The sequence below is a fragment of the Rousettus aegyptiacus genome, unplaced genomic scaffold (assembly GCF_014176215.1).
Source record: "Rousettus aegyptiacus isolate mRouAeg1 unplaced genomic scaffold, mRouAeg1.p scaffold_m13_p_6, whole genome shotgun sequence".
Taxonomy (NCBI): domain Eukaryota; kingdom Metazoa; phylum Chordata; class Mammalia; order Chiroptera; family Pteropodidae; genus Rousettus; species Rousettus aegyptiacus.
The window spans coordinates 16,017,997-16,260,691 of NW_023416309.1; the positions used below are offsets into that span (position 1 = coordinate 16,017,997).

At 44.0% G+C, this 242,695-nt stretch overlaps 5 protein-coding genes, 1 non-coding gene and 3 pseudogenes across 9 annotated transcripts; 6 read left to right on the plus strand and 3 right to left on the minus strand.

The window, feature by feature from the left end:
* Positions 1-31,841: 31,841 nt before the first annotated feature.
* On the plus strand, positions 31,842-34,390 carry NODAL (nodal growth differentiation factor). The gene is made up of 2 exons (XM_016121004.2): positions 31,842-32,584; positions 33,827-34,390. Exons 1-2 carry the CDS (start codon positions 32,054-32,056, stop codon positions 33,977-33,979), a joined length of 684 nt encoding a protein of 227 aa, XP_015976490.2. The 5' UTR covers positions 31,842-32,053; the 3' UTR covers positions 33,980-34,390.
* Positions 34,391-37,502: 3,112 nt separating this feature from the next.
* On the minus strand, positions 37,503-58,091 carry EIF4EBP2 (eukaryotic translation initiation factor 4E binding protein 2). Of its 2 annotated transcripts, XR_001593974.2 has the most exons (4): positions 57,647-58,091; positions 44,624-44,809; positions 39,110-43,670; positions 37,503-39,075 (listed from the first exon to the last, which is right to left on the minus strand). XR_001593974.2 is itself a non-coding variant. In XM_016121068.2 (3 exons), the coding sequence occupies exons 1-3, from the start codon at positions 57,789-57,791 to the stop codon at positions 43,639-43,641; spliced, it is 363 nt and encodes a 120-aa protein (XP_015976554.1). In that variant the 5' UTR covers positions 57,792-58,091; the 3' UTR covers positions 37,503-43,638. The 2 variants fall into 2 exon arrangements, 1 of the variants encoding a protein (XP_015976554.1); XM_016121068.2 differs by having other exon boundaries at positions 37,503-43,670.
* Positions 58,092-61,034: 2,943 nt separating this feature from the next.
* On the minus strand, positions 61,035-62,528 carry LOC107498204 (annotated as a pseudogene).
* A 9,015-nt stretch (positions 62,529-71,543) lies between these two features.
* LOC118604576 lies at positions 71,544-71,664 on the minus strand (annotated as a pseudogene).
* Positions 71,665-75,646: 3,982 nt separating this feature from the next.
* Positions 75,647-147,929, plus strand: LRRC20 (leucine rich repeat containing 20). Of its 3 annotated transcripts, XM_016121073.2 has the most exons (6): positions 75,706-75,775; positions 81,094-81,336; positions 81,456-81,600; positions 105,734-105,883; positions 125,305-125,472; positions 145,413-147,929. In XM_016121073.2, the coding sequence occupies exons 3-6, from the start codon at positions 81,519-81,521 to the stop codon at positions 145,565-145,567; spliced, it is 555 nt and encodes a 184-aa protein (XP_015976559.1). In that variant the 5' UTR covers positions 75,706-75,775; positions 81,094-81,336; positions 81,456-81,518; the 3' UTR covers positions 145,568-147,929. The 3 variants fall into 3 exon arrangements, with proteins under 3 accessions (XP_015976558.1, XP_015976559.1, XP_015976560.1); XM_016121072.2 differs by lacking the exon at positions 81,094-81,336 and having other exon boundaries at positions 75,647-75,775; XM_016121074.2 differs by lacking the exons at positions 75,706-75,775; positions 81,094-81,336; positions 81,456-81,600 and adding an exon at positions 88,149-88,271.
* Positions 147,930-163,916: 15,987 nt separating this feature from the next.
* NPFFR1 (neuropeptide FF receptor 1) lies at positions 163,917-175,573 on the plus strand. Its single transcript, XM_036222395.1, has 4 exons — positions 163,917-163,937; positions 164,103-164,448; positions 166,529-166,628; positions 174,603-175,573. The coding sequence occupies exons 1-4, from the start codon at positions 163,917-163,919 to the stop codon at positions 175,477-175,479; spliced, it is 1,344 nt and encodes a 447-aa protein (XP_036078288.1). The 3' UTR covers positions 175,480-175,573.
* Positions 175,574-188,440: 12,867 nt separating this feature from the next.
* On the plus strand, positions 188,441-226,455 carry PPA1 (inorganic pyrophosphatase 1). The gene is made up of 11 exons (XM_016121069.2): positions 188,441-188,617; positions 191,077-191,135; positions 199,742-199,795; positions 200,641-200,760; positions 202,835-202,921; positions 203,796-203,922; positions 220,817-220,944; positions 221,342-221,427; positions 224,362-224,431; positions 225,461-225,503; positions 226,113-226,455. Exons 1-11 carry the CDS (start codon positions 188,554-188,556, stop codon positions 226,142-226,144), a joined length of 870 nt encoding a protein of 289 aa, XP_015976555.2. The 5' UTR covers positions 188,441-188,553; the 3' UTR covers positions 226,145-226,455.
* LOC118603877 lies at positions 206,024-208,949 on the plus strand (annotated as a pseudogene).
* On the plus strand, positions 221,057-221,175 carry LOC118604577. Its single transcript, XR_004951781.1, has one exon. It is a non-coding gene; the product is annotated as a 5S ribosomal RNA (ribosomal RNA).
* Positions 226,456-242,695: the final 16,240 nt, after the last annotated feature.

Below are 242,695 nucleotides of genomic sequence, written 5' to 3' on the forward strand. Positions count from 1 at the left end.
ACGCCCGCCCATGGTTTGCACACCCCTGTGGGCACCCACGTGGGTCCACACTCTGCCACTGCTTCCTCTCCAGGAGACGGGGTTTTGTTGCGGTTGGTGACTCACTTCCTTGCTGAGCTCCTCACTAAGGAAATCCTTATTCCTCACCTGTCACTACCTGCTTCGCCCCACTTTCAGGGCTGGAGCGGGAGTGGGAGCCCGGATCTCCCATGATTAAGGCAGCTCAGGCCTCACCTCAGTCAGGCCAAAGGTAGCTGGGCTAGGAGAGGGGCGCACAGGCCTGGCAACCCATGTCCCCAAGCCCTCGGAACAAATAGACATGGCTGTCATTTGGGGGTGCTCTTACCATGTCTCAGGTGCTTCTCCTGGATGATTTTATGAGATAAGTACTTCTATTATTCCTCTTTTAGTGGATAAGGAAGCTGAGGCCCAGGAAGACGTGCCCTCAGCTCCAGGCCTCCTCCTGCCCCACCCAAGGTGTGTGAGGAGAGGAGCAAAGAGGAGTGGCCTTGGGAAGCAAATCTGACCTTCAGAGTCTAGCCATTAAGCTGGACTCACATTGGCTCACAGTTTACTAGCTGTGTGGTCTGGGAAAAGTGACATAAACTCTTTAATCCCAAATTCCTCATCCATAAGATGGCCTGCCCTCCTTCAAAGAAGTATTGAGGAGTCAGGAAGTGGGGGGTGTGTGATGCCCAGGCATAAGTGTGTGCTACATCACAGGCTCCATCCTTGGGTACCATTCCCTTCCTCCTCTAACCACAGCTCCATAACCTATCCCACCCCTGTCAGATCCCCCAACTGATGACCCACCATCCTGAGGATGCCACATTCCAGAGTAATGGTCCCTTGTGGCCAGGACTAAGGTAGGGGTGCACATGCGCACTAGCATGTGCACACACACATACACAAACATGCAAACATACATGCATGAACATATATGCACACATATACACAAGCACACACTACTCACTGTCCAGCAGATTCTGGATTACATGGCTGTCTGTCTCTCTACACTGAGCTCCTGGATGGCAAAATTCCATCTGTGATCTACTTCTGGTCCCCAACACAACACCTAGTACACCATCATTCATTCATTTGTATCTGCTATGCATTATACAACAGTAGATGTTCTTGCTGAATCAAGCAGAAAAGCCCAGGGCAGAGATGTTCCCAGGAGAGCTAGCAATTATAGCCCTTCTGCCTCTAACAGAGTTCGGCTGGTATACTTCAGAATTAGAGGGCTGGGGGCTTGGAGGTGTCTCAGGGACAAGCCACAGACTGCACCCAGACCACAGTGTCCAGCCTCATCAGCCCAGCCCTACCCCTCGAGGTTCTGCCAAGTACTGCTCAGAGCTGTAAGCCCTGAGTCCCAGGCTGCCTAAGGGCCATGGGGGTGGGGCATGTCACAACAAAAAGAAAGACTTCTGGACCAGATTTGCCCCACCCTGGGCCTGGGAGGGGGAGGGGCTGAATATTCAGGGAGAGAAGGAAAGGACACAGTGCAACCCTAGATATACCCAAGAGAAGGCATTCTCTCCAGCCCCAGGCAGAAGGGAAGAATCAGTTGGAACAACTGTCTCCACCCAAACTGCTTCGGAAGCTCTCTGAGAGGACTAGAAGCTCAGAGCAGAAGCCCAAAGGTTCCTGACAAAGGATCGACGGTCCCAGAACAGAACCTACCCCCACTCAGACAGCACTCTACCAGCACAACCACCACCCACATCCCACAAGCACAGGCACTCAAGATACCATCTTATTGTTGAAAGAATGCCAGGGCTCCATGTACAAACATGTGCTTGCATGTGCACATATGTGCAACATATATGCTTATGTTGCTCATATGTGAACTCATGCTTGCAGAGATGTGAATAAGTGTGTGCATGTTTTTGCAAGTGTCCAATATGTGTGAGTGTGAATATACAAGTGAGCATGTGTGTGTGTGTGTGTGTGTGTGAGTATGTGCAGCGCACATACTAACCAACCTACCACAGTCCAAAACCAGGGAACCTGCTGCTACAAAGAATAACCCCATTACTCACACTTCCATAAGAATGGCCTGTGGCAGTCCACGGCCCCTTTCGCTCAAGCAAGCAATGTGCTGGTGCTCTTGAGACAGAGCTCCCAAGTTCAGTCCCTGCAAAGAAACATAAGCTGTGGGAATCTCCAAGTTCTTTATGGGAATGCTCAAGCCGAGAATTAATTCCTGACAGGCACAAATGATGCACCAGAAGGCAGAGGAGCTGGGTTCAAATCAGCAACGATGAAACTTGACAAGAGATGAGAAACAGGCCCTACTGCGCTTTTCTGCTCCTTGCTCACCACCGTCAAGCCTGCCAGGCTGGGGGACACTGGGCCCAAGAAATGGACAGTGTCAGGTCAAGGAACTAACCTGAACTTGTTCCCCATGGCCTCATTATTTCCAAGAACTGTGCCCATGTAGGCCCTCCAGGGTGGGTGTCTTTAACCTGTAATCTTCCCCCTAAACCTTCCAGTCTCTAAGTCTCACGTATCCATGTCTGCTACCTGAGTCCCAACACAAATCTGTCTCTGTCTGCCCTGGCTGCCTCAGGGTCCTGCTGTGGCTGTCTGCCCTTCCAGGCCCACTGCCCCGTGTCTATTTGGGCCCCTTCTGTGTGCAGTTCAGGGCTTAAAGACATGGGCTGTGAGCAGGGTAGAATTGGGTTGACCCTGGGTCTAACCTCAGCAACTTTTCTGCTGTGTGGCCCTTACCCTAAAGTCACCACAATTCTCCAGGTCTTGTTTTTTTTCATTTATAAAATGATGTGAAGAGCAGTTCCTGCCTCCCCAGAATATCTGGAGGATTAAAGGGGTACCTGGGACTCAGCCAGAGCTCACTTATGTAGCTATTGTTATTGTTAGTATTATTGCTACCTGAGATTGCACTTTGACCCAGCCCTGAACCAGGGCAGAGGGGTTCTTTGAGGCTGAGTTCAGGTTCCACCCCCTCCAGGCAGCCTACCCTGCTCACAGGATTTCTGCCTGCTCTGGTCTCCTTTCCCCTCATCTGTGCAGGGCCCTGGGACCCGAGCACCCTGCCTGGCACAGAAAATATGTTCAATAATTGCCATCATAATTAAAAGCAGGATTATTCGTTTTATTGGTGTACCTTCCTTTGGGTCTAGGTCCAAGGATCCCACCTCTCAAATTCACACACTAGGTTCCAACTTTTTTAACCGAGACTCAGAGTAAGAGAAACATTTTACATTGGACCACCAGCCACAGAGAGAACAAAAAATGCTTAGCCTTACTGTGTGCGATGCATTCTGATACTTTCTAACCTAATCTATCTTATTTCTTTTTGTTTTTGCTGATCATAGTACTCAAAACTGATTTTACTTGTGACCTCCAGTTTCAAAATGCTGCACAGAACAATGAGGTCTCCGAGGGCAGGGGGACCACTCCTCCTGTTCCAAGCACCACTCAGTGCCCAGGACATGTGAGCACCCAGGATATGTGAGAGGAGAATGATTCTGTCTTCAGAACATTCCTTAAGTACTAAAGGGAGAGCACTCCAACAGAAGAAAAGATAAAAGGGAGAAGGAATCCTGGCTCATTCATTCAACAAATAGTTCATTCATTCATTCAGTCAGTCAGTCAACGAACATTAGCCAAGCCCTGTTTTAAGCCCTGGACAGTGAGTGAGGCAGACAAAGTCTTGACGTCCTGGGCTGATATTTTAGTACAATGGAGGAGAGGGATACGAAAAACAAGTAAAAACAGAAGCAAGATCATTCTGAGTAATTCATGATTTGAAAAAGGTAAAACAATAGAATGATATAGAATAGTGTACTGGTGGGGCTACCTTACAAATGAAGATCTCTGAGCCTCAGGTAACTCACCTCTAAAAGGGCAACAATGTCACTTACCAGAGCAGTGGCTATGGGCCTTACATGTGGTGATGAATTCAAAGTATGCAGCACCACCCTGGCACAGAGTGGTTTTTACTGTCATCATTATTAAATAGATAACTGTGATTTGAAGGCAGGCTGCGATAAGTTCCACAAAGCGTAAGATTGCACTGGAGTTCAGAGGAGGGTGAGGAGACAATGCTGACTACAACACAAGCTCAGGATCCATTCATGTATTAACTTGTCCCTGTGCACAGTCTCCTGGCTTGTTCCTCCCAGTTCTGCCCCAACTCTCTACTCCCACTTTTCCTCACAATTTAGCCCAGTTAGTGAGTAAGCTGTCCTCTCTCTCTAAAAGCCAGGGCACTGAGGAATTAGCCTCCTTTTGGTGGGGTGTCCCAGACCACACAGATACAGATACTGTATGAGTCCACACCCAGTTGCCTTTGACACCCCAGCCCACCTCTAGACTCCTCACTGATGAGACCACGCCTGTCCAGAAACATAGGTGCTGAATCCCAGCCAGACAGCATGAGGGTAGAGCTCTGTAGCCTAGGCCCAGGGAAATGCTGAGAGGTCTGGATCTGTGCAGCTGGAGCAGAGGAGACTCAGGAGCAGGACACTGTCTTCCTGTGCCTGCAGGGCTGTCAGGGAGAAAGGACTCCTGTCTCAGGGAGAGCTGCTTAAACATCGGAGTTCTGTGCAACAACATTCTTAAAGAAGCTACTGTGTGCCTGACCTTTGGCTTAGGGCAAAGAGATGAGTAAGACCCCGCTCTGCCCTAGGTGCTTACAGACTTGCGGGAAGGAAGACAAGTGAACTGACCATTTCAGAACGATGTGTTTCCTTGGGGATGGGGAGGGTTGAACCAGGGTGCTGGGGGAGTGGGCTGGGGACACTCAGCAGGACCTTCCAGATCAACTCAAGGTGAAAGTGGGTGTCCTGTGAGGGCCCTGCTAACTCTAGCAATGCAAGAGGTTTGTTCCAGCTCTGATATCAAACAGACCTGAGTTTTAATTCACTTCTGCCACTTATTAGCTGTGTGACTGCAGACAAATCTCTGAGCCTCTCTGAGCCTCTGTTTTCATATCTTAAAATGGGGATAGTCATACCCACCTTGACAGGATTTGGAGCTAAAATGAACCAATAAATGTAAAATCCCTAATAAATAGCTGTCTGAGAGGATGCTCAATATATAATAGTAGTTATGGCTACGGTCATCATCAGTAGATCTATTCTGAAGCATTGTCCCTCTGCCCTCCCCTCTTCTCAGCCCTCCCTCCCCTAGCCAGCACTTGTACAGTGCCTCCCTAGAACAGGCAAAGAATTTCCTGCCCCCACAGCTATCAGAAAGGAGCTCCAAGTGGCCTTCTGCTGAGTCTCACTACAGAATCCCAGGCCCTGGACACTGAGAATGAGGTGGGGGATGGGAGGCACCGAGAGGGGGTCTGCCAAACCCTGCAGCAGGGAGACCATCCATCCCTGAATAAACAAGCTGTCACCCCTTCCCTCCCACCCTCTCTCTCCTTTAAATAACCCAGATCCGTTGCCCAGTTGTCTCCAAGCAACACCACTCAGGTTCCCAAGGATGTCTCACTCTGACAGAGCCATTTATGAAGATGCTGCAGAAGAGGTGGGGGCAGGGCAAGGGTCAAGGGAGCTACAGAAGCCTGACACACCAGCTCCCCAGAGCCTTCAGTGGCAAGCTCCCGGTCTCGAGAACAGAGCTCCTGAGCTGCCCCCTCACTGGACCAGAAGGCAGGAGGGAATGCTTGATTACCAGAACTCTTCCAAGGGAGGCTGAGGCCCCCCAGACTTACAGGGAAGGTCCCAGACTCCACGAAGCTTAGAACACATGGAAGCCAGCCAAGAGCCTTGGAAAGGTCACTGGCCCAGGCTCAGCCTCCTGAGTTCTAGCCTCGGCGTCAACCCTCACTGGCCACGTTATCCCAGTCAGGTCACTCACCCTTCCTGAACCTCAAGGAACCTTGGTGCTAGAAGATGCTTCAATGAGGGTAGAAAAGGGACACTCCGGCACTATTTGAAGGTATCTATCCAAGGGACACATGCACAGACTCTTGGCCCTGGCAATTCCGATTCTAAGAATTTACGTAGAGATGTGCTTGCACAGGCACAAAATTGACATTTGTACAAGGGTATTTATAGTTTGCCATGGTGAGAGACTGGCACAATATTGTGATTTACCAGTTATATTTGGTCTTTATCCACAGCTCTTGGCTCAGAGCCCCCAGACCCCTAGGAATTTCCTAAGTGAGCAAGAATGGTGTCCCTTGTTATGTTAATGAGGTGACTTTGGACCCCACCCAAGGGTTGGGGCTGGTTGCCAATAGGAGCCAACCACGTGATTAGAGCGGACCGTCAGCCCCATCCGCTGAGTTCCAGAGAGGGGAGAGGGGCTGGAGATTGAATCCATAGCCGACCATGTCAACATAATGAAGCCTCCAGGAAAACTCTCAAAAAAGACAGCTCTTTTGGTCCCTTCTTCAGAGATCTGCCACACTGGGGGACTAGGCAGCTCCTACTGCGCTGGGCCCCAAGCTCCCCAGGTACAGAAATTCCTTCAGTCCGGACCTTTCCCTGTGTATCTCTTTGTCTGGCTGTTGATTCATATATATATATCAATAATCTAGTGAGTAGATGGGTTTTCCTGAGTTCTGTGAGCAGTTCTAGCAAATTAACTGAACCTGAAAAGGGGGTGATGGGAACCCCTGATTTGTAGAAGCACAGGTAACAACAACCTGGGCTCGTGTCTGGTATCTGAAGTGGAGGGACAGTCTTGAAGGACTGAGCCCTTTACCTGTGGAATCCGATTCTATCTCTGGGTAGGTAGTGTTGAAATGGAATTGAATTATCAGGCACTCTGCTGACATCTGAGAGTTGCTTCTTGGTGAGGATCTACACACATGCTGGAGAACCCTTTTTCAACTGGAAATAACCGAAAGGTCTGTCAACAGAGAGATAATTGCCAGATAAACTACGGAACACTCAGAAACTGGAAATACCAGGCAGCCAGAGGCAGATACATGTGGGCTGATGGAAAATGATCTCTAGCCTTGCGAGCAAAGTCCAGACATGGACATGGACAAGGCCAGTAAGGGCAGCGTTGTCCAGTTGTTTCTAGGGGAATAGATAAGTCACCTGGATTCCAGCCATAGAATCCTATCCAACAGGATTTCCCAACAACCCATGGGCATGCACAGAAATGTGGACAGGGAATGAACATGCAGTATCCTGGGGTAAAAGTAATAGAGCTAGATTAGCCATACGATACCGTCAATGTAAAGTAACAACACTATACACAGAAAAATACCGTAGTTTTTAAAATGAGGATATGTACATTATGTAAAAACATTTATCAGACACACTATCATAGTGCCTATGAGAAAAAAAGAATGAAATCAAGGGAAAATAACACAAAGAGGACAACACAAGAGAAAGGCCTCACATATATTGATGATGATGATGTGCTATGGATTCAGGAAAATTATTTACTTAACTCCGTAGCTGAGGAAAGAAGGAGGGAAGGAAGGAGGATAAAGAGAGAGAGGTAGGAGAGGAAATTACAAGACAGAGTCTCTAATATTCTAGCACCTTAGGAGTTATAAAAAGGGTATATCTACATATTTCTCTCTCTCTCTCACACACACACACACACACACACACACACACACTACCTTGAATGTCTCTGAAGGACAGGTAAGAAAGAAACCAGTAACTTTAGTCGCCTCCAGGAAACTGGGTGGCTAAGGCTCTGATGAAAGGAAACTTCTCTATACCTTCTTTCACATTTGAATTTTGTTCATGGACATGTTATTTATTTTTAAATAATAAAAAATAAAATTTAACTCATAGGTCTATACACGCATGGTCCATCTCTGGAAGGCCACGGAAGATGCTGAGAGGAGGGCTTAGCCCTTGGAGGGGAACTGAGGCCGGGAAGGGAAGACGACTTGCCTTACACTCACTAACCTTTTGTATGGCCGGATTATTTTTTACGCTGTGCATCTATGATGTATTCTAATAATTAAGTCATTTTTCATTTTTATTTTGAACATATGCACAAAAGTAGAGAATAGTATAATCGATTCTATGAATGCATCATCCAAATATGACAGTTATCAAGATTTTGCCACACTTGCTTCATTTACCTTTTTTTTTTCTTTTGATTTTCTTGCTGGAGTGTTTTAAAGCAATCCCCAGACATCACACCATTTCATCCCTACCAATATTCGAATATAAGGAACATAATAAATACAGTTTAAAAAACAAAGTTGAGAGGCCAGTCAGTGTACTTTGCCAGGCCTGGAAGGATTTCCTGCACAGAATCCCCTAGAAATGGTGGTGTCTGCCTCTGCTTGATTGTTGCCAGAGACGAGGAACTCACTACCTGACCCATCTTCTTCTTTGTCTTAGTGGCCTAGAGCTAGGCTTCCCGGAAGGGATCAACACCACCCCACTCTCTCTTTGCTGTCTCAGAGGCACCCAGGATTGGGCAAGGGCAGCTCAAAGACACAGGGAAAGAGCCCAGCTCATTAGAGTCTGTTCCTTTGGAAAACAAGCTCAGAAGCATAATAACACATTCACATAATGCACATTCACATAAACTGGAGGCCACTGAAGCTCTGCGGACTTGGAAGGCCCCTCCAGGCACCACACACACACACTGTGCAGGCCATCTGAGTCAGGCATGCACTGTCCTGGCAGTCAGGCATAAACCTCAGGCCAAAACTGGACAGTTGTTTCCTGGCCTGCATGTGTGTGCGTTTGAATCTCCAGTTGGAGGGGTTCGACTGCAGATTCCCAGGCTCTGCTCCAGCCCTCCTAGGCTGGAGCCTGGGAAAGCCCCCTGGGTGGTTCTAAGGCAGCAGTCTAGTGTCTGGGACCCATGGGACCAAGCGACTGCTAGGTCCAGTTCTGGATGCAATGGGCCAACCCAACTCTTAGCCATCCATCTGCCCTTGTACCAAGATTCTGGCCTGCCCCCGCCCACCAGCACGGGGTACACTATTCCCAACTGCAGCTGGCAGGAAACCAGGTGATGCTAACTTCTCTTAAGAGCGTGCTGGCCAAGGCTCAGAGAAGAATATACAGCCCCCTAATCTGGGGCTAGAGACTATGGATTCAGAGATGGCATCTTGCCCCCTCCTGGCACAGTCTTCCTCCTCCAGGGAAGGAGACCCTGAGCCTTTAGTCTGTGCCTCGGTTCACGTGCATTAACTCACTGGAGTCTCACAGACGCCCCGTGAGGGCAGGGGTCAGCTCGTCCTCCTTTAGAAGATGAGGAAACTGATACTCAAGTTGATGAACTAGCCTGCCCCAGGGCACACAGCTGGTAAAGGACAGAGCTGGAGTCACACTGGGCAACCTGACTTCAAAACCCGCCTTTCTCTACCCACAGCACTTGTTTGCTCCTGTGCTCCAGCAACCGAGTGAGACATCCACTGTTCCCTCTGACGTGCCCCCGAAGTCTGGTTAGCAAAGCTCTGCTGGGAATAACCGAGTGCCCCTTGGTCAGTGAAGGTGCCACTTTACGCCTCGTGTCAGTTTGATCCTGGACGGCAGATACCACGGCAAACTTGGCAGTGCAAGAGGTTTATTAAGGAAAATGCCTGTGAAGGACAAGGGTGAGAGGGCAGGCGTGAAGGGGTGAGCCTTCACACCATGTTGGAGGGTTGACACCTATGAAAGGATGAGGGAAGGAAGGAGGGTTGGGACGAAGAGCTCCAGTGTGGTGCTGAGAACATCTCAGCCAAGCCGACGAGGCGACCCCAGCAAAACTGCCCATTGGAGGAATCTTGCACCTGGTAGATGGGGTCTAGTATCCTCTCTGGGCTCAGCCACTGGCCAGGAGCAGCCCAGGGAGATGGTGGCCGCTATGACTGCAGCAGTGGATCCTGAAGGTACAGCAGCTAGGGACAGCACTCGGCTAACTGCATCCTATAGCAAGTTCTCTGGAAAGGAGCTCAGAGCAGCGACCCTCAAGGCTGCCACTCCTGGCTTGCCTGTCTGCTCTGGTCACTAGGCAATGAGCTCTCAGATACCAGAGCAATGTTCACTGTTGATCTCTGTGTTCCAGCCCCATGCATGGTGTATCCTAGAAGCTTAATAAATGCTCGTATAATTGGCCAGGCCAACCCTCCACCATTGCAGGGCAGCTGCTTCCACTATAAGAGGTGGTCTTGGGCAGAGGAAACAAGGAAGAAATTCAAGTCCTGAGAAGCTATACTATATGCTGAGCTTGAAGCCAAGGTCTATAAAGTGCTTTTGGGGTGACAAAGAGCTCTCTCCAAATTATCATGTTTGCTATTATTGGCCAACCCAAGAAGTAGGTGCCTCTTCTACCTCCCAAAGCACTGAGGCTCAGAATGGCGATGTCACTCACGCAGGGATGGCCCTTCTGATACCAAACCCTGCTGTGCTGTCTGCACCCAGCAGGGGCTCCTCTTGGGGCAAAGGCAGAGAAGGGGCTCCACACTTGGCCCTGGAGAAAGGAAGCTTCCTTAAAAACATTGCCTGGTACCCCTTCCACCACCCTTTTCCTGGCAAGATAGCTAGGCAACCCTTCTAACTGCGTGGGAAGCCAAGGTGCCAGGCTTGATAAGAGTCCTCAGCAGACACGTTGTGTGGACAGAGCCCCTGACCAGGCTTCCAGAGACCCAAGCCCTAATCTAGTTCCTGCCTTACCTCTTTGGGTCGCAGTCTCATCGTCTGTAAAATGGGTAAGTAATTCCTGCCTTGCACATACATGTGAAATGCTCTCCCCAGACCCCACCTGTGGTGGGTAAGTGAACAAAGTGCTCATTTGGTGGCAGATAACAAACTTTAGACAACTCTGGGGCACTGTCAGAATGAGCCCCGTGATTCTCCTTCCGTGGAGCATCAGGACCGAAGGGCTCTTGGTGGAATTTAACCCAACTCCCCATCTCACTCAAGAACATACCCCACAGACTCCTGTCCTTTATGGGGTGCATTCTAAACACTAGGTACTGTGCTAGACTTCATGCCCATGATCTCATTCCTCACTTTCGAAAAGCATATTCTATTACTGTCCTCATTTTACAGAAGAACCTGAGGCACAGAGAGGTTGAGGAACTTGCCCAGTGTCCCCCAGCAACTCCCTGATTCCAGACTCCTTGTGTTCAACCACAAAACTGCTGCCTGACTTTGATCCTCCCAGGCACAGGGAGCTCACTCCCTAGGGAGACTTCCCTGCAGAACTGTGCTGATTGTTAGGACAAACCTAACGTCCACTACCCAGTCACTCTCCTCAGCCCCCAGCTGGGCCTGTTCCCCGAGCCATGGGACCACCGGGCACATGCACATATATACCCCTTCCTCTCAAATATTTGAGAAATTCCATCTCATACCTCACCCCCAGACTTCTCCAGAGCAACTCCGCCAGGACTTCCATATGCCTGTGGGAACCTCTGGGACCAAAAGAGGCCTCAACTGTTATTCTGCTCCCAGACACCCTGGGGGCTTCTTTCCCAAGAGGGTCAAGAAGAGAATGAAGCCCTGCTTTCTCTCACACTCAGCACCCCACCGACCCCCCAGGAAGCTGGTGTCTCCAGGCTCTGACTTCACATCTAGCTGATATCTGACATTTAGAAACCTGTAGACACATCTCCTGGCACCCCTACCCAGCTCCCGGCCAGCACCACTCCACTTCAGATCTCTGAGGAGGGTGCAGCAGCTGCTGCAGGCAGGAGGCAGTGAAGCGGTAAAAACTAAAAACGCCCACTGAGAGGCCAGCGTGGGGCGGGGGCAGCAGGAAGGAAATAAACTGCCCGGTTCAGAGGATCAGAGGATCAGGAAAGCCCCGTACAGAGGGTTTTGGAGGTGAGCACGCTGTGTCCTGCTCACGGGCCCTGGTTTCTTTCGCAAATTCCTGCCTTTTCTCACCGGTTTGTTTTTGTTCCGTATTCTCTCACTTCCTCTCACAGCTTCCCGCAGGTCACTCAGGACTGCCTCCCACCACCCTTCCCCAAACTACTATTCAGAAAGCCTCTGCTAGTTAGTGTTTCATGGGTATGGACTTTCATTTAGAGAAGATGAAGAAGTGCTAGAGATGGATGGTGGTGACGGCTCCACGACAATATGAATGTTACTTAATGTCACTGTATAATTAAAAGTGGTTACAATGGCCAATTTTATGTCACATATATTTAACCACAATCAAAAAAAAAAAAGATAACTCACATTAAGGACAAAATAAATGCCCCCTCCCACACAAAAACGCCTCCCCAGAAAGTTCCAAGTGGACCAAGGTCCAGCTCTAAGTAGCAAGACCAGTGTGTGGGAGGTAGAGACCCCTCCATAGGTATTATGCCATTGAGGAATTCCTGGAAGTCCCAAAGCCACCTCTTCCCTCCAGACTTCTCCGCAGCAGCCCTAAAACAAATGGTACCTGTCGAGCCACTAAAGGCCAGGAAATCCCCCCAGTTCCAACCCCAACTCAGAAGGTCTGAGCTAGAAGGTACGACAGGCACAGAGAGGCAATGTCTGGCCAAAGGTCACATATCTAGCTAACCACGAAGCTGGGGCTTCAGGCCCAGTGAACTGACCCAACCTTGAGCTGCCCTCAGAAGAGAAACACAGGCCATTTAGGGGCTGACAGGGGTTCAAAACAGAATGACCTGGGCTGTTTCTCCCTGCTGCTTCCCATCCTGCCTGGGGACCTGCCCGATGTGAGAAGCTCAAGCGTCTCATTTCCTCACAGGTTTTGCACTTTGCAGCTCTGGCACATGGAGCCTTCACGCCACCCTCTTCCTGGGTGACAACATGTCATGGAGGGGTCAGGCTTCGGAGTCCTGACTCCACCTCCGTAAATACGTTTCTTAGACTGGGCTCCTTATCTATCATATGGGCGTAACAATATCTAGTTGGCGAGATTCTTTTGAGGACTACAGCAAATGACATAATACCTATGGAGGGTCTGAAATGCGGTAGATGTTCAAAAAATATTCTTTCTCTCCTCTGCCTAGCCCAGTGTGATCCCCTCTCAGCCACTGATGGCCTAGGTAACCAGAGGGTAAGTCCATTCCCTTCTCTGTACCTGTTTCCCCACCTATAAAATGAGAGGGTAGAACTAGCATATATAACATATCTAAAAGTGCATATATACTTTGTGGGGCAGGCCACCAACAAGACTTTCTAAAGGAACTATTCAGAACAGCCAAAAACTTGGAAACAACCCAAATATCCATCAGAGAAGAATGGATAAGCAAGTTGTGGTGTGGTCTCATAGTGGGACACTTCCCAGCAACCAAAGTAAATGAACTACTGATATACGCAACATCGTGGAAGACTATCACTTGATGGGCAAAAGAAGCCAGGCAGAAATCAGAACACAGCGTAAGGTTCCATTGTTTAGATGGAGTCCTAGGACAGGGCGAACTAGCCTATGATGACTGAGATCTGGGTGTGGGGCAACACCAACTGGGAGAGGCCTGAGAGAACCTTCTGGAGTGTTAGAAATGTTCTGTATCTTGATCTGGGTAGGGGTTACATCAATGAAAATTCATCAAGTTGTGACTTTAAAATTAGTGCACTTTACTGTATGTATTATTTTCAGCATCCCATTCACCACTAAGTTCCAGCCTGCTTCTTTCAGTTTCTCGAACTAGACAGGTGTGGTCCCTCCTCAAGGTCTTTGCACTTGCTGGTCCCTCTCCCTAGAATGCTCTTCCTCCAGATCTTCCTTCCTTCCACGTAGATCTTTGCTCAAATGTCACCTGCTTGGAGAAGCCTTCCCTGCCGGCCCTTGCCTGAAGCGGCCACTCATTCTCTCGCTATTACGTCATCCTGTTATAAGCCTCTGCACAGCTGCCATCGTTATCTGATATTTTCCTTGCTCTGTGTGCTTGTTTGTTTATTGTCTTTCTCCTCCTACTAGGCTGTCAGCTCCATGACAGCAGGAACGGGTCTATACAGGTTCAGATCTTGGCTCCACCTAGAGCAATGGCTGGCATATAGTGGGTCAAATAAATATTTGTGAGACGAACAGGACATCTCGCCATCAGGTCAGTTATTTCTTGCAACTTTACTCTCCTGAAGGTGGTGAGACGGAATTCACTTTTTGTTTATTCATTCACCCCACAAACAGGCAAGAGAGGCATACTATGTGCTGGGCACAACCTTGAGGGATTCACCATGGGGCAGAGGAGAAAGGCTCATGCCAGACCTTTCTAGTAAAGTGTGAGGAATGAGCAAAAGGGGCAAAGTTCCCAGGGCTGGGGGAACACCCAGAAGCGAGTGGCTGGCTGGCTCAGCCTCCCAGTTCCCAGGGCAGGGAGACTTGGTGAGCTCTGGGTGTGGTGAGGGCTGTTCAAGCCAGCAGAATGTCTGGGCAGCAAAAGGCTCTGTGCCTTGGCAGGAAACCATCCCCTTCTAAAAAGCCAGAGAACTCGGCCAAGACCAGCCACTGTCCCCGCCTGCAGCCCTGCTCACCCGTGGCCATGAAAACCTGTCCTGCCAAGCAAATGGCACTGAATGCAGGAAAAACAGTGCCAGGAAGGCGACGGGGCATCTGCCGAGCTCCCCGCTCCTAGAGAAGGAGGCATCTTGGCCTACCTGAGCTGCAGCTGGGAGACTTACGTGTTGTTCTGCACTTTTTCCTGTGTGTGTGCTTGTATATGTGCGTGCCATGCTCAAGCATGTGCAATTATGCCCGATGCAACAGCGGGCAGCCTTTACCACATCTTGGATTGAAGATTCCAGTAGGGGATTAAAAAATTGTTCAATAATGAAAGCTGTCATTCCCTAAGTATTTACTACACTCCAGGTACCATCCTAAATACCTTTTGTGTATTTCATTATTCTAGTCTCACAACAACCCTATGAGGCAGGAACTGCTCTCACTTTTTTTGAGGAGGAAAATGAGGCAGATTGATTAACTTGCCCAAAGTCTCACGACTAGTAAGGAACAGAGCTAGGATTAGAACCTGGGCAGTCAGGACTCAACAGCCTTAAAATTAACCACCAGGAGGTCAGGCTATCTCCAAGACAGAGTCATTTTGTTCTCTTACAATTATTTCATTTTCTGAGCTCTGCATGGAGCACCAAGGAAAAAGGACCTGATTAGATCCCGTCTCTGGCTTCATGTTTGCATTAGCCCTTGCAGGAGACGCTGGTAAAACCCACCATGATGCCCAGCCACAGGTTTCAAAGAAGCAAGAGAAGTGTTGGAGGGCTCTGTGGGACAGGGAGGCTGAGAGCGCAAGCAGCCAGGCTCACGCTCCTGCCCTTTGGATCTCCAACTGGGGTCCTGAAATGGGGGCGGAGCGGTCCTAGAATCTGAAGGATGAAATTCTGCCCTGGGGTGCCACCTGCTGGACAGATGTAGAAGGACAGCCTCGGCAGCCGGCCTCTCCCTCACAGCTAATATTTATTTCTCTGGTACCCACTCTGTGCTAAGTGCAGGGATGCAGAGCACACACACCGTCAACCCCACAGTCCTTATGGCGCTTACCGTCTGGTGGAAGAGGCAGACATCAACGAATAACCCCACAAGTAAAGACTTAACTACAGCTGATAATAAGCGCTCTGAAGGAAAAATATAGGGTGCTCTAAGGATGTGTGAGAGTGGGTTGTCTTTAGACAGGATGGTGGGGGAAGGCCTCTCCAAGGAGGTCATATTTAAGTGAAGAATTAAAGGCTGAACAGGAGTTTGTCAGGCAGAGTGGGAGAAAGGGCATTCCAGGTAGAGGGGACAGCAAGGACAAAGGCCATGAGGTGGGAATCATCTCACCAAATTCCAGGAACAAAAAGAAGAGGCTGCCGCAGCTGGAGAGCAATGAGGCGCACAGGCTGGGGCTTCAGGAGCTTGTGCTTGATCCTAAAGACAACGGGAGGCTCTAATGAGGGGCTCCGAAGGGTTTTAATGGGGGGAAGTGCTGCAGGGCCATCTACCGCAGCAGCTTTTCTGAGGAGTGGATTGGGGTAGGGAGCAGGGTGAAGGCAGGGAGACCAGTAGGGAGGCCAAGCAAGAGAGGAACAAATGGTTCTAGAGAACGATTTTGGAAGCAGCATCAACAGCGGGTATTGGATTAGATGTTGAAGTGTTGAGGGGAAGAAGGAATCAGGGTGTCTGATTGAGTCACTGGGTAGAAGTAGGAGCTTGAGTGAAGTAGGAGCACTGGTCAAGGAACGCATAAAGAGCTCAGTCTTGGACAGTGGGGAGCTCGAAATAATCATAAGGGAGCCCAAGGGAAATGCATGGGGGTTGGGCAGCATGGATCTGGGCTCAGAGGAATGGTCTGGGGTAGAGAAAGGCAGGGCACCATTTTAAAGCCCCAGGATGGCAAGACCTTCCAGGAGAAGCATGTAGTGAGAGGGGAAGAGAGCCAACAGAGAAGAGTGGGGCAGGGGAGGAGGCTAGGGAAGGAAGAAGAGGCTAAGAGGACAAAGGACTGAACAGAAGCTGCCAGGGAGGTGGGGGAAGGGGGGAGGGGAGAATTCTAACCATGTCAAAGGCTGCTGGGAGGTCAAGTAGGGCTAGAACTATAACCCAGTCTGGGGCAGGTTCCATGGCGAAGGGAGGGCTCTTGGCAGTGAAGAGTGGCAAAATCAGGGAGTACCGGGAGGCAGCACAATGGAGAACTTGGCTGTGAGGAGAAGAGGTGGCAGCTGAAAGAAGATTGCGGTGGGTGGCTGTAAAGATGGGTTATGAAGGTACAGCGGTGTGCAATGATGGGGGTAGGGGGCCTTGGGGAGGAATGGAGGACGTAGGCAGGCCACAGAACCCAGCAGGTTTCCAGAGCCTCTTTCTTCTGCTCCTTTCATTTCACCCTGGTTTCTACAGTCACTCCTGTAATAACTACCCCTTCCTCTGATGAGGAAAACTGAGCCCCAGAGAGAAGCCGAGGTCATACCAGGACTCTGCCCAAACTCGCTCCCTTCACAGCAGGCAAAGGGCCGGTGTGCCAGGCTGTCTGGAGTCTCTGGAAGCCAAGAATCGTGCTGAGGTCATGTGGGACCCTTGACCTGGTCTGGATGTCCTTCTCTCCCTGCCAGGCCTTCACTGCCCTTCATAGTGTGGCAGACAGACCAGGTCCCCAGAAGAGATCTCTGGTTTTGGGGCCTGAGCCTCATACTGCTAGGGGTACAGGGCTTTTAAAGGAAAAAATACAAAAATATCAATACAAATTAAGTTGGGAGCCTTGGAAGAGTCTGAAATTTATGCTTCATTAGCCTCAAAGTAACTCCATCTGTGGTTGCTATGACTTCTAGTAAGTGACATCACCTCTCAGTACCCACTCTATAGAACTGTGAGCATTACGTGAGATAACTGTGCAAAGTGTGTACGATGGGTCTGTCTCTGGGTGAGCTCTGACAGATAGAGGCAATGGCTATTATGAACTGGGCTCCCCTGGGGTGGGAGGTGGGGGCGTGGGGGGTAGGGAGAAGAACCTCTGTTCTCCCTGAGCTCAGGGGCCCTGGGCATATGAAGCACAGTCTAGGACAAAAAGATGATGGCGGTGTGTGTGACCCACCCGCTTCTCCTGCCTCCACCCCAGAGCCAGCTTGGCACCAAGAGGGGGCTCTGCAGACGGCTCTGATCTATAACTTAATCCCCAGGCCGCCACAGTTCACAGTCCGCACATACCACCCCTCCCCACCAGCATCAAGATAATTAGGTTATTGGACAGAGGCCCAGAGTGAGGACGAGGTAGGTGCGAAGGTGGACACATCCATTGACCCCAAATCCATGTCCAAGCGGGGACTCACCCCAGAGGGGCCTTGTTTCGGGGATTCGCAGGGCCTGGGAGATGCCCGCGGGGCGGCACCGAGTCCTGGGCGGGGCAGACGCGCTGGGACCCGCAGCGCTCTCGAGCTGGGGTTTGGGGAAGTGGAGCCCCCAACAACGCCCCACCTGCTGGGCCGGGAGACACTCACCGCTGCCTCTGGCCTCCGGTTCTCTCGCACCACAGTCCTCTCTGCTCGTTGGCAGAGTCGCCTGGGTCGCCGTCGGCCAGCTTTCCCACGGGGGCGGGAGCCTGTGCTCCCGCCCCGGCCTCTGCTAGAGCCTCAGGGAGCGGCCAGGCGCGCTCACCTCCCAGCCCACGTCGTCTCGCCATTCCGCATGCCTCCCCGGCGCCCGGGCTTTGGCCGCGCAGTGCCAGGCGTGGCAGGAGGGACTGGGCACAGCCCACTCACATTCGGTTAAGACCCTCCTCCACTAAGGAGAAAGCAAAGCCAGAGGTAGGCTGGCACGCTGAAGGGCACGACTTTGACTCCAAGTCCAGCGCTGCTTTCCTTTGCCATCCCCTCCAGATGACAACGACCAACCTTCCTGGGGAAAGCGAGCTCTATGATAAGAAAAGTACCCTTTTCAGCCTTATGTGTTAGCACCCATTGCACACGGGGCACTGAATGCAGGGCTTCAGCGGAGACTTCTGCCTCCCGGAAGCTCACAGCATAAGAGGAGGTGGGTGATAGGGAGCATGGATGTAAAGGCCTTGAGAGAGGGGTGGATTGAGCTGGAGAAATTCAGTCTGGCTTTCCGCCCCACTTCTCCCCACATCTTCTCACAAACCACAAGCCTAACTGGTACTAATTTAAACCAACATTAGCTAACCCTTTCCCTCTCTGCCCCGGGGGAGTTTCCTTGGCTGGATTCCCCAGCAGGGCTCCCACTCTAAATCTCTGTTACCAGTCTCTCCAGCCTTGCTCTGGCAGCTCAGGACCTGAGGGAGGTACAGGCAGACTAAAGGATCTTAGACCTTACCAGTGGAAAAAAGAGGTTTCTGAGGGGTGCAGTCCGCAGGGAGGACAGAAAAGGGTAGCTAAGGGAGGAAGTGGGAGTGGGGAGGGCAAGGGTGCTGGGAGCTGAGAGTAGGCTGGGAAGGGAGTCGGGTCAGGGTCTCCACTGGGAGGCAAGCCAGTGATGCCACGACTGGAGCTGGGGTGTGTAGCCTCCCTCAGATCCCATAATCTTGGTCCTCTGGCTCTGAAACAGCAGATGGGGTGTCAGCTGTCAGAAGGGTGATTGGAGCAAAGGTTAGTGGGAAAATGATTGGGGTCTGGGGGATGGACATGAGAGCCACGGGATGAGGTGGGTGGGGATGGGGCTTGTGGATATATAACATCTCAAATCGTAGGGACATTATCTCAGCATTGCATTGCCCAGTCCCTGTTTCCCAAAGATACGGGAGTGATAAGTGGTGAAATAGGCACAGTGCTACCTCCTGCGCCTGATGCCCTCCCACGGAATGAAGACCAGCAGAACTCCCTGGGGTCTTCTTAGCTGTTTGTCCCCTTCTGAATGACAGGGTGGAGAATGATGATTTTAGTCAAAACAGACCTAGGCTCCAACTCCAGCTCAGCTGCTTGGTACTAACTTGACGCTGGGCAAGTATTTAAGGAACCTAAGCCTCACTTTTTTTTATCAGTAAAACAGAACAGTTATGCCTATAGAATGCAATGTGAAAAGAGCTCTTTGTGCCTGAGGCCTATGTCCAAAGTACTCAGCACTGTGCCTGGTGTAAAACTGGTAGCAGCTGGCTTCCAACATGTTTACCATCTATGTAATGGACACACATTTGGAATAGCCCCCACTTCACCGTCAATTCACAAGTGTCTAGAAGTTCTGTTCAGCCACAGAATAAAAGATTCTAAGGGTGAGTAGCAGTGTATTCAAGCCACTTCCATTGAATTATCTGTTCCATGAGGACTTTTCCTGCCTCACTCGCTGGGTCTCTAACTAATCATCTTAGCTTTCTTGGGCTTCCCCCATACTCAGCCAGGTACCTGCATTTCCCCTCCAGAAGCCTTTGAAGTCTGGGGCTTTTTGATGTGAGTGGAGGGAGCTGTGCATCAGCCTAGGATCCTGCTGGCCCTATGGTCAGTGGCTAACAGGGCACAGGGCTTGGGGAGTTTGGAGTTGCAAGCCCCCCACCCTGCCTGTTACCCCAGATACAGACTCTGGAGACAGACTACTGTTAACTAACTGCATCACCCTGGGCAAGTTACCCAGCCTCTCTGAGCCTCAGACACCTCAGCAGTAAAAAGAAGCCAATAGAAACACCTACCCTGTAAATTAGTGGAAAGATAGAAAGAGTGAAAGAGATGATGCTGTGTTTCCCATCTTACCTAATAAGAATTCAGGGAAGGGCAGGGATTTTGGGGTCCCACTGCAGGCCCACTGAGTCTTAGTCCTGAAGGTCTTACTGCACTTTTAAGCTTAAGTAGAAGTACATTCTATTAAGTTTACTTCTGTTTCAGAAAGATAAATGCTACAAACTTACAAAGAACCTCAAAGTTTATCTAAATTTCTTTTACGCTCATTTAGTTTTATGAATTTTGAATGATTTTTATATTTTTATAATTTTATTATATTTACATTAATTTTTACAGTTTCAATAAGGTATAACTGACACATGACAATTGCAAATATTTAAAGTGTGCATTTCCGTAAGTTTTGACATATGTATACACCTATCACTACGATCAAGACAATTAGTATATTTATCAGCCCCAAAACTTTCTTCGTGCCCCTTTCTAATTCCTCCCTCTCCTCTCTCCTCCCAGACAACCACTAATCTGCTTTCTGCTACTGATCTGCTTGTCCGCAAATATTAGTTTGCATTTTCTAGAATTTTTATAAATGGGATCATACAGTATATACTATCTTTTGTCTGGCTTCTTTAAATCAGTATCACTATTTTGAGATTCATCATTATTGCATATATCAATAGTTAAGCATTGTCAAGTATTATTCTAATGTATGGCTATATCACAATTTGTTTATCTCATCACCTGCCGATGGGCTTTGGGATCATTTTGAATTTTGAAAAATTTAATGTTTTTTAAAGATAAAAAATGTTGACTAAAACAAAAAAAGTTTTTAATTTAAATTGTATAATTAAAAAGTTCACAAAATAAAATAAGTATAAAAGGAATTTAAATAATTAAACTATCAAAGGATGGTTTTGTACATATCTATCATTTATCCTTTTGAAGTTATTAAGTTTTAAGAGCACTTAAAAAGTACACTATGACTTTTGGGACTCCCTTTATTTGTAATAAGTGTCTCAGGAGATTATTATGGTCAAACAATCTTGGGAGACGCTGAGCTAACAGTACACATCTCAGGGTAGTCAGTGCTCGGCAGGCAGTAAGCACTCCCTAAGCTCTTCCTACTCCCACAGTAAGCGCTCCCCTATGTTCCCCGTTCAGATTCCTTTCCTAGCCCTCTACACATATACACATGCATATATAGAGGCTTATCCAAGCCCTAGTTTCAGTTGGGTCATCAAATGCCAGCTCTACTTCAGCACCAGTGACTTTCAGTGGAGAGAAATGGGGAGGTGGGAAGTGGGGCACAGGGTGGCTGCCTAGGCTGTGGGAATCTCTGAGAGGCTTGTGGGGTGGGAGGACAGGGCATCCTCCTGGTGGTCTCTTTGTTTGTTTCCCAGGCCAGGCTGAGCCTTCACCTCCTGACCCTGTGGGAAGCACAGGTCGGGCTCCACCCAGGAGGAGCTAGGGAAGACAGTCTGGCCATGGTAACTGAAGGGAGCATGAGATTCAGAATCAGACAGGCCTGGCCCCTACCAACTGTACTATCTTGGGCCAGTCACTCTCTCCAGGGGAGAGACCGGTCCTGCTCGGGTACCACAGCTCCTGAAAGGATCTGACATACATGAAGTATATAGAAGGCCCAATAACATGAATTGTATTCATATGGAGTCAGGAGCACTAAGAAGGCATTCTCTTGCTAATGTCAAGACATCAGCATGCCACAACAGGTGTACTGAGCATTTATTGAGCACCTACTATGTACCCCACCCTGTGCTCAGGAGAGTAAGGTGAAAGAACTTGAAACCACAGAAAGTTGGTGACCTGCGGAGTTAACATCCTTTTGGTGTCCGATAGATCAAGAAGTACTTCCACTTCCCCTGTGTCCTTCAGTCCAGGGACTGGGTTAAATGTGTGCATTCAACAAATATGTACTGAAATGTAAAGATGTCAAATTATAATGTACACCTGAAAATTATATAATTGTATTAACTAGTGTTACCCCCAACAAACTTAAAAAAAATATATACTGAGTACTTGTATCAAGACCTGTGCTAAGCACAGGGGAGTTAGTGGTGAACTAAACAGACACGGAATCTGGCCCACAGCCCAGTGCTGGGGGAGAAGAACAGACCAAAAAATAAACCAACAGCACCAGACAAAACAAGTTAATTTCCAGCTGTGGAAGTGCTATGGAGTAAATGAGCGCGGTGATGAGACGGGATACAGGAGGTCAGTGTAGCTGGGTTGGTGGGAAAAAGCCTCGCTGTGCAGGGGGGTAGTTGAGGACCATGTCGGGGCATGGCAGTACCCGGTCTGGGTTCCAAAGCCAGAATGACTTACAGTCCACCACAGCCTTATCATTTGCTAGGTATTCCATCATAGCAGAGCTGCTTAACCCTTCTGAGCCTCAGTTTCCTCATCTGTAAAATGGAAATAAGTATCTAATCTACTTCATAGGATCGAAGGGAGGGGTAATTAGATAATACAAGCACATTATGGTAAGCACTTACTAAATGATAGATTATTTCTGCCTCATCCAGCCTGGGCCAGGTACCCACAGTCCATGGCTTAGTCCCTGTGGAGGACAGTGTGGTGGGCCCAATCCAAACGCCCGCCAGTCTAAGCTTCCAAACTGATTCATCCAATACACAGCAGGGGGATCGACCTCATTTGTGTTTATGGGAACAATAAGTTAAGGGGTGGCGGGGACTGTGGCACACATTAGAGAACAGACCTGCCTAAAGGAAGCAGCTTCTATTCAGCTTTAGGGAAGGTTTGCCATGTTGAAATGAGGACCCAGATCTTTCCATTTCTCAAATGATGGGGGGAAAAAACTATTTCATACAAAATCTGAAGAATTTTCAGTGTTGGCAATTTAAATAATAACTTTTCAAAGTATTATCGGGGACAGACAAAATACTGTATAACCAAAGCTGGCTGCAGGCATGGTTTGCAATCTCCATTTACTGTGCCAGGCCCTTTGCTGAGCACTCTGAAGAATACAGAGTGAGCAGAGCAGCAGGCTTGCTGGCAGAAAACTCCTAGGGGCTCCAGGACCTCAGTCTGTCCACAAATGCCTGGGATCAGAGTCTGAATGTGGAGGCGAGAAGGGACAGGGAGACCAGGTCAGGAAGGCTTCATGCAAGAAGAGACCCTTGAGCTGGATTGTGTGAATAAAGAGGAGTCAAAACCATTCTGGGCAGAGGAAGAACAGTTTTGAATTTTTGGGAAAGGGTAGGTGTTTCCATGAGACTACGTTTGGGGTATACGGGAATTGTAGGGCAGAGCCGTGGTCTCTGTCTCCAGATCACAGAGAGCCACCTGTGCCCAGCAGAGGCACCTAGCAGGTACCTCTCAGCTCTGGGTTGGGTAAACAGCAGGGTTGGGTAACATAACGGGCAGACAAGTGCTGAATGTGGAAGCCAGAAGCCTGTGCTTAGACTGACTGTATCATTTCTGGGATTGCATTCATTCATTTAAGCTGAAGATGACAGCAAGCAATGGTCAGTTATGAACCAGGAGATAAGGCTTCAGAGAGAAACAAGTTAGGAATTGTCCCTCTCCCTAAGGAGCTCACCAGTCTGATGGCAGCCACTAAAGAGAGTTTGAACAACTGCTCTACAATGCTTTACTTAGAAGAGGGCTCTGCCAAATTGCTGAGGAGCTAGTGATACGTTTGTAAAGAGGAGCTGTGTCTTGATAGGTGAGAAGTTTCCCAGGAGGATAAAGTGGAAACACCAGGAGGCTGCATGCAAAAGATGGGGCATGTGAAGTGCACAGACATACTGGGAACCTGCTTCAGAAATAAGAAGCTCATTCAATCACTTGACAAAACTTAAGTTCCTGTGTGCAAGGAGCTGTGTGCTAGGTAGGCACTGGAGGGCATGGTAAAGCAGATGCCCTCCACCCTCACAAAGCCTATGCTGTTTAATTCCTCTGTGCTTTAATTTCTCCATTTCTAAAATGCCTTATATACCTCCCAGAGCTTCGGTTAGGGGTGAATAGAATTGCATAGGCTAAGATATTTGTAAAGCTAGCCAGAGTCGCACTGGCATATAGGAAATGCTCATTAAATATGTGCAGAACTGAAATGACTTTCTGCATTGACTCCCTGAGAATCTAGCTCTTGGATTTAACCTACCATAGATTCACTAGGTAAGCAGATTTATTCAATGAATGAATACACAAATGGCCAAATGCTATATATACTACATGCTTTACACACTTACTATTTACAGCATGCCTATCAAATAGATTCTATTTTTTTAATCACTATTTCACAGTGGAGGAAGCAGAACCTTCAAGATGGTGACAGACTGGTTTAATATGCCCAGGTAGTGATAGAGAAGGCTCCAGATTCTGCCCCTGGCAGCCTGATCTTAGGGCCCCAGCACTTAACCATGCCATACAACATTGTTCATGTCCAGAGAGGGTCCGAACAGCCTGATGGAAAGTATTTGAGAACTTTGAGGGACTTTGTCACCCACCCTCCAGCCAGCTGGGATGACCCTCAAAGGTTATCTCTCAGGTCAGCGAATCTTTCGGTCAGTCTGTCTAGGGTAGGGGAAATGAGAAGATGTCATTCCCTTCCTGCAAAGAGGGCACTTCTAGTCCTTGAAGAAAACAGATCCTGGTTGAACAAATGCCCTTAAAAAACCGAAAAGGATGACTGTTAGTCTCTGTCCTGAGGAGGTGACAGAGACAGGTTCTTCCAGGGTGCCGGAGCTGGAGAAAGTTGTGATGAATGGCCTTTGACAGAGTCATTCTTGCTGATCAGAGTAATTCCAGGTCACCACACAGCTCTGGGCCAATACACATCAGAAATGAGTTCTGTCTGCAGCTCCTGGACCCTGGGAAAGGCAAGACAGTTATGTGAGAGCTTTTTAAAGTCTTAGTACAAGGCACATGTTCACCCTCTCATCTATGGGGAAGCTATAGGGCTAAAAGCTTGGGTTTGGTAAACAAGTAGTTCTGTCCTTCACGTACTGGCTGTCTCCACTTGCAAATATGTGGTCTTGAGCAAGTCTCCTAGTCCTCTCTGAGCCTCCGTTTTCTCGTCTCTAAACTGGGGACTATGATAAAAATCAATGCAGTGATCAGCAGAGCATCTATTGAATTAGGTGCTCAATAAATATCAACTATTGTTAGGAACATTCATTTTAAGTGAAACATATACTGAGCATCTATGAAATGCCACACAGCACAAGGGAGACAGGATGAATACAGCTTTATCCTTAATTTCAAGAAGCTTCTGGTCCAGTTTGAGAAGTAGATATACCATCTTTTTTGTTCCTTCCCCAGTCTTGGTGGATAAGACTGCTCCTAGGACACATGGAGATTGGAGAGATCTGGATTTTGGGGAGGCTAACTCCCTTACTTCAATCTAGCTATATGTACTTCCCCTGTATTGTCATTCTTGGTTCTCATATCCTTGCCAAGAGCTTCCAGAGCTCTAACCACAATCTAGCATTGTCTTTTTTATTTATATATTTATAATCTGAATGAGGGTGCCTTCTGCCTCTAGGGAGGGGTCTGATGCAGAAGGCTGGGCCCCCGGGCTGAGAAAGTTAAATGACAACTACAATAATATCCAAATGCATAGGCTTTACAAATATACCAGTTTTCAAACTTGCGCATAATTTTAGCATTTGTTTCATTTAATGTGCATAGAAAGAGGTGTCTCCAGTCATGTTTTACCTGAGAGGAAACTGACCACAAAGAGGTGATTTCCAAACCACAAACCACGTCTAGAACCCCAGCCCGCCCAGGTTCTCAAAGTTGTCAGATAAGAATCACTGGGGTGTTTGTTAAATGTAGATTACCAAGCTCTCTCTCCAAGTTCTAATTCTGAAGGTCTAGATTGAGACTCAGGAATCAATAGTTTAACAAACACCCCTGGTCATACTTATCTTCAGGCAAGTCTGGACATAGTCCCATTCATTGATTTTTTTCACTTAGCTAAGATTCTTTGGGTTCCAACTATGAGCCATAATATAGGGAGAGCATGATGAACAAGACAGACCCGCCCTTAAGGAACTAACATTAGGCTGGCTGAACAAATCGTTCAGATCCCACAACCAACATAGGTCTGCAACACAGGTATCTCCTAGGTGCGGTCCCTTCCTGCTGGTGAGACTGGCTTCCACCCTAGAAACAGAGTTGGAGCTTGCTGGGCCTCCTTCCACTTGATCAGGGCTGAGCTTTTGGTTCTTGGAGGCTTGAGGTATCCTGTAAAAGAAGCTAAGGTGTGTGGGGCACAAAATTTTCAGTAAGTGCTAGCCAGCTGCTAATGTGCTTGTCGGCTAGGAAAGAACATGGATGGTTGGGAAGGAGCCCTCCTATGTGGAGGAAAACCGTTTGGGTCTGGGCTTTATATTTCTTTAAAGGTAATTCCTGACCTGACTTTGCACCTAATAGGATGGTCAGGCAAGGATCTCTCTTGAGCAAGTGAGGAAAGCAGGGCCCAGAGACCTGGAAGTAAGAGGTCCTGAGCTGAAACTCAGGTCTCTTGGGGGAAATGCCAGGACAGGCAGGGACTACAGGACGTGGACATCACCAGCAACACCTTTTTCCCACGAAACCACTGGGGTGATGATGTGTGCCTGTGAAGAGAAGAGGCTGATGCCATCACAGGCGCTCTACGCATGGGGGGCCAGGATCATCTGTCAGCTATGCTCCTAGTTCCAGCTTCAGCTGAAAACTTTTTCCAAAGAAATCCATCCTTCATCCTGGTGGCTCCCGCGTTCTGTCTTCCCCAGGAGAGCACTTCAATATTTGAAGCAGAACCGGTGGGTCTCTGTCTGGAACTCAGGTTCTTTGTTTCAGAAAGGTGGGAGTACCCAGTAGTTTTCCAGAGGCTGGCCCGCCGGTAGCCTGGGCAGAAACATCACAGGCCGGTGTGAGGCAATGCGGCATTCTGCCTGGGAGCCCCAGGGGTCCACTGCCATTCCCCCTGCCTGCTTCTTGTTGAGCCAGATGTCCATTTGGAGCCTAAAGAGCCAGGAAAGGGCAGGCATCCCAGGTGAAGCAGCATAAGGGAGACAAAATTCTGACCTGGGAATTTATGGGCGACAAGCCTGCTCCATCTCGGAAACACGGCCTTTAGTGCCTAAGCGCCAGGGTGCCCAGACCAGGCAAACTAGATGGTTCTTGGACCTTAAGTCTCCTCTAGAAGCTTTGCAGGTCTCTTGCTTACTAGGTTCAGGTCTCACCTGCCCCTAGCAGGGAGTCCCTCTGGGGGCAACCCCCTCCCAGGGTGGGGGGCGTGTATATGATCTTAAAACTTCCCCCTGGAAGGCAGGGCGGGGCGGGGCGGCTACAAAGGCCCAGGATATAAGGGTGGAGACGCCGTTTCCAGGCCTGGCCAGCCCACCATGCACGCCCACCGGCTGCCGATCCTCCTCCTGCACGCCTGGTGGGCCCTGCTACAGGCGGGCGCCGCGACGGTGGCCCCCGTGCCCATACGTACGCGGGGGCAAGCCTCTTCGCCGTCGCCTCTCGCGTTTATGCTGAGCCTCTACCGCGACCCGCCCCGGGCGGACATCATCCGCAGCCTACAGGCACAAGGTAGGCTGCCCTGCCTCGCCCCGCCCCACGGAGCACCCAGGGGCGCCTCGGGTCGGGTCCCACCTCTGGAATCCCGCAGGGCGCTAAAGCTAGCGGAGGACTGCGGCTCTGGTGGGGACGCCGCGGTTAAGGAAGTACCCGCGCGCTCCGAGTGAGCGTCGAGGTCTGGGTCTAGGGGTGTCTCGACGTCTGCATTGGCTCAGGAGCAAGGTTGGTGGGTGGCGGGCATTGTGCTGTTTGAGGTGTGTCACGAACAGAGACTTCTGGGGTCCGGGTCTTGGTTTAAGGTGGGTAGAGCGCGGTAGTGTAAGTGGGATTGCGCCACTTATCTGTGCAATTTTCTTAAATTAGGTAATCTTTGCGCCTCAATTTGTGCATCTGTAGAATAGGGATAATAGCATCTTCGTTATAAATCTGTGGGAAAAGCTAGGTAGCTAGGCACAAAAAAAAAAAAGCTTGGCATAAAACCAAGCATAGCTTTGCTTCACCTTGAATGCCTGCCCTTTCCTGGCCCTTTAGTCTCCAAACGGATGTCTGGCTGAAAATGGTCGTTAGTATTGCTACAATTATTTTGTCTTGTCGAATTTTTTTCTTTTCGTGAGTGAGGGTGAATGGGTCCCCGGGTCTGGCTTTGGGAGTGTCCCAGACTCACAGAGGGCTTCGAAACGGGGTACGTAACATCAGAGATTAGAGTTCAGGCATCTGAGTTAGAGATGGGGCACCCCTAGTTCAAGAATTGAGGTAGGCTTGGGTACTCGACGCCAGGCTGGGGAGGTGTCAGTGTCCCAAGTGACACGGGTTCAGGGCCTGGATTTGGAGCGGGTGAGGTGGGGTCAGTGACCGTGGTGACCTGGGAGTTTCGCCCTTGAGGACTGGGCAACGCGTTCTGGCACCTGGCGCTGCGGGCATTAGGTGTTGAGCAGAGGGAGCCCTTTCCGCGGGGTCCCCTTACCGCGCGCAATACACATCCTGGCGCCTAGAGTGTGCGGGGATTCTCGCAGCCCTGCGCCTCCCGCCGCCCGCCGGGGCTAGACAGCCCTCCCCGGGGCTGGGGCGCAATCCACATCCGATAATCAGATCTGACTGGCCACCCGCCGGCCCCTGTGGTCGGGGGTAGGGGCTCTTAGGTCCCTGGCCTGCCCAGTCCGAGGTAAGAGGGCTGGTGACCCTCTCTCTGGAAGGATCATATAAGGACCATCCAGACTAGAGACACCCGGGGAGCAGGGCAATTTGAAACTACTGGAGTGGTCATCTCCTCCGCCAGAAAGCTGCGGGGGGGGGGGGGGGAGCGGGGGGCGGCTGGGCAAAGCGGGACGCATTTTTCCACTTTCCTTCCTCCTCCCGCAGAGTTTCCGAGGGTTCGTGGTGATTAGGCAGCCTACAAGTCAGGAAAACTGGGTTTAGGTCCCTCAAGCACTGCTTCTCAATTCTCCATGTGTCTCTGGCACTGCAGTTCATTTTTTTCTGGTTTCCTCTTTTGTAAAATAGGGAACTGGCTTTCTTTTTGCCTCATTTGTGTATTTGTGTGTGTATGGCAAAATATACATAACAAAATTGACCACTTAACCCATTTTTAGGAGTCCAGTGGCATTAAGTACATTCATCTTGTTGTGACTTGGCTTCGTTTTTTTTGTTTTTTGTTTATTTGTTTGTTTGTTTGTTTGTTTAAAGCAGCTAGAAGAGCCTGCCTAGAGGGAGACTGAGAAGGGTTGTCCTAAACCTGCTCTTTTTCCTCCTGGGTTTATTTGTAAGCCACCCAGGATGGCGTGAAATGGGTGTGGGAGTCTAACCAAATTGGCTTTGAATCTGTGTCTGTCGCTGTTTAACTACCTTCACCTTGGACCTTCAGTTTCCTCATCTGCAAAATGGTGATAAAGGTGGGGAGGCTTTAAGGAGACGGTGCTTATAGAACACTTGGCACGAGGGCAGCACTTAATAGTAATCACCCTTGTAATTTATGCTCAGGTAGAGTGGGCACTTGGTGTCATGCCCACTCTTTCCTCCAGAGCCCCAAACCTCAACTAGGTTTCAGTACCCTGTTCGAAGTGAAGGAAACCCAAGGGCAGGAGCCCAACCGTTTCCTTTAGAATTCAAGTTGGGTGGAGATATCACTGGGGCCTATGTGGCCAAGTCTGTGTGGCCAAGTGCGTGGAAGGGTTTTAGGGTGTCTGTGAATCCCTTGATCATACCCACCCCAAAATCATATTTCTTGCATAAGTGGGAGATTGTTTGTTTGTTTTTTTTTTTCTGGTGAGAGCATTTTTAGCTTTTATCAGGCATCGATGATCCCCAAAAGATTAGACATCCCTGATCTATGATGAACGACGAACCGGAGCCAGATCTAAGAGAACCAACCAATTGGCGCTGTGTCCCAGGGAGCCCTTGGCTGGGAGTCAGGTTGTGGAGTCCCAGACTCTTTCAGCAGGAAGGAGTAATCTCCCTGTCCTCCCTCCATATACTCCGTCCATCCTGGTAACAGATGACTTTGTTCCCCTGCCCAAGACCCTCTCCTCCTGGGCACTTTCATTTCTAACTTTGGACCTGGGCAATAAGGAGGTGGTTGATGACCACCAGCAATTACTGCACTTTGGTGGTTGTGCTGGATAAAGCACTTCACATGCATTATCTCAGTAAATTACAACACCCTGTGAAGTAGATACTGTCACCACCTCCCTTCGAGGAAGAGGTAAAAGGAGGACCAAAGAAGGTCTCAGATAGTAACCTGCTCAATGTTAAACAGCAAGTGGCAGAATTTGAACTATCACAGGAGACAAGAGGACCCCTGTGCTTAACTACTGAACCGGAATGCCTTCCTGTAAAAGGCCATTTGTGGATACTGGAGATAATATGTTAACTCCTGGTGCATGTGGCCAAGAGTTGCTACATGTCCCACCTAATCCTCAGGTGGCCAGGTGGTGCTGAAATGGGCAATGTCAGCCTCCTCCCCACACCTCTGGGGAGAGTTGCTAGTCAAGGGCCGGTTATTGCCCCCTGTAGGTGCTAATGAGCAGGGAAGTGGAAATTAAGTGAAAAGGAGAAGCTAGAGATGGGCTGGGAGAAGCTGCCAGAGACTGAGACTGGAAACTGCCTCTTCTAACGCGGGCTAGATTTCCCAGAGAAATTCACTTATTGTCTGACCAAACATGCTCTGTGAGACAGACAAACTCTTATGTGGTCTGTTCAGAATGGACCTAAATCAGAGTTCATCTCTACCTCTGGGATCTGGGTACGAAAGTGTTGCTGTTTTTATTTCTAACCCCTGACTTTCATTTAGGAATAAACCTTCATAGCTCTTGATTTCCCTGGGGCCCTCTGATAATGCAAAATTACGTAGGGCTTTATTACTCTTCTCATTGCAAAGAATAAGAAACTGGGCTGGAAAAAAGTTCAAGATCACTTTTAGGTGACCCGAAGGTCCACAAATCCATGCCTTTTTCACACATCAGACCGAATTAGTCCAGGACTAAGATAAATGGAAGGTGCTTTCCATCCCTTTTCATCCACTTTGGGCTTAGGTGTTTTGGGTGGGTGGAACAGAACTGGGTGTGGGGTATATGTGTGTGCGCGCTTGCTTGCTTGCTGTGTCTGCAATGTGTGTGTGTGAATAACCTGGGGCAGGAGGGGGCAAGTGTCCTACAGATAGAGAGGAGAAACCACTGGGTGGAGAAGTGCCAGGCCAGTGCAAAGTCAAACTTAGAATGCCTTTAGAAGCCTATTTGTAAGGTTGCCAAACCTCCGGAAGTTTTTGCCTGGATCTTGAGGAACTGACCAAGGAGAGGGTGACCAGTCTTCAGCTTCTATTGCCTGTGCCTCCCTGAGAACGCTGAGCTTTTCCATGATATTTGGACCAGCTTCATTGTGCCTATGACACAGGCCACCTGTTCTGAGAGAAAACGAAGCCTGAGAAGGTGGCTTGCTCCAAAGTCAGAGGGTGAGTGGAAGCCCAGGGTTTGGGTTAGAAAGCTTAGGGTATGCCCTTACGCTGTGTGTGTGCACGCGTGTATGTGCGTGCGTGTATGTGTGTGTATGTGTGTGCAGAGGGGAAGGCAGTTGAACTTTTCCAGTTTTACCACTTGTTCTCTGGCTGCAGAGTTTCTTGAGGAGGAGTGGCAAAACAGTGATTTGGAGTTTAGGCTTTTCCGCTGGGCAAATCCAGGTTTGTTCTTGGCTCTGCCACCTTCTAAGAATGACACCTTGGGCAAGTAATTTAACCTCTCCGAGCCTCAGTTTTCCTCATCTCTAACACAGACTCAATAACATTCCCAACTCATAGGGTTGGGGTCAGGATTAAGAGAGATGATTCATACAAAGTGAGAGCTCAGACATGAGCTATGGTTGTTGTTACACCAACTGAGGCCGTAGGAGGCCCATACTAACCCTGCTTCCTTCCTTTTCTTTCCCACCCAGATGTGGAGGTGGATGGACAGAACTGGACCTTTGCTTTCGACTTCTCCTTCCTGAGCCAAGAAGAGGATCTGGAGTGGGCTGAGCTCCGGCTGCAGCTGTCCAGCCCCGTGGACCTCTCCCCTGATGTCCCACTCTCCATTGAAATTTTCCACCAGCCAAAGTTGGAGATGGAGCAGGACCCAGCCAACTGTCAGGAACGTCTTCAGATGGAACTGTTCACTATCACTCTGTCCCAGGTTACCTTTTCCTCAGGGAGCATGGTCCTGGAGGTGACCAGGCCACTCTCCAAGTGGCTGAAGCACCCTGGAGCGCTGGAGGAGCAGATGTCCAGTTTGGCTGGAGAGTGTTGGCAGCGGCCTCCCACAGCACCTGTCACCAATGTGCTCCTCCTGCTCTATTCTAACCTCTCCCCCGAGCAGAAGCTGCTGGGCGGCCCCACCTTGCTGTGGGAAGCTGAAAGCTCCTGGCGGGCTCAGGAGGGACAGCTCTCCCGGGAGAGGGGCAGGAGGAACCCGCGACATCACTTGCCAGATAGAAGCCAACTGTGTCGGAAGGTCAAGTTCCAGGTGGACTTCAATGTGATTGGATGGGGTGCCTGGATCATCTACCCCAAGCAGTACAATGCCTATCGCTGTGAGGGAGAGTGCCCTAACCCTGTGGGAGAGGAGTTCCATCCAACCAACCACGCATATATCCAGGTTTGATGCAAAGGCTTGGGGGAGGGCAGGCAGTACTCTATGAAGGAAGGAGAAGTGGCCATACTGCCAGATCAAGGGCACAGGACTCCAGCTTTGCTATTAAATTACTGTGTCCATTCATACATAGTTATTCAAACACCTACAGTGTGCTAGGTCATGTGCTAGGTCCTAAGGATATAGAGATGACCAATGAAAGCATCCTCAGAAAGCAGAAAACAGGCATTTTTTATGTGATATTATCGTTACTAGAAGTCTGTGATTTACTGATAAAAAGGGGCCATATGTATAGGTCCAGGGTTGCAATAATACTGTTGCAGCCACTGTACTTTTGCTGCCTAAAACAGGAACTGGACACCATTCTGCAGGAGTTAGATAAGGCCTGAGGCTACTACATGGTGCCATGAATCAGCCTAAGGTGATGGAGGGAGAGGAATGGAAGGAGAATGAGATGGACAAAGTAGAGAATAGAGGCTAATACAATGGTCATGATGTCATAGGTAGCCCTGCCCTGCTCTCAAAGGTCATATGGGACCAACATGTTTTTATTTACTCCTAGAAGCCTACAATGAGAATCTTTTGGACCTGTAGAACATCCTCCATGCCAAGCCTCAAGTGAGGTTCAGAGGCTCTGGGGAGCATGAACTCTGAGCTCATGCAAGGGAGGCACTAGTGGGGGCCAGCACCCTAGAGGACCTGCCTGGGCAAAGGCCCTCCTGAGTGTCTCCCACTTCACTCTACCAACCCACCTGCAGCATGATCAGAGGGAACCAGTTGCTCTGATCTAAAAAGATGTCGCTGGACCACAGAGACAGGGCCCAGTTCCAGAATGCCAAAGGGTTGTTACCTTTTCTCCCATTGACTCTGTTTGCCCTTCACTGGGCAACAAAGCAAGTCTCACAAGAATTTCCACATGACTCTCATCTGCCTCGTATTTCTGGACCTGAACTGGTAGTTTCTTGGAATATTTTTTAAACTGGTATTCACTCTAGACTGGAACAATAGAACATATAAGTTAGCTACTGCTCTCCCTAGATACAGCTTTGAAAATCTTCTGTTCAAAAGAAGTTAAAAAGAAGTGTAGATGTGTTGGCATGCTGATTCCTTTATGAAAACAACTTTTATTTTTACACCTAGCTAGAAACTGATTTTAACTCACTGTAATTCTTTCACCTTTTACCCAGAAATAACACTATTTTGACCCGACCATTGGAATGTGAATTGACCGCCTCTCCTCTCTTTCAGAGTCTGCTGAAACGGTACCAGCCCCACCGAGTCCCTTCCACTTGCTGTGCCCCAGTGAAAACCAAACCATTGAGCATGCTGTATGTGGACAATGGCAAAGTCCTTCTAGACCATCATAAAGACATGATTGTGGAAGAGTGTGGGTGCCTTTGAAGAGATCCTGGAGGGGTGCTGGATTTGCCTGTACCCTAAAAGGTCGAGAAGCTCCTGGAAGACAGTGATAACCATCTAATCCAACGGGGAGAAACAAAGAGGAGGAAAGCAGCTCTGTCCACAGACCCGAGAAGGAAGGGCTGCCTGCCTTGTAAATGAAGGCTCTGTGGAGTTGGGCTAAACACAGAGGCTGCTGTCTGGAGAGGGAGGAGGAAGCCTGTGAAGCGACCTCACTGGGTTTTCTCTCCTGAACAGAGAGTGGCGAGTAAAAAGCATGAGTGCAAGAGTTCTTTACCTGACTTTTTTTAACCTGGAAATTGTATGTAAAAGTTGGGACATATGTACATTTATTTTTGGGGTGGAATAAGGTTGTCTACAACTTTTACGTATTCTTGAAAGTGGTCTTTGACATCTCCCCCAAAGATTAAGCATCATCGTTAAATTAAAAATAGTCATTTGGCTTACCTTGTCTCAGGCTGGGTTAGGGGGACCCCACATCTTTCTTGCTGGCCAGTGGCAAGCTGTTGGCCTTGTCCAGGGCTCCCTGGAGTAGCTCTCTGCTAATGAGTTGTACAAACAATAAAGCCACTGTACACAGGCCAGCTGGTGCCCTTGAAGGGAGAGGCAGGAACTCATCCAAGAGAATTGGCCATGTCAGACTACAGAAGCTGGAGCCCACAGACCTCCCCCGCCACACACACCCCGCCCCCCGCCCCGCCCCAAGTCGGTCTGCTTTGGCAGACACAGTCTGAGTCTATTAAAGTTGGTGACAGTTCACCTCTCTCTCTCAGTGAGTGCTGTTTTTAAGGCCTCTGAGCTTCTTACCCAGTAGAGGTGAAGCCCCTGCCTTAGGTAGTAGGAGACTTGGGTTCTGGTCACAGTTCAGCCACTGAGAAGTGGTGTGACCTCAGGTGAGTAATTCATTGCTCAGCCTCATCCTATCACATGAAAGTAGGTGGATCTGAATGCATTTCTCGTAAGTGTCCATTGGCAGGCTCGAAAGAGCCTTGACCTTCAAGCCATGAACTGTTCTCTGGCTTTATCCTCATTTTCCTATAAAGACTGCTAGGCCCAGGCCCTGCCATCTCCCTTTTATCTAACCTTTATCAAGTCTTTTGTTGCTCAGGGGACTAAGACTGACAATTTTAGGTTCTTCATAGCAGAACAGCAAAAGGAACCATGCTTTCCTGTAGGAAGCTCTCCCACCTAACACTCAAGTCTTTGCCTTCTGGATGAAAAGACCCCCAAAGGCAACCATTCTGAGTTTCTGATCAGCTTGTGGGTTACCAAAATAGGGGCTATATTTTTTTTGGTTGGCAGGGCAAGCAGGCCATTTTGTTAAAAATGTGAGTCCACAGTAAATCTACCCCTGCTTTCCCAAGAGGCCCTCTGACTTGTGCTCCAACCTTAGGAAAATAAGCCCAAGCATGTGAGGACCCTTGCTTAGTTTAGCCGTGACTCAACTGCAGCCTAGGTCGAGTCAAGGTAATGTGAAGGGGCTGGCTAGGATCTAGCCAGGTCTGGACCTGAGAAACCTCAATGCCAATTCCATAACAAAGGTGATCCAGCTGCTCATTTCCTGGAGTGTAAACAGACCTGCCCTAACAATTCAGAATCACAATAGGATTCTGCATCTGACTCTACTTAGAAAACAGTGGAGCTGGGGAGGCCTTATGAAGTCAGCTTTTGTCCCACCCAAAGAGGCCTAGTGGCCTGACCACACAGCTAGAAGTGGCTGGGGCATCATCCTTAGTAGCATCTAGAGGTCTTTGCTCCCTTCATTTTGGATCAACGCCATAGCCTTTTGAACTAGACATTTGAATCCCAGTTGCACTATCGAACTGAAATTTCCTGAAAGAGAAAATCCCAGCCCAGGGCTCTAGAGCATCTTCTTTATTAAGTAGATACCTAACAGTTCTGATATGGCAGGGGCCAGAAGAGCGAAAGGTCAAGCTATTTGTGGCTAGAGCTTGTGGGAGTGTGTTCAGTTAGCAGCTCTACTAACTCAGAATGAACCTGACAAGACAGATGTTGCCTACCAAGCAGAAGTCAGGGGCACAAGTGAAACTATTTTGCTGACCCCCGTTGAAAGCTCAGTGTATGGTGTGCCAACAGCAGGGGCATTCTGCTGCCTGGCCAGAGGTATTTGGGGCTGTAGCTACATAGCTCCATGCTCTGGACTGTGTGCTGTTGAAAGCTTTCTAAGTCAGAGGAAATACTGTCTCTGAAAACTGAGTCCTGCCCTAGTCTGGGGGCCAGGAGGAGGGCTTTCGTAGACTAGTCAGAGGTATTTTAACTTTCTCTGAAGGCAAAAGGTCTACTTCCTATAGCACTTTCAAGTTGGTGGGAAAAACTTGGCTAGGGAAGTGGGCGGACACGGCAGTAGGTAGGTAGTGTAGAAAATGTCAAGATCAGCAGAAACATAGCACACAAGATTTGTGAAGTGGTTGTGACACATAGCACTATAGTCAGGGAACCAGCTCCATCTTGTAAAGCCTCCCCTTTTACTAGCAGCAAAACCCTTAGTCTTCTATTCTAAGTTGCCTTTGGGGCAGAGTGAAGAATGTATAGAAGTGCTTTCAAAATTATGTGGCCCCTTTTTCCTTAGATTCTTTAGTCCTGGAGTTTCCGCCATGAGGTGATAGCTGCAAGTCAGCAAGCCAGCTCCACTCCCATACTTGCACTCTAGGGAAAAGGAGACTCAGCTGACCAACCTCTGGTTGTCACGCCGACTGAGCTGTGCTGGAGTCTTTTATTGAAGTCAGTTTACTAGGCACCGGGTTTTTCCCATGATTTTACCTGAGCCTCTCAACCCACTAAAACTGATTTCTTAACCCTATTTTAGAGAAGGAAACTGATGTTGAGGAACGCGGCTCCCACACAGCATCGGTAGAATCCAGCCTGTTATTCCAAAGCCTGTGTGCCTGTGCCCGGAGCCTCTTGGCTATCCTGAAGGCACCACATCCTAAACCATTTTAGTCTGGATGTTCACCACATCAAAAACACAAAAGGATAGAATTCTTGTTTTCAATACTAATATATAAACCTTACTAGATTAATAACAAAGAATCTGAGGCTCATGCAGCACAGCCTAGTTTAAGACAGCAGATAGAATGGATTTCTAACAAGTGCTCCTGAGGGGCAGCGGCAACCCTCTTCAGGAAAGGCTGTTTGGTTTTCCTCAAGGCTGGTACCTAGAGAGGGTGCATCCAGCCCTAGCATGTATACACCCACCTCCAAGCTCTTGGAGGAAGGGACGCATAGTCTCCCTGCATATACAGGGCCAGATGGACAAAGTGCTGAGTGAAGAGACTCATGAGATGGTCAACTGCCTTTACCCATCTCCCTCGCACCCAAGACTTTCCAAATGTGAAATGAACAGGATTTCACCTGAAATTTAAAAAAATGGACCACCAAGTTGATATTCAAGATCTTTATTGACTTAATTGTAACAGCAACCATTGGTGAGAATTTATTTTTCCCCCTAATTTCCAAACACCTGCTTGTTTGGAAGGACAGTTACAAAAAAAAAAAAAAAAAAAAAAAATGACCATGGAATCACACAGGACCAACCTCAGGACTGCATGGTGCCCTCTGTTATCCATCCATGACAGTGAAATGGATGGGAAAAGGGTCAGGGGACAACCACATCAAAGGCGACAAAGGGAAGATCAAGGAAAGAACTGGCAGTCTCTGCTTTTCCATTCAGAATGGATGGAACTGGGCCACTGGTGGCAGTAAGACAGGGAAGGGCATTTTTTTAATATATAAAATACTTTAAAGATGCTTAAAATGGTCACCCAAATATGTGAATGTCTGCTGGGCTCTCCAAGCCATCTTCTTTAAGGTTTACCCCTGGGTAGCTTAGGGTCTCCTCACTTCATGGAAAGACATGGGCTCCATCTTCAGGTGAAGGAAAGGCACTGGCTCACAGTAGTTATTGGGATACAGACGGCAGGAGCAGAATGTCTCGACTGCACAACTCGCCCCTTATCTCTACAGCGTTCCTCACCCACTCTCCTGGTTTCAAGTAAAAATTACCCTTGGCTTGGGCTGGGTTTTTTTGCTTTTTTTTTTTTAAGCTTAAAGTGGAGAGGAAGGGATTACCATAGGGCAAGAATGGATATTCTGTGCTAGATTCATGGAATTCTCTAAGCTTGAAGTGTCCAAGAATTCTGGTTTTGAGCACCAGCAAGAGCTCCCTTTGCAAATTTCAACGTAGCTAAATGACTATCAAGCATTGTAGCATCTCTCTGCCAGCCTCCCACTTATAGAAAGGTAGCAGAGCGAGAGTTTAAATACCCCCAGAAGCGTGTTTCATCTCGGTAATATTTTCCACTGGGCATCCACACAGTATGGTTTGCCACAGCTGCAGGCAGGTTAAGCAAAGAGAAACCACAGACCATCTGAACAGGGACTTGAAGGACTTCTCCTAAATCAACTTCCAGGACCAGCCCAGAGAAAGAAATTTAAATTCCAGAGGGTGGGAAAGGTGGCGGGAATGTTTAAAAAAACAAGTATGTATCAATTATCATTAGTCTTTAGTAAAAAATTTCTGTGAGCTAGCCTCGAGGAAACTCCAATACCAAACTGGAAAATCATTACTAGAATAGGAAATGCCCCTGGGATATAAGTAGTCTAAAGAATTGTGACCCAATTGCTTCAAAATATGACTTCATCTTTTACTAAAAGCTGAGAGATGAAGAACGTGGGGGGTGGGAGGGTCATATGTATGGTGACGAAGCCCCTTTCAAAGTCCAGATAGAAACTGTCCTTTCAAAAAGAACACATGCTTCTTTCAAACAAATACTATACCCTGGATTTCAAAGATTCATAAATAGCCACCCATATACATGTGGTTGAGAAACATACCAAAAAGGTAAAGTTCTGACCCAAATAAAGGCATTGGGCTTCCTCTCTGAAGGGGAATGCAAAGGACTGAGGTCCCTGGCTCAAGCAGTCAAGATGTTTGATATACCATTGAAGATCTAAGATGGGATGAACGGAAAAAGATTATTTCTAGGATACTGCTGTCAACATGATGAGCCCCGTAAACCAGTAGCCTTAACTCAAAGTAGGCACTCAGTATGTATTGGCTGAATGGCAGACTCTGGGGTGAAACCCACACACCTGCACTCTGATGACAATATTTGAAGGTCTGAGAATTCCAGAGCTGGTAACCCAAACAAAAATAAAACACCATCTATACTGAATCTTCCTAAAAATCAGAAGGAAAGGCAAAATTCATTCAAACGTGCTTTAAAGATGAGTTCCTTACTTCTGGAAGAAGTACCTTTTTCTTATAGCTGCCTCGGCAGCAATGCTTTTTATTCAGGTCTACTCTAAAGCAAGCAAAATACTGGGAAGAGGCAGAGTGTAAATCCATACAGGAATCTGCATCTTTGAGATGTCTGAAATCTCTAAAAACCTGGTTGGGCATGGGTGCCACAAACATACAGCAGACCTTCACTGAGACTGTTGAACTGACAAGCCTCATCTAAGTTCCTCTCAAGGGTGAAGACAGAACTGGTTCTCTTTAAGTATTCACATCCATCAGGAAGCCCAAGACTAGGTGGGCACACAGAGTTAACCAGCACAGTGGATATAAAGGAACAATCAAACACAAACATTTCTAATTTGTACACATCCCTACTGTGCTAGCTTCCTAGGTGAGAGACCTGACCCAAATCTGTTTCAGCTGGTGTGGCGGAGACCAGGTGCCAATCATCAACTCTGGCTTCCAGATGCTATCATCTATTTCACCCTGACTCTGAACTATTGGCTTTTCTTCAGCTCAGTAACCCAACATCTACTTCATGTTTGCTCTCTTAGCTGGACAACCCTGACATCAATTAAGTCAGCTTTAGTGGCTCAGCTAGAAGGATCCAATTCCCTTTGTAAATTCCTGGCTGGGCAGGGTGGGGTGGTTCTGAGTCTTAAGAAACACCAACCCTAGGACTTGCAAAGCAGCATCCTTGGGCTGATGGTAGTCGGGGAAATGTATAGGTATTATGTTCTCCCAGGAACTGCCATTTCTCGTCACCCCTCTCAAAAACAGCAGGTAGCTTTTGGAAAGAGAAAGTGTCTTCTATCCCAGTTTGGTGACACACATTTTAGAGAACTGTTTGCAGAAGCCAACATCTCTCTTAGCATACATCTAGTTTAAAGCTACTCTTCCCTTACCCCCCACACCACCATTGGCTCGGTTTCATCCTCTGTTAGGGGTGAGGTGGTTTTAAGATATATCTACAAGTTTTGATACTGCTCCTTTCAGTAGGTGGGGATGTAATTCTCCCCTTGAGTGTAGGCAGGGCTTACCAATTTGCTTCTAAGGAATAGAAGAAGTGATGGTGTGTGCTTTCAGACTGTGATAAAAGGCACTGCAAATTCCTTCTTCCATTCCTATCACTCACTCAGGAGGAAACCAGCTGCTCTACGGAGACCCACATGGGGAGAAACTGAGGCATCTTGCCAAAAGCCACGGACAACTTAGAAGTAGATTCTCCTGTCCCAGATGACTGCAGACTCTGCTGACATCTTGACTGCAACTTCCTGAGACCCTGTACCAGAACCCTGATGCTCAGCTGCTTCCAAACTCCTAACCCACAGAAACTAACAGATGATGTTTGCTCTTTTAAGATATTAAATTTGGGGGTAGTTTGTTACACAGCTTGGCTTAGAAGTCCAATACCTAGAAGCCAGCTTCTCTACATTGTGCCCTTGAGATCACGATAGCTATTTGAATAGAATATAAGGAAGTGGCAAACTCAATGAACCACGCTGTAAAGAAGGTAGAACCATTACAAATCCATTTCTCCTGCTTGTATTTGGAGGAAGGTCATTTCCCATTAAGGACTGTTCCCAATACAGAAAACATGGTTCCCTCATAAAAAGAAAAGTACGAGTGGTCACTAAGATTTTAAGAACCGTCTCGCTCAAATGGTATGCTAAAGGTGTTCTCTCCCCTCCAAAAAGCCAGGATAAATAATTCATTTAGGTCTTTACCTGTGAGTTTCCTTCCAAATATCCACAAGTCAATCACCTACTAGATTCTGGCTTGCCCTGAAAATGATTCTGATGCATGGCACAAAGGTGTCATCTATTAGAAGTTTATCTGTTGCCTTGTGAAATTATCTTTAAAATGCCAATTTATGAAGGTCAAGGTATCTCTCATAGCAGTGGCCTCCAGGAAAGAACTGCACCAAGTAGTAAGGAGGCCCTTGCAGAGAAGGCTAAGGGATTGGGCAACTGTGATATTATACAGCACTCCCCAAAATATTAGAAACATGGCTTCTGATTAAGGGGCCACATGCAGAGATTCCCTAAGATGGCAAAAAAAAAAAAAAAAAGGAAAAAACAGCATCTTGATACCACTTGAGCTGGTATGTTTTAAATCTATTCCCCACTGTTTAGTGAGGAAGCTGAGTTTTCATGTGTAACGATAAAGATAAAAAAAACAGGGGATACTCCTCTGCTCATTAACAGACCAACTAGCTGTAGTTAAGAGTCAGATTCCACAGAATGCCAAGGCCAGGGTCTGAAGAATGAAAAGCTTCATTCCCAAAGAATCAAGCTCCCAAGGGACAAAAAGGTCCTGAGCAAGCTTCTCATGCAAATTACAGTGCAACTTGAGATTTTCCAAGAGAATATAAAGCAAAATTTGGCATTTAATTAAAATTAGAACATGGATACATTGAACAAATAAAACATACTTTTCTGATCATCAATTTTTGAGACTGAAAGCATCTCCAAAACTTTGGAGGTCCAGCTTATTCCTGAGACATGAACCATCACAAAAGGTTTCACTCTGAACTATTCACATTTTGTAGCAGAAGACAGAACAAAGTTCCTCAAACATCTTTTCTCTCTTCTGTCTAAAATGTATTCGCAAACAGGGTCTTTACATAGTTCTAAATAAAAACAAACGGTTTTCTTTTTTTAGCCAATTGGCCTATTACTCTCACCCTGGGATGTGATCTCTTCATAAGAAGGTCCAGTATACCAAATCCAACCAGAAATTCCTAGGACACCAGTGGCTGGGATTACAGTGCCAGTTAATAGTCAGGAGAGTGGCTGGGGAGGAGGGGGAACGACAGAACAAAGGGTAAGAGAAAAGAAGGCAGCTTTCATGAACAGCCCACGGCAAGGCAGAAGGGTCCTGTTTTACAAACCACCCACTACAAACTCCAAACATGCACACCCCAAACTAGAGGGAGAAGGAAAGAGCTCACAAGGGGCCGCAGGAGACAAAGGATGGTGACGTGGAACAGCAGACTCGCCTATGGACATTTCTCACCTTCCTAACACTGGAAGATGTGTGATTAAAAAGTTGCTGTTCAAATTGTATTGAAAACATATCTAAAAATAGGTCTGTGGTCATCTTAAAAATAAAAGGTCACTCCTCAGATAAGAGTGACAGATATTATCAGATACCAACACTTGAGGTATCTTTGATGTATATTTGAAAAAATGGCCTGGCAGAGAAAAAGGAAGGACAGAGAGAAGGGAAGGAGGGAAAGAAAGGGAAAATTCAGAGTACAATGGGGAGGAACACATTTTAAAGCCCATGCTTATCTTACCTCAGCAGCCAAATAAAGCAGGCCCACAAAGGAAAAAAGTTTAGTTCTTTACTAAGAGTATTCTGAAAGTCAACTTTAAACTCAAAATAAAAAAAATAAAAAAAAAAAAAAACTGTAATCTGAAATAACAAATATCACAATGCTCATTGGATCAAAAAATAATGACCAGGCCTCGACCAAAGTGCCTCTTTGTCACCTGGTATGGGCCTGCTCTGGGAGCAGTGAAATCACCTGAATACTCAGAGTACAAGAGGACCGAAACCAACACGATGCAAGCAGGGAGGGATGGAAAAAGAGGAGGAAACCACAGCTGGTTACTGATGACGATCTTTCATGTAGAGAGTTTAAAAATTTTTGCACGTAAGTGCTAAGTAAAGGAATGGGAACATGAACTATAAAACCAAAGACAGAAGACATTCCTCCCAAAGGATGGAGGGGAAGTGGACCTCAAACAGTGTCACGGGATAATGCTACCAGAGTTGTACAAACTGTGCTGTCTCCAAGGACAAACAACTCATAAAAGGGAAACAGCTCTCGTTTATTTTCCTCTGCTGGTTTTGAAGACCCCAAATTCAGATTCTTGGAGCACTGAACCATGGGTGAGAGACGGGAAGGAGACACAGAGTAAGAACATGAACAATGCTGAACTGGTTCATCAAACCTCTGTACACTTCCCCAGACTTTCCAGCCAGGCAGTTGTTGGTAGGCTATTTGATTTATGATTTTAAAAAAAATAATAATATTTTTTTGGAGGGTAAGTGTTTCCCAGTAGCAAAATGTCTAGGGAAGCCAGAAGTCAATTATTTTCCTTTGTGGGCTGCTTAGTTCTACAGAAATATGCCATGGGCTTTCAATCTAATCTGTCTAACTGGGAAGGGGAACAGGAAACAAGGAGAGGAAATGGTCAGATGAAGTTCATCTTCACATCATTTGGCACCCAGAGGAAGAGGAGGAGGTGGGAGACTGCAATGGGAACTGCTGACACTGCTTCTTCTGTGTTTTCGTTGTTGATCCTATTGGCCAAATCAGGTTCACACAGGTATCAGTGTTGCTGCTTTTCTTCTGATCTTTGCAGGACAGTCAGATGTCCATCTCAAACTGAGCATCATCCCCTAATTAGAATGGAGAAGATAAAAAGTTTAACACAAAATGGAAAAGGAAAACAGCTTTGTTATTCCCTCTGCACAAGGGTAAAAAAATAATTTAAACTGTTCTATCTTCTGCTGCCTTAAAACAATTATACTGCTCTGCTTTGGCTGGTCTTTTTAATCTGGGGGTGGAGCGGGGGAGGAATGGCAGTCAAATCACCCATGGGGAGGAACATCTGGGAAAAGGATGTAAGTGAAAACTTTTCTATGTTCCTTTGTCCACAGATTGACCAAACGAGAGCTCCTGGGGAGCTTCTTGCCATCCATTATGTCAGCACACTCTTCTGGAAGCTTTGAACTTGACCCTGCTCTGAATCGACACTTTGTACATTAAAAACTCATTTGGTATTTGGAGAGGCAGAATGCTGGCTCATGTACAGGGGTTACACAGTGCAACCCAAGGCGTACTTCAGGAGTTGGCCATTTCCACCCCACTCTTCTGCTTCCAGAGAAAGAAGATTCATTACTAAAAGTGTGTATGTGTGTGTGTGTGTATGGGGTGTTTACTGAAATATTATAGTCAATCCTAGAAAATGCGAGGAAAACCATATTGCTTTTTGTCACACAATTAAAAGGATAGAAATGAGGGCTATTAAATTGTTTTATTTTGTGTGTGAATGGGTATTTCCCCTAGTCCAGTAAAGCCCAGGCTCAGTAATCATCTTTGGGATTTATCATTCCCTGATTTTGGATCCCCTCCCCCACCTCCTCCTGCACCTACTATATTAGATTATGATTCAGGATTTCCGGAACACTTCAATAAACCTTGGTGAGGTGGGTGGGAGAGGTGGGAACCTTAGAAACATATAACTAACTGAAAATCATAACTGAAGCATCAACATTTTTCAACCTACAGCAGATTGACATTCAAATTCCCGGGGACACCCTCTTGGTCCCCAAAGCCAGTATTCTCTTACCAACTGCATGCTTCCTGTCATGATTGTTCAAGTTGTTCAAATTGTTTACTTCTACTTTGGAGTCTTCAATTAAGGTGCCAGGGCTGGTGACTCCTGGGATATTGGGCAGATGGCAGGGCGGGGTCTGAGCCATGGGAGAATTGCGACGATCCAACAGAAACTTACGATCATAAATGATTCGGGTTCCTGGAAAACATGGTTGGAAAGAGTTTGAAAAAAATTAAGGAGCTATCAACATATACTACTACCCAAGAATTTATTTTAATCCCATCTAATCCTAACCCTTGAGGATTTTATAATTCAAGCAGAAAGGGCAAACTCTAATCTCCCTGCCTGGGAGAAGGCTCCTCTGCCATCTGGAATTCCTTTTCCTCCTCTTCAGCTGGAGAAATTCCTGCTCCTTCCTCAAGCCTCAGCTCCAATATCACTTCCACTATGAAGCCTTTTTAAAAAAACAAAAAACAAAAAAACAACATTCTTCCCTCTTCATCTTACTCAATACACATCTATTACAGGACTCTTGTTTATCTATTTGTTTCTCTCTAAAGACTATCAGTATCCTATGCCAGGGCCATGGCTTATTTATATCTGACCCAGGTCCTAAATCATTAAGTAGATCTTCAAAAAAGTTTTAAAAGAAATTAAACAAGTATGTGAAAAACTAGGCAGTAGATATATAACCACATTTTGGTTAAACGCTTTCCAAAGAGACGCAGAGACCAACATTCTTTCTAGACAGAGCAACATTCTTTCTGGACAGAGCTGTGGCAGAAGCTGAAACTGGCAGCCCTCCTCTATTTTACAGAACCACCTGCTTATCAGTAAGTGCTACCACAGTATTTTACAATGATAGTTCTGAGGAGTGTACTTTATCTGATAAAGAGTCAAGAAAACCTGCTGCTATCCATTTCTTCTGCTATGGTTTTCCCAAGGCACTTAGGGCTATAAATAGGACATAAAAGTAAGTGACATTCAGAAATGCCTGATGCTGGCCTAATGTAGTGGATGCCTGGAGCTCTGCTACTGAGTCTAAGACGATAGCAGGCTCAGGAAGAAAGTAAGCAGTGACCATGTAGTGACGTCTGCTGAGTGGGGGAGGTGGAAAGGGGAGTGACAGCCCAGCACACTTGCTGTTCCCACCCAAGTAACAAAGGGAAGTAGTCACAGAAAGGCATCTTGCTCATACTAGGATTAAATCCAGGGAAGAAGAACCTGCTTTAAGGGTTTAGGCATCCAAGTTAAAGGCACTATCACATGAAAATAAATTTGTGTACAAAGGTACTCAGTTTGAAGAGGCAGAATGTAAATACTACCTGTTGGTCAATGCTTTTAGATTCCCAAGTAAAAAGAAAGAATACTGTAATATTATAACAAAGAGAGCCTGGTTCAGTGGATTTCCTCAAACAACATGTGATAACCATATCTCGGGAAATAGAAGAATATAACAACTAATGAATCTATTTAAAATGTGAGGAAGCAAGTGGAAAAACGCAAGGCATTTACTATAAGAGGAATAGAAACTCTGGAGTCTTCCCCAAAAAGGATCAATTGGTCATAACTGTGAGGGTTTATTTTTGGATTTCCATTGATCTGTATGTCTATCCTTATGGCAGTACTACTTGATTTGCAAAGACTTCTGAAGTAAGGAAGTGTGAGTCTTCCAACTTTTTAAAAGTTGTCTGGGCTATTTTAGGTCTCTAAGGTTCCATATAAATTTTAAGGTTAGTTTATCAACTTCTGCAAAGAAGACAGCCGAGATTTTGATGTGGACTGTGCTCAAGGTGTAGAAAAACTTGGGGAGTTTTGCCGTCCTAACAATATTAAGTCTCCTAGTCTATTAACATGGAATGTCTATTTATTTAGGTCTTCTTTAGTTTCTCTCAACAATGTTTTAAAGTTTCTACAAAATAAGTTTTATGCTTTTTTTGGTTAAATTTATGCCTTTGTATTTTTTAATTTTTATGCTATTATAAATAAAATTATTTTCTTGATTTCATTTTTGAATTGTTCATTGCAAGGTTTTAGAAATATAATTGGTTTTTGTATACCAATTCTGTATCCTGCAACCTTGCTAAATTCACTTATTACTTCTGAGAGTTTTTTAGTGGATTCATAAGCTACATTTGGTTTTGAATGCAAAAAACTGAATAATACAGAAGAGAAAACACCCTGAAGAACAAGGATCTTAATTGATGCTCTTAATATTCTCAAATATAGTCAGGGAAAATACAAATATAAAAAGTATGGTATCTTAAGTGTTTGAATTTTAGGTTACTGCAAGCTAAAAACAATTAACTGTATCAGACATAGCAAAAAAGGGGGAATCGGCCTATTAGTGACTAAGAATTCCATGGTGTAATTCAGAAGCATATGACATTCAAAAAACCAAAACTATTCAAAGAAAAACATTAAGACTCAACTATGAGTAAAATGCCAGGAAAAAAAAAAAACACTTTATTTTCCCTGTTGGAATTATGTTTACTGTGAATTCTGAGACAACCAATTAAAAAACCTAAATTACTCAAGGTCTCATACACATGCATGCACAGACCTATACACCTTCTGAAGAACTTAGTAATTCACATTTCATCCAAACTGCCTTATATTTGGCAGCTCAACTTAATGTCAACCAGCACATCTGTAACTAAAAACAAGTTAACCTTAAATTCCTGAAGAAAGAAAGAAAAAACCATACGAGAACACCACGGCTTGTACATAACACATATTAAAATGGGGCATGATTTTGATCAATTGATGGGATGTTAGGAAAAAAAAAATCTATTTGACCTGGACAATGGAAACTTTTTCCTTGCAGTGAGTTTTCCATTCCTCTTTCTATGAAAATAATCATACCCATTGGTTTTATATTGAAAAGTTATTTTAAAAATCACATCACCGTAGATACTTTCTGGGTTTTCAATGTTTACAATCAAATCATAATAAAAGTGAAAAATTATAGTTAAGGAAGAGTATATAAATGTTATAGACCCTGACATTGTAAAAATAATGGAAAGGCTGACCCCTTTCAGGGAAGCAGAGGCAGGACAGGTAGATAATATAATCTTACAAAATGGAGAGCTAAAGTCAACAAATTAACAGATTAAGACACAGAAGTTTAACTATGTTATTTAAAGTTGTAAAGGTTAACTACCCAGAAGAACCAAAACCGACAACACAATTTATATAAATTGGTAAACTGAGTGGGGAGGAAAAATGAGAGAAAATAATGAAAGTTTCCTGAATTTCTCATCTTTCATAATAGGAAGTCAATAGTATTATCTAATGTTAAGAAATAGTACTACACATATATTACAGGAACAGTGGTAACCAATAAAAGCACTATAAGCAAAAACTATTAAAAGCAGTTGTCTCTTGGTATTTTATTCTGGATTTTTAAAATTTAAATTTATTGGGATAACATTGGAGTTAATAAAATTTTATAGGTTTCGAGTGTACAATTCAATAATACATCATCTGTATATTGCATTGTGTGTTTACCACTCAAATTACTTTGTATTTTATGGGCTTCTGTTCTGTCCAATTTTTCTACTTTGTTTTTAAAATGGGCTCGTATTACTTTAGTATTCATGTTTGGATTTCAAACAAATAGGAACTTTTAGATCTAGAATTACCATTTGGTATTTATAAATTTTCTTCATCCCTTGGTGACCAGATATTAAGATAAATCTAATACCTTGACTCAGCATTTTCTTGATACAGACATAATGACTAAACATAAGAGTAAAATCAAGTCCCTTTGATAGAGAATGGGAGGGGGGTGTCTTCTAAATTTTGATCTAAAAATTAATGATTTTCTAATGTCAGGGAACAAGAAGGCCAAAGAATGAGACCCAAAATTATGCTTGCCAAGATAGTACAGACACAAGGTCTTTTTAGCCTTAAAGGCCTCTTTCAAGGCCAAGTAGCTTAGTTTAAATGATAATTCATGCATTAAGTTTTATAAACTTAAAAAATTGTATAACTTGAAATAAAACCACCTAGATAAAGTCTGCTGCAATATGGTTAACTGACAGGGTAGTAATTACTTTCACAGGGTCCCATCACAAAATTGTTTAACAAAGACTGCTTCCAGAATTAGAATAAATTAAGTGCATCTACTCAAGCAAACAGCTTGAAACAGAAACATTAAGGAACTTGCTCAGATTGCATAGCTTGAATAAAAAGGTGAAAAAACCCTCCAAGAAGGCTGAGATGGTCCTAAACCCTCATACAACAGTGTGGAGTCAGTCAAACAAGGCTTCCCTCAGAGGACTTTCTCCATCGAAGAGGAAACTCTTTCTCAGAAAACCCTTAGCTGCCTTCTTCCTACATCTCATTTGGCCAGAATTGGGTCCAATGTCCACCAGAATGGATAATGTGGAACTCGTAGAGTAGTGATGGTGTATATCCTGAGGCTTGGGACATTGTCACTTAAAAAACGAGGAAGTCTAGGATAGCATAGAAGAGGGAGTGGCTATTGGGCTGGAAACCAACAGTGTCAGCTACATCTGTGTTTAACATTTTCCTAAATTTACTAAATATTGATTTAACCAGAACAGGTTAAAAAATTAAATTAGGAAGTTGGGACACAGAAGTATATATATTGGGAGAAAGCTGTATATAACAATGAAATCCTCAGCTTTCATAGGAAGAAACTAATTGTTAATACTGAAACTGAGAAATAGCATTACATCAAATTATTTAGAAATTCAGAGGTAAACACTAGAAGAAACAGCTAAAAATGTTTTAAATGGTTTCTCTGGGGAGTGGAAAAGGAAATAAGAGGGGATGGTGTATGAGAATGCTGCTTTTTCTTATTAGCCTAATAATACCATCACTTTCAAACCCTACTTTCATAGGTATACAAAATAAATGTAAAAGAAAAATAAAACAAAATGGTGATTGCATGAATCTTAAAGACGTTATGCTAAGTCAAATAAGTCAGTCACGAATGGACAAATATTGATTAATTTCACTTACATAAGGTAGCTAGAATAGTCAAATTTATAAAGACAGATAATAGAATGGTAGTTGCCAGGGGCTGGAAGTAGGTGAGTAACGGGGAGTTATTACTTAATAAACGTGAAATTTCAGTTTGGGAGAAGGACAAAAATCCTGGAGATGGATGATGATGATGGTTGCAAAACAATGTGAATATATTTAATGTCATGAAACTATATGGTTAAAATGATTAGAATGGTAAATTTTATGTTATATATTTTACCACAATATATTTTACTTGATTTCAAACTTCTAGCCTCCAGAAATGAGAATAAATCCCTGTCGTTTAAAGCCTCCCTGCCAAGAATTTTTTAAAAAAGGTCAAGAGAGTGTCAAAATAACTCAAAACCAAAACCCATTATAAGGAATTAAAAAAAAAAAAAGATGACTCCAAAGTATTTATACAAATAAATATATATATAACAGATGCTGCTAAGGCAGCAGGGACCATGAGGAAGGAAGGTATCCTTCAAACCTAGAAATTGAATTTAAAAAGGAACAAAGCACTTGGCAAGAATTCCATTAGGAATTCTTGACAATTCTCCATCTATTACTCATGTGAGAGCCCACTAAGAGATCACAAATAGATAAAAGATAAACGAACAGCAAAATGCTTCTAATGCACAGAAAATAAGTTAGCCTCTTTCCTTCCTTCACTCCCCAATAAGGGAAAATAAGTGAAAATACAGAAAGGACTTATAAAGAAAATGGTTTTCTCTGCTTTTTATTATTCCAACTCAGGAAGGTTACAATAAAGTCTTGATTAACTAAATTAAAGAATATTCACCAGCGAATTTCAGTTTTAAACATCTGTTCTTCATGCAGATTCTGGATGAAAAGACAGACTCCTAAAAGCTCTATGCCAGATAATCCAGAGTAAAACTAAAGGCCACTTAACTAAGGATCCTCCATGGAGATTGATGGTGGCCAACTTATGTTCATTGTGTGCAACCATCAAATCCCTAAGTGCTAATAAAAATCAAGAAAGGGACAATTTTTACATCAATGAAAAGCACAACTGGAGACTCAGGATCTGATAACTTAGTATGACTAAATTATTTCGGCAAATTAAAGACATCCAAGGTTTGGATGTCTATCCTACTGTCTTTTGCCTAACTTCAAGTCTCGATAACTGGGAGCAAAGATTCCCAAGATATCAAGGTCAAAGGATGGCTCTCTGGCCAATCACTGATGACACTGGCATAAGAGAATACACACCTAGGTTAAAAGGGAAGTTGATAATGACTATGTTCCTATTCAGAAAGGCCAGTGTTAGGAGAGGCCTTAGAGAGAGCATCTGCATACAGGAAGCCTGTCATTTTACAGATGAATACACTAATATCCAGAGAAACATTTTTTCTGTGAAAGATCACACTGTGACATAGAAATCAGGAGAGCAACACAAATAAGTAAGGTCCTCTAAGCAAATCTGGTTGAGTGTCGACACAAAATGAGTTGAAACAAATGACTTTTTAAGCTAGTACCAGGTCCAAAATGATATGTGAGCTACAAACTAATCTTAAATAAATGCTAACTGATTTTAAGTCTGTCTAGCCCTGACCATCAGAAAACCTAGGTCAAAATAAAGTATACAAAATATGTCCAGTTCTGTCTGGGCTTGAACATTCATCTTAAAATAATTTTCTCCACAAGAAATGCCAGTCCCTAACTCTAGGAAATGAAGGTTGGGTCTGCCAGGTTGCTGACTGCACCCTAGATCCTTTCTTTGGATTAGATTTTATAGATGTTGTGGCTTAGCCTCTGTCTGTAATGCTAATAATTAATGAAAGATCACTGCTACCGGTAGGCAGAAAGCCCTGAGATTCAAACTTGTCTTTTCATTCTAACTATTTGCTCTCTTTCCAAGTTCACTCCTTTTGGGCTCTTCTTATTTTAAAAATAAAAACAATGCATAGCTATCAAGACCTTCCACTTTTACTTACATTAAGAACGTGAACTGTATCAACTAAGTTTGGAAGAGGGAAAGCCTACTGGAGATCACTGAGCTTTTGGCTTCAAGCTCTGGCCTGAGAACCAGGTAAAGAAGGCCTTTAAAAACTAGCCCATCTGCTATCTGCAGATGAATAGCTGCTGGGTGGTTACAGAGCACATGGGTCACTGTTTTTATCTGCTGCTTATTCATAATAGTTCAAGAAACTTAATAGACCAGAGAATGGTTTCATTTTAGTGTAAAAGCTGACCAACACTAACATATACAGTCTCTGGTGATGAGATGAGCTCCTCTCTGATATACAAATGATTAATTATGGCATCTTAAAATGAAGAATCATGAGCCTTTCACACTTTCTGATAAGTACCTCTTAGAACCTAGACAGCAATGGTCTATCTTCACCAGTAAATAGTTAGCATTCCTGCTACAAACGGCAGGTCAGTTCTAAAAAGATTAATATTAACTGAGGTACTACCCTGACACTAAAACCAGACAAAGATATCAAAGAAAAATACAGACTAATATCCCTCTTGAATATAAGATGCAAAAATCCTCAACCAAATTTTAGCAAACCGAATTCAGTAACATACAAAAAGGATTATACACCATGACCAAGTGGAATTTATCCCAGGAATGTGAGGCTGGTTCAACATCCAAAAACCAATTAATGCAATACCATCATGTCAACAGAATGAAAAACAAAAATTGCACAATCGTCTTAAGTAAAAAAAAAAAAAAAGGCACTGATAACATCTAGTATCTTTTTATGATAAAAACACTCAACAGACTAGGAGTAAAAGAGAACTTCTTCAACCTGATAAAAGGCATCTATGAAAAACCCACAGCTAACATCTTCCCTTATGATGAAAGACTGGATGTTTTTCCCCTAAAATTGAGAACAAGTCAAAGGTGTTCTCACTATCTTACCATCTCTGTTCAAACTAAAAGTTCTAAGTACTAAAAGTTCTAGTACTAAAGGTTCTAGCCAGAGAAATTAGGCAAGAAAAAGAAATAAAAGGCACCCAGATTAATAGGGAAGACATAAAACTATCTCTGCTCACCGATGATATGATCTTGCATATAGCAAATCTACAAAAACGGAATTAAGGAATCTACAAGAACTGAAGTGTATTTTTCAGTTAACTTATTCTTGTTTAAGGTTTTTACTTTCTAAAACTACTCAGTGAAACGAACAGCTTCTGTCTGTCATGGCATTTGTCCTAGAGATTCAAAAGATAAATTTATTCAGATGTAAAATAAATACTCATAGATTTCTGGGCTTTTGGCTTCAAGCTATGGCCTGAGAACCAGGTTAAGGAGGCCTTTAAAAAGCCAGATAGCAGATGAATAGCTGCTGGGTGGTTACGGAGGACAGTTTTAAGGGGCCTTCACACACCAGAGTTGCATGGTGAACAAACTTGAAAACAGTAACCTAGGCTTTACATGTTCAGTAAGCTGAATGAGTGCAAGTATCAACTGACTTTTCTACTATAAATGGAGCAGCAAAAAATCTTTTAAAAATTAATTTTTTCATCTAAAGACTTGGGAGTCAAGAAAAAGTTCTGCCATTCACCAACAAACTATTCTGCTCAGGCTCTCTTCCTCTCTAAGTAGATGAACTAGCCTTTCCCATATTAACTTTTAACCCTGCCTGATCTGCAGACCTTTACACAGTAATCAAGCCTACAAAGTCTGCAAACCATGCAAGATCCTTGTTATAAAACCGTCTCTAAGACTGCAGTCCTCCAAAAGTCTTTGCTGAATAACCCTGTGAGTGCCAGTTTATAGATTTGTCACTTTTCATCCTTCCAATTTTACAGGTATCAGGAGAGCTGAAGGGAGCTGTGCACAGGTCTCTCCAGCATGTGCTTCACTATCAATCTGTAAGAGCTCTGTCTTCCCTCATCAAACTATACCTGACTTAAGGCAGGAAGAAGCGCTCCCTTCCACATAAAGCACTGCCTTAAGGATGAGGACTGCTGCCTTCCCCAGGTTTAGGATTCAGCCCCTCATCAGTAAAAATGCGCCCAACATAAAAACTGAAGTATATCTTCTTTAGTATACAATTTGGCAGCTGATGAATATGAGACGAAAGCTGAATGCAGCATGAGATGACAATATGTTAATTTGTGTTACTCTGAGATGAGTAAATACCATCTTCTAACACAAGGCAATATGAACACCTTTCATTATGTTTTTCGTGCATTTCTCATATGTAAAAATGAAGTCCTTTGGTTAATAACCGAAGCTAGAGAGCCAAATATTTGACATTTGTTGGCTCAGAAGTTTTTGGCCTAGAATAAACTCAGCCCAAGGTCACTGAATTAGAAAATTTATGAGTCAGAAACAGGCCTTCCTTCCCCATATCTACACACAGAGCTTTATTCATTTCTCCCAAGAAACCCGATTAAAACTCAGGACTCTCACAAAACATTCTTGTTAATAATCCAAGCGGATTCTTTTCCCTTTTCCTTGCCTTATTTCCAGACCCTTACAATGGCCTTCAGGTAATTCTGCCCCAGTGAACCAATCATAGCAACTCTCTGGCTGGCAGGAAGGAAGAGCAAAGGCATGAACAAGATTTCAGACCATCATAGTTAGTTCCCCTCTGGTGCTCTTGTTATGGCAACAACATACTTTTCCACAGCTGATGAGGCTGTTACACAGGAAAAGAAAGGCAAGAAGAAAGGCTAAAAGAGGCCTCTATGCTTCTGCTCATTCCTCAGAGCACGATTCTCCTAGAAGGAGACAGTTCAGAATCTACAAAAGGAAAAGGTAGCAGAAAGAATCACATCAGCTAGCATTACAGAGGTAGAAAAGTCTTTTTAAATGTCCGCAAACTTCCCTTCCCAGTTAAAGCATCTCAAGATAGTAGAGGAGAAAACTGGGATAGAGGTAGGACACTAAATTGGAGGCTACCCACTTCCATTAATTAGCAGTATGACGCTAACAAGTTACTTAATTTCTCTGGGCCTCAATTTATCTCAGCTAACCAGAGTGTTACAAAAGTGAAGTGAACAAAAGTAGCTTCTCAAGGGAAGAGCTAAAATAAAGTAAAATCCAAGGGCATTTTTTTTTTTTGCCATGAATTTATTCAACAAAAATATTCTTTCCTAATAATGAGAAAAACAGTAAGAAAAATCCAAAAGATTACAGCAAATGTGTTTTCACCTACCTCTCATTTTTCAAACCACAGGAAACCAATTTTAAGAAACCTTCCCGAGGGTAGGCTGTATCATCTGATCTCCAAAGAATAAAGGATTCAAGATGGGAGAGATCTTAAGTTCACTATGCAGTGAATGTCCCTGCCCAGTCTGGTCATTTCGGGCATTCAGCACATCAACTGTTATTCTGGAATGCTCTGACATGTGTATGACACTCCAGAAGCTTGAGACAGAAAATGCTAATCCCCTTTCTTTCCAGTAAATAAGAGATTTCCAACACAAGCCTATTGACTCTCATTTGTCTATGTGTTCAAGTCCGAATATGTAAGTTAGCACTTGACTCTGCATACGTTTTTTTTGTTGTTGTTGTTCTACAGCTAAAAATCTTATCCCCAGCACTCATCAAGATCTTAAGACCATTCAGAGCCAAGGACTGCATTTCCTATTTTTGTCTGTGACCTCCTTTTGTGCAAAGCACTGCACCGGGCCCACAAAACTCACTTCAGATACCTAACCCATTAATTCAGGTACATGGAGGAGACCAAATTAACAACAAACTTAGCCTGGTTCCAGAGAAATAAAATCATGGGGGTGGGAGTCAGGGGGATATGTAACAAGAGAAATGAACCAGCCAGGAGGGCAGAAAATTTCCAAAGAGAGAAAGTTAAATCAGCAAGTATGAAACATCTAAATAGCATTGAGTTAACTGCTATTAAATAGCGATTAAACACAACTGCAACAGTGCTATATCCTTTAAACATATTATGTAAGTATTCCTGTTAAAAATCCAAAGATTACAATGTGTTCTATCAATAAATACAGGCTTAATATAATAGATGAGCTAAGATGACAAGTATTTAAATCTGAAACAAAAAACTGTGTGTAGAAACTATTTGGAGACAGGTTAAGTGACATCTGAGAAAGGAACAGTGACTGTGTGTGTTTGGAGGAAGGGTAAATGAATCAGTATTTCTGGCAGAATCTTTCCAAGCATTTTAGGAACTAATCCAGACTATGAGACAGACTCCTATCTTTAAAACAATGCTTAAAGACTATGCCCTTATTTTAAAAGCATGGCAGCTTGGCTGTTTGAAATATGCCAAAAGGGTACCCTTCTGTGGCTCTTCCCTCAAGGGAATAGTGATTAATATATAGGTAAAAGTTCAATTCTTTCCCCAAATAAATAGCTGAGTGCAGTTGTTACTATGACATGTTCTGAACAACTGGAAGCATAGGCACTGACCAATATCATAAAGAATTCTGGAAGTTATAAAGTCTTTTCTATCACCTCAGGAAACAATATCCATTTCTTAAAAGTTGTTAGTTCAAGTTCAAGACAACTCTATCTGGAGATTCTGGTCTGCCAAAATCTTTCACGATTAAAAAGCAAGGTCTCAGAGCAAGCTCAGGGGCTGGCTTCGAATAGATTAGACAGGAGGGGGATTTCTCCAACTAGGTAAGCCACTTCACTGAAAAACTCCACTGTTCTGCAAAGTTAAAACTTCCTTAAACTCAGCTTTCCATACATATTATGAACCTCTGCCGGGGTTATTTAAAAGCCAACAATCCCTCCCCTAGAGCAGCCTGGCTGGATTCCTCTGCAGAGTTCCCTCCTAGATGTTTATCCTTTGTTGGCAAAGAGGCCTTCTAACTCTAAGGTCCCTTGCTATTGTGCAACAGATTCAAGGATTGCCCAGACCTAAATGCACCGGATTGGTTGTAGAACTGGTGAGCCCAGCCTACAGGAACAAAGCTAGCTAGCAATCTTGTAGATTGCCAGGTCTGCCAGCACAGTCCCAACCCTCTAGCATCAGGCCACCCCAACACCAAATGAAGGCAAAGTTTTGAAGTTAAAAGTGAAGCACCATTCCCTTCAATGAGGTCCCTCAAGATCGTTTTCCAGTCTCCTCCCTTTGGAGAAAGGCCCAGTCAGGGGACACACAACCTTTGAGCTCTCTTTTCCCGTGGCCAATTCAACCCGTTTCACCTCTACCCTAGTGTTCTTCCTTGTAAACAGTTCCTGTTCCTACTTTGAAAGCAATGCCCAGGCACCTCCCTCAGCACTGCCCCTTCCCCAGGATCAAGCAATCCCATCGACCAGGGTGCCCTCCTTGACAATGGCCACTATGATCTATTTCTAAAAGCGTTGCTGCCAAAACTCTACTCTTAAGGGTGCCAACGCTCTACCACTGCCACCTCCTTTCTCTTGGCTATTACTTGAGCATTACTTTTATCACTCTCTCCTCCAGCCCGGAGACTCCCCGCACCGCCCCCCCCCCCCCACACACACATAGGGCCTCGTCCAGCAAAGTAAACAATGCTGTCAAAGCAGGATAGCGCTGGGCGAGGCTTCCAAACTCCGCATTCCAGCCTCCTCCTTGTGTTCCAATAGCAGCAAAACAAGTCATCACAGGGTCCCAGAAGTGAATTATTCTCCCTAACTTCCTTTCTAAAAAGGCCTGGGAGACAGCTGCAAAATCAAGCATTAATGTGCACAGGTGCACAATATGCAAGAAGCAGAGGTAATGCAGAGCGAGCATAAGGCCAAGCGTAGACGAATTTGCCCAGGAGGAGAAGGGGGAGAAAACTAGGTCGAGTGTGTAAATCTGCCACGAAGTGGGAATAAGGACTTTTTTTTTTCGCGACAGGACAGCCACGTTTCCAGAGTGGGCGTGCGCTGACTCGAGTTGCAGGCAAGAAAGAATGCTAAGTTAAGGTTCCCACGGGGGCTTTGGTGGAGTTGGGCAGGTTGGGGCGGGGGGCTAGCCAAAGCAGCCCAGCGCGGACACGCCCTGAGTTAAAGGACCGTGGCGGGAGACCGGGGGAACACGGCGGAGGAAACCGGCTGCAGGCTCCGGAGATGAGGGCCGCGCGGTGCTGGGGCTGCGACGGGCGGCGGGCGCTCACCTCCAGGCGTGGTGGAGAACAGCGTCCCCCCGGGCGTGGTGCAATAGTCATGAGGTAGCTGCGCGGCGTCGCTGATGGGCACGGTGCGGGTGGGGATGGCGCGGCTCTGGCTGGGCTGGTGGCCGCTGCCGGCGGACGAGGACATGGCTCTGGGCGCGGGCTCTCGGGCTTTGTCCAGCGGGCGGGCAGGCGGGCGGCGGCGGCGGGGCGACGGCGGATGGGGGCCCGGGCTACTCTGGCTCCTCTGGCGGGCGGAAGGGCGGACGGGGCTGGGCGCACACCGCTCGCTCCTCGCTCGCTTCCTCTCTCTCCCTCGTCCCGCTCCGCTCCCGCCGCCACCTTCTCAGCCGCCGCCGCCGCCGCCGCCCGATCCTCTGGCCTCCGCCTGCAGCCCCAGCAGCAGCAGCAGCGGCAGCAGCGGCGACGACGACGACCGGAAGCGGGAGAAGGCGGGAGCCAGAGGGAGTTCGGGGAAGCGGGTCTGCCGGAAGTGACGTTACACGGGCGGGGCCGAGGAGGTGAGGGGGCGGGGCAGCGGGCGGGGCGGGACTTAACCCCCGCGGGCTGGAGGGGAGCTGGAAGCGATTTGTGCGAAGTGGTTGTGACCTCCTCGAAGGTAGGCGCGGAAAACTTTAGTGTGTTCTTTTTGTCTTTTGTTTTAAATTGTCAGTCAAGACTACTTTACTTGAGGCAACTTCTGCTTCCTAACCATCTAAGCAAAAGTGTAGTTTTACTTTTAATTACTCAATATTAAATATAGGCAATGTATGCATGATATATTAAAAAAAAATCAGAGCAGAAGGGTTTACAGTGCGACTGTCTCTCAGTTTCCCAATTCTCCTGTCCAGGGGGAACCATTGGTACCAGTTTGTTGTGTATCCTTCTGGAGACAGTCCTTATATGCACCGTAATGCAATAAATAAACAGAAAAAGAAAGAGATTAATAGCTACCCATATCACAAAGATGAGTACAGATTTAGAGATAAAGAAACTGAAGCACAGGGGAAGGTTAGGACCACGAGGTACCTGAAAAATCTAGGTCGGTCTCAAAGTCTGGTCTCCAAGTTTACGTTCTTAAAAATTGCTGAGCAACACAAAGAGCTTTTGTTTATGTGGATTATATCTATTGATAATTACTGTACTAAAATTAATTTTTAATATTCATTAATTCATAGAATAATGTCATTACATGTTAAGGTATTCTTAAATTTATATTAAAAAAAATTAGAACAGTGGCATTGTTTTACATTTTTGCAAACTTTTTTCTATTTACATGACTTTTTATTTTCATCATCATCATCAACTACTATTTATTTGATGTTGAACTGCTGTGCAGTGAGCAAGCAGTATAATTAAGAAGCCAGAAGTATGGGAATCATTGATTAGCATTGTACACCAGATGTTACCATGCAAAGTACGTGAATGGAGTATCAGTGTTGCCACGACAGCCTTTGTGCACTTAAAGCAATATTAAATCACAAGTCTACCAGGAAACAGGTCATTTGTCTACTTCCCTTTTCACCATGCCCGTAAACCCTGTATTCATGCAGGTTGTGTGTTTAGAATTTATAAGGAGACAGTCCAGTAGTACATTTGAGAGAGAAAATAATGGTTAAGTGCATACCAGGCTTTAGCTCAGTCATTCGAACAAGTGACTTAAGCTCGCTGAGCCTATTTCTGTTTCTGTGGAATGGTGGTACCCACCTTAAGATTTTTGTGAGGATTAAATCAGAAAATGAATTTAACACACTAGGGTACAGAGCATAGTACACAACAAATGCTTGATAAATACTAGCTATAACAATATAACCAGCTACCATTAAGAAGAATTTAAGGATGTCCTAATTTGCCTTCTCATTCCTAATCAAGGTACATGTTCATTTGTATCAGAAAAGAAAATGTTCCTGTCTGCAACATTATTGAACTTACATCCACTTGGATATTGTCAAAAATGACTTAATTTTTCAAAAGATTTAGGGATATTTGGCTTTCAGTTTGTGGGAGAACTTTTTCTCCTCTCCCCTACCCCTGCCCTGAATCAGCCCAACAGTCAGTTCCCAGATCCTGAGATGGAGAGCCTGGGCAGGAGCAGAATAACAGATCACTCCATTCCTGCTCAACAGGTAACTCTTATAACAATTCTTAAAGGAAGGAGGTACAGGGCCTCTTTATATTTCCATGACAAGGTCCATAGCTGCAAATTATTCCCTGGAATAAGTAAATAGAGCCCATATTTTTGTGACAGAGGTAACTTCAACACTTTCGGATCTGGTTCCCAGCATATTTGATGTGTAAATACCATGACAGTGAAAATACATGCCACTCTACACTAATGTAGCTCTTTTATTAAAGTAAACCCTGGAATCATAAAATACAGCATGGCTTTAAAACTCAATAACATCAGTTGGTTAGCATATTTGGCTATTACTGAAAGGTTGATGGTTTGAGTCTACCCAGGAATGGTCTTGTCTTCAGCCAATTTCTTAGTGATGAAAATATTCTGGAATTGAATAATGGTAATGGTTGCACAACATCGTGAATGCACTAAACGCCACTGAATTGTACATGTTAAAATGGTGAATTTTATATTTTATGTTAGATGTGTTTTACTAAAATAAAAGCAAAACCCCAATAAATACAGTGGAGGATGCATTTTTCTAACCCTGACATAAATACACTTACCTTTAGTATGCCCTTATACCTGAATGCCTATATGTACATCAGCTTTTTAAAAATCTCTAGCCTAGGCGTTCCACTCTGTAGCTCTTTGGCAGCACCCAGGGATATGTGACTCATCTACACCCTGTTTGAGATTAGGTTAAGTATTGTATTAATTGCACAAGCACATAAACTCCCTTGCAAAACTCTTTGGCCTTAGAACATATTTACTTAGTATAGAAAACTCTGCCATGCAAAGGGCAGGCTGGCAATGGGATGTGTGTCCACTCTCTCCAAAGGCATTGTATGGCTTTCTTAATAAATAGGAAAGGAGAGAAAAAGGGTCTATCAGAGGACAGCTGAGAGTCTTCTTTTAGCCAGTACGACTTCTCAGCATAGGACACAGGATTCTGTTCTTCTGAACAAAGCCAATGTTGTTCTTTTATAAAGCAAAGATCATGAAATGTGGCAGGTTTTTAAGGCACAAAGTACGAGAGAGAGAGAGAGAGTTGGGAAAGACACGAAAAAGACAACATCTGCCGGGAAGTCCTTGAGGCAGAAGTACTGAATACTTCCCAAGGAAAGGTTTCAGCAAAGCCAAGGAAGCTTCATACTGATCAAGACTGGTGTTGGTGAGCAAGGACGGATAACCTTGTACACCACTGTAGAGGAAAGGGCTCCCTGGGCAAGTTTTTTTCTCACTCCAGCAAGCGGATTTCAGCTGCTCCTGCTATACCATTTCTTTCCAGAAATGTGATGGCTTGTGAAAAATAAGTACACTTATGATGGCCACTGTGACCAGGATAAAGGAGATGAGAACCATGAGGAAGATACAAGTGGAGTAGGAGAGAGGTCTGGACAATGGCTGCTCAGCTGGGATCAAGTTAGTCAGGTTCAGCATGTCGCCTAAAGTCCATCTCATGTTGCTGCTCTGGATCTTGCCCATGAAATGAATATTCTTTCAGGAATTAGGTGTGAAGTGAAATCCTTGCCATACCTCTGATGGAAAGAGGTAACGTAGATTCTGGAAAAGCAGCATTCACTCAGGTTCTTCTTCAGTTTACCAAAATATAACTTTAGCTTTTTCCAGGGCTGAAAGCAGAACTTTTCCACCAAGTCAATCACCTTTTCCTAAGAGGGGGGGTTCCTCTGATGGAGGGTTTAAAAATTTCACCACCTAATAATAAGTTGTGAATGCTTATTATTCCTTGGAGTGGCAGCAAGAAAATCCTATTGAAGGAGCAGTGGGAGTAAGCGCAGTTACTGTGTTGACGAGTTTAAAGATGCTTTGCTGGCATCATCAAACGCTTTCAATACCCTGGATTTGCAACTAACAAAATGGAAGAATCTTGTCAAATTTCCTGGTGTAGGGGCTGTCTTGCAGGTCACTTATATTCATCACCCTGTTATATGTACAGTTAAAACACGGGGTTGTGTTTGTACCCCGAATATCCTTGATCAGTTTCTGCAAGAGTGCTCGATCCTTCCTGTAACACAAGAGGCTATGTGTGTGTACAGTGTAGTCCTTGCCATACAGATAAAAGTACAGATCATTCTGTGGAGATTCAGTAGTCTAGGTTTGGGGAACAGCAGTGATTTGCATAGAGGCTCCCCCAAGGTCTAAAGCAGCATGAGTTTCCTATTATTGTTTTCATTTGGCATCAAGTTGAGCCACCTCAATTTCTTAGTAAATTTTCCCAGCAGATAGTTGACAGTAATCTAACCATAGGCACCTTTCTCTTTGCCAGTAATGATTCTGGTACCATGGAAATTAAAGGAGTAGTTGCTGAGGCTCGGTGTCACCACTGCCAGGACCTTGTCTGCCAACCATTTATTTTCTATGCTAGGCAACTGCTTGCCTGCTATGACTCCCAGGTAAATAAGTGTCTCTTGGTGCTAGGACTTTGGAATCACTTCCCTGCTTTTTTCCCCCCGTACATAGATAAATACCTATTTCATATATATATATATATATATATATATATTTTTTTTAGAACATTTCGAGATTCCAAGACCTTTTACCTTGCACTCTTCTGATTCACCAACCCTATGTTGTTCTGGTTCCAGCACAATCTCATACTTAACGTTTTCTGGCAATGTTTTGTTCCGGGTCAGCCCCACAGCTATCAAAGTGATCGTAGCCATGACAGAGGAGAAGCCAAAGATGATCAGTATATTTCTGGAACAAAAAGCTCTTCAGTTCAGAATCCCTTGCTTCTTCCATAATTGGCAGCTTTTGTTTTCTTTTTCTTTGTTCTCTCTCTCTGTCATTCCCCCCCTCCCTCTGCCCCCAGCTTCTGCTTGCTGTGGTCTGTCTTAGTGAGAGAGGTACTCAAGAAACAGAGATGTAATAAACCCTCAGGCTTGTGGAAGGGGCTAAATTAGCTGGCCCTGTTTCAGGAGGAACCTCACACCCTATGTTTTTTGTTTTTTACATTGACTGGAGCCCAGATGCTCATTTCTCAAAAGTACAAAAAGCTTCTTGAAATTACAACTTTTGGTATTCTTGAAGCAACATATATTCAAATATCTACATTTTTGCAAACATTTTAATGTCTGCTTAGTTGAAGACAGCTGGAGCCTCATATCTGTTTCTTCATTCAATCCATTGTGTTTTAATTCAAGTATATGAAGAAAACTCAGATTCATATATGTATGTAGTTGAAAAAGAGGGAACCGCATAGGTCCCTGGACAGTGTCTCAGGGATTTCCAGGGATCCCCAGAACACACTTTGAGAACCGCTGCTCTAGGCAGCGTTGCCCCTGCCCACAGCATGTCTAAGATGGAATTGAAAAGATAATCATGGGTACTGTCAACATAGCTACCATCATCCCCATTTTGCAAGTGAGGAAGTTGCAGCTAAGTGTTTAGCCCAAGTAGAACACTACTACTTCACTATTCAGAAAGTCAAACCAACCATGTGATTGGAAGGTTGGAACTTTAAGTCCTACCCTTCTGGCCTCTGGGGAGAGGAAAGGGACTGGAGATTGAATTCAGTCACCAGTGGCCAATGGCTTAATCAATCATGCCTTTATGATGAAGCTTCCATAAAAACCCCAAAAGGACTTGGGGACAGGGTTTGGAGAGCTTCCAGGATAGTGAACATGTGGAGATTTGGGGAGAGTGGCACACCCAGAGAGAACATGAAAGCTCTATACCCTTTCCCCATACCTTGCCCTATGCACCTCCTCCATCTGGTGGTGCCTGAGTTATACCCTTTTATAAACTGGTAATCTATTAAGTAGAATGTTTTGAGTTCTGCGAGTTTCTCTAGCAAATTAATCAAACCAAGGAGGGGGTTGTTGGAACATCCAATCTGTAGCCAGTCAGAGAGAAGCATAGGTAACAACTTGGGCTTGTGATTGGCATCCGAAGTGTGTGTGTGTGGGGGGGGGGCGGCGGTCTTGTGGGACTGAGCTCTTAACCTGTGGGATCTAACACTATCTCCAAGTAGTTAAAGTCAGAATTGAGTTGACTGTAGAACACCCAACTGGGATTAAAGACTTGCTTTGTAGTGAGGAGAAAACCCACACATTGGAACTGGGAGCAGGGGCTTACCTCTGAATGAGTCTGTCTAGATCACTGGGGCCGGGGAACCCGTTGATGCAATTGTGACCCCACAGATACAGTACCCCTAGATCCATACCTGATGTACTACTAGGATTGAATATGTAAACTATACCACATTTGAGCAGTCCTTTCTTGAAACGTTTAACATTAGTACAATTTGAGTTTTTAAAAATGGAAGTAGCCTAGGTGTCCTCGACCCACGTGTGCTCTTTCTGTAGTCTTGTTATTCCACTATTTTCTCACTCTGGCTTCCCAAAACTCATTTCTTCCAACTCCTCTGTACCCGCCTGGTGCTCTGTTCCCTCTGGGTCTGTCTTTCCCAGGGGCAGAGGGAGACTGCTCCCCACCTTCTATAATGAGGCCACCCACCCTAGATCTCTATCATAAGGATAATAGTCCCTTACCTTTGATAACAATTTTCTGCCTTACAAAGCACTTTCAGACTATTATCTCAAGCCGAGCCACAGCCCTGTGATGGACGCAAGCTGCTTATTATTATTATCTATCTATATTCTACAAGTAAAGAAACTGAGGTTCAAAGAGGTTATGACTTCTATGAGGTTGTACAGCCAGGAACCATAGAGCTTCTGGCTGGCCATCCTATGCACTTTCCCTGTACCTGCTGGCCTCCTGCGTTATAAAGAGCGCAAGGCACCCCATGGGTACCCACTCTTTATTATCACATCTGTTGAATTCATTGGGGGATGAGCAGCATCCATTTCCTGAGCTCCTGAAACACAAGAAACAGAATACGTTCAAAAGGTGATGATAATTATAGATAACTTTTGTATGCATCTAGGCTGAGTCAGGTAATGTACTGGGCCTTCTAGAGATCTTATCTCCAATAAGCCCAACTGCCTTAAAAAGGTAGGTATTATTATTTACAGATAAGGAAGCAGCCTCACAGAAGCTAGCTTGCCCAAGGGCATCTGCTATAACTCTAGAATTTCTCTAGTTTCTCACCATGGTTGGGAACAGTCCACTGTGCACAGGCTTTGACATTAGATGTGTCTTGGTTCAGATGCTAGCTTTCCCACCTGCCTGCTGTATGACCATGAGCTCTGAACCTGTTCTCTCAACTGAAAAATAAGAGGAGGAAACTTTCATTCACAGTGCTCTTCTGAAGACTAAATGTCAGGCCCAGCCAAGGTCTGGCTAATGGCAATGGTAGTTAGGCACCAATCATATCCAGGAGGATGCCAGGGGCCGTGAGGCTGGGAGAAGAGGGGCAGGCAGGAAAATAGCATGTATGCCATAGGGGACATATACTTCAGGCTCAATATTTCCTTCTTTGGAAGTCTTTTCAGGTGATGCCAACAAAAGCCTGCAGTTGCGGATTTCAGAAAATGAGGTATGGTTTCTTCAGAGTTATTTAGACATAATAAAGTCTTCCATTGAAGCCAATTTATCGTCTGCCTGTTTACTACAATTCAACACCTTAGTTCCTTTCTCTGTCTCCATCCCCAAATTTAACACTATTCTTCATGGTACAACCTTGAAGAATTATGTAGTTGAAAAAGAGGGAACCGCATAGGTCCCTGGACAGTGTCTCAGGGATTTCCAGGGATCCCCAGAACACACTTTGAGAACCGCTATTACCCTTGACCTGCAAGGTAAAAGTGGACAGTACTCTTAATGTCACAATGCATTAGGTAGTCTGTGCTGGTTTTGAAAGCTTGAGCTCCAACCAGAGAGAGCACTTTTGAAATGGAAATCCACTGGCATCCAAACAGTGAGTGGTGTACTGTGCCCTATGCCAGCCATAACCCAGAGGTAAGGCACACAGTCTCCAGAGCCTGGGACCCCTGGGTGGGTGCTTGCCAAGTTGAGGCCCTCTGCTTCTGGGGAGCTTCTGCCCACTCTTGGGTGGAGCTGAAGGTTTTCAAAGGGAATCCTTTTATGATAACTGAGTGGGCCCTGTTGGCTTCAGGGTAGAAGACTCTGTCTGACTCAATTGCTGGAGATCCCATTCTCTGCACAGGCTCTGAACAAGCTATCTGGCTTCTATCTCTCCATCAATTCATTCAGAAATATTTACTCAGCTCCTCATGTGGCCATGGCTCTAGATTAAGGGGTGAACCAGGGCAGACCTTGTGGAGCTTCCACCTAGCTATAGGATTCACCTTGCCTTTGTGACAACTCCTTGCATCCAGTTCTTTGCCTGGATTTGGATGAGTTTATTCATCTATCCGCACTGAATTAGGCTCAGAAGCTCTGGAGTAGCAATGACTGGTGGTGTGTATTAGATTGTGTCACCACCCTGTCTTCCATGGCTCCTCATTACTCCCAGAATCTTGAATAAAGCCTGCTCTGGACTCATCTCCTACCTTTCTTCTCTCACTTTCTGTGCTCCTGTTCCTTAAGCAGACCATGTTCCCTCCCATCACGAGGACTTTGTACATGCTGGTCCCTTCGCCTGGTTGTTCTCTGTGGTGACCTGACATTAAGGTGACACCCCCCCCCTCCCGCGATGATCCTTACTTCCCAGTGTTCACACCTTTCAGTATAGGTGGGAACTCTGACTTGCTTCTAACCAATAGAATATGGCAAACATGACAGAATGTCGCTCCTGTGATTATGTTAGGTAAGACTTCATCTTACTAATAACAGGCTCAAGGCAGAGTCCCTCTCCCTCTCTCTCTCTTCTCTCTCTCTCTCTCTCTCCCCCCCCCTCTCCATTCCTCCTTCCCTCTTTTTCTTCCCTCCCTTCCTCCTTCTGGCTTTGAAAAGCAAGGTTTCATGAGTCCTGTAGTCACAAGGAAATGAATTCTGTCACAAACCTAAGTGAGCCTGGAAGTGAACCCTTCCCCAGTTGCCCAGTCAGGCCTTCATGGGAGAGTGTAGCCCTGCCTCACGCCTTGGTTGCACCCTTGTAGAGCAACCTGCTAAGTCGTGCTGGACTCTGGACCCATGAAAACTGTGAGACAATAAATGTATTGTTTTAAGTCACTAAGATTTTGTTTAAAAAACAAAAGCCTGTAAATTTGTTACTATTTTCTATATGCATCATAGAAAACTACTATATTTCCTAATATCCATCTAGTTGACTCCTCATCCCTTATCATTCTCATTCTATTCAAATGAATTTTCTCGGGGCAGCATTCCCTGCCCTGTCTGCCAAGGTCCGATTTTCTTGTTAGAGGCTCTCATGCCATTACGTGACTCACCTCCACACAACCTATATAGTCATAATTGTATAATTATTTAATTAATATCCGCCCCTCCGTTAGACTATTAAGTGCCATGAAAGCAGCCTGTCATGGTCTCTGTTTCTCTCCAGGGACTAGCACAGTGCCTGGCACATGTAGGTGCTCAGTAAGTATCTGTTGCGTAAGTGAATGACATTCAGAGTTAGGAGAAATGCAGAGATAGACAGGGGCTGGATTGTTCAGTAGTTAGAAGCTAAAATGACTTGACGGAATGTGGATATTGCAGTTCTAAAAACTCACATTTATTGTGACATATCCAGGCAACTGAAGCTAAAGGTGTATTTGGGGGGCATCCTTAATGGGACCATCTGTGTCTATACAGTAGTCATGTGGGCCAGCCCAGCTCTTGGCGTGCGTGTGTTTCTTTTGGAAAGAGAAACTCAACTCCTTCCTCCTTCTAGAAGAACTTCTCGTATTTTGATCGCCAGGCAACTTTCTTAACAATGTCCTATCTGTGAATTTCTACCTTCCTGGTCAGAGGAGGGAAAATGAAAGGGAAGAAGATAGGGATGTGGGAAGGTGAAGAGAGCTCCAGCTTGGCAGTTTCAGTAAGGCTCACAAAATGCCAAATAACTTGCCCCTGTAACCATAAGGTGAGTATGTGGGTGTGAGATACTGAATTGTATATCCCCCAAATTCATGTGTTAAGTCCCTAATCCCCAATGTGACTATATGTGGAGATGAGACTATAAGGAGGTTATTAAGATTAAAAGAGGTCATAAGGGTGGGGCCCTGATCCCATAGGCCTGGGGCCTTTATAAAAGGAAGAGATGCCAAAGCTCTTTCTCCACCACGTGAGGACATGGTGAGAAGGTGGCCATCTGCATGCTAGGAAGAAAGGCCTTACCAGAAAGCAAATCGACCAGGACCTTCATCTTGAACTTCCCAGCCTCGAGAACTGTGAGCAAATAAACTTCTGTTGTTTAAGCTCTCCAGTCTATGGTATTTTGTTATGGTGGCCTGAGCAGATTAAAACACAGGGTTATCATGCTTCCTGAAGGAGTTGTCTACACTTGCTGATCAATCTCTCATTCCCATTCATTCACTTTTCAATCACTTTAGTTGGCCTCCATTGCACAGAGACTGCTTTAATGTTCCATCCAGTGAACAATTTTTAGGTGCTCATCTGTCTGTTCTCTTTTTCTTGACCCTTTCTCTTCCCTCTCATTTCTGGACACTGATCTCTTCTGCATCTCTTCATCCCTTCATCCCTTCCTGCCCTCTTGTCTGCTTGCTCAGGTGAAGCAAGCTGCCATGTCGAGGGAAGCTCTGTGGAAAGATCCACATGGCAAAGAACAGAGGGACCCTCTTGCCAACAAGTCCTTGTGAGAACTTGAGGTATTAGTCCGATAGCCCAGGAGAACTGAATCCCGCTAGCAACCATATGAGTGAAGTAGGAAGAGGATTCTTCCCAGCTACATCTTGAGACACTCAGAATTATGGGACCCAGATAAGCCACGCCCAAGTTCCTGACCCATAGAAACCATAAGTGTTGTTGTTTTTAGCCACTGAGTTTTGAGTAATTTGTTATGCAGCAATGGATAATTAATACAGTTACTAAAATGACTTCTCCACCTGCTAATGGGTAATAACCTATAAATTGAAAAATCCTGACCTGGTTTTAGATGCAAGTCCTGTGCTGGGGATCAAAGGGAGATTTGAAGATGAATAAGACCTAGTCATTGCCTTCAAAGAGCTTTTCGTGTCTTTTGAAGATCTAGAAATTTAATAGGATGCATGTATTTCTAGGAGAGGGTGTTCAGGCTATTCAGACAGAAGACACAAATGAGCAGTTCCCTCAGGCTGAGATCCACCTTTGTGCTGAGCACTGAGATATCTTGATAGGGGAGTCCTTAAGGGGAAAACACAGGGTTCACAGGAGGACCCGAAGGGGTTTTCACATCCAGAAAGGCTTAGAAGAGAGAGGAGGAGCCCATGAAGAAAGATCAGGGGAAGGATCAAAGTGGCCACAAATTGTCTCTTATTTCCACTGTGGTTAGTATGCAGGGGCGTAAGTAGGGGTGGGGGAGTGGATATGATGACAAGGGCTGTTGTGAGGATTGAATGAGTAAATATGTATAAAATGCTTGGAACAGTGCTTGACGCATACTAACTATGTGTTGTTATTGTTGTTATGTTATTGTCATCTGGTCCTGGCCCTAGCCATGTTGATGAACAACTTTCAAATCACCAAACCCAACAACCCTTCTCAGTCCTTCCCCTCCTCACCTTCCAGCAGCATCTGGCTCTGCTGCCCAAATCTACCACTAGGCCCCTGCCTTCCGGAGCCAAGTCTGCCCTGCCCTCCTTGCCCAGCTGACTTCTCTCTCACCCCCAGGTCTCACCTTCAGATACCCCTCGAGTCTCCCACCTCAGATCCTGCTAGTTTCTCTCTCCCTCTCTCTCCATCTCTCCCTCCCCACCCCTTCTTCTTTCTTTTTTCTTCTTTCTTTCTCTTCTTCTTGCATGTTTTCAAACAGAGCCTCTGATCTATGAGATCACAGCCTTGAGCTCCAGCTCTGGTTTCTCATTGGATCTTCAGACCTCTAATTCCAAGAATTTGTGGGATAGCTCCAAATGGATGTCCCCTTAACATCATTCCCAACACATCCTAAACCCTCCTCCTCTTTATCCCCACACCAGCATGTCCTCCTGCTAGCTTAGTCCCACACAACCAAGTCCCCCATGCCCCACACCTCACTCACATTTTTATCTTCCATTATATCAATTTCCAAATCCTGCAGAGTCTGTCTTAGAGGTATCTCTTGAATCTATCTTTTTTCTGTTCCTTCTACAACTACCTTAAGCCAGGCACTTGTCTTCCTCACAAAGACTACCAAAGGACTTTCCTGTGGGTCCTTCCGTAGCTTAGTAATTATATGTGCAAGCTATGGAGTTAGGCCACCTGAGATTGAATTCTAATTCTACCATTTAGTAGCTGTGTGAACTGCGACATGCTCTTTACCTGTTCTATGCCTTAGTTTCCTCATCTTTAAGTGGGACTGCTAACAGAGGGGTGTGTGTGTGTGTGTGTGTGTGTGTGAGAGAGAGAGAGAGAGAGAGAGAAGATTGAATAGATAATATGAAGTGTCTGGTGGAAAAAGTGATAGCTACATTTTAGGTATAAACTATTATTATTATTATTATTATTCCTCCAAATCATCATATGCTACATTCCTTCCTCTGGGAGTGTTTCTCTAATCACATTACTCTCTGCTGAAAAGTTTTGAAAACTCTCCATTACCTCTGAGAGATTGTTGTAGTTCTGGTCCCAATATGTTTATGCCTTCCTGCGTTCACACCCTTGGTGGCCCTTTCATATTGACTCTAGGCTTCGCCATCTTTTGGCTAATGGGGTAAGAGAAAATTTGTACCACTAGCAGAGGCTTGAAAAGTGCTTTTGCTTTGAGTTTTCCTTCTAACCCCGGGCTGGACCCCTGGGTGATGAGAGACCACCTGGAGTAAAGGCCTCAGTCTGTCCCCTCTGAGGCCCCTAGACCAACAGTTTGCCTACTGCCAGTCATGAGCGGGGCTATCCTAGATCATCCAGCCCCAGTCAGGTGCCAACCTGATTGCAGGGATGAGCCAAGGCAGCTTAGACCAGAACTGCCCAGCTGACCTACAGAATTGTGAGGAATAATACACATTTGTTGTTATAAGGCACTAAATTTCAGGGCGGTTTATTGTAAAACAATAACTAACTGAAACACCCTACAAGTCAAATATCACCTTGTCATTCTGGCAGAGAAGGCTCTCACAATCAGCTCAATATACCTTTTCATCTCATTCCCACTGTGTCCTTATCCCCCAAGCCTCAGCCAAAAGTGAACACTTGTTCAAAAGTGAACACAGGAATGCGGTATCCTTTCCAGCTTCTAAGCCTTTGCTCAAGCTGAGCCATCTCCTCTGAGAATGATCTCCCTTTCCCTATTTCTTTTCTACTTTCACCCTTTACTTGGCCTTCTATACCTATTGAAATTTAACCCATCTTTTAAAATTTATTCAAGTATCATTTTTTTTGGTGGTGGTGGGCAAATTGGAAGTAATCTATCTTTGAAACCTTACTTGGTACTGCCCAACCCATATTTCTTTTTGTTGCAATTCGATGGGCTTTCCCAAGCTGGAAGCTGGATTCTCAGTGGTCCAGGAGCACTGATGTGAGAGGGATATTCCCTTTTCAAATTTCTGTCAGTTACTTTTGAATGACCCACCCAAGGTGCTGGTGTGTCTTTACCATTTTACTCACATTTATTAGACATCTTTTGTAACAAAGAGAATAGTTCCAGGAACAGGCCTTTAGCAATTTGCTAGAATTTAATAACATTGTTTAATTTCCATTATATTTTTAATTCTTTTCTAGTTTTATTGAGATATAAAAATGTAATAATTGACTTTATGTATTTATTTTTAATATTTATTTATTTATTTATTTATTTATTTATCACCCCTCCCCCACACACACCTACAGCACCTGGTCTTCCTAGGTGGTCTCCCATCCAAGTACTCCAACTAGGCCCGACCCTGCTCAGCTTCCGAGATCAGACAAGATCGGGTGTATTCAGGGTGGCATGGCTGTAGACTGTATTTATTTTTAAGGTTAATTTTTATATATGGCAAGTGATGCTAGTTTCCATTTGTAGTAATGATATGAAGTTTTCTTTTAAGATAAACATTTTTAAGTTAAAAAGTGGGTCAATTTAAAGGGAAAAGTAAATAATAGTATAGTGTGCTGGCAAACTGTCTCTCCAAGGAAAAAAAAAAGTCCTGCTGAGTTCCATGGTGTAAGTTCTCCCACCATGGCTATTTCTAATAACCAAGGTGACTCTACTATGTAGAGTTGGGAAAAGATCTGCAAATGAACTCTATGAGCCTGTGTAAGTGACTCAACCTCACCACTGGGTGGGGCTCAGATATAGCACATATCGGGAAGGAGGTAGCAATGGCTGAAGCTCATGAAACACTTTAGTAAAGTCACTCTTTGTTTGAGTCTTATTTTCCATAGCAAAATGCAAGGGTCTTGAGGATACTGACTATTTCTTGCTTATCTTTGCAAACCCTGCAAACCATGCTGGGTACCTCTCACCAGGCTGAAATTTCTTCTGGAAGAAGGACTGGGTGAACTGCTCTTCTGTTTAGGATGACAGTGATTTGGAGTAACTTTGAGGTTCTGGCCATTGGTAAATCAGTTTCAGCAGAGCCCTAGGTGGAGGGCTCAGGATGATGGATATATTTGGACTCACATATGTTAATGGGACTTTATGTTTTGTTTCTACCTAAATATACTTTTCTTTCAAGGGGTGTGTGATAAGAACAAATGTGAGAAGAATAGAATGGAAAAGGAAAGATTTAAGACATTGTATTAATTTTCTAGGGCTACTATAACCAAATACCACAAACTGGGTGGTTTAGCAACAGAATGTCTCACAGTTCTAGAGGCTGGAAGTTCAAAATCAAGGTATCAGCAGGGTTGGTTCCTTCTGAAGGTCTGGGAGAGAGGGGATCTGTTCCAAACTTCAATCCTCGGCTTGTAGATATTCTCCCTGTGTCTCTTTGCATTTTCTTCTCTTTATGCATGTTTGTGTCCAAATTTTCCCTCTTTATAAGTACACCAGTCATGATATTGAGTCTAGTGATTTTTAGATGGGAAGTGGCCCCCATCAGGGCTGTCATTCATCAGAGTTGAGCTACTGGCACTGTCCACAGGATAGTGTCCCTTCAGCAAGTGCCCTGAGAATTTATCCTTCTCAGCAAGGGATCAACGCTCTAGGAAACAACAGATAACAATTTTGTCATTGCACAAGAGGTTTCCTAACTGATAGACAGTTTACAAGTTGTCAGCCATCAACAGGGGCTTCATTTAAGTCCTGGCAAACAACTGAGCCTCTCTCTGTTCATAGATGAAGGGTATACGGCTTTCAGCTCAGGTGACCAGGCTTGGACCAGGGTCCTACAGGACCCAGGCCTCCAAAACTGCTCTGGATCTCTCTGGAGGAGACTGTTTGGGCCCAGCTGAACTTCACTCAGAAGACTTTTGCACAGCCCTATCTTTCTGAGCCCCTCCTTTGTTATTCTGAAATTGAAGGTGACAATGGATATTTTGTGAGTGAGAGATAAAATTTTGCCAGTTGATTGTAGTCAGTGATACCTGTAAACATTTGCTGAGCACCCATTATGTGCTAGGTATTGCAGCAATATTTATTGGGCACTGCAGTAGATTGCAAAATGAGCTGCACTTCTCCACCCATCCTTGGATCCATGTCCTTTGTATCCATGTCCCTTGCGATGTGACTTTGTTGTTCCTGCCATCAGAGGACGGAGCCCATTTCCCCGCCCTTGGACCTGGGTTGGACTTGTGACATGGGTTGGTCAATACAACTATGGAAGTAATGTAGTGCCAGTTTTGAGCCTAGACCTTTAGAGACCTTGCCTGATTCCGCTCTTGCTCTTAGAACCCTGCAGCTCCATGTGAACCAGCTGGGCTAGACTTCTGGTGACCCAGTTATCTCAGTCAACAGTTAGTTACCTACCCCCACACACACTCTCCAAAGCAGAGGCCTCTGGCTGCCTAGCCACTGACCCTAGATGCATGAAGTAGTCCAGCTAAGATCAGAAGAACTGCCCAGCTGGACTCAACCTAAAATGCTGGTCCATAAAATCATAAACTAAATAAATAATTATTGTTTTAAGCCCCTTGTAAGTTTTGGGGTGTTTTATTATGCAGAAATAAAAGTGCTGAGTGATATAGGCTCTTACCGTGTGTCAGGTTCTAGTCTATTTGAAATCAGGAAGTTTGGGGAGAAAAGACTTGTGCAGAGATGGTATAATAATGGGCATGATGAAGTAAGTGTCCTGGAGAAGCAAACACACTAAGAATAGAAGAGGCGGCATTTGAACTGGGGAGGAGTCTTGTCCATGTGCAGTTGGAGGTCTAGGAGGAAATTCCTGGGAGAGGGGACTGAGTAAGATAAGGCGTGAATTTGGGATACCCCAAGCTGGGGCCATCAGTCAGTGGTATTTACTGAGCTCTTACTATGTGCATGGAAGCACTGTCCTGGCTATCTCAGGTTTGTATGGCCTAGCAGGGTAGAGAGAAGACATTCACTTGTGAAAATCAGTCAGAAATGTGAAGCTGGTTTTAAATGAAACAGAAGTAGCAAAGGCTGCTTTGTCTAGAGTAATAAAGATCTTGGCTTGGGTATGACAAGACCTGATCCATTCGTTATTTATATCTGGTACCTGGCATACCTGTGGCAGTGATGACGCTGGAGAAAGGAGTCAGAAAAAATGGCTTTTCTGGCATCCTCATGGGTAACCTCTCGAGGGCATGGTCTCTGTCTGATTCATTTTGGTATACTCCAAGACCCAGCCTTGCCTATAATAGGCATTCAGTTTTGAAAGTCTTTCTTTGGAGATGTTTTTAATTCCCTTCCCTTGGGTCCTACTCTACCATTGTATTAGTTTTCTAGGGGAATTGTAACAGCTGGGAGACTTAAAGCAAGAGAAATGTATTCCTTCACAGTTCTAGATGTCAGAAATCAAGGTGTCAGCAGAGTTGGTTCCTTTTTAGATGCTTTGAGGTGGAATCCTTCCCTTGCCTCTTCCTAGTCCTTGCCCACAATCCTTGGGGGTCCTTGGCTTGTAGATGCATCACTCCAATCTCTGCCACCATTGTTACATGGTGTGTCCCTGTGTGTCTATGTCTCTTCTCATAAGAGCACCCGTCACAACCTACACCATATGACCTTATTATATCTGCAATGACTCTATTTCCAAATAAGTTCATTCTGAAGTACTGCGGATTAAGAGTTCAACGTACATTTTTTGAGGAGATACAGTTCAACCCATAACATCCATCAAGACCTGGGGAAATGTGTATTCCTTATCTGACTGCCCCAGTCACCAGAGGCAGAATTATATTCTTTCTGCAGGACTCCCACATATTTAATAAACTTTTTTGTTTTTTAGAGCATTTGACTCCGTCGTTACTAGTTGAGTCAGGGGCCTCATCCATAGAGCCTGAAGAGGGTATATGGTGAGTCCTCCATAAATGAAAGCCTGTGAAACGGCTCCCCATGTATTAATCCTCAGAATGACCCTGTGAAACAGGTATTTATAGGTTTCAATCCCTATTTTATAGAGGAGAACCTCGGGGTTTAGAGAGGTGAAGTAAAAGCGTAGCCAGAATTGTTGTCTCTAAAACCTTAATGGGCGCCTGAAGGCATCAAACGAAAAGTTTCCTATTTCCCATTTTCATGTTTCCCAAAGTAACCAGATCTGGCTAATTCAACTCCATTCCCTTGAGAAAAAAATCCGGAACTTCAGTCATTTGTTCCCGTCTACCTCCCCCCTCCCCCCCTCCCCCCGCCCTCTCAAGCGTTTTCCCTCCACAAGCTGCACACAAAGCAGATCCACCCTGCCCACGAGAGCGCGCGGGCCACCTTTCTGCGCGCGCCGCTCCCGGGCGCGGCTTGAGGACCCGCGCGCTGCTTGGTCGCGCGCGGCCGGGGCCCTCCAACCTGCTCCCGCCCAGGCTCCTGTCCTGGCGCTGCGATTGGCCCGGCGACCCAGCGCTCAGAGCCCGCCCGGCGCGCCCCTCCCTGCCGGCTCCAACGTTCGGCTGTTGCATGGGGCGCCGCCGGCGGCGGAGGGAGCGTGACTGCGCTGCGCAGGGCGCTAGGAGGCATTGTCGCCGTAAGTGGAGCAGAAAGCAGCCTGGAACGGGGCCCCGCGCTTCGTGTCCCGCAAAGTAAACGTAGTCTGAGGCTAAGCTCTGGAGGGGCTGGGGGAGAGAGAGGGAGAAGTGTCCCCGTTTCTGCAGAGTACCCTCCCCTCCCCCAGGTCACCCGGTGTAAAGAGCAGCGGTGCACCAGCTGTGGCTTCTGCAGTGCCCAGGGTCCCGGCGCCGCACCCGTTCTTGCTTGCAGACTGCATCTGGACCCGAGGCTCGGGGTAGTGGGCGCAGAGGTGCCCGGGAATAGGAAGCTCGGGGACACGGTCCCGAGCGGGCCTCCATTCCCTGTGGAAGGGTCCCCTATTGGGAGTAGCTGTATTTCGTCCCTGAAGCGACACTTTCGGGGTTTGCTTCCGCTCTGGGGAGCTGCACACGCCTCCCGCATACGCCTGGCAGTATGCGAGTCCTCGGACCTTAGCGATGGTAGCGTTCTCTCGCGTTCCTGCTTTATTCTCCCCAGTCCCCGCCTGCCGGGAGAACGGAGGGCAGGCAACGAGGAGTCATTGGCTGCGGGTGCCGGGGGGTGGGGTGAGGCGGGCCTCTTGCTTCAGGCGCGGGGACCCTGGCCTTCTCCACCCCACTCAGGCCTGAGAGGCGTAGCCGAAGGGTTTTTAAATGCTCATAGGGAAGCGCGAGAGTGCGCTGCGAATCCCGTGGTTCAGAAACAAGGCGCCGGCCGATTCTACTCACGCCCCAGCGGGCTCCTTTCCTTTGGATAGGAAACTAGGTCAACTCTATTTTGGCCTTGAGGGGGCCTTCGGAGCCACTTGGGTATGATCCGGCCCGCCGGCTCTCACCTCCCCATCCGCTTCCCGGCTTGGCGTGGTCCGGAGGACCCGCCGGAGCCAGCGATGGGAGAGCTTGCACACATGGCTCAGGAGGCTCGAGTTGTCCTTCGGAGCAGCTGCCAGGCTCTAAAGTTCCCAAGTGACCACACAAGTAACTAAATATAGGAGCAGCTGGTGCGGACGGGGGTGTGCAGCAGCTCCTTTGCACAGATCTCTGGGTTCCAGATAAGGTAGAATTCTCACTGGTGAGGGCAGGAGCCGTGGCAGGGGTCTGCCTTCAGGGTTCGAGCAAAAATCACCCCCTCCCAGCATCGTATCCGGTAAAACCAGATTACAGATACAGGAGGGCCTTATTGACAGCTCTCACAAAGCAGGGCACCTTTTTTTTTTTCTTCTGGCATTTAGTTGATCATATCCTAACTTATTGGCAATGCCTTGTGTGGTAAGTGCTTAACAGTTTGCAAAGACCTCAAAAGTTCAATAATTTACTTCTAAAACCAACCCAGTGAGGATCATGGTATATTTATTTTGCAAATGGGACTGCTCACAAAACTGATGACTTTCCAGAACTCTGGTTGGATTCGGCTGCTCACCTCAAAAAACTTTCCATAGCTCCCTGCAGAGAAACAGAGGACAGACTTACAGAAGGGCCGCCAGCTCCTTCCCCTAGTCATCAGGACACACTGTCTGCCTGTCTCCCTCTATCATCATTTTGGGTACCCCTGCTCAGCCCTTGTCTCTGTTCCCTCCTCCCAGCCATGCCATGTGCCTTCATGACAGAGGGCACACATGCTCCTAGGGTCTGGTGTCATGTTCCTACTAGCACCTGGCTCATTCTGCCTCTTGTCACTGAGTCTCCCTTACCCAATGGGAAACTCATTCTGGCCCATGCCCTGTCTCTGTACCTTTACTTCCTTAGTATATCTCTTGTAGGAGGTGCCAGAGAGGTGTCTGTTGGATTTAAACATTTCCTGGGACTATGATACACATTCTGAGGAAAGCGGAGTTGGGGGTGTATGGAGAGGGATAAGTGTTGTTGGGACAGCAGCAGTGTGGATACAAATTTGGACCCTGTCCCTAAGGGTCTCCAGGATTTGGAGTGATTTTCTTAAAATTTTCTAAGTCTGCCCTTTAGTGCTTGGGATCAGCTGGGGTCAGCAGAGCCATGGGGTTGGGATGCTCCTGTGGTTTCCGTTTCTCTCTTTTGGGACACTCTCTGACTTTCTGCTACCACTACCCCTGCTCGTAAGGTTGACCAAATGCCTTAGAGAACCCAGAACTTGGGCCTGTGGAGTTGTCTTAGGGCCTTGTATTTGGGTTCTGGTTCCAGGACGACTGCCTTGCATGCTGATTGCTCCCACCAGCCAGCGTGATATTTCTTTTATGGGGACTGTGTGAGATTGAGCAGCCAGAATGGTGCTGACACACTGATTTTGGTTGACTCGAATTGTTTATATAGGGTTTCTGTATTCATAGAGGTGGTGCTGCCTACGAGGATTTGCACACAGTCAGAAGTGGGTCCATAGCTCTCTTTGTCACTTATGTGTGACTCAGACAATTTTTCACTTTCCCCCGAAAGAGTTTAAAACAAAAGAACAGAAGAGCAAGCTTTCTTTATTTCCTTTCCTCCCCCACCTTCTTTTTCTCTGGGCTCTGGTTACATGCTAAATAAATTCTTTTTTTTTTTTTTTTGGTCAAAAAGGCCAAGTGTTGGGTTGAGGCTGAAGGGAGCAGTCAGTGAAATTGGACAACCTTGCAGGAACCCTTTTGGGGACCCATTCCAGACTCCCATCATCCCAGGTTTATTTTCCCCCCAATTCCAGGGTCGTCTTACTCCATCTTGGGTCCTATACCACATGGGGACTGACCATCCCCCATTTCACAGCCTTGCCTGTGCCAAAGAGTGACAGGCCTTTGCCATCTGACCTGGGAGAGGGATTGTCATCTGGACTTTATCAAGGAATCCTCCTTTGGTGGCAGGGTAGTTTCAGGTAAAGAGAAGATGATTTCCTAGCCAATTAGCAAGGGTGATGATTTTAGTCAGCAGGAACCTCTTGGGAGTCTAGTGCGCATCTGTGCTGTACACTCTGGAATGTAACTTGCTCCTCTTAGTGACTTGCGCCGATTCCCAGACTTTATAGGTTGCTCCTGTTCCTGCTTCGGATTCCATTCTCTGACCATTCCCTGACCCACACCATAGGGCATCTGACTGAGCTTGCCATCAGGAGTGAGGTTTTTAATCTACCTATTTTTCATCAGTGGGCTCTATGGCCTAGGCATCCCCACCCCCACCCCACCTGGTGGCAGATAGCAGAATTGCAGGCACAGTGTGAAAGCAGCCTAGACAATCCCAATAGGGTTAGCACAGACCCTGGGCAGCTTGGAGATTTACCTTTCCTTTCCCTACTACTGTGAGGCTAGGAATGAGTCTGTGATGTTCTTTAGAAAGCTATTCCTCATAAGAACCATGAATCAGAGTTATTTCCTGTATTCTTTCTTTATTCTTATGCCCTATACCTAGTACATGCTCAATACATGTGTGTGATTGTTGATGATAGATATTAGAGATGGAAAAAGGAGGGAGCATGGTATGGTAGGAAGACTTGGTTTAAGAGTTAGAAGACCTAGATTTTTTGTTTTCATTCATCTGATTTGTCTCCCTTCTTGGGTCCTCAGTTTTTTCACTTATAAAGGGATTAGACTAAGTCATAAAGATTCTAGCAACATTGCTGTGACTCCAGTTTAGGGGGATGATCTTAAAGGTAGCATGGTGAAGGTTTTGGGTCCAGTTTGCCATAGTCCTTACTCTTCCCTACTGTCCTATCCTGGCCCACTTTGTGCAAGTTGCCCACCTGGCACCATTAGGCATTTAAATTTATGACCCTTCTCATTTAGGCAGCGCCTTAGATTTGTTGAGAGAGTCAATTGAGTTGTATTTAGATTTGAAACCCAAATGATGGCTGTTCATCATCATCACCATTGGAGGGTAGTAACTGAGTATCTGTTTTCATTATGTGGTATAAAGTGCAGAGGAAAAACATAGTATAGATCTGCTCCCTGCTCTAAGCTGCCTGCAGGCCAACTGGGGAGACAATTATGTATGTTTTAAAAAGATTATAAACAACTCATTAAGTGCTACTGAAACTGAGGGAGGAGAGAACACTGAGGCCTGGGGTAATCAGGGAAGACTTCCTGGAGGTAGAAAGACGGAAATTGTACTCATTCCTCAAAGATGATTCCACTGAGTTGTTTGTTCAAAGTCACATGGGTATGAAATGGGATTAGATGCTGGCATAATGTCTGCATTTTTACTGTCTTATCCTCTCAACTGTCATTTATTGTGTACCTATATGTCCTGGGTTCTGGACTAGAAAGGTTTATATATTTTGTTCATCCCTCATATGAACCCAGCAAGGTAGGTATTTTATTACTAGATCTCCTACTTGGATGAGGAAACTGGGCCTCAGAATAGTTACGGCACTTTTCCAAAGTTTCTCAACTAATAAATGGCAGAGTTAGGCATTAGACCTGTCCTCAAAAAACAGTCTTTTCCCCCACTGTATCATGTGTCTCACACCTTCAATGTCAGCGTCCTTGGTGAGATGCACATAGCTACTGAACTCTCTCGTAAGCAGACGAGTAGGTTTGGCTGGTCCCCACTCAGCCTTGCCTGCCTTGCCTGTCAAGTTGAGCACATGGAGACTTTTTCTAGGCATTTGTTAGCAGCTCTGAGTATTACCCTTACCCCCTTTTTCTCTACCCTTTACATTCTTCTGCCTTTGACCCTCAGAGTGAGTTCATTGGAGCTCCTTGGGCTGCGTGTGGACTGGGATTGAGATCTATGGGCAAAGAAGGACATTGGCATTAGCCTCAAGTTTATTCTTTTTGTGGGGTGCTACAGCTGGTGGTGTGGGTGACTTGTAAAGAAGTGAGCACTGAATGTGGAGCTCAGCTGAGCTGATTATTGTCACTTACTTGCTTTGATCTTTGCCAGATCATTTAGTCGCTCTCTATGTCTCAGTTTCTGTCTCTAATAAACAGGGAGTCGGCAGCATTTTTAGAGTCCCTTATGTCTTTAACACGTCATAATTTTTATTGTGTTCTTCATCCTTCTTTAAGCGTGTTCTCCCTCAGTGATCCAATTTTTGTTCTCCTATCTTCTTACCCCATCTCCCTCTTCCCTCGGGGTCTCGCAGATAAATTCAGCATCAGGCTAATAACCAGGTCTGTAGGCTAAAATGGTAACCTTTTCTCCATTTTGATACATGGGAAAGGAATTCTTAGGGTCCACCCACCCACCAGACTGTGAGCTTTGACCAGGCAGGCCTGTGTTTCATTTGCCTTGGTGTCCCTACTTCCAGACATACATAAGGAGCCTGGCAGAAGTGGGGAGGCGAACGGGGAGCTGAAGGGACTGTCTTGGGGGTTTGTGGATAGGGAGCTGGCTCCGAGGCTGTGAGATGGAGGGACAAGTGTTTTTTTCCTTGCAGTTGGCTGTGCCCCGCCTCCTCCTCAGTGCTCCACCTATTAAGTGAGTCACAGGCAAGTGCGCACCTGAGTCCTTACACCGCCTGGCCACTGGATCAGGCTTTGGCTCTGTGTCTGGTGAGGTCGCACGTGCCAATCCTCCCAGGAAACCGGTAGGGCCGGGCTGCCTCAACCTCTGATGGGCAGATCAGCTGCTCCGAAGGCCAAGCTGGATGTGGCCTGGGCTCTGGGCCCCGCAGGAGGAGGTGAGTGGCCTGGGGCCCTCCCTGCAGGCTTCCAGCAGCCTGGGTTCCTGGGGAGGGTGGATTCAGAGGTGGGTCCCTGTCTGGTGGGCGGGCACTTCACAGCCTTGTGTCTTCCCCAGGCGCAGGCCCACTTGTGAGCAGCAGACCAGCCTGGTGGCTGGCAGCAGGACACCCGTGTCTGCATGCTGAGAAAGATGGGTGAGGCGGTGGCCAGAGTTGCAAGGAAGGTCAACGAGACGGTGGAGAGCGGCTCTGACACCTTGGGTGAGTGAGGACATGGATTTCCAATTGCAGGTGCCCCGAAAGTGGTTTGTGAAATCATTTTGGAAATTAAATAGAAAGAGAAGATGAAAAAGACAATTTGGCACCCCTTGTCTTGAGGAGCAGTGTTTTATGGCTTTTATTTCAGGTGTGTTTAGTTCGTGTGTATACTGGGTCCCAGTGTAAAACTTACTATGGGTCATAGTTAAAGAGGTTTGAAAGACACTAAGTGAGGGGTTTCACCTGCCAGGAGCATGTCTGCCTGCCCTAGGACTACGGATGACTCTGAGTGCATATGTTTCCTTGGACCACGTGACAATAGCTGGCACTCCTGAGTCATCCCATGTCCCAGGCCCTATGCCGGTGCGTGAGTGTTGCCTTATTGGATCTTTACAACCTCCCTCTGATGGATGATCCTTTCCAGGCCTTGACTAGCCACGGTCTTCAGATGAGGAGATGAAGAGTTCGGGGAAAGTGGGCTTTTTCTTGTTCTCCCAGCTAGGAAGCCTCTTTTTGCTTAGTGTTTCACTTGAATTTTATCTTATATATTTTTTTTCTTTGAATTGGTCATAACATAGGTAAATATCCCCTGGATTGACTATCTTGCCATGTGAAAGATTAGCAGTGTATACAGTGCAATTATGTGTGTGTGTGCGCACATGTGTGTCTCACCCACTGGATTGTAAATGGCATCTTAGAGCCAGAGGTGTGTTGTGGGAACCCAGAGAAGGGGAACACCGTCCTGCCTTGGGGGCGATTGTGCAGGTGGACAGAGTGGGATTTGAGTTGGGCCTTTGGTACACAGAGGGGAATTTCACAGGCAGGTAGGGATGTGTGTACCTGTCTTTCTGTAGGGATGTATGTGTCTGTGTCTGTCTTTCTGTCTCACAAAGGAGCATTTCCGTAAAGGCCTTTGCCTGAGCAAAGGCTCAACGACTGGAAACCTCGGGTGTTTCTTTGGGTAGCTGTTGCTCAGGGTGTGTCTGGAATGTAGGCTTCTAGGGCAGGGGGTGGTGGCCCAGGAAGTGGAGGGACACTCAGCTTTCAAAATGAGCATGGTCAGCCTCTCTTCCAGGAAGCCCTCAGCCCTACCCTGTCCACCCCCTGCTCCCTTCCTTCTCTGTAGCACACCTTCACTGCCCTTAGAGGGCAGAGATCCTGCAGTCTTTTACCCCCCACCCCCACCCCCAAGAGGCAGAATGGGGTCTGGCACTTTGTAAGCACCTGGAGGTGTTTGCTGAGCTGAGCTAAGGTAAGAGAAGCATCTCCTCTGTCAGCAATCAAACTTAAAGATTGTCATTGGTTTTTGAGGGAAGGCTCTGGAGGAAGCCTTCAAATGATGAGTAAAGGAATTCCAGAACCCAGTATTGGTCACTAATATGGTTGTACTCACCCCAGTGCTCAAGGCTCTCCACCACTAATATGGGGCCATATGAGAGAGGATTCCTGGAGGTAGCAATGAGGAGGCAGGTGTCCTAGGCAGGGGTAGAGCTGCACCTTAGCTGGAGGAAGGGCCACTGCAAAGATGCTGCTTGGCATAGGGAGGTGATGAGAAATGGCGTTTGGCAGATGGAGAGCCTGGAAGATTGTGTTGAGTCTAGGAGTCTAGCCTTCAATGTCTGTGAACCAGGGATGGCAAATTCAGTCACCTCAGCAGGCTTGTAGGGTTTCTGTAAACTGAAGACTGGACGCCCCACCTGGAGTGAAGCACATAGGGAAGCTAGGGTAGGGCAGGCTGTGACCAGCCCCTCTGCACTGCCTGGGGGCCATGCCCCTTGAGGAACCTAAGCCAGAGCACCACAGTACCTGGGACTAGAATCCTGCCTGTTTGGCACCAAAGGCTAGGTACTGTCCTCATTATGCTCCCCTGGGGTTGGGGGCAGATGGTTGGTGATTGCCGGGGTTGTGAGCACAGCAAAGGTCTAGTCACTTTGGGAGAGGACTTAAACCCTTTAGCCATGGTGGTCCTGGCCGAAGTTCAAGACTTTCATGTGTCATGTGGTGGTGACGGGGGTTGGACGATAGGGGGCTTTTCTACCTCTTCAGTATCCGGAGAAGAAGCAAAATATCAGACTAGGGCTCTGTGGGTGCTTGCAGTCCTGACCCTTGGCAGGTGGAGCTTATTAGACTCCTATAATCTGAGGGGTCTCGGGCTTAAACAGTTACTACATATTGAGCACCTGTTGTATACAAGGTGCTGGGGGCTCTCGGGGCTATGTGCAAGAGTCCTGGACCTGAGACTAACCCACCACCATGAGACATAGAGCAGAGAGTGACACATAGCCCCATGCCTAGCCATTTTGGACAGACCACAGGTGGTCGTACCTCAGAGGTGAGAGAAGTTGCTGGGTGTCAAAGTAGTCTAGGAAGGGTTTCTGGAGGACGTGGGAATTGAAGGGGGTCTTGAAAGATAGATGAGGTAATTCAATGTGGTTCTCATATAAAATAGCAAACAGTCTGAAGCAGCCTAAACAACCAGTACCACAAAACTGCTTAAATAAATTTCATTACAACTATACAGTGCAATTTATGTTGCCATTAACGGTGGTGCATAAAATTTCATCATATGCTTGAATAAAGACTGGCAAATTCCCGTATATAAAGTAAATTGGAAAGAAATAAACACAAGGATCCCAAACTATATATATAATAAGATGCTAATTATGTTAAACATGTATATGTACTTAGAAAAAAATTGGAAGGAAATAAAACAAGATGCAAATGGAATTTATAAAATACCATTCTGCATTTTTTGAATGTTCTGTGATGAACATATTGCCTTTATAAGCAGAGAAGAATAAGTTTTATTGGAAGGACCACCTGCTACTACAGAAGGTAGAAGTAAAACACATTTCCTAACAAACAAGAGTGACCCAGCTAGCGCCTTCTCCAAACCCCTGGCCCTGGGAGTGGAACGGGCTCTCCTCGGCGCCTCCTGTGTGCAGCCCTGGGGAGCAGCCCAGTGGGATGGCTGTGGAACAGCCACAGGGGTCTCACTGCTGAGTGGCCTGGGAAGACCTCAGTTGCAAGCCGGCTCTCACCTTGCTTAGGGAAGTAACCCTAGTGTACATCCCTCGCCCCCCAGCCCCCACCCCAGGCACTCGTGGATGCACCTCCCGAGCCAGGCTTGCTCCTCCTGCAACCCGAGCTTTGGATCCTAGCCCTTGTCACCCTGCTCCAGGCCTCTTTATTTCCTCCCACCCCAACTCTGGTCCGATAAGTGGGCTCCTTTCCACCTGGCCCTGGTCTGTCCTTCAGCTCAAGTTGAAGCCTCTTTCCATTAGCCCTTCACCTCTCCTAAGCATCATCTTAACTCTTCCAACAAGCTGGTGGAGTCAGGGACTCTCCACCCCTTCTCTCCCCAAGTCAGCTCTTTCTCTTTGTAAATATCCCGTGCCCATCCAGGCTTCCCTCGGTCCCTCTTACCCTTGAGGGCCCTCTCTCTGACCTCACCCTTCCCTCCCTGGCCTCGGACAGCAGTATATCCAGTCAGTAGGCTGCCAGGCCAGGCTGCTCTGCACCCCACGCCTCTCCAGGGGAGAGACTCACAGGTCTGCCGTGTGTTTTGGGGGTGACTTAAAAAAAAATGATTATTACTGCAGCAGAGCAGGATTTAGAAAGGCCTGGGAGAGTGTAGGAAGAGAGGGCACAGCTAGTTGGAATAGGGGCTGCAGTAGATATGGGAAGAAGGAAAGACCAGCCTGGATTGGGAAGGAGAGGAGCCAGCATTTATCTGGGACCTGCTGCATGTCAGGGCTCAAACGTTTGATACCTCTTTCCATCCTTTCTATAGTCTTTTGTACTTTCTAACTCAGGATTCCTGTCTGTGTTCATTTCTAAAAAATTCCGAACCATTAGCTCTTGGCACGTTGCTCTCCCCATCCCTCGAATATGTGTATTTTCTTTATCTTTCTGTGCTGTATGCTGAATTTCCTCAGATCATTGTAAGCACTTTACCGGTTTGAACTAATTTAATCTTCACAACAACTCTGTGACTCAGGTGATATTAGTATCTCTGTTTTATAGATGGAGAGACTAAGGCATGGAACATTTTTTCTCCAGTGTTTCTAAGTGTTTTGTTTCGTAGCATGAGAGTATTCAGCTGATGAGGGCCATGTTACTTTTGGAGGAAGAGTTGCCCCATTTTTTAGATACTGGAGCTAAGGCTGAGAGTGTGAGTGATTCGCTCACGACACAGCTGTTTAGAGGTGGAGTCAGTGTTCATTACAGGTGTATGTGGAACCTAGTCTTGCCTTTCCCCATGCACCCTGCTGACCCCATGAGGGATGGAGGAAGGAGACCTGAGCAACTTGAAGCTCCCTCTTCCCACCCTTACACTTGACTCTCCTCTTATACCTTCTTGGAATCACAGTTGCCCTACCTCATTCCTTGAAAAGGAGGAAAATAATCAGAGGCTAATATCTGCCTGGTCATTTAAGATGTCTTAGGTAGAAGCGAGAAGGTGGGGCAGACCCCCATGGAGCAAATGTCCCTGTCAGTTCCTCATCTTTTGTACGGCTTCCTAAAAGTGGGTCTGGTGTAACCGCTCAGGGTAATGGGGTACTGGTTCAAGATGCATACTCATGAGCTCTACTCCAGAGCTTTGAAAAAAGAATCTCTGGGCGTAGGGCATGGTGATCTGCATTTTATGTATTTACTTTATACTTTAAACTGATTTTTATTTATTTTCAATTACAGTTGACATTAGGTATTATTATATATTAGTTTCAGGTGTATAGCATAGTGGTTAGACATTTATATAATTTATGACGCGATTTCTCCATTAAGTCTAGTACCGACCTGGCACCATATATAGTTACTACAGTATTATGGAATCTGTTCCCTATTCCGTACTTTACATCTCATAACTAGTCTGTAACTGCCAATTTGCACTTATTACTCCCTTCACCTTTTCATCCAGCCCCGCTACCCCACCTCCCATCTGGCAACTATCAGTTTTTTCTATGTATCTATGGGTCTGTTTCTGTTTCATTTGTTCGTTTATGTTGTTCTTTTAGATTCTATGAGCCCCACAGATGATCCATGCCTTAACTATTTATTTATTTTGTTTTTAAATAATGTTTTTATTTTAAAAGCAGTATTAGATTTATAGAAAAATTGTGTAGATAGTACAGAGAATCCCCACGCACACCATCCCAGTTTCCCTTGTTACTAGCATTTCACATTAGTTTGGCACACCTTTTGTAATTAATGAACCAATAATGACACATTATTATTAACTAAAGTCCATATTTTATTCAGGGTTCCTTCTTATTAAACTAATGGCCTTTTTCAGTGTAAGGATTCTATCCAGATTCTCACATTACATTTAGTTGTCATGTCTCCTTAGACTTCTCTTATCTGTGACAGTTTTCATCTCTATGGTTTGTCTTTTCTATAATATCATGCAAATGGAATTATACAGTATGTAACCTCTTAAGCCTCATTTCTTTTACTTTAGCTTAATGTATTTGAGATTCATCCATGTTTTGTTCCTTTTTATTACTAAATAGTATTACATTGTATGGATGTACCATGATTTGTTTATCATTCAGCTTTGAAGGATCCTTGGGTTGTTTCCAGTGTTTTAAGATTATAAAGAAAGCCTATAAACATCCACATACAGGTTTTTGCATGAATCAGAGTCTTCAGTTTTCTTAGGCAAATACCTGGGGGTGGGATTGCTGGGTTGTATATATTAAGTGTATGTTTAACTAGATAGGAAACTGCCACACTCTTCCAAAGTGCTTTGAGAGCTCCCATTCCTTCACATCCTTGTGAAGGGAGGGCACAGCTCGTTGGAATAGACCTTGTCAACACTTCATATGATTTTTAATTTTATATATTCTTATAATTCGATTACATTCTGTAATTACATCTCAGTGCGGTTTTAATTTACAGTTCTCTGATTAATGGAGCTAAGCATCTTCTCGTGCTTATTTGCCATCCACATATCTTTCTTGATGAAATGTCTCTTCATGCCTTTTGCACATTAAAAAAATGGGTTGTTTGTTTTCTTATTAAGTTTCGATGGTTCTTTATTTATTCTGGGTGCATGTCCTTGATCAGATATATGTTGTGCTAGTATTTTTTCCAGCTTATGCCTTGTTTTTCCATTCTTTTAATAGTGATTTTTGAGGAACAGACATTTTTAATTTTGATGGAGTCCAATTTATCATTTTTCCTTTTAGGGATGGTGCTTTTGGTGTTGTATCTAAGAAATCTTTGTCTAACCCAAGGTCACAATTTCCTTCTATTGAATCATCTGGGGATACTGGTTAAGCATACAGATTCATGGGCCACATTCTAGAGCTTTAAAAGTAGAATCTGGCGGGGTGGGCCTGATGATCCTTATGTTAACAGGAACCCTGTATGACTGGTTCTTTTCTGCCTTGAATTTTGAGAATCACTGGCTTACTACTATGAATGATCTATCCCCGGGGAACTGAGCAACTGCCAGGCTGGGAGCTGAGATAATCAAGTGGGGAGACCAAGGCTAGTGAGAAAAGGAACTTGTTTCCTTTTTTCCTCCTTTCCTTCTCTCCTTCCCAGGCTCACCGACACTTTGGCCAGGTGCTTTTCTCCTGCTGAACTTGCCAGCAGATGGCGCCTTGTCACCGGTTGAGCAGGTGACAGGAGAAGCTGAGCCAGGGACTTGACCATGCTGTTCCTGGGTGAGTGCCCAGATCCTGACAAGGGCTTCCACTCGCCCCCCGCCCCCCAGCTCACATCCTGTATCTACCTACATTCCTGGATGGTCCCCACAGGGATCTGATTTTACAGTCTCTTTCTCGAGTGAGGGTACTCAGGAACACTTAGTGTATATTCACCAAAGTGAGATGATATCTTCCCTTGGGTCAACACTGCTGCCAGCTCCTTTTTCAGCACGCACACATTGAACATATACTGTGTGTGCCCCACGTGGAGGACCCAAGTGTCCAGGAGTGCCCAGTCTGAAGGGGGAAGCATACACACACACACACACACACACACACACACACACACACACACACAGAGTACTCTCACTTCCCCCTCAATCCTGAGGGAGGTGGGCAGCCAAGCCAGGACTGTGGTGGGAGCAGCTATTCAGGCTTAATGGGGTGATGGTCTCAGCCCTCGGAGGGGCTTATTGGCCTGCAGTTCCTGGCTCAGAGCCTAGGAGGCTGATGCTCGAAAGGACTGGGTTGTGTGTTTTGCTGGGATGGCTCTTGGCTTGGGGAGTCCTGAGGGTCAGCCAAGCACAGTCCAGATCTGTGGGCACAACGGAGAGAATGAGCTTTCATGGGGCAGCCGACAGCCTGGCTGGGGTTAGCAGTCTGTTCACCAAAAGATCTGGAAGCCTCAGATCTGCCGTCCTCAGCTCCCCGCCTCTCAACTAGGGAAGCGGCCAGGGGAAGGGACAGGGATACAGTCGCAGAGCCCCTGCTGCTCTCCGGGCTCTGTCTGCTTCCTGCACAGGGTAGTGGAAGGGGCGGTGACTAGAGGCCTCTGCCTAAAACTCCATCTGCATTGGGGGGGGTCCTCATCTCTAGCAATTCTAGGGTTAGCCAATATAATCTAACAGAGCCCCATAACTATATCTCTCGTTCCACAAGACGCTGTGCCAGGGAGGCAGGGACCAGGGGACCAGAGGACAGGGTGGGAGGAAACCTGGTTTCTCACTGTTTACCCTTTAGCTCTTGTCCTTTGTGTACTACTTACATGTAATACCTATTATTTTTTAATTAATCGTACATATTTTAAAAAGTATTTCTTCAAGTGCAAATGCCTGGGCTAGAGCCATCTCAAGAGCTGCCTTCCAATATTGAGCTGTTCTCTCCCTCCACGGCCCCTCTGTATCTGAGGCTTGGGGTCTAGACAGACCCCCACTTAGCCCCTTGCTGACCTGGGCACAAAGAGGCAATGCCAGACCACAGCATGGTGTAAAAGGTTTGCAGAAACCCCCACTCGGCCCCCTCGTCACCTGCGTAAGCAGAGGCTCATTCCTACTCATCTGGACATGGCTCTCTGTGTCCACCTTTCTGAGGCCAGTTCAGAAGCAGTTAGAACTCCATAGGCACTCTGGGCATGGCTGACACTAATCACTCACCTCCGAAATGAGGAGGGCACCCCAAGTCCAGGCCCTGCATTTCTGCACCAGAGGCTGCCAGTGCTATGGCAGCCTATACCAGAGAGGCCCTCTGGCTCTCTGAAAGCTCTATGGATTTTCCTTTCCATACTGGTTATTTGCCATACTGGTTATTACCCTCATACACCACCTACAACCAGGGTCTCACCTCCACCCATTTCTTTGTGCTGGCACATCCTACAGATGCAGGACCTCCTGATCGTCCTCAGTGTTTACCTACCACCTCTGCTACTACAGCCACTGCACACAGCTTGCTTTCTCCAGGAAATGTCCATGTTCAGAGGCACCCAGGAGAATGGGCTGGCCCTCCTGGCACCCTGGTTTGACATATGAGAAGGCTGATCCACAGAGATGCAAGGTGACTGCCAAGGCCATTCAGTAGGGTCTCGACTGAGCTGAGACTCAAGTCCAGCCCTCCTGACTCCCAGGCCAGGGCTCCTCCCACTACCCCACAGTCTTCTCCTGACAGTGGATGTATGGGGCTCCCTGGGAACCTGCCACTTGCCAGCTATTTTTACCCTCGCCCCCACCCCACCCCCCAGTGCCCCAAGTAACCACCACCAGGACGGTTTTCCTGGAGGATGCCAAAGCTGGGCATATCCTTAGAGAAGCACGTGCACACGTGTACCAGGGATGCATGGAGGAACGTCCATGGAATGCTGCTTGTGATAGCCCTGTAGGACTGCAAGCAGTGGCATGGATTGATACATTGTGGATGGTTAGCTGGTGTCTCAAGGCTCTTTCAGGACTGTTTAAGGCAGTGGTGGGACAAGACCCCAAAAGCCCTAAGGTTGTGGCCCAGGTCTGTCTGTTGGGGGTCCCTGAATTCCCTTATAGAACTTTGGAGGCTCCAGTGTTGCTGAGCCCCACCTTCCCCTATCCAGCCTGCTGTGGACCTCAGACTTTGGGAGGGAGGATTAGAATGGGGGTCAGTGCTGGGCAACCTCAAGCACAGCCGACCTGTTCCTTGGGTTCCTGTTCACTGCAGCGCTGCCTGACACAGCATCAGTGCTCCGAATGCACCTGCTGCATGGGTGGGCGAATTCCCTTATCCCACAGGTGCGATCACTCAGTCTTCTCCCTTTTGTTCTCCCTGCTTGTCATTCTTCTGTCTGTGGAAGTCATCCCGGCTGTGAGAACTGGTCCAACCCTGAGGGGTCTCCAGGGAAGCCCAGTGGGAGATGGGGTTCCCTGCATAGCAAGGAGACTGAGGCCCAGATGGCACAGTGACTTGGGGAGGTGACACAAGCCCCGGAGTCAGGCCACTGGGCAGTGAGCTGATTACACGGGTTGTAAAGTACTTGCAGAAGATAAAGTATACTAAACGAGGAAGAATTCTGCTCTTACTGTCTTGAGTTGTATACGCACTGGACATTGGTTTAGCATCTGTGCTAAGGGGGTTGCACAGAAGAGGTGGGATTTCAGCTGCACTTTAGAGGGTGGAGCAGGTTTAGGGGTGTAGGTATGAATGGGAGCGAGGGGAAGGCATTCTAGGTTAAGGTATCTGAACAGAAGCTTGACAGCATGCAAGCAGGCGCTTGTGCCAGTATTAGCATGGAAAAGTAAAGGCAGCTGAGGTGAGAGGGAGATGGAGGTTGGCTTCAGATCTCACACGACCCCCAGTGTCACGTTAAGTAGTTACTACAGTGAAGTCCTATCTTACACAGGGGTTAGGTTCTAAAGAGCCTGAGAAGTGAAAATCACCTGGAGTCAAAATGACCATGAATAATAAGCTCACACTTATTTAATACCCATTTTGTGCTAAACTGCCCGAATTGCTTTACATAGGTTTCATTCTCTCCTCATTACAACCCTGTGGTTTCGTCATCATTCAGCCTTATGAGGTGGCTGCTATTTTTATCCCCATTTTCCAGAGGAGGAAACTGAGGCACTGAAAGCCTGAGCAACTTCCCTAGGGGCACTTTGGCTGTGAATTCAGGTTCTTATTCCCATGTTGACCAACAGCATGGGATAGATTCTTGATGGTGGGGAGCCAGGAGAAGTTACCAGCTTGTGGATAGAAATCTCATGCTATAGAGAAACATGTACCTTCAGACACTAGCATCACACTCAGCATCTGAAGCAGCATTTCAGTAAGTTACATAGAGGCCTGAGCCGCCTCTGCTGAACTTGATCTGGGCAGCTGTGGGGAGCCCCAGGCAGTTTCTGAGCAGGGAGTGACATGGTTCAGGCAGAGTTCAGGAGGAGAACTGCTGTGCATAGGATGAATGTGAGACCAGCAGAAGGAAAACCAGGAAAGAGGTACCTTCCGTGTGCCAGGCCTATGTTGGTGTGGCTTTGTTCTGAGTGGGGCCAACAAAAGGAAACATGTGGGAAGGGAGTGGGGGCGGCAGCTGATTTGTTGTGGGGGGTGCTTGGTTTGAAACCTGGTCACGATGTAACAGAAATACGAAAGTCTGGGCCATTTGGGATGGATGAAAGGATTCTGATGAGTTGGGGTCCCTGAGGGGCACCCCTGAAGAAGCTCACAGCAGGGGGACTGGAAACACCAGCATAGCCAGCGAGAGAGGGGTCCTGTCTGGCTCAACCCCGACCCTAATTCCAGGGTCCCCGACAGCCTCAGCTCCTCCTTTACCCCTCCCTCCAGCACAGAATACCAGCTGCCTGGCTACGTGTCATCAGCACTTGAAACAGCATGTTTTGAAGGAGAAGAGAAATATCCTTTGAAATCATTTGAATAGTTATGCAGCTTCAAAAAATATGTGTTGGCAGAAGAATGTGTTCCTCCTCATAGAGATAACCAAATAGATAATTTTGTAGCATCGAATCTTGTGTCGCTCAAGTATGAAAATGCGAGCCTTACGGAGGTGACTAAGTGGGGCTGAGGCATTTATTAAAATCACATACTTCCAGAAATGCAAACATGGCTCTGGGTAATGATGCACCCAGGAATGCAGGTACGTGATGCCGGGTCCCAGCAAAGACAGTCATTCTAGAATGAAGCCCCTGACAAACCCTGAGCTGTAACTGTGGTGACACAGACTGAAACGAGTGATCTCTGCTTTCCTATAGAGGTTAGGAAATTGTGATTTACTCTGAGTGACAGGTGCTGCAAATGTTATTGCCTTTTAATGAGGTCGAATTTAAGAGCCTTTTAATTGGCATCCGCCTCATCTTCGTTGATTGTTTTACAAAGACTCATATTTTTGTCATGCACCAATTTATCCCCAGGATTCCTTGTTCTGTCAAGCTCATTTCAACAAATGTGTATTCACTGTGTGCTGTATCTGTGTAATGAATGCTCTGCAGAGGATGCGGAGGTGAGAAGAAAAAGAGGGAGCTAATTACTGAGCTCTGGCAGTTGTCTCAATTAGGCTGTGTATTTGCTAGTATTTCTGCCTGGGTGGTCCTTTGGCCAGATCTTTCCATGCCCTGCTCCTTCTCTTTATTCTTGTCTCAGTTAAATGTCACTTCTGAGAAGCCCTCCCTGACCACCACTAGTGAGGGTTGCCCCTGCCCCTGCCTTAGTTACCTGCTCTCTCATTACACTGTTTTATCTTCTTAAAGTATCACTGCTCCATTCTTTCTCAGGTATTTGTCTCTGTGTTCACTGCTGTTCTCCCTACACTAGAGTATAAGCCCTTGAGGTCAAGGGCTCTGTCTTGCTCACTGCTGTATCCTCAGACTTGGCTGGCATGTTCTGGGCACTGAGGAAATATTTGTTAAATGAACAATTGCATCTGATTTTCTCAACAGCTTTGGACAGGTGGTAGTTTTACATTATTCATAGAAGTGGAAACTGAGGCTCCATGAGCTGCAGTGGCTTCCCGGATTCTTACAGCCAGCAAATCTTGTGCTGGAATTTGAACTTGAGTCTGTTGGCTACTCATACCCTCTGAAACATACTACCTGCCTCAGTGGGACCTAATCCCTGCTCTCAAGGAGCTCTCTACCCATCCAGAAAGAGTGACACAAACATGTTAATAACTCTCACATAAGACACATAGGATAGGCACCTGACAGAAACAGCAGACACATGATTAGGGCTCAAGGGCAGGAGCAATTACATCAGTTGAGGACACGAGCAAAGGCTGTGTAGAGAGGCAGCACTGAAATAAGACCTCGTAATATGGTGTTGATGGGAGAGGTTTTTGAGGCTAAGGGAATAGTGCCAGCAAAAATAGAGGTGAGAAATGGAAGGGAGTTTGCAGGGAAAAGTGAGTAGTCTGGGATGGCCAGAGGGTGGAAGCATTGATGAAGAGTCTCAGGAGGGACATCTGAAAGGGAGATCAACCCCGGATCCCTCGGCAGGAATGCCCAGCTGCAGAGGGGGGGTTTCATCCCACATGACATTGGAATCCTGAAAGTTCTTGAATGGGAAGAGGTGTTTAGGTGATGGGGATGGAAAGGTGGGAGCAGGTTACAGGGCCGGGGAGAGGGATTCCTCAGTAAAGAAATGGCTGTGTCATTGTCAGTGTGGATTCCAGAGTTTTAAATCTCGTTTCAGGTGAGAGTAAAAACATATTAGAATAATCATGTCTTTGCTGTAAAGGACATGGTTCTGGCTGTGAACTCAAACCCGAGACAGATATTAATTCATTCTTTTCTTTGTACCCCAAAAGGGTATACCCCCATTTTACAAAGTGGATCCAAGAACAAGCTGCCTGGTGGGGAAGGGTACAGTTAAGTTCAGAAGTGTTGGCCCAGCTCTGTGCTAGGCCTGAAGGGTAGTCAGCAGGAGGATACATACGCCTCCAGTCAGTCACCGCTCATGGATCCTGGGGCAAGTCTGCAGATATTGACCAGTTGGGAGAAGATGGTCCAAGACAAGCACTAAAGCGAGTGTCCTGAGATTGGAGATGAGGTGACTTCCTGGGACAGGTGGGGCTGGGCTGACAAGAGGATTTACAGGAGAAGATCGGAGAGAAAAGGGGGTTCCAGAGTATGGGAAGGGTGTGAGCCAAGTCCTGGTGGTGAGTCAGTTCAAGAACTGGCAGGTGGACCCGGTGGACATGCAGCCGTTAGCCAGGCACTGGTTCAAGGCTGGGTCAGATGCTGAGCGCAAGAGGACACTTGGAGGTGTTTGTTTCAGCTTGCTGGGTCCATTCAGTCAGCCATCTGTGACTTCAGGAAGCCCAATTACTGCTTGGGGAAAGCATTTCTTACAGGGCTGGATTTCTTATTATGTAAATCCCTGAAGGATTGTTTGAAGAAGAGAAGAGGTTTTGTAAAAATCTACTTAGTCCATGACAGTGCAGCTCTGTTGTGTCTGGGGCACTGCCTTTCTTGGGTGAGTGCAGTCTCTCTTGCCGTCAGCCTCAGCCCCCTCACCCTCTGCCCTGCTCAGAAGTGGGCTCCAGGCTAATTGGGCTGCCTGGTATCTCATCGCCCCTGGAGCTACCCACATGTATAGGTGGGCTCCTGCCCTGTGGCCGGTGCCCTAGCTGTGGCAGAGGTGCTGCCATGTCAGTCTCAAGGCTTCTCTCTGCCCAGCAAGACAGACCAGGGAAAATTTATTTTGAGATGTGCCTTGGCCCCTACTGTGGATTGGGCATGGTGCCAGGCACTGAAGGGATTAGGGAGCCTGGCTCTGCCATTTACTAGCTGTGTAACCTTGGGCAAGTTACTTGATCTCTCTGATCAAATTAAGTCCAATCTGAGTTAGGTCTCAATTTTCTCATTTCTGAAAGGTTCTTACTTCTAGAGTTTGTTGTGGGGATGAAAATTGTGTAATCCCATTAATGTTTAGAATGGTGGCCAGCATATACTCAGTGCTATAAAATATTAACTACGATTATTGTTACTGAACATTTTTCTTTAAATGAATTTGGCTTAAATAAAAATTTTTTTGAAACTATAGTAGCATTGCTATAAATGGAAAATCGATTTAATTTCTCATTAATAGTTGATAGCCATAAAAATAAGTATGAAAGCAAAACACTATTATGAAATCCTAGGGGTGTGTGTGTGTGTGTCTGTGTCTGTGTGTGTGTGTGTGTGTGTGTGTGTGTGTGTGTGTAGTATGGCTTGAATCTGCTTCCCCATTAAAAAAGGGAGTAAAGCAAGGATTGGAGATATGATGGACAATTCTAGACTGAGAGTTTGAAATTGGACTTTCTTACTGTGTGGCTCATTGTCATTTGTACAGTGATCACCATCTAAGTCCTGCTTCTCAAAGTGTAGTCTGAGGACCAGCAGCATCAGCATCACCGAGGAGTTGGTTAGAAATGCAGATTCCTTGGCTCTACCCCAGACCTGCTGAATCTGAACCTACATTCTAACAAGATCTCCAGGTGATTCATGATACAGTACAGTTTGAGAAGTCTGCTCTGTAGTCTCCTGTTTTGTGCATTCCATACTTGGAGAGTTCATTCTCTATACTGCACACATGAGGAGCTTAATGCCTGAGAATAACCTGCTCCCCTGAGTCACTTGATGAGTTAAGGACAGCAGCAGCTCAGAATGTAGGTCTCAGACTAGCTCTGCAGGGCAACATTCCCCAGTGGAAGTCAAGCTCCATCCCCTCCTTACTTACTGTATGACCTTGAGCAAATTCTTAATCTCTCTGGGCCTTAGTTTCCTTATCTGCACAAGGGGACTGATGGTAATGCCCTCCCTCACAGGTTGTTGTCAGGATTAAAAGAGATGATGCTCAGGCAGTGTTGGCTGCTGTTATCCTTGGAGAAGAACTGGGGACCTGCCTGGACCTCTCCAGGGTCTGGCTCAGCATGTGGCCTCCTCCACTTGGACCAGCCATGGTTGCCACAGAGCTATTGCTAGACACACTGTTGATATCATTGTGGCTGCTGTTTCTCTTCCCTTTTTTACTTACGTGTTAGAGTCATTGATTGAATTAAAATAATTTAATATCTCAAATCAGTGATTGTATGTCATTTGGTTGTACTGTGGGGGGGTACTTTTGATTTTGCTTAACTATAAGGGGTTTGTTTGTTTGTTTGTTTTTGTTTTAAGGTGGTTGGCTGCTTGCTAGGAAGAAGGAGGGGTTTTTTTGTCCAGTTTCAGATCCCACAGTAACACAAGCAATTGTCTCTCTGTCGTGAGGGTGTTAGAATAAGTGACTGTCAGGGATCCTCTTCCTCCGTCAGGGAGCAACGAAGCTGAGGCACATCCTTGAAATGAATTTGCATGTAAAACAATGCCTGTGTATCTTCCTAGAAGCATCTCCTTTTTACTGAGTGCAAATTACCATACTCTGTGCTAAGTGTCTTGCAGACATTTTATTTTATGCTTAGAACATCTGTTAGTTGGATCATCTTGTCCTCATTTTTTCTTAAATTGAAGAATAATTCACATACCATAAAATTCACCATTTTAAAGTATAATATTCTGTGGTTTTTAGTATATTCACAAGGTTGTATAACTATTAACATGATCAATTTTAGAACATTTTCATCTACCCCCAAAAGAAACGCAATACCATTAATCAGTCACTTCCTATTTTCTCATCTTCTCTAGACCCTGGCAACCACCAATCTCCTTTCTGTCTCTATGGATTTGCTTATCTAGACATTTTAGATAAATGGAATCATGCAACATGTGGCCTTTGGTGACTGGTTTCTTTCACTTAGCATGATGTTTTGAGGTACAACTATATTGTATCAGTACTTCATTCCTTTTTATGGCAAAGTGTTATTCCATTATAAGGAGATACTACATTTTGTTTATCCATTCCTCAGTAGAGCTATTTCTACGTTTAGGCTATTGTGAATGATGCTTCTGTGAACTTACACATTCAGGTTTTTGCACAAGTTCTTGTTCTCATTTTATTGAAGGAGCCACTGAGGCTGGTGTTAAATAACTTGCCTGAGATTCCATAGCAAGAAAGCCCAAGAAAAGTCTCAATTTGGATCCTGAGGAAGAGAGAGAGAGCTCTCAGGCCCACGTTGTAGCCACCTCTTCCTTTTTAGGTGTCTGGCTCTTGTGTAGAGAGTGTCTTGATGTTTGATGTGGTGGCCACTGGCTGGGGAGCCAGAAGCTCAGCTTTGTTCTCTGAGGCAGGCAGATACTCTGTAGTCACGTCGTTTACTGGAGAGGATGGGACCTCTGCAGCAGGTCAGTGAGAAAGCACCTTGAGATTCTGGATTGCCAGTGTGCAGCATTTGTTGTTGGGATGTACTCTGCAGTAGCCCCTCTGAGCTTGGCCTGGATGGGATTTCAGCTCCATTCAACCTTTGACTCAATCAAGATTGCTCTCCATGGACCCTGACTTCTTGGCACTTGTGGGAAAATGTTCCCCATGGGTAGCTGGATGTTAGGAATGTTATTTTCTTTAAACTGAGGATATTTGTAAGAAGTTATAAATGTTTGTGTAAAAATATCACACAACACGAAGGTCTATAAAATAAGAAAAGAAAGAAACAATTCCCCTAAACCTATGGCCACGTTCAAGCTAAATAGTCTCCCCAGGTTCCCAAAAGATGCCGTGCCCATTTCCCCCCTATCCCAAGTGCCTGTCTGCCCTTCTCTCTAACTACCTGCTTGCGCCCAGTATAAGTGCCGTTGTGGTGGAACTTTCTGGACTCCTGCAGTCCTGAGTGAGCTCCTTCTCCTCTACCTTTTCTCTCCAGGTGGCATGATCTAGGGAAAGGCTGGGAAAGGCTCCTGTAGACATCGGGAGTTTAACACTAGCAAAATCCCTGACAGTAGTTGTTTCTAGGGTAGCGGGTTTGTCAGGAGCGGGTAGGGCCTGGGCTCCTATTTGTCTCAAATCTTCTAGAGTTAGTTAGTTCTTTAAATGTTATGCACAAGTAACTATTAAAATCCAGCTTAATTGTGTGCGGTGGTACATCGGTGCCAAGTTGGTGCCGGCCCTTGATAATTGGTGGTTTTGCTTGCTCTCTGCATCCCGCACCTCTAGCTTTGAGGATCAATTGGCATTTCAGAGACTGGCAGCCTGAGTTGCAGAGGCCCAGCTGTTTATAGTTTTGCTTCTTATGCCAGGATGCTATCTCCCAGCACTTAGCTCTTGAATATACCTGGAGGTGCTGGGAATTTGATCTTCTGAAAGGGGTACTGGCCTCTGCCCAGCTGGCTCAGGTCTAAGTTCTCATTTTCATGTTCCAGAAAAATCTGTTTTCTCTCTATCAGCCTCCTGAATGAGAGCCCATCTTGCTCGGGTCCTCTGTTCTGATGCCCTCACACAATCTCACATCTTAGCTTATTAAACTGAGCTCTCTCGGGGTAGAGCAGCCTGGGTTTGAATTGCAACTTTTCTATTTACCCACTATGCCTCAGTTTCTGCAATGATAAAACAGGATGAATATAATAGTACCTACTTCATGGTGTTGTTAAATTAGGTAAGATTTGTCAGTGCTTGAAAATGTCTCCAGCACACGGGAAGTGCCATACGAGGGTGGGCTGTGGTTATGTTGCTTTTTTTAGGAACGTCCTCTGACCATGGCAGGAAGAATAAGTGTAGTGCAGTGTAGACTAATGTGGTGCCATAGAAAGACCATGGCTTTGGAGTTGGACTACTCTGGTTCAAATCCCTGTACTTATGGGCATGGGGAGCCAACTTCACTGATCCTTAGATCTGCCCAACGTAAGTGTGTGTTCTAGCCTATTCTAAGGCACGACAATTCAGAAACATTTGGCTGCAGCTTGTAGCTTCTCCTCTTTGACATGAAATGGAGCCTTTGTTCAGTAGTATCATAGACTCACGGAATGGCCAGCTTGGTTGAGACACCAAAATCCCATAACCTTAACCCACACTTACATAAGTGGAGACAAGGCCCTGAAGAAATTGTTTTCCTGAGATCCGATGGCTGATATGGCTGATAGCAGAAGGGCTGGGATGAGGGAGTGGGCCTCCTGAGCCCAGCCCAGGACTGTTTCACACTGAGAGTCACCTGTGCTTCTTTTAGAGCCAGAAACGTAAACAAGGCAAGAGAGAAGGGTGAAGAGACAGTGGCTCTGTCTTGAAAGAGCTGGGTCTAAGGGGAAATGGGAGGCACGCAGGGCAAAATAACATGAGTAAGTCAACCTAAAGTCTGTACACAGGCATGGACCAGCCAGCACGAAATGGGAGTTACTACTGTCATCCTCCAGGGCCAAGTAACCGTAGCTGGAGGGAGGCCTAGTCTATGCCAATGATTTTTAAACTCAAATGGACATCACCATTGGAGGGCTTGTTAATACACAGACGGCTAGGCCCCACCCCAGAGTTTCTGATTCTGTAGGTCTGGGGTGGGGCCTGAAAATGTGCATCAATAACAAGTTCTGGGGTAATGTTGATGCTGTGGGTCTAGGGATCCCACTTTGAGAACTATTGAGTTGGTTCTCAGCCCTTGCTCCTAAAAGTGATCCTTGAGCCGGCCTGGCAGGAATGCAGGGTCTCAGGCCCGGCCCCAGACCTGCAGCTTAATCCTCATTCTAGCAGGATTCCCAAGGATTCTCTTACTGAGAAATTTGGAAAACATGGGCTAAATGACTTCCAGTTTCCTTCTTACCCTGAGATTCTGTGAAAAAAGACATTTGTGAAAAAAGACTTTTTGTGAAAAAATGTTATTCTTGGTGGCACAAGGTCACACTGGCTACAGAATCTTCTCACAGCCTTAGGAGCCTTGCTTCTTGATCAGGCCACAGAGCCCAAGCACCCACCAGCCTGAGCCCCTGATACTTCCTTTCTATGACTTGGTTCATAGGGGCTCTGTGATCATCCCGACTTCTCCCTGCTGGGCCCTGTCGCCAGGCCACACCAGAGCTCTGTGTTTTTAAGAAACAATACAAGCTTGATCCATCTCTTCTGACTTCCCACAGAAACGTCTTTTTACTTCGTGGATTGTGCTTATTTTGCCCTGGTTCTGCCCACCAGTTACTTTTCATCAAGCATTCATTAGAATTAACCAGATAACCTTTAATGAGGGGCCCATACATTGAATCAAAAGCTTCTTCATTAACATTGCATACTGTCTTAATTAGAGGTTTGAGGAGATGCAGTTTGGTCTTGTTATAATGATAATTATAACTACAATAATTATGCCTGTGTTTATTACAGTGACTTCCCCAAGGATCTCTGTTTTCTACTGCAGCTCAGGTGTCAGCAGCTGGAGGTGTTGGGGAAAGGTGTGCTTGAATCCAGCTGCTGTCCAGATGTTGGTGTTGCCCTGGTCACTGGTACCCCCAGGCCCCTGTTGGGATCTGTGGGCATGCGTGCACCACCAAGTAGCATGAAGTAATTTGAGTGCCGAGCCTTCCTCTCTGAGGACTCTAGGAGCAAGGGCAAGGCTCTGGGAAATTGGAGGAGAATGCAGGGGTTGGAAGTAGAGTCCCAGAGGGATGAAAATTCTCTGGGCCTTGGCTCATACCGTGGCCCACCCCTGGGTTGCCTTCCCTCTCTCCTCTCTGACTTCAGTGATCTCTCATTTATCAGCATCCATTCTGAATCCAGGGTGACCAACTGTCCTGAATTGTTTGGGATGAGAAAGGTCCCTCAGGATGTGGGACTTTTCAGTGTTAAAATTAGCAATGACCTAGATAAACCTGGAATCTTTGCATTCAGATTCTTTGTGCTCCATCATTTTACCAAAATGATCTTAGACAATTTGCCTATTAACACGGGCCTCATTTTTTTTCATGTGAAGGTAACTCATGGTTCTTATGGAAATTAAATGGATTAATATATAAAAAGTGCCTAGTACCATGCCTGTCACATAGTACTCAGCGATGTTAGCTATGCTTGTTTTATTGAGTTGAGTGAGACCTTTGAGATCACTTGGCCTCCATCTGGTTTAGGGATCCTCTCTGTGGTGACCCTGTTTGATCACACCCCATCATGCTGCACTCACTTCCTCACATGGGAGCCTTTTCTGTTTGACTGGTGAACTATATTCCCTGTCCTATCAGCTCTGAGGACCCATAGAGGACGGAACCCTCTTCTTGATGACATCCCACAGTTCCTTGAGGATGATGTCTGTCTCTAGCCTGGGTCTTCTCTTCCCTGGATGGAATGCCCCCTCCATTAGTGGGACCTGACCCCCTGCCACACCCTGGCTATGTCCTTGGAAACAGTACTACTGTCCCCATAGGCCCTAGGGCCCAGCATTGAATTTGGCTCAGCTCAGGGGGCTTTTCTCTATTGCAAACAAGTATAGTGGATATAGATGGTACTCATCCTTCTAGACTTGGAGAAGAGTTTCCTGAGAACAGAAGGTGACTGGCTACCAGGCCTGGTCCCCCAAATCATGGCTCTGCACTGGAAAGACCTACTGGAGTTCAGAGCCAAGGCCCTGGTTCTTCATTGAAGTACTACAGCCTAAACTCTCCTTTCTCTGGTCCAACCTGGAGACTGGCACCTGAGCACATTCTTGACTCAGGGGGCAGGACAGCAGGTGGTTAGGACCCCTGGCTTCCTGCTCATCCTAATCTACATCCAAATCTTACTCCCCTGTTTTTAGCTGCATGACCTTGGGCAAGTCATTTAATTGTAGTTTCCTCATGTATTCAAAGGGGATAGTTCTTACAGCCTAGCACATATGGAATAGAAAGTGATACTTTTTATTTTATTCTGTAAGTGGTACTTTTTATGGTTATTATTATTCCCACCCCTCAGGGAATGGACACGAAGTATTTTTTTCTTGTGCACAGGTGGGAAGATGACTGGACAAGGTTAAGGTTTGTTCCAGCATGTCTGGGGACCTGGATCTCCATATTCTTGTCCCAGGGACCATGGAGAACTTTTCCTGAAATCAGAGGCCTCTCAGCAAGAATTGGAGTTCATATGCTGGTGCTGTGGCCTGGATTGTGAGGGAGGGTGTTTGCATCATATCTTGTATAAGAGGTCATATAAATGTTAAATTCTGTTTACTTCTGATTTTTTTTGTTTGATTTCAAAAAGGTGTAATTCTATCTAGAGTTCGTTTTGATCTTTAGGTTAATTGAGAGTTTCTCTTTTTTTGTTTTCCCAAAATTGTTAATTGGTTATTCTAACATCAGTTATTAATCCTTCCCTTCCCCAATTTATTTGTGAGGCCTCCTTTAGCATTTATTAAATTATTGCATATTATTTATGGATTAAATTTTATGGGCTGTATAGTTTCTTTCTGTGATCTGTTTTCCCTATTGTCCTGTTTTAATTATTGTAGCCTTATAATATATTGGTTATCACCCTACATTTTTTAGAGATCATGCTTGCTTATTCCTCCAGTTGAAATCTAAAACTATTTTATTAAGTTAAAAAACACTTTTTAGGATTTGAGTGGGAATTACATTAGCAATCTATAAATCAATTTCTTTAAACATTAACATTATTTTAATATTTTGCCTTGTCATCAATGAACATGTTACAGCTTCACATACATACTCATTTTTAAACACATTTTTATGAACTTTTTTAATTAATATTGTTCAGGTACATTTTTCATTTTGACCTCTGTATTTTATGTTATTATCACTGTTCAGAATAGGATCCTTAAGAACTATATTTTTATTGCTGGCATGTAGGAATATTGTTGAATTTTATGTGTTTATTTGGATCAGCCACTTTGCTGAGATCTTTTTAACTTGTACTATCAGATAACTTTGGGGTTTTGAGAGTTGTGCAATCATTCCGTATGCACATAATAATCATTTTGCCTATTTCTAATGTTTATGTTTTCCCTTTCTTTGGCCAGAACTTCTAAGACTGTATTCAGGGATGCTGGTGATGGAAGACATCTTTTTTTTGCTCTTTGTTTCAAAAGGAAAGTTTTTGACATTTTCCTTGATGTTGCTCCTAGCTTATAGATCTGTTGCTTCCACCCAAAGGGGCTGATGTGATTTACAGCCACAACAAAGACCCCTTTTTAGCATTTCATGCTTCTGACACAATGCACTAGGGGACTGTTTGGAAGGGTTTGCTCTTTCTAGAATCCCCAGCTTGCCCCAAACTTGGAGCCTACAGAGCTGGTCCAGTTTCAGCCATGATCTCTATTGAAAGCCTGACTTCTGGAGATTGGTTCCCCCTGTAGGCCTTCGCACTCCCTTTTGCCAACCCCACCTGCTGATATGAGAGTGGGAGGTGCCTGATGTTGGTCACCTAGCACAACCCTGGATCAGAGGAGGCAGTAAATATACTTCTTCATAGGATACCCTACGGAGGACCCCTATAGACCTTCAGTCATCTGGACTTTTGTCCTTAACCCACCTATCCCCTTTCTTTCCTGGAACCAGCTCAGCGAGGTTACCAATACTCCTGCCCTGCTGGGAGCCTGCTAGACCTCTGCTGGCACTGTGCTCTGGGAGTCTTCGCAGTCTGGTGGGAAAGCAGACACAAAAAGGAGTTAATATAATACAGGGTGAAGAGGTTTCATTCATACTATATGAGACTCAGAGGCTACAGCAACTGACGACTTAACAGCAGTCAGAGGAGCCTTCTTGGAGGAGGTGACATTTGAGCTGGTCTTGGAGCAACAATAGAAATTCTATGAGGCCGATGAGGGAGAAGGGCTTTGATTCTGATTATTTCTATAGATTTTGCATTATTATTGCTGTTCAGAATAGGATCTTTATAAACTATCTTTTCTTGCCTGCATATAGGAATATTATTGATTTTTGCATATTTAATTTGGAACAGTCTTCAAAGGTTTAGAGGCCTGGAGTAGGGGGAAGGTGGACTTCTTTGGGGGAAAAGGCAAAGAGTTTGCTGAGAGAGAGATGGGGCAGTTCTGTCTGAGTCGGTGAGTGCTCCTGGAGTTTAGGGGTTGGTTGGTGAGCAATCACCAATAAGGGGGGTACGTAGAAAGGGAAAAGTAAAACAACATTTGTAGCATTCCTGCCGCATTCCTGCCAGGTACTTTGTTAGTACATTTAGTACTTTTTATTCCATTTAATCTCCCTGACAGCCTAGCTAGATGGAGGATGATACCCCCATTTCACAGATGAAGAAGCCAAGGCTCAGGGAACTTATGTGACTTTGATGAGCTAGGCAGCCTCATCTCTTAGCCTCTGTGCTTTCAATGTTTCCCTGCTGCCATTTATATAATAAAACAGCTTTACTGATATATAATTCACATGACATATAATTCATCCATTTAAAGTATACAATTCAATGGTTTTTAGTGTGTTCACAGAGTTGTATAACTATCACCACAATCAGATTTTAGAACTATTGCCATGCCCCCACAGAGATACCTTCACCCCTTAGTTGCCATTCCACAGTCCTCCCATGCCACCCATCCTAAGGTAACTCTTAATCTACTTTCTGTGTCTATACATTTGCCTGTTCTGGAAATTTCATACAATATATGGTCCTTCATGACTGGCTTATTTCACTTAACAAAATGTTTTCAAGGTCTATCAATGTTGCAGCATATATTGGTACTTCATTTCTATTTATTGCCAAACGTATTTCTTGTTATCAGCTGATAGACATTTGGGTTGTTTCTGTTTTGGCCATTATGAGTAATGCTGCTATGAATATCCATATATAATGTGTTTTTGTGTGGACACGTGGTTTCATTTCTCTCAGGTATACACTAGGAGTGGAATTGCTGGGTCATGTAGTAATTCTAGGTTTAAGCATTTGAGGAACTGCCAAATTAGTCTCCACAGCAGCTTCTTTGCTACCTCTTATACACGGCTTGCCTTCAGAGTAACGGGACTGGGAAGAAGGTCAAACCACAAAGTCTGTGCAAATTGCCTGTTTTCAGTAAAGTAGATAATCATAAAATACTCGTAACTCCACAGCTTCACTGTTGAGTCTTCAGTGATTCCAGAGGGACTGCAGATTCTGCAGAGCCTCAAGGACATTGCTCTGAATGCTGGTCATCACTGTGCCAGCAGAGCTCTGCTTCCACATTCCAGCTAGTAGGCTGTGGTAATAGAGAAAGTACTAGAATTAACCTTAAAGTTCAAGGTGCGAAGTAGGGACAAATGTGATTAATGGTGATGAAGGTTCTTGGAAGAGGGAGGGCAGAGTTTTGGGCCTACCACAAAGGAGAAAGGAGAGCAAGGAGGCAGGGAGGGAAGACCGGGTCGGTCCATGTGATTTGGGGCATGTCCTCAGGCAGCGATGGCCTCTAACTCTTATCTTTGTTTTTTTGGCTGCAGACCTGGCTGAGTGCAAGCTGGCTTCTTTCCCCATTGGCATTTACAAGGTCCTGCGAAATGTCGCCGACCAGATCCACCTCATCACACTTGCCAATAACGAGCTCAAGTCCCTCACCAGCAAGTTCATGACCACATTCTGTCAGCTCCGAGGTAAGCCTGGTCAGCTCAGGCGAGGGGGGCATGGCTGGCTGTCATCCTTCAGGCTCTGACCCTATTGGGGAATCGAACTAGGGCCAGTCCCTGGTCAGCTGATGCCGGGAATTCATTCCCAGGGAGAGGCTTTGGGAGCAGACCTGTGTCCTCCCTGCAGCCTGAAAATCTCCGTGTCACTCCTACTTCTAGCTGGCTGTGAATCAGATTGACTAATGGTCCAAGGTGTGGGTCCTGGAATGATTCTCTTGTTCTAAACAGACCAGCAGGGCATTTGAGGTCCTGAGGCCCAGGGGTAGTTTCTCGGTGAACTTGAACGAGCCCCCTAGTCTAGCATTGTCTTCCTGTACTGCTTTCTCAGTTCAGTAGTAACAGTTGCCAAGAATGACAGTGTTTCCTCTGCTGGACACACACAGAACAAGTGGACGTGGGTCAGGAAGATGGGCAGAAGGCCAGCAGGTAGGCATTGTAAATTCTTTTGAAATGGTTCATCCAGATAGACAGTCAGGATGTAATGGCCACTGTAGTGCCTATTCCCCTCTCCACAGAGCAGTTCCTCCGTCCTTCTGTGAGAATCCAGTGCTGCTCAGAGACCCGTCTGTGGATGGAGCTGCAACCTAGGCACTCGGCATGTGTTTGCAAAATGGTGGGGCAGGAGAGTTGGGGAGAACACAGGAGGCATAGCCTTCCTGCCTTCTGGAATTCTCTATCTGCTAGGGACATGAAAAGAGTCTCAGAACGTGTTTAGAGAAACCCATATGTAAAATGCTGATGGAACAGGAAGAACTCAAGCAAACATATCTTATACAGCTGATTTTAGGTTTCCTAGAGGAGATGTGGGCATTGGGCAGAGCCCAGGGGGAGAGAGAGATGTGAATTGGCAAACCTGGTCCAGGGACAGAAAGTAGTTTATACAATGGCTCAGGAGGGAGCTCAGGTAGGACCTGGAAAGACCACTGGCTAGGTACAAACACAAAGGCAAAGGGGAGGGATTGGTCTGTGTAGTCATTTCTGAATGAAGCTCACAGAGCTTGTTGCATTTGTGCCTAAAAAGCTAAAAGTACTTATGACTGGGGTTTAGGGGATGAGGGGGATTCTAGGGCAAGACTGGTCTTCATAGAGGTGCCCGTGAGGATTTTTCACCTGGCCTGCTTTCCCATTCTTCCTTTTCTGGTGGTTGCTTCTTTACACAGGTTAGATGGGTCCTCAGAGCCAGTAGGCCCCTTGGACGAGCAGCTCTCGGCCCTGGTTGAAACTAGAATCATCTGAGAAGCATTTCTGCAAACACAGTTGCCTTCAACCCTGCTCCACATCAGATGAATTAGAATGTCTGGGTGTAGGCCTGGGTATAGGCCTGGGCCTAGGCATCTGTTAAAGTCCATGTCAGTCTAAACCTTGCCAGCAGCCAAGGTGTAGACCAGGGTTCAGGTTTATAAGCACAAATACCTGAGAGACTAGCATGTAAGAAATGAATGGCTCAAATTGGGCAGATGACAAAAGGGAGTGGTGGAGACTTTGGCAAACCAGTACACGCCCTGCTCAGCTTCTGCCAGATGTGTCACGAGATTGTTCTAATTGTTTTATTCAATCGAAGCTGGAAATATGGATTTTTATGTGGATTTTACCAGTTTTTACATAGTATAAAAGTTATAAAACATTAGGTTTAGCCTGTGGACCACCAGTTAGAGACTCTCCCATAAAATATTAGCGCTGTCTCTGCCACTTCATTTCATGGATAGAGAAAGAAGGGCGGGGAGAGAAGCGACTTATCTGGGGTTCAGAGCAGTACACCCTGATTGCCCATGACGCAGGCCGCAGCTGCCTTTCTAGGCCACCTGCCCTTCAGGAGTCCCCGAGAGCCGTATCCAGCCAATTGGAATTGAACGTTTGCTTTCCAGAGGAGGATAAAAATATAGAAAATGGATGATGGGGATTGGCTAAGGACCCTGGGAGGGGCACAATCAGGCAGAGAGGAGTGTTCATTTGTGCTTTTCTTTATTCGACCTTCCCTTGAGCAAGCAGCCATGTTCCAGACCTGTGTCTGGATCCCTGGAAACGAAGGTCGGTAGACTAGGCTTCTTATCTCTGAGAGTCCAGGACTGCGAAACAGTCTCCAAGTGCTGAGATACTGGTGTGGACAAAACACTGGGACTGCTGGGAAGAGGAATGAATGCTTCCTGAGGGTGGCACAGGCAGTGGAGTGGGTGTGGAAGCAAGGGTTTTCAAAGGCTTTGACATTTGGCGGTGCCTTGTGGGTTGCGTAAGCAGGCCCTCTCCAGGAGCACCATGCGAGTGTCGGAGAATTGCGGTTAGAGCCCCACATATTCGTGCCTCAGCTGTGGAAAATATATTTGTCACAATATATTACCGATCAGAAGTCTGTTGAAGGATGCAGTTTGAATTCCCTCTTGTGCTGCCTGTGGCTCCTGATGGCCCCACTACCTCCGATGACAAAAGGAAGGCGGTGGTGGTGTGCCCAGTAATTGGATTTCACAGAAATAGCCCCCGCCTTTGTTGTGGTTTCTCTTCCAAACAGAAAAACCCTCTCCTTTTATGTGTGAAGAGGAGGCTTGAATAGGCTTTTTGTGCTCCTTACAACTTGCTAGCATCTTCTTGGCTCTTGACAGAGGAGGGGGGCTGCCTTGGTGCTGGGAAGAGAGACATCTGTGTACCCTCTGTCTGCCAAGCTGTCTCCTATGAGTGCCCTGGGGACTGTCTCCTGCAAGGCTTATGGTCGCCTCAGATCTGGGTCATCTTTAAATGATTCTAGCTCCTTGATGTCTTTCACCCATTTTATGTCAAGTCGAAGCAAAACCTGAGAAGGACAATGACACAAGTGGAATTAGTCCAAGGCCAGGTGGGTCTGGCTGTGGTTCTTCTGTCCCCTTTTCACCTGCATTCCTGTCTCCCCATTTCCTTCCAATGCAAGTCATTCAGCTCTTTTTCCTGAGTGTGTCCTGGGCTTGCCAGGCCAGAGGTATATGAGACACACCTGCAGAAAACAGTGAAAACCGCACAAATGAGAACTAGTGGGTTCTATTTATAAAGAGTCGTACCAGCAAGGGAGTCAGCCAGTGTGCTTGTATTTGGCAGAGACGCAAAGGCATGCAGAGGTGTGAGAAAGTTTTACAGTGAATGTTGGGGAGGCTTCAGGTGTGCTCTGATTGGAGGCCATTGGCCTAGGGAAGCTTGAGTCAGTCCAGCTAGCAGCAGAGCATGTTATGTGATTGATTAGGGTGGATATTTGGCTTTTTCCGATTGGTGCTAAGTTGGAAGTGGGGACAAAAATTAGGGAAACTGTCAGCAATCAAGTCCTGGCCATTTGGGGTCAATTGTTACAGGGGGTTTTGTTTGGTTTCCTGAATTATCGGTAGAGACAGCAGTCTGACTCCCCACAGGTCTGAATTACAGCTGACTAGCTTCATAGGCTGGTTACTGTACCTAACGCGCTGGTTTCCTGGGCAGGTTGCTGCAGGTTGTGGGTTGGAGTTCTGTTTTTATAGTTGGTCCGTCAATTGTCTGTGTGTATATTCAGATTCTCACAGCCTGTCTTTCAACTCACTTCAGCAGTTCCTCATGAGCATCTGTTCTGGGCACAGCCATGGGTGTGAATAGAGAGCCCCAATTCACTAGGTGCTTAGCCTTCCCAGCTCCATGATGAGGATTTTTTTTTTTTTTTTAATGCATCTCACTTAATCCTTGTAGCATCCCGCATTTGGGAAGGATATGAAAACTAACACCTGGACCTGGTCCTTGAGGAGCCCACAGGCTCTCAGGGGAGACAAGTGTATAAGCAGACAGCCATCTTATAATGTGCGAGGCGACACAGCAGACATTTACTCAAAGTCCCATGTTCTTCTCTCACTTCCTACTTTGCTCCAGCCCACTGGGTTACTTTTCTTTGGCTGGCGGCACTTAGTAGATGAAGGGACAGAGAGAAGTGTGGTGCTGGGAACATGGGGCAGACATTGAAGCTTTGCAGTTGTCACTTGGATGCTGACGTCTTGGTTTTAGTCTCGGATCAGGAGATCTACTCTGATGGGTACACGTTTTCTGGCTCCTTCAGCACAGCCTGCCACTGGAATAGCCAGGTCTGGGAGGGTCTTTCTCACCTGAGTTATCCACAGGGTAGCTGCTAATTGCTGATGATCAAGAGTTTCTACCTGATGCTGAGACAGCGATGAAGCTGTAGCCTTCTGCATCAGTTTTTGTCATCAGTCCTCAAGGGCGTCTGGCCCCTGGAGTTACTTGGCTGACCTTGGTGGGGCAAAGGCCAGGTCGTTCATGACCCCTGTGTGTATGCTTGAGGTCAGTGGGTCAGCCCTCCCTAGCAGAGAATTAAAGGAATTTAAGTGTCACGGCCTTCAGCTGGAATCCGAGAGATAGGACTGCCAAGACCAGCGGAGATGAGTATTTCAAATTTGTTGGTGTATACTATGAAGTTATCAAGCACTGACGTCACCCTGAGCCTGGGACCCACCAAGAGGTAGGGAGCAGCCCTCCCTGTGGTCATTCTGAACCTAAACCCACAAGATGAGAGGCTGGGTCGTTTGATGTTTGGAGCACAGATGCCGAGTTCGAGCCCAGTTCTAGGGCATGACATCTTCCCTTCGCCCTCGGAATTCACTCTCCATGCTAATCCTAGCTTTCTCTCACCCTTGGCTGTGGTTATCTTCATCCATTGAGGATCCCAGCCGGAGATCAGGGAAGGAGAGGAGAATATGGATCAGTGAATTCATTCTCCTGGCTACCTCCTTTGAGGTCCACCTCCAGCTGGCTGTGCTCCTCATTTGGAGGTCACTTCTCTCAAGGAAGCCTGTATACGACTCTCCTTATAGGTGTTGTCTGGTTGGTGACAGCTCCCTGCTTCTAACCCTGAGTTACTGCAGGATCTTTTGAGGTTCTCATAGGGCCTCCCATATCTTTGTAAATACTTTGTTGCAAATAACCTTCCGCCTTGAATTACCCTAATTTGAGTGTGTCATCTATTTCTTGTTAGTGCCCTGACTGATGCTCTCGGCCACTTATTAGCTCCACAACCACAGGCAGGTTGTTTAACTGCTCTGTGCCTCAGCTTCCCCCTTGGTACAATGGAATAATACTAGTAATAGTCTCTATCCCATAGGGCTTTTGCAAAGACTGAACAGGTTAACCTATGCACAGCCCTGGGTACAGCTGCATCCCCAGCGCTGCCTCATGTGGTACCTGGCACATAGTACTGAGTGGATAAAGGAATGACTTCCCACCATGTGGTCAGCAGAATAATTGTCCCTCAGAGATGTTCACATCCTATTTCTTAGAACTGTGACTATGTTACCTTACATGGCAAGAGAGACTTACATGGAAGAGGGAGGTCCCTCATCCTCCAAGGCCTCCTTCCATGTGGCCTCTAAACTGCTTGGACTTGCTCACCGCACGGTGGCTGGCACAGCACGGTGGCTGGACTCCAGGAGGAAGGAAATGGGTGGTTAATGCCTGGGCTTGGAAGTTCCAGAATACCACTTCTGCTGCATTCTCTTGGTCAAAGTGGTCTCAAGGCCAGTCCAATTCAAGAGGTGGGAAGCTACACTCTCCCTCTTGATGGGAGTTGCTGCAAAATCCCACTGCAAAAAGCACAGGAATGGTAGCTATTGCTAGAAACAGCCTGCACAGTGGCCTTCTTAGTTTACTAACCAGAGCACTGATGGATGGCCATTTTATCATTCTTTGTTTGCTTAGCTCTCGAGTGCCCGCTGTTTGCAGGCCACTGTGCTAGGAACTGTGAGGAAATAGTTTACTCTTGGACTCTGAAAACCTTGCCCTGGTATTTTCAAGTTGTGTGACTTTGAGCAAAGTATTGGCTCACTCTGAGTTTCTACTTTCCCATATTAAAATGGGCATAATAATATTACTTGACAGAAGTATTTAAATCCCACATGCTATTAATTTATTATCTTAATTTACATGTTCTTATAAACCAAATTATATCTTTTTTCAGGAAGTGTCAGGAATAAATGAAATAGCTTCCCTTTGGAGGGAAGTTAGAGGCAGCCTGGAAAGGTGTCCTTGCCACACATAAAGGAGAACGTCTCCATCCTGTATCTTGACGACCCTGGAAATCAGTAGACTCTAGGGGGACCCCTCTGCCTACCTGGCCCAGGACAAATGTTCATACCTGGAACACTGGGACATTGTTTGCAACTCTGCATAAATTCTGGTGCCCCAGTCCTCCAGGACCCAAGCTAACATTTCCCCCAGGTGCTGTGGAACTTCACGCTTGCCCTTTATTTCCCTGTTCCAAGCCCTAAGCAGAGATCTTTGCTCCTGGCTCTGAGATGTAAAAGAGTTTCCATCTCCCCTGTGCTCTCCTTACCCACTTCCTGTGCATTCCTCTAGTTATAAAGCTCTAAGTCTTCATGTGAAAACAGGTTCCTACTATTTGGTTTGAATAGGTGGTAGGTACGCACAGTATTAATATTCTGAGGTTTGAAAAAGGTAATAGGGAAAAATAAGTGTTCCTCTTACTCCTGTCCCCAGAATCCCATTCCCCTGCCCAGAGGCAACCACTGTAAGCAGTTCCAGAGATATTTATTCTATGCCAATGTTAACATAAGTATAATTAATATCAGTAGCATCGATAGTGTACCACCATGGGCAGGTACTATTGTAAGCACTTTGCAAGTATAAAATTATTTAAGCCTTTACAACTCTGTAAAGTCAGTACTAATATTGCCTCTTTTTTGCTGGATGGGAAAACTCAGGCAGAGAGAGCATAAGTAATTTGCCTGAGGACACATGGTGAGAAAGAAGGGGTTGGGACTGTGGGTCCAGACCCAGAGCTCCTTTATAACTATGAATGGGATTAGAGGGTATGCACTGTTTTGCAACTTGCCTTTTTCACTTAGCAATATATTTTAGAAATTGGTCCATGTCAGGACAGTGACAGCCGCCTTATTTTTTTTTAGTGGGGCCAGAATGGATAGTACTGAGTTTTAGTTTGTGACAGACCTTGTTAGAAGAGTTTCTTGATCCCTTCCCCCTGTCCACCCTGTGGCTTTTGGAAACTTCACACCTGTCTCTTTGCAGCTCTGTCCCCTATGGGCAGTAGCTGTCTCTGTGCTGAGCACGGGGCCATTTGAAAGACACTTATTGCCCCACCTGACTGACTGACTGACTTTGCCTTTCATGGGGGCCCTTGCAGGCAGGAACATGATTGTTCATAGATATGCGGGTCCCGGCCAAGGCACAGATTGATTTTCAGTGGGCAGGTGTTTTTGGAGCTTGCTACGTAATCACTGCAGGCCAGCCTCCTGTCTCCACTGGGGTCAGTCTAAGGCCTCCGAGTCAGTCTTGGCAGTTGTACAAGATAAGGGTGATATGGATATAATAAAAAGAACTTGGGGAAAGAGAGGTTCATTAAACAGACACCGGAAACCACAGTTCGTTCAGTAGGGGCAATAAATAAGGGAATATCATGATGGGCTGCTCACAGGCTGGGGAAAGTCTTGGGAGGAAGATGAAGTAGGGTCTTCTCCCAGAGCTCCTGCCAATCCTGGAAGCTCAGGTTGTTCAACTCTGAATTCTGGTGTAAGAGAGCAGGAAGGAATATGTTGAGCACCCCCCCCCCCCCAGTACAGCCCCCAGGACCAGAGAACCTCTGCCCTCTCTGTCCAAGAAAGAGGGTAGAGAGATCCTGGGGATTGTTGTAAACCCAGCAATGAGAAAGAATGTGTTGTGACTCCCGGAAAGAGAAGCAAAGCTAGAACCATTAAAGAAATTGAATTCAGAAATACAAAAATCTCCAAAAATAAATCTCTAGGCCCAGATGATTTCAATGGAGAATTCTATCGAACTTTTAAAAAAGAATTAACATCAATTTTTCACAGTCTCTTCCAGAAAATAGAAGAGAAGGGCACACTTTCTAATCCATACCACAAAGTCAGTATTACTTTTATTTCAAATCCAGATAAAACTGTATAAAAAAAGAGAAAACTACAGACCAATATCTCACATGAACTAAGACAAAGAAATTCTCAGCAAAATATTAGCAATTAAACCCAGCAATTCATAAAAAGAATTATATGTCATGATCAAGTGGGATTTATCAATGTTTTTAGATATGCAAAGCTGGCTCAACATTTGAAAATCAGTCATTGTAATCTATCATACAAAAGGTTAAAGAAGAATCATGCAATCACCACTGTTGACAAAGAAAAAGCACTTGACAAATTGCAACAGCTATTCGTGATTTAAAACAAAAACAAAACAAAAACAACCTCTCAGCAAACTAGGAATAGGAATACAAGGGAAGTACCTCAATTTGATAAAGAACATTTAGAAAAACCCTATAGCTAATGTCAGACTTAATGATAAAATGTTTCCCTGTAAGATTGGGAATAGGCAAAAATGTCTCCTCTAATTTGGAAAGTTCTAATCACTGCAATAAGACAAGAAAAATAAATAAAAGGCATATTGATGGGAAATGAAGAAATACAATTGTCCCTATTTGCAAATGACATGATTGTCTGCATAGAAAACCCCAAAGAATCTGCAAAATAAAAACAAAAACAAAAAAAGTCTAGAACTAATACACGAGTTTCCAGGATAGAAGATCGACCCAAAACCTGCTAAGCCATGCATACTCATCCTCAAGATGCTTTCCTTAGCTTCCTATTGCACTTAGAGTAAATGTACTAACTTCCCAAAGTCTCCAAGGCCTGAGTAACCTGCTTCCAGCCTCGTCTCTATCACTTTTCCTTTCTCTCTCCCCACTCCAGGCACAGTGACTTCTTTTCTGTTCCTTGATTGTGCTCCAGTTTTTTCCTACCTCGGGCCTTTGTGCTTGTTATTTCTTCTGCTAGCTTTCCCCTGGGCTTTTTGACCAACTGGCTTTTTCTCATCTTTCACTCGGACCTTAAATGCCTTCTAAGCCATCTGATATAAACTTATTTATTCTTCTTTATTACTTTCTCTCCCCACTAGTGGGTAAGCTTCTCAAGGTAGGGATCTGGTGGTCACTACAATTCCCCCATGGTCGTGCAGTGCCTGCCCTGTGGTAGGTGCTGAGTAACGTGGGTTGAGTGAGTGAGTGAAGGCTGTTATGGCATCACTGTGACTTTCCTGCAAGTCATGTGTCCTAGCTGCATCCACCTTCTTCTTTCATTTTGATTTCTCCCTTTAATGTTAGCTTTCAATTCTGTTTCCACTAAAGGCTTCATAATCCAAGAATTAAGTCTCGCAAATCTTGTACCTCTCTGACAGAAATTTATTGAGCGTTTTTACTTTTCAAAGATGACTTTTTTCATGTTCAAGTACAGGGATGAATGTGTAGTAGGTGCTTAATAAATATCTGTATTTTGCAGCGCATCTTGCCTTTCAACACTTTCTCAACTCGTCCTCACAGCCCTGCTGTAAATGGGCAGGGAAAACCCTCTCATGAGGCCATCCAGAGAAAGGATGGGCCCAAGGACAAGTACTGAGTTAGACCAGAACCAGATCCTCCTGATTCTTCTCCCTTCATTCCTTCAGCACTAAATAAGCTGGCATTTGCTGAGTATCCACCCTGAGAACAAGCACTACAGGGATTAGAGATACCGCACTGGAAAAAGCTGGGTGCGAGAATGGCCCACTTATCTTGGAGAGTTTGGCTGGGGTTTAAATCCTGGTTGTGGGATTGGGAGAGGAAAGTCAGATATCTAGGGGCAAGTTGGGGTTTGTGTGACCTTGGACAAGTTATTTTATCTCTGTGTAAACTGGTGGTAGTGGGTTATAATAAAATCAAAACGATGTTTGCATGTCAACTCCTAGAATAAATACCTGGAATGTAGGAGTCCTCCACAGATACTAGTTTTCATTATTTTTGGTAAAAGCCCCAACCCAGGGAGCTAAACTTCTGGTATTTGGTAGAAGAGCTCTTTCCTAGAAACCCTCCCCCATGCAGGCCCAACACTTTCTGAATGCAACAGGCGTCTGATTCACTGGAGCAGGCTGACACGGCCCCCTTTGAAGCTCAGTGAGAGAAAGCCTCCCCTTTCTTCCCGATTTCAGTGCAGCCTCTTTGATACCCTAATGCAATTAAGAAGCTGAACTGAAGGGTGCATAGCCCTGCCTACCGAGCCACTACTCTGTGCCTTTTGCTTTTCGGAAAAGCTTCTGCACTGGGGAAGAGACCGCCTTTCAGGCAGAGTCAGCCCCTCCTCCCTGCAGCTGAACTTTTTCTTAGAGCTTGCCACTAAATTGAAGCTGGACTTCAAAAAGCAGCCGTCCCTGGATAAAGTGAAACTGGGGCAGGAGGGTGATTTCATACCCACAAGTGCCTTCGTCTTTAGAGAAGGAGACACCAAGAAAGTACTTAAAAAGCTGCCTAAGCTTTATTGAGTGAAAAAAAGTAGGTTTCAAAAGAGTATATAGTCTATGAATACATTTTTGGTTTTGCTGAAACAATATCTATCCATTCCATCCATCTGTCTCTGAGCATGTATATGAAAAAATGCACACAAACAACATTGGTTCTCTCTTGGGGTAGGAATACATGGTATTTCCATTTCCCACGTTCCATATTTTTGTGATATCTGTAATTTTACAATGAGCTTGCACTGCTTTTGTAGGCAGAAAATGCATTTCAAATTAAACTGTACCAGTCAGGATAGGCCAGTTTTGCATCAGGTACAAATAATCCCAAATCTCAGTGGCTTAAAACAACAATATCTTGTCTTTAGATTTGGGATAGCGTTTGGTTTCTCTGATACTTACCAGCACTGCTCACATGATTGAGTGCCAGGCCACCTACCACCTTCAGTAGTGATTAAGGACTGAAATATGACTTTTCTTGAGAAAATAATTTCCAGCACAAACAAGACCCCAGAGGTCTGTGCACAGTGAGGAAAAAATATCAAAACAGTGATAACAAATATTTCCCTTGGTGATAACAAGTTTCGGCAACATCTCATTTTAAGCAGTACACCTTTCTGAAGCTTCTCCAAGATAAACCAGCTGAAAACATTCCCGTTAGCTACCCAGGCACCCTTGTATATGTCAGGGTATTGAGAGTCAATAAGCAGAGTGGCTAACAGCTTGATGGACCCGGGAGCCAGGCTAGCCTGGTGTCAGAAACTGACTCTGCCGCTTCTAACATCCTGATTTGTAAAATGGAATTCTTTCTACACCTCCTTGTCATAAGGATTCAGTTGACACAAAACATGGTAATAAACACTGAGAGGAGAGTACCAGAGTGTGGCGTGTGTTCCAGAAGTTTAGCTATACGTATTGTTATGTAACAGGCCACCTGTGTAGTCATGTCCAGAGTTGGCCTACTCCTCCCAAGGACAGTGACCGAGGAGCCCAGACTGAGTTTGTCAAGAGAATCTTGTACCTTTGGGATGGATCGCTTAGTGAGCAAATAGTCTGTAATTGGATGGGAGTGAGTGTTGCCCTTTTCCAGAATGGGGACTGACCAGATGGAATCAAACCAGAAAGTCACAAAGGTCAAAAGAGATTAGGAAAAAGAGCCTGCTGTTTGGAATGGTTCTTGAGCAAACACCTCTGGAGGCAGAAATGCCCTGTTTTCTGGCACTTTTTAATTAAACATGCTGGGTGAAGGGGCAGTCTCGGCCTTCCGACTCCTGGGGCGGCAGGATGTAGGGAGTTGACATTGGAAGAATGAGCCTCCCATGGGTGTGTCAGGCTCTGAGCCTCTCCAACTTCAGGGCCATCATTCTCTTGATTTATCTCTGCTTTTAAAGTCCTTTGCCCAACTCTTTGGAGGCAGCCTATGTCTTTGGAGCCAGACAGATCTAATCTCAGATTTCAGCTGCCCCACTTAACAGCTGTGCAATGTCGGGTAAATCACCTCACCTCTCTGAGCTTCCCAGTTTTTTCAGCTCTGAAAAAAGAGATGAATTGCTATGAAAATTAAAGGAGATGACATGTGTATAGTACTTGGCATATAGTAGGTGCTCAATAAACATTTAATCCTTCCTTTCCTAAGATGTATGAAAGAGAAAGGACATAAATCATTTTACAGTAAAAAACAAACAAACAAAACCCAGGCTATAGAAGCAGGGCAGCCTGCCCAGGGTGACTGGGAGCTGGAGACTAAGCAGGGATTTGATTAGGGGCAGGTCTTTGCATCTGCTGAGCCCATAACCTCTGTTCCGTAGTTTCAGCATCAGCTCAAGGAACATGTTTTGAGCATTCTGGGTAGAGAAGGTCTGCCTTTCTGCTTTTCCCCTACACCTAAGAGGCATTGGTGTAATCATGCACAAGCCTCGGCATTATGTTCATTTTAGGAGCATGTGAGGGAAGGAAATTTGCAGAGCCTTTGAGTCATGGCTGGAACAAGAAAGAGACGTAGAAAAAGGCTGTTGAATGGCAGAGAAAAAGACCTGGCAGGACACACTGAGCTCTTATTAAAAGGATATCAGCCAGATGAAAAGCTTTCTAGCTCCCCAGTGGTGGAGACTCAGAGAGGCCCCCTCCCCCACTGATGCCAGCATGTCTCCCAGCAGGGCGGCTCACACTGGTCTTTGTTCCTGAGGATGTGTAAACTGGGCTTCACATGAAAGTGTCTTAAGGCTCTGCAGCTACTCTGCTGCCCCTCAGTTCCACGCAGCTCCCCCTCCATCTTGGTGTCAAGATGGTCCCCTTTCCACCTCACTTCCTAGAGGAAATGGGGCTGCCATTCCATTCCCCCTCCTTCATCTATGAATCTCAAAGAACATGGGGGCCATCTGACCACCAGGCATGAATCTGATGGGTGTGTGTCACTGTGGGCAGGTTACTTGTCCCCTGTGAGCCTCAGTTCTCTCATCCATAAATTGGGCAGGACTTTGTTTGGAGGACTAGATGAGATTTCTTGAACAACTAATACATTGCCTGATACAGTGTCACTTAGTGAGTATCCACATCTGTCCCTCCCATCTCCTTTGTTACCAGCCCCTTTGTCATATACTTTGTGGCCAACATCAGGTCATCCTGGGTCATCCCAATCCCAGCTTCCTTGCCACTTGGCTGTGTGATCTTGAGTGAGCTGCTTAACCTCTCTGAGCCACAGCTCTGCTTCTGTCAAATGGCACAGAATGAGACAAATCTTGCAGAACTGTTCTGAGATTTAATGAGACAATTAGCTGCAGCTGCTGACATGTGCAGGATGCATAGTAGGTCCTAAAAAACCAAAAAAAATTAACTGTGGTTACCACTTCTTTATGGGATGTAGAACCACACTGGCATCCGGCAAGATGATATAGTACGTCCTATCCTCTCTTGCGATGTGTCTCTTTGGTCAAGATCCCACCAGAAGTCCTTCCAGAACAGCCTGGGGCACAGACCTAGGTGTGACTGCTAGACCTGGAATTGCTGTAGAAACCCAATCACAAATGGTGTTGAATGCCTGAGAAGGAGGCCTTGGGGAGCCACTGAAGGTTTGTGAGCTCATGAGGTTAAATGGGCCCCCATGTGCACTGTTGATTGGAGAGGGGACTGGAGGCAGGAGGCCAGGGAGGAGGCTAACAGAGGTGGTCCAGGTGAGAGGGCCCGAGGGCCTGAGTGTGGGAAGTACAGAGGCCCTTCTTTTGGGAAGGAGGATTCTGGAAGTGGGGAAGGAGGATTCTGGAAGTGGTGAAGAGAGGTGTAAGGCTTGGCAGATTTGGGAAGATGGGGCTGGTGCCCCAGATGGAAGAGTCAGGAAGAAGGTGGTTGGAGGTAAGGCTGGCAGGGGTGAGGTGAAGGCTGACATTGTGGACCTGCTGAGTTTGCCATCTCCAGGGACATCTAGGTGGTCACGTTAATTGGTCCTTACTGGAAGGGCTTAGAGCTCAGAAGAGAGGCGTAAGGCTTGGCTATGCAGGGTGGGTGTGGGCAGCTTTCTGATTCTACATCAGGAGTGTCTGTGGCTGCAGGAGAGGAGCACCCCAAAATGGGTGGACCCCTTCTCCCCTCTCTCAAGTCTATCTGCATGCCTCCCACAGCCTTGGTGTGACTTAGGGGATGGGAAAAAGTACACTTGGGCTGTATGTGGTCTTTGGAGGCAGTGGACTTGGGTTCAAATCCCAGCTTGGCCACGTACCACGCTGAAGAATTTGGCCTTAAGTACTGAACGTTTTTAAGCTTCAGCCATTTTATCTGCAGAATGGGGGTGATACTAATGTCAACCTTGTGGGGTGGTCATGAGACTTAAAGGAGACCATGTAGGGAAAGCAGTTAGCATGGTCCCAGCCCCTGAAAGGTGATTGGTAATAAAGTTTGTTGTTTTCAGGAGGGGCTGGGCATGGGTGGTCCTAGATTGGCCAGAGAAGGCAGAGCTAGGTAGGCAGAGCCTGGAAGGGGTGTTTGAGTCTAGGGCATGAGACCACCAGCATTCGGTTCCTATATTTAGCAAATAAAATACAGGACACAGTTAAATTTGAATTTCAGATAAACAAAGAATAATTTTCTAGTATAAGTATACCCTTTGCAGTATTTGGGATGTACCCCCAAGGTGTTGGGAGTAACCTCTTCCCTCAGCTAGACAGACGGACAGACAGACACACATACGTAGACACACACCTGCTGCAGGATTAGCCTTGTGCCAGGCCAGGCAACAGCAGGAGGAACTTGGGGAATTTGTGGTCAAGCCAGCCTGTAGCAATCCATTTGGCTGTCCATTCATTTATTCATTCATTCGTTTATTCAGCCAGCCTTTCCTGAGCACCCTCTCTGTGTCAGGCTTCATGCTAGGCACATGGAATACAGGATGAACCACACTGATCCTAGCCCTAAGAGGCTCCTGGTCTGGCTTTGGGTCCTCTTCATAACATGGCTTCAGTCATTATCTTTGGAGTCCAACCCTGACCTGTTCTAATACCTTTCCTGACCTAGTCCAGAGCCTCTCAGGGCATTGCCAGGAGTGGGAAAGTGAGAATGAGGGTCAGTGTGTAGCCCTGGGGAGGCTTGTCGGACACTGACGCCCAGCTGTGCTCAGACCCCCAGCACTCTCCCATGGGGACTCAGCTGAGCCCTCCATTGGCATGTGGGAGCCAGGTGGGACTGTGTCCTAGTTGTGGATGACATCGGTTATTTTTTGGGAAGAGTCAAAGGCTCTTTAGCCTGGGCTCATTATTTATGGGACTTCAAAACCAGTCAGAAGGCCACCCCCACCTTAACATGATTCCCCCAAAACCTGAACATGAGTGGCAAGCGCCTGTCAGCCTGCAAGGCAAGCCTGTTTGAGCTGCAGGAAAGAAAGCCTCTCTGGTCATTCTGGGTACCTCTGTTCAGGATGTTGCGGCCCCTCAACCGGCCCCTGGAATGATCCTAAACATGCTACCCTGTGCAAGGGTGAGAGATGCTGAGAGCTTCTTAGACTGGTCATGTTGGTTCTTATCTCCAGGACACTGGGCAGAGCCTTCTAGCATTCATTCGTCAGATTAGATGGCTGTCTCCATCATCCCAGCTGATTGATGGCAAGATGTTCCTGCCTGAGTAGCAGAGACAGAGGGGTGAGTGAGCTCTCACCAGTCAGGGATGCCCCCTCAGCATTCCTGAGGTGGGAGCAGGCTGCCAGGCAAGGTGCTGGGCGAGGCCTCTGAGACCTCTGAGAGCACCTCCTGTCAGCTTCTATGGCCCCACCAGCCCTGACCTGCGAGCTACACACCACACCGAGGCAAGCTCCACAAGGCTCGCGGCAGCCGCCCCTAGGGCTGGAGGCTTCTCACAGTTCTGAGCTGCTTTGGGGCTGTGATTAGACTGAGGCCCAAAATGATTTGATAAAAGGTCACTTTTTTTTTTTTTTAATAACAATTCTGAACATGCTAAAAATTGAGAGAGGAGAGATTCTCTTCCTACCCCAACAGTAGCTACTCTTGGTGACCCCTGAGCTGTGGGGTCTGTCTTCGTAGTGTGGAGGGACTGAGCCAGTAGGTTCTGAGACCCCCTACAAGCTCCTGTGCTCGTGTCTGTAGTGTTGTGGCTGTGTTTATTAGCTCCCTGCTGCTTTGTACTCCAAATAGCTGTTCCCCAAAGGCCTTGGAACCCTGCGGGTACTTTCTAAACAGCAAAGAATGGTCTTATGTTCATTACAGCTTCAGGCAAAGAACATTTTCTTTTCTAATTCTAAGTGTGAGCAGTTAGAAATACAAGTCCAGGAGGGAACTCAGTACTAACTAGATTACTGGTTTCACCAGGTACCCTGCAGGGTTTGCCATCTGTCTGTCATCCATCCATCCTTCTGTCTATCTCACATACTTAACATAGGATTTACTTAGTACTATTCAAAGCCGTTTTCATGTGTTCATTCACTCAAATTCACGGCAATCCTACAGAAAGGGTTTGGTACTGTCTTCATTTTACAACACTGACCTTATAATTGTGATCTGGATAGGGGTGTTTTCTGGTTTAAGACATGGATGTCTAAGTACCTGGCTGCTGGAGGTGTCCTGGGTTTGTGTGGGGGGAGCAGTGGTTCTGCTGATGGAGGCTTGTATTCAAGATGCCCCTGAGATGGGAAGGAGAGGCAGGCCAGGCCCCCTCAGGGAGCCCGTGTTATCTGTTTGCCTCCTGTGGAGAGGAGAGTCATCATTACCTCTGCAAAGTCCCTCTCAGGGAGCTGGATGTAGGGAACAAAGATGACTCAGATTGTTCCCATTTGCCAGAGCCCCAGGGTCGCAGAGCAGGAGGCCTGCAGTGTGTCTGGCACTCAGGTGTTTGAGTACAGGGGGTCCTCAGGCAGGGCTCTGCTCTCGCTACAGAAGAGGCTGTTAGGACCTCTGAAAGGCTATCACCCACAACCCAGGGTTGCATCATGGAGGATGCAGAGGGAGGAGTGGGCCAGCACAGATCTGGCGGGCCCAGTGCAAAATGAAAATGTGGAACCCTCATTCACAAAGCAGAAGAAGAGTGCTTTTCTATTTGCTATTTAATGTCCTTCTGAGTAAGGAAAATATTAAAACTTCAAATCATTAGTACAAATTTTACCATTCATTTTTATGTTATCCAATGCCAATTTTAAATGCAAATATTAGAGCATTTGACTCATATATGGTCTCATGAAATTATAGCATTTGGTGCCCTGAATGGGACAGAAAGACAACTCAAGCCCGATTCAGGAAGGCTGGAAGGAGGAAGGGAGGAAATGTGGGCTTCAGCCAGTGCCTAGGGTCCTCCCCCACTCCCCACGATGAAGGGCACCTGTGTGTGTACCCTCAAGCCTGACTGTTCCTGCCACAAGCTAGACTACTACACTTTGTCCTGGCCACGGGTGGGATGTGGGGAGGTCCAGTCAGGAATCCCAAGGATCCTTAAACCTCTGCCTCGGGTCGTTCTCAGTACCTGGGGCAGGGGTGAGCAAGAGGCTTCCTCCTGCCAAGACTAGCTGGTACCATGAAGATTCTTTGGTGCTGCCAGCCCAAAGGAGCGCCAGGGGTCAGCTGCCCCTGGGTTCCACCCTGAGACACCATAGGCACATGTGCCTGACTAACCCTCCCTGTGCCCAGGCCCCTGCTGGGGATGGAGGGCTGCAGCGGTTGCAGAGCAGGGGCAAAGAGGGGGAGTCCTGCATGTCCTGGGTGCCGGCGGGCAGGAGAGCAGCCTGCCGAGAACTCATCCTGGGGAGGTGGTGGGAGTCAGGACCAGGTGTATGAGCTGAGACTCAATGACCCCCACTCTACTTACAAAACATGCATTCAAGGATAAAATTATTTAGACTTGGTTCTACACCCAGACTCAGAGTGAAACCCTGAGACTGAAAATCTACCTCCATGTGAAGGCGAAAAACTGAAGAAAGAGGCTGGCCAGGCCAGTGTGGTAATCAGTATAGTTTATTAAGGGAAACTTACAAGACCTGTCTTGGGCATTGGATCCCCGTGCTACTTGACAGGTGTCAAAGAATTAATAGGGTAGAGGGTGAAAGTAGGCATGCGGGTACTAGTATGTGAATGCTACCATGTGTGGGAAGTCACTTTACATGTTTGAACAGGTCGGGACAACAGCCTGTTCTAGGAACCAGCCCACAGAAGGTGGCAGGAGAGGGGTGCCGATTTATGTCCGACGAACATGAATTATGATCAGTCTCTAAGGGGGGCGTTGCAGAAAGCAACCTCTGTTCTGGCTTGGGTCTAGCTTGCAGGACGGACAGCAGTCACGTCATGGAATGGTCCTCCACAGGTTTTCGAGATGACAGCACAGGACATTCAACCCCAAGTGTGGGACCCTTCTGAGCCTGGGATCCTGTGTGACTACGCTGGGTCCATGAAGCCAGCCCTGGGGAGAAATGTTTTCCTTTATGTCAGACAAGGTGGAGAGGCTCACCTGAGTCCCATGACAAAGGAGGGACTCTGTAAGGTCATATGCGGACAGGGTCTGAACCCAGTAGAAACCGAGGCCCCTGTGAGTGCTCTTCTTTGTCTCCCCCATTCTTCTGATGTCAACTGGCTTCCTCTGTTTCCTTAGGCTCCTCCCTAATGCTTATTGTGTACCTACTGTGTGACAGACATCGTGCAGAGCACTTTGCATACATGTAATCTTCATAACAGCCTTCTGCTATAATAGTAACAATAGAGTGTGTGAGTGATTACTCTGTACTGGGCACTGAGCCAAGTGCTTTACCCGTTTTAACAGATGTAACCCTCTAACAACCCTATGAGGCACGTATTGTTAGTAGTCCCTTTCTACAGATGAGGAAACTGAGACCTAATGGCGTTAGATAACTGAGTGAAAAAGTTGTAGGTGTCACAATTGGAGTTTGAACGCAGGCAGTGGGGGCTCCAGATCCCTCACTCTTAAGCCCTGCATTATACCACTTCTCTTACCCCCTACACTAACTCTTGGTTTCTGCCCCTCATCCGTTCTTCTTGCCCAGGGCCGCTGTGGGTGTCCCAGCTTCTTTCTGCAGAACACAGCATTTCAGCTTCGGCCTCACCACCTCGGCATTGCCTTGGCCAGGTTCCCAACAGAGGGACTCCCACCAGTGCAGCCCACCTCCTCACACAAGTCCCTGTATGGGTTGCTTGTCAGCTCTAGGAGCAGGAACCCACACTCACCTGGTCAGCTATGGCTGGGCTGGGAAGCAGGGTCATCTGACACAGAAAGAACTTGACTGGTGGCCCTTGAGCGGGAGGGTTGTGGGAAGTGGTGTCCCCCAGATGGAGGGATGTGGGGAGCTATGGATGTGAAGAGCCTTGTCTGAGTGAGGAGCCAGCACATCCTGACCCGTTTGCTAGGCCCAGGCTTCTGTTGGGAGAGCCTTCCATTCCAAAGCCAAGAGCAGGGTGCTCTGCTGGGAATGACCACCCAGGCACAAGTAGGAGTTACCCTTCCTCTTGCATAAACATGGAATCAGATCCTGGGTGGAGAGGATCTTCCTCTTGGCCTGGGGCTTCTTTGCTGCCTTCCTGGCCTGGGTGGGATCAGGCAGTGGTTCCTAGATTGCTTTCCTTCTCACACTTCCTTCTCTTTCTCCCTTCATATGGCAGAGCTCCGCCTGGAAGGGAACTTCCTGCACCGCCTTCCCAGTGAGGTCAGCACCCTGCAGCACCTCAAGGCCATTGACCTCTCCCGAAACCAGTTCCATGACTTCCCTGAACAGCTCACCACCCTGCCAGCACTGGAGATCATCAATCTGGAGGAGAACGAGATTGTGGGTGAGTGGACCCAGCCCATTTGGCTTCTGCACCTTCCTCTGTCTGCAGTTCCTTTCTGAGTGAGGCTCACAGGAGCCTCATGGAGCACAAGGCACAGGACTCTGGATTCAGACTTTCACAGACATGAGGACAGGGCTGGGCTTTTTGGTTTGAGATGGCTGAGCACAGGGCATTGAATGCGGGAAGGTAACCATTATGAGGCCCTGTGACCTGCTGAGGGCTGGGTTGGGCACTCACTTTCACCTAGCAGGTGGAAGGTCTGCTTTCCCCAAGATGAGTTCCGAACTAGCTGGGCCTTGCTTGGGCCACAAGCTATCGCTCTTGCTTCTCCATCTGCCAGACTAGACTGCCTCTAAGACCTTTCGGCTTGGACCCTTTATGCATTGACTCCTGCCTGAATCCCTAGCTTTCCCTTCTTCGCTTTCACAGCAAACTCTTCACCATTGGTAAGTGGGGGCCACTAGGCAAACATGTTTGGAATACCCTCTCTGTGCCTTCCAACACAAATATGCTCCCCCCAGGGAGCCAGAGCATCTCCCTGTCTTGGTCAGAGGTGTACTTCTGCAAACAGTAGACCCCAGTGAGCCAGGTCTCACTGAGGTGGGGGAATTGTTCTTTTTCTCTGCTGAAGCAATTGTATATCTCTCAGTCTCATAAGACCTGAGCATCATCTTCAGCCACTGTCTGGTCTCTGCAGGGAGAACCTAGCACCCACCAGGGTCCCTCTGCACCCCTCCTTCTTGGCTCCCCCCTCAGCCTCCTTGGTGCTCAGGAAGCCCATCTGCAGCCCCATTTCACCCTCTCTCATGTTGCCTCTAATGTCGATGGTGTTAATAATAACCCCCTTCAATTATGCTTTTATTTTCATAAGCCCTTTCCCAGCCACTATGCCATTTGAGTAAAAGCAAGAGCTCTCTAGCGGTTTGGAGCTGCTTGATGGAGAACAGCCTGCTTCGTGCAGTGATGCTGCTGGCAGGACTCTGGCCCTGGCTGAGTGGGAGGTGGGCCCAGCTAACCTTTTAGGTTTGGGGTCCATTCTTTTACAGATGTGTAAACTGAGGCTCAGAGAAGTTGTGAAAGACACATCACTTCTCTGAGCTTCAGCTTCTTCTTCACTTTCAAATGAAGGTTCTTTCCCCACCACCCTAGAATGTGGCTTTCCCCCAAGCAGAGGAGCAGGGGGAGTGGGCATCTAAGCAGTGTAAGGAGTGGGCAGTACAGGGAGGCACGATCCCCTTATCCTTCCCCTCTAGGCTGACAATATCCCTCAGTAGCAACAGCCCTCAGAGCAAAGATCAGCTATTTTGGTTCATTTGCTCATACACATAGCTCTGCCTTTCTGCAGTGACAGTACTACTAACTCTGTACCTGGAAACATCATAATTTAGCAAGAAGGCTCATGCACAGGCCCGTGTCAGTAGGGTACTCATCCCTATTTGACAGCTGCAGACACTGAGGCTCTAAGAGATTCCCCTAACCTTTATGGCCAAGTGCCTGTCACACATTGGCCAGGTGAAAGAGACATTAGCCACTGGGCTATTTTCCAGTCAGCTCAACCTGTGACAGAGTCCTTTGCAGCCCAGCCTGGGCCAGGCCTGGGGGATATAGAGATGCTGGAGACTGCCCCTACCCTTGATTTTCTTCAAGCGCCCAGCAGCAACCATTGTTCCCAGGGCCTGCTCCACTGTGGGAGGCCTTGGGTGTTCTCACCCACCCCTCCGGATGGAGAGAAGGAGCATATGCACTATTGTTCCCTTGCTGGAGTCGCCTCATTTCTGCTTCCTACCTCTCCCTGATCCATCCTCATTACTTGGATGGTTCCTAATTCTCACATAGTTAATTACAAGTTTCTGGGATATGGGACGATCCCTATGTTTTCCAAAGGCCGGGACACAGCCTTCATAGCCTGGCGGATGAGGAGGGCTGTAATCACAGTGAAGAGGTGCGGGCAGCACAGACTGTCATTATGGAAATAGCTTTGCAGTGGTCACCAGTTACGGCTGACCTGCAAGATCTCACTGAGATCATTGTAGTAGGAGCTTGGGACGTCTTATAAGTGCGTTATTATTCCCCTTCAGAGCCCTCAGAGGGTGTTGGAAATTTTTTAAAAAAAAATTTTTTTGAGAAATAAATTTGAGACACATGAGTTCTCTTAAAACTTTAGTTCAGTAAGTAGAGAATAGGCAGCTGAACATAAACCCCAAGACTGTCATAAGGAGACTCACTCCGAAGGGATTTCCCTAGAATGTGTGTCCAGCCTGGCTCCAGGAATCTTCCGTCACTCTCTGGGCCGTAATGTGGGGAGAGGAGAGAGGACTCCAGTCCACGGAGGGGAGAAGGGACGGGACTTCCACAGGCGTGTAGGCTGGGAGAGACAGGGACATTTCTGTCTGCTTTTTGATGCCAGCCACTGGGAAGTGGCACTGTCTTTCCTTAGTGCTCACTAGTGGCTGAATACCCTCAGATTGTATATCTGGGTATCGCGTGGTGGTCTCATCACTACTGTCTTGTACAGACTGTCCTGTGGTCTGTGTGTGTGAGGGGTCTCCATGTCCTCTCATCTCTGGAGCCGCCCAGCATCGAGCGTGGTGTCTGGCATACAGGAGGTGCTCAGTTGGTTGAGAAAACTGTTTAGAGCAGGATTTCCAAAGCCTGGACAGCCCTCTGAAGTGACTGGGACACAATAGGGCAAATTGTTTCAAATAGTCGGTTATGACCCACTAGTGAGTCATGAAGTCAAATTAGTACTTTGAGAACAGCCCGTGACAGACTGCATCACATGTAGCATGGTAAGTACTGCTTTGTGACTTGTTATTTCAATTTTACTATGTACATGCACAGATACATGTACTGGGTCATAATGTAAAAATGTATTTCTTACTGTGGGTCTTGATGAAAAAATACTGAAAGCTACTCCCATGAGCTGTCCCACAAAGGTTTAGGGATCTATCCTCTGGCAGCCTAGCCACTCGTCCCCTTGTCGCTCACACCCCCAACCTCACTATACATTCTTCCCTCCTGTCATCTCCACACATGTCTCTGCCCACAGTCACCTGCCTCTGCTTGACGACTGACTTTCAAGGGTGGAGTGAGGACAGTGAGGCCCCAGCCAAGGGGATAAGCTCTTCACTCACCTGAGTGTGAAGCCAGGCAGATGACAGGTTCAATGCTACCTGACTGTCTCTCCCCACTGCATCCCACCTCACCCACTCTGCGTGGCCTGCACCCTCAGTCTGGAAGTCCTTCCAAATGTGTTACCATTTTTTCTGCCTGTGGCCAAACTCTCCACGTCTGCGGGTCTGGGCCGTGTCCAGATGAACACGAAGTAGTGTGGGTCATAGGGCCTCTTCCCTCCCCTATCTGGCCCTCCGGCACATACGCAGCAGCAGATGCCCCTCATCCTGATAGGGATTTCCCCAGAATGTGCATCCGGCCTGGCTCCTTGGGGACAAGCCTGCCAGGACAGGGTTGTTTGCTCTGGGCATTCCAAGCAGGAGAAAAGGATTTATAGTTTAGAGTGTTCGTTCAGACAACAGTTAAAGTTTCTCTAATATGGAATAGCCCTATATTTTCCAAACCAGAAAGTAGTATATGGAAGCTTCTAAATATTTATAAACAAGACTGCCTAGGGAAAGATAGTCTCTGGAGAAAGGGGTTATAAAGATGCACGAGAGGCAGGTCTTGACCTCAGGCTTCTTACAGACTGTAAGGGAGGTATGAATGGAAACAGATGCTAAACCACCAGGTAAGGCATGGCCATAAACTACTAGATAAGACATGGTCAGAAGTGCAGCGGTGTGCCAGGCCAGGACTCCTGGGCAGAGGGTGACTGTTCATGTCCTTGTGAAGTGGGGTTCCCAGGAGAACCCGGGAGGGTTTGGGAGGAAGTCAAGGCATTTAGTCTGACTGTGAGCAATGACATGGGACATCGTGGATCACCCGTCTTGTAAAGACCAAGAAGTAAGCTCTTTCACCCCAGCAGCCATCACACATGACTTGAAGGCAGGTGTGGGAGCAGTGTTAAGTTCTTACCTCTGGCTCACAAGTACTCGATGCTACATAGCAGTTCACTGTGTTCCTGAAACATGTGGAGGCAAGGAGAATGTCAGATATTTAGGATACTTCATTTGCTAAGCGGGAGACTATTTCAGTGAAGCTAGAATTTAACTTTTCATAACCCTCAATTCACTAGGTTTTTTCCCCCTAAGCACCCACTGTTTCAGAGAAAATAAGAGATCATAGGAAAACAAGCTCTTGTTAAGAATTTAATAGATAAAGCGATAGCACTTTGACCAAAAAAAAAAAAAAAAAGAGTATCTGTATTATGTAGGAATACTTTGGGCTGCATTTACTTAATACTGTTTCACTTTCCACGTTGAGTTGAGGTCAATATTTCTCACAGTGCGGTCCCAGGACCAGCAGCATCAGCTAACTTGTTAGAAGGACACATTCTCAGGTCCCTCCCCAGACCTTCTCTATCAGAACCTGGGGTTGGAGGGGGCAGGCAGTCATCCGTTTTAACAAGCCCCCACCCCACCTCAGGTGGTGCAAATGCACACTGAAGTTGGTGAACCTCTGCCGAGGCTCAGGCTTCTCAAAGTGTCATCCTTAGACCAGCAGCAGTGTGGGCATCACCTGGGAGCTTGTTCAAAATTCAGAACCTCTGGTTCCACCTTTGATCTCCTGCATCAGAAATTGTCCCAGAGCAAGACCCCAAGCAATTTCGATGCACAGCGCAGTCTGAGAAGGGCTAGTCTGAGGCCTTGTCCTAAAGTACCAAGTGCTATCTCCAGGCAGCTAACCGTGCGAATGACACCACCATTCTCCCAAGCGCCACTGCTCTATAAGCCTTACAGAACTCCTTAGGATACGTGCCACAGATCCCACACACGAGTCCTCCTGGATGCCTTTTAGAAATGCAGGCTCCCAAGTCCTCTCTCAGACCCCCCAAATCAGAAGTTGTGTGGCCTGGGTGCAAGAGTCTGTGTTTCTAAAAAGGGCCCCAGGCTTGGGGTAGGGGGCAGCAATGTGTTGAATAAGAATCCCAGTCTATCTCCTCCACCTCCTCTTTTCCCCACATCCATCCAGTCAGCACCCAGTCCTGCCCACTCTGCCCCCTGAATCATCTGTTGCAATTGGTTCCTCCGTTCACATTTCATGGCCACCTATCCCCACTTTCAGTCTTTCACCATTTTCAGGGCCATGGTGCCAGTCCTCAGAATAGTTTCCCGTGCACAGGGCCCTTGTCCCCTGGGATACAAGGACAAGAGTGAGGGACACCATGGGGACTTAGAGAGAGCACGTCCTGCCCAAGGGGGTACCTGCTATGGCCCCGTATCATGGGGGGGCCAGGTCCTGTGTCACAGCAGCTTCTCTCTTCCCTGGGCAGGCAGGGGAGGAGGAGAGCCTTCCAGGGGGCCACAGCCTCACTCCTGGTCTCCGTCAAGAGAATACACCCTCCAAAATGTGGCATCTCTGCTATCCTCCCTCGTCTGGAGTCCACCAGGACCTCAGGGTCCCCCACCCCTGACATTCATAGCGCTGTTCCAGCCTCACCCTGTTTCACAGAGTAAATTCATCGGTGTCACCAGAGCGGCGGGCATGTGGTTTTATTTCACTTCGGGGCTCTCTTTCAAGCTGCCCCTAGGTGAGAAGTTCTGCGTGCTCGTGTTGCTTTCAGAGCTCACCTGTGGTTGCAGAGTTGCGATAATCACGGAGTACCAAGTGCGGTGAGAGCGGGGCCGTGGGGGCTGGGCAGAGGAGGGCTTCTAGAGGAGTGGGAGCGAGCACGACCGGATCCTTCCGTTCCACGGCACAGCCCTGCTGTGCCTGCGGTGGGTCAGGAGGAGAGCGTTACCACTAGCTGTTCCAGTGGAGCTCAGGGAATGGATTTTACACAGAGGAAACCATGGAGGAGCAGAAGTGGAAATGATGCTTTGGATCTAAAAAGACAAAATGCACAGACTTCACAACCTAACAGCTGTGGATGCCTAGCACAGCCTCTCTGTAATCATCTCGTTTAGTCTGCTCAGGCCTCTCTTCTGGATGGGTAGTGTTACCTCCACTCGGTAGCTGAGAAGAGAGGCTCTGAGAGGTTAAGGAGCCTGCGCAAAGACGTGGTGGAGGCATGAGTTGAACCAAGGTCTTTGGTGTTCCAGAGGTTTCCAGGTCTTCGTTTGATGGCAGAGGACGGTGTGGTTGGATGCATGGAGAAGGAGGTGCAGGGTGCCACATGTCTGGCAGGCACCCAGAAACTATTTTTGCCATATCAAGCTGGCAGGTTGCAAGGATATAGCTCGCCCACACTGGCCTCCCTCAACCCTGGCAGGAGTCCTGTAGGTGGGACTTTTACAAAGGGCTGATCAGCGAGCACTTCTGGCTCCCTGCCTGCCACAGAAGGCTGTTAGCCCTGAAGACAGGTCAAAGCAGAGAAGCTGGCCTCTTGCTCTCCTTCCCATTACCCATGAGGCTGCCAGGCTGTTTGGGGGATGGGGAGCTGGTCCAATCTGATGTGGATTAGTAAATAGTATGCTTTGTGTCCTCAAATACCAGCAAGCTGCTCTGTTAGTAGCCTCTGCCTAGAGCTATAAACGTAACATGTGAAATCGGGCTGGTTGCACCTTTCAAGAGCCACCATTCTCTACCTTGCACCTTGTACCACTTCGGGTTTAGCCGAGCCCTGGTCTTGGTCGGCCAATGGTGCCATGCCTTACAGAAGAGACTCACTCTCAAGGGGATCTCAAATTAAGGGGAGATACGCCAAGGCCTCAACAGCTTCGAGAGATCAGGCCTGCCATCGATGCTGCTGACCCACCAAGCCTTAATGGGATGGGGTAAGTAGCAAGTGGCCAACACAAATGTTTCTGGACACAAGACCCTGCCTCCTGGCAGAAGACACAGTAGCTTAGTGGGGGGCTTAGGTCTCCCCAGCTCGCCAGGGTGGATACCTTGATCTTTCAGTGACAGCTGGCCTCGGGATTTCCCCTGGGCCCAAAAGGCAACTTGAACTACACACATGAAAAGCTGTTCAGTGTTTCCCTGGGCCTGGTTGCCTGTCATTGCTCTGGATAGTACAGAAAAGGAGACCCTCATGGTGATAACAAAAGCAGAAGTTAGGGCAGACTCCTCTTCCACCTCCTTCTGCTCCTCTCCTGATGATTTGTGGCCTGTTCTGAGGTCAAGAGCCTCTGAATTAGACCCTGCTCAACCCTGGCCACATTCCATTCCTCCCTCCCCTCCCTTGACTTCTTGAGTTTTATAGCAGAAAAGGCGCAGGTCTGAAGCCTCAGTCCCATCGTTAGTGTGAGCAAGTCCCCTCACCCCTGCCAGCCTCCATTTCCTCCCTGCTGCAGAGTAGGGAAGATAGTTCCACTAGCATTGGAGGCAGGTTCACTGTGATCACAGTTCACTGTGTCTGCTGGTTCTCTGGCCATTCAGGCCGCCCCAAATCCTGACCACATACTGCCTGCTTAGGTTCCCTGCCGACTCCTTGTACTCTAGCCTATTAGGCCTCTTCTTTCATTTACCCAGGGGCCAGTTCAGAAGAGGCAGGAAACACTGCTAAAGGGTTAGACAGAGGCTAACCAATGGGCCACAGTGTCGAGGGCGGGACTCGGCTGGCCAAGAAAGTTTACCAAGTTGTCCTTCTGGAGGATTCTGAGTGGCCAGCCCCCAGAATTGTGGCATCCTTCCAAGCCTTGGAACCCATGCCCCTCTCCCCTACCAAATACACACACCCGAAGCCTGCTGCTCTGTCACTCCTGGTCCAATGAGGAAGAAATTTGAGACAGGCACTTGGTAGCTCAGAAGAGGGAGTGACCCCAATGTGCAGTCTTCAAGCCTGGCAAAAATTCGACTCGGCAGGGGCTCTCTGGGCTAGCAAGTCTCTGAGGACAAAGTCAACCTGTTGTGGTGCAATCCAATCTAAGACCCACGGAGCCAATTGAGATGAATTGTGAACCTTTATTAGCTCCGGCGACTGACTACCACGCAGGGTTACAGGAGATCAATCCTGAGCCTCCAGAGGGGATAGTTTGTAAAGCTCAAAACCGCATCAAACAAGCAAGCAGGTTTACATTAGCATAAATTGACCATTAGCATATCTTTGCACAGAATATCTCCTAGAACTACACCCTGGTTAAACATTAAATGAGCAAGCAGATTATAGAAGCAGAAGTTGACCATTTGAAAATTTTCCACCCTTAACAAACCCCCTCCCTGGGCATTGGGTTTGGATACCTATCTGAGCACAGCCAGCTGGTGACAGTCTGAGCCTGCCCTGCCCACCGAACACTGAGTGTCACAGTGCTCAGGAAGGGATGACTTGCCCTTCAAGGTGGCAGCCACCTGTGCGCCACAGCAGACTCATGCCTTCTGCTTGGCACCCTTTTCCAGTGCTTGCAGGGAGCCAAGCTGTGGCCCCCGGCAGCAAGCAGTAGAAATATGCAACTTGGGGAAGTGCTCATTAGACAGACCGTGCAGGGAGCACTTACTGGCTGTGAAGCCATGCTGAGGGAGAGACTGGGGAATAAACAGGCTTCAACAGCAAGTCATGCAAATTAAACATGGCTCCGAGACACAAGAGGGAGGAGGGCTCGCGTTTGCAGCTCCCGCCCAGGTGTGTCTGCCTATAGGGAACTAGCAAACTGGGTCTCTGGGCAAAAGACCTTTCACACACTTTTTCTCTGCCCAAATAGCATTCTCTGTGCTGACCACGAAGTAGTAAAGCTTGGATTACCCAGAACCTCCAATTATCCAGGATGCTGTTGTTACTCTGTTGGTAGCACACAGTCAAACAGCTACAAAAGAAATTCTTTGACATTTGTTTAAAATAAAACAAGATACTTCCATGCTTCGTTAGTCATCTAGTCTCCAACACTGCCTGTTCCTGTCTCTGTCCAGAGTGCTGGAGAGCAGCCCCCGTGCTCTGAATCTCAGAGCTCAGCCTTGCAAGGCCTTATTCAGGGAATAAGCAGGTCACAGGGGCATGGACACGCATTTAGGCTTTTGGGAAATGTTCATTCGTTCACTAGTTGTCGTTTTTTGATTGAGTAGCTTGCTCCGTGACAGGCACTGTGCTGGAGACAGATGGACAAAGCAATCTCCCCATTCTTATGCGGTTCGTGCATGGTCAGTTAACACCAGCTGATATTCAGTGACCATTTACTTCATGCCTGGATCTTCTCTAAGCATTTTTCAAGTATGCTTTTGTTTAATCCTCACTATAACCTTATGAGGCAGGTCCTGTTTTTCTCCCCAGGTGAGGAAAGTGAGGCACGGGGGAGTTAAATAACACGTTACCTGGACAGAACCAGGGTTCCGACCCAGGCAGTCTCTCACCAGGACCCCAGCTATTCAGGACAAAGCCATGCTAAAGAGAGAAGATTTGTGCACACAGCTGTAGTGAGATACAAATCCACAGGAAAGTTATAGCTGAAACACATAACTTTGGTTGGAAGGAAACTTGGGAATGATATATAGTAAAGAGGCAGGATCTCCTCCACCACGCAATCATCCCCCCTCATGATAGCTCTGCCCAACACATTGAGGTAGGGGGGCAGCGTCCTAGGATGGAAGAGAGAATTTTTTCGCCAGATTTCTCTCATTAAGTCTCACCAGGAAAACCAGCAACACTTGAACTAGCCGTGCATTCAAATCATCCAGGGAACTTTTAAAGCCCCCATGTCCAGACCATACCCCATGCCAATGAAATCAGACTCTCTGATGGTGGATTTCATTCTTGACGATGTTTTAAAACTCCCCAGACAATTACAATGTGCAGGTAAGACAGACCCACTGAGTTAGACCAGAATCTTCAACCAACCACCACATTCCATTCCCAAAGAAGCTGTTACCTCCCTCTTCCTCCTCCTTCCAATGGCTGTGTGTGTGTGTGTGTGTGTGTGTGTGTGTGTGTGTAGCGACATCAGGATGAAATGAGCAACAGCCTGGCCATGAGAGCTGACAGTTGGCTGGAAGGGTGAGAGTTGAGCTCTGTGTCCTTACCTCCTTCCCTTGAGGTTTCTCTTTTTCCCTGACCTACTGTCCCCTGGGCCCTGGGCACAGAGCTCTACTGCCCCAGTGCTCATGAACCCCACTTCTCCCGGTTTCCCTGTAGCACAACCTGCTTACCTGGCATTTTCAAAAGGTAACAGAGAACATATAGATAGTAAAACAGTGGGCTAGTTCCCAAAGTACAAGTTTATGCCAAAGAACCCTAGTGTAGGTGGAGAGGAGTTGGTCTGAGTTCCGGCACTTTTGATTCAGGAGCCTGCAGTCCTGCCTGCGTGGGCCACTCGGCTTGGCTCACCAGTGGTGTGCTGGAGGCACTCCCTCAAGTTCAGTGCCTCACCTTGGTAGCTTGACATTGGCCATGATCTGAATGTTTACACCACAAAAAAAACAAATGCTACAAATCAGTTTTTTTCTCTTTCCAGGGCACAGATTGTTAAACATTAGCCAGCACTCCGCTGACTCACACCCCTCTCACTTCCTTGCTGTCACTGATGTCCTGACCACCCACCCCATCCCCACTCGTACCCCCACCACCTTCAACTCATTTTGTTTCCCTCGCAGGTCCCTACCCAACTCATCCCCGCCTGGTGGTTATCGTGGGAGCGTTCCGTCTTACTTTTCCAATTGCAAGGGAGGTCTTATTTCTCTGACAATGATTTTAAACCTGAGCAGAAAGAGTGGTAAAGTTGGTATCAGCGTCTGTAATTTCCAGGCATGGAGAAGGGCTTATGTACAAAGGAACCATTCACACCACCATCTGCCAGCACTCAGGAAGAAGAGCCTTTAGGGAAGGCAGTTACTTTCCATCTGCCTGTCTTATCACCCCTCACTTTCAGACACTTGACACACACACAACAGATTAGACAGTTCTAGTCCTCTGTGCAGGTGTCAGATACAGGCACAATGCCAGTTATGAAAGAGGGAATGGCAGATACTTAATGAGAGACGACAGCAGAATTATCTTTTTTTTTTTTTTTCCTGAGGCCCTCCCAGAGAGTCTCAGGGAAGCAACTGGAAGAACTGAAAGACGCTTGGGAGGAGGCTGGAGGGGTGTTGGGGTGCAGGGCCTTCCAGTGGCCCAAGTGCAGGTAGGGAGTTGGAGGAAAGCAGAGGGAGAGCAAGGGACCTGAGTGGGGAGGAGAGATGGAGGAGCAAAGACGGAAGATAAATGCCAGTTATAGTCCAGGCAATGAGAGTTACTTATTTGGCTGTCTCCAGAGCAGCCAATAACATCTTGTTATTTCTGAAGAGACTTGTTATGATCTGGCTTTGATTGCATATCAGATCCCAGCTGTAGAGTGTGCAGGAGGTAAGGCTGTGGGCTGGGGCGGGTCCCACTTTGTGCTCATCAGCACACATTTGCTGGCCAGCCTGGGGCAAGGAGGGATTTTGCACCTTGGTAACCCCATCCTCCTTTGGGAGCACCTTATGGTCCCCTCTGCTGTCCCCTGTGGCCCCATGAAGCCAAAGAACCATTTTAAAGATGAAACCTTGAGGTTCAGAGAAGTTAGAGGCCTGCCTGAGGTTGCACAACTTTAAATAGCAGATTCACGTTTAGGGTCTAAGTCTCTGGCCCTGTCCGCTCTCCCAAATGGCCTCTTTCAGCAGGGGACTTAGAACTCCCTGTTCCACACAGCCTCCCCCCAAGGGCCACAGAACTCAGTTTGCAAGGTTGTCAAGGACCTGCGGTGTCCTCTGTGCTTCCGGAGGGCAGAAGCTACCTGTTTTCTTCCCTCGCCAGCCCCACCAGGATGCTCAGTCCAGGACTCGGGAGCTGGGGAAAGCTCAGTCACTGCCTCCACCCAGCTCCTGCCATGGCTTCTGAATAGACAGACCCGCCATGAGCGAGGGACATGTCTGAGTGGCCTCCTTACTGCAGGCATAATTCCCTGTCCTGCCAGGTTGCCATAGTTTGTCTGCTTGTCTCTTGTGGCATTTTGAGTGGGGGCATGAAGCTCAGCTCAGCTCAACATAACCTTCTTGATCTTGGTGGTTTTGGTCTCCAGGCACCAAGAGCTGTGTCAAGGCTGAGGAATGGGGACCAGCTCTGGCTGTGGGGCCAGCCAGGATTCTCAAGCATGAGTGCTTCTGCAGCCCTCTGGGAAGACTAAGGTAGCCTCCCAGGTGCCACCCACAGGCCTAAAACACTAGGGCTGGCTTTGCCTCCGAATCTTTACCTAGCACTTGTAAGGAGGTCTTCTGAAGGTGTAGGCACCACACTCCTTGGCTGGGATCCCTTGGTGATGAAAGCAGAGAAGCCAGAGAGTCCTGAAATATTGGGCATTCTAGCCAGAAAGAAATGCAGTCTAGGCCAGAAGTGGCACAGCCAGTCATGTGTACTCTCAGTGCACTGCAGCCTGGGCAGGGTAAGGGATGCCACAATTCATTTCCAAGTTGCCAAGGAAGCCAGAGAACTTTGGACCTGGGCCACCAGGTTGGGGAATCTTGGGTCCCAGTTCTACAAAGGACCTTCTCTGTCATGGGGCCAGGCCCATGGCTGGTCTTGGCTGAGTCACTTCTGTGCTGGGATGCTCACACAGTACCCCTTACCGCTTCTGTGGGCCCAGACCCCACCCCTCCTCTCAGTATCTTTTTAGATCTGGGCACCACAGGTATGAAGAACGAAGCTTTGAAGTGATTGCTTTTTCATCATCTTGACTCTTGCTGGCACCATTGGCAGAAACAAGTTTGCTAGTCAATAGTACTGAACGGAAGTCAAGCTGACCTTTGATTCTGCTGTTATTGATTTCACTTCCACGGACATAGGTGGAAGTTTGGGATGGCTGCCTGTGGTGGGAGGAGGGCTAGATCCATCTGCCCAGATGAGAAGAGAGTCATACAGGGCATGGGGTCACCAGCTGCAGCCTCATGAGTTGACAGAAACAAGCAGCGGACTATTCCCTCCCCCCCCTCCGCCCTGTGCCGGCATTCATGGTGTTTAATCCAGGTTGATGTCCTTCTTCCCTGCCATGGGCCACTGAGTGCCTTTAGTCCCCACCCGGGATACCAAGCCTTACAACATAAGTTCATCACCACCACTAACACTTGGCAGCCATGAGAAAGTCAAAGGAATATTACTCTGGCTTCCTAAAAAACTTACAGACCCTGACATCCTGTATTCTACAGTCATAGGCTGAGAGAGATTAGATAATCCTAAATGCTTTATGAACCCAAAGCCTCTAATTCTCTGTAATAGTGAAAGTTGGAATCAATCTGAATGTCCAACAACAGAAACGGGAGCTTAAGTGTGGTCCCTCCATACCATGGACAAGACGCAGCCATAATGATGTCACTGACTTGTAACCTGAAAAGATACAGTGGCTCATCAAGAAAAGCATGTTATGACATGGTATCTAGGAGGCCATTTTTGAAATATAGATGTGTGTATGTACATGCATATTAAAAGAACATGAAATATTAATTTAAAGAATTGGAAAGGCAATATACCAACATATTAGCAGTAATTCTAGATGAAGGGACATGGATGATTTTATTTTACTTTTGCTCATTAATATTTTTTTCATTTTCTAAATTGGATTTCTGGTGCCAAAGGGGCAGTGTCCCATCACAGCCTTGGTTCACAGAGGCCTAGCCCTGACTGGCAAATGTGCACAGAATGGGTCAGGCCAGGAGAGGGCCCAACTCATAAATGTACCATGGTCACTGAGTTGTTTAACAAAACAGTGTTGATGGTGGGTCTACTGTGTGCCCAGTCCAGGGTGATCCTGAGCCTTACAGAATTTATGATGTAATTCAGGAGCTAAGACATTTATTCATTCATTCATCCAACAAATTATTATTGAGCATCCTGTGGGCGCTGTGCAAGGTATCGCATCTGTAGAGGTGACCAAACATTTTTCAGGTTGAAGAGAGTGATACATGATACAAGACTGATAGGAGTTTGGATGGGACTGAGGGGAGTGACAGAGGAGGTGGCCTTTGAGCTGGAATTTGAAGATCAGCAGGCCATCGGTGAGTGGTGATGAGGGCATGACCCACAAAAGACAGGGTTGCCGAGGCTCCTCTTCCTGTTCAAGTGGGCCCAAGAGGCCTGGCTTCTCTTCCCATCAAGTGGCCCCTGTGCCCTGTGGCCTTGGGAAGCTTATTTAACCTCACCAAGCCTCAGCTTCCCCATCCACAAAGTGCAGATCATTTCATATCCTCCTCTACCCGCCAGCCATCTGTCCCTGTTGTCGGTATACAATCTTCTTTAAAGTTTATCCAGAAATTCTAGGTTGGCCTCTTGGGCTTGTTGCTTGCTAGCCTGGCTGCTCTGGGTTCTTAATTCTGCCAGCCTTTGACGTAGTCTGATAGTTCCATTGCTCCTTCCTCTAAGCAGCTCAAACAACTTTAGCAGTTAAGTCAGGAGAAAGAGATGTATCTAATCCCTGTCTTGCACCTGTGAAGGCCTATAGCTCAGTAGTAGTGGAAATTATAGGCTGAGAACTCCAGCAATGCTGCTGTGTCTAGGCCTGGGGTCATAGGGATGTGTTCCAAGGCTGGGCTGCAGCTGGTCTTCATGCCATGCAGAAAATTTAGGGCAGGGGCATCCCATAGAGACCTTCCTACCGCCCTCATGAGCACTGCAACTCTATAGGCTGATTGCCTCCCTGGCTGAGTGATGGAGCCACGGAGTTCAGAGAGAAAAGTCCTTAGCAACCCCCTAGTTCAATCCCCTCTGGAGAAACTGAGGCAGAACCAGTGGTCCCAGTGGCAGGTGGGGAGATGGGGTGACAGCAGCTCTGAGCCTCAGCCCCTATCCCTGAAGTGAGACTGTATTAAAAGTTGAGATTATGACACCCTCAGCCCAGGGTCCAGCCCATAGTGAGTAGCACCTTGAAACCTCCCTTTTGTGACTTACTTTCTGGTTGCTGAGGAGCCAGAGACAGGATCTGGCCTTGGCCTTGCCCCTCTGTGTTGGGGGATGAATCACATGGACTTTGGAATCAAAGACTGTCCAGCCTCCACCACTCCCTGGCTTGATGACCTTAGGCACTGTCAAAGAAAAACCAGAGCTGAACAATAGTTAAGGAAAGAAAAACAGATTTTTTTGCAGGACTATTGCAATAAGAGAAAAGAGACCTCAATAGAACTGGGCTCAATTGTAAATATCGCATGGGAAATTGGGAATTTATAGCCGAGGTGGGGGGTGGGGGGTTGGGGGTGGTGGTGTGGGAATCAGTGGACAGAAAATTACTAAGAGGAAAAACATCATGGGTAAGGGGAGATTCTGGTCAAACGACCTCACAGGATTCTTGCTGAAGGCAAGGGTGATCAGACATCACTTGGGTGGTGGAGGATGAGGAACCCAGTTAGATATATGAAGGAGATCACACATATTGAGGTCAGAGGATTTTGGCTTGTTAAAAACAAAATCAGATCATTTCCTATTCTCCTTTCCACCCTCCAGCCATCTCCCCCTGAGTAAATTTTAAAGATCTTATTGCCTTTATTCAACGATTCATGAATTGGGCAGTATACAATCTAGCAGATAGCAAGGATCTCTGAGGAGCTGTACAAAATGTAAGACTTATAGGCAGAAGGGAGCAGGAACCAGGAAGTTAGATGAGGCAAAAAAGGTGGGTTGGTTATTACAAGGTTACTTTTCTTTGGGGGGTGACAGGGGTCTCCTAGGCTGGTATCCTAACCAGTGCTCATCAGGTAATTCCTGGTTGACTGGCTTAAAATTTTATTTCTGGGAGAGCTGAAACTCCCTACTACCTCCCTACTACCTCCTGTCGTCTCATCTATATTGTAGGACAGGTAATGACTAGCCCTACTCACCACCCTATAGCTAGTCTTCTTGCTTGGGATCCAGCTCCCAGCCACTGCCCAGCCTAGTAACATCTCAGCCACCCGGGATGCCCACCATGTGTATGTGCCAGTGTAGTGCTCTACCCTAGGCTTTCAAAGACAAAGACTGCCCTTAAGAGGGTAAGCGTTTCTTGTGCTCCCAAGGGACTGGGCCCCTGATCTAACAAACAGAGCCTGGCCCTCAGGGAGCTCAAAGCCAGGTTGCCTCAAGGTGCTAAGGGAGGGTGAACTCCTGAGTGGGGGGGGTTAGCTGTGGGTTCACGGGGTTGGGGGGGGGTGTCATTCCTACACATCTCTTCTCTCAGGTCTAAGCGTGTCCTCCATCTCAGCATCAGCCTGGCTGCCCAGTGGCTGGGTGATCTGGGCCAAAGTTGTTTCCTCCCAATGTGCCTCAGTTTCCTTAACTTCCTCCCAGCTCTGATGGTCTCTCTGATATGATCTATAGAGTCCTGGCCAGCACTCCATGTAAATGAGTACCTTAAGGGACCTTATGGTTCTCTCAGCAGAGACCACATCCAGGGCTTCTGACCTCCTGTGAGTATCAATGAGGGGCTCGGGAGCTGTAGTGCTTTTAGGAAAAGTCTGAGGCTCAACACCTCTTTCCTTTCCACATGATCTTTCATCTCAGTGGTGAAATCCAACTGAGACATTGCTGGCCAGGCTCTGGGACTGGTGTCTGCACGCCCAGAAACTAGGGCATGTCCTCAGAGATTGAGATGGTGCTCAGCTGGTGTGCTCCACCAGACTAGCAACAGGAAGCAGGGGGCCCTACACTTGTTGAGTGTGTGTTGCTGGAGCACTGAGCTGGCATACTGCATATAGTTGTCCTATTGATTTCTCACAGCCTCTCTGCAAGGTGACCAGAGTGACTCCCATTTTATAAATAAGAAAGCTAAGATTCAGAGTTCCTGCCTAGGGCAACACAGTCAGTTACTGGAAAAGCCAATCTTATCTTTCTGACAGAGAAGCTCTGTTTAGCATCTTAACCACCTCTCCCCACCTAATATCACAAGAAGTGTTTGCCTGGGGGTATTTGCCTGAAGAAGATAGGCTACAAGCTTCAGAAGTGTTGTCATGGACAAGAAGGAACAGGTCTATTATGCACTGTGACCCAGAGCAGAACCAGGAAGCATGGAAGATTCCAGACCAATTGGATAACATCTCCAGGAAACCCTTTCACACATGGCAGATCAGCAAGGAAATACCTGTCATAGGGACCTTAGAGATTTCAGAGATTCTGTGTTCTGTGCTCCTGGCTCCTGTTGGAGATAAAGTTCCTGAGTGCTGGGAGGGAGCTATTCCTGGCTGGGAGGCCCAGAGAGCTGTGAACGTCCTGGTCAGGGGAAGCCAGACACTCCTGGGTCCCAGGGAGCCCTGCAGAAAGACTGTTTTCAATCTCCCATAACTAAGGGGACCCCTTGGAGCAGTGGTCCCCGACCTTTTTGGCAGCAGGGACAGGTGCTCCCATGAGACTCTAATGCCTGATGATCTGAGGTGGAGCTGAGGTGGTGATGCTAGTGTTGGGGAGCAGCTGCAAATACAGATGAAGCTTCACTTGTTCACCGTCACTCACTTCCAGTTCCTAGCAGGCCAATCCCTAGGAACTGGAGGTGAGTGACATCAAACAAGTGAAGCTTGGCCCCAGGGGTTTGGGGACCTCTGCCTTGGAAGGTTCTCACAGCTGGTGGAGGGGGGCATGCCAGGCCAGAGGGCCATATGGGAGGCAAGTTACCTAACCTCTCTGCTCTTCATTTTCCTCATTTATAAAATGGAGATAATAGTTCTTAACTCACATGGCTATTGTGAGGATTAAAAAACAACTTAAAGATCTAAAGTCAGCAAGCACTCAACAAATGTCAGTGTTGTGGTTCGCTCCATCTAAGACCCATGGAGCCAATTGAGATGAATTGTGAGCCTTTATTAGCCAGCCGGCAACTGACTCTACCATGCAGGGTTAGAAGAAATCAGTCCCGAGCTTCCATTAGAGACAGTTTATAAAACCTAGAACCACACCCTGGTTAACAAGTAAACAGATTACCACACCCTGGTTAACATTAAAACAAGTGAGCAGATTATAGAATCGGAAGTTGGCCATTAGCATATCTTTGAGCAGGTTACCACACCCTAGTTAACAGAATCAGAGTAAATCCTTAATGCTGGCTCACTGGAAAATTTTCCACCCTTAACAGTGAGTTACACACACACAAAAAAACAACTACCATCAACATCAAACTTTGATCTGACACCAAGATCCTGGAGATCCAATCTCTGTAAACTCCCACCTTGCTGGGAACGTCTTGGGCTGCAGCCTGGGGGAGAAGAAGCCTCTGGGAACTCCCCTGGGTGCTGAGTCACCGGCTAATTCCGGTTGAAGACTTTAGGTTGCTTTCTTCCCTCCCATCCCTACCTGACCCATCTGGGCATGAGCATTGTGGACCTCACTGTGGACCACCTGGCAGTAAACCTGGCAGGGCCCCAGTTCTGGTGCTTAATAGCTGTATGTCCTTGAGTGTCAGTCTTTTCCGAGCCTTGTTTTCCTCATTTGTAAAGTGAGCAGAGGAGCATTCGTGTGCTCTATCCCCATGGCTATGGGAGGGTCAAATATGGAAGTGCTTTATAAACTTGAGTGACATGCACATATGAGAAACTATCCTGGGCTAGTGGTGTCTCCTTTCTTTTCTCCAGAAGAGCTAGGGGGTAGATGTACCTCAGTTACCAAGCCCAGAGGGGAGGAGTGTATCTGTTTTCAGGGGATTCAGTGACAGGGACTCTTTCCAATGGGTGGAAAGCACAGCCTAGCCTGGGCTCTTCTCACCCCTTCCAGGCACTGCCTACCCCTCACTGCAGAGCTCCAAGGTATGTCAAGAGAAGGAAACTGCAGAACCCTCCCTGAAGGTTAGGGGCTCCATGTCTATCAGCCTGGAGATGGGGGCGGGCAGGTCCAGGCAGCCTCTTTTGAAAGCCCCGGGGCAGCAGGGTGACCAGAGTTCCTGGTTTACTCAGTTCTAGAGAGCAGTTAAATGAAGTACACGCACATAAGCCTTAAACAGAGCAGTCAACCTTGCTCCTGGGCAAACATCCAAAGACAGTGCCTCACTAGCACTTAAAGACAGATGGAGGCCACCTGGGCATCCATCACTGGCAGAGTAGAGAGACAGAGTGTGGTGGGGACACAGAATGGTGTTCCAGGTGGCAGTCAGGAGCAAATAGATCAGACATACAGGGGGCCTTGTGGGTAGATTGTAAAACATGGTTTAGTCACCAGCTCCATTAGTATTGGATACTGATACACTTCCCCACTGAAAGGGCTTCCTGATGGCTGATTCCAGGGCTCGGGCAGTGAAGAAGGCTCTAGGTGGGCCTTACTGGAAAATGAGGAAGTGCATCTAAAAAGTGCCAGGGCTTGTCAAAGGTCCCTGGAGCCAAATTGAAAGGGCTCCCACTGGCCAAATTTGGGACAATGTGAATACCAAGATGACTAAATAATGAAGTGTAAACCACTAGAAACATAGGAGTCCATATTGATAATAAATAAAGAGAAGAGAAGGCTCTTGCTTAGAGTAATGCTGAAGGAGTGCTGGAGTTGGAAAGTCATCATTTTGTAACCAACATGTAGAGCAGATCAGGCAAGAATCATCAGCGGATGTTAAATCTAGGGGCAACAGACATTAAAATTTTGATATGGAGCGGGATATTTGCATGCTTTTAAAACGTGTCCCCACGTTTTCTTTCTCCATTGATCTGTTGATGGACACTTGGCTATTGTGAATAGTGCTGCTGTGAACATTTGTGCTCAAGTATTTGAGGGCCTGTTTCCAAATCTTTCAGCTCTACTTCGGAGTGGAATTGCTGGGATAAATGGTAATTCTGTGTTTAACTTTATTTTTAGGATGTTTTTCTGCATGTGGTTGCAATGCCCGGGTGGGCCCCGATGGCCTGTCACCCGGGGCTGGGTGTCAGGAGCCTTGCCATGTGCAGTAGGTGATGGAGAGCTGCTCCCACCATGTGCTCTGGCCTCCCGGGCAGAGGAGCGTCATTCTTATTATTTCATCGTCCTTCTTCTCTTCCTGCTTGGCCCCAGGATCCCTAACCTGTCCCTCTCTCTCCAACAGATGTGCCTGTGGAGAAGCTGGCTGCCATGCCTGCCTTGCGCAGCATCAACCTCCGCTTCAACCCACTGAACGCCGAGGTGCGCGTCATTGCCCCACCGCTCATCAAGTTTGACATGCTCATGTCTCCGGAGGGTGCTCGGGCACCCCCACCTTAGACCCTGCTCCTCATGCCCACCCAGCAAGGGACAGAGGCCACCTGGCCTGGCACCCTAAAAGAAGAGAATCCCACAGGCCCATGGGAGGCCAAGCTTGGGGAACTGGGGGTGGGTGGGCCAAACAGCGCGTGATGGGAGGGGGTGCAGCAGTCCAGGAGAGATAGCTTAGAGCAGTAGTGGCCCTGGAATGCCCAGGGGGAGAAGGCGAGGCAGGGGCTGGAGCCCAGACTCTGGGCACTCACAGTTTCTGTGCAAACTTGGGCAGATCCTCCCATACTCTCTGAGTTTTATAATTTGGGGAAAGGGGTGGTGGGGGATCTTTGCCACCTTTGGACTCCTCGGAGGCTTTTTAGGGAACACATGCCTCCCAGTTACCTTCAAATCCTCAGTACCTTCTGAGTCCGTGGCTGAGCATCGCTGAGCATTTTTCTGGCTCCTATGGTTTGAGGCCTTGTTTTTAGTGCTGAGAGCTAGTCGCTGGCCTTAAAGTAATAGAAGACAACCTGCAGCTATTTATTGCTTCATGAGAACTGACCCGGCTGAGGCCTTCCACAGCACTCCATCCTCAGCCTTGTGAGTCCCTGGATTGGCGGGAGCCCGAACCAGGAATCATGGAAAAACTGCAGAGAGAATATGGCCCAACGCTGCAGCAGGGCTGACAAGAGCCCAAGGATCAGGAAACTGGGGAGCAAATCAAGTTAGTTCTCTCCTTCCTCATAATTAAGAAATCAACGGGGTAGGAAGTTCTGAGTGTTCCATTCAGGTGGGCCTGGCATCAGAACCTTGAGCTTCAGGAGAGGTGGCCCAGAGAGAGAAAAAGCCATTTGCACCTGTGCCACCCTCAACACAGTCTCCCTCTGGTAGCTATCTGGCTGCCTTGTCATTGTTTCCCCTGGAGGCAGAAGACAATATGGTGAACCATTGGATTTGTAGCCAGCCAGCTGCCAGGCTACCCCCCAAAGCCCTGATAACCTAGTTATTTCTAGGTCCTTGACCCGGAGTTTAGTGCATAGCCAGGCAATAGGGTGACCGACCATCCCTGTTTGCTCAGGACATGGGACTTTCACCCAATAAACAGGGATAACAGGTCCTACGAGGAGAGGGCCTGGGGCTCTTTCTTCCTGACTGACATCTGTGGTTTGGAGAACTCCTGACTTCTTGATCCCTCAGGTAACTACCTCCCATTTTCTTGTCTGTGGAGCAAGCATATCAGACTCCATCTGGTCTGGACGTTTGTCTGGGTCTGTGAGAGACACCTGAGACGCCAGGACTTGGGCAAGCAAGGCCACCCAACTCCCACACCAATAGGCCACTCTCGCATTCCTAGGGTTAAGCTGTTCAGAGCTCAAGCCACCACTCAGCGCAGCAACCCTTTCTGAGAATGCGCCTGTTCCCTTCCTTTTCCCTTCCCTAGCCCCGAGACTGCCACTGCCCAGGTTTCCTGTCTCTTGGCAAGAAGCCGACAGCTTCTGGTCAACTGTTAGCCTGTCACTGAACACTCAGTATCCCAAGAGATACCTTGTTTACTCTGTTTATCTCCCATGGCCTGGTTGGTCAAGCTCTGGGAAAAGGGTTTTCAGAATGAGGAGGCCAGATGAGACCCCTACAGCTACCGAGTTTAGCTGGGGACAAGTGGGGGCTGCGGTTCAGTCTAGGTTAGCCTGGCCCCACTCCTGGAGTGGGGTTTCTCCCTGTTAAAGAAGGGGTGTGCTTTTCTGAAGTGTACAAAAGCATTATATGGCCAGAGCCTTGCAACTCGGTGTGGTCTGTGGGCCAGCAGCATTGGCATCCATGGGAGCTTGTTAGAAATGCAGGGCCCCAGGCCCCATCCCAGACCTCTGGAATCAGAACCCATGCTCCAAAAAGATCCCCAGGTGATGATTCTTAATAGCACATTGCTGTTTGAGAAGCGAGGGCCTGGGGTTGTCCTGGGGATGTCCTGACAGGGGATTCTGAAGGTTCTCAGCTTTCCCTGACACCACTGGGATTCTGTATCTGCCCATCCCCCCTCCCTAAAGCAGCCCCTAAAGACCCTTGGCTTCTTAGATCTTTTCAGAGTCTGAGTAGCACTACTAGCAAAGAGAGTGACCCGAAGTCACCAGGAGATGAAGGTTGGGTTTGCCTGGCCCTCTGGCTCTACTTTTCTGGTCAACTCTGCATGCCAAGCTGCTACTCCCCCAGGTCCTCACTTCAAGCCCTTTGAAGAGGTTGCTTCTGGAAGCTGTTTCCTACTCTGCTTGGAGAGTTTGCCCTGGCCTCTCTGGGAAAGCTTGGGCCAGCAGAGAAGCCGCAGATAAGAGCTCATGATGTGAGTGAGCCGTTAGCTTCAGTCTGCAATAAAGAATGTGTTGGTTTTACCTGCCTCGTTGATATTTGATTCATTCTCACTACACAGGCCTCCCGGAGCCTGAGTGTCAAAGCCACCCATGTGCAAAGAGGAAAGGCTGCCCTCTTGTTGAAAGCTAGACTAGGGGATACTCACTCGATGGAGTATCATAGATGAGTACAGATGCAGCCAACTGGAATAGCATGCTCTGTAGCTGTGCCACTAAACTTCAGCCCTGTATACCTGGGAAAGGATAATTTTTCCCTTGCCAATGTCAGAAATACACCCCTAGCAATTCATTCCTCAGTGTCCATGGTTCTCAAAAGGTCTCTGGACCAGCAGCACTGACATTACCAGGAAGCTGGTGAGACATGCAAACGCTTGGTCCCACCCCAGATCCACAGAATCAGACACTGGACTGGGGCCCAGTACTGTTTTAACAAGCACAGTAGGTGTTCTGATGCAAGTTAGAAACCCGTGCTCCTGGGTTCACAGTTTAAGGCAGTTTTTGTTTTCTAAATCTGAAAGGCTAAACTGAGTTTATCTTGATTTTTAGGCTAGCCACTCTGTTTTTTATATTTAACAAACACATAGAGCTTAGTGGTACCAGGCAGTATCTCGGGATGTTAGAGATGGTAGCTCATTTAATCCCTATAACAACCCTAGCTAGCTCTGTGAGTTGGACAAATCCCTCTCCCCCTCTGGTCCTGCTTTCTGTCTGTAAAGTGAAAGGGAGAACCTGGCCAAGGTCAGACATTAGTCTGTGGGTCAACTGGGATTCAAACCAAGACCTTTCGACCAGAGTCTATATATCTGAGAATTGGTGTCCAGGATCCAGGAAATGGTTTCCAAAGGCCCTACCTAGGTTGGAGGAGGCCCCTGGGCTGCCCACTTTTCTCAAGAGGTTTCAACATCTTCCCAAACACACGTTCTTCCTGATACCATGAAGACTCACCTGAACCTCACTGAGCTAGAAGCCCTCACCCCACTGTCCAGAGTGCAAGGCTGCAGCCAGAGAGCTGCGGTTCCTCAGTGTGCCCCCAGGCCCTCCTCAGGAAGAAACTCTTTACCTTGGGTTCTCCAGAGGAAAAGGTAAACTATCAGTGTGAGAAAGTTCTGCTCCAGACCTAGATGGGTAGAGGGGCTTGCCCAAGGACATATAGGGAGCTTGTGGCAGAGCCCACGCAGATGCCCAGGTTTCCCGGCTCCTGCCCTGGCTTCCTTTGAGGGCCCGGCTGTCTTGGTGTCTCGAAACTTGTCTGCTTAGCACTCCCCGCCACTCCTCAACTGTGCTGCACTAGCTGTGCTGTGGGAGTGATTCAGCCATTAGAACCCTCACTTGTCATTTATAAATGTAAATAACTCTGACCTCCTTCCTTGAGGAGAGCTCACTAATAAGCATTTTGAAGGAAGTGCTCCTCAGGGGGTGGCTGAGGAGAAGGAGGGGCTCTTACTCTGGGCCAGACCTCAGCCTCTGCTTCCCAGGGGCCATATTGCCACAGGCTGAGACCCACCCCCTTCACCCCCTGCCCACTTCCCTGTGGATTGTGAGCCTTTTCTAAATGGTGGCTTTGCCAGTGGCCTTCCTTACCCCGAAGGCTTGCATGCATTTCCAGCCAGGGAGGGATAGACTGGGTCTTCCATCAGAGATGCTTGGCTTTCTCAAAACTGGGTAGAAATTCTACAGGGCACTCTGTACTCTGTGACTTCATGTCAACCTTTCTCCCAGGCATCTACCAACTCTCTCAGGCATCTCAGAACACAGCTCCAGCTCTGCTTAGAGAAATTTGTGTGAGAGACCAGCACAGGTTTCACGCATTCCATCTACACTCACCAAGGGCCTATGACCAGGAAGGATGCCAAGACATTAAGCCTCCAAGGAGAAAGGCAGTTCTTCAGTCATGCTATTGTCTGCTTTAACCTCCCTTGCTGCCCCTCAGAAAGTTTGATTCTAAGATCACTCTCTACCTTCTCCCCCACTCCCTTTAGACTCTTCTCCAAGCAGGTGTCCACACTTGATTCCAGATTACAGTCAGCCCAGGAGACTCTTTTCCCTTCGAGGACCTTCTCAAACCCACAGTCCTCTTTGCACCTGCTGATACTCAGCCATTCAGATGGATATCAGTTTCCTGGATGGTGAGGCTTCTGTGGAAAAACTCCCAAGGCCACAGCTGTTGGGGGTGGGGTGGGATGGGGAGCAGCTCCCCTGAGGATGAGGGACCAGGCCATGGGCTTGGCCTGAATGGGCAGAGCGAGAAGCCCTGAACGCCAAGGACATGGTGGGGCTCCTCAAAATGGACAGGGATTGCTTTCCGTGCTCTGATGATTGCACCCATAGTTTCTCAGATGCTTTCAGAGGGCCAAGAACTTTGAGGGCCAGCCGGGACAACAATGCTAATGCCCAAGGAATCCAGAGGAGTGTCTGCCTCTTTCCTCCATTGTTCAGCTGTGAAATATTGGGTAAGGCACTACCAGCTTCAGTGACTTCGCCTGTACAATAGGAGCAATGATGCCCTATTTGTCAGAAGGTAGAACAAGGTTAGAGGACTGAACTGACTTACCCTGGGTCACATAGATAATATATGGTGGAAGAAGAATTCATGCTCAGGTCACTCTCTCCATGGCACTGCCATGCCTGCCCCTCAAAGGCTAGACCCACTGAGTTTGTAGTGCATAGTGCCACATGTACCTGGGCACTGTACAAAAGTTTCGATGGTGGAAGATAGAAGTCTACAGAAGAAACAGAAGGAAAAAAGGCTATGTGATCCAGAACCATTCAATTAAAAAATATGGAGAGTGGGCGGAATTGACCAGAAACTTAAGTTAATGCTTGAGAATAATGTGACTGCTAAAGAAAGAAGAAAGGAAAGGAATGTGAAAAGGGGGAGGGGGAGGAAAAAGAGACTGAATTATTCAAAGCCTAATGTCCAAATAAACATAGCTCATATTTCTTGAGCACTTACTATGTGCCAGGCACTGTTGTAAGAGCTTTATTATATAGTAGGTAGTATTATTATTCCTGTTTTATAGATCAGGGAAAACTGAGGCACAAAGAGGTTATATAACTTTCCTGAAGTCACACACACACACACACACACACACACACACACAATAAATAGCAGTGCTTGGCTATACAAACTTTACAGCAGTGTCCTGAACTCTGCATTGATATAACCTGTCATAGTTCTGGGTCTTGACTATCAGAACTTCAAGAACTGGGAGCATTTCCATAGGAAGGTGGACTCAATACAGTAATGATATGAACAACATTTACAGAGCACTTACTATGTGCTAGACACTATTCCAAGTGCTTTCCATAGAGTAACTCTTAATCTTCACAACAACTCTAAAAGATATATATTATTATCACCATTGTACCAGATGAAACAGAGACAAGTCACAGGAAGAAAAAAGCCCAAAGAAACTCCAGTGTTCCACCTGTAGAAAAGCAGGCATGAGAGAGTATCCTCCTTCTCTCCTGTTCTCTGAAGGGCTGTCCTGGGGGAAGAACGATTTGAGGGCAGGAGTACCCAATCTTGGGCATTAGGATAGAGGCACCTGCCCCAGGTCAGGGTAGACTAAGGCCCTTTCAGCTCTGCATCTCTGCCAGGCACTTGGGACAGATGAGGAGCTAGAGGAAGAAGGAGACCAGGAAGGAGCCTGATGTGACTTGTTTCTCCAGAGTCCACCTGAAATAAACCCTGGCCTTCATTAAAGGAAGGAATGGGCCATTCACTCTCACCTGCCTGGAATCTGAAATCTTCATTCAAGTGATAAAAGCCTGTGGTGGCAGCTGTTGGGTGCCTGACAGGGGCTGGAATGGTGGAAGGGACGTGGCCTCCCATCCAGTTTAAGGGATTATTTGTTGAGCATCTACTACGTGACCAGCAGAAACTTTGACATCATCCCATTTACTCCCCTCAAAACCATTTTACAAATCCAGAAACTTCGAGTCAGATGCTGGTAAAACACTTGCCCAAGGGTAAACATCTGTTGAATGCCCGGCCAATCAATTTCGGAGTCTGTGGTCATCTTCGGGACACTCTCCCCACTCTCCTCACAAAGCTTTGAGCTGATGGGGCGCCCCCGCTTCCCTCCTTTAGCCCTCCTGTGTGTTCACATCAGCCTCTTGTCCCTCTCAGGAGGGCCCCAGGGACCTGGGGGTCCGAATGTGGTGGAGCGAGGAGTGGGATCAGGGGCCGGGCTGTGGGGCACCGAGAGAAGGGTGCGAAGTTACTGGACATCGCTGCCGGGGCTGCAGTGGGCAGTGGGATGTGTCCTTCACTTGGGAGGAGCGCTCAGTTTCTGCGAAGGGAGCCTTGCTTGGCGGGGTGCTGAGGACAGGGGGCGCTGCTGCAGGCACAGGTGTACCGGTTGTCATGGCGACGGCGCAGTGCGGACCCCCTCCTTCCTGTCCGCCAGCCCCTGAGGCTCGGGGCAGCAGGCGGCAGAGACTGATGGGCAGAAGAGGTGTACGGGAGCCTTCAGGCCCCGCCGCTGGCTAGCAGAGTCCCAGCCCCGAGAGGAGTGGGACTCGGAGAAGGGCTGGGGCTGTGAGCGCAAGCGCTCCCTGCCCGCCTGGGCGGGACCCCAGACTTGATCGTGGGGCTCAGAGGCGGGGGCGCAGACCTGGCAAGCCAGTGCCCTGAGAAGGCCCCTCTGTCCCTGTGAGCCCCGACGAACAGCTACCTCCCTCCATCGGAGACTGTCCCGGAGCAGGAGGGAGTGGGCAGCATGGAGGGTGAGTGACCCAGGGTGTGGGTGTGGGTGGGGTACTGACTCAGGAGCAGTGAGCCAAGGGGAAGTAAGGGGTGTCTGATCACCGGAGCCAGACGACTGTGACACTCTGTGTGCGAGTGTGTGTGTGTGTGTGTGTGTGTGTGTGTGTGTGTGACAGAGAGACAGAGAGACAGAGACAGAGACTGAGAGAGGGAGAAAGACCCAGAGTGCTTTGTAGTGTGTGTGTGTGGATGTATGTGTGTGAGACAGAGGGAGAAAAAAACCTGGGGTGCTTCTTGTGTATGGTGTACATAGCACATTCCCTAGTGCCAGGACAGGGGATCATTTGAAGCCAGGTGAGGACAGCTTGGCCATTAGCTTTAGAGGAATTGTCATCAACTTTGCCCGCTTGAAGGGGAGGGACCAGATCTCCTCAATGAGGAGAGAATAGTTCTCCCGGGGAGAGGAGAGGAAACTGGATCTGCCCTCCAGGACATTAAGGGATAGAAGATCCCGGCATAAAGCTCCTTGCTCCAGCCTTACCAAGTGGGGGTCCAGGCCACTCTTGCAGCCAGTGCGGGCAAGGGAAACTGTATTTAGGCTAACAAACTGGAAGACCGAGGGCTCTTCCACTAGCCTGTGGGCTGTTTTGGGGTAGTGCCTAAACCTCTGTGTGCCACTGATTACCTATTTGTTGTATGGAGAAACTTATATTCGCCAGGTTTCACAGGGTGGCTGTGATGATAAAATAAGCCAGATGTGTTGAACAAATTCCTACCAGTCAGAGCTGGCTGCTGCAGGAGGTAATAAAACCCTGAAATTCCAAATAACTAATTGTGAACACTGCTGGCAGGAAAGAAAAGGGAGGTCTTCTGTGGCTGCACTTTGTAGCTTTCCAGTGAGCCAGGGTTTGAGAAATCACACATAAGAGATGCAATGAGGAATGTATAAACCAAGACGGATCTGGAAGATTGGTGGGATGTGTAAGAGTAGTGTGTACAAAGCACCGAAGCTGGAGTGACCAGAAGCCAGGGAAAACCAGCAAAGACAGAGCAAAGGGCGTTCAAAGTCTCAGTAAGAAGAACAAGAAGGATTCTGCTCAGGGCTTGGGGTGTAAACTTAATGCACAAGGGAAGGCAGGCAGAGCCCGGCACAGGCAATTTTACTTCAAATGGTAGAGCATGAGGTGGAAATTGAAACCCACGATAGGTGGTAAGTTGACGACATCAAGGCACAAACAATGCAAGCCCAGAAAAATGACATCCCGGGGACCTGCAGGCATTTACAGATGTAATCATTGCCTTAAAGGAAATTACAGAGAATGAAGGAAGTGCCAGAAAACTGATAATAGAAAAATGACCTGATTTTCAAAAAGGATAGAATATAGATTTTTTTTAAAAACAAACCTCTAAACTGCTAAGATTAACATTGATTTCTATGAAAATTCCAGAATAAATTATCAAACACACAGGAGACAATAAGACATATCTCAGAATTTGTTCAAAGGAGGCTATCCTGTACACTTGCAAAGATATGTATGTGAGCATTTTCATCACAGTGTAAAACTGGAGACCATCTAGATGTCTGTAAATTAAGTAAAGATCAGACACACCTGGAATGGCATACTATGCAGACATTGAGAACTGTATTTGGGATTTTATTTACTGGCATGAAAATATGTTCACTGCTTACTGTGAGTAACCAAAAATTTAAAAAAGCAGGTTTTAGAACACATATGTTATGAGTCCTTTTTTCAAGACTACATAGGCTTATTATGTTTATCTATGTAAAATATATGTAGAGAGGGGATCACTAACATCTGTGTTTGGATTCTCCTGCTTCTAAAGCATACCCTAAGACCAGGACTTGGGTACAAGGAGTTTATTTGAGAGGTGATGCCTGGAAGTAGAAGTCAGGAGAGTGAGATGGGAGAGGGGGGAAAAGGAGAGAAATGGTTGCATTAATGAGCTGGGTTTAGCTGTGGCACCTGGGGGTTCTATCCCTTTGGGGACCCTCTGAGAAAAGTGCAGAATGCACCCAAGATTTGCCCCACATGAGGTAGAGAGCTGACTGCTATTTGCCCCTCTTTACTGGCTGAGAGTTGTTCTACTCCCATACTTTTAAGTGGTTCCTGTTCATGGCTTCAAAGAAAGCAAAGCAGAGTGAGCCCTGGCTGCAGCTTTGATGAGGTGCTGGAAGTGCAAGGAACTGTCCCCTCCAGCTAGAATCTTTGGGCTGAGGGGATGAAGCAGGAAGCATCACAAATGCATTGGCCACAGGTATTCTATAATAAGCACATCATTTTTTACAAAAACAAAAATTTTCTAAGAGAAAGAAAATAACGAAGTGCCTATTAGGAGCCAATATTGGTGCTCACCAAGAACAAATCAGAGTAAACCTACCAAATCTCTTTCAGGCTCAGTTTCTGAGAGGTAGAAGGAAGAATTATGACATTTCAACAGACACCGCAGAGACTTCCTGTGAAAGCCCTGTGAACTGGTGAAGAGACATAGCCAGGAGGCTGTAGGACCTACAGCCCTCGGGCTCTGACTTTAGCATGACATTAAGTAATTTCAAAGGAAAATAAAAGGCATTCTTATCGAATCTGTGACTAAGAGCCATAACACCCACAAGGCAGCAGGTTCAAGATTTAGGGTTATCTCAGTGTGCTGGAATACTGGATTGAAACCAAGAAAACGAAATGTAAATGTAAGAGAAATGCGAAATCTTGAATTTAGGTCCAAAAAATCAATTCCATACATTTCAAATGGGGAGACCTGGCTTGTATTCTTGAGGAAAATAACTTGGGGGGGAGGCGGAGGGTGTGTGTGGCCAAAATGGATTGAAAGTGAGATGGGCCTACAACCCCTCTCTCACTGACGAGACCCTGGGATGTTCGGGGTGGGAAAAAGGTGGAGAGAGGGGGATGATCCTGGGAACAGGGGTTTATTCTTGCTTTGTGTGGCTCCAGGGAGCAGAACTGGGACAGGCAGGGGCAAGTTACAGTAAGACAATTCAACTCAACAGCAAGAACTTTCTGTCACTCAGAGCTGGCCTAGAAGCTGTTTCCTCACCAGTTATTATTCACCTTGAGGAAGGGCTGACGTGGGAGTGGAAGGGGGGATTTCTTAGGTGACCAGATCAAGAATATGTCCTGGAGGGTCTCTGATGGCCCAGAAGCCTTCTCCCAATACCTGCGGACAGACACTGCCATCTGTGGAGTTGCTGGGACCAGCTGAGTAGTAACCTCTATTAGGCCTTCCCCCAGTTGGCCTTGGCTGTGGTGTTGTGCTGTGTGGTAAGCCAGCAGAGGACAGGGAATCAGATCCATTCCCCACTCAACTCCCAGCCTGACTTGTATTAGTCTAGTGGCTTCTTTGGAACTCCTGGAAGCTTCCACAGAGCTCTGTGGCTGAGAGGGGTGCACTGCCTGGAGGTGGGTGTGCTGTGGAGAAGCAGCCCAAGCAGGGGAAGGAGGTCTCTTGAGGGAGAAGGGGAAGAGGGGTAAACCAACTGGTCTCCCTCCAGCCAGGACACAGAAGCATCTTGGAGGTCCATGCGGGTTCAGCTTTTCCATGTTTCTGGAAATAGTGCCAGAGACACTGTGTCCTGTTCTCTTTCATGAAGCATTTCATCTCTCTGGAGCTGTCTATCCAGTCTGGAAGGTGGGCAGGGACACAGCATCACCCCACCCCACCCCATTGAACAGATGATAAAACTGACTGAGCTTAGAAGTGCAGCTCGTCCTGGCTTGAATTATAGCATGCCTGTTCACTCTTTCTACACAAATGACCCAGACTCCGGAGACGCTTGGGGCTGCAGCCTCCATGGAGTCCAGCTACTCAGCTTTGTCTTGAACATCATCTGCACCTGTGTGTCTTGCTGGGCATAGGAAGTGGGAGTGGTTTCAGCTGCTGCTGAGAGGCAGAGGCCGGGTAGGTGCAAGTCTGGTTCTCACTGGGGCCATGATATTTCTGACGGCAGTCTGTACTGCTTCAGCAGTGAGTTGAATCAATAATTACAGTAAATATTTCTGTTCCAATTATTGTATAGCTCATTCTGTTTAAAAGACCCCAAGTTATTTGAGTCATGAAAAGCCTGGGCAAGCAACTGAACCCTGATTTTATAAATGAGGAAACTGAGGCACAGAGAGTGGAACTGATAATATAGCTAATTTCTACCACATCTACTTAAGATACAAATATAAAAGAATTAAATTCAGGCTCTCCTCAAAAACCTTTTGCTAATTAATAACTGAAATTGCACCATTAGAGTTTTGCCTTTTCTGACTTAAGATCTGACTTCCTTTGAAACGTAAACGCTGAAAAGAGCCACAGTACTTTAGGCTGTTATGAGTCATTTCCTCATCCACCTGAACAGGTTTATTAGAATCTTTCCTAAAAGAAGATCCTGCCAGGAATGGGAAGAGAGAGAACTTGAGTAGCTTCGGACAGGGCCCCTGAGACTCCAGGTGGTTATGCCTGGTTGGGAAGCATTGGGTGGGGCAAGAATGGAACCCAAAAGAGTTAGATGTTCACTTCCATTACTTCTTGGTTGAGCTCAGAGTAGCCTGGCTCTGCCTCTGGCCGCTGTGTGCCTGCTTCTTCAGGAAGTTTTAGGTGACTCGTGCAGTATTCATGGTGTCAGCATTATAACTGGAGCCTCAGGAAGGCAAGGTCCCCCTCAAATTAAGAATTCCCAGTTGCTACTAATGAACACTGTAGGTCTTAATAGGTGACCTGATAATACTCTAGATCAGATGAGAAAATGGTTTGAGGTGGCAGGGCCTGAGCAGGGCCTCAAACTCAGACTAAGTCACAAGGCTTACTTGATAGACACTGAATCCTGGAGCCAAATGAAACTGCCCCTTGTGGTCTAATAGCAAGTCTCTTTGTCTTTGAGCTTTGGATTTTCCTATCTGTGAAGTGAAAATAATTCTCCTCTCCATGTCAGAGATAGCTTGATGCTGTATGAAAAGTATTTCAACAATAATGAAAACAGTATATATCAGAGTCTATGGAACTGAAGCAGTGCTTTGGAGGAAAATCGACAGCCTTCAGGACCTATATGAATTGCCAACATTTTTTAATCATCTATATATTCTAGGCTCTATTCAGATAGTGGGGAGCATTCTAAGCTGAATTAGGAATAACTTTTACCACTAAAGTATTTCCAGCTTAGTGGAAGAAAAAAGTTTTCTACACATAGCCAAAGTAAGAAACTGAATGTGACCATTGCTGCAGGTAGACCCTGAGGAAGCAGACAGTCACAGAAAACAGAAAGGGAGCTTCAGGGAGTATGCTTAGCCTCCCCTAGGGCAAGAGAGAGGAAAATCCCTTCCCTTTTCCTCTCTCCCCTTCAAACTCTTCTACCCCTATTTTCTAAGGTCTGGGATCCATTTACATGTGCTGAGGCTTGACATGTGAGTAAAAAACAATTCAGTATCCTCAGTTTCCACTGATGTAAACAACTTGCATTTAAACCTTTCCTGAATACAGGTTTTGATGGGTAAAATAGAGATAAGCAGAGAGCTCCTGGAAGAAGTGAAGAGAAATGAAAAGATGTCAGAGTCGGGGAAGGGACAGTACAAAAAGAGGCCTGTCTGGGGCTCTTGTTGGCTGTTCCAGAACTCCTCAGCCCTCAGGCTTTGGCCTTTGCCAGCCAAAGGATTGTTGGAAGGCCCACCTGCTCTTACTCCCCAAAAGGGTCCAGGCTTGCAAAATCCATGTTGCTGTGGTGGGTGCCTATAGTGGGATGGGCTTTAGCTCAGCCTCCAGAAGGGGCAGAAGAGAGGTCACAGGTTTCAGGTCTCAGGAAGCCTCCTTCCTCAGCAGTGGTCCTCCTGTGCACCTGCCTTTGTTGATCCTGAGTGGCCCCAACACAGGCCTTGCCCAGGCTGGCTTGCTTAAGAACAAACCCCAATGAACAGAATCTCACCGTGCCTCCCGTGGCTGCCTAGCAGATGCTAAAGCAGCCAAGAAGTGCTCTGTAGGTCTGTGAGGCCCTTTATAATTTTCTCTGATATCTGCTTAGCCCGGTAACAGCTCCATAGCATGGGGAGGGGTAAGAATCCCAAGTCATCCATGTTTGAAAGCCAAGAAGGACACAAGGAGATGAAGTGGATCTCTCCAGTTCACATAGAAGTACCAAGGAAGGGATGGCATGGGGGATTAGGCTCCCCCATCATCAGGGCCAAGCTACCCTAAACTTAAAAGACTCTCTGTAATCAAGAGAAGTTCCCAAGCAGCTCCTTCAAATTGAGTTGCCTCCCCCAAGACTGTCTTATGTACAGGTTCTGGAGTGACCACCATTGGGCCATCTCTCAAGGCCATGTCTTCTGACTCCTAGGTCAGTGTCCTTTCCCATCTGCAGCAGCACAGTTCCCAAGGAAGACATAGCTTTTTAGAGGATGCAGAAGGAGGGCAAATATCTAATCTAGGAAGCAGGAATCTTGGGGCTCTATTGTGCTGTCTTTTCCCACTCCTGCTCCTTCCAGCTGTCCCTGGAGTTCTGAACCTGGACTCTGCAGACCTTCGGGAGGTCCAAGGATGGTCTACTTTGATCCCCTTGTTTTAGTCAAGGCACTGGGTTACAAGTCACAGAGACTGGCTTTGGCTAACTTGACCGACAATGGAATTTATTAGAAGAGTATGGGCACGTCATCCAGTGGAAGGAAGACCTGTGTTACTAGGACCCAGAGTCAAATCCAAAGCAGAAGAAATCAGCTTGAGTGTTCTTTGGCCAGGGTGGGTGCAACCCCTGATTGACAGTCCCTGGAAAGTTGCATGCAAGGAGGAGGGCTGACTCCCCGAAGGAAAAATCGCAATGCTAGAAGAAGGGGGTCATGCATGCAAGGTTGACCACAACCCCAAATGCTGAGCGAGCTAACATGTTAGGTGTCATGTGCCAAGTGTTCTCCAAGTTTTTTTTTTTCACTCATTATCCCATTGACTCCTACCTCAACTCTTCTCAGTAAATGTAAACTTTTCTCCATTTTACCAATGAGGACTCTGGTTTCCTGAGAAGTGACACGACCTATCCGAGGTTGTAGCCAGGAATGGTGTGTTTCTATTTTAAAGATGAGAATGGCTGGTGTCTGGTGAGGGCTATCTTTCTGGTTCATACATGACCATATTTTTGCGGTATCATTGCATGGCAGAAGGCACAGGGGAGCTCACAGAGACCTCTTTTACAAGGGCACTGATCCCACTCATGAGAGCTCTACCCCTCAAGACCTAATTGCCTCCCAAAGGCTCCACAAATACTATCACATTGGGGATTAGGTCTTAGCATATGAAGCTTGAGGGACACAAACATTCAGTCACCAAGAAGGGGGCAAATAGAAAGGCTAGGACTTCCCAGTCTATGTGTATCCACTACATCTAGGGGCTTTGGTCCAAGTCCTCCAGTTCTGTGATTCTCAAACTGAAGTGTTTATTGGAATCACTTGGAAGATGTGTTTGACCAGAGATAGCTGGGTTTCTGGTTCCCCAGGTTTCTGGTTCCCTAGATCAGTGATGAGGCCTGAGGATTTGCATTTTAACAAGTTCCAGGTGATGCTTCTGATCAGGGACTACTCAGTGAGAGCAAGTGCACCCCATCTTCTCTCTGGCTCTGGATCATCAGAGTGCCCTGGAGGCAAACATTATCATATCCTGATACCTCCAGGAAACTCCCACAGTAGGGGAACGGCTTAATTGGGTTCAGCGGATGAAATTTTCACAGGGTGTAATGTATCCATAAGGGCACCCAGTAGATCCCAGACAGGACAAGTCCAGAGTGTTAATGAGGTCTCTGGGTTCTGGAATGGAGCCCAAGCGGGGCATGAAATTGCCAGGAATAGGAAGTTTTTCCTCCTCAAGAAAGATCAGTCTACAATTCTGGAAAGTGGCCTAAGTTTGGAGACTGATGCTCAGCTTCAACCAAGGGTCTACAGATGGGCGGGGTCATTTCTGGACACTTGCCAGGGATAGACTTTGAAACACGTGCTCACTAAGCAATTCTCTGAGGCAGAGGGAAAGACAGTGGGAGAAACAGCTGTCTGGAGTCTAGCCAGGCAGTTTCTGGCAATTTCCTCTACCCATCCACACCCACAGGTTTCCCTGAGTCATGGGGACTGATTCAGAATTGATTTTGAGGCTCAGCAAGGGTGAGCTGTCTAGGGAGGCTCCCGATAGACTCCGTGATGAAGGTTCTTCCTGGAGGCCCCTGGAGAAGTCCTTCTAACACCAAGAATGCTGGCTTTGAGCAGGACCCTGTCCCTCAGTGTTAGGATCCACCTTTCTTACCTTTTCCCCTTCACACAAATATTTATCCATTCAAAACTGTTTATTAAACCATTTACTATGGGCAAGCACTGAGAAGATGCTGGATATATGGCTGCCAACCAGACAGGGAAGATCTCCACTCTCCAGAAGCTGACTTTCAAGGGGTGGGGGGCAGAACAATAAACTTAAAAACAAATAAAATATTGACAGATTGAAGAAAATAAACAGGATACTATGAAAGATTAATAGTGGGACACCTATTTTAAAGAGTAATCGAGTCAGGCTTTTCTGAAAAGATAGCATTTAAGCTTAGAGCTAAAAGAGGGAGAGAGGCAGAGGGAATATAAAGGGATAAAGGCCTTGAGGCTGGAAAAGGCAAGAGTGTATAGGGGCCATCGCAAGGTGGCCAAAGCATGACGGAGAGGGGCAGGGACCGAGGCTAGAGAATCAGACCATGCACTGAAGAGTCTGAATTGTATTTGAGATGCTGTGCGGGGTCTAGGCAACAATCATTAGTGGCTGCTACTGAAAATACTGGTGAGACGCCGATGGAAACCTGACAGCGGAGGAATCAGGCTGACATCTCCTGAGCCCACTGATTAGGCTTAGCATCAAAAAGAGAGAACACCAGACAATTTGATCAAGCCTCTATATTTAACTACTAATCACAGGAAATACATGAGACGGAGAGTAGAACATGGAAGATGACATCATGAGGGAGCAGTTAGCAAAATCCAGTCTGTGAAAAACTCTACGGACAAATTACCCCATGGCTTATATGACAAATTGTAGGGGATAGGGAAAGAAGCAGAAGGAGAACCTAGAAACTAAAAGAGACTTGAGAGCCACATCGACCAAATGCAATATGGAAATGGTGGTAGATTTTATAAGAATAGACCTTAATAAATCATATTCCCTGTGTCCACACACCTTTTGCGATGTTATGTTGCTATTCCTCCTATTGGAAGGTGAAAACTATTTCTCCTCTGGCTTGAATCTGGGCTGGCTTGACTTGTCTTGTCCAACAGAATATGGAGTAAATGGTGATGTAAAAATTCTTGAGCTTAGGTCTTAAGAAGCCTGTAGCTTCTTCTCTTGCTCTCTTGGAATCCTGATACCACCAAGCTGTGAAGAAGCCTAGTCTGGCCTCCTGGAGGATGAGAGGCCTTGTGAAAGAGAACCAAGACATCCCAGCCAAAAGCCAGCACTTCTGAAGCAGCTCATCTTGGGCCTTCCAGGGCCATCGAGCCATCAGATGACCACAGCTGCATGAGTGATCCCAAGAGAGGCTTGTGGAAGGACCACCCAGAGTGCCAGGCCACAGTGTAGTGCCTCTAAATTTTGGAGTGATTTGCTGCACAAAAATGGGTAATAAAAACAGAACTCTTATTGGAATCTTCACAAAAACAAGCCAAATGTTTTAAAAATTAGGCAACAGGGAATTTTAAATGCTGGATGTCGATAATATCATGACGTAATTATTAATTTTGTTAGGTGTGATAATGATACTGTGGTTACGTAAGTTGTTTTTTTTTTTTTGAGTCTTTTTAGAGATACAAATTGAAATATTTATGGATAAAAGGAAGTCATGTGATATTAACTTTAAAATAATCCAAAGAGAGTGGGAGTATGGTGAAACAAGATTGGCCTTGAGTTGATAATTGTTGGAGGTGGAAAATGTATACATGGTGGTTCTTTATGTTCTCCTCTCTTGTAATGTTCATTAACTGATATGGACACTGCCGGAGGGCCTAAGGGAGTATTATCCCTTTCCCTCACTGTGCACAGGAAGCTTCCAGCTTCTCTACCTCCACCAGCAGGCCCCCTGCCTCCACCAGTGTCCCTGTGGCACCTGCTGGTCCCTGTGGCCCCAGTTGTGCCAGCTCATTGGGCCCGCTCCCCGCAGAATCTCTCTATTCTCCAGGTCCCGAGCCTCCACTGGGCCACCAGGCCAGTGGCTGAGCTCTGGATGCGACAGAAGACTCTCTGAAGGCTCTTAATCCCCAGGAACAGGCCACATTCAGTCCCAGAGGAAGGCAAGAGGCGATAACATCATGAGTCACTACATTTAACGACTTCCCAGCAGAGCTATGGTTGGACACTGAGCTGCTCCCTTCCAAACGTGGCTGGAGAAACACACACTGAAGCCTGGGACTGATTCAGAGACACACAGAGCAGGGCCAACTCTGCTGTACTCCTGTGCCCCCCTGAGCAAGTCATGGAACCCTTCTGATCTCAGTTCTCTCATTTCAAATGGAACTAATACCTAGCCTGTTTATCTCAAGGGGTGGTGGGAGGGCTAGATAAAATAATAGATACAGAAGTGCTTTGTTAAATGCTGTGCAAATGAAGCAGCTGATCACCACAATGGGAACAGGTGAAGGATGGGTGGTGGTCTTGGCTTTGGACGGTCTTCTAGTGACTTTAATGTGTACCTTTGCTCCTTAGCTCTGGTTTAGAGTCCCCTTTCATTCTCCCTTCCCCTACTTGCCTTTCTAACTAAAGTTCCACAGAGGAGGTGATAATAAGGGACATCAAAGATTTTGAGGTGTAACAGTCCAGGTCTCAGAAGAAACAGGTGGTGTGCTCAGAGAGTGTTTGGCTGAAGAAAGTTTAACAGAGGAACTTTACAGGGAGAAGGGGAGGGTAAGAGAACCAGCAAGGGATGGTGAAGCCCCCAGGGACTGGCAAGGGAACAGTGCACAGTGCAGAAAGGAAACGGTGTCACTGTGGCCCTGTAAGTGCTAGAGACATGGAAAGGAGTCGCCTAACAGCAGCTGTGCCCATAAAGACAGCCCCACAGGCAGAACCAGGCCAGGCAGGGAGGAAGTCAGGAGATGAATACCCTAACTTCTCTCTTCTCCAGTCCTTCAGCCTCCCTCAGTACTTCCACTGGCTGAACCCAATCAGAAAACCAGAGGGCAAGGGATCCTGGGTGATGCAGTCCTTAGAGGTCAGCCTCTGGGGCTGAGAGCAGGGCTAAGAAGGATGGAGCCTAGTTTGCAAGTGGGGAATAATTGACATTGGGAAATGAGTCATGGACAAGATCGGGTGGGAGGTGCGAGATCACGGTTTGAGTGGCTATGGGTCGAAAGTCTTGTATCAGTACATCCATTTACAATTATAGTTGAGCACATGATCAGGATACCAGGGCATGGTCAGGGTTTGGACTACAAAAGGGTCTCACAAGTGGCGAGAAGTCAGTCATCTCTTCTTTATCTAGGATCCTGACCCATATGTTCCTTTGCTCCTAGGGGAGCCGTCCCAGCCTCCCAACGGCAGCTGGCCCCTGTGCCAAAATGGGAGTCACGCCAAGTCCACCCCAGCTGCAAACCTCACCTTCTTCTCCTATTACCAGCACTCCTTACTAGTGGCAGCCATGTTCATTGTGGCCTACGTGCTCATCTTCCTCCTCTGCATGGTGGGTAATGCTCTGGTCTGCTTCATCGTGCTCAAGAACCGGCACATGCGCACCGTCACCAACATGTTTATCCTCAACCTGGCTGTCAGTGACCTGCTGGTGGGCATCTTCTGCATGCCCACCACCCTTGTTGACAACCTCATCACTGGTGAGTGCAGTCAGTGGAGACACTGGGAGTGCCTGCCCCTGAAATCATTGCTGGCCCGGTCCCTTGGCCAAGATGCCATTGTCTCAAACTCTCAAGGCAGTCTCGTGGCCAAGGAATTAGACTAGATAATAGATGTAACGAATTAATCATTTTCTTTGTTTCTGCATTGTGTGACTTACTCTTCCTGCATTATCTTAATCTTCACAACGACCTAGTGAAGTATATGTTATTATTATCCCCATTTTATGGATAGAGAAACTGATGCTCAGAGTGATTAAGGAATGGGTCTGTAGTTACACAGCTAAATGTCAAATCCCACATTCTCACATCCATATTTTTAACAACTATGCCACTCAGTCTTACTCTCCCAGGTAGCTCCTACAAGTAGAATTAGACCAGTGGGAAGAAGTGGTTGGGAGGCAGGTTTCTTCTGAATAATGACCTAAGAATTCACTTATTTGTGGTGTTCTCCAACAAAAGACAGTTCTGTCCTACAGGTAGTGAGCTCTCTGTCACTGGGAGTGCCTAAATCGGGACTAGCTGGCCATTTAGCAGGGATTTGGTAGAAGGAATTCAAGCGAAACTGGTTCACCTGACCTCTAAATTCCTGCCTCTTCATCCTGCAAAAGTCAGAAGGCTCCCCCTGGCATCCTCTCTTCTATTTCAGAGTAAGACTCCACAGACCCTGGGACTCTGAATTTCCAAAGCCGTGGCGACTCTAGAAGGTCTGAGGTTGCAAATCCTGATCTTAGAGTCCCATTTGGAATGACTTATCTGACTTGAGGCAGAGGAGTCACAGCCCAAATTTCTATAGGTTCTAGGACCCAGGAAGTAGAGCTAGGGCAGTCCGCTTCCCCTCTGGTATACTGGCTTTCTGATGGAACCTTTAATCACTGCTGAAACTCAGGTTCTTTTAGGGTTGCTGAATATAAACTGTGCATCTTTCTTCCCAACACCCCCGCCACACACACACCAGTTAACAATGATATGGAGAGATTATTAGTTGGTTAAGGTGGTTTTGTCAGTCCTTTTTACGTGCCTAAATTTAAAAAAATATTGTTTGAGTAGATAACACATTCACACAGTTCAGAAGTCAAAAGCTCACAAAGGTATCCAGTAAAAAACCTCCTCTTCACCCTGTTCTCTGGCCTCCCAGCTCCTCTCCTAGGAAGAAACCAGTGTTGCTAATTTCTTGTGTTCCTTCCCAAACATATTATACAAGTATAAGGAAATTTAGGAAATGCTAACTTTCCAGTTGTTTGTATACTTTTACCTTTTCTCTGCTTGAAAATATAGCATATGTGTCGTAAATAGGATTCATTAAAATTAATTTACATGAAGTTAATCCAAATTAATAAATAAAAATTTCTCATTCTTTTTATGAATGAATCTGTATGAATCTGCTGCAATTTATTTAACCAGTCTCTTTTTGATGAGTATTTAGAAGTTTTTTAATAGAATCTTATGCCATAAAATAAAATTTTATATAACTTTTTCCTTCCCTTTCTGTTTTCTCTCTTCCTTCCTTCCTTTCTTTTTCTCTCTCCCCCTTCCTCTCTCCCCCCTCCCTCTCTACCTCCTTCCTTCCTTCCTTCCTTCCTTCCTTCCTTCCTTTTCTCTCTTTCAGAACACAGGTACAGATGATTGAATCATTCACTTCCACAGTTCATGGCACTATGTGAATTCACTGTGTTGTGCAGCCCCTTTAATTTTATTTATTCATTCCTTTCTATACCCCTACCCAACTCCAAATCCCCTTTCCTATAGGCAAACATTCTATTAAATGTAAGGTATACCTTTTTGTTTGAATGCATTCTTACTAACTGCATTAGGCTGAGTGGATCCAAAGTTCATTTACGGAAATCTTTGGTTGAGAAAATGATTGTCTCTCTCATAGTCAGAACTGTCCACAGTGGTATCAGCTGGTTAGTTCCTCATTCCTGGAAGTGTATAAGTAGAGATGAGATGACCACCTAGCGGGCATGGAGGAAAGATCCAAGCCACAGAGGGGACTGACCAGGGTCTTTGGTTCTTTGTGGGTGAGACATCTCTTACTCTGTGGTGGTCTCTGTCATTGCAGGGTGGCCCTTCGACAATGCCACATGCAAGATGAGCGGCTTGGTGCAGGGCATGTCTGTGTCAGCTTCCGTTTTCACACTGGTGGCTATTGCCGTGGAAAGGTGAGAGGGTTCCCAACTGGGTTATCCCAGGTTGACTGGGCCCGGCACTAGAAAGAGCCACTGTCTTCACTGCAGGATGGGGGAAAGGCTGGAGCTGCTCTGTGGTGGGTGGGGCCGAATCCTGAGCCATAAAGGTAAGACTGCCCTCTAAACTTGGGGGACCTGCAGAGGATGCTACCACCTCCTTTCAGAAGGCTTGGAGGCAGCTCCTAAGGAGGTTTAATAGGGATTTGGGGGGCTTAGGAGGAACTTGAAGTTGGTCCTCGTTTCCTGGGGAGCAGGAATCCTGCCATACATGATTCTGAGCCAGGGGAGCAGCTTAATGGGTGAGCCTCAATACAGCTAGAAAGGAAGGGTGTCCCCCTGCCCCTTGGCTTCACTTCCACGGCCTACTTGCTGATTCCTGGCACTCCAGGCCCTACTGGCTCCTCAACTCCACCCCAGCTACTTATGTTCTTTCCAGCCTCAGATTCTATCAGATTCTCTGATAAGCATGGGTCTGCTAATGGAACAGAGCCTGGGGCCAAAGAGGCTTTGAGAGCAACAAAATGTTGACTAACAGCAATACGTCCTCCTCCCCATCTGTGAGCCCTTTTACTAAGTTTCTTAACTAATCTACGCCTCAGTTGTTCATCTGTAAAATGGGAAATACTCTACACGATGGTTGGGAGGCCTCGGTGAGCTTCTGCTTATAAAGGTGATGCATACTACCTGGCACAGTGTCCAAATGTCAGCTTTTAATATTTGATCTCCTTTTTACTCTCACACCCATCCTTCTCTTTACAATACAGGCACTTTTCAATGCCACCTTTTCCATTTATGTACTTATTTTTATTAAATTTATTGGGATAACATTGGTTAACAACATTATATAAATTTCAGGTGTACAACATCTGTATACTACATCGTGTGTTCACAACCCAAAGTCTAGTCTCCTGCGATCATATATTTGACTCCCTTTCCCCTCTGGTGACCACCATTCTGTTGTATCTGTGAAGTTTTTTGTTTGTTTTGTTTGTCGCTTTTGTTTTATATCCTCCATATGAGTGAAATCATATCGTTTTTGTCCTTTTCCATCTAACCTATTTCACTTAGGATGATACTTTCAGGATCTATTCATCTTATCCCAAATGACAATATTTAATCTTTTTTTAGGGCTGAGTAGTATTCCATCATGTATATGTACTTCCTGTTCTTTATCCAACCATCTATCGGACACTTATGTTGTCTCCATGTCTTGGCTATTATGAATAATGCTGCATTGAACACAGGGGTACATATATCTTTACAAATAAGTGTTTTCAAATTTAGGGAGTGGGTACTCAGAAAAGGAATTGCTGGGTCATATGGTAGCTCTAGTCTTAATTTTCTTAGGAACCTCTGTACTGTTTTCTACAGAGGCTGCAACAATTTACATTCCCACTAGCAGTGTGCAAAGGTCCCCTTTTTTCCACATTGTCTCTGACACTTGATATTTCTTGCTTTTTGACAGTAGCCATTCTGACTGGTGTGAGGTGGTATCTCATTGTGGTTTTGATTTGCATTTTCCTTATAACTAGTGAAGTCAAGCATCTTTTCATATATCTGTAGGGCAAGTGTATGTCTTCCTTGTAAAAGTGTCTATTCTGGTCCTCTGCCCGTTTTTTGAGTTGCTTTTTTTGTTGTTGAGTAGTATGCAATCTTATATTTTAGATATTAGCCCCTCATTAGAGATATCATTTGCAAATATCTTCTCCCATTTGGTTGGTTGCCTTTATGTTTTGTCTGTGATTTCTTTTGCTCTGCAGAAGCATTTTAGTTTGATGTGTTCTCATTCATTTATTTTTGCTTTTACTTCTTTTGCCTTTGGGTTTATGTTCATAAAAACCCTCTGAGACCAAGATGTGTTAAGTTTAGTGTCTATATTTACTTCTATGTATTTTATTGTTTCAGGTCTTATATTCAAGTCTTTAATATATTTTTAGTTAATTTTTGTGTATGGTCTCAGATAGCAGTTTCATTCTTTTGCATATGGCTTTCTAGTTTTCCCAACACCATTTATTGAAGAGGCTTTTCTTTCTTAATTGAATGTTTTTGACTCCTTTGTCAAAAATTAGTTGCCCATATGAGTGGATTTATTTCTGGGCTCTCATTTCTGTTCCATTGGTCTGTGTGTCTATTTTTCGGCCAATATCATACTGTTTTGATTATTGGAGCTTTATAGTATAGTTTGAAGTCAGGGAATTTGATACCCCCAGCTTTGTCCTTTTCTCTCAGTATTGCTTTGTGGGTATTTGGGGTCTTTGAGGATTTTTTGTTCTATTTCTGTGAAAATGCCAGTGGGATTTTGATGGTAATTGCATTAAATCTGTATAGGCTTTAGGCAATATAGCATGTTAACACTGTTAATTCTTCCAATCCATGAACATGGCATATCTTTTTCTTTCTTTGTGCCTTCTTCAATCTCTTTCAAAAAAGTTTTGTCGTTTTCAGTATACAGATCCTCCACTTTCTTTAAGTTTGCTCCTGAACATTTTAACCTTTTTGCTGCAATTGTAAATGAGACTGTTTTCCTTTCTTTTTCTAATATTTCGTTGTTAGTATATAGAAATGCAATGGATTTTTGTACATTGATTTTGTATCCTGCAACTTTACTGTATTTGCTTATTGTTTCTAATAGTCTTTTGGTGGAGTCTTTTCGGTTTTCTATATACAGAATCATGTTATCTGAAAATAGTGAGCTTTACTTCTTTATCCCCAGTTTGGATGCATTTTATTTCTTTTTCTTGACTGATTGCTCTGCCTAGGACTTCTGGTGTCATGTTGAATAATGGTGACAAGAGTGGGCATCCTTGTCTTGTTCCTGGTCTTAGAGGAAAAGCTTTCAGTTTTTTTGTCATCAGGAATGTTGGCTGAGGGTTTGTCATATGTGGCCTCTATTATGTTTAGGCACTTTCATTCTATACCTATTTGATTGAGTGTTTTTATAAGAAACGAATGTTGAATTTTGTCAAATGCTTTTTCTGCATCTATTGATATGATCATATGATTTTTATTATTTATTTTGTTAATGTAGTGTATTGCATTGCTTGATTTATATATGTGAGACCATCCTTACCTCCCTGGAATGAACCCCACTTGATTGTAATGTATTATCCTTTTAATGTATTGTCATATTTGATTTGCTGGTATTTCGTTTAGGATTTTTGCATCTATGTTCATCAGAGATATTGGCCCATAATTTGTGTGTGTGTATGTGTTGTCCTTAGCTGTTCTTTTAGTATCAGGATAATGTTGGCCTCAGGAAATGACTAAAGAAATATTTCCTCTTATTCAATATTTTTTGGAAGAGCTTGAGAATAAAATGTATTAAATCTTTTAATATTTGTTAGAATTCATGAGTGAAGCCATCTGGTCCTGGACTTTTGTTTTCGGAGAGGTTTTTGATGACTTTCAATTTCTTACTAGTGATTAGTCTATTTAGGTTTTCCGGTTCTTCATATTTCAGTCTAGGAAGGTTATGTATTTCTAAGAATTTATCCATTTCTTCTAGATTATCAAATTTGGCAGTGTATAGCTTTTCATAGTATTCTTATATTCTTGTAATCCTTTGTATTTTTGTGGAGTCCATTGTAACTTACTCTCTTTCATTTTTGAGACTTTTCTTGTTTCTTGAGGTAGGCCTATAATGCTATAAACTTCCCTCTTAATACTGCTTTTGCTGCTTACCCAAAATTTTGGCATGTTGTATTGTTAGTTTCATTTGTCTTTATGTATTTTTTGACCTGTTTATTTCTTCTTTGACCCAATAATTTTTAAGCAGCATGTTTAATCTCTATACATTTGTGAGGTTTTTTTTTTCAGCTTTCTTGTAGTTAATTACTAGTTTCATACTGTTGTGGTCAGAAAATATGTTTGGTATGATTTCAATCTTCTTAAACTTATCGAGACTAGTTTTTTTGTCCCGACATATAGTCTGTCATTGAGAATGTTCCATGTACACTTGAGAAGAATATATATTCTGTCATTTTGGAATGGAAAGTTCTATAAATATTGAGTAATCTATTTGGTCTAATGTGTCATGTAAGGCTGATGATGATATTTCCTTATTGACTTTCCGCTTGGATGATATACTCATTATTGTCATTGCGTTATTCAGGTCCCCTACTACAATTGTATTTTTGTCAGTTTCTCCTTTTAGGTCTGGTAATAATTGCTCTATATATTTTGGCTCTCCTGGATTGGGTCCATATATCAGGGTTATGCCTTCTTGATGAATTGTACCCTTTATCATTATAAAATGTCCATCTTCGTCTTTGTCTCTTGTTACCTTGTTTATCTTGATATCTATTTTGTTTGATACAAGTCCAGCTATACCCACTTTTCTCTAGATGCCATTTGCTTGGCTTATCATCTTTCAACCCTTCACTTTGAGCCAATGTTTGTCTTTGTAGCTGAGATGGGTCTCCTGAAGGCAACACATAGTTGAGTTTTATTTTTTTAATCCATCTTGCTATTCTGTTCCTTTTGATTGGTGAGTTCAGTCCATTTACATTTAGGGTAATTATTGATATATGAGGACTTACTATAGTCATTTTATCTTTGTTTTCTGGTTGCTCTATATTTCCATAGTTATATGTCTTCGCTCTAGATTTTTATTTTGTGATTACCATTAGGTTTATGTAAAAAAAAGTTTCATATATACAATGGTCCTTTTTCTTCTGATTGTATCTTATCTTCATTCACCTGTGTAAGTTCAGTCCTTTCCTGTGTTATCCTTTTTTATGCTGTGCATTTACTTCCAAATTGCGGTTGTCTTTCTAAAAAAAAATGCTTTTTTTTTATTTGTAACTTTATGTTATAAAATTGTTAATACTCTATTCTGAAATAGAGTTGCAATTTCCTGCTTCTGTCTGTTATCTTACTCAAAGTTTTGTATACTTTTATCTTTTTGTTTCAGATGGAAAAGCTCCTTGCAACATTTCTTGTAATGCAGGTCTTGTGGTGGTAAATTCCCTCAGCTTTTGTTTTTCTGGAAAAGCCCTTATTTCTCTTTTATATCTAACGGATAATTTTGAAGAATATATTATTCTTGGCTGGTAGTTTATTGCTTTCAATATTTTGAATATTTCATTCAACTCTCTCCTGGCTTGTAAAGTTTCTGCTAAAAAAACCTGATCATAATCCAATGGGGTTTCCTTTGTAGATTACAGTCTTCTTTCCCCTGATTACCTTGAGAATTCTTTATTGTCATTAACTTTTGACAGTTTTAATATACTGTGTCTTGGAGGAGGTCTTTTTGAATTGAGATGTTTAGGTGTTCTGTTAGCTTCTTGAATTTCAGGATTCAGTTCTTTTCATAGATTTGGGAAGTTCTTGTTGATTATTTGTTTGAGCTGGCTCTCTGTGCCCTTCTTTTTTCTCTTCTCTTTCTGGTATACCCATTATACTTACGTTGCTCTTTATAATAAAGTCAGATAGCTCTCACAGAGTTCTTTTATCCTTCATCTCATTTGTCGAGTCTTCAGCTCTAGAATTCCTGTTTGGTTTTTCACTAGTTTCAATCTCTTTGGTAAAGTACTCCTTTTGTTCATTGACTTTATTTTTGAACTCATTGAACTGCCTTTTTGAGTTTTTTTGTATGTCATTGACTTTATTTGTAACTGCAAGCTTGAATTCTCTGCTATTTAAGTCACGGTCTTTCATATTTTTGAGTCTAGTTTCTGGAAACTTTTCGCTTCTTTTCTAAGCTACCTTGTTACCTTGGTTATTCACAGCACTTGATGGATTCTTTCTCTGCCTGGGAATTTGAGGGAGTGAACTCTTCTTTATCAGGTATTGTTCTGCTCTTAACAATTCAGCAGGTTGATAAGTAGAGGCCTTTCTTTTCTGGTAGATGCTATAGCACAAGTTTTTGTTTTCTCTTGCCTACACTACTGGCGCCTCTGGGATCTTGGTGGGAAATTGTTGCTTCAGTTATGGAAAATGCCCCATATTCCCCAAGGAGGTGAGCATCTCCTTTGTGTCTGGGACATCTCTGTGTCTGAGACACCTAAGTCTTATGGTACCACCCCCATGGTGGGATGTGGAGGATGATGGAGCTCTGAACCTTCAAATTCCCAGTGGTGCCTTCTTGTATAGAAGCTGCCAACCACACTGTGCTATTCAAGGCATCTCTGCTGCCTCCACCAGGTTCCACCTCAATGAGTATGGTAGTCTGCAGCTTTGCCTTCTTGCTAGTAATGGTGGCTGCTAGTTTGCTGCTGCCACACCACTGTATTGTGTCTCTACTCAGGTTTAGCCACATTAGTGCCGGCTACTCAGACAGAAATGTTGCTTCTGCCCTTCCGGCCCTCTTGGATGCTGTGTAGGTTGCAGCCCAACTCTTTACCTTGCCGCCACGTCAGCTGGGGTCGTGGCTGGTGCCAACTACATCTGTGACCCCGGTCTCTGTTCTTCCCTCCATCTTGCCTCTCCTGCTTATTCTGATATACCCGCCTTCAGATGTCTTGATGTGTGGATCTCTCAGAGGTGTTTGTGTGTTAAGCAGGGAAGCCTTTGTTGAATTACAGTTGTCTGACTTGTAACTTTAAGGGGAGAAACCAAAGGGTCTCCTTACTCCACCATAATGCTGACACTATTCCTCCTTTTTCAGAATCTAATGTCCTAATCCTCATTGTGTCTCTGCCGTCATCAAACATAATCTTCTGTGACCCAGTGATATAAGCAACTGCGGTGATGGAACTAAGTTCCTGTATCTGCAATGCCACTAACTTTCTGGCAATTGGGGGAAATTCTTCTCCTTCAGTGATCTTAATTTTGTTATTATTGTTAATGATATGTAAATATGCAACTTCTTCCAGTATTCTTGCAGTGTTCTTCAATTTTTCATCTCCAGTAAACCTTTCTGGTCTGCCCCAGGATTCTTCTCCATTCATTAACTGATCCTGCACTATAGCCAGTACTATTTGCCTAAAGGATTATTAGTTGTCTGGGGATTGCTTAAGTGTGTGATGCTATGAAACCAGTAGCCAAAGGCATAGAGATTGAGACAGCAAGGTTTGAGGCAGGCTGTGGAGAAGTAAATGTTCTGTCAGGAAGGTGCAAGAGTGGTTAGGCAGGAGGGCAGAACACAGTCTGGTGAAGTGGAAAGGGCATTTGGCTGGCAGTGCAGGGTCAGTCCCTAAATGGCCACGTGACCTTCCCGGACTAATTAGATTGGATCTTTGGCCAAAAGAACTGAGCATAGGTATTTCTTAAAATGCTTCAGGAGGTTTTAATGCACAGTGAGGGTTTATAGCTTCTGGTTTATATGGCTTAGAGGAGCAAGACAAATCTACCTTCGAGGCTAGTCCTTGCTACTTGCTAGCTGTGCTGCCTTGAGTCAGTTGCCTAACATCTCTGAATCCGCCACCTCAACTGTAAATTAAGGGTGTAATAATAATCGCTGCTGAAATGTTCTGAGGAGGAAATGGTGCAGTCCTATCCTAATACTGTGAAGGCACTGTTGGAAGGATACTGACCAAAATAACATAGAGACAGCCTATTGTTTAGGCTCCCAAGGTTTTCTGGAGAATCCGTGAATAGCTAAAAATTGTTTCCTTTGATACACCTACCTAACAGGCCTGCTCAAGGACAGGATGCACAGACTGATCACTCTGCTATCATCTGGCTAATCAGTTAATCTCCAAAAGCACAAACGGGGATTCCTGTTTACCATACCTCCTGCAGCTTCCTCCTCCCCTCTCTTTAGTAAATCCCGTTTTTGCCTTTGTTCCTTGGCTACTGAGACCATGGGCTGACTCCTCATAGGTGAGAAACCAATTTACTTGCAAACTAACCTAATTCATATCAGAGCTATTCTTTGAGGCTATCAAAAGTGCATGATGAATGCGAAGTACCCACACCCACCAGCCCTTATCTAGGGCTAGCTCTCACCTGTGGGCGACTGGGACCCACCCAGACCCCCTGCTTCTCTTTCCTTCCCTGCTGCAGATTCCGCCGCATTGTGCATCCTTTCCACCAGAAGCTGACTCTACGGAAGGCGCTGGTCACCATTGCGGTCATCTGGGCCGTAGCCCTGCTTATCATGTGCCCCTCAACCATCACGCTGACTGTTACACGCGAGGAGCACCACTTCATGGTGGATGCCCACAACCTCTCCTACCCACTCTACTCGTGCTGGGAGGCCTGGCCTGAGAAGGGCATGCGCCAGATCTACACTGCCGTGCTCTTCTCGCACATCTACCTGGCGCCACTGACGCTCATTGTGGTCATGTACGCCCGCATCGCACGCAAGCTTGTCAAGGCCTCGGGTCCTGGCCGAACCGGCGAGGAGGCAGCCACGGAGGGCCGGCGCGGGGCCCGGCGCAAGGCCAGGGTGGTACACATGCTGGTCGTGGTGGCACTCTTCTTCACACTGTCTTGGCTGCCGCTCTGGGCTCTGCTGCTTCTCATCGACTACGGGCAGCTCAGTGAACCGCAGCTACACCTGGTCACTGTCTACGCCTTCCCCTTCGCCCATTGGCTGGCCTTCTTCAACAGCAGCGCCAACCCCATCATCTATGGCTACTTCAATGAGAACTTCCGACGCGGCTTCCAGGCTGCCTTCCGTTCCCAGCTCTGCCCATTGCAGTGGGGAAGCCACAAGGAGGTCTACTCAGAGCGGTCTGGCAGGCTCCTCCACACGCGGGTCTTCGTGAAGGTTCAGCCCAGCGACTCGGGTCTACCCTCTGAGTCCGGGCCTAGTAGTGGGGCCCCCAGGCCTGGCCGCCTCCCACTGCGCAATGGCCGGGTGGCCCACCATGGCTTGGCCCCGGAAGGCCCTAGCTGTTCCCATTTGCCCCTCACTATACCAGCCTGGGATATTTGAGTGGTATAAGGAGGGAAGACCCTGAATCTGAGGACCCTGACTGGACATGTGATACGTGGACATGACCCCTACACCAAGGTAGGCCTTGGCGCCTACCTCCCAAATACAAGGCAGTAGGCAGCTTGCTAGTGATATCTTCTCTAGTACCTCCCCTCCCCCACTCAGAGAGTGACAAAGGAAGGGAAGGGAAGAAGAGCTAAGTTTCCCCAAACCCTTCTACCGCAAACTTCATCTCTGGAGTCTCACAACACTTTGGGAATAGACTTTTCTATCTCCCTTTTACAGATGAGAGACAGGCCTGGAGAGGAGATGTGGCGAGCCCAGTCTCTCGGCTGGAACTGTCACAGAAGCACGGCTGACTCCAGCACCTCTATGGTTTTACCATTTCCAGTTGTCTCCAGAAGGGCACATTGAAGTGGAGGGCAGTGAAATGTGTAAATGCTAATTAGGCTGCTAGAAAGAAGCAAAAAGCAAAACTGCCCTGTCCATTCGATGCTCTGCGTCTGTGTCCTGGAGTCTTTCGGCTGTTACTAAAGTCCTTGACCCTTCCAAGAAGAACATGGTATGCCCCCCTGCCAGCTCTCTGTAGGTTTGTTTTTTTGTTTTTTTTGGTGTCCAGGGCCATTCACTCTCCCTAAAGTACTACAACAGAACATCATGCTTGAGCAGCTGTGGAACATACCCTGGAGAGCCTGCATCTGGGTCTTGCCCTCTGGGTCTGAGCTCTGAGAGGGTAGGGGGGATGGGAGCGGGCTCTGTTCTCCCTCCTCTCCTTATATGGGGCCCACCATCACCCAGGTCCCAGCAAATATTTACAATGTAACAGGTAGCTGTAAGGCCACATGGAGATGTCAGTTTATTCATTCATAGATAAGAAGAAGAGAAAGTATAGTACCCTGTTTCTGCCTTTGGAAGCACGTCTGCTCACTGGAGCTGCAAGCACAAAGCTTTCCCACGGCCTTTTTCCTCTATTCCCTCCAGGGGATAGTAGAAAGAAGTTGGCCAACCTAAGCTGGTATACCTTTTGAAGTCTCCTGGAGGGCAAACACTAAACTCTTCTCCAACATGGAACTCATCTACCCAAAAAAGAGTTTGGGACCAGGAGGTCCCTGTTTACTCTGGCTCTCACTCAGCACAACTGAATCACCTTGAAGAAACAAGGCTTCTCTCTAGGAGATGGGAGAAAATGCAGTTGCTTTGGTGGCCCTTGCACAGCCCCAATAGCCTGCAGTTAACTGGGCATTTTCCTTATCTCTACAGAAAACATAGTGTTGCTAGAATGTTAGTGAATAAAAAAGAAATATTTCTAGGGGTCAGGGCAGAGAATGAGACTCTGAGACTTCCATTGTTTTCTTAATCTATACACAATAACTTAACTTTGTTTACACCACTCTAAGTACTCTGAGTTCCAAGTTGGAGAGGAGTTTAGTGTGTGTAGGGGCAGAAGAAAATTCCTAAGCAATTGTGTAATCCCCAGACACTATCTGATTTGATTCATACAAATGAGGTAGAAGGAGATATTGTTGTTGCCACTTCACAAAAAAAGTAACTGAGGCTCAAAGGGTCTAAGGTCACAGGTTGCAGAAGGGCAGAGTTTGGATTAGAATTTATTTGTCTTCTGGTGGTTTCTTCCTACGCCACCACATCCTGCCTCTCAAGGATGGTGAATTGGACATAATGGGAAAGAGACCTGGAAATTCCCACAAAGGCTTTCTGCCTGACTGTGAGCCAGAATGCTTGCGGAACAAACATCCCCACCCTCAAGCTCTTGGTATGGGAAATGAGAATCTATTGTGTTGACTCTCTTAATATCCGACCTGAGCTGCTCTGTGTACAATATTTCTGAACCCATGTATTGAGCAGGCTCCCGAGATCTACAGGTCCATCACTCCACTTGGTATCTGGGGGAGATGGATGAGAGTCTCAAGAGAGGGTATGCCATCCTGTTCCTCATTAGCTAGCACATGTATGGGCCCCATTTTTGGTATTGTAACAGTATTATGTGTCATGTAGACCAGAGAGTTCCTGCTGCTTACTGTGAAGAACTATGACCCCAGGCTCTAAAAATAGGCCAGAGAAGGAGTAATCGCAAACCCAAATGCTTGTCCCTGTGGCTGGGTGGGATCTGTCCAGACACTGGTCTCAGCTCTTGGGTGTGTTCCTCCTTTAGCATTGGCTCCCCAACCACAAAATCACAGGCTCTATAGCAGGGGAGACCAGGACTCTCACACAGGCCAATCTTTCCATCAAGGCCCCTTTGTTTTATTTTCCCCCAAAGATGCCATACTTTGAAAGATTGTACCTGTCAAAAAAAAAAAAATTGCACTAAGTCAGAACTGATGTATTTTGCTGTTATTTTTATTTATTTTTTTAAAAAAATCAAAGGTTATTCCTGCTTCTTTAGAGGTTGAATCTGAATGGTGACAGATATGACTTGATGCTTTTATGAAAGATGAGGCCTTGGGGGGTACCTGTGGAGTCTTTGGATTTGTCTATATGTGGTAAAATCTATTTAACACAATGTTTACCAATATAGCCATTTTAAGGTGTATAGTTCAGTGGCATTAAGTGCCTTCGCTTGTTGGGTAACCATCACCACTGTTTCCAGAGTTTTAAAAAACATCCTAAACTGCAATTCTGTACCCATTCAATAACTCTCCATTCCTCCCAGCCCTTAGCAACCAGCACTCTGCTTTCCACCTCTATGAATCTGACTACTCCAGGTACTTCATACAAGTAGAGTCATAAAGTATTTGTCCTTTGTGAATGGCCTCTTTTGCTTAGTTATGATGTCTTCAACTTTAACTATGTTGTAGCATGTATCCATACCTCATCCCTTTTTAAGGCTGAATAATATTCTGCTGTGTGTGTGTGTGTGTGTGTGTGTGTGTGCGCGCGTGTGTGTGCATTCATCTGTCAATGACACTTGGATTGTTTCTACCTTTTGACTATTGAAAATAATGTGTTTTAAGATGTTGGAAGTAGTTCCTGAAAATAGGGCCTGTGTAAACTCTGAAGACAGAAACCCCAGGTTGGGAACACAGGACTTCTCCTGACTTAGCATTTATGGGTAACAAAGCAGAGACTCTGAGGGAGGCTGTGATCATCTCCCTTCCCTGTGCCTACCTAGCTGCTCTGAGCTCCTGCTGGGCTTTACTTCTTGATTAATGTGGCTAGGAAATTGTGTTTCCTCCATGGGATATTTTATAAAGCTGTTTTTAGAAAGCTATTTTACCAGAATCCTGTGTCCTGACACCTGGGCCCTCTCAGGGACCTTGTTCAGCTACCCTACGGCATGTAAGGGCAAGCAATGCGAACTTCTCCGGATGTGCTATCCTCCACCTGCGGGCTGGTTGGGTCTCCTAAGGTGACTGCCCTTTCAAGGGTGGAAAATTTGGAGATGGATTGGATGTATGATGGAGGAAAAGGGCCAGAGGCCTATTGACAGTGAGTACCCCCACCCCAGAGGGGCTCTTGGAGGGACTCTGTGTCCTGTCCTGCCATGTGCAGAACAAGCAGTCGTGCTAATCGTGGGTCTTCACTGATGAATGGCCCCTTGACTTCACCAAGATCACGCGGCACTCAAAAGACCAATGCAAGCTGGAGGCGGGTGCCCGGCCTGGACCCCACAAACCACAATCTGCCCAGCCCTATGCCGAGGACTTTCTCCTGGGGACTGGAGGACGCATGAATTGATTTGGGTTGGAATGGAGGGTGGAGTTGGGAAAGTGGGATGAGAGCCCCACTATCATTAGTCTACTGTGTATTCATCCAAAAATCAAGGCGAGAGCCAAACCGAGAGCTGGATGGACAAAGCATTGCTATTAAGCTCTGTACCTTTTTGCATCTGTTTCCTCAGCTCACCCCTCAGAAGTGCCACTGAGGAAAGATAGATGAGAAGGAGGTGACCCAAATGGGCTTCATTACAAGCAAACAATGTTCAATCAACAAAAGATCCCTTGTTGAATAACCCAATTATTTATGTTTACAGCATTTTATTGTTTTTTTTTCCTCTCTCTACAAAAGCACTCTATAATCACTGTGGAAATTTTAGATAAACAAATGAAAATGAGCACCCAAATCCCACCACAAGAGATAAGCATAGAGTCATTTTCTGTGCATATCTATCTATATGTTTAAAAATTTTGTAACAGTTTTAATAAGACATAATTTGCATACCATAAAATTCACCCATCTTAAGTGTATGTTTTGATAAGTCTTAGCTATTGAATACAATTGTATAACCACCACCACGTTTAAGATATTTCCAGCATCTCCCACAAAATTCCCTTTGCCAATTTGTAGTCAACTCTCTCCCCCAACTCCTAGACCCAGATAACTGCCCATCTGATTGGGGATGTCATATACCTAGAATCATACAGTGTGTAGCTTTGAGCCTATCTTTTTTCACTTAGCATGACTTCTTGAGATTCATTAATTTATAACATGTACCAGTAGTTTGCTCCTTTTTACTGTTGAGCAGTATTCCATTATATGGATGTATTGCATTTTGTTCATTCATTCATTACTGTATAGGCATTTGGGTGGTTACCAGTTTTTATGAATTTACAAATTATGAGAAATGCTGCTATGAACATTCATACACGAAGGTCCTTATATGTACATATTTTCAATTTGCTGGGTTGTATGATAAATGTATAGTTTAACTGTAAGAAATTGCCAAAGTGTTTTCCAAAGTTGCTGCACCATTTTATATTCCCATCAGCAATGTATGAGAGTTCTAGTTCTTACCAACACTTAGTAGTATCAGTCTTTTAAAAATTTTCCTGATGACTAGTAATGCTGGGCATATTTTCATATCTTTTGTTGTAAAATATTTTCAAATCTATACTTTAAAAATATAATTATGTTGTAGACACTTTAGGACAAAAGTTAGCTCCAACTATAAGAGAAACCTATCACTAATAGATGATTTTTAAACCCATCAAGAACACATTTAAAGTAAGATTAGAGGGATAGACTATGATAGAGGTGGAATGACTATTTTAATAGGTGGTTAGAAATGGCACCTTTGAAGAAGTAGCATTTGTATATGGATATAAATGAAGCGAAAGAGGGAACCACTTGAATAGCTGAGGAAAAACAGCCTAGACAGAACATTATGTGCAAAGGCCTGAGATAGGAGAGGGATCAGTGAAAAAGGAATTAATGTATATCAAAATGGTATTGAATTTCAATAATTACATTCCTGATCAACTCAAAACATTTTCTGAGAGCTTGTTAAAGCCAGGCACAGTCTTAAGAGCTTGCGTCTGATATTTATTTCTCACAACAGATCATAAACTCTGTGAGGACAGGGTCTATGTTTATTTCATTCATCTTTGCAGTCTCACATCTAGGAAAATGCCTGGTACATAGAAAGCACTCAATAAATGTCTGAAATAATGAAATGAATGAAGTAATGAAATAAACATGTATTATTATTTTCATATTATAGATGGAAAACCAAGGCTCAAAGAAGTTAAGTAACTTATTGAAGGTCATATAACTAGGAGGTGCTGAAGTTCAGATTCAAATCTTGGTCCATCCATCTAGGAGGCTAGGTTATTGCTCCTCTCCCAAACTACTGTGGATTCTTCTTCCTATATTTGAGAAACTGAGGTTCAGAATAAAAGAAAGAGGCTTGATGGAGGTCCCCTTTAATCCTAAAAATAAAACCAGCCAACCACAGGCTCCAGACTGCTATTTTGGCCACAAGACCACATTTCCATCACATTCAGTGGCTTCCAAAGATTTGACATGGAAGGAATACCAGCAGCTTAAGTAAAAGGTGTAAATTTGGTTTAATCCAACACTACACCAAACCTTCAAAGCAGCAAGCTGAAAGAGATCCTTTTGACTCATCTGCCTGTGGTCATTGATGGGGTGAAAGCTGCCGAACTGGCTATGGGATCCTGCCTTGAGTTGTGTTCTCTTGTTAGCTTAATGCCCAGGCCTTTGAATCCTGTCATCAACAAATGCTGCTGTTGTCATGTGCAAGCAACCAAATTAATGTGGGTGGAAAAACCCAAGCTTAGTGATTTCGGCAAATTAGTTTATCTGTCACATAGCCAGTGGTGGTGTTAAATCACTCTCTGTTTGAGAAGCAATCACTCCCCACCCCACTCTGTCTCCTTCTCTGCAGGGAGGTTAGAACAGCCAAAGCCAAACTCTTTCAGCGACTGAGCAACTTACATTTATGTGTTTTGACCTCCCCCAAGGAAGAGCATTTTGTAAAGTGTATTTTGTTTGTTCAGAGTGTTGTCTGGTGGTCCTTTGAAGCCACCTCTAATGATCATAATCACTCCTTTTATTCTCCTCTAGTCCATGTATTTGAAAAATAGTTCTGTTACCTAGGCTGTAAATTATGGAAAATAAATCATTGTGAAAGAGTTTGGCGTTTACTTTTTACTTTCTACCACATTAGCAGTTTTCCCCCTTTTGCATCTTCACTGTGAACAAAACATTTCCAGGCAAACACCCATCCTCCAAACAGAAGGGTAGACAGTGGGCTGTGCTACCACCATCATAGCTGCATGTTCCTATTTTATAGATGGGAAACTGAGTTGCTTAGAAGACAAGCATTTCCTTGACATCCCCGCAGCTCATAAATGGTGAAATCAAAACAAAATTTCAGGCTTTATGGGTTGTTGTCCAGTATTCTTGACACTATACAAATTATCTATTTGGTTAGCTCTCCACTTTTAAGTGTATGTGACAGGTTAGACAAAACTTAACTATGGCATGTGTACACTCTACGAACCTAGTGTCTGCTGAGTGTGGGAACAAGTAGACCTCCCCACAGTCCAGTGAGCAGAGACAGAAAAGAGAAAAATCAATATGTGGAATAGCACTTTCTCAATGGGATATCGTGGTTGGCCAAAGAAGCAATGGAACAGCCTCACAGGTGTTAGAAAAGGGTTCCCATAAAAACTTGAAATATGTCTTAAAAACTGAGGAGAGTTTGAAGCAGGGAAGTGATGCACTCAGATCTTCATCTGTTAAAGCTCACACTGGCATCAGGTAGAGGATGACTTGGAGCGAGATGGAACTGGAGACTAGTGGGGTAGGAAGTATTTGTGGGAATCCAGGTAAGATATCCCGGGATTGGCTGAGGCTGTAGAGATGGAGAAGAGGTGACAAGTTCAAGAGATGCTTGAGAGATCCATGCAATATTACCTGTAACCTGTGGGAGGATGGGTCATCATCTAGGATGCTTTTAGTTGCTATTAGCAGAAATCTAACTCAAACCAGCTTAAACTAAAGGAATATATTGTTTCATAGAATAACAAATGCGAAGGATTGGTTGATCCAGGGGCTCAGCAATATCATGAAGGACCCAGGTTGTCTTCATTCCTCTGCTCTGCCATCTACAATGTGAACTTCATCCTCCAGCTGGCTTTCTTCATGGTGCAGAATGCAGTTATTGGCAATCAGAACTACATGCTTTTTTTGTTTACATTGAGAGAAAGAGAATGTGAGAGGGATTATCCTTCACATGACTTTCTCCTAAGAGAGCAATGTAACCTCTCAGAAGAGGCAGCAAACTCATTGGTTGAAATTGGATCAGGTATCTGTTTCTGAACCTATCTCTGTGGCTAGGGGAGTGCCATGTTCTGAATCCCATGTTTTTGAATGGGATTCTGGACAGCTCAAGGGGCCAGGATTTCAATGATTGACTTAGACTAATCAAAGCCCATTCCTGGAATTTCCAATCAAATTAAACTAGGAGAGGGAGTGAAAGACTATTGGGAAGTTGTATCCATTAGAATGTTTTTCAGCTGCAAAAAAACCCAGAGTACTCTGAATCAAACTGGATTAAACATAACAACAACAAATTCATGAGAGACAATCTTACAGAATTTATTAATAATTAATAAAGTCAATTTATTATCTCTCACAAGAAGACCTAAGGCAAGGAAGCCCCAGAGTTGGTTAAGTAGGCAGCTCAGTGATATTATCAAGACCCAAGGTTTTTCCACTTGGCATCTTCATTGTAGGAGTATCACTGTTACCTACAGGCTACCTTTCCTCCAGTTTATAAAACAGCTGGGGTTGGCAAATTTCATGTCAATATCCAAAGGAACACATGGCTTCTTCTAGTGAAGCAAGAGAATCTTTCTCAGAGCTTATTCTATCACACCGCCCCTTATATCACCTTGGCCAGAATTGTGTTACATACCCACAACCAAACCAGTAATTGGCAAGGGGAATGGAGCCACTATGATTAACTTAGACTAATCAGACCCTCCCATGAGGCTGAGATGGCATCGAAATCCCTGAAGCACATGGTCATGCAGGGGTAGATGGATGTGTCTGAACAACAAGAGTCCTCTTGAGAAAAAGAATAGGAGCATAAACAGGTGTTGGGCAAGTAACCACTAGTGGCTGCTGTAGAGATTCGCCAGGAGTAGCCTAGAGGAACTTCCAGGTTGGTCGACTGGGCAGTTGTGGCACTGTTAACTGAGAGAGAGATCTCAAGGGACAACAAGATGAGATCATTTTTTTTACTTGGTGAATGCGAGATGCTCATAGACCAGATAAGCAGAGAAGTCAAGAGGTAGCTGCATATAAGAATTGACTATCCTTTCTTTTAAAACATCCTCTTCCCCTGGCTTTCAAGGCACCACAATATCCTGTTTATCTCTTTCCTCTATGGCTTTCCTTCTCAGACTCCTTTGTGGGAGCCTCTTCTGCCATCCATCCCTGAAATACTGGGATCCCTCAGGGTTCTGTTCTAGGCCTCCTGCTTTTCTTAAATATTGGTATTACATCTTGTCCTGTGGCTTCAATTGTCCAAATCAATAACTTCAACCAACTTTCCTTTCTTTTCTGAGTTCCAGGACTCATATCTAACCACTCACTGGGCATCTCAACTTGGACTTTAGTCTCTTCCCACCTCCATAACTTCTATGATTCTCTCCATCATTTGATCACTTGGAAGGCAGATAATATACCAAGCAGCTTGTGATTTTAGGCAAAGGGGTTGAGAAATGGATTTTTAGTGTGCCTTGGTTGCTTTTAGCTGCCTTTGACAGGAAACTACAAGAAAAAGATGAGCTTATTAAAGACTTGGCTGTTTTGTAAGCAAGGATGAAAGAGAAGAGAGAGAATCAGAAGTTCCAGGACCAGTAGGGCCAAAAGATGCAACTATTGCTCATCTCCAATAAATAAAGGATAGAAATGCTTTAAGTAACAAGGCTGTTTAAGTCACAAGTTTAAAACAGCCTGGAACAGATATCAGATCAAGGTCATGAGCAGTGGCTTCCAGTAAGTCCTTTTTTTGGATAAAATGCCTCAGGGAAAATAGATTAAAGACATGCTCTTCAATGGAGGTTTTGTAAGTTGAAGTTACTTTAACAATTATGCCTAGAGAGAGGCACGTCTTGAAAGATTTATAAGTGTGATAATTGGCACATTCTGCTGACAAAAATCAGGTAGGTAAAATGCTTTTTCAAGTTTTAAAGAGAGATGTAGAGTCAAGATACAACAGCTTGGGGTCAAAGATCATGAATGCGAGAGAATAACTTTTGGGCTCCCAAATTTTTGTGGACAAGAAGGAAGCTGAAAAAGCTGAACAGTCCCCAAGGAGGATATATTTTCCAAATGTGGCCAAGGAGGATAATGGCAAAGAAAAGACCTTCCAGAGACTAAAGCCAAGATCTATAGAAGAACCATAACAGAGGCTATTCCCAGGGAGTTGAACTAGAACTTAATCAAGGAATGTTCCTTACACTCAACAGGATTTTGGAATTCTAAGAACCAGTGACAGTTGTATGCCTCCTATTGTTTCTTCTTATGATGAAAATGTTTACTTCAGTATTTAGCCTGTCTTTGTTCAACTGTTTCATATTAATCATAGATGTGTGGGGAGGTAGATAATATTTGTTTGTTTTTAAGTTCATAAGTCTCTGGATCAAAGGGAGCCACATCTGAACATAATGCAGAAACTATCATGAGATACTTGATAAACTTAGACCCTGATTTCATGATTGATTGGAACTCTTGGGTATTACTTTCTGTAAGGAGAGTGAGTGTATTTTTCATGCAAAAAGGGGATAAATGAATATTTGTGATCTAGGAAGTGGACTATGATAAGAGTCATACTTTTTTTCACCCTCCATCCCAACAAAACTATCTCAGTAAATGACATGCCATTTGACCAGTTGTTGTAGCCAGAAACCCAGAAATCATCTTCAAATCCATCTCCCTCATTTTTCACTTCTTCAAACCAATAATCAATTCCATTAATTCTATCTTGAATATAGCTCTGAACTCAATCTTCCCTTTTGCCAACCAAATTCAGGACACCCCTGTTATCTTTCACCCGGGCCACTGTAGCAACCTTCTCATTGTTCTCTCTGCCTCTAACATTGCTAAACTGCAATCCAGGCTCCAAGGTGCTAACAGAGTCACTTTTTAAAGTAATTCTGATCATATTATATTCCTGCTAAAACCCTTCTTAGGTTTCCCATTGCACTTATAAAAATGTTCAAACCCCATATGAGGCCTCCACTATTTGATCCTGATTTTATTGCTTAAAATCTCTGGTTTTATTGCTTAATAATCTGTTTCTAGCTTCTGTCTTGTCTCCTTGTCTTATTAACCTCTTTTCATCCTTCAGGTCACAGGTTGAGGGTCACGTCCTCAAAGAGATTCTCTGCTCCCATAATACAATATACTGTACTTCCTCTATCACTTTACTTATCCAAGTTGATTAGAATTATTTGTTGAAGTCTGTCTTCCCTTCAAACTATAAGTTCTGTGAAGGCCAGGACCATGTCTTTATAAATGCTACATCCTTATCACCTCACACAGAGCATGGCCACAAAAAGTGTGAAATAAAACTGTTATAGATTTGAAAGTTTTCATGTTATAGGACCTATTGGTGGTAGTGTACACCAAATATATACATGAGATAACTTGAGGGGTGGGTATCTCTAAAAAAAGAGAACACAGGAAGTAAGAAAGATAATGATGATTAAGATGAAGAGATGAAGAGAAGGCTAAAGGGGGAGAATGGTTAATGTGTGGCTAGAGAAGTAGAATGTCAGAAGAAAATGTAATCACAATCCAAAAGAGAGAGCATCAGAAAATTGGAGGTACTCAACAGGGTCAACCACAGAAAAAAGGACAGGATACAGACTGAAAAGTGTCATTTGGTTATAGAGCAAGAAAAATAATGTATGAGAACAGTTGGGTTAATCCTTTGTCAAACTAATATACTTAAGAAGGTATTTCCCTTCCCCTTTCTTTTCATTAATTCCTCTTTCCATTGGTCCAACAAAGATTCATTGAACATCTGCTCTGTGCTAAGCCCTAGGGAGACATGAGAAGGAGAACAAGGTCCACTTAGGCCTCTGGGCTTCACCGCCCTTGTTACAAAGCACTGACTTGTGCCCCAGTAAAGTCGGACTTTGCATTTCATTGGAGTTGGTATTGATTGGCTCCTGAACACATTCAGTGATATAAAAGCTGGTGCTCAAGTCCAGAGGCCAGCAAGATCTTACTATCTTGCTCTGAGTTAGCAGGAGGCAAAAGAGAAAGTATATGGGGCACACACTGTTGTATCATTTCCATCCATAATTAAGTCATAGAGTCTGAGTTTTTCCCAGAAAACTAGCTTCAACTGCTCAAAGGCAGAGAGAGCAGTTTTAATCGAGAGTATGTCCTCAAAAAACTCCCTGAAGTTGATCCTACTTAGTATTCATTTTGCAGAGATTCCTTTAGCTTTCAGTAATACATCGTATCACCTACTAAATAACTGCTCTACTCTTTTTTTTCCTACCCTGTGTTCTAATAAAACAGTGTGACTTAGTGTTCAAAAGGTCAGTCATGGCCTTCTGAAAATGAATGGGAGCTTGGATGAAGACAAGAGGGACACTCTAATTAACAAATTATCTTATTAGGTTTCCATTTAATACAGAGAGCATCTCATTTTATATAACAGACATTGTTTTGCAAAAAAAGAGCTAAATCAAAATGTCTTTACGGCACATTATGAGAAACCCAGCCGATCAAAAATTTTACATAATACTAGGTATTCTTTGAAATGTGAATAATCATTTCCTAGTTTATAATTATAATTTTGTAATATACTTTTTTGTTTTTTAACATATAGGATTGGAGATGTAAATGATGCAAATATCTGCCTACAACCTCAAACTTTAGCTTTTGGGGACTAGCCTCACTCAGAGCGCATGCCTGGACTTTTCCAATGCTTTCATCTTAAGGTCCTGAGGACTCAGAGTGAGTGGCGCAAAGCAAGACAGAGTGAAACCTCCTCCACTGGGGAAGGTGGAAATAAGTTACACATACTAAACGTTTACAAGGAGCCAGGCCCTTCCTCCAACTCTTGATGTGTATTCCTCCAACCCATAAAATAGTTACTATTACTAGCTCTGTTTCCCAGATGAGAAACTGAGTCAGAGAGGTTAATAACAATTTTCTTGATGTCATACACTTAGAAAGTCATGAAACTGGTACTTAGTAGACATTACAGGTGTCCATAATATGCCACAGCTTTGCTTAAACAGATCAGAAAACTACAAATACACATCATTAAGATCACGGGCAGGGCCTGCCTGGCAAAGTGGGTTAGTTATAAACGACTTTTGAGATAAGGAATCACTCCTTAGAAAAGGTTGTGTGAGAGTCAAAGGTAAATTCCCAGTGCGTGGGTGGGGAGAGGTCGGCGGCCAATTCCTAGCTGGTACCGGCTAAAAATTTAAGCTTTTAACATCCTCTGTCAGAGCACCAAAGCCCGCGCGACCAAGGAAGAGGGCAAATGCCAGCGACGTGGCGCAGCCTGGATGGTCGCTGGTTTGTGGAGGATGGGCCCTAGGGGGCAGGGCTGGACGCGAAGACGTGCGTAGCAGACGGAGTGCGCCTGCGCACGAGGTGGGCGGAGCGTGGGTGGTGCAGGCCCGCGAGCGCCAGCAGTGTTAAAGGGAGCTCCCGGCACCGCTCGCAGGTCCAGTGTCCGCAGTGCGCAGGCGCGAGAGTGTCTTGTCAGTCGGCGCCGCGTGCGGGCTGGTGGCTCTGTAGCAGCGGCGGTGGCTAGTCTCCGGCACCATGAGCGGCTTCAGCAGCGAGGAGCGCGCCGTGCCCTTCACCCTCGAGTACAGAGTCTTCATCAGTGAGTGTTGGCGATCCGCGGCCCCTCCCCTCCTGTCCGTCCATTCATTCCCGGGCCTCGCCTCGCGTCGGTCCTTGGCGCCCGCGGCCCGCGCATGACCTCTTGTCCCGGGCGCAGGCTGGACAACTCCGGCCAGTCCCCGGGGTCTGGGCCGGCACAGCTGGCCTATTCAGACGTCCGGCCCGCGAGCGGGACTGCACGGGTTGGCGTTTCTTTCACACGCCCAACTCGACCCGAACCTGGGCCAGTCTAGTTTTACAGGTGTCCGACTTGGACAGTGTACGATGGGAAAAGAAAACCTCTGAGCCACCCTAGAAAGGTGCCTAGAGGTAAACTAATCTCCGTAAGAGGATTCCCTAATTTGAAGGAAAAGGGAGAGGGGAGCGGGGGATGGTGACTCCCTAAGACCTTAATTCCTCCACTATAGCTCCGACTTTAGGCACCAAACGGATTAAGTTAAGTCCTTTGTTCTACAGACGGGGAAACAGGCCCGTTTCAGGAGGTCAGGGTGGGACTGGACCCATCTGTTGGGGGCGGGGGTTAAGAATCATGGTAGCGCTCCTGCTTTTCCCGCCACGTGTTTTCCCGTAGCACTGATGCTGGTAACTTGCTTTATGAAACAAAACTTTTCCCTTCAACTCATTGACAGATGACGTCAATCTGGCGAGCGAAGAAAGTGCCTAATTTTGTGCAGGAAACGGCGTCTAAGGGGTACCTACCCCAAGTCTGCACTTCGGGCTGCACTTAGAGCGGAGGAGGCTGCACTGTGGCGGCGCTCCGCTTTCCTCGAGGCACCACCTTTTTGCCTTGTAGGTGGAGGAAAGCTAGCTTGGGTTTATATTTATTCTCTACGCACCACCGCCCCCTCCCCGCTCCTGCCCCAAGTTGCTAGGAATAGATTATTGGAAATAACGGAAGCTTTCCAAAGTGTGTCACCAAAGGTGTTTCTATTATAACTTCTTTACAGTTTTATTTGTAAGGAAATGGGCAGGTACAGCGAATTCTTCGGGTTCTCCTGTGTGTGAAGGGCAGGAAAGAGGGGATTAGAGGGGACAAATGGGAATACTGAAAGAATGAACAAAGTTATCAAAAAGTAACCTGGGATGAGAGGAAAAGGAAAGTGAACTCTAAAGTTTACACATCTAATTGAACATTAAGGTACCATGTAAAATCCAAGAAGTGTAGGTCTTCTGTTTTATTTAGTTTTGGAATTAAGCATCAAGGGCAGTGCAGGAACTTTGGACAAATAAATCACTGAACTATATTTCTGGAGTTACTGTTGACTCCCAAATTTCTCTTTATGGGAGGAATTTAGAGAGGTATCATTGGTTTGAAAGGGGGAATGATTGGATAATTGTCTTCAAGCTATATTTGCAGAGCAAACACAGATTTTAGATTCTGTATTGATAGCAAATATTCGATAGCCATTATGGAAGACCAAAGCAAATCCACTCTTTGACTTTGACACTGGCTAAAAACACTTTTTATCAAATGAAACTCTTTAGGAACTTAAGAAATACCAATAATTAGATCTAACTATGTAATTATATAATTATTTTTTAATCATAGATTTCTTAGCACCTTTACTTGTAGAACTTTTTTAAACCTCTATAATGTTAAATTTATCAGTCTCTTTAAAACTGGTAGTGGGTTGGACGGCAAAGGCTCAGTTGACTCTGAAGGAACCAATTCTGGGATTGGAGGTAGTCACTGTTAGATTTTTCCTATTCTACTATGTTTTCTAAACCTGAAGGAATATAATGTGGACTGACCCTTAAGTTTTCTAAGAATAATAAGGACATTGTAAAATTACTTTTTGGATGTGGTAGTTAGGTCTCTAGAATATAGAAATTACCTGTGAAAGTGTTGTTGCAACTTGATTATCCCAAAGAAAAATCATAATCTAAGATGGCTTTATCTTCCTGGAACATCATTTAAGGCAACATGGTTTATAATTCAGCAAACTGCTCCCCTCCCCTCCCCTGAGCCCAAGTATTTCATTAGTTCTGTAACCTATTAACTGATGGAAGATCAACCCAAAACAATTTGATTACCTTTTGAATACCAGGTACTTCTAGGCTTTGGAAAAATGAAGGTATATAAGGCAGTCCTTGCATTCATTACCTGTGAGACAGTACCTGTGAGACTCCTAAGGAATGTATAGGATGAAAACTTAACCCAATCTTAGAGGAGAGCCAGGAAAAGCAAAGTATATAACCAGTTTTTTGTGGGAGTAAAATCTTAGTAAAAAATGTACTTCACCATTCTGACAAGTGGTATTGATAATAGGGGAGGATATGCCTGTGTGGGAGCAGGGGGTATATAGGAATCTCTGTACCTTCTCAATTTTATTATAAACTTAGTTGCTCCAAAAAAATAAAGTTTTTTTAAGTGTACCTCATGGATCTGAAAATATAACTAACCAAAAAAGTAATAACTTTTCCTAATTTACTTTGCAGAAAATGAAAACGGACAATATATATCACCATTTCATGATATTCCAATTTATGCAGATAAGGTAAGGTGTCCTTATCTTTTGGATAGCCTCTTTACTGAGATCAGTTAATGTCACATGGATTTTCTGATATCTTAACAAGTGCTTAGAATATCTCATTGTGCTTTGACTTAAAGGTGCATTGAGTAGGAAGTTAGTCTTAAAACCAGATTATTCGGTTAAAGAAGCCACTAGAAATTGGGGAAAGGGTAGAGGAATAGAAGCAAATGTTTTAAAGTTGCATTGGTTAACAAAAAAAAATCACATTAGTCTTTTTCCATATGTGTATTTGGAACTAAAACCTTAGTTCTTCATTAGTGGTTTTAAAGTTAACAAAGTAGCCAGCCCAATATCTGGGCTTTGGGATATTTACTAAACAGTAAAAATAAACTAGATTATTCAGTGAATACAAGAGAATTCAGTACTTTTAATAGACTGGTAGAGTTAAAATCTACAAATAGTATTAATAAAGTTTAGTCCACAGACTTCTAAAAGAGATGTCTGTTTCTGTATATACTAGTGGGCTGAGGAAATCTAACTTTAGCACAAGTCGATGGGTTTACCACAAATTGGTAAGAATCTTTACTAGGAAAAGAAGTCTACAACAACGTAGTCCAAGATATTCGTGATCTTTGGGAGGTAGAATTAATTGCTAGTGACGTTTTTTTGTTTTTGCTTTTATGTTTTCCTTTATATTTTTTAACCTTTCTACAAAGAGCATGCATTATTTGTACAAATTTAAAGTTTTTTTAAAAAAAGAAAACACAGCTTTTTTAGCCTGCATCCCAACAGAAGGCTGTACTGTATTTAGGAACTGACACAAGAACAAATGTTTGATTCTTTTCCCTATTTTAAAACATTTTTTCATTTGGTCAGGAAGCTTGACTCACAGTGAGTACAGACCTTTTGCATTGTAAAAGGTACATAGGTTATTGATCTTCCTTAGCTAGATGTGGATATGTAAACACATGAACATCACATTCCAATGCAAATCTAGAATACTAGTAAAGATGAAATTTTATCCTCGTGTGTGCTGTCTTACTATTTTTCTGTGCTTGACTATCAGAAACAGACGAATTCATTGTACTGCTACCAGGAAGTTTGCTGCTAGTTTGTATTGACACATTGGCAGAAAATCCAAACTATATGTTGCTTTGGAGGAGCCTGCCTAGCTGGGCTCCAACTGGAGGCAGTGGTGCAAACAGCCCGAGTACAATTAGGTGCCACAGTTTCAGGAGGCACTTCTAATTGGCATGTGTTCTGTATGATTCTCAAAGTTATATTTATTCAGAAACTCTGATTTGTTACATCTGATTTCCTTGGAACTACAGAGTCCTTTCTTCCTCTTGAATTGGCATCATTTGGTTGGCTTGAATTATGTTTGTTGTATAATTAGTTGTATAGCATAGTACTTACAGTAACATCTCAGACCATTTTGAGTAATGAAGATATAATAAAATGATGTCCCTCTTTATTGATGGTACCTTAGCATATAGATGTGTTAAGGAAGGAAAGCATTTTCTTGACATAAATAGCTGTTTTTTGTGTGTTTGTGTCAGTCCATTTGGCCTGCTATATTGAAATACCACAGACTGTATCATATAAACAGCAAAAGTTTATTGCTCACAGTTGTGGAAGTCCAAGATCAAGGTGCCAGCATGATTAGGTGAGGGCCCTTTTCTGATCCCAGAGTTCTCATGTATCTTCACATGGCAGAAGAGGATAGGGAGCTCTATGGAGCCTCTTTTGTAAGGCACTAATCAATCTCATTCCTGAGGGTTCTACCCTCATGTCTTACATATTTCCCAAAGGGCCCCCCTACTATATTATCACCTTTGAGGATTAGAATTTTGACATATAAATTTTGGGAGGACATAAACATTCAGATTATAGTAAGTGATTAGGGAGTATTCTCTTCACAGAGCAGAATGATCATAGTAGTTATGGTACTTAATCTTATTGCTGTTTCAGCTTACCCCAGAATGTGAAACTGAGACTACATTTTGGTGTCGTTAAAACATATCCACTCAAATTACTCTATGATTCTTTGAAATCTTATATGGGACGAGTTATGTCTATAATCTGGGATTACTCGAATGGAGACTGCCTTTGTAACAGGCTGGCTCAATAGCACAAGCTCTTACAACAACTCTGGATCAGTGATCCAGACCTCAGTAAAACTCAACACTTGCAGGAAAAAGTTGTTTTGTTTTGTTTTGTTTTGAAGTAAGTTTAGTTTATACAAAACAAGGGCGTGGTACAAAGAAATAATTGGATTATAGTCTAAATAAAAGATCTGATTTAGTTGGTTACAGAAGAGTATGATTTGAAACATATTCCAATATGATTGTTTATATAAATACATTTTTTGTGTGTGGGGCCATGGGCCTTATGCCTAATATGGTCAGTCATTTGAGGGGTGATAATGAGGGAAGGTACCTTTAACACAGCTCAGCTAAGGAAAAATGCCCAAAGGCTTATTCCTACTCTAAGTCAGAACCTTTCAATGTGGACAGCATTCAATTTGGTGTATGTGTCATATGATAATCAATCCAGCCAATCTGGGAACCCTCATGACTCAGATACCCTGCTTGGATTACTCCCAAATTCGTTGGGAAAAAGGCAAAAGTAAGGACTCACTGGATTTTAGATTGTAAGAGTGTCCTTTGCTCTGGGTGGACTTGGGCATCAAATATAAACACCTGTAACTCAGAGTGTCTGACATAAAATTTCTAAGATACCAGAAGTTTAAAAAATCCAGAACGTAGCATAAACACTGCGAAACAATGGGTGGGTTGAAGCTTTATCTAAATGTGAAAGTGTTCAAATATCATGATTTGATGTTTAGTTTTAGAAGTTTGGTATTTTTTTTATTCTACCTTAAACTTTGATGTTAAATACTAGTTCTAACAATATAGACTTCTGTTTGTTTTTCAGGTGACTGTTGGGAGCATATATAAATATAGAACTATGTTTCTTTTCTGTTCCTCTAAAAAAGTCAAGCTTCGAATCAAATAGCTTGATGCTTCAGAAATTAAACAATATTTTCTGCAGTGTGTATAATTCTTAACTTTTAAAGATACTACCTCACCATACCAAAACTTTTAGACTCCTCTATACTACTCAAGTGGATGCTTTTTAGATTACTCATTTTCTTACAGGATTTGTTTTCTTTTGAATTTTCTATTTATTTTTATAGACAGTTCCATAAATGGAAGTTTAAAAAATATCACAGAATTAATAATTTAAACACCATTTGTCTTTGCCAACTTGTTATGTATGTAGAATGGTTGGGTTTTCTGGGTTTTATCTTTTGGTTTTACATTTTCCAAATGAAAGTTAACCCTGGAAACATGAAAACTGACAACAATTAAACTTAATTGACATATCTATAACTAAGAATAAACTTTTTTCTGCTTAGATGAGCTTTAAGATGACTAAAATTTTAAAATGGATATTCTAACCATAATCTCTAGTTTATCAATGTTATCAAAAAATTAAATTGTGATGATTAAATATGCATATAATGTGCTTATAGTGAATTCTCAAATAAAAATAGGATGATCATGTTGACGATAATGACTGGTTATTTCTGAAGCCTTTGAGAGCTCTATTTTATGGGGTAAAGATCACTGAACTAGGAGTAAGAAATCTTGATTTCCCTCCTTGTTTTACCACTAAGTGGTTTTGTGATACTGAGCAAGTTACTTTACCTCTGAGCACTGTTGGTCTTAGTGGAATTTTATATTACATTCTATACTGACATCTCATGGTTCTGTATATTTAGCTTATTAATGAAATCTCATTATTAAATATCATTATTTAAAAAGTCAAATAATATTGTTCATATTTATTGAATGCTTCTAATACCTTAGGCACTATGGTAAAGCCCTTATGTGGATTATCTAACATGTCATGTCATTCTCTGAGCTAGGTTCTTTTATTAACCCCCTTGTCTGGGATCACCAGCTAGAGAACTCATAAGCAGTGGTGGCTGGATTCAAACCCAGGCATTCTGGCTGTGATCTAAACCACTGAGATACTTCCTGGGAGGCATGTATGTGAGGCAGATTTTACTTTGTGCTTTTTCCCACATTTTCTACAGTGAATATCTTTTTGATTATATAGAAAAAAAAGGGTTACTTAAATTTTTGTTTTAGCCTAGAATTCAAAGAAAATGAATAAGAACTTTCTTTGGGAAGAAGATACTGTTTTCTAGTCTAGGGATTCTAATCCAAGGCCCTGGACTTGGTGGGTTTCAGAGGTTCTGTGAAATCGCAATTGGTATAAATGTACATTTTTCTTGGGAAGGGTTCTATGATCAAAATTCTTAGTCACTGAAAAATCGTAGAAGAGTTTGACAGCTGGAAGTGTAGACTCATGCTTGATTTTTATAAAGGGAAGAAAGTAAACAGATTATAGTTAGAATTTGTTTTCAAAATTTAGTCATTTTGAAGCTCTCCTGAGGGGACAAAATAGGAGCTTATTTTTAGTTAGGACATTTCAATTAAGTGTACAAGGAGGAACCCATTTACTTTTAACAACTAAGAGTATATACCCTGTATTTACAAAACTGACTTTGAAGCCATAATTCGAAACTAAGGGTTAAGAGCCGTTGTCACTTGGTGGGCACTTAATAAGGTAAAAATATTCTTGGAAATGATGAAATCTGCTACAGCCTTTCAAAAGAAACTTTGTTAACTACATGAGCTCTTCTGTTAGGGATTTTGTACTCAAAACTACTCTAGAAGTTAAAAAAAAAAAGGCAAGGTGCCCTTGTTTTTTATTAAGCTCTTGCTTTATATATTGTTTATATCTTGTTTACATGTTGTTCTCCAAATTTTATTGCAATACCAAAAAGAGTGGTGGAATCAGATTCCTAAATCTAGTATTTACTTGATTTCTGAAGTTATCTAGAGAAATCCGTGAGAGTCAACTTGGAAATGCTAATTTAAGCTACTTATGTACTAGGTTTCGGATCCAGTGTTGAAAACAGGGAGCTGTGAGCTTGGGTGCCAGAACAGGGATTTAGAATCCAAAGCATAGCAGAAGTAGAGAACAGAGTTCTGAGAAGTCCTAACAATGGAAATAATAAAACCGTAAATTCAGGGTTGAGTGAAGTAATAGTTGAAACCAATTAGAATTAAAGAAAGAAGGCATGAATTTCTAACTGGGTGATAATGAATTTTCTAAGATCTTGTCTTAGTATTTTTAAGTGCATAAACATTGGAAATGTTAGCATGCATATTAATTTTTAAAGTGCATATAACATAAAATTTGCCATTTTAACCATGTTTAGGTGTATGGGACAGTGGTATTAAGTTCATGTTTTTGTGCATCCATCCCCACCCTTCATCTCCAGAACTCTTTTCATCTGCTCAAACTGAAACTGTTTACCCATTAAACAATAGCTCCCCATTCGCCTCCATCACCCTATCCCTTGGCACTTTAGATATCTCATGGAAGTGGAATTGTACAGTATTTGTGTTTTTGTATCTGACTTATTTCTCTTAGCATAATGTCTTCAAGGTTCATCCATGTCGTATATATCACATTTTGCTTTTCTATTCACTCACCAGTGAGGACACTTGGGTTGCTTCCATGTTTTAGCTATCGTGAATAATGCTGCTGTGAACATAGGTGTACAAATATCTCTTGAGGACGCTACTTTCAGTTCTTTAAGGTAGATACCCAGCAGTGTAGTTGCTGGATCATTTATGTTATGTAAAATTTCCTGGGGCTAAGAGACTGGAGAAAACGGTTGACAACTCTGTCATTACATGAAGAGTTTATTAATTTACATACGAGATACATCTTGGGTGGTGGCAAGATTATATAGATATCCTCTGCATCTTCCAGACTGTGTTTATAGTTAAAAGCAATGAGTCTAGGTGCTGAGAAAGGAATGTGTGTTTAATCTAAAGTGAGGGGAGGGAGAGGCAATGAAAGACCAGAAGACCAGATGCTGAGAGGCTCTGGTGCCAGAGTTGGTTAAGAGACAGATAATATCTAGGACCACTCACTACGGAGTTCTTGTGTATATTCCCGGACGTGCAGTGGGGTGAGGCAGGAGTCAATATGGTGGATAAGCCTCAAGACTGAGTCAGCTCTGTCTACAATGCTCAATATAGTAATTCTACTTTTAATTTTTTGAGATATCACCATACTGTTTTCCACAGAGTTTGTATAATTCTACTTTCTTACCAACAGTGCACAAGAATTCCAGTGAGAATGCCTACTGTTTTTAACAGTAAAAGTTTTTCCAGCAATGGAGTAATTGGTTGAATTTCTCACGTCAGTTACCCTAAAAATTCTAAGTATCATTGTTCACCTAGTGACAACCTCTGCAATGTAGTCATGTTGTCTAGGAGAAATAAACTGTTCTTTAGTAGTAGTTCCTACTAAAGTATGAAACCCCCATTTTTTTATATCAAAATATTTAAAAATACTTTCCCTTGTGATAATAAAGAAAAAAAGTAATGACTAAAAGCTATTACAAATTCATTGCTTTAAAAAAATACAGTAATCACTACAGCATGTACATATACTTAAAAAACGTGTTAAATATTCATTTTACAGACTAGTCTGTCATCTAGGTTTGAGGACTCCATTCTGTGTATAGACTGTGACCCACAGGCTGAGGGACCTGGTTTGGTGATCCAACCCTTAGGGAGTTTAAAGCCTTTATTCTGTTCACTGCTAGTCTTCAGTGCCTAGAAAAGTGTCTGGCACATAATGGTGGTGGTCAATAAGTTATTTGTTGAAAAAAAAATGAATGAATTGGACATATGGCTCCTCGCAAGATATTCCTTGCTAGTTTTGCCCAGCGAATGTGGTTTTTTTGTTGTTATTGTTTTTTCGTTTTTGGCTTTTAGCTATTAGTTATACAGGTTTGTAATATTAGGTCATGTGGTTTTGAGATCTGTATGTATTTATTATTTAATTACACTGAAGTGTTCAGTCAGTGATTTCGGCCCTATTTACCACATTTTTTCTTGAGGCAGTGTATTCGTTTAGTAACATTTTCTTTAAAATAACCAATCTCGGTTTTCACAGCTCAGTTAATCTTTCATGTAGTAATGGCTCCATCTTGTGAATCTTTAGGATATTGCTGCTGAAAACTTTAAAATACCTGACTTTGTTCTAGTATAATAGATGTCCGGATCTTACTTTTTATTACCAGAGTATGGTACTAGATAGATGTAGTTCTTGAAAACTTATAGTGAGTAGAATGAAATTTAATCAAAAATTGGATGTGAGGTTTCTACCCTGAAAAATTAGTGTTATGTTTTCTAAAATCATCCAGTTACTGCTTTACAAGGATAGAGCGGTTTATTCAATCCTGGACTTAAATGTCTCCATTCTTTGTGGTTTATATGTTGTTAGCACGTAGGCATCAGGAGGCCTGGAGAAGAAACTCATAAAATGCTTTTAGTCTCCCTTAGTTTGGCCAAGAACTTAGATGAATGACAGAAGTTTTACACTCTTGAATATAAATCTGTGTAGCTTTTCTGCTTGATTAAAAGTAGCCACAAGGTAATTATTGGCTTTGACTTATTCTCTTGTAGTTTATCAGTCCGTGGGGTTTTTTTTTTTAATGCAAAGTAACAAGTAATCTTAAAAACTTGTGTAACTAAGTGATTTTCATTTTAAATTAGCTTTTAAAAATGTACATTTTATGATACAGTAATTGCAAATTTGGCTTCATGTGTGCCCTTTGCAGAGCCTATAAACTGAACAATTACTGCATTTAAAGTTCTATTCCTTGGTAAAAATAATTTTCTGACTCCTTAAAGCTGTTTTAATTAGTGATCTTATGCCAGTTAGAGACCCTATATTTTATTTGGGTGTGCAAAATGAGATGGCAGTCATATTTTCGTTCATTGTGTTTTCAAACAATAAGCACTTGGTAATTTTAAAAAATATATCATTTGTTTCAAAGTAGTCAGTTTAAGGCTGTAAATTAATTGCACTAGAACTGCCTTTGGTTAAAATATTTTTGGAATATATTTTCTTTTCAGTGTCAAACTTCTTGTCCTTTTGAGGAGTACTTAATTTTTAAAAAGCCAAATTAAGGGAACGTTGTGGGTAATCAAGCTGATTAATTTTATTTGAGGCTAAAGTGGAAGTATGACAAAGTAATTAAACTGATTTGGGATTTGTCTTATAAATCGCCTCTGAACTAGGTGATCTAAAAACATTTTGAGTAATTGTAGAATCACTGGAGGGAATGAGTAGTTTTTGGAGATGTTTGCTTTGAAGAGGGCCTTTCTCAGAAATACAAGTTCTGTTATGTTTAAGCATTGTTTCCTTTATAGAAACGTTCTTTCCACACACACACCCCAACTTTTATTAAGAAAATTTTTAAAAATTCCAAAGTGTTTGAAAAATTCTACCATGAACAACCATATACCCACACCTTGGTTCTTCGATATTTTTGCAGAATAATATTTTGCTATATTTGTTTTGTCTCTTCATCCATCAGTCTTATTTTTTGATGCATTTTATTGAAAATCCATTGACTTCAAAGATTCGATATAAAGAGCAGTTTAGCTTTGGAGGAACTAGGGCATACTCACTGAAGAAAACAAATTAGCTCCTGTGATCAGCGCACCTTCTCTCTTTTTCAGGATGTGTTCCACATGGTAGTTGAAGTACCGCGCTGGTCCAATGCAAAAATGGAGGTATGTTTCACCGTATATTGATAGATGTAGATGATTAGTTTTAACCTAGCCACACTGATTTGCCCAAGGGTTAAACAGCTGAAGTTCAAGGTTTTCCTCTTTCTGGTCCCAATCTATTTTCCAGTTGCATCTCCCATTGCCTGCCATTCTTTCCTCTGTGCTCCAACTAAACTCAGCCATTTATAATTTGCAAGTTTGTTACAGACTTTCCTTCCCTACACCTTTGCTTCTGGAGTTCCCAAAGCCTAGAATTACCTTTTTCTCCTGTCTTCTTCTTAAGTCCATCATCAACTCCTCCATAGGGTCAATGGGCTTTCCTTAGTCACCTCAACAAATGATCTTATTGGAATTTCTGTTGCATTTTGTTTATTTCCTCCTGATGACACCTAAGATATCTGGCTTTCTGTTAGTGGGTATTTGTTATGTGTCTTATATTACTTAAGCTTTTCAACAGTAATTACACTTCTCATGTAATAGACACTTAAATAATTGAATAATTTTTAAGTCCTTGAAAGGAAAGCTGAAGTTGGATAATATTTATTTTGTCCTTTTAATAAAAATCTTACTTCTCAAATGTTAAGATTTATTCTAGGTAAGTTCAGTTTTGCTTTCTGGAATTAGTAAATGTTCCTTTTGCCTTCTTGGTAGTGCGTGTAGACTTCAGATGTTTTCCACTTAAAGGCTGATTACAGAGAGACTTATTTCAAATTATAAAAATGTTAGCAGTAAAATATATCATTAAAATGGAACTAGGGTATGTACATTCCATAATTAATTTCCTCAAATCCGTATTCGAATAGTATTTCACATCCAAATATACAATGAATTGAAATTTTTTATTTCAGATTGCTACAAAGGACCCTTTAAACCCAATTAAACAAGATGTGAAAAAAGGAAAACTTCGTTATGTTGCAAATTTGTTCCCTTACAAAGGATATATCTGGAACTATGGTGCCATCCCTCAGGTATGTCTATGCAATTGCTAGAAATGTACTTTTTAGCTAAAAAAAAAATTAACCTGCTTTTAGTAAAAAAGATTTAAACATCCTCAGAGAGTTTTTGCTGTAATAGGTTTTTAAAACATAAGGAGTAATTAACTAATTTTAATATTTTTTCAATAACTTATTTTCAAGATAAAGATATTTACAATGTTTAAGTTCACATTTGAAAATTTGTTCTTTTCTGAAATATTTTTCTTCCTATATATGTGGACTAGTTATATACTATACACATTCTTTTTTTATAGAATGAGTGGTAAATCTATTAAGAGAGACAATATAGACTATTTTTGGCACCAGGCAGACTAGGGTTCAAATCCCAAGGCCGCCACTTCTTAAGTTACCTAATTTGCCTCTGCTTCTTCCTCCCCAAGACACGACTGTCTCCCCCTGAGATATTAATAGTACTTCGCTCATATGGCTATTGTGAGGAATAAAGCACCTAGTTCTCACAGCTGTTGATCTTTATGTTGAGAGTCCTGATTCCTTCTTAACGCTGAGCTTTCTGTGGTAAAGAATGGGATTCTGATTTCCTAAACAGTCCTTTGAGGAGGTGGTGGTGATATGGTATCTATAGGGTATAAATTATTTACCAATTTATCTGTGGGTAGTAGGGTATAAATTGTTTACCAGTTTAATCACAGCACAATTCCAGTGTGTAGTAGGACCTTATGTCACATTTGAAAAATCTCTATAATCTTGTCTATTATGAGTAAATGACAGATTTAATTCTGATTTGGCTAGGTGAATGCTGTGGCACTTACGATTTTTACACAAAATATTCAAACAAAATATTCAATATATTTTTTTTTCCTGTCGATAAATGCTTTGTTTGTATTAATCATTAAGTCTATTAAGTGGAATCTACTGTGAAACTATAAGTTACAAAAGCATAGGTCCAATTCATTTAGTTTGTGAGGTAATTACAAAGTTATTTGTCTGCCTTAATTATAGCACTTTACCTTGTACTTCAGTTGGCCTAGTATTTAGCCTTGAAATATCATCCTTCTGGGAAAACATAGCTGAAATTCTCATTCTTCTGTAGCTTGGATTTGGCTTTGTTGGATCTGGTCTTCCGTTTTCATCCTTTGCTTTTATCTTTTTGCCTTTGCTCCAGCTAAGTAGGCAAACAAATCCAAGAAATATGTTCTGGATTGGGGAGAAATGAGCCAAAACAACAGCTACATTTTAAGCTTGACTTCTTGGCAAACACAGGCCATCTGTTTTTTTTATGAGATGCTCTGTAAGGATTCTGTCTTGCAATTTAGCAGGAAAGAAAACCAGCAATTTTAAGCTTCAAAAAATCCTGATTAAACTTTTCAATTTTGGCTCCTGGTCAGCAATGATACTTTTATCATCAGAACACACAGTTTCTGTTTTCTTTCTTTTTTATTAGGTGAGGCAGCCCTTGGTTGACCTCACTGATTGCAAGGACCTTGTCAGTTTACAATCCCTTATTTTTTAATTTTTTACGCCTACAGCACCTGGTCTTCCTAGGTGGTCTCCCATGCAAGTACTAACCAAGCCTGACCCTGCTTAGCTTCTGAGGTCAGACGGGATGGGGCTTGTTCAGGGGTGGCATGGCTGTGTGCTCTGTTTTAATATTATTGCCAATCTACCTCTTTGGAAATTTATTTTAAAGAAAATGTAGTTAGTAGCAGATAGTACAGAGATTTCTTCAAAGCAATTTTCTTTTAATATATTTTTAAAGTAAATATTTGGGTCTATATCAGTGTTTACATTTGTCTCAGTAGGTGATTGTTTTTTGTTTGTTTTAAATAGGATCATTATTCATTCTAAAGCTTAAATTTAGTTTAGTGTTCTATGAATAATAGGGGCCCTGGCATTTAATTAAAATTATCGTGTGTAGTTAAGATTCTTAGATGCAAATAAAGAATTTTTTAAATGAGCAAAAATAGCTGAAGATAAATTTCTTTTTTTCAGAAAGACTCTTGGGATGTTATCTTTTAATGTCAATGTGATCTACTTTGTCAGTAGCATGTATAGGAGTGATATGCTCTAATAAGTCTTTTTTTTTCAGACTTGGGAATACCCAGGACACAATGACAAACACACTGGCTGTTGTGGTGATAACGACCCAATTGATGTGTGTGAAATTGGAAGCAAGGTAATAGAATCTGAAATATTTTTCTTTAGTGTTTAAGATGATATTAATGAAATATACAAAGTTATACTTCAAAAAAACATTGTGAATAATGACATTGTTTGGGTGATTAGAAGCTTCCATTTCATTTTAAGTATTTGTATATTATAATTTGTACAGTTAAACCTAACCTAGAAAAAATGCATGTATGAGTATATGACTATACACATATTTGGAAGAAGTGGACATGTTCTGTGCTGCTTTAGAAGGCAGATGATTGGTCAATAGGTGAAGGGTACCAGGAGGCAAAATTCATCTCAATATAAGGAAAACCTTGCATAATGGTTTGGAGTGATCAGTGAATTGATTACTGAAGCCAAATAACCTCAGAAGTTGGAGATAAATGGCAGGGATTCCTCTATATAAAGTAGTCTGCCCCAAGAGTCTTGACTATGGTTATATTTTTTTACAGTCTTTCTCAGGCAGAGAGAAATAGTAAACAGCTGAAAAGAAAGTTATCATTCAGTTTCTTAAGTCACCAAGTTTAGTCATATCGTATGACTTGTGTAACTTAGTGGCTTCTATAAAATAAAAGGTAAAGAAAGCACATTAAAATATGTATTTGAAACAAATGATGGAGGGTTTATTTTTGGCATAATCAATGACAGCTTCAAAAATATTAGTTACCCTGAATTATGTCACTAATTTTCTTAGGACCTTTAAGTAGAACTGATGGCATTTACTTGGTTAGCTTTTTAAAAACTGCTTATAGAAACAATCTTAGGGTAAGTTTGCAGAAACTTGGCATTTTCTTTATTTTCTGTTATCCACCAAGTAAAGCTTTTCTTCCAAAATTTTGTTCTGTAGTGTTGTCTTGACTGTGATTATTGACTTTCAGGTATGTTCAAGAGGTGAAATAATCAGGGTGAAAGTTCTAGGCATATTGGCTATGATTGATGAAGGGGAAACTGACTGGAAAGTCATTGCCATTAATGTGGACGATCCTGATGCAGCTAATTATAATGGTAAGAAAACTTGAAGAGTCTCAAGTCTTTGTATCTAAATCTGATGCACCACTTAACCTGTAATGACAGAATTGTAAGGTCACGCCTGTGAACTGTTGAAGAATGGCGGAGCAAAACATTTGACAAAGCATTGTTATTTCTAATAGAACTTCTATGATTAGTAAACTTTCCCCTTCGTACCAGGAAAGAAAAATCTGGTAGTTTGTGTTTACTCTTTTGTTCCTCTCTTTTCTCACATACTCATACTCAGTTGTCCTATTTATTTATTTTGAGATATAATCTACATACCATTAAAGTCACCATTTTAAAGTGTGCAATCCTGTGGTTTCTAATATATTCACTAGGTTGTACAGCCATCACAACCATTAATTACAGGATATTTTTACCATTCCAACAGAAAACCCCACCCACATCCATTAGCAGTCATGCCCTATTTCCACTTCCCTCAGTCCCAGGCAGCCACTGATCTATTGTTTGTCTCTGTGGATTTGCCTATTCTGAACATTTCATATAAAGGAGTTCCTATGATGATATGTCTGGCTTGTTTCACTTAGCATAATGTTTTCAGCATTCATCTATATTGTAACATATATCGGTATTTCATTCTTCCTTTTTTCGGCAGTAAAATTAATGTAACACAAAATTCACCATTTTAACTGTTTTAGAGTCAAATTTCAGTGGCATTTAGTACATTCACATTTTTGTGCAACTATCACCACTACCTAGTTCCAGAACATTTTCATCACCCCAAAAGGAAACTTTGTACCTTTAAGCAGTCACTCCCTATTCCTTCCTCCTTTCAAAGCCCTGACAACTGCAAATATGGGTATTTCATATGTGTGGAATCATAAAATATGTGGCCTTTTGTATCTGGTTTCTTAGCATAATATTTTCTAGGTTCATCCATGTTGTAGCATGTATTAGTACTCGTTCCTTTTTATGGCTGAATACTACTACATTGTATGGATATAGATCACATTTTATTTATCCATTCATCTGTTGATGGACATTTGGTTTGTTTTTGGCTATTAGGAATAATGTTGCTGCTATGAATATTCTTGTACAAGTTTTTGTATAGACGTATGTTTTTAATCCTCTTGGTTGTATGTACCTAGGAATGGAGTTGCTGAGTGATATGGTAGCTCTTAGGTTTAAGCTTTCAAGGAACTGCCAAACTTTTTTCCAAAGCCAGCTGCTCTATTTTACAGTCCTGCAAGCAGTGCATAAGGGTTTTTATTTTTCTACTTCCTTGCCAACACTCGTTATTAATATTTTTTATTATAGTCATTCTATAATAAAATCTTTTAATGAAGTATAGGTTAACAATTCTGAAATCACTATATATGTAAACTGGATTTGAACAGTTAAGTAAATGGATGGCAGATGGTAGGGACTAGATTTCTCACTGTTGGGATGGGAGGTTATAGATAAGCAAGGGAGAGAGCTAGAATGAGCCATGTGGTAATGGATTATAGTTGGAGATCTCAGTAAGAACTGTTTGACTTTACTAGTAGAGATACAGGTGGATACATATGGGAATATTTTTAGATATGTGTATATAGAGGGTTAGGGTACATACTTTTTTTTTTTTGCTCTATAAGCTGAGAGGACCTAAAAGACCCTTTTAGAAGCAATGAGCACATCTAGCACCCAGATCTTGGTTTAGTTTCTAATGCTATTCTTTAATAAAAGGAATCAAGACTTCTTGGAGAAATAGCTGATTTTTAAGGTTAGGGAGGGGGATGCATAAAATAAGCCTGGAGTATAGGCCAGAAAATAATAAAATGCTTTTTTTTAAAAAAAAAAAATGAGGGGTGGCTCCATAGTGTAGTGATTAGCACGTCTTCTTTACATGCAGGAGGTCCTGGGTTCACGCCCCAGGCGGAGCCACAGACCATACCCCAGGTGCGCCAGGCCCCGAGTGCGCCAGGACCCTCCGAGTGAGCCTGGCCCCAGGTACATGCTGTGAGCGTGTGGGAGGAAATAACCCACCTTCAGAGATCCAGTTCTTAAGGGGAAACGGCAACATCCATAGGTCACGGGTGGAAGTGGGGTGAGGGGTGGAATTAAAGAGGGGGCAGAGCTGAAACAATTTGAGCCAAAAAAGAAAGTAATATTGGATCATAGTCCAAAGAATAAAATGTCCATGAGTCCATACTGACATAAAAAAGTGATTGAATAAATAAATAAATGGGGAAGAATAGTCAATTTCCCATTCAGAAGAATTCTAAATAATTTATATAAATACTTTCACCCTCAAGGAGGTGGCACATATGCCCTATTCCTGAATTATGGGCTATACACAGTGACTTCCTTCAAAAGAGTCCAATATGGGAAAGGAGGCTGGAAAGAATAACTTGTTTGACAGCTGAGAAACCTAACAAACACTACCTCAGCCAGGTTACCAAGGTCAACATCAACAGAGATGAGTCATCTTAAGAGCATATACTCTTGAAATGATGTGTTTTTAATAATATTTTACCTCTGTGGTCTTTCTCCCCCAAACCCATTACCCTAGTCTAATCTTGAGAAATAGATAAGGCAGTCCCAAAAGGGCAGCATCTTACAAAATGCCTGACCAACACCCCTTAAAATAATCAAAGTTGTCAAAAACAAGTTTGAGAAACTGTCATAGGAAAGAGGAGCCTGAGGAGTCATGGCCACTGAACATGATGTGGCATCCTGGATGGGATCCTGGAATAGAAAAAAGACTTGAGTTAAAAATAATGTGTTACTATTGGTTTTTTAATTGTGACAAATATAAGTATCTTTTCTGTAAATCTGAAATTGTTCTCAGGGCTTGCAGTGACTAAACAGGGGAGCAGGCCTAGGAAGTGATTTGATGCTTGGCAGGCTGCCCCAGCTCTGACTGGGAGTAGAGCTGGGCAGTACCCTTCCAGGAAGGGGCACTGTTGAGTTTGATTCAGACCAAGCTTAATTTCTGGTTACTGGAGTCTTGAGGGAATGTGGAAGGAATGTTGCTTTTCTGCATTAAGCTACCCTTCAGTTGGGGACTATTACAGCAGTACTTCAGAGAGCTTGAGATCCCCTGTATCCAGAATGCAGAGAGGATTGCACTGAATATTTTTGGTAGTATTGCACTTTCTGTTCCAAATATAAAAGATAACAGCATGCTTCGAGATGCTGGATAGTTTATTAGTCCGGTAGGGAGTAGTGGAAAGCTGTGAGCAAGTGAACACTGAGTCGGAAACTGCAGTTATAAATGTAACCTAATCCAGTAAGAACCAAGCTAGACAAGCTTTAGACAAACTGACTGGATTCCAGTTGGAAAACTTCACATTGAAAGTGGCCTGTGTCTCTGATGAATGGCTATTTGGCTGAGCCCCTCACAGCAGTCTCAAGGTCTCCATGGGATTAAGCAGAGGGGCTCATTGAGGTAGGGGTCTTCAGGATTGGTGTTTAAACAGAAACTGTGGCTTGCCTCTACACCTTCTGGTTCCCACCCAATACAGAGGGACCAGCATAGGAAAAGAAGGTTCCACCATTTAGAACATCACCAAACAGTCTAAAACCGATGTCCATCGTTATGAGAATGCAAGTGCTTATGAGAAGTCAGTTACTATCCTCTGTACCCCTGAGGGCACCTTTGTGGCTTGTAAATCTATTCTGGAGATTATGCATAAGGAAGCTCAAGATAAATTCATAAAGGACAGTCCCTTGAAGATTTTAGCCCATAATAACTTAATAGGCTGTCTTATTGGCAAGGAAGGAAGACACCTTAAGAAAATTGAGCAAGACATCATGATACTTCCACTGTAGAAATTCATGCTATATAACTACGGCAGTACAGTTAAAGACGATGTTGAAACATGTCTCAAAGCTGAGGAAGAGGTAATGAAGGAAATCAGAGAATCTTATGAAGATGAAATTGCTTCTATGAATCTTCAAGTACATTTAAATCTGAATTAAATCTGAATGCTGATTAAATCTACTTCAGGGATGCCACTTCCCATCTCGGGGCTCCCTTCAGCTATGATTCCTCCTTACAGTTTGAGCATTCAGAAACAGACTGTTCATCTGTTTATTCCAGCCTCATCTGTAGGTACCATTTATTGGCAAGCGGGAGCAGGACATCAAACGGCTTTCTTGCTTTGCAGGAACTTAAGATCGCTCTAGCCTAAGCACTAGATGTTAAAGTGAGGATGGTTATGGCCTTCAGAAACTCAGTTCAAGGCTCAGGGAAGAATTTATGGAAAAATTAAAGAAGAAAACTTTGTTAGTCCTAAAGAAGAGGGGAAATTTGAAGGTCATATCATAGTGCCATCCTTTGTTGCTGGCAGGGTTTTTGGGAAAGGAGGAAAAACGATGGATGAGCTCAAAAATTTGTCAAAAACAGAAGTTGTCCCTAATGACCAGACCTTGATGAGAACAATCAAGTGGTGGTCAAAATACCTGGTCACTTCTGTGCTTGCCAGGTTGCCTAGAGAAAAATTCAGGAAATTCTGACAGCAGAAAGATCTGTAAGGTGGATCTCCTCACTTAAGACAGAAGTAAGAGCTTAGGATATAGCCCACCATAGAAGCAGATGCCAAACCAAAGACAGATTGCTTAACCAACAGACAGGTGCTAAACCCCTATCCAGAAGGCACAAGTTTTTATTTAGACAGTTGTTTCTGAAGACCAGGCTACTTTTGAACTACTGTCTCTGTGAGAATGTATATTTTATGCTTTCTGAAATATATGACATCAAGCATTAAAAAAATAAGTAAGGGGAAGGGAGAGAAAGAGAGGAGCTCTGCTCTTCCATTTGTTGTATTCTCAGTGTAACAAATTTTCTAATTTTTCTTAATATTCCTTCATAATGCCAGAAATTGGCTTAATGATGTATTCACTAAATTCATTAAATAAATAAAAATAGATTGCTTCTAAATCCAATTGTTAAAATTGGACCAGAATCAAATTATTATAGGAACATTAAGCTGTTAGCATAGAAAAACTGTTCTCAGTTTTATATATTTTATTTTATTTTTTATTATGTTTATTGGTTAATACAATTATATAATTTTCAGGTGTACATTGTAATTTGACATCTGTATATTTGATGTGTGATTACCACCCAAAGTCCGGTTTCCTTCAGCTACCGTATATTTGATCCCCTTTACCTACTTCACCCTCCCCCTATCCCTCTATATTGACCCCCTTTACCCATTGTCCATGTCCCTGAGTCTCTGTTTGTCCTGTTCATTTGTTGCTTTTAGGTTTATATCCAGCATATAAGTGATATCATGTGATTTTCAACTTTTTCTGTCTGGCTTATTTCTCTTAGCATGATTATCTCGAGGTCTATCTATGTTGTCACAAATGGCAGTATTTCATCTCTTCTTATGGCTGAGTCATTTTCCATTGTATATATGTACCAAAGCTTCTTTAGCCAATCATCTATTGTAGGACACTTTGGTTGCTTCCATGTCTTGGCCACTGTGAATAATGCTACTATGAACATCAGTGTGCACATATCTTTATGGATATGAGTTTTCAAGTCTTTGGAGTAAATACCCAGTAGAGGGATTGCTGGATCATATGGTAGATCAATTCTTAGTTTTTTGAGGAACTTCCATACTGTTTTTCGTAATGGCTGTACCTATTTGCAGTCCCACCAGCAGTGTATGAGGGTTCCTTTTTCTCCGCATCCTCTCCAACATTTGTTATTACTTGTGTTGTTGATTATAGCTATTCTAACAGGTGTGTATCTCATTGTGGTTTTGATTTGCAGTTCTCTAAAAGCTAGCAGTGTTGAGCATCTTTTCATATATGTGCTGGCCATATGTATGTTCTCTAGGGAGAAGTGTCCTCTGCCTAATTTTTGATTGGATCATTTGTTTTTTTGTTGTTATTCAGTCATATGAGTTCTTTGTCTATTTTGGATATTAGGCCCTTATTAGAGGTGTTGCTTGCAAATATATTTTTCTATTTGGATGGTTGTCTTTTTACCTTGTTAATGGTTTCTTTTATTCAGCAAGGCTTTTTAGTTTGATGTAGTCCCATTCATTTATTTTTGCTTTAATTTCCTTTGCCTTTAAGGTCAAATTCATAAAATCCCCTCTAAGTCCAAGGTCCTTGAGTTTAGTTCCTATGTTTTCTTCTATGCATTTTATTGTTTCAGGTCTTATATTCAGGCCCTTAATCCATTTAGAGTTAATTTTTGTGTGTGGCGACAGACAACAGTCTAGTTCGATTCTTTTGCAGGTGGCTTTCCAGTTTTCCCAGCACCATTTATTAAAGCTTTTCTTTCTCCACTGTATGTTTTTGGCTTTTTTTGTCGAAAATTATTTGCCTGTATAAATATGATTTACTTCTGGACTCTATCGATTCTTTTCCACTGGTTCATGTGTCTGTTTTGCTGCTAATACCATGCTGTTTTGATTACTGTCACTTTGTAGTATAATTTGAAGTTGGGCAGAGTGATGCTTCTAGCCTTATTCTTTTATCTCAGGATGGCTTTAGCAATTCAGGGTCTTTTGTGCTTCTATACAAATCTGATGATTTTTTGTTCTAGTTCTTTAAAATATGCTGATGGGATTTTGATGGGGATTGCATTAAATCTGTATAATGCTTTAGGTAATATACTCTTTTTAACTATGTTGATTCTTCCAATCCAAGAACACAGAATATCTTTCCATTTCTTTGTATCTTCTTCGATTTCTTTTAATAGGTCTTGTTGTTTTCATTATGTAGGTCCTTCGCATGTTTTATTAAATTTATTTCTAGGTATTTTATTCTTTTTGGTGCAATTGCAAAAGGAATTATTTTTTCCACTTCTTTTTCTGACGCTTCATTATTAGAGTATGTTGATTTTGAGACTTTACTGTATTTGCTTATTGTTTCTAGTAGTGTTCTTGTGGAGCCTTTAGGGTTTTCTATATAGAGAATCATGTCATCCGCAAACAGTGACAGATTGACTTCTTCGTTTCTTATTTGGATGCCTTTTATATCTTTCTCTTGCCTGATTGCACTTGCTAGGACCTCCAATGTTATATTGAATAACAATGACAATAGTGGCCAGCCTTGCCTTTTTCCTGATCTTAGAGGGAAAGTTTTTAGTTTTTCACTATTAAGTATAATGTTGGCTGACAGCTTGTCATATATGGCCTTTATTATGTTAAGGTATTTTCCTTCTATACTGATTTTGTTAAGTGTTTTGATCATAAATGGGTGCTATATCTTGTTGAAAGTTTTTTCTGCATCTATTGATATGATCATATGATTATTTTTTAATTTGTTTATGTGCTGCATCACATTAATTGATTTGTGTATGTTGAACCTTCCCTGGGCCCCTGGGATTAAGCCTACTTGATCGTGGTGTATAATCTTTTTTAATATGTTGCTGTATTCAGTTCGCTAGTATTTTATTTAGGATTATTGCATCTGTGTTCATGAGAGATATTAGTCTGTAGTTTTCTTTTTTCATGTTATCTTTACCAGGTTTTGGTATCAGAGTAATATTGGCCTCATAAAATAAGTTTGGAAGTATTGCCTCCTCTTTGATTTTTTTGGAAGAGTTTGAGGAGAATAGGTATTATTAAATCTTCTTTGAATGTTTGGTAGAATTCACTGGTGAAACCATCTGGTCCTGGACTTTCACTTTTTGGTAGGTTCTTGATGATTGCTTCAATTTCCATTCTACTGAATGGTCTATTTAGATTTTCCAGATCTTCTTGATTCAGTCTAGGAAGCTTGTATTTTTCTAAGTACTGGTCCATTTCTTCTAGGTTATTAAATTTGTTATTGTATACTTTTTCATAGTATTCTTGCATGATTCTTTGTATTTCTCTTACGTCAGTCATAATATCCCCTCTTTCATCCCTGATTTTGTTTATTTGTGTCCTTTCTTTTCTTATTGAGTCTGGCCAGGGGGTTGTCAATTTTATTAACCTTCTCAAAGAACTAGCTCTTTGCTGTATTTATTTTTTCTATTTTTTTTTGTTTTGTATTCAATTTCATTTATTTCTGCTATAATTTTGATTATTTCTTTCCTTCTGCTGACTTTAGGCCTTATTTGTTCTTCCTTTTCTAGTTTTTTAAGATGAAGCTTTAGGATGTTTATTTGGGCTTGTTTAAGGTAGGCCAGTAATGATATTAACTTTCCCCTTATGACCGCTTTTGCCATGTCCCAAAAGTTTTGACATGTTGTACTATCATTATAATTCATTTCTATGTATCTCTTGATCTCTCTTTTTATTTCTTCCCTGACCTAGTTTCTTCAGTAGCATGTTGTTTAATCTCCATGTATTTGTGGTTCTTCCTGATTTCTTTTTGCAGTTGATATCTAGTTTTAAAGCATTATGATCAGAGAATATGGTTGGTATGATTTCAACTCTCATATTTGTTGAGGCTATCTCTGTGTCCCAGTATGCGGTCAATTCTTGAGACTGTTCCATGTGCACTAGAGAAGAATGTATAAGCAGCCGTTTGGGATGGAAGGCTCTGTATATGTCAGTTATGTTCAGCTGGTCTAATGTGTCATTTAAGTATGTTATTTCCTTATTGATTTTCTTTGTGGATTATCTGTCCATATCCAACAGTGAGGTATTTAGGTCCCCTACTATGATAGTGTTTTGGACTGTTTGTTAGTAATTGTTTTACATATTTTGGGGCTCCCTGATTGGGAGTATAGATATTAATAAGTGTTATGTCTTCTTGGTGCATGATTCCCTTTATCATTATGAAGTGCCCCTCAGTATCTTTCTTTACCTTTTCTATTTTGAAGTCTGTTTCGTCTTGTTTGAAATATCGTTTTCCACCCTTTCATTTTGAGTCTCTATTTGTCTTTGGAACTGAGATGTGTCTCCTGGAGGCAGCATATGGTTGGGTTTTTGCATTGCTTCCTTGTCCTTGTGTTTCTTTCTTCTTTATTTTGGTTGGCTTTTGTGGGTTTTGCCTCTGGTTCTTTTTGTTTTATGTTATATACTTCAGTTCTGTCTGAATCTTTGGTGTGTGGTTACCTTTATGAATATGAAAAGGATAGTTATATATATACAGTTGTTCATTTTCTTCTGCATTATGCCTCATCTCCATTCCCCTTTGCGAATTTGGATCTTTGAATCCTCCACTTTTCAGTCGTTGTTATCTCAGTTTGTCTGTATGTATGCTGAACGTTCATTACTATCTTGCTATAGCAATTCTCTTCTTATTATTTAAGCTTATAATGTCCTGTTCTTAGTAAGGATTGCACTCCTCTGCTTCTATTTGCCTGATAGTCACTTTACTCCTAATTATGTATTATTTTTTGTTGTTTTTATTTTGTTTTAGGCGAGCTGACCCCTTTCAGTATTTCCTGTTTCGCAGGCCTCGTAGTGAAGAATTTCCTCAATTTTTGTATATCCGGAAAGGTCTTGATTTCTCCTTCATATCTAAAGGAGAGCTTAGCTGGATACCTTATTCTAGGCTGGTAGTTCCTTTCACTTAATAGTTTAAATATTTGATTCCATTACTTTCTGGCTTGTAAGGTTTGCTTTGAGAAGTCTCAGGATAATCTAATGAGTTTTCCTTTATAAGTTACTGTTTTCTTCTCCCTGGCTGCCCTGAGAATTCTATCTTTGTTATTGATTTTTGATAACTTTAATACAATGTGTCTTGGTGAAGACCTTTTTAGGTTGATATAATTGGGTGTTCCGTTGACTTCTTGAATTCCAAACTCCAGCTCATTCCTTAGATTTGGGAAATTCTCATCCGCTATTTGTCTGAAAATGCTTTCTAGTCCCTGCTCCTTTTCCTCGCCTTTGATGATGCCCATTATTCTTATGTTTCCTTTCCTGACAGTATCAGCTAGTTCTTGTATTTCTCTTTCATTATTTTTCATTTTTTCAATTTCTCTCTTCTTTCTTCTGATTTATTTCTAGATTTCTGTCTTCGATATCACTGATCCTTTCCTCTATCTGATTGACTCTATTTCCCAAGCTTGCTATTTCATTTTTCAACTCTTGCATTGTGTTTTTTTAATCTCCAGAAGATCTGTTCTTCTTGAGGGTTTCAGTTTTCTTGCTCTACTCATCATGTTGTTTTTTCAGTTCCTGAAATTTTTGATATGACTTGTTTTGGAACTCACTGAGTTTTTTCAGAAGTACCATCCTGAATTCTCTGTCATTTATGTTGCATATTTCTACATCTTTAGGCTTATTTTCTGGAGAATTTTCTCTTTCTTTCTGAGCTGCATTGTCACCTGGTTCTTATTGGTGTTTAATGGACTATTTCTCTGCCTGAGCATTAATGGAAGTGTATTCTGCTGTTTTTCCAGAAAGAAGATTTATTATATAAAGGTCTCTCTTTAGCCTCCTACAAAGAAGGCGTTTTTCTTTTGGTTTCCAGTAGGTGGCGTCTAAGCCTCTTGGATCCCTGCTTTATATAAAGCCTAATAATGGGTGTTTTTTTTCCTTGTAGAAATTTAATCACACTCACTACCCTCAGTTTCAGTCCCTGTCAGTGTTAGCAACAGTTTTGGTAGTGTTTTATCAGATTCCCCTGGGGCTCCGCAGTGTTGGTCTCGGAGGGAATGGGGGAAAGGGCCCTCTTAGTTGGAAATTGGGGCCTGCAGCTCAGCCTTGGTTTGGTAGCCGTGGCCAATAAAAATCAACTGTTGTTTCTCCGTGGCCCCATCTCGCTTCTCTGCTTTTGGTCCTGATGACTGGGCCCTGCTGCCAGCTGCGTAGAAGTCCTGGCACTTCTAGGTAGGGGTGTTCAGGGAAGTCATCTCACCTTCATCCCTCCCCCTCCTCCTGCAAGGAGCTCCAGCAGCTGCGAGAGGCAGCTTCTTTATTTCTCCCGGTCTATTGCCCGATACCCGGGGTTCTGACCCTTGGTAGTTCTTATGCACAGATCCCACGCTCAGAAGTGCTGTTGTGCAGTTTGGGTGATTTTTGTTCAGTTTTAGATGTTTAGCTTATTGTTGTTTCAAGGAGAGAGATCTGAGGATGTGTCTCACTATGCCAGGTTTCCCAGAATCAGCCCTCAGTTTTATTTTTATCTAACATGGATAACCTAAGGAAGTGCTAAAGGGTATTAGCAGGGGTATTAAATGTGCATTTTTTTCTGAGCTACCTCAGGCATTTAGTAATGTGCTGAAAGCAAAACTTTTAAGAATTTTATATACTTTATAAAGATAAAAACCCATCTTTTTTTTTTTTTTAAATAAAATTTAATTCGCTAACAGGCAAATAGCAGAAGAATTTTACTTCTGGCTGGTAACTGTAAAGCTGGAAAAGTAATATTAAGTTTTTTGAGGCATAGTTATTGGAAAACTTGATAAATGCTTTGTGATATGGAGCAGCGCCTGTATTTGGAAAGCAGCAATACCATTTTTTTTTTTTTTCTGGTAGTACTAACAGAGTGCAGTAATTGCAGGAGGTTTTTGGAATGGCTAGTTTAAATGGCTTCAGGAGACTTCAGTTTTTTTGTTTGGCTATGTGATTGAATGTGCTGCCCAAAGGAAGTGTATCAATAAAGAGATGTAGCCCCTGTGGATTTGAAACTGATTGGCAAACGCAAGTAGCAGCTAGTTTTATAGGATGCTTCGTTTGCTAAGCGTCCTCTGATCAGTTGGTTTACTCTTTGAGTAGACCCAAAAAGATCAGCTTTGTGAAGACCAATTGGGCAGTCAGATGGTGTGACAGTGTTTGAAGGCAATAAAAAGCTGCATCTCCATGTTTCTGGCACTGTCCCGAGCCTCACTCAGCTACTTTGGAGATTTTTAAACAATATAAATCAAGAAAATTGAAAGGCCACTCAAAATATTACATAAAATGCAGTAGGATTTCTGTATTCTCTGTAACTAAAATAAGTCAAAAGGTAAAGAATATAAGAAAACAATTTTTGGAATATAATTTGAATGACTATAATGGAACATTTAACCTTTGATATATAACTCATTTGCCCATTCCATAACTTGATGGCAAAGCCTGATATATACAATTATGTGGGTGGTCTCCACAGGCACTCTTCTCTCAGAATTTTTTCTGTATTACTTTTCATAACATGATCACAGTCATCATATTACACTGATCTGAAGGGCATATATAATAATCCCTTTTAAAAAATCATTTTGGCTCATTTGTATTTCAAGGTGAATTTCTACAGACCAGATAAGTTTTTCTAAAGATCAGCATATCAAACATTTTGAAAATGACTTGAGATGTTTTCCTAAATGTTTTCAGAAAACAAGTTTATTTTGTAGTTTTAGCGAAAAAGTGCCCTTTTTGTCACTGAATTTATCCAGCATTCATAAAATTGCTTAAAAAAAAATTGCTAAAAAGAAAAAACCACGATTGGCTTCCTAGTTGGATTTCAGGTGAGGTGTACTTAAGGCCAGAGAGCTCTTCCTCAGTATTTTTGGTGTGTGCATGTGTGTGTATTTAATACACACAGGTGTTGCATTTATATCTGCTGGTTTAAATTCTGTCATATTTCACTTCTAGCCTTTTAGTGTGGCAAATCATGTTTTATTTTTAATTAAGCATTGGTAATAGAGTATCTGGTGATAGCTAGGATATAATTCTGTAACTGAGTTTATATTTACTGCATATGGATCGTTTCCAGATACCTTGAGCCAAAAAAAAAAAAAAAAAAAAAAAACTGTTCTAAAATTAAGTTTATGTCTCCGGCCACCCTGAACAAGCCTGATCCCATCTGATCTTGGAGGCTAAGCAGGGTTGGGCCTGGTTAGGAGACCACATAGGAAGACTGGGTGCTGTAGGAGTTAAAAAATAAAAAATTAAGTTTATTAGAAAAAAGGGCAACCGGAATACTTTAATAGAATGGTTAATAGGATATGAAGTGCTATTGAGAAGGCCTAAAGGCTGTGCGAGCCAAATGTATATGAGTGTGACTTCTAAAACAATTCTGTAGATGCTACAGGGCTGATGGCTACCATATGTTAGTCTCTGGGAAGCACAATTTGTCAGCGTCCAGTAGGCTGTGAAGCTTTTATTGTTTTTTATTGGATTCTGCAATGAGACATTAACCTGGGCATCACTGTTAGTAGTGCCTTTGGAAGTACTCTACTCCAATAACTTTCTGAAGACAGAACATCTTAAACTGGTGACAGAAGTCTTTATATGCACTTGCCAGTGAATCCTATATTTTATACTGCAGCTGCTTACCCATAATTAGAAAACAATGTTTTGTAGACTCCAAAGACTCAACCAGTGCAAAACAACTGGTATATCGGGGCCTCCCAACAATTTCAACTTCGGTGTTATCAAATTCATTAATAAGGGTACATGTCAAAGATCTGGGTATTTCTCCAGGTATCCCATGATTTCTGTGTCGCTTAAAAGGTGGCAGCTTCAGAACTGCAGAGGACAGCATCGTGATTTATCTTTCAGGTTGTATCTAATCTGTTGGATTCTTAGGTCTAATTAAACCATTCAAAACTGGTAACCAAATTAAAATTTGAGATTTCTTATGTAAGAGTCGGCATCTTTACGTAGATCACAAGAGTGTTGTTGGTTATAGATGTTTAATGAGTTTACAGCAACCAGCCTATGGCCATCCAGTGGTAGTTTGTACCTGGTTTCAGATATCCTGGGAGTAGTCCATTTTTTCTCCTAGGCATTGTATTTTCTTAATCACATTTGTTTAAGCTAGGAGGTCTGAAAACACTATTATTCTGTCATTACCATGTAGTGACAAGAAACTTTTTTGTCTTGTTAAGATTTGTCTTAAGATGAATAAGAAAGATTTGTCTTCTTATTGGAAAGAGTATTGGACCAGGTGTTGAGATGAGGATTCTTTGACTTATTAACCATATGAACTCTGATTGAGTTCATAATAATTAAATACCATAATTATGTGGGGGCATTTAAATGAGAGACTAGGTAAAAATGCTTTGCAAAGTAAAAAGCACCATACGAAGAGAGGATAAATTGCAACTTTAGCCTTCTACACAAGAAGTATTTTTCAAATATCTCAAATAAGATTGGTTTTTAGAACATTTACAGAAAATTGATATAATGATCAATATCACTTAGACCCAGCAATTCTAAGTATTCCATGTAATTCCTCATAAGACATATGTTAAAGGATATTCATTGCAGCATTGTTTATAGTAGCAAAAATCTGGAAAGAGCTTAAGTATCCATCACCAGTTAGCTTGTTAAATAATTATGGCAATGGAATACCGTGTGGCCATTCCAAAGGATGAGGAAGACCTGCATATATATATGTGGAAAGAACACTAAGGCAAAATGGTATTATTGTTTTCTGCTTCTGTTTAATATAAATTTGTATACATTTAAATATATATATTTAAATGTTTTAAATATATATATTTAAATGTATACAACTTTATTCTTAAAGGATTGGAAGAACAACAGTCTTTTAATAGTGCAATGGGAAGAAGAATAAAGGGACGCTTTTTGTTTCAGATACTTCTATATTGTTTAAATTTAGTACAGCAAGAAGGCACTCATACCATTTGTTAACTCTTTGATGGTACAACTATGATTTTGTTGATTGTCCATTTGCACATGTGCTACTTGCACAAGCGTACACATGCTAAAGGGCATACTCTGGCCACAGTTAAGCCATGCCTGTCATTATGTCAGTGCCTTTGTGCTAGGGCCTAATTTCCCTACAGTAGAGGCTATTAGAACCCTGAAACTTCCCTGAGTGGCTATCCCCATGGTGCAAGTAGCATGCACCTTTCCCAGAGTGTCAGCCTAAAGCAGCATCTGTCATTAGTTATTATCTGAAGAGTTTATCAGGGTTTCTAGACGGAGAGAAACTCTCGACTAGCCACTCTTCTAGAGGGACACACATACAGCCATGGAAGAGGATAGGCTACCCAGGTTAGCCATGTTGATCGTCTTTGTCATTGTGGGACCCAAGATAGATAGATCCCCTCCCACCTCCGTTGTGGGAATCAGTGCAAGTGAGCATTTCATGCTCATGGTTGTGGGGTACAGCACTGCCTGGCTGGTTAGAAGCTGAACCCAAGAAGGAGAAAAACAGAATGGTGCTGTCTTTGGTAGGATGTTGATGTGGCATCAAGAGGCAGTTCTGGTAGCTCTGCAGACCACTGGCTTGGTCTATATGTCTGTAACGGACAATACAAGATATGTCTGTAACGGACAATACAAGGAACAAAAATTGACAAGGTTCTTTTTTTCCTACTTTTTTTTCTGGGTCTGGTGGTCAGGGTTCCTCAGTCTGGATCCAGCACACCTTTCAGAGTCTGGTTCACAGAGAGTTAGTCAGCTCTTATACTTTTTTCTTGCTGTGATATAATACAAAAGTATATTTGATCTTCATCTCCAGTTCCTGGCCAGAAAGCTCCTAAAACCCTTGGAATTTCCTGAATGATGAGTGTCTTTTGATATTTAGAATGAGCCTTTTCATCACACCTGAGTTTATACTAATAAGGCGACTTATGGTGGAGCCCCTAGCTAGTCTCAGTCTGGGACTGGTTAGCAGAAAGACCAAGTGGTTAAAGGGTGAGACCTATCAATCCCACCCACCCACCTCTGGGACCCAGAGAAGAGGCTAGGTATTGAGTTCTATAAAACTCTGGAGTAATGAATGACATTTGGAGTTGGTGAACACATTAAAGTGCTGGGAGGGTGACATGCCTGCCCTGAGAGGGCATGGAAGCTCTGCACCCTGCTTCCATCCATCCATCCCTTGCCCTATGAATCTCTTCCATTTGGCTGTTCCTGAATTGTGTTCTTTATAATAAACCAGTAAACATAAGTAAAGTGTTTTCCTGAGTTCTGTGAGTCATTCTAGCAAATTATCAAACCTGAGGAAAGAGTTGTAGGAAACTGATTTACAGCAGTTGTTTAGAAGTATAGGTGGCCTGAGATCTGCCTGAAGTGAGATAAGCCTTGTGGGACCAAGCCCTTTAACCTGTGGGATCTGATGCTAGTTCAGTAGATAGTGTCATTATTAAATTGAATTGTTGGACACCTAGTTGGTGCCTGAAGAATATGAGAATTGGTTGGAAAATTTGTTGGAAAACATTATACACTTGCATTTCGGATGTCTAGATTTTCAAATTACTTCTCTATTAGGTGACATATTTTGTATGAATTGTAAGTTTCTTGAAATCTATCAGTGTTTAAACATTTTCCACTTCATTTTATAAATTTTCCATACTTTTAGTGGTACTATGATAACAGAATGCATATTTTTTAACTATATATTATAAATTAAACTTGAGCAAAGTTATTTTATACAAATATAAATAAACTTCTGTTGTTAAATGTATTCCTTCTTCCAAAAATACTTTTCCTAATTGATTTTTTTATGCTTGTATCTTCTATTTGCTTGCACTGACCGGGCAGTTTGGTCATTTAAAGTTGAGTGTGTTGACACTGAGGCTAGCCATTGTTGATGACCAAACATAAATTTTAAAGTTTTTAAAAATAGGATACTTTTCTGTTGTCCAGAAGTAAAACATTGTGATATATGGAATGCCTATACTATAGAGTTAGAAAAGTCTAGTCATATTTAATACGTAACCCATCAGCGGATATCAGTGTAATCCATTTTCCTTGTCTTTTAGTATGTAATTGGGGTGTAATCCTCTGAATGGAGCCTCACCCTGTCTTTTTAATTATCATCTTCCCTTCTTGTAGAATTTATCCACACTTACCAAACTCTTCTTTCCTTATATAGCCCCCAATCATTTCTCCTCTTATCCAACAGAAGTCACTATTGTACTGCTTGTTTTCTTACTACTTAATGTCAGAGCTATTCTAAAACACTAGATGATTTCCTTTTAATGTCTATGTGTTCTCTTCTCTCAATAAAGTGGTTAGCCCTAACATTATCTTGAATTTTTATTATAACCATCCCATAGCTCCCTCAAAGTAAATACATACTTGATATTTTTATCACATAATTACATATGCACATTGAAATCTGCTTATTCTCTTCAAAGATATTAATGATGTCAAGAGGCTGAAACCTGGCTACCTCGAAGCTACAGTGGACTGGTTTAGAAGGTACAAGGTTCCTGATGGAAAACCAGAGAACCAGTTTGCTTTCAATGCAGAATTTAAAGATAAGGTAATATGTCATCCAGAACTGTAGCTTTAGGTCTGTTTGTATAGAGACTTATAATTTAACCTATTGTTACCATTTAAATATGATCATAAAAAATGTCTAAAGACATAATAGGGTCTACGGCCATGCCACTCTGAACGTGCCCGATCTCGTCTGATCTTGGAAGCTAAGCAGGGTCGGGCCTGGTTAGTACTTGGATGGGAGACCACCTAGGAAAACCAGGGGCCGTAGGCATTAAAAAAAAAAAGGTCTTGATGTTGATTTATTTATTCATTTAACGTTTTCTTCCATTTCGATGCAAGGAAATCATTCAAAAGAAACAAAGGTATTAGGCTTTTGGAAAATGTTGATACGAAAAGTACTTTTCTATCATTGTAATGCATACCTCCTCACATTATAGGACTTTGCAGTTGATATTATTAAAAGCACTCATGACCTTTGGAGAGCCTTAGTGCTGAAGAAAATTGATGGAAAAGGAATCAGTTGGTAAGTGTTGACTCTTCTCTTTGTGTGCATGTTTGGCACACAAATCGGACCAGCTTGCTCCTAAAGGTTTTAATGACCATAACATACCAAACCATTACTTTCACTTAGAAAAGAGATAATGGGTTTTGTCAGTCAGTGCTCAAGTGAGTAGGAAGGTAGATATATAAACAACTGAAAAGTGCCTATAAGATACCTTCTGAACAAGTACAAACTAACACTATAAGGGGGACAGTGAGATCAGAGCTTTGTGAGGGTAATTGGGAAGGGCTGCTTAGCATCTGCATGCTCAGAATGTAATGGGTAAAATAAGGCTGAGTGCAAGGGTTGATATTCCTCTGATGTAACTATATAAGGTACATCACAACTAAATCAGTATCTACCATGCACACAAAATTTACTGCCACTAATAATAACAGCTAATATTTATTGTGCAGTGAATGTTTGCGCCAAGCATGTAGCAGAGATGTAGGAAGATTAAACTTAACCAGTCATCCCACGATAAGTGTTTCAGAGTTAAGACTTGTATCAAAATCTATCTGGCCCACAACCCATATTCAGGACAATATACTTTCTCTTAGGTATTTAAAGATTTATAAGAGAATATCCAGTATCATCACTTAACTAATGTTGTTCTGAAAATAGTAGTGGTCCATGAGGTAAATAAGAAATGACGTGTTTTGATGCAAGAATATTGGAAAAGGGGCAGCAAATTATGGCAGATGATATAATTGTGTACCTAGAAAACCATAGAAAAAATAAAGAATTCAGCAAGGTGACTAATTACAAAATGAGTATATATGTACAGCTGACCCTTGAACAACATGGGTTTGAACTACATGGGTCCACATACATGTAGATTTTTTCAATACATACATATAGTACTATAAATGTATTTTATTTTCTTAATAACATTTTTTCTCTAGTTTACTTTACTCTAAGAATACAATACATTGTAAGTATATAATTTATTGTAAGTATATAATACATATAATATGCAAAATATGTGTTAATTGACTTTATGTTATCAGTAAGGCTTCTGGTCAACAGTAGGCTATTATTAAGGTTTCGGAGAGTCGAAAGTTATATATGGATTTTTGATTGGTGGGGTCAGTGCCCCTAAGCCCCACATTGTTCAAGGGTCAACTGTATAAGATCATACTGTATTTATTTTTTCTGTCTGACTTGTTTAACTTAATGTAATGCCCTCGCGGTCCATCCATGTCATTGTAAATGGCAAGATTTCATTCTTTTTTAATGGTTGTATTATATTACAGTGTGTGTGTGTGTATCCCATTTTCTTTATCCATTTATTCATTGATGGACATTTTGGTTGTTTCATGTCTTGGCTATTATGAATAATGCTGCAATGAACATGGGAGTATGTACATGTTTTTGAATTAGCGTTTTAATTTTCATCAGTTAAATACCCAGAAGTGGAATTCTAGATCATATGGTAGTTCCGTTTTTCATTTTTTGAGGAATCTCCATACTGTTTTCCATAGTGGCTGTGTGCATTTCCCATCAACAGTACGCAGTTCTCTTTTCACCACATCTTTGCCAACACTTGTTATCTCTTGTCTTTTTGATGATAGCCATTTAACAGGATGAGGTGATAGATACCTCACTGTGGTTTTGATTTGTATTTCCTTGATAATTAGTAATCTTGAGCATCTTTTCATATGACATTGGGAAAATGTCTGTTCAGGTCCTCTGCCTGTTTCTTAGATTATTATTTCCCCTCATTATTTAGTTGTATGAGTTCTTTATATATTTTGGATATTAACCCCTAATCAGATTGATTTGCAAATATTTTCTCCCTTTCAGTAGGTTACCTTTTCATTTCGTTGATGGTTTCCTTTCCTATGCAAAAGCTTTTAGTTTGATGTAATCTCATTTATTTATTTTTGCTTATGTTGCCTTTGCTTTTGGCATCAAGTCCAAAAATTTATCACCAAGACATGTCAAGGAGCTTATTTACTGCCTGTGTTTTCTTCTAGGAGTTTTATGGTTTCATTCTGCCATTTAAGTCTTTAATCCATTTTGAGTTCATTTTTGTGTATGGTGTAAGATAGTGGTCCAGTTTTGTTCTTTTGCCTTTTGGCTGTCCAGTTTTCCCACTATCATTTATTAAAAAGACTGTCCTTTCCCTGTTATATATATTCTTGGCTCCTTTGTCATAAATGAATTGACCATGTACGTGTGGGTTTATTTCTGGGCTCTCCTTTTAGTTCCATTGATCTATGTCTGTTTTTATGCCATTACCATACTGTTCTAATTATAGTATATAATACTGTAATATAGTTTGAAATTGGAGAGTTCAGTGATGCCTCCAGCTTTGTTTTTCTTTCTCAAGATTGCTTTGGATATTTGGAGTCTTTTGTGGCTTCATACAAATTTTAGGATTCTATTTTTGTGAAAAATGCCATTGGAATTTTGATAGGGATTGCATTGAACCTATAGATTGCTTTGAGTAGTATGACATTTTAACAATATTCTTCCAATTCATTAGCATGGAATATATTTCTATTTATTTTAGTGGAAATGATTATTTTACAATATATATTTATATTTATAACTATAAAATATTTAGAAGACATAGTTTCTTCAATTTTTTTCATTAATATATCACAGTTTTCACTCCACAGATCTTTTACCTCCTTGGTTAAATTTATTCCTAGATATTTTATTCTTTTTGATGCAGTTAATGGGATTATTTTCTTAATTTCTCTTTCTGATAGTTTGTTATTAGTGTATAGAAATATAACAGATTTTTGTATACTGATTTTGTCCTGCAACTTAAGTAAACTTGAGGTTGAGGTAAACTGAACTTGAATCTCATCTGGTCTACCATCTTCAGCTTGTTTTTTAACTCTTAAGAGAAGTTTTTGTTACTGTGACTCATGACTACTTTTTTTTTGTTTTTTAATTTAATAGCATGAACACCACAGTGTCTGAGAGCCCTTACAAGTGTGATCCTGAGGTGGCCAAAGCCATTGTGGATGCTGTATGTAAACGTTTCTTTGAAAAAGAACACACCTAGTAGCTAAAATATATGGTGGTAAATGGGGATAGGAAGTATTTCTTTCAACAGTTATTCGAGGACCTCCTGTTTGTATACTACTGTGTGAGGTCTTGAAATTACAGACCGCGAACACATGTAAGGACACATTTGACAGCGTAAGAGCTGAAGGTTGTCCTTGCCAACCCTCAGTTGGGCAAATAGCAAAAGTAGGACAATTTGTAGCAATCAAAATGATTCTAGAATGTATTGACTAATCCAAGTGCCTATGTACCTTATCATAAGCCATTTTTCACAAAAGAACCAATGCGAACTTCTTTGACTTGCTTTTAGCAAGGACTGAGAAAGTTATTAAATTTCAGGTACTGTTACAGGGGTGGTTCATAATCCTAGAAGACTTTCATGTGAGATAGTAAACCATGTATTTAAGAAATAACTTTGCTTTTATACTATTTTTAATTATCTGGTTTTCGATTAACCAAAACACTGCACTAGATCATCTTAATTTATTCTCATTTACAATTTTAAATAGAACAGAAGAAAATGAAGTCTGACTTTTTATGGCTTTGTAATTGGGATAGTACAAGGAAAAATAACAATTTAATGAAGCCTATACATTTAGATTTTATATATGTATCCTGACATAGTTAAAATGAATAAGAAAAATTGGAAGGGAAAAGCCATTGGCTAATAGTTATAACTTGTCAATGAGAACACTCTGCATACATTATACATATGGGTGTGTATATAAAATTATATGGAGAAATCAGTTTTTATTTATTTCAAAAAACGTCTCTCCTGTGTGTCATTAAAAGTCAAGCGGCTTGAATTTGCTAGCATTTCTTAGAAGTAGAGCAAATCTTGCATTGTACCTATAAATTACAAATGATTTTAGAACCTAAAAATTAGGAGAGTTGTCTTCTGTTCAGATTCATTTGAATTTTTGTGTTAGTTTACCTGTTTTTGCTTTTTTCCCCTGGGATTAGACTAATACATTTTAATGTTTTATTTTAGTTACCACCACCATGTGACTCTGCCTGCACAGTACCAACAGATGGTAAGATCAATATTCTAGTAAAATTAAACGTTATGTATATGTATGAGAAAATTATGTCTATATCTATAGATAAATCTTACATACCATATCCATACAGAGAAAGAGAAGGAAGGGGAGAAGAAACATTTTTAGACTTTGGTAGTGTATGTGGAAAGAAAGATGGCTGTACATAACACCTTTAGTGTCCCACCCCTACCCCCACCCCCCACCCACCAAAATCACAGCAGTTTCCAAACCATGACCCACTGTTCTCTGGGTTTCAGGTAGATGCCTCATGGAAACTGAAGCAGGCTGGCTGTGGGTCCCCATCTGGCCACAGGCTGCTTCACCCAGAAAATAGTTTTCTCCCCTTTTAGATTTAGAATTCTCCGTAAGGTTCTTCTGGTGAGAATTGTATGTCTATATGAATAGTGTCAAGAGTAAGGAAGCCCAAAAAGAAAACTGTGATAAATTACCTGTTTTTGCTGCAGTGAAACTTTGCACGTATGAAAGTTTAAGGTAATCCATAATAGGATATGTTAAAGCAAGTATATTATTCTTTGTTATGTGGTGGGTGTATTTTGACTCTTAGCGAGGATTCTAATTTGTTTTTCTTTTTTCTGAATATAGTAGATAAGTGGTTCCATCACCAGAAAAACTAAGGAAATTTCTCTGGAATACAAGCTGACACTGAAGCATCCTATTCATCTGGGAGTATTAGATGCAAAAGTATAGTAGTGGCTTTTCAAAGCTTTGAATTTACAGAACTAATCTAACAAAGCAAATTCTGCTGTGACCAATCCAACATATTTAGCATGTTATCTAAAAGCATTTTTTCATATCAACTAAGATAACTTTTGGTACATGCTTAAATATCAAAGCAGTTGTAATTTAGAAGTCATTTGTGAATAAATGTGCAAGATAAGTACATATTGGATGTATATGTGTTAGAAATAAAATTATTTTGCTGAAATTTGGCGTATGGTATTTTTATTTTAATCCGAAGCCAGACATTACCAAGGAAGCACGGGTGCTGTTTGGTGTTTGTTTTCTATCGATGATCTTACAATTAAATTTTATAAAATTATTAGACTAAAAGTGACTTTATTCTTAGGAATTGGAGAATGAAATCCCTTATTTATATAGTAGTTTAAGACTATCTGCTCTCACCTAATTCCTAGCATCCCACTGGATGGCAAAAGCTTTTTAATTCATATATTAGCAGAAAGCAGAACCTTGCTCACCTTTTGAAATGATATAGTTACTTCGTTTACTTCTAATTGGACCTTTAAGTCATTTATATTCTGAGTTATCAGCCAGAATAGTGTTGTGATTAAGTTCATGGGCTTTGGACCTATACAGGCCTGAATTTTTAATTCTAACCTCTGCTTATTAGCTCTGTAATCTTAGGTCAGTTATCAACCACTCAACTTCAGTTCCCTCATTGTAAAGAGAGATGAACGTTTTAAGCATTCAGATTATTTTTAGTTGAATTTTTTATTGAGATTGTTGATTAACATGCAGTTAGTTGTAAGAAATAATAGAGTGATTCTCTCTATACCCTTCCCAGTTTCCCCGAAAGGTAAGATTTTATAAAGCTGTTGTATAATACACAACCAGGACATGCGCTTTTATACAATCCATCAGTTTTATTCAGATTTCTCAGTTTTATCTGTAATGATTTGTATAATATACTCTATACGAGTTAATCACCTATGTAAGTTCCTATATTATACAAGATACTAATTCTCACCTATGTTTTACTTTTAAGTCTATGATCCATTTTAAATTAATTTTTGTATAAGATGTGAGGTTTAGATCAAGGTGCAATTTTTTTTCCCCCATAAATGTCCAATTGCTCCAGTACTACTTGTTAAAAGGTTATTCTTATTCTTCCGCTACTGAATTGATTTTGGGCTTTTATTAAATATCAGTTGAGCATATATGTCTGGGTCTATTTCTGGGTCCTCTGTTCTATTCTACTGATCTATGTGTTTGTCCTTCTGTCAGTATTATACTCTTGATTATTGTAGCTATATGGTAAGCCTTACTACCAAATAGAATACTTTCTCCCACTTTATTCTTTATTATGATTGTTTAGTCAAGGGTCTGTGTTTTTTTATTTAAATTTTAAAATAAATTTTTCCTATGTCTATAGTCTATGCTTATAAATAACATTTGAGATTTTGATAGGTATCATATTAAAACCTTTAGATCAATTTTAGCCATGTGTTTAGTTTCCTAATGTATTTCTGTTAGTGATTTCTAGTTCGATTCCATTATGGTCAGAAAACACATTGTGTATGATTTCAGTAGTTTTTATGTTGTTTTATGGCCCAGGATGTGGTCTTGGGGAATGTTCCATAACTGCTTAGAAAAAATGTGTATTTTGGTGATGTTAGGATTCTATTTATGTTAACTAAATCCTTTCGATTGGTAGTGTTGTTCAGATCTTACATATCCTTGTCAATATTCTATTACTTTCGTCAGTTGCTAAAAGGAAGGTGTTGAAGTCCTCAGTTATAACTGTATTCCTCTAATTCACTTTTTAGCTCTATCAGGTTTTTAAATTTTTTTTCATGTATTTTGAGGCTCTGTTGTTTGATATTGCACACATTTAGGATCTTTATGTCTTCCTGGTGTATTGATTCTTATATCATTATGTAATATTCCTTTTTGTCTCTAGTAATTTTCTTTGCTCTGTAGTCTACTTTATCAGATATTAATATAGCCAGTTTTTAAAATTAATGTTTGCAGTGGTATATCTTTTTCTATTCTTTTACTTTCAACCTACATATGTTGTTGAATTTGAAGTGAGTTTCTTATAAATAGCATATAATTGAGTTATATTTTTTTATCCACTCTTCCAGTCTCTTAATTAACATATTTAGACCATTTACATTTAAAATAATTATTGATGTGTAAGCACTTTATCCTGTTTGGGGTTTGCTCAGTTTCATGGATAAGTTTGTGTCTTTCACCAAATTTGGGATTTTTCTGCCATGTTTCTTCAAATACTCTTTTAGCCCCAGCCCCACTCTCCTCTTTTGAGATTGACAATATGAATGTTGGGTCTTTTGTTATTGTCCCACAGGTCTGTAGGCTGGTTGTTTTTTTTTTTTTTCCCCCAGTCTGTTTTCTCTCTTTTTCAGACTAGGTGAGTTCTGTTGTTCTGTCCTCATTCACTGAATCTATCCTCTCTCATCTGCACTCTAATATTGAGACTACCCAGCAAGTTCTATCATTTCCATTTGGTTCTTTTTTAATAACTTCTATTCGTTTACTGAGATTTTCCATTTTTAAAATTGACTATTTAATTGCAGTTTTTGGATGGCCGCTTTAAAATCCTCGTCAAGATTCATCTCAGTGTTGGCATCTATTGTCTTTTTTCATTCAAGTTGTAATTTTCTTGGTTCTTGGTATAATGGGTGATCGTTAATAGTATTCTAGACATTTTGTCTGTTAGGAAACTCTAGGTCCTATTCAAATCTTTTATTTTAGCAGGCATCACCGTATTCGGGTTTATCACATGGTTCATGGCCTACTTTTGTGGACTGTGGTTTCAGTGGCAATTTAATTTTCAGCAGCTTTGTAGGGTTTTTTTGGTCTGCTTGGTTTTTCTGGTGCTGCAGGTGCTGCCTGAGGGGAATGAGTATCTCTGGGTAGAAGGGTGTGGAGGTCCCTTGCTTGGTCCTCCAAAACCCCTTCCTCACTACCCTGCTGTCTCTGGGTGGGGGAGGAGAGTCTTAGGCTGCAGGGATAAAGAAGCTTCCTAAACCAATCCACCTGCTATATGCTGTATTTCTCCCTCAGGCTCAGCCCACCAATCCACCTAGATAACCCGTGGTGGAAAGGGGGAGATTTAGGCCTTGTGGGGAAGGAGAGTGCCTTCCCTGGTCGCTTATTTCTGGCTGGGCCCCCAGCTATTCCCCTTGCCAAGTGGTAGCTTGCTCACCAGAGGGACCCCCATTCTCTGAAGGGGAGGAATGAGCCTATCTGGGCTGCCTTCTGCTAGGTCGAAGTCTGGAAGATTCCCCTCCTTATGTTGAGTGGTAGGATGCACGTGCCCTGCCACTGTGCTGTGCTCTGGTCTTGAGGTCCCAAACCAGCTCACTTTATTACCACCTTTCAGAGTTTTCCTTGGGTGTTTTGTTTTGTTGCCAATCCAGGGTTTATAGCTGTGCTTAGCAGGGAGGGGCAGGGAAAAGGGGACTGTGCCATCTTGACCAGAATCAGAAATGTTAGCCTTTAGATTTAATAATTTTTCTTACGTTTTGTTAAGTCCTTCTATTTGTAAATGTTCCCTCAGTCATTATGTGATTTCTGAAGTGATTTGTTATGATGTGAAATATGTTTTCTAGTGAAAGATATAATGTGGCTGAATAGGACTCGCCTACTCATATTTATGGAAAGGGGGACAGAACACTATCAAGAAGAAATGTCAGCAAGTTTGCATAAGATTCTCTATAGAAAGCTTCCACTCCTCTGTTAAAGCAAGGAAGTGTATAATACTTTTGTATTAGCTTGCTAGCACTACTATAACAAAGTATCACAAACTAGATGGGTTAAACAACATAAATTTATTATCTCACAGTTCTCCACCCTAGAAGTCTAGACATGGTGTCAGTCAGCAGGGCCATGCTCACTGTGAAGGAGTTAGGGGAGGATCTGTTCCAGGCCTCTCTCCCTGCTGCTGGTAGTTCCTGGCTTGTGGCAGTGTAACCATAATCTTCCCATGGCATTCTCTGTGTGCTTATTTAGGTCCAAATTTCCCCTTTTCATAAGGACACCAGTCACATTGGATCAGGGGCCCACTCTACTCCAGCGTGATCTCATCTAAACTACATCTACAACGATCCTATTTCCAAACGAAGTCACATTCTGTGGACTGGGGGATAAGACTTAAAGGAAAAGCTCTGGGTATTTGAAAAGCTATCTTCTTCATGTGACAATTAACCCAAGTGTATAATTCTTCAATAAATACTTGTCCACTCTTTGCATAGAACTCTCGTACAATGTAAACGCAAATGCTATATTAAAGTTATCTGCATATTAAAGCCAGAAAGAAATCTTAACCCCTAGAACAACTGCCATTCTACAAACATAAGATTTAACTTTGTCCCAGGCACTGTTTTAGATACTGGGACACAGTATTAAGCTAGATGGATAGTCTGGATAGGTTCATTAGGTTCCACAATCACCAAGTCACAGCAGCTTAAGAAAACAAAAGTTTATTCCTCACTCACGCAAAGTTGGCTCTGCCTCTAGGCAGCTGCCCTCCATTTGATAGCTAAGCATGGTGCTTCCATATTAACATGTGTTTTCTCATGCTGACCACCATCTCAGAGGAAGAAAGTGTTGGGTTCATGTACTAGTGATTAAATACGTTTGCCCAGAAGTGACATATCAAGGATGTTCTCATTTCATTGGCTAATGCAAGCTTCACGTCCGTGCCTAACCATGGAATGCATTCTTAACCATTTATACTTAGTGAGAATGCCAAGTACTTTGAAACATTATACACAGAAGAGTAATTTTTTTTGATGAGAAAACGGACCTACGTAACTTGCCCAAGGTCCCCCAGGTAGTAAATAGTAGAGGCAATACTTAAATCCAGTCAACTGACTTTGAGACTAGGGGTTTTCCCACTATTGTTTCTTGGTCTTCACAATCATCATTAATGTGTACTTAATCTATAAACTGATTTATTTAGTCATGCCTCTTTTGTTAAACTTTGTTGTTTCTAATGTTTAGCTCTTCGTTGTCTTTGGGCATAACTTTTCCTTGGGATTTTTTCCTAAGAATAAATTTTCAGGGGTGGATTACAAGGTCACAGAATACAGACATTTTTGTTCCTCTTTGTGCTCTGCAAGTTTTTTGTGTGTTTTTTTCCTTTTTTTTGCCAATTTTCAATGCAGCATATAATCTTATTTTCATGGGTCTGGAAATCATACAGAGCTGACTATATTTCCATGGTCAAATTACTCTAACCTATTTGAACATAAGATTTTCCATCTGTAAATGGTGATACCATCATCACAGAGTTGAAAGAAGGCAGGTGAAGGACTTAGCCCAGTGCCAGGGTCATAGTCAGTACTCAGTGAAGGCCGTTAGTTCGCAATTGTAATCTCAACAACGCTGAGTGTGCTCAATGCATTTTTCCCCCCAGGAATCTGAAGCACTGGCCCGGTTGTGTAAAACGTCTGAATGAGAACTTAGATTGGAAATTCAAAATTCATTTTTATCATCACTGAGCCCACGCCTACAAGTGCTGCAGCTGTAATGGCAATTATAGGCTCTGGGAGGGCTCAAATTGTGCTTTTGCATTGAATGTTCTTTACATTTAGAAAAAGCTTTCCCTACTGCTTTCCGGGAGTCTAGGCCGAAGGGAATTTACGTTTACATTCTATAAGAGTTCTATGCAAAGAGTGGACAAGTATTTATTGAAGAATTATATACTTGGGTTAATTGTCACATAGTTCATTGCTTCCTCTGTCAGTCTTTGAGATCTTTCTCCTAGTTATTACAAAACTTTTAAATTAACAGAAAATATTCACCAAGAATAAGATTAAGCAACAAAAAATCACAAGATTATGTGGCAATCTGACCTTAAAAAGAAGTCTGAGAGCAATTTGGCAATTTCTATCAAAATTTTAAATTCCTATTTACCCTTTGAGTCAGCAATTCTGCTCTAAGAATTCATTCTGGTCAAATAAGAATAGTCAACCAAACACACAGTATATGGCAGCTTTGTTTAGTATAGCAAAACCTGAAAAATATATCTAACTGTCCAATCAAGGAATGGCTCAATATATCTATCATCTGTACCATGTAACAGAATGAAATCACTGTGTGGGCTGATAGGGAAAAGAAGTTCAAAATACATATGAGAAGAGAAAGAGGTAGTACTCCATAGCAGCCAACTATGGCTTGTGGTCCAAATCCAGCCTGCTGTCTGATAATAAAATTTTATTGGGACACAGCTACACCCATTCATTTACAAATTGCTGTGGCTGCCTTCAAGTTATGGAGTTTAATAGAACAAAGACCATACGGTTTGCAAAACAGAAAATATTTATTTTCTGACCCTTTACTGAAAACATTTGCCAATCCCTGCTCCACCCATGACTCTATTTGTGGTTTTTACAAAGGGAGCATTGGGTATAGATAATTTCTGGAAACAAAAACCATAGATAATGATTATCTTGGGGGGTGGGAATATAGAGTGTGGAAGAAGTGGGGTCCAGGGAGTTTCCCTCCTCTTCATATGCTTCTATGCTCTGAATTCTTTTTCTAAAAGCCTATATAACTTATTTAAAAAAGTTTTTAAAGAAAATCAAGTAGGAGAACACCAATGGATGGTGCTCAGCACAGCTTGTGGTAGAGGGTTCCTGGCTCAAGGCAGCCTCTCTCCCAGAGGTCCCTGAACCTGAGAGAGATGTTAAAAAAAAAAAAAAAGTATTTATCAGAACCGAATTGGAACTGGGAGGGACCAGGCTCTGCAAACTAATTTTTAACCAGTTCCCCTAGGTGATTCTAACAACCACGTTTGAAACCACTACCCTAGTAATAAATCTCAGAGATTGGCAAAAGATTTCTCAGGGAGTTGTAATATAATCAGCATGAGATAATCCAGTGAACTGCAGCAACAATAATAGCTCCCGTTTGTGTGCATGTCCCAAATGTCAGGTCCTGTGCTACAGGCTTTATGTACTTCATCTTGTTTAATTCTCCAGCAACCCTGAGCCAGGGAGGCTCAGTGACTTGCCTGAAGTCTCTGAGTGTCCTGTCACCACGCACCGTGTGGGGCTGGGAATATGGGACAAAGAGACATCATCCTAGCTCCACTGCCCTTCCTGCAGTGAAAAGTTAGTCTTTCACCTGGCAAGCTGCATAATGCTGGTTGCACTTCGTGAGGTGTTCTCAAGAGACTAACCAGCTGGGTCACCTGCAGCACATAATGTAACTTTCACACTTGCAAAATGAGGGGCTTGACCTGGGTTCCCTGGAAGGCCTGTTCCAGCAGACACCCATGCCTCCAGCTTCAAGCAGCCATCACTGCATAGTGTGGATGTTTCACTGTGACCTGTGTGCAGGCACCAAGGCCACCTCCTCTGGCATCCTCCTGGCCTTCCCTGTGGAGGCAGATGGAGTCACTGTCCTGCATTCCTGCTTCAACTCTACTTCCCTGGCATTGCTGTCTTTCCTCCCAGCTCATTAAAATACACCATAAGCATGGAACTTGGATACCTAAATAGCCTGTCAGCTCCTCACAGAGACCATGCCATTGTCATGTTTATACTCTATTGTCCAGCACAGCACTGAGTCTGTAGTAGGTGTTCAGTAAATACCTCTGACTTCTTTTCAAGCAGCTTTTCTAACAGTCAGAAATATAACCATAGTGTGCTTCTCAAGGTGACAGAGCCAGCAGCTGCTGACTGCCTGCTTCCACAAAGAAGAGCTGAGTGTACATCAGTGTAGAATGATGTGTGGCTTTCAACACAGAGGCTCCAGAACTCCATGGGTACACAGCCTGTGCCAAGGGATATGAAAGCTACAGGGTAGACACTGGGCAAAACCCTGGGCCTTTAATTTTACTGGAGAGTGAAATAATCACAAAGTTATTTATAGGTTAAAAAACATAGGCATGTTAATGGTTTTGAGTGCTAGTTTTCCAATGAATTTTAGAGAAACATGCTGTTCCAGGGCAATTTGCTATTTGTGGCTTCTATCTTACGGCTATGCCACCAGACCCCTGGAGTCAAAGTTGATTCTCTTTTGGTTTTGAAGTGAATTCAGAGGCAAAGTGTGCAGGAAATAGCTTTGTGCTGGGAATCATGAGACTTGAGTTCTGACTCCAGCTTGGTGTGACATCAGCAGAACTTTTCACCTTTCTGAGACTGTTTGCCTTGTTTTGTATTATAATGTAGTGGTCCCGTTTAACGTGGAAGAAGTCATGTCTCTATGATTCTGATATAATCCAGTTGAGCAGGGATGAGGTAGAAAAAATCCTCTCTGAGAGGGACAAAATAGCGTTTAGGGGAATAATATAAGGTTTAATCCATATTTACATGATTCTGAACTTGAACTTGCAGACCACAAAGAATGGTCATGACCATTTGCTGTGTCAGGGTATGTTCATAGCTTCTCTTGGAAGATGTGGCATGGCAAGTTGGAACCTGAGGTACAAGATGGTGTTCCGTGGTTGGATTTCACTTTCCCTCCCTATTTCCCACCAGGATGGTAGTTTGCAGTGACAGAAAGTTAAAGGTTGTGGTTGGAAGTCACAGGAATGAGATCTCAGGGTTGAGGAGGGCACTTTTGGATACCCCGTGTATGCTTGGCCTTTATCCTCAGTTGCAAGATTCTTAGGAAAGGAATCTACTAGAAGGATTTTGAGTGGGGGGAGAGTAACCAGGAGGACTGAGCTCCCTTCTTTATGAACACATACTCTTTCCTAAGGAACAACAGAGGGAAGCAGAAGTCATGGAGATTACCAAAAGAGATGGATCTGTTTCCCTTTTACTTCAAAGCTTGACACGAGTGCTATATGTCAGCACTGAAGTCCTAGGGATTCTGCCAGGAAGAAGACAGTGAACTTCTCTTATACATGATTTTCTGTATTTGTGTGCAAACAATACATCCAAACCATAGATCTCAACAAATAATGGATAAGCCTTTTATCTTTTCTGTTGAGGAGGTGGTAGTGGTGGTATAATAGGGAGAGGGGATTCCATAAATGGTATTTATTTTAGAAAAATTTAAAAACAAAAAAATAAATGTAGTGATCGTTTAACATACTTCTCAACAGTGGAACAGATGGTTTAATGTACTTCTCAACAGTGGAACAAAGGATACACACACACACACACACACACACACACACACACACATGCACACATATATATGCACATAGATACATATACATATACATATATACATATATGCTAGCCAATCCTCATTATTTCTCATTATTTGCAGATTCCAAATTTTTGTATTTGCCTACTTTAAAATTTATTTGTAACCTCACACTCAATACTTGTGGTACTTTCATGGTCATTTACAGCTATGCACAGAGTGGTGAAAAATTTGAGTTACCTGATGTGCACATTCCCAGTGGAAGTCAAACAAGAGGATGCTCTGCCTTCTTGTTTCAGGGCTCATATTGTAATCAAGTATCTTACTGTGGTAAACTTAGGGCCATGTTTTTTGCATTCGTGTGCTTTTTGTTGATTTCACTGTTTAAAATAGTCCCCAAGTATAGTGTAGTGCTTAGTGCTATTCAGTGTTCCTAAGCAAAGGCTGTGATGTGTCTTACAGGGAGAAAATATGTGTTAGATAAGTTTTGTTCAGTCATGAATTATACTGCTGTTGGCTGTGAGTTCAATGTCAATGAATTAAACTATATTAAATAAGATATCTTTAAGTAGAAACACACATAAAACAAGGTTATGTATTGATCAGTAGATGAAAAGGTTGTGAACATAGAATTGCAGGAATTGTATTTCCCCAAGGAACAATGATTCAGTATACACTAATTTAGTGTTTGGAGTGATTTTATAGAACGTAACTACTGTGAATACTGAGAATTGGCTGTACATAGATACACCTGTGTGTGTGTGTGTCCACACACACACACAAAAATAAAACAAAATTGGGAAGTTCATTTACACCTTTGTAACTTGCTATTTGAACCTAACATAATGTAAACTTTTCTCCATTTATAAAAACATTCAACACTATATAAACTGACTCAAACAATTACATAAAAATATATAATAGTACACTTACTAATCACCTATGATTTGCCTTTTGGTTTACTTCCAATTTCTTCTGATTTTAAATAATGCTACAATGAATGAACATCTTCATAAATAAATCCCACAAAACATCTCTGATTTTTGTTCTGAAGATAAATTCTTGGAAGTAGACCTACAGGTCTATGAGTATGCAGATTTACAAATATTTTAACATGTGCTCAATTACCCTCCAGAAAGGTCTTATTAGTCTGCCCTCTTGCCAGCTGCTTATGTAAGTACCTAAAATCTCAGGGTTCTGAACATAATAAAAAATATCTCAGTTTATTAAATGTACTTTCTCATTCCTATTAGTAATGTCTAACCCTCAAAAGAATGCTCTAACCTTGTGTTTCTCAAACGTCAGTGTGCATCAGAATCACTTCGAGGGCTTATTAAAAATGAATTGCTGGACCCAGTCCCAGAGATTTCCTACATTAGGGGTGGAACTTGAAAATATGTGTTTCTAGCCAATTTGCAGGTGCTGCTAGTCTGTAGACTATACTTGGAGAGCACTGCACCGGGGAAAGACTTTCTGGATTCATGGTGAAGACTTAACTTTTCTTATGGACTTACTCTGTACTGTGAATTGTGCTAAGTAATATGTTTTATTTTGTACTCTGCAAATTGCTTCCTGTGACATATCACTAGCAGAATGTGGACTTTATAGGCTTGCCCATATCTAATAAGCGTGTGTTACAAATTGACCCTATGCTGGCACAGGGTGACAGAATACCACAATTTCACATTTTTTTTGCCTTCAAGTTTACTGGCAAGGAGAAGCATTAAAAATTATTACAGACATGGAGAAACTGGACCCCCTCATACACTGCTAGTGGGAATGTAAAATGGTGCAGCCACTTTGGAAAACAGTTAGGCATTTCTTTAAAAGCTAAAAACATAGAATTACCAGATTACCCAGAAATTTCACTCCTAGGTATATCGCCAGAAGATGTGTCCACTCAAAAATCTGTACACAAATGTTCATAGCAACATTATTCCTAATAGCCAAAAAGTGTAAATACTTCAAATGTTCACCAACTGATGAATGGATAAATAAAATGTGAAATATTCAGCCACAAAAAGGAATAAAGTGCTGATAAACACTACGACATGGATGAACCTAAAAAACATTATGCTAAGTGCCAGACACAAAATGCCAAATATTGTATGATTCCATTTACAGGAAAGTCTAGAATAGACAAATCCATAGAGACAGAAAGTAGATTAGCAGTTGCTAGAAGCTGGGAAAGGATGGCAAATGATGCTAATAGGTATGGGATTTCTTTTGGGGATAGTGAACTTTTCCAAAATTGGGCTGATGATTGCTCAACTCTGTGAATACTAAAAACCACTGAATTATATACTTTAAATGTTATGTAAATTATATCTCATTAAAGCCATTACCAAATAAACAAAAATTATTGTAAACCAACGTTGGAGTTGCTATAATAGTAGAAAAGCAGAGGGACAATATGGGGGAGGGGCCACCCAGGAAAGGCTGATTAGGGGTTTTGCTGGACCTGGGTCTTGGAGCAGCAAGGTGCAGAAGAGCTAGAGCAGTGTTGCAGACAGAGGGAAGAGCCCATGCAAGTATAGACACAGGAAGGATCCCAAGGCTGAAGAGGATGTCGATAATACTAAAATTAAAGAATCTTAATCTTCATAAAATCAATTTCTTCATGCACTTAGGCAGTTACTGAACAAATTTCCTATCCATCCCCTATTTGCAAAAACAGGCTTGGTGTCACTTCAGAGGATCCCTTGCTGAATTCTTCAGAGAAGCTCAATGCTTTCTGGTGCAACACATCACCACCAACAGAAAACACATTTTCTCTTCATTTTTTCCCCACCCCACAATGCATTTCCACCTTAAGCACTTTTCACACACTGTGGCTGTAACTTCTGCAGTTCAAGAATTCTTTCTTTGTCATTGATTTTTGATAATTTTAATACGATGTGTCTTGGAGAAAGCCTTTTTGGGTTGATATAATTGGGTGTTCTGTTGACTTCTTGAATTCCAAGCTCCAGCTCATTCCTTAGATTTGGGAAATTCTCAACTATTTGTCTGAAAATGCTTTCTAGTCCCTGCTCCTCTTCCAACCCTTCAAGAATGCCCATTGTTCTCATGTTTCCTCTCCTAAAGGTATCATCAGATAGTTCTTGCATTTCTCTTTCATTATTTTTCATTCTTTGGTTTCTCTCTTCTTTATTCTGATTTATTTCTAGATTTCTGTCTTCAATATCACTGATCCTTTCCTCCATTTGGTCAACTCTATTTCCCAAGCTTAATATTTCATTTTTCAACTCTTGCAGTGTGTTCTTCATCTCTAGAAATTCTATTTGGTTCTTTTTAAGGGTTTTAATCTCTTTGCTATATAAATCATTCTGCCCATTGAGTTGTTTTTTCAATTCCTGAAATTGTTGATATGAATTGTTTTGTATCTCATTGAGGTTTTTCAGAAGTACCATCCTGAATTCTCTGTCATTTAAGTTACATATTTCTATGTCTTCAGGCTTATTTTCTGGAGATTTTTCTTTCTTTCTGAGCTGCCTTGTCACCTTGGTTGTTCATGGTGTTTAATGGACTATTTCTCTGCCTGCGCATTAATGGAAGTATATTCTGCTTTTTTTTCCCCCAGAAAAATTTATTATATTAAAGTCTCTCTTTAGTGTTACAAATAATGTGTTTTTCTTTTGGTTTCCAATAGGTGGTGTCTAAGCCTCTTGGATCCCTACTTTATAAAAGTCTTAATAATGCCTTTTTTCTCCTTCTAGATGTTTAATCACACTTGCTACCCTCAGTTTCAGTCTGTCAGTGTTGTAACCGTTTCAGCTGCATTTGCCCAGATTTCCCTGGGGCTCCGCAGTGTTGGCCGTGGAGGGTATGGGGGGAAGGACCTTCTGGGTTGGGGGTGCGGTTCAGCCTTGGTTTTGCAACCGTGGCTGGTAAAAATCAACTGTTGTTTCTCTCTGCCGCTCCCACTTCTCTGCTTTCCGCCCTGATGCCTGGGCACTGTCAGCTGCCATGTGGAGCTCACAGCGCTCCCAGGCAGGGCTGTTCAGGGAACACACTGCACCTTCTCTCCTCCCGTCTCCTCCTACAGGGAGCTCCGGCTGCTGCTGCGAGTCAGCTTATTTCTCCCAGTCTACAGCCTAACTCCCAAGGTTCTGACCTGTGGAAACTCTCATGTACAGATCCCATGCTCAGACATGCCGGTGTGCATTTTGGGTGTTTTTTGTTGAGTTTTAGATGTTCGGTTTATTGTTGTTTCAAGTAGAGAGATCCGGGGACGTCTCTCATTCCGCCATGTTTCTGATATCCAGCTTTTGCAGTTTGAGATGCAACAGCAAGACTAGTACAAATTTTTTTCCTTCTTCACAATTTTACCAATCAAAGATTCATTCTTACCATAGATCTTAGCAACCTCAACATATGATTTTCTTTCCTTACGTCAAGAACTTACACTTTTTCATGGAAAGGAAGCACTTTACACCTTATCTTTGGCATATCTGAATTGCCATCATCTCTATTATTCTGCTTTGGGGCCATCGTTAAGTAAAATGAATGTTACTGGAACACAAGCACAGTATACCTGACAACCTAGTCAGCTACTAAGTGTCTAACAGGCAGGTAACATATACAGTATGGAGACGCTGGACAAAGGGATTTGTGTCCTGGGCAAGACAGAGCAGGGTGGTGCAATTTCATTATGCTGCTCAGAATGGTGTGCAATTGAAAACTGTGTGTATAAAAGGGGCACTGCTGTATACATGTCACAGTATCTGTCTTTCTGTCTAGCTTATTTCACGTAGTGTAATGTCTTGCATGTTCATCCATGTTGTGGCAAATGGCAGGATTTCCTTTTTCTCATGGCTGAAAAATATTTCATTGTACATACATACCACATCTACCACATCTTCTTTATCCATTCATCACTGATAGACATTTAGGTTGTTTTCATATCTTGGTTATTGAAAATAATACTACAATGAATATGGGCGTACAGATATCGCTGACCTATGCTGTTTCATTTCCTTTGGATATACCCATAAGTGGAATTGCTGGATCATATGGATGCTCTATTTTATCTTTTGACACCCCCCCCATACTGTCTTCCGTAGTTGCTGTACCAATTCACATTCCCACCAAAACTGCTTAAGAGTTCCCTTTTCTCCACCATGCCAACACTTGTTGTCTTTTTCATGATAGCCATAGCCATTCTAACAGGTTTGAGGTAATATCTCACTGTGGTTTTGATTTGCATTTCCTTGATGACTAGTGATCTTGAGCATCTTTTCAGGTACCTGTTGGCCATTTGTATGTCTTCTTTGGAAAAATGTCTACTTAGTTCCTCTGCCCATTTTTTCACTCAGATATATTTTTTTGCTATTGAGTTATATGAGTTCTTTATATATTTTGGATATTAACTCCTTATCATATATATAATTTACAATTTTTTCTTCCATTCCATAGATTGTCTCTTAATGTTGTCTTTTGATACAGTTCCATTTATTAATTTTTGCTTTTGTTGCTTACAATTTTGGTGTCATATCCAAAAAATTGTTAAGACCAATTTTGAAGAGCTTTTTTCCCCTACATTTTCTTCTAGGAGTTTTACAGCTTTAGTTCTTACGTGTAAGTCTCTAACCCATTTCAACTTAATTTTCATGAGTAAATAGGAGTCCAATTTCATTCTTTTTCATATGGTTATTTGGTTTTCTCAACACCATTTATTGAAGAGATTATCATTTTCCCATATTCTTGGCTCTCCTGCCAAATATTACTTGACCATATATGTGAGGGTTTATTACTAGGCTCCAGGACTTACACCAGCAGCTCCCGAGTTCTCAGGCCTTCGGACTTGGACTGAATTATACCACTGACATTCCTGGGTCTCCAGCTTGCAGACAGATCATGGGATCTCTTGGCTTCCCTAACTGCGTGAGCCAATTTGTATAAATAAATCTCCTCTTATATATATCCCATCTTCTGTTTCTCTGGAGAACCTTGACTAACACAGATGCTTTTCAGTCTCCATTTTAGTTTCTCAGCATCTGTTTAGCTAATGTTGAGCATGTGTAGGTGTATAAGAATAGAGTGGACAGAAGAATTATATAAAACTCCTTTGTTTCAACACTCCACTGGCTCTCCAGATCACTCACAATAAAAACTAAAGTTCCCACAGTAGCCTACAAAATTCTAAAGATTTTCCTTCTACTGGAAAACAATTCTCCATGAATCTCTTAAATTTCTAAACTTCTTGGAGCTGAAGTACTGGCTGCCTTCGGACTATCTTTTCAAAGATAGATATAACAAACAGCTTTAGAGGACAGACTCTCTGGGGCAGGAGATAGGTTTGTTTATTGTCCAGTATAATAATATCTCCTTCTGGGTCAAGGGCCGGGCACGTTGGCTTGCAGTCTATTAAGAAAGATTTGAGTTCCCTAAGCTGGGGGTTCCTCAGCTGTGATGCAAACCCATCACATGGGCTGCTCTGTGTCACCTGCAAAGGACTTACTTAGGAGGGGGTGGTGAGGGGGGCAGAGCGGAGCAAGTGGAAAAGACACAAACATGAAGCTCATGCTATTTGCTATGCTTGAGGTTATAAAATCCTTTGTCTTTGCCCTAGGAGTCTTGTATCTGCCAGTATCCATGGAAATGTATCAGACTAAGTCGTTAGCTTGCAAGTTAAAGTCTCAGAACCTTTCCAGTTCTTAATTGCTTACCCACACCTCTCTCACCCCATCTGCTATTCCTTCCCTTGTCATCCCTGCGTAGCTACACTGGCCTCCCAGCTGTTCATGGACTCTGTTAAGCACACTCTTGCCTCAAGGCCTCTGCACATGCTGTTTTCAGCTTGGAATATTTTATTCCCAGATGTCCTTCAGGTCCTGTCCAAATGACACCTTAGTGGAGTCTTCCTTGACTACTCTATTTAAAATAGCCTTGCCACCAGTTAACAGGTGGAATTTTGCCAACCTAATGGATGAAAATAGAATCTCAATGAGTTTTAAATTTTTTATTATTTTCTGTATCGGTATATTCTATAATATTTACTATATTTCCATTAATAGTTTATTGTGCATAAGAGCCATTTACACTTCTTTTCCTGTGAGTTGTCTGGTCCTATCCTTTGACTATTTTTCTATCGGTAGTTGGTATTTTTCATATTAATTTTTCACTTGCCTTGGATGTAATTATATATACTTTTTCTCAACTTGTTATCTGCCTTTTGAGTTTATGGTGTCATCGTTTTTATTTTAATGTAAAAGTTTTCTATTTTTCTGTAGTTAAATTTGATTTTCAATCAAAACCAGAAAGCTCTTTTCCATTTTAAGATTATAAAGAATTCGTCCATGCTTTCTTCTATTTTTCTAGTACTTTTATGGTGTTGTTTAAAAATATACAAATCT

Coding starts and splice junctions, on each gene's coding strand:
- NODAL (XM_016121004.2), top strand. CDS start 32,054: ATGGAGCAGGACCCAGCCAACTGTCAGGAACGTCTTCAGATGGAACTG. Junction 32,585..33,826: donor CCAACCACGCATATATCCAG/GTTTGATGCAAA, acceptor CCTCTCTTTCAG/AGTCTGCTGAAACGGTACCA.
- EIF4EBP2 (XM_016121068.2), bottom strand. CDS start 57,791: ATGTCCTCGTCCGCCGGCAGCGGCCACCAGCCCAGCCAGAGCCGCGCC. Junction 44,810..57,646: donor GTTCTCCACCACGCCTGGAG/GTGAGCGCCCGC, acceptor CATGTTTTCCAG/GAACCCGAATCATTTATGAT. Junction 43,671..44,623: donor TGACAGGAAGCATGCAGTTG/GTAAGAGAATAC, acceptor CATTCTAATTAG/GGGATGATGCTCAGTTTGAG.
- LRRC20 (XM_016121072.2), top strand. CDS start 81,519: ATGCTGAGAAAGATGGGTGAGGCGGTGGCCAGAGTTGCAAGGAAGGTC. Junction 105,884..125,304: donor CACATTCTGTCAGCTCCGAG/GTAAGCCTGGTC, acceptor TTCATATGGCAG/AGCTCCGCCTGGAAGGGAAC. Junction 125,473..145,412: donor GGAGGAGAACGAGATTGTGG/GTGAGTGGACCC, acceptor TCTCTCCAACAG/ATGTGCCTGTGGAGAAGCTG.
- NPFFR1 (XM_036222395.1), top strand. CDS start 163,917: ATGGACAAGATCGGGTGGGAG. Junction 164,449..166,528: donor TGTTGACAACCTCATCACTG/GTGAGTGCAGTC, acceptor CTGTCATTGCAG/GGTGGCCCTTCGACAATGCC. Junction 166,629..174,602: donor GTGGCTATTGCCGTGGAAAG/GTGAGAGGGTTC, acceptor TCCCTGCTGCAG/ATTCCGCCGCATTGTGCATC.
- PPA1 (XM_016121069.2), top strand. CDS start 188,554: ATGAGCGGCTTCAGCAGCGAGGAGCGCGCCGTGCCCTTCACCCTCGAG. Junction 188,618..191,076: donor CGAGTACAGAGTCTTCATCA/GTGAGTGTTGGC, acceptor TTTACTTTGCAG/AAAATGAAAACGGACAATAT. Junction 191,136..199,741: donor TTCCAATTTATGCAGATAAG/GTAAGGTGTCCT, acceptor TCTCTTTTTCAG/GATGTGTTCCACATGGTAGT.